At 46.1% G+C, this 288358-nt stretch overlaps 1 protein-coding gene across 2 annotated transcripts; it reads left to right on the top strand.

The window, feature by feature from the left end:
• The first annotated feature begins 87357 nt into the window (after positions 1–87357).
• Positions 87358–241758, top strand: SORL1 (sortilin related receptor 1). 2 transcript variants are annotated; one of them, XM_041770729.1, is made up of 48 exons: positions 87358–87731; positions 103100–103216; positions 110593–110718; positions 116402–116563; positions 117945–118012; positions 123365–123545; positions 134773–134874; positions 136044–136213; positions 141452–141644; positions 143956–144073; positions 144288–144361; positions 153764–153852; positions 163253–163431; positions 164855–165041; positions 168809–168937; positions 169433–169518; positions 173721–173893; positions 174962–175093; positions 177103–177194; positions 178392–178638; positions 179267–179405; positions 184901–185074; positions 186598–186711; positions 190651–190773; positions 193305–193424; positions 199331–199456; positions 202830–202937; positions 204177–204308; positions 205195–205326; positions 205933–206067; positions 206903–207058; positions 211355–211504; positions 213818–213949; positions 214916–215042; positions 215208–215377; positions 217704–217816; positions 218052–218156; positions 218921–218993; positions 221838–221920; positions 223079–223175; positions 225554–225738; positions 227753–227872; positions 228714–228878; positions 230147–230321; positions 231569–231675; positions 234181–234373; positions 235911–236123; positions 237470–241758. In XM_041770729.1, the coding sequence occupies exons 1-48, from the start codon at positions 87477–87479 to the stop codon at positions 237535–237537; spliced, it is 6615 nt and encodes a 2204-aa protein (XP_041626663.1). In that variant the 5' UTR covers positions 87358–87476; the 3' UTR covers positions 237538–241758. The 2 variants fall into 2 exon arrangements, with proteins under 2 accessions (XP_041626663.1, XP_041626664.1); XM_041770730.1 differs by lacking the exons at positions 87358–87731; positions 103100–103216; positions 110593–110718; ... (3 more) ...; positions 134773–134874; positions 136044–136213 and adding an exon at positions 137702–137857.
• The last annotated feature ends 46600 nt before the right edge of the window (positions 241759–288358 follow it).

Below are 288358 nucleotides of genomic sequence, written 5' to 3'. Positions count from 1 at the left end.
AACCTCCAATCTTTTCTCAAGTCCCAACGCCTCCTCCCTACCGCCACGTCAGCTGCTCATTCATGATCTCCCTTCCTCTTTGGGACCTTGATCTATCCATAATCCCCCCTTCTAAAAATTTACTTTCTTGCCCTCAGCCCTACATCAAGATTCACTTTAGAGGAGAAAGTCTCTCTTGCCATCCCCTTGGCTTTACAGCTAAGCATCTTGAAAATAGCCCCTCTGAATGGGGTCTTCGCTTCCCACTCCTCAACCCACTGCACCTGGCTTCTGACCACATCACTCAACTCAAACTGCCTTCAAGGGCATTACCTCCAAATTGTCACTGGACACCCCCAGTCTTAGTCAAACTGGGCTTTTCTGCTGCGTTTGACTTCAGTTCTTCCTGAAATTCTCTACTTCTCTGACATCTCTCGTGATTCTCCTCCTGTATGTCTGATCATTCCTTTCTGTCCTATTTCCTGGGGTCTTGCTCCTCTGCCAGCTTCTTAAAATGTTTGCCTTCCCCAAAGGGTTTCCTTCTGGTTCACTGTTTTATTTTCCTACACTACCCCACACAGTCATGATTTTAAGGCTCCCTCCCCTCCCTGGAAGGGAGGCTGATGGCTTCTACATCTAAATCTTCCAGACTGATGAACCTCACCACTGAACTTGAGATGCCTCCCCAACCACAGGCTGCTGGACATCTCACCTGGAGATCCCAAACATAAAAATCAGCATGGCCCAAACTACATGCAATGTGGCTCACTTTCCCCAAACCAGAATGTTTTCCTGTTTCCTCTGTTGGTAACTGACATAATCTACTCAGTTACTGAAGTCAGAAAAGCAGGACTTATCCCAGACTATGGTAATTGATTCGAACAAGTGGCCAATCATTAAATCTCACCAATGTGGTCGCCCAGCCATCTATGGATCAGGTTCTCTTCCATGCCTTGTCCCCTGACATAGTTCCTGGATACACACAGCTGTAGTCACTTACAGATTGGTCTCTCTGCTTTTGCTTTTGTTTCTGACATCCCACCAACATCCATGTTCAGCACTGTTGCCAGAGAGACTAAACTACAGAATGCCGTTCTCAGTGGGTTACTCCCCACCCTAAAACCAAAGTCAGGGGGATCCCACCTATGGCCTTTATGACAAAGGCAGTCCATGAGCTGGCTCTTCCAAATCTGTTGAAACTCATCTTGTTTCCACTTTACACCTTACATTACCATTACGTGTGTTCTAGAAAGCCCACTACATAGCACCTCTCTTGTAGGAGTTCTGAATCAGTTAAGTAATATGACAAGGAGACCAACATGTGAAAGACCAGTATGCCCCCTTTATTACAGATAAAGTTTACCCTGGAGAAAGTGGCTTTTCTTTGCAGACAAGGAGGGGGGAGCTTTCTCTTTGTGGACCTCAGAAGGAGACAAACATGAGCTCCCCGTAAAGAGCTCATTCATCACCATTAGGAAGACAAGAAAGCCGAATCCGGCACATTCAAATCACTCTTCTCAGATTTACTAATCAGAAGCCATTCTGACTAATAAAGGGAGAGAGCGGGCAGGAATTGATGGAGGAGCTTCCTCCACATGGACACAAGCCACGGGGAATGGAGAAGGAGCATCCCCTCCATGTCACCTCACATCTGTGTGCCCTTTGTCACGCTACCTTGAATCCCTAGATTATCCTGCCCACATTTTCTACCCATCGAACTTCTACTCTTCCTCAAAGACCCAGGTTAGATTGGACCTCCTTCAGAAAGCTTCCATGAGGGAGGCCTGGGTGGCTCAGTGGTTGAGTATCTGCCTTCAGCTCAGGGCATGATCCTGGGGTCCTGGGATCGAGTCCTGCCTCATGCTCCCCACAAGGAGCCTGCGTCTCCCTCTGCCTGTGTCTCTGCTCTCTTTCTGTGTCTCTCATGAATAAATAAATTCAATCTTGAAAAGAAAAGAAACCCAACCCTCTATAAATTGCCAGGATGTGCCACTCCTCTGTGCTCCCATGTCGCTCCCAGAGCATTCACCTTAGTAATGCTAATGTCTATTAAATTGGCCTCTTTCCCTTAAAGGAAACATGCCATTCAACCTTATGTTCCCAGCACCCGGCACACCAACTGGTACATAGTAGGAACATAACAAATGCTTAATGGACTGGCTGAGATCATCTAGACAAGCTTCTTCATTTGATAAATGACTTTTAAGAGTTTCATTTTGTATATTGAGGGCTTTAGTAGCAAAAAAAAAAAAGAGTAAGACTTAGAGTCAAGCTGATTTTTCTTTCTGATTCTAGACCTACCATTATTAGCTGTGTGTCTTTACTCAAATTTCTTGTCTTTTCCCAATTTGCAAAATGAGGATAATACTACCTTTCTCATCCGTTTGCTATGATAATTAAATAATGTAAAACAAGTAAATTACCTAGCTTACTGGTGCTTGGCATAGCATACACAGTAAATAAACAAGAACTATAATTTTATTGCTATTCTTATTGATAAGCTATATGTTATTTGAAAAAAAAATGTGTAATTGAATGAATTCAGCAATAAATAAAGGTGCAATTCCTACCCTCAAAGAACTTAGAGTCCAGAAAAGGAGCTCAAAATGGGGACACTATATTTCTAGTATTCTACAAAGGATTTTATATTTTGGGATATTCTAGTCAGGGTTCTTCAGAGAAACAGAACAAATAGAATATATACATATATTAATATATAATTATTAATATATAATTAATATTAATATATGAATATATATTCTATCTGTATATTCTTCATATATTAATATATATGAATATATGTATTCATATTAATATATATGAACATATATATAAAGAGATTTGTTATGAGGAATTAGCTCACACAATTATATATATATATATTTTTTAAAGATTTTATTTATTTATTCATAGAGACACAGAGAGAGAGAGGGGGGCAGAGGCACAGGCAGAGGGAGAAGCAGGCTCCACACAGGGAGCCCGATGTGGGACTCGATCCAGGGTCCCCAGGATCAAACCCTGGGCTGCAGGCGGCGCTAAACCACTGCACCACTGGGCTGCCCAGCTCACACAATTATAGAGGCTGAGAAGTCTCACGATGTACCATCTGCAAGGTGGAAACCAATGGAGACATGAAGAAACTAACATGCATATTCCTACGTGAACGAAGCCAATCTGAAAAGGCTCTGTACTATAGGATTCCCAGTTTATGGCATTCTGGAAAAGGCAGAACTATGGAGACAGTAAAAAGATCAGTGGTCGTCAGGGATTAGAGGGAAGGGAGGGATGAATAGGCAAAGCACAGAGGACTCTTAGGACAGTGAGACTATTTTGATACTACAATGGGGGATGCATGTCATTATACATTTGCCCAAACCCATAGAATGTGCAACAGCAAGAGTGAACTGTGATGTAAATTATGGACTTTGGATCATAACGATGTGTCAATGTAGGTTCAGGGATTGTAATAAATGTGTCACTCTGGTGGGGGGGATGCTGGTAGTGGGTAAGTCTATGTGTACATATGGGGACCTTCTGTACTCTCAGCTCAATTTTGCTATGAGCTTAAAAAAATTGCTCTAAAAAATAAAGTAATTACTTAAAAAGAAGATGAAAAGATAACCAGTTTGCTTTGGAGTTCTGCTCTTTCATTTTGCCGCAAGCTGAACTGCACGTATACTTCTGGCCCTCTTTTGATCACCCAGTGACATCACTGCATTTGATGGCAGGTCTACACCACTCGGGAAACTGGCTTCTCAAAGGAGCTCCTGGGACAGAGCCCCCTGCTACCTGCCAGGCCGTGGCACTCATGTCGGGGGTGTGTATTAGAAAGAAAGGGGCTAGGCTTTTGTCACAGCAGCTTACCCTTTACTCAACCCGGAGGGGAAAAAAATGAATGCACAGATGAATGTATACCACACTTTAGCCCCAAAGGACATCTAAGGTGGATTATAATCATTTGTGAGGTGAATTATGATACAAAACCAAGTATAAGTCATTATATACCAGGAGCAACAGTAGTATGCAAAAAATCCAGGATCACCTACTCATAGCATTGAAGCAGTGTTGGAGGATTTAATGCACAAATGCCTGGAAACTGAAGCAAAAAGAGAAATACGTGTTCTACACCGTGTCTGATGAAAAGAATTATATATTTTCTTCTGTATGATCTCAGAAAATGCCAGGATTCTGTATTTCCAGGACCTACGTATTTATCACCATAGGATCCTACTGTCATTGGGGGGTAGGCCATGCGGAGGAAGGTAGGAGGAGAGAAATTTTCAAGCAATAAAAGAAATACTGGACAGCCCTTCAGACATGGAGGCTAAAGTTTTCCCTTTTATCCCCTGCCATCTCACCTGCCCCCACCCTCTCCATCTATGCTTCCCCTCAATACCTGAGTACCAGTCTCGCCATATAAACTGCAAAGCTGCTGCTCTTCCCTGGGGACTAGGCTCTCTGACTGCTGTTCCCTGGAGAGGAGAGATGGTAATGAGGCCAGTGCTTGGGGGAATAGGAACCGAAGCCTCTAAAGCTGTGAGGAATTTCTGTTAATCATCGAATTGTAACTTCTCGCTAGAGGAAGTCACTTGATCTTTTCAGCCAACTCTGGGGAAAGCAACACATCTACTTAATGCTGACCTGAGATCACCTCTTCATTCAGTGGGATCTTTCCCTTGCCTTCCCCAAGAAGGCCAGCTTGGGGAAAGCCAGCCTGGAAGACGGCTAGGAACTTGGTGAGCTTTCCTGTACCCTCTCCACTCTGGATCTTTGGCTAAAAGTAAAAATTAGAGGCCTCAGAAGGAAAGAAGGCACATAAATAAGTGGCCCCAGCTGATGAAGGGGGCTCCGTAAATAAGGTAATTAACATTTACTTAATCACCGTAATACCACACAGGTTTCAAAGAATTTGAGACCCCATAATAATTTTAACAAAAAACACTTCCAGGGCGCCTGGGTGGCTCAGGTCATGATCCCAGGGTCCTGGGATAGAGTCCCGAATTGGGCTCCCTGCTTAGCGGGGAGTCTGCTTCTCCCTCTGCCGGCCGCTCCCCCTGCTTATGCTCTCTCCTAATAAATAAATAACATCTTTAAAAAAAATGTTTCCTACTCCTGCATATTATAAAGTCTTTAGAAAATACAAACTCAAAATAAGGAAAACGTATCATCCTCCCTGTGATGACCACTGTTACTATTTCAGGGTTTAAGTCTCTCCCTGGGTCCCCCCACCTCTGATGGTCTCTGGCTCTCTGGCCACCCCTCCCTATCTCTCTCTCTGTCTTGCTCCCTCTCTCTTGCACAGAATGTTCTGTAACTTGCTTATTTTGTTTGATCATATAGAAGAAATATTTTTCCATTTTTAAACCCACACAGCCACAAGAGGATGATTCAGCTCAAAGATCTTAACTGGGGGCAAGTTTATGTATAGCTGTGGTTCTCCCCCTGCACATGCTCACTGGGTGCCCGGCACCACCAGGCTCTGTGCTGGGGGCTCAATGTGCTGGAAGAGACCTGGTCCAGTCCAACAGGAGGATGGATGATAAGTAAGTGATTCCCAGTGGGGCAAACATTGCATTAAAAAGTAGCACAGAGGGGCACCCGGATGGCTCAGTGGTTGAGCATCTGCCTTTGGCTTGGGTTAATATCTCAGGGTCCTGGGATCGAGTTCTACATCGGGCTCCCCACAGGGAGCCTGCTTCTCCCTCTGCCTATGTCTCTGCCTCTCTCTGTGTGTCTCTCGTGAATAAATAAATAAATAAAATATATAATAATTTTTTTAAAAAAGCACAGGGATTTTCAGGATACATAACAAAGGTCAGGTTAGGTTAAGGCAGAAAAACATTAGTCCAACTTGTTTACCTGAAGAGGAAATCCCCAGATCTCACTGGCATTGTGTCAAGGCCAATTCACCTTTTTGCTGAGTCTCTCCATGGGTAAGAAGCACACGGGGCCAGTCAGGCTGTTTCTAAATAGAGCCCTGCTCACCAAAGTCACATTCTCACCCAAGTTCAGTGTGAAAGGAAGTGGAGAAGTGGACCCTCTCCCAGAATGCTGTTAGAACTTAACAGGTAGGGGCACCTGGGTGGCTCAGTCAGTTGAGCTGCTAACTCTTGATCTCAGCTCAGGTCTTGATCTCAGGGCCCAGTGTGGAGCCTACTTAAAGAAAAAAAAAAGAAGAAGAATTTAAACAAATCCACTCTTTCTAGGAAAGCAGTTTGGCAGTGTGTGTCCCAAATACATGGTTAAAAAGTGACTAAGCTTTGATGCAGTAATTCTTTACCAGGGGTCTAGCCTAAGAAATTGATGAGAAGCTTAGGCACACTCTTATTTATTTATTTTTATTTTTATGTGAGTATAGTTGGCACACAAAGTTATATTCGTTTCAAGCATACAAGATAGTGATAAACACAATCTTAATATTTTCTTTTAAAAAAATTTTGTTTAGAGGTCCCTGGGTGGCCCAGCAGTTTAGCGCCACCTTCAGCCCAGGGTCTGATCCTGGGGTCCTGGGATTGAGTTCCACATCGGGCTCCCTGCATGGAGCCTTGCTTCTCCTTCCACCTGTGTCTCTGACTCTCTCTCTTTCTGTGTCTTTCATGAATAACGAAATAAAATCTTAAAAAAATTTTTTTTTATTTATTTGAGAGATGGAGAGAGAGAGCAGAGGGAGGGGCAGAGGGAGAGGGAAAGAGAATCCCGAGTAGACTCCCAGCGGAGTGCCGCAGAGCTGGACGGGGCTCGATCTCACAGGCCCAAGATCATGACCTGAGCCGAAACCACAAGTCAGACACCCAACCAATGGAGCCACCCAGGTGCCCCCAAACACAATTTTATGTACAAAAAGTCCTTGATACAACTGTTTATAATACTGGGGGAAAGGTAGCAACCTAAATTTTCATCAAAATCAGAAAGTCAAATAAATTATAGTCCACTCATCTACTAGAATATTGTCATAAATAATAATAGCTACACATTTACTATGTCCCAGAACCTGTGGAAGGCCTTTGAAATACTACTTTCAAAAAATACTTAACGGGGATCCCTGGGTGGCGCAGCGGTTTGGCGCCTGCCTTTGGCCCAGGGCGCGATCCTGGAGACCTGGGATCAAATCCCACGTGGGGCTCCCGGTGCATGGAGCCTGCTTCTCCCTCTGCCTCTCTCTCTCTCTCTCTCTCTGTGTGTGGTGTGTGACTATCATAAATAAATAAAAATTAAAAAAAATACTTAATGATATGGAAAATGCTTATTACATAAAGTTGAGAGGAGAAACAGGAATCAAGAATTTTTTATAGTCTAATTTGTATTTTGTCATGTGTTTATATGTACGTACAATGAAAAAAAAGGCCAGAATGCTAAGTTTTGGTAAGATAAGTGACTGGTAATTTCTTCCTCTTATTTTTTTGTATTTCTAAATTTTCTGTGAAAAGATACGTCAAACGCATTGATACACTTTAAGACATATTATCTTGGGGCACCTGGGTGGCTCAGTTAAGCACCTGCCTCTGGCCCAGGGGGTGATCAGCCTTGCTCCCAGCTACCTGCTCAGCAGAGTCCCCTTCTCCCTCTCCCTCTGCCCCTCCCCACTGCTCGTGCGCTCTTTCTCAAATAAATAAACAAATCTTTTTTTTTTTAAGGATTTTATTTATTTAATCATGAGAGACACAGAGGGAGAGGCCGAGACATGCAGAGGGAGAAGCAGGCTCCCTGGGGGGAGCTCGATGCGGGACTCGATCCCAGGACCCCGGGATCACACCCTGGGCCAAAGGCAGACGCTCAACCACTGAGCCAGGTGCCTAGATAAATAAGTCTTTTTTTAAAAAAAGACATTATCCTATAAATACACAATCAGGCGCCTGGGTGGCACGGTCAGTTAAGTGGGCACCTCTTGGTTGGGAAAAAACATGAATGTTAAACCTCCATGAAAAAGAGGTTCATAAAACAGTCATGGTGCACTTGGCTGGCTCAGTTGGTAGAGCACACGACTCTTGATCTGAAGGTTGTGAGTTCAAGCCCCACCTTGGATCTAAGGCTTACTTTAAAAAAAAAAAAAAAGTAAAAATAGCTCAGGTCCTGATCTCAGGGCCCTGGGATAGAGCCCCGCATTGGGCTCTGTGCTCAGCAGAGTTGGCTTCTCCTTCTGCCTCTGCCCCTCCCCACCACCCCCTGCTCCTGGGGCTCGCTCTCTGTAAAGTAAATAAATAAATCTTTAAACACATGCACACAATTGGATGCTATGAATGACTCCTTTTGATCAAATGCTTACATGTTAGGAAAAAAATCAAAAGCCAGAGTATATCAGACAGTTGTTAGCAAAACTGCAAGTGGCCCTATTGAATTGCAGGTGGCACAGATCCGCTTCTCTGCTGGTCAGACTCTACCTGGGTCACCTTGGAAAATTTGAAATTGCTTCAGAGAGAATCTGGCCTTGAATCCTGATCCTGTCACCTAAGGAGCAGATCCAGGACAACAGCTAGCTTCACCTCTCAAATTGTTTCTCCATCTGTAAAATGGGGAAAATAACACTGACTTCACAGAGTTGCTGCGAGGATCAAACACTACCCAGAATGGGGAACTGCCTGTGCAGGTGACTGCACCTGCTGCTTATACTGCTGGCTCCGAATCGGCAGCTCGGGAGCTGCTCACGGAGGGCCCCCGTGTCATCGGCTGTACTCCTGAGGCACACACACGGGGTTTGCACTGCCATCCGCCTGCGGGACTGATTACAGTTAGCCGTGGGTCCCTTGGCAAGGGCACTATGCCAGGGATGACAGCTGTATGGAGTTGCTGAATGACGTTGGTTCTCCTCTATTTCTGACCCCGCGCCCGAAAGGAGCTGGTCACTGTTCCAGGCACTGGTCCAAAGGAGAGGGAGATGGACAGTTTTCAGGCCGCTCTGCCGCTGGTGAAGAAACGTAAAGGCCTGGGCTGGGTGTGCCCCTGCATGGCTGGATCCTCGAGAGCAGGGACTGGGGGAGCCACAGAGAGAGTGCAAAGCACCAGCCTGCTGCTGCCTACCGCTGACCGCAGATGGGCCCGTACCCCAGAACTACAGGATGTTCCTGTGTGCTTTGCACTGACCCCCGCCAACCTTTGTTTCTGAAACAGACTGAGCACAGCACCATGCGCAGCTAGGTATTTCAACAATCAAGCCTTTAAAAAAAATTTTTTTTAAAGATTTTCTTTATTTATTCATGAGAGACACAGAGAGAGAGGGGCAGAGACACAGGCAGAGGGAGAAGCAGGCTCCATGCAGGGAGCCCGATGTAGGACTCGATCCCAGGACCCCGGGATCCTAACCTGAGCCGAAGGCAGATGCTCAATCACTGAGCCACCCAGGCGTCCCCAATCAAGGCTTCATAAAACGATTTTTAACTTTTATTTTAAAAGAAATCCCTGAGAAGTAATGGCTCTAAAATAATGTAGCATTCTGGCGCTCAGAGCTAAGAGGGTTGTTGGAAAGATAGTCCCCTGGGCTGGTCTTAAATAAAATCTCCTTTGAAAGTCTGGAGAGGTACTGAGTCCCTACTTTGTGTAATGTGGCTTCTTTCGGGGTTTAACTGGGCTGAGCATAAGGGACAGACACCCACACACTTATCATAGTCAGCATTAATCACAATCGAGAGGCACTGCCAATTGCTCTCTCTAGCTTGTGGTCCACTATAGCACCGGATTCTTTTCACCTCCAAACCCTCCTCACTTCCTGCATTTCTGCAATTGATTTGCTCTACCTGCATGTATCCCAACCAAACATCAAAGCAGTGGTTTCTGACTTACCACCTCTCCAATATGATGGACCAGTTGAACCACAGAGGAAAACCCAAATGGCAGCCTGCCCTAGATTTATGGGTGTGTAGGGGGTATTATCCCTAAAAATAATGAGAGCTCATGTCCGCGGGGGCTCTGCAGTCAGAGCAATAATTTCAAAGCTGGAAATCAGCAGAAAAACTAATGAGACCATTTAAAATGTGTGTTAATATGGTATGCATATAAAATTAACAACCCTTTGATCGCTGAGCCACAAACACCCTCCTGAGGTGGATCTGGAAGTCACAGAGAGGACTGTCTCTGCTGAGCGGTGTGCCAGACATGAGCCGGAAGGCACTGGAGCCTGGGGATGACCCAGCTGCATCTTAAAATTAATACTGTGTTAAATTAGCTCCCATGTTAATGCTATTTTGTAACAGCTGCCTGGACTGGGGAGCAACAGCAGGCTGGTGCATGCAGGGACCTGCCTCAGGACCTTTCCCCACCCCCTCTTGGGTTAATCAACGCCAAACAATAAAGGCAAAACTACTGCCTCAATATCAATGTGCTTATCACTTACTGAGTGCTTACTAAGCACCAAGCACTGTGCTAAACCCCTTACGTGCATTAGCCTATTTATTCCTTCCATTATCATTGTGGGGTGGGCAGGGCTAGTAAGTATCCAATCCAACAAATAGGGGGCTGGATGCTCTGAAGGTGGTTTGCCAGTCTCACAGGCAAGTGGGTGACCTGGGGACTTCCACCTGGGTCCGTCGGACCCTCAGATGCTCTCTCCACCTGCAGCGTGTGCTTCCTTCACACAGGGCAGGGCGCTTTCTCGAGTTTACAACAACCAAAGTCCAGATGTATTTCCAGCCAAGAGATCAGTACCTGTTCTTCTGATGGGCCAGGGTAGAGGCATCTGCATTTGGTTTCTTAGTTCTACTCTTTTTTTTTTTTTAAGATTTTATTTATTTATTCATGAGAGACATACAGAGAAAGAGAGAGAGAGAGGCAGAGACACAGGCAGAGGGAGAAGCAGGCTCCATGCAGGGAGCCCGATGGGGACTCGATCCCAGGACCCCAGGATCACTCCCTGGGCCAAAGGCAGACGCTCAACTGCTGAGCCAGCCAGGTGTCCCACCTTAGTTCTACTCCTAATCCTACCCCCTCCAAGGTACAAAAGGAGGAAGAGCAGGAGCAGGCTATTGAAACGCAGCCCGGGACTTGGAAAGTCTTGCGGAAATGAATCCTCCCCACAGGACATCTGGGCATCTGTTGACTGCCCAGCACTTTCGGAACTGGTCTGGATCAGAGAAGAGACATCTGTGACCTCATCCAAATGGCCTGGGATCATGGAGAAGGAGAAGCCGCCCACACTGGTCACGCAGTTCACCCCACGCAGATGTGACTTGAGTCTGCTGTGCCTTGCTCCCCCACTTGAGCAATCCCTGGGGGCATAGCGAGGACTGCCTTGTTGAGGTGTGTTTCCCAGGACACCTTGGAGCAGCGTCCTGACACACATAACATGTCATGTTGAGCGAGTCATACTGAAACCAGCCTCTGCCAGCAGAGAATTGAAAGCCTTTCAGAAGCTACCAGAAATACAGCCAAGAGACCCATCCTTCCTTTTGAGAAGGGAAGAAAGAGAGGCAAGTCAGTAGACAAGGAAGGAAGGCTCCTGGCAAGAAGCATAACCCAACTCCCAGTCCCAGGGTAGAAGGGAGAGAGAAAAAACTAAGAAAAAAAAAAAAAAGTCAGCAACTTATGCTCTTTTCTATTTGCACAACCAAGATCCCCTGGCTGACCTTTCAGGCCAGCTGGGAAATTATACCACACACTGAGCATGCAAATAGGGTCCATGCTGTCTCCACCGCCTGCCCCAGGACCTTGCTTTGCTCCTGGGGCCACCTCAGTTTCACCAGAAAACCCCAAATAAACACAGCCTGGCTGGGGGGCTAATATGGGGCCAAGAATAAGGATGCGATATCAGTATGGCTCTAAAATCTGTTCTGATGGCATGAGTCCTGGCTGCCAAGGTACAGGCGGGCTGGGCTCCCTCACGTAGATGACAGGAGAACACCAGCTGCAGAGCAGTCAGGAAATGGGCTCCCATGCCAGATCTCAAGAGCTCTCCTTCTCTCTCCCTCAAAAGCATAGAAAGGGCAAATGGCCCCACAGACCACCAGACAATGTCTACTTGTCCTTTGCGTCGTACTTCTCTTTTAGCACATGCCACATTTCCATAATCTAATCCCCCAAATCCAGGGCATTTGACACCTTCCACAATCTAGCCCAAACTTGGTCTCAAAGTCTGCCCCTAGCCCCCCAGGACACCACTAATCTGGGCAATTCACCATTTTCTGACCTCCTATCACCTTGTCACGTCTTTGCTTGAGCTGTTCACTCTGCCAGTCAGTCTCCCATCTCAACTCCTCTTAGCCCATAAAACCCTACCCGTCTTGCAAGGGCCAGCTCAACTGTCATCTCTATCATGGTGCCCTCCTTCATAATTCCAGACTCAAGTCATCTATGAAATATGAACAGGAGCCCTCATGCGGCCCTTCCTACATTCCAGCATGTATCTTAGAAACTTATAAGCTTCTCTCCCTTTACCATATTGTGAGTTCTTTCTGATTAGCCAATGTTTCTTGCATTGCTTTGTGTTCTCTACATCAGTTAGTCCAATACGATACGGCTCTTCTTCCTCATTGTTCTATCAGATTCCAGTCCTCACCTGTTAAATGTGGCATCTCTCTGACCCTTCTAAATGCTGAGCTTTCTTTCTTCCTCATCTGGTGGGCTCTGAAGATCCTGACGCATTGAGAACTACAATTTCAAACATTCTGGGGGCAGGGGGAGTTGGGAAGAGTCAGGGCCATGGTGTTGCAGTGTGTTCATGCGGATTTTCCTGCGAAGTGTGTCCCATGAAAAATTGTGCGATTCAGCTGGGCTGAAGCAGCAGAAGCCGGAAGGCTAGGGAAGAGCCTTTTTTCAAAAATCTAGACAAAAATCTAATGTAACTCAAGTAAACAGATGCAGAAAGCATGGAGAGAAGAGAAGTACCAGCAATGCTGTGATGGGAGGAGCAGTGATATGAGACCATAGGGACCCTTTGTTATTTTGCACTTACATAATACCATGCTCTTTTCTCGGAACACAACTCTGATTGATCTTTCCCGAGGAACCACCTTTACCATTTACAGGCCATCTGGTTTGAGTGGGACTTGTACGCTAAACCTGGCCGATGAGAACTGTGGACTGATTTTTGCTGGTGCTATCAGAAATGAGACTTTTTTCCCCTGCTGATGTGGCAAAGCCAAAGAGCCTCCTGAGGATGAAGACAAATAGAAAAGCCAAAGCCAAAAAAAACAAAAACAAAAACAAACAAACAAAACAAAAACAACAAACCAAAACAAAAACCACCCGAAACAGAAAGCCAAAAAGACTCCTCTTAACATCTTAGAGAATTTAAATCCTAATGTGCTTGAAACCAGTCAATTTCCCAATCATACAAACTAGTCTGTTTTCTTGTGGCTTAAATCGATTGAGCTGTACTTCTATCAACTCTCAACTGACAGTCCTGATATAAGGATTGGCCATAAGGAAAATTGAAGAGTCAAAATGCCCTGGTGTGTGGGGGTATGAGAGGAAGGTGTACCACCATCAACTGTCGGAAATACCAAGACAAAGAAGTAATGAAAGCAACACACCATATGAGCTGAAACTCATGTAATAATAAAAAAAAAATCCAAACAAGGTGGTATATTCAGAGCAAGAAGAGGAGGCAGGAAAAAAATGGTACAATTTTAACAACCAGTAGAAGGCAGAATGAGTTCAGTTGCTATTGTATTTCTCCCTTCTCCATCAAGTGATATCTTTGAACTGAAGAGTATAAATACTAGAAAAAGATAAATAGAAGCAAAGATGTGTGACAATCTGGTAAAGAAAAGAATATACTCAGTGAAAACATGTTTACATCTATTTGGATTACATCCCTGAGTGTTGGAGGAACTTACAGGTGTGGACTCAAGAGATCTATGGAAAATCATGGAAATTAAGGGACACACCAAAGGACAACATCCCAACGTTCAACAAGGGAAAAGGGATGGCTTTTGAAAACTTCACATGGAAAATCTAGACATCAATCCCCAGCAAAATTCCAGAGTTGATTATTAAACAAATGGATGTGAATAAAGAATGAATGTAGTAGTCACCAGAAACAAGTGTGATTTCACATAGAAATGAGGCATTTATATCAAGATCATTTCCAAAGTCCTTACCATGCGCACAAGATGCCCGCTTAGCTCTCTTTCCTGGTCCTTACCATCCCCGCTCCTCCTACCTTCTCCACCCTCACCCTCCCATCCCCTACCCCCCCCCCAACTGCACACACATGTACTTACACTGCTCCAGCCACATTGACCTTCATTCTGTCCCTGCACTGTTCCAAATTCTTTCCTGCTACAGAGGCTTTGTTCTCATTATCTCTGCCCTCTTCCACCTCAACGCAGGGTCCTTCTCATCTACTTGATCACAGATTTTATTAAAAGAACCCCATCCAGGGATACCTGGGTGGCTGACTGGCTTAGCATTGCACTATTAGTTTCAGCTTAGATCATGATCTGGGTAGGAGGTGGTGGTCATGAGATGGAGCCCTGGGTCGGGCTTTGTGCTCAGCCAGGATTCTCTGCTTGAGATTGTCTCTATCCCTCTCCCAGTGCTTGTATGTTCTCAATCTCTCTCTCTCTCTCTCTCTCTCTTTTTCTCTCTCTCTCTCTCAAATAAATAAATAAATAAATAACCCCACCCAGTCACTCTAACCCCATCAGTCCCATGATCTGATTTTATTTTCTCCATAGATCATTTCCCTATCTAAAAGGATCCTATTTATTTCTTTATTATCTCTCTCCACTCCCTGCATCTGTGCTGACCAGCACAGTAGCCACTAGCCACAGTGGCTGTTGAGCACTTGAATGTGAGCTAGTCCTAATTGGTATGTGCTGTAGGCAGAAATATGCACCAGATTTTGAAGACTTGGTATAAAAAGGGATATAAAGTGCCTCATTAATAAAATATTTTGCATATATTGAGTTAAATACAACACATTATTAAGATTAATTTCATCTATTTCCTTCTACTTTTTGTAATGGGACTACTCAAAAGCTAAAATTACATATGTGGCTTTTTATATTTCCATTGGATGGCAACACCCTAGGGAAAAGAAACTTAAGAACAAAGACCTTTAATTGTGTTTTTTACTATAAATATACACTCCCATTTAGAACCATAGTTAGTATATAATAGGTGCTTAATAAAAAGTTGCTGATTGAGCTAGTGCCTTTCTAAAAACTAAAAAAAAAAAAAAAAAAGTCCAGTCACTAGACTGGTAGGTATTGGAAATGCTGTATCTTTTCTTTTATCAAGGCATTTGACAAAAGCTATCATTTATTTATAATAAATTCAAAGTCAGTTGAAAAGTCATTTCCTAAGGAAGTTGATTAGAGGTCACTGGGATAATCTACTTTGTGAAAGAGAAGGAAAGCAAGTTTATATGATTGGATTTCACTGAATCTAAGTCATTGTCTATTATAAATGTTGTATTATTTTATAGACAGCAAAGAAAAAATTATACCACTAAATAAGTCACAATCCCCAGTGATTTCTACTGTTAGGATAAATTCTCATCCTTGGGGCCTCATGAAAGTTGTCTTCTGACAAGCTACCCAGTCATTTCACCAAACGTGTTGAGGTTCATCAGCCAGCTTAACAGACCAACTATGTCAGGCCCCTCAGCCTCAATTCAAGCTCAAGTTTGCCAAATCCCCATGGATGATGTCATGAAGTGTATTGTTCCCCCTACCTGAAGATGAAAGCTTAAAATCCTAATCGGCAGCACCTCAAAATGTGACCTTATCTGGAAATGGGGTTGTCACAGATATAATTAGTTCAGATGAAGTCATATTGGAGTACAGTGGGCCCCTAATGCAATACAACTGATGCTGTTATAGGAAGAAGGAAAGTGAATTCAGACGTGCAGGTGAAGACACACAGGAAGAATGGCATGTGCTGACAGAGGCAGAGATGGCATGGTGCGGCCACAAGCCAAGGAACACCTGGAGCGACCAGAAGCTGGAAGAGGCAAAGAAGGATCCTCCCCTAGAGGTTTCAGAGGAAGCCTGGCCCTGCCAACACTTTGATTTTGGACTCGTAGCCTCCAGAAATGTGAAACTATGTATTTCTGTGGTTTGGGGTACTTTGCTATGGCAGCTCTAGGAAACTAATTTAAATGCCATAGTACCCTCTAGGCTATCCCTCCAGGGGACTTGAAGGAAGGAGGGAGATCGTAATGCTGCCCTGTCATGAAACTTTGCATCAGACTTGAGTCCTTTTGACCCAACCGCTGGGTTATTTATCCCCAGAATGACCTGGGCCTCACTCCTGCTCCCTCCCTTTGCCATGGCTGGTTGTGAGACCTCTGTAGGCCTCTCAGCTTATCTATCTGATTTGTGATGAAAGCAAAGACCTTCAGTTTTCTTGGCTCACATTTTAGGGACATAAAGAAAAGCAAGTTCTTCCGTGGACAAGATTTGTTCTCCTAGCATCTTCGGGGTTGTAGGCTAGATAAAGGGGGAAAAGTAGTGAGATAATGTGTTGTCAATCATATTCCAAGATAATACAGGCTCACTATCAAATGTGCATTTGCTGTTAAGCTGTTTCTCCACCAGTGGTGCTGACCCCATACCTCCTTGTCAAAATAGATAAGATAAACTTGCCTCAGGACTGAGCAAAATTAATGTACCTATGGGGAAACGAAGCTATCACCTTGGCTTCAATTAATATATTATAGCATGCCCTAGCTTATTACACTCAGAAAAGTTAGAATTCTCTGTTGCAAGTTTAGAAACCATCTCAAGATGGTTTACGATAAAAATTCATTTATTTTTGGGGTACCTGGGTGAGGCTCAGTCAGTTAAGTGATGACCTGTGGTTTCAGTGCATGTCATGATCTTGGGGTCCTGGGATAGAGCCCCTCGTCAGACTTCCCGCTCAGTGGAAAATCTGCTTGCACATTCTCTCTCCCTCTGCCTCTGCCCATCCCCCTGCTCCTGTGCTCTCTCTCTAAAACCAATCAATCAATCTTTTTAAAAAGTTCATTTATTATTAAAAAACAAAATGAAACAAAACTAAGTGTGTCCGGAGCCAAGGGCTAGAGGAAGGGGACTAGAAACAGAGATAGGAAAGTCATCTCTCTACATTTGTCTCTGCTCTTCTCTGTAACTTTTTTTTTTAATTTAATTAATTTATTTATTTATTCATAGACACAGAGAGAGAGAGAGAGAGGCAGAGGGAGAAACAGGCTCCATGCAGGGAGCCCAATGCGGTACTCGATCCCGGGTCTCCAGGATCACACCCCAGGCTTCAAGTGGCGCCAAACCGTTGTGCCACCAGGGCTGCCCTCCGTAACTAATTTATTTCCTTTTTTTTTTTTCTTCCAATCTGCAAACCAGCTTGCTTGGTGCATCAATCCACTTGGTAGAAATCTCTCCTAGGTTTACATACTGCAGGTCCAGCCATGAACCTTCTCTCAGTGCCAGTTCCTGGTTCCTGGAAGGGACTCTGGTTCAGCTTCAGCCAACTGCCCACTTCTGCGCTTGCAGAGATGGTAAGTGTGGGGTGAGGCAAGGAGTAGGCCCCATCATAAAGCTAGAATGTGGCTGCCAAGAGTCATCTCCATGGCTATAAATGGCAGTGTCAGGGAAAATGGGCTAGTTGGGCAAACTACCCTAACAGTGTCTTCTGTGATGCTCTAAGGACAAGCCACATGTATACACTAGTAATGCCAACAGAAGAAATAGAAATAGACCAGAAAATCAGCTTCTTCCTTGTTCTCCGTAGGACTCAGATGGGACTGGGGACAAGTCCCAAAGTGACACCACGCTAAGAGTTTCCCCACCTCTGGCCACTATTTCTCTCAGGATAAATTCTCTGGCAGGAGATTCCTCAGCCCTTTAGGCAAATAAGCTCTGTTAACACCAATAAGCTACAGTGCAAAGAGAGTGAATGTCATCTAGACCACTGAGTGTGGGCTCTACATCCAGAGCTGAGGTAGGCGTTGAATTAAAGACAGGAAATGGATATTTTAACTCAGAGGACAATTTAAGAGGGTAGGTTAATTGCCAAATGCCTTCTCCCTACTTCCTTCTAGGCAATATAGTGTTGGATGTAGGGACATCAGTTAGTGTATAGAACAATCTGGGTTCAAATCCTGTTCCCACATTACCATTAGTAGCCTTGGGCAAAGACAAATACCATACGGTATCACTTACATATGAAATCTTAAAAATAAAAAGTAGGACCCATAGAAAGAAAGCGTAGAATGGCAATTGCCAGAGGCTGGGGGACGGGGAAGTAGGGAGATATTAGTTAAAAGGTACAAATGTTTAGTTATAAGGTGACTAAGTTCTGTAGATCTAACATACACATGGCAACTATAGGTAGTAATACTGTACTATACACTTGAAATTTTCTAAGAGTGTAGATCTTAAGCATTGCCTCCCTGCCCCTGATAAAAAAAAAAAAAAAAAGATAGCTATATGAGGTGATGGATGTGTTAATTAACTTGATTGTGGGTGATCACTTCACAGTGTTATATATATTGAATCATCTTGTTGTATACTTTAAATATGTACGATTTTATATGTCAATAATACCTCAATTTAAAAAACTAAAATAGGGGCCCCTGGGTGGCTCAGTAGGGTGAGGGTCCTGACTCTTGATTTTGGCTCAGGTCATAATCTCGGGGTCCTGGGATTGAGCCCCACATTGGGCTCCCCGCTTAACAGTCTGCTTGAGGGGGATCCCTGGGTGGCTCAGCGATGGGGATCCCTGGGTGGCTCAGTGGTTTAGCGCCTGCCTTCAGCTCAGGGCGTCATCCTGGAGACCCGGGATCAAGTCCCACATCAGGCTCCCTGCATGGAGCCTGCTTCTCCCTCTGCCTGTGTCTCTGCCTCTCTCTTTCTCTCTGTATCTCTCATGAATAAATAAATAAAATCTTAGAAAAAAGAAAAAAAAAACAGTCTGCTTGAGGTCTCTCTCTCTCTCCTCCTCCTCCTCTAAAATAAATGTCTTAAATAAAATAAGCAAAAAATTAAAATAAAAAAAGACTTGTGCAGATTACTTAATCTTTCTAGACCATAGACATGGTTGCAATAGAACCTTCCTCAAGAGCTATATGGATTAAAGGAGATCATCCAGGACAAGTGCTTAGCACAATATCTGACTACTCCTTGGCAGCTGTTATGTTACGGCCAGACTTGACATACTACCTTCTATTAATTTCTCTGCAGGCCTAACCTAGCACTCTTTTCTCGTGTGATTTTATTTTCCACAGTGGAGAAGATACCCCTAATACAAATCAGGTGCAAATCTGATTTTGTTTTAAACAGAAGATCCCGATCCCCTCCCCTAAACACTAGGGTTAGGGGAAAACCATCAGCCTGTAAGTTAGCCTTCCCATAAAACCATGAATACCACATAGCCTGTGATTGGGCCTCTCTATAGCTGAGCTGGGAGTACGGGATTAGGGAAGAAGTTTAGGATGCTTTGGGGAAAAAACAGAGGCAAGCAAAATATTATTAGCACTCTAGTAAATCAATCACAGATGGCCTTCAAAAATTAACCCAAAAGCAGAATGCTCATTTTCAGAAAGCACCTGCCTTCTTGAAATGATCTGGAAAAGCCCCAAGAACATCTCCCATGTAAGCAATCCAATATTCACTGCTTCAGCTGGAAATGGAAAGAAAGAAGGAAAGAAGGAAAGAAAGAAAAAGAAAGAAAAAAGAGAAAGCAACAAAAGGAAAAGAAAAAAAGTATTTGTTCTTTCAGCCTTTATTATTCCCATTTTTCTCAAAAACAGTAGATGGAGGAATAGCACATACTGATTCTACCAGAATGGGTGAAGGGACCCAACTCGCACCCTGGGAAAGGGGCTGGTCCACTCAGAGCTGAGCACCTCTGTAAGCCGGTGCAAAAGAAAGGCTTTCACTCTGGGTCCAGGATGTGACTATCAGCCAGGGGTACTGAACTGCCTGCCTTCCCTCGCCTGCCTCCCATAACTAGTGGCCCCTTGGCACTGAAGAGTCGTTTATTGTGTAATTAATGAAAGGTAATGGCCCTTGCAGGTGCTTTACCAGCGAGCCCCAAATTCGTGCTACTGATTAAGATGGACTTTCCCCCCCTCCTCTTGATCACCCAGCTCTCTAAAACATTTTTAAAGCTCATGGGGCCTCCAAGGGTATCCTGGGTTATTAGTCTCATCTTTCTTTCAACCAAGATTCCTACCAAAAAATACAAAAAGGCCTACAAAGCAGAAGGGGAGCCATTATTTTCCCATTAAGCCTATGACCTGCTTTCTCTTAGGGGAAAAATAGCTCAACCAAGGGGTTCCTGGCTGACTGATCAGAGCCCCAAGCTTTGTGTCTGCTCAAAACTCCCAATACATGGTTAAAAATCATAGCTAATGCTTCATGGAAATAAATATTTCAAAACCACTTGCTTTCTGGCCTGCCAGATGGCTGCATTTCACACTTCCAACTGTGTCAGACTCCAAAAAACTTAGCAACTCAAATTCTTGTGGTGGGGTTTATGATCCTGAAATAGGGGTTGGGTGGTGGATGGATAATGTAGTATAGGAAGGGTTTTTCTAACTTAAAAAAAAAATTTTTTTAATGGAACAAGTTCCACTAACTCTACTCCAGGGGCATAGTCCCATCACATGGATATCGTTCTTGGGCCATTCCAGTTAGCCAACAGAGCCAGCAATATTCTTCTCATATTTGCATTTACCTCCTTACACCAACCTCCACCTTCACCTTAAGTCCCGTGTCAGTTTAGTTATCCCCTATCTCTCTCTCGTTCCCTGCAAGGATAGACTCAGGAAACACTGATCCTCAAGATGGGAGCCACACTCTTGGAATTCCTTGCTCATGGGTCAGACGTATACAACCACCCAAATAGGACAAGAGCCAGAGTCTTCTGAATCTTTCCATATTCAAGCTTGTCTCAGTCTCTTTGGGCTGCTATAACAGAATACCACAGGCTACATGGTTTATAAACAACAGAAATTCATTTCTCCCTGTTCTGGAGGCTGAAAGTCCAACATGGAGGCAGATTCAATGTCTGGTGAGAGCCCACTTCTTGGTTCGAAAATGGCCATCTTCTCACCGTGTCCTCACTCAGCAGATGGAATGAGAGAGCTCTCTGGGGCCTCTTTTTATATAGGCACTAACTCCACTCATGACCTGCCCTCATGTCAGAAACACCTCCAGAGGGTCTGCTTCCTACCACCTTCACATTGGGGGTTAGCATTTCAACGTATAAATTTTGTGGGGATGTCAACATTCAGTCCAATGCCATGGTCTTGATTTCTCTTAGTTCTATCCTGACTGTTCTTCAAGCCTCATGCTGAGAAAGGTATCAGGATAGTATCTGATAGCAGATTGTGTTTGTCGCTAGTAGTAGTAGTGGTAGTATCATTTAATAACATTTTTGGTAAAGAAAAATTCAAACATAAGAATAAATAAAAGAAGCCAAAATTCAAAATATGCATCTACAAACAGTCCTGGAATCTTATGGCACAGAGAAAACCACTACTGACATTTTAGTGTGCTTTCTTCCAGACTCTGTCTGTATGTAACTATATACTCACATGTAAGTATTCATATTTTGTGACATCAGGTACATAGTATACTGTTTTGAAACTTTCTTTTTCATTTAACAATATGTTGTGAACATCTTTCCAAGGCCACATAAACCCTTCTGCACTCGTGTATGCATACACACACACGCACACATGCACACATGCACGCACGCAGCATCGGGATGGCTTGCAAACAGAAGGTGCTTCTTCTACAGAAGACGCCCACAGATTTCAAGAAGTTCTGGGTCAGGGGTGAGTTTAACTAACTAATAAGAGCAGGAGGATGACCTTCTTCTCTGACTTCCATGGATGCTCCCAGTCTCAGCTCTGTCCTGGGTGCTCTAGCTGGAAGGACAGGCTCGGAGACCCCATTGGGGCAGCACAAGAAGGGGCTGCAGTCAGGCAGTCTGTAGCCACAGGAAGACAGAAGATCAACACTAAAGCTCCAGGAACGTAAACTATGGGAGTCGTTCCAAAAGTAGAGGTCCTTGCTCTCACCTATCCCCAGATGAAGCCTGATGTTCAGCATAAAAACACAAATCAGTGGCACCGTGGCTGGTCACCTCCCTCCCTAATTAGCATGAGAAATGTCATGTCCTTGGCAGCCCCCACGGCCTCTCATGGTCCATGAAGCCAGTTGAAAGAGTTTTAGCAGCTGGGAGGCTCCTGTAGCCTTGTCAACCAGCTTTCCCCAGCCCCGAGAGGACTGCCACCACCTCCGTGTCCTCTGCCAACAAGCCTGGCAAGAAAGCTCCTCTCCAGAGGAGCACCTCCAAACAACCTATTGCAGGGCAACTCCTCACCTGACAAGGAATCTGAACCTGCAAGGGGGCCTGATGGTCTCAGTGAACACGTCCCCGAGAGCTCTGGTGGCCAGCAGCAGCAGCGTTTGCACAGAAACAACAATGTACATGAAAAATTGTTCTTTAAACATCGTCTCTTAAGAAGCTATTAGGGCACCTGGGTGGCTCAGTCAGTGAGGCAACTGCCTCTTGGTTTTGGCTCAGGTCATGATCTCAGGGTCCTAAGATGGAGTCCCACCTCCAGCTCCATGCTTTGCACGGAGTCTGCTTGAGATTCTCTCCCTCTCTCTCCTCCTCCCCCTCTAATTCCCCCTCTTTATTCTAATATCTACACCAGCTTTTCTTTTAGGAAGTGTCCTCTCAATCTATGGGGTGGGCATGTCACTAGGGCTTGGACAATCATAGTGCCCAGAGGGAGAATATGTTCCATGCAGAGCCAATCCCAGAGTGCTTCCGTGAATTTTGATGTAAGGATTCTGGGGGAAAGAGAGCCTCTTTCACTTCTGAATCCAAATACAGTCTTGAGATTTCCAGCACCCATCATTCCTGCCATGTGGACACAATCTGTCTATGGTGTGACGGAATATAACACACAAAGAGAAGAGAAAACTAGCAGAGTCGAAAGATGAAGAGAGATCTAATGGCCTTGTGTGCACTCCTGGACCCAGCTGTGCCCGAAGCCTTGACAACCTACTATATGGCTTCCTCTCTATCTATATAATTAGCTTAAGCTAGTTTAATCTGGGTTTTTGTGAATATTAATAAATAAATCTCTAGTTAGTATCCTTGCTTCTAGTCCTGCTCCTGTTTCCTTCAATCTGTTCCCAGTGCTATCAGAGGGAACTTTATACAATATATTATGATTCATAAGATATTATTAAAATACAAACATGATGATGTCATTTCTTTATCTAGGAAATATCAGTGACTCAACGTGATCTATGGGGTAATTCCGAACTCCTTATAGTGGCATCTTAGTCTCTTAAGTTCTGATTGCTGACTATTCCTCCATTATCACCATTAATCATTACCTCTCATGCCCTCTTTATGCCCCTAAACACTATCTATCTGAACAGCTATCACTTCATACTCCATACTTCATATTCTATCTTCGCTCTTCATACTCCAGCTCTATAAGCATTCTTGTCATCTCTTTTCTGTCTTGCTGTTTGCTGTTTTCCCCCATCCCTACTTCTTGGCTGCTTGGTGAATTCATACCTACCTGTCAAAACTCAGCTCAAGAAATGATTACTTCTTTGGGTAGAACTGGCCAATCTCTCCTTTGTGTCCTATTATCTCCTGTACACACTCTTCATTACAGTATACATCCCTCTGCCCATGCGCTTGCTTATTTAACATGGAGGTCTCAATCACTGGATTCAAGCTTATTGAGGTCAAGGCTGTCAAGGCTTATGTCTTATTTGACTTTGAGTTCCTGGCACTTAGCTCTGTGCCTAGCATATAGCAGGCATACCGAGAGTGTTTAATAAATGATTGAATGAATAATGAGTGTACCCTGAGGAAGGCCTGGCTCCTGGAGGTTATGTCAACAATTCCATTTAAACACACCAGGGACAAATCAGTCCTACTATTTACATATTTATCTTTTCCTTTTGCATCTACATTTGCATCTCAACATTGAGCAGTCCCAACCTGGGGGGACATTAGAGGGGGTAGCTGATCAAGCAAAATCAAGGCTTTTTTCCCAGATACTCAAAACATTTTAGAAAAAGCCACTCCCTTGGCTTTTCATCATTCAGCACTCAACATTTTCACTCAACATTAGAGGGCAAAGAGTGGCCCAGAGACAGTCAGTGTCCCCTGACTCTTGGCTCCATGAGGCCCAGGGCTCTGTGTGTCTCCTTCATGGTAATGTGCCCAGGCTTAGAAGAGACATTCCCAAAGTACTGCATGACTGAATGACTGACAGGTCACATGTCCAAGGCAGAGCAGGGACAGAATGTCAGCACCTCGAGTGCACCCAATACCTCATCTTTCTCTGGCCAGACCCATAAATCTGTTTTCTAAAGCCTGTTGACAATTATTGACTCCTCCTGGCATAGCATTGCCATTTCTCAAGCCCAATGAGAGCTGAATTCTTAGGCTCTGACTTCAGCCTGTCTGCTCCAGCACAATCCAGAGGGCCAGGCCACACCAGCATTTGGGAGAGCTGGCTCTATCTTTCTAGGTGACCACGCCTTAGTGGCCTTCAGATTGGACTGACACTCTCTCAAAGAAGGGAAATGAGATATAGTGAGTCCTTAAGAGACTAAAGGAGGCTCACCCTGACAGGAGCATATCACAGTGTGCTGGCCTGGTCAGGGATTCTAATCAAGCCCAGGGGAGATGGTCAGTGTTGAGATGGACAAGATATCTTTATTATCCACTGACCCTGCAGATCCTGAGACAACTTGTGCAAATTTGGGGGAAATGGGGGAGAAAAAGAGAGTATTATATTACAGTAAATACAAGTAAACAAAACACTTGGACAGGACGGCATCATATGAAACTAACTTTACAAGGTCACTAAATTGAAAAGTAATAACAAAGTTAAACTCCATGAGAAGACTGCCCTTTCTCTTGTCTGTCACCAATGGATGGTCCTTGTCACATGGGAGCGAAATGAGGCCCACGGGGGTGCAGGAAAAGAATAAAGCAGTGAGGTTGTCATGCCATCAAATTTATTGGGCCACCATCTCCTCCAGACCATTTGGCCACCAGGGAGGAAGGAGAAGAGCCAGAAGGTCAAGGAACTCAGGTGGATAGGGGCACAGGGCTGAGAGTCCAGGAGTTTGTGCTGGGGAGGGTGCCAAGCCAGACCTATAGGAGTTTTGAAGGGGCCTGGAAAATAACAGCTTCCAGAAAAGAGCTCAGTATAGCTAGCAGTAAGCCGCCAGCTCTCAGGGAGCTGAGGTCAGCAGGACACCTGTCAGGCGGAAGTATAAGCAGGCGAGAGCATGTGGGGAGTGAGCTGTGTATCTGCCATATGCATTTTTGTGTCAGATTCTTCCAAGTATCTGTTTGGATTTTACATTCCATTGACATCATGGCCAAGACAGTTCTCCTTTACTAAGGGAGGGTAACAAGCTTTCCGAATGCTTGGACCTTTAGTAAAAGTTCCTCTGAAGACATGCAAGAGAGACATCTCGACTGCTTTCCTCTGGGGGTGCCAAGGGTCAGATCTGTGTGGAAGGAACCATCTAGCTCTGTAATCGTGTGCCTGGCAATGACACATGCAAATGAGCCTGAGCCATGAAAGACACATGGTCAGACATAAGGAAGGTGGCTGTTAAGAGGTAGAGCAGTTCCCAAGCAAGGTACAAAACATGGTTTGGAATTCAAGTGCAACTGGCAAATCTCTTTCATCTTCCAGGGAGCCTTCAAAAATGCGGACTTCTGTGCAGCAACAACCCCCCGCCGCCCCCCGCAGACACTGATTAAATACGTCTGTGGCATGCGTATTATTAAGAAGCTCCTTGGGTAATTCTAGCTAATTCATAGCTAGGCTGAATCACTGGTAGGTAATGATGTAGCCTGAACATGATCAGGAAGGAAGTTGAGGCTCACAGTCAAGGGCAGAACCAAGGCCACTTATTTAGGGCTTCAGTGGCCCCGACTCTTCATTCCCAGAAAGATTGAAACCGAATGACTGACTCTTGACACTTGGACTCTCTTTCATCAAGATACTGCAGAGGAAATTCTAAAATCTGACGCCAGCTCTGACATTCTAGAATTCGCTGAGATTGGGAGTATTAGTATTATAATATTAAAGATGGGACTACTCAACAATAAAACCAAACAATTCCCAATCTTTTATTTTACAAAAACTTTCCAGCTGCTAGAAAAGTAATAGAATAATACTCTACCTTTAAGACAAGGAAACATATCTTTTTCCTTTATATCACTGCCTCGCTTTGGTTTAGGAGGGACACTGAGCATCACTGACCAGGGCCCTGGCTACCATATTCTGAAATCCAGTGGGGCAAAGAGGACATGCCTCCCAGGGACTGTTCCCAGGTAGTGGAGGAATGGACTGGGGATAATAAGACAGATCCTTCCTGGGAGACACTGATCATCTTTGACAGCAGTGTTGGCTCAAGGACTCCCTGACAGCCTCGCCAAACCTTTCTTAGATTGCACAGAAGTCTAGGATGCCTTTCCAACCTTCCTACCTCTGGTCAGGTATGATTTGTGATCTGAGAACTCTCCTTCTTAGTCCTTCTTAGCCTCCCCTTTCTCTCATATAAACATTTCCCTTCACAAAGTCCTTGCTCGTTTAATCCTGCCTTGGACTAACCCCACCCCCTTCTCGGAGGCCCTGGACTAAAGTTCCAAGGCTTTTGTGGTCCTCCAGAAACCTTCAGGGGCTTTCAGACCTGTGGCCTTTGCAGATGGAGGCCTTGGGCCTCCAAGGACCTTAAGGCTAATGGCACCAAGCAAGGGTTCAGAAGAAAGACACAGAGTAGATATTCAGGAAAAAAAATCTCCATGGTGACTCAAGAGACAGAGATGCGAGAGCCTCTGATTTTATTTCTTCATTACTACAAGGTAGAAACTCTATTTCTTTTACAGATAATAAAGCAGAGGCTCAGAGGAGTCAAGTAACCTGCTCAAGATCACTCAACTAATAAATGTCAAAGCCAAGGAAATTTCCAACCTCAAAGGTCATGTTCTCTGCACTCTGCCGCAGTGCTTGTTTGCAGAAAGCAGCATAAGAGGATGCTTAAGAGCACAGTTTGGGACCGGACTACCTCAGCTTCCTCGTCTTCAAAGTAAGGATGACGTACCTGCCTCAGAAGATGGTTATGAAGATGGAGTGAGTTAGTATGGGTAAGTGCTAATTAAACATCTGCTGGTAGTGGTGGTGGCAGTCATGGCAGCTGTAGTGGGCTGGGTTTCCTTTGTGTGTGTCCATCAGAAGGTTGGGAATGGTGGACGAGGGGGTCTGGGAGGGTTGTGATTCTATCTGCGAATATGTGAAATAAGAAGTCATTTATGTGACTGAAGTGGGGAACGCCTGGCCAGAAAAGCACTAAGGAGAAGGATGGAGCAGGACTGTCTACCCCAAAGGGCAGGGTAGGGGGACAGAAAGACATGCTGAGTGTGTCCATTGATGACTAAAGCCAGAGAATGTCCAAAAATAATGGGATCCCCCAGCATGGGGAGTGCGGGAAAGCTAAAGGAGCAAAAATTGATGTCACCATCACTTATAAGGTAGCAGGGGCAGCCTGATGAACTGAACACAGCCTTGATTGGCCAGATTTTCTCAGACCCACTGAAAGTCGAGGAGAACCTTACACGAAAACAGATTTTTAGAAGCTAGCTCTTAAGCACATGATTTTCTTAATAGCTTAATGAATGTGACTTGTCTTAAAATTCTAGGCTTTTTTTTTTTTTTAGAAGAGAACAATTAGAAAATGAATTACATCTAGATCCTATGGGAAACAGGACCCAAAAAACTGATGACCTACAGAGTTTTTTCTGGCAAGTAAGGAAAGAGAGCAGGTTTCGATGTCAAGGCAGCCTCACCTTGTCCTAAGCATTTTTGCCTAGGTCACAAAAATCTCAATGATTAGTGTATCAAAATACTCAGAGGTACTTACGGATATTGCTGCCTTGTTCTTACATTGAAGAGTATCTCCATAACTCAAGGAAGTTCCAACACAAGCTGAGAACGTGAGTGTAGGGGAAGAGAAAGGCACCAGACAGGGCCACAGCCGAGGCCTTGGCCCCACTGGGCTCAGTGCAGCATTTATTGAGCACTTGCTGTGTGCTATCTCCTGAGCTGGCCCCTGAGCATGTAAAGACAGGGACTTCATAAAATTCATAGGCTGGTGGCAAGAGAGAAGCAGCCAGATGCACCGAAATGTGACACCTGCATTAAAAAAAAAGTAACACATTGGGTTGGGGCACCTGGGTGGCTCTGCTTGTTAAGCATCTGACTCTTGATTTTGGCTTAGGTCATGATCTCAGGGTCATGAGATCAAGCCACGCATTGGGCTCCCTGCTGGGTGTGGGCCTGCCTGAGATTCTCTCCCTCTTCCAGATTCTCAGGGGCCCTGCCCCCATATCTGGTCATCATTCATTCTCTTCCTAGGCCTGCAATCCTCTTTCTCCCCATCTCTGTCTAGCTAACCCATCCCAGCTTGAGTACACTCTCTCAGAGACCTTCCCTCATCCATGAGGCTAGGCTCCCCCGCCTTCTTCTCTAGGAGCTTATACATTTGACCTTTGAACACACAGGTTTGAATTGTGCAGGTCCACTTATATGCAGATTTGTTTTCAATAAATACAATGCTGTAAATGTATTTTCTCTTCCTTGTGATTTTCTTAATAGTATTTTCTTTCATCTAGCTGACTTGATTGTAAAAATACAGTATAGAATATATAAGATATAAAATATGTGTTAGTCTCTTATTTATGTTATCAGTAAGGCTGCTGGTCAACAGTAGACTATTAGTAGTTATATTCTTGGGGGGCCAAAAGTTATACACAGATTTTCAGGGTGCCTGAGTGGCTCATTTTGTGAAGTGCCAGACTCTTGATTTTGGCTCAGGCTATGATCTCAGGGTGGGGAGATTGAGCCCTGCACGGGGCTCTGAAATCAGTGAGGAGTCTGCTTGAGATTCTCTCTCTCTCCCTCCCCCTCTGCCCCTCCCCACCCCACTCATGTTCAGCTCTCAAATAAATAAATTTTAAAAAATAAAAAAAGTTATATGCAGATGTCCTACTGCATGAGGCTCAGTGCCCTAACCCCCACGTTGTTCAAGGGTCAACTGTACTCTAAGTTTCAGGGAGGTGGGACTGTTTCATTCACCACTGTATTCCCAAATCCTAGGCAATCGCTGGTTCAGCACCTTAGGCATAGAAAGAGCTCAGTGAATATGGATGAGTGAATAAATGAATGAATGAATGCACTGAATGTAGGATTGTCTCCCAAGAGTCTACAGCCTTGACTACACTATTTAGAGAAGCTTGGCAAACCTGGGTGATGAAATTCAGGGGACAGGGGACAGCAGCATAAAGTTCCAGGAAACACAGATTAAAAGCTAAAAGAGCAGTGACAGCCAGTCTACAAGTGATTATTCTATCAGTACAACAGCAGTGCAGACGACGGAGCCCAACTTACAGGGAGGAGGGCTGACAAAGACACGGTATGATGGCATCGGGGCTCTACCTGTGTCTGCGAAGCCTCAAGACGGTGCACAAATATCACAGACAACTAGTCCAGTGATATAGACCAGGCGGGGATAGTCGGTAGATTTCACACTGGTGACAACAGCATGTAATTGCTGGAAGCAGAGGACAATATTTAGTTAGCTCCTTGCTCTAGAATATCCCTAGACACAGGGCTTAGGACATGGTAGGGCCTCAGTGGGTTCACTCCCTCCTTCTGCCCTTAGGAATGGGCTGGGCTGAAACTGCGAGGGACAGGTCTAGGGAAAAAAAGGACCGAAGACCACAGGAGCCCATGTCACCAGCTAGAGGTCTTTTTGCAAAGATGCCTGCTCTTGCCCCTCACACCCAACCTCACTCTCACTGTAATGTGTGCTCTGCCCACCCTCCTGCTCCCCCATCCACCTCATTGGACAAGGTAAGTGAACTTCAACTTCTGCACTTGCCAGATGGGACTGGCAATGCCTTTGTTGTAGGACTGCTGTGGAAAATCAAATAGATGCTAAAATATTTGGCGCAATGCTTGTCAGCCAGCAGGTGCCCTGTCAACAGCAGTTCCTAGGTTGTATTTAGCTGGTTAAGGAAGCAGGCTTGTCTTTGGGATCCTCGCTCCTTTCATCCTGGGCCCTTTTTCCACCTCCTGGTGTACATACTCCCTTTGTCTACCTCCCAGATGGCCTCTTTTTTATGTTGCCAAAAGCCCCCTTCCTGTCCTCACATCACCCCTGTCCCCAAAACACCTCTTGCCTCTCTTTCCCTTAAGAATTCTGTGTATTTGTTGAATTTGATCTTAAGTGCTCGGACTCTGTGATCTCACATCAAGACCCAAGTGCTCTTTAAAAGAAGATACTTGATCACACGGCTGTCTGTGTCATGGGGCTCCTGAGCTGCTGATCTCAGGCAGAGGAATACAGAGAGAGCCGGCGGGCTCAGGCAGAGGTGCTTTCATGACCCTCCCCCCCCCTTTTTTTTTAAAGATTTTCTTTATTTATTCATGAGAGACACAGAAAGAGGCATAGACACAGGCAGAGGGAGAAGCAGGCTTCTTGTAGGGAGCCTGATGTGGGTGGGACTCCACCCAGGACCCTGGGATCACACCCTGAGCCAAAGACAGATGCTTGACTACTGAGCTGCCCAGGTGCCCCTTATGACCCCTATTAATTGGACTGGGGAGATTGCACGAGAGTTCTCAAACCTGCCTGTGCTGTGAAATCACCCGGAGGACTCTTAAGAAAATACAGATTCCTTGGCTCCCCTCCCCCAAATCTTCTTACTCAGACTGTCCGGGAGTGACAAGGACAAAGACCAGGTGACCACTTCACTCACTCCTAAAGTTGAGCAGATACGGGGTTTCCCAGGATGGGCGCTGTAAAGGTGCAGCGAGTGCCCCGTGACCTGGAGCAGTGGCTGTCAGCACCAGCCTGGTGTCCTCTCTGATGCATCCCCCTCCCATCTGCTCCTGCACCCTCGATGCCACTGCTCTGTCATTGAGAAAACCTCCATCTCCCCACTAGCGCCACAGCCTCTGCTGCAATGCCCACACCAACACAATAAATGTAGGCAACTGGAACTGAGTGCAACACCAGCTATTGCATTTATCATTTCTCTGGATCATCCCAACCATATGAGACAGCTGCTGTTATTATCCCCATTTTACAGATAAGGAAACCCAAATCGAAATTAAGTAAATGCCGATGGGCGAAGCTAGCGCATGGTAGGCCTTGAACCCAGGGCGGTCCAAATCCAGAACTGGGATTCCTAACCCCTGCACTTTGCTGCCTTTCTCTTGCCGGTTACTAGGCTTCACGATGGGCCTGCTTCGTACTGCAGACAATCGTTTCCCTGCATTTGGGACATTGTACACACTCTGCCCTGTGACAGCTGGAGACGGACCAGCAGCTTGTAATCAGCAGCGTGGAGACCCCGACTCCAGCAATAGAGTCACAGCCTCCCTTTCTGCAGAGGGAGCCTTCAAAACATTGAGTCATACGTGCTGTCTTCCTGGACTCTCGAAACCAGGCTGTGAAGTGGCTCCCCTTCAGGTTACCAGTGGGACTCCTGCTCCCACAGAATAATTCCTGGGGCGCTAATCCTCCAGCACAGCAATCAAACGACAGGAAACTGTGACAACACAGGGAAGTAGACACTCTGTACTTCCTTGGTCCAGCCAGCGCGTGTTTGAACCACTAGAAAGACCTCAAAGAGGGGATTAAATATCATCTATGCTTCTCACATGGGGCTTCTCAACCCTGGATGCACTTTCCAGTCGCCTGGAAAGCTTTAAGAAACAGCTCAATGGGGCAGCCCGGGTGGCTCAATGGTTTAGCGCCGCCTTCAGCCCAGGGCCTGATCCTGGAGACCCGGGATCTAGTCCCATGTCGGGCTCCCTGCATGGAGCCTGCTTCTCCCTCTGCCTGTGTTTCTGCCTCTTTCTCTCAATGTGTGTCTCTCATGAATAAATAAAATCTTAAAAAAAAAATCTCAATGCCTGTTGCCCTACCACCCAAACGTTCTGATCTAATGGGACTGGGATGGCACCCACAAGTCCCCAGAGATTCTAATGGGCGACCAGGTTTGGGAAGGCCAGCTACAGGATGTTGCTGTTGCTCCGGTGCTAAGAATGTCTTTTAAACTTCAGGAGGTGGTTTTCTGTGCCCCTTGAGAAACTGAAGTAGCTCTTCCCCAGTGAGGGGGAGGCCATTGCTCATTTTGAATGAAGGTTGTTTCTCTTTTCCTTCTCCGGGTAATTGGTCCTCCTGGAAGAACTGTGTTCCATCACCCCACGAAGAGAGCTGCCTCTAAAACCTTTAGCAGGACTCTCTCTCGTAACTCATTCCCTCTGCCTCCTAATACTTGGAGTCTAACAATCATTCGTCACATCTAATCCAAATCCCGCCTACTGCAATCAAACTACAGCTCTCTTGTTTGTCCTTGTCAGAAACAAAGGACAGCTGTTCTCACTTGCACAAAGCTCTGAGGACTGATTGGTGAGGGGGCTGGCTGTAGAGGGTAAATACAGAATCGTCTGACCTTGATTTTACAGCCACCCTCAGGTAAAATGCTTCTCTCTCCCTCCAGACCTGGATGTGCTAATCAGAAGGGCATTCCAGTTGAGGGTCCAAGATTTAATTCCCGGGCTGAATAGCGGTGACCTGGGGTGCTTTGTTCTTGTTTCTTTTTCCCATCTCTTCCCACGTGAAGCAGCTAAAATTGTGTTGAGGAAGGGCCACATCCAATGAACAAAATCATTCTTCTTTGTACTCTTCCTACGGCGCCTGCCCCCTGCTGAGTCTCCTGGAACCAAGAGCTTCACCTGAATTTTGTGAGGCAAAGGGAAGGAGAGAGAAAGCCAGTGCCTGAACTGGCTCTCCTCTGTAACCTTACAGAAACTAGGACAAGAGCAGCACGAGGCTGCTGCATTCAATGTCTATGGATTTGTTCCAAGGGACAAGTTTATGGGGTTGATACACGGAACATAGGTGGTCATCTGAGAATCTCAGAGGACTCACCTCGAGTGGCGTGTTCCTGTTTGCTTGTGGCTGCCTAGTCCTCTGTCGCTGCTTGGTAGTCACCCCCAGCACTTGGAGGAAAATCCTACCTGCATGGTGACTAATTGGTTGAAAACAAGCCTGCAATCTGTTGAGCAGAATGCCTCCCTTCTTCCCCCCTCCCCCTCCCCACCCTACTGCCGTGCTGTTAGAGTTATGAATGTCTCTTTCCAGTTTCCCCCACTGGGATAGCTACGTTCTCAATGTTGTCTTCGGCAAATTACCAAAATAGAATTTATGATTCATTGACCCAAATTATATTCCCACTGACAATATCTGCAGAAACCCCGTTCAACAATGGCCTGCTGAGTTTACAGAAAACATACATCACTCCCTGGAATTCACCCGCCCTAACAAGGCCAACAGAAGTGCAAATTAAATCTTATCTCCTCGGAAGTCCTTGATGAAGAACATCCTGGTCTTGGCAGCTCGCTGAATACTTTGAAAAAGCTTTGAGAGAGCAAGATTGTTAGGGAGTTAAGTCCTGAGGCCCTAGGAAAGACCTCTCTGTAAGGGACCAGAGCCTGGTGTCTCAAACCACAACTCTGACCTTAATGCCTTCACGCTTACTTTGGGCCCTGAGCGCCTTAGGGCATGACAGCTGTTTTTCTTAGCAGGTGCACACAGTACCTGGTAATCAGCTTTGACTTTTCTTGCCCATGATCTTAAAGAGGACATAAAGTAACTGAGAGTTGAGAAACCAAACTTATGTGACTTTCCTTAATAGATAAACTTCTCCCTTAGTGATTTTTTTGCTTTTGTGAACTCGTCTCAGAATGAAATAAAGTGAGTAATTTAAGGCCCGGTTTATCAGTTTATAGTCCGTGAAGTAGAGCTACGTAGGATCCTTGCAAAGCAAAATAGGAGGATCGAACATGAAATGGGCACCCCTACCCGTCTCTCCCAGTGAATGCAGCTCCAAAAACTGGAAAGAATGAGCAGGGCAGATATTTGAGGACTGAAAAATAAGTGATAGCAGATGGATTGGGAAAGACCAGAATTTCAAGTGCTGCAGAGCCAGCATTGGGGTGCCCTAGCCCGCCCTTTTTTCTCTTGACGTTTTCTGGCTTGGACTCAAGGCAGCCCCAAAACTGGAAGCGAGAACTGGTTATGGACAGAGAGGGTTCTAGAAGGCCTCTAATTCTGGCTCTACAAAGCAGGAAGGAGACTCTGAATGCTGAGGGGGAGTGGAGAAAATGGCCCAATTCTCTTTTTTCTTCTCTGTTCTGTTGTGACCCAGTCCCTGACAACCCTGAGGTGCTGGTGGCAATGGCAGCAGTGGGGCTCAAACTCTCTTCCCTCTGGGTTCCTTTGTCTCTTCTCTCTTTTCCCCATCTCCCTCATCTCCCCAAATCCCTTTCCTATCCAACTCATTAAGACAAAATCTGGTCAGTAATTGAAATCTTTACACCAGTAACTGCTCAGGCCTGTGCTTGGGAGCCCCAGTTGAGGAAGCTGTACGGTCGCTATGAGGAACTGCAGAGCAGAGGTGCTTCCGGTTGTCTTGGGTTTAAGCATGGATTGATACTTTAGAGAAAGGGGCTTTAGAAAGGGGGTTTTGTTCACTCTGCAGTATTTACCTAAAATTCCTTAATCCATGGAGGCATTTGCATGTGAATCCTTTATCCATTTATTCCTTCACGGAAGTGGCATACTTTCAAAGCATAAAGGATGATTGCAAGTCATGGTGGGCAAATTCTAGTGCAGATTCAGGGCGTTGGAAAATATGAGAACATTACCATGTCCTTCCATCATAGAATAGGGTATCTTTTTATGGCTAAATATCACTTAACTTCAGGATGATAATTGATCTATACACTTCCTGAGAACCAACTATGTAGAAAGCACTGTTAAGATTTTGAGAAACAGATTTTGACTTTTCAAAGAGGATTTATTTGCACAGCTACGTCCTGAAATAGCAAAGTGTTATTGCCTGCTTCTCTAGAATCCTGGTTGGAGCTTGGAAATTAAACACTTAATGCATTTACATAGAAGTAGGAAAATCGGTCTTCCCCACCTAAAGGAACAAGTGAGGTCTAGCCGAGAGAGCCAGCCCTGACGATCCATCCCCGGAATCAACAGCTCCCTTTGTAGTCAGACACAGGTCCCACCTGAGACCCCTTGCATGACCACATATGTGGGTGTGACAACAGCCACCAACATTGGTGAACCATGAGTAGGTGAGACGGCCTAGTTTCCCCCAAGGAAAACAGAGCTTCCCAGATGGATTCTGGACTTTAAGACCAGACAGTTTTCCCTAAAGTGCAGGTGCACCTGAATTACCTGCCTGCCCTCCCACCAGCACTACCCAATCGTCTATATGTGTACAATTCCTTGAAAAAGCAATTGCTCTTCCTTGGGTGGGGCCACCACATGGCAGCAATTGCCATCTGCCTGGGACTGTGGCCCAGCCTTATATCTAGTATCCCTCTTTAGACTAGCTTCCTTGCCAGCCCGATGGATCCCAGACCTAATCTAACCTCCTACCTTGTACCCAGAGCACTATTGCTCATCCTGATGGCTTGTGTCCATCAACATAGACAGAAAGGGAGAGAGGCACCTGGGTGGCTCAGTCGGTTAAGTGTCTGACTCTTGGTTTCAGTTCAGGTCCTGATCTCAGGGTCCTGGGCTCGTGCCCCATGTCAGACTCCATGCTCAGTGGGGAGTCTCACTCCCTCTTCCTCTACACCTCCCCCTGCTTGCACTGTTTCTCTCTAATAAATAAATACATCTTAAAAAAAAAAAAAAGACAGAGGGGAGAATTGGATTGTCCCCTGGGCAGCATTGCCCTTCCACACATTTCCCTGTAGATTGTGGTGTTGCAGAGTCACGTTCAGGGTCCCTGTCAGAAACCTGACCAACCAGGAGCTGGGAGGTGGTTGAGCTTCACATTTGCAGCCTTTAAAGCCAGAGAGAATGTTAAGTCTTTTCCATGCCTGAGCATCAGGCTGATAGGGTGCAGAACATTTGGTGTGTCCCACATATCGAGTCTGTAAGGCCTGAGCTTCCTGGTTTCTAAATGCAGTAGTGTTTATCTGCACTGTTGCCTTGGTAAAATTCCCAGTCCTGACGATGCTTCCGAGTTACCCAGAGAGCTCGTTATAGATTCCAGCCAAGCTGGTTCCTTGGGTCCATGAGGTGGGGACCCAGCACTGTGTTCTTTAACGGGCGCTGGGGTGAGTCTGAGGCAGCATGAGCTGGCATTTGGAACCGATTGGTGTATACCAGGGCTCTGGGCAAATTGAGATTCAAACTGATTTGGCCTCCCTGAATCTCAGATTGTAGCATTTAGACGACTCCCAGGTGTTCTGGGATGGCTAAGTGTCCAGTTACCTCAGCCATATAGTTTTTTCAGGACATTGGTTCCGCACACCTGCAACTCACCCTCCAGATGAGAAAGTGCTGATGGGAGCAAAGCAGAGCTCGCTAATGTGGAAAAGCTCTTAAGCACGGAGATAACAAACTGGCATTCCCCTTAAACAGTTCTCAACAGCTCTTTAAAAATGCAACAGAGCCGATTGTATTTTTAATCACATTCTGCTCACTCCCTGGCTCCCCACTATCCCATATGGCTTCCTCTGGAGGTCACTGAGAACATAAAGTTCCCCAAATGCTGGGCACAGGCCAAGTGGAATGTCTTCATGGAATTTTCTGTTTGTTTTTAATGTGGCAAGGTTACAAACTAAGACAAAGACTCCAATCAGAAGATAATAGAGCAGCCATTGTCACCCATCCATTCACAGGGCCAAGTTCTGGAATCTATCGCTGTGCTCGCTCAAGCCCTCTCAGGCTGAGGTCACATGATAGCAACAGAATGGAAACATGAAGTGCCTGTCAGTGGGGGACGGAGTCCGCAACCTCAGATACGGCCACACAATGGAAAATTATGCAGCCCTAATGAAGAGTGAGAAAGTGTTTGTGACCTGAATTGGAGAACTCTTTGTAGATATAATGTTAATTGGAAAAAATAAACCACAACTAGAGAGGCGATGACGTATGCATGCATTTTTTGTTTACATCTGATTATTCTTGCATTTCCGGGAAGACATATTTAATAAATAACATTGTTTGCCTTTGGGGAGAAGGAAGTGTGGCCGGCAGGGAGGGAAATGTGTGAGGGAGGATTTACATATACTCTTTTCTTTAAGAAAAATTCAAATATAGTTAACATACAATTGTTTCAGGTGTACAATAGAATGATTCAACAATTGTATGCATTTCATGGTGCTTATCATAAGTGTGCTCTTAATCCCCTTTATCTATTCTCTCCATCCTCCTGCCCACCTCCCCTCTGGCAGCCACCAGTTTGTTCTCTGTATTTAAGTCTATTTGGGGTGGGGCGGGACACCTGGGTGGCTCAGTCAGTTGAGCATCTGACTCTTGACTTCAGCTCAGGTCATGATCTCAGGGTTGTGGGATGAAGCCCCACATCAGGCTCCACACTCAGCGAGAAGTCTACTTGAGAGTCTCTCTCTCCCTCTCCCTTTGCCCCTCCCCTACGTGTTCTCTAAATAAATAAATAAAATCTTTTTAAAAAGAGAGAATCTGGTTTTTTTTGTCTTTTTTTTTTTTCTATGTTCATTTGTTTTGTTACTTCTACATATGAGTGAAAACAACTCTAAGTATCTACACGGATTGTGGGAACAGGTAATCTGAATGAAGCTAACTATAAAGGTATTTATATTTAGTTTTAGTTCAATTTTACTTTTTTTTTTTTTTTTTGCCACCAATTCGCCTCTCTAATCATGTTTTGCTCACCCTAATTTTAGACCAAGTCTGAGTTATATGAACACACACCAGCTGGACAGTGGGAGGAACCAGCTAAGAAACCAGTCTGGGAAAGAACATTTGCCTTGGGTGACTGATGTGCAAATAATGAAAAGCGGCTATGGTTTGCAACCCACTTGTCTCCTAAAGGTGACAGCATTAAGGTCATGACCGACTACTAGTGTGCCCTGGAATTTGCATGCTCTTACTTACTCTTCTAAGAGTCAAGGAGTCTGAGTTGATCTAAAATTAAAGCAGTTGATTGCAAAAATGACTCCACTTCTTCTGCTCCATGTACTGTGCACATGGACTTGACTTGTAGCTCTTTCAATCAAGCAGTAGAGTCCAAGTCCCCACTTCTTGACTTTGGACTGGACTTTCAACTTGTTTGGGTCAATAAAATGAAGCAAGAGTAGTATTCTGCTGGGGCACCTGGCTGCTGCAGTCTTTTCAGCTCTGCCTTTGGCTCAGGTCATGATCTTGGGGTCCTGGGACTGAGCCCCACCATGGGCTTCTGGCTCAGTAGGGAATCTGCTTCTCTCTCTCCCTCTGCTCCTCCCTGCCATTCATGCTCTCTCATGCTCTCTCTCTTTCTCAAATAAATAAATAAAATCTTAAAAAAAAAAAAAAGTAGGGACACCTGGGTCGCTCAGCGGTTGAGCACCTGCCTCTGACTCAGGGTGTGATCCACGGTCTCAGGATCAAGTCCCACATTGGGCTCCCTGCATGGAGCCTGCTTCTTCCTCTGCCTATGTCTCTGCCTTTCTCTCTCTGTGTCTTTCATGAATAAATAAATCTTAAAAAAAATGTAGCACTGTGCCATATCCAAGGCGAGGCACAAGGAGACCTTGCACACTTCACTTCCTCTCTTGGAGCACTGCCTTGGATATGAGTCCAAACCTGCTTGAGTGATAGCCCTGAGCTGAGGTCTCAGCTATGCAAGAAGGCCCAGCCACGATCAGCAAAGCCAATCTGCTAACTGAGGGCAGGTGCATGAGAATCTACTCATGGAGCAAAACTGTCCAGCTGATCCATACACTTATGACTAATATATAAGCTTATTGTTTTAAGACACTGGGTTTTCTGGTTGTTTCTTACATAGCCTTATTGTAGCAAGAGATGACTGTTACGGAATTCCTTTGTTGCCCTAACTTTATTTCCTTTCCATCTCTAATACTCTACCCTTGCCTTCTCATTACCAGCTCCTCAGTTTCCCGGTAGGCTCATCTCATTAAGGAGCATCTTTCAAGGCTCCACCTGGGGGGCTCAGTTGGTTAAGCATCTCTTGATTTCGGCTCAGGTTGTGATCTCAGGGTGGTGAGATGGAGCCCTGTGTTGGGCTTCATACTCAGCATGGAGTCTGCCTGAGACTCTCTCTCTCCCTTTGCCTCTGCCCCTCCCTCTGCTCACTCTCTCTCTCTAAAAATAAATAAATAAAATCTTAAAAAAAAAAAAAAGCATCTATAATGTGTCAGATTGTTAATGCACAGTCTCTGACCTCAAGGGACGGACAGTCAGATGGGGAAGCAGCTAGATAAGACTGAATGTGTGTTGATTGTCACGAAAGTACAGGAGAGGAAAAGTAGCCCAGCCTGGAGGTTCAGTGAAGTTTCCTGGCAATGACCTCTGAGCTTGCGTGCTTGCTTTTCTTTCTTTCTTTCTAAGATTGTATTTCTTTATTCATGACAGACACAGAGAGAGGCAAAGACACAGGCAGAGGGAGAGCCAGGCTCCATGCAGGGAGCCCCATGTAGGATTCGATCCCAGGACCCCGGGATCACAACCTGAGCCAAAGACAGATCCTCAACCACTACGCCACCCAGGGGCCCACCCCTGAGTTGTCTTAAAGGATAAATAAAGGTTTTTCAGTGAAAGAGTATACAAGGGATTTCCAGACAAAGGTTACAACATAGAGAAAGGCATGACACATGTACTTCTTACCCGTTTCTAATCCCTTCTGATTTCTAACCTCCATATCTTCCTTCACTCTTGCTTCTTTTCCTTTCAGTTCCCCCAGTTATAGTTTATGGTTCAGTCTCTTAGAGCCTCGGTATTCAAAGTGAGGCCAGCAAGACCAGCTTTTTAGAAATGCAGAGCCTTGAGTCCCACCTGGGAGCTTTTTAGAAATGCAGAGCCTTGAGTCCCACCCCCCTATATATACACAAACATGCATCAGAATCTTTATTCTAGAGGATCCCTGGGTGGCTCAGTGGTTTGGTGCCTGCCTTCAGCCCAGGGTGTGATCCTGGAGTCCCAGGATTGAATCCCACATTGGGCTCCCTGCATGGAGCCTGCTTCTCCCTCTGCCTGTGTCTCTGTCTCTCTTTCTGTGTCTCTACGAATGAATAAATAAAATCTTAAAAAAAAAATCTTTATTCTAACAAAATCTCTAAGTGGTTCATATGCAGGTCAAAGTTTGAGAAGCGCTCTGCTCCAACACCAGCATTAGGGGGAGGGCTAACAACTTGCCCTATACCTTCACCAGCTGTATGAACCTTTTCAGGGTAAGTTTTGCAGATTATATTCAGCAGCAGAAGGTATACTGCTTGTACCAACTACACTTTATTTATTTTAAAGATTTTTATTTTTAAGTCATCTCTACTCCACATAGGGCTCGAACTCACAACCCTGAGATAAAGAGTCACAAGCTCTACCGACCCAGCCAGCCAGGTGCCCTGCCCCCCATCAGCTACACTTTAGACTGCTTTCTAATATAGCTATTTTTCTTGAAGACGTGTTTTATCTCCCTAATTAAATTGTAATCAAGAATTGCATTTCTTTGATTTACCACTCTTGAGTGCCTCAGGTTGGAAATGCCAAGAAGACAGACAGGATCTTCCCTATAGGAGTCTGCAATTTAGTACGTGAAGTCCACTATGAACGACAACTCAGATCCTCGAGCCTTGTTCAGCTCCTTGCCCCTATCCCCAGGGGGATATCCCTGGGCACATTTCTTGATGTCACCGAGCCTCAGTTTTCTCATCTATAAAATGGGGATAACACATAAGTTGCAAATTCATTGTAAGGAATAGAGCTATGTGTGTTCAGCACAGACCTGGCACAGGGTTGGCATTTCACAAATAGGTTCCATAAAGGAGAGATAAACAGATACACTGACACTGCAGAGAAGGGAAAGGTTACATTTAATTGAGGGAATCAGAACAGACCTTGCCAAAGAACTAGTACTAGCAACGACAGGTAAGCATTAGACAGAGATAATAGAGAGTTTTTTGTAGGTAAAAGAAATGAAATAAGTGAACATCTTCTCATAGAGATTACATAAGGCAGATGTAGGAGACTAAGAACTCATCCGATTTTTCCCCCTGATTTGGAATTTATTATTGACAAGCATAGCCTTCTAAAAGGTAAAACAATTAGAGCACTTAAAAAATATGTATGCATTTTATGCAGAAACAAGTTGACTTTGCTGTAAAGATTAAAATGATTGAGAAATAAGATCTCCCAGGAAACCTGGGCCATATGGTTACTTCACATTGTGGTTGTGCACTCAGATTCAGCCGTTGTGTTGGCTGCCTGCTGCCCAGACAGAGAGGGGTGAAGTCAGGACAGAGCCCCTGCTTCAGCATGAATGCCTCTGCCTTCTCCTGCTAACACATTCCCTCCGCCACTTAAGAATGCGCAGAGCATTTGCCAGGTCGGGAATGCCGGGCTATGACAGCACCATTTGCAAAGTAAAGAGTCTATTTATGAAGATAATGGCAATACCCAGGCCAAGCCCACCGTGGGAGAACCTTGGCTCCTAATTAGCAAGAGCGGTGCATTTTAATGAGGACGCCTCGGTAGGCAGTTGGCTCCTGCCTTGACTGCCAATGAATCTGGGGCAGAGAGAGTGTTGGCAGAGAGAACACAGAGCAGGTGAGGAGAACAAAAGAGAAATGCGCTCATCTCTTGGAAACTTTAAGCCTTAGAATTATTTGATTTCCCCATTAGCCTGGCTGTCATCCCATAGGCTGCTTCTCTGAGAGCAAATGGCTCTTAGAAGAAGCTGTGGATCTTGGGTGAACTGAGGTAAGCAGATACGTCAGTCTGAGCAAGCCTGGAACTATTGTGGGGAGCATGGAGGCCCAGAAACATGGGCAGTTAGTTGGTTTCTCCTGTAAGGCGATGAATCCACACCAAGAGGCCCACGGAGAAAACTGAATCCTTTGCATTCTTCTAATTGGGCAAGAGAGCAGCGATGGCTTTGGCCTCTGTAGGCACCATGGGGGTGATCTAATACTAAGGTCATTTAAGCCTGAACTTCCAAGTCCGTTGTCGAATGCTGATGGCACGCTGCTGATGGGCAACATTAAGACAGCAGAAGTCCTCAGCCTCTGAGTTGTTTCAGAATTCTGTCTCAAAGAGAGTGATCTCCCCCCTTAAAGGGCAAATGACCATTCATAGGTGGGGACAGGGGTTCCAAGATGCAAGAAGAAGCTGGGGAACACCCTGAGGCTTCAGACAATGTCAGATGTTGAGCCCCTGCAACCCTTACCAGGATGATGAGCAACTTGGTTGGACCTTTAGCTGTTATCTCTGGGCATCGGGGACAATGAGAGATGGGCTGGAGACTGAATTGTTTTCAGGAAAAGACTCCTAACACTACAGGCCTGAGAGTTTGACAAGGATCCCCGGCAAGATGAATGATGGGATTTTCAAAAGAATGTTTGTGGGCAACTTGAAGAGAAAGAGGTGATCTTTAGGAACAGCTGTAAGACAGTTATTAAAAAGTCATGGTAAAGACTACTACCTGTCCCCCAATATCTTTTCTTTCCTTTTTCCATAGGAATGGATATTTTAGCCCAGCCAATGGATACTATATTAGTTTCCTATTGCTGCTGTAAAAATTGGGATCCCTGGGTGGCTCAGCGGTTTGAGCGCCTGCCTTTGGCCCAGGGCGCGATCCTGGAGTCCTGGGATCGAGTCCCACGTCGGGCTCCTGGCGTGGAACCTGCTTCTCCTTCCTCCTGTGTCTCTGCCTCTCTCTCTCTCTCTCTCTCTCTCTCTCTTGTCTATCATAAATAAATAAATAAATCTTAAAAAAAAATGAAGGAGAGTACAAGTGGCATGAGACTGTGCCCGTTGCCCTACTCACCACACAGATGCCCCCAGAGCAGGCTGAGATGGGAAACTGGAAGAATGTTCCCAAGAAGAATGGCAGGGGTCTCAAGTCCCACGCACTCTCAGAGTATAAACCTCTTGCTTCACCAAGAGTGGCTCTATTTACAGAACTGTACACACATGTACCCTCCACACAAATCAAACCTTAAAAAAAAAATTACCCCAAGTTTAGTGGCCTAAATCATCACAAATTTGCCATTTTATAGTTCTGGAGGCCAGAAATCTAAAATGGAAGAGGAGGACTGCATTTTGTTTGGGGGCTCTAAGAGGCAACCTGTTTCCAAGCCTTTTCTAGCTTCTAGAGGCTGCCTGCCTTCTTTGGCTTATGGCCTCTTCCTTCATCTTCAAAGCCACCAGCACATCTTCACGTTTTTCTCTTTCTCTCTCTGACCTCTGCTTTGCAGCCTCTGCCTTCTGAGTCTCCTGTCTTCCATGGGCGAGGACCTTCTTATTACATTGGACTTACTTGGTAATTAAGAATAACCTCACAGGGCAGCCCCGGTGGCTCAGCGGTTTAGCGCCGCCTGCAGCCCAGGGCGTGATCCTGGAGACCCGGGATCGAGTCCCACATCGGGCTCCCTGCATGGAGCCTGCTTCTCCCTCTGCCTGTGTCTCTGCCTCTCTCTGTCTCTGCGAATAAATAAGAAAAATAAAAAAAATTTAAAAAAAAAGAATAACCTCACATCTCAAGAGCCTTTGCTTAATCACATCTGCAAAGTCCCCTTGTTATAGAAGGTAACACACAAGTTGTAGAGATTAGGACATGAGTATCTAGGTTGGTGGCTGGGGCTGGGGGCGTGGGCTATTCAGCCTACCTGAGCTACTTAAAACAAAAGTGAAATTTCTTAGCCACGTGACCAAGTTCTGGGAATGCGTATGAGCAAAAGGTATGACTCCTTTTTGAGTCATGCCCTAAAACAAAAATACACATGATTTACTAAAATGTAGATGAGGAAGTCCTTTAAAACTGTGTGGATGAGGGCAGTACCTGGGAGCAGTTCAGAAACAACCTATGTCCCTGATAATTTCTTGGAGCAAAGCCAGCATCCCAGCCTGGACTTTTACTTGAGAGAAAAATAAGTTGCTATCTTGTTTACCTATGCAAATAGAATTATATGCTATTCAATAGATTATTCCAGTAGACCTTGGAACTGTAACAGACAAAGTATTTCGGGACTTGAGCAGCATTTAACAAGATCTCCTATGATATCCAGATGTTCCAGATGGAGGAATATGGGTTAAGGCCACCAACTAGGTGTGTTTATAACTGCTTGAGTAACCCTAAGGGTACAGATTAGTGGGTTGGTATTAATCCCTACAGAGAGATTTTAATAGTGTGACCTTGTCACAAAGTCCCTGCTCTGGACAAGTCAGTCTACAGCTGAGAGGTTTAATTTTCTTGCAAGAGCCTCTCTTGAAGAGAGGAATAACTATTGGAGACTATGTCTGGGATAAAACACAGTGGTGAAAGGACTTGAAACCAGGTATCATAAGGAAGTGTTGAAGTAGCAGCAATAAAGGTATGAGGGTGTGGTGAGGCGCCTGGGTGGCTCAGCCCGCTGAGCATCTGACTCTTGATTTCAGCTCAGCTTGTCATCTCAGGGTCCTGGGATCAAGCCTGACGTAGACTCTGTGCTTAGCAGAGAGTCTGCTTAGGGTTCTCTCTCTCTCTCTCTCTCCCTCTGTCCCCACCCATATATGCTCTCTCAAATAAAAAACTTAATTAATTAATTAATTAATTAATTTAAAAAACTTTTACAGAAGATATGAGCAGGGCCCTCAGATGTTTACTGAGCATTTGTTAGATATAAGGTACAATGCTAAGTGACAAGGGACAGAAAAGATGACGCGAAGGACACATTTCTGAGCCCTCTTCTTGTAGGGGAGAGGAAGCATTTACTATAAATGTATACGAGGTAACCCAGGGAAAACTTAGCTCATGGAGGGGGGCGGGGGGGCTCATGAAGAATCTATTGTCTGGGAGTTCTTTTGACTGTTTCTATTCTGCTTATGTTTTGTCAACTGAGGCAAGAAGTCCTTTTGTCCATCCCTGGTAGATGATGACTCAGCAGAAAGGTCTGGAAACATTATTTTCCTTGGGCCAAAAAAAATCAATTTGTGTTTCTAGGAACTGAGTCCTCCCCAACCCTGTGTGAAGATGAACAAGTTTTCAGATGTTGCCAAGGACTGTATAGACTTTCTAGTCCATCTACCAGCCCTTTGGGGGAATCAATGAACACTTTAATGGTTGAAAAAAAAAAAAGTGAATGAGAAGAATAAGGGCTTTTGAGAATGAGGTCGAAAAAGGGAATGAGGAGAAGATATGGAAATGGGCCCTGAGTCTGAAGGTATCTATTCCCAAGAGTTGGACCCAGTTGGATATGGTCCCAAAAGTGCCAGGGGTCATAGACCCCAAGAAGAAGTGTGGTGAGGGGTGATGCACGAGTGCCCTAAGCAGGTCCAGGACCTCAGCCTAGAAGGCCTTCATCAGGGCAGGATGGGACACTGCCCCAGCTTGTGCTTCAAGTTGTTTCTCCAAATCCTCTGCCCATGGTCCCCCAGGACCCTCATGAATGCTAGAGAGCCACCATAATTGTTCTTTGGGGCTGCCCTAAGGAGGGTTAGTGCGCTCTGAGCTGAGGATGCAAGGAACCAGGATCCCACCGCACAAGTGATTAGAAACATAGAAATAACTCAGATTGCCAGAAGTGGGGACACTTACTCTGGCTTGGAAAGACCACCACACCTAGATAACCTGAAATGCCCCTCATGCCCCTTTATGGACAGGCTCCAGAGAAATGTCTGTTTTCTTTCTCTTTCCATTTCTGATTCTTTTTTTTCTTTAAGATTTATTTATTTAAGAAAGAGAGAATGAGAGAGATCACAAGCAGAGGGGAGGGGTAGAGGGAGAAGCAGACTCCCTACTGAGTGGTGAGCCTGATGCAGGACTCAATCCCAGGGTCCTGGGATCATGACCTGAACGGAAGGCAGACACTTAGTCAACTGAGTCACCCAGGCATCCCCACGCCCAGTTCTTAAGACTGTTCAGAAGAGTCTCAATGTTATAAGTCAGTTGAACATCAACTTCCCTTGTCCTCTGGCTCTTCCTGCCCTTGAGACTCAGTCTGCATTTCTCTCCCTGCCTAGGAACCCCTTGCCTCCTTCCTGTCTCTTGACCACTGTTTCTCCATCCCATGGTAAGGGTGGAATGCAGCCTGTATGAACTAACTAACTCATGCTGTACCCTGATCTGATTTAGGGTTAATACCAGTTAGAGACCATCAGAAAGTACTTCACAGGCAGAAAGAGTGTTGACCCCCTCTTATTCCCCAACTCATGGGTGTGTTCACTTGTCTAGCTGATAGAACTCTGGGGATGGGTGATAAACTGGGGCATGATCTCTTACTGGCAATGACAACTCAGAGACCCATGTCATTAACCTGGGCTGAGTCTGCAAGTTGCTTAGGAACAAGAGCTTACCAGCAGAGTTAGGAAAATGAGCATTTCCTCAGAAAAACATTTTTTTTCAAGAAATCCTGATGACACTTTTCCCAGCCTGCAGGTTTTATATTGAATCCTGCTAGAGTTCCACAGACATAACTTTAAGAGCTCCCATTAATTGGCTGCCTGTTGTGCGTCAGAAGCTTTTCATACACACCTTAGGTGGGCAGTATCACTGTCTTATAGAAGAGAAGCTCAGAGCCAGCCCTTAAGGGATCTGTGCAGTGTCCTCTGGGTTAAGGTGTGAAGGTGGGATTTGAGCCCAGGTTGGTCTGGTCCCAAAGCATGTGTTCTTTCCATGATGCTTCCCCAGTATCACAGTAGTTACAGCAAAGAGAAAGTAATCTGAACAGGAGTTACTTTATCTTTTCCACATCATTCAATACATCACAGTCCACATGATCATTTTGACCCCCTACTGCCACTCCATACTGTAATAACTCAGAGACGTTTCACATCAGGCAGTTGGCCCTGCTTATTTGCATGCACACAAAGAGAGCTACAAAGATCCCAAGGGCATACATTTTTACCTTTGGTGTCTGGTACTTCTTGTGAAAACCTACTCTTCCCATATTAGCTGCAGCAACCCTGCTTTGAACAAATGGGAGTTCATCTGTGGGGCAATTGTCTATTGTTCTGGGGAATTGTCTTCTTCCTCAGGGGCTGGAGGCCTGATATAGACTCCTGTAAACACCTCAATCCATCTGGGTGCATGAAGTGTTTGAACACTCTGTAAAGGTCAACAAGAATGCAGAGTCCCGAATCTTATATAAATCCCCACATTCCTTCTCAAAAGATTGAATTAGGTTCACTAGTTAATCTACTGTCTTTCACACACTATAGAAGCCAAGTAAATATCTGCTAAATAATGAATACTAATTAGCATATAACATTTGGGGCAAACCAAAGACAGGATCCAGGCTCTCTTACAACCTAGGCCAAAATCCAAAGCACGGAAATAAAATAGGTAGTCAGAAAATTGGGTCATTGAAAAAATGGGCTCCTTTTAGCATCACTATGATACTGATATAATTCTGACTTTTCTCATTGCCTCAGTTTACATAGGTGACACATGAAGGGTGTGACTAGGTGATCACTAAGTTTTCCAGCACGTGGGTTTATAATCTAAAATATTATTTTTAGAAAAAAAATATTATTTTTAGGAGAAATAAATGAAAGTAAATTTCCTCACCAAGAAAAGTTTGTTTTGTTTTTTATTTTTCCTTTGAGCTAAAACCATTTAGGGAATTGGATCTGAACTACTTCTCATTCAAATTTCTGATTTTTTTGGAAGTAAACTGGCAGAAATGATGATTTCAAAAACTAGAACAAAAATTAAGTCATTGCACAAAATTAGAGTCTTATTCTGAGTGACACATTAATAATGGAACAAGAGTACTGAGCAAATTACATTAACTTTGTCACTTCATAACAATAGGACACCAAAGAGGTGATTAAATTTATCTCCCTGACACAAGTGATAACTCCATACCAAATGCAGTGTTATAGTGTGTAGAAAATGGCATCTTTCCCCTTCCTGTTCTAAAATGTTAGATAATGACACATAAAACGTAATTAATAGATTCCTAGATGGTAGCTTACTGAGCAGCTTAAACTATTTCTTTTTTTAATTAATGTTTATTTTTAACAAAGTAATAAATGAACACAGAAAAAAAAGAGAGAGAGAGAGAGAGAGAAAGAAAGGAAGAAAGAAAGAAAGAAAAAGCAAGCAAGCAAACCAAATGGTCCTGAATGGAAAGAAGAAAAGGCTGCTGCCCCCTGTCTGCATGCCTCCTGTCCACAGCCCCACACTTTAGATGCATTTACTTTCAAATTATAAGCTATTTCTTCTGGGATTTATTTCTGTGTTTATAAATAATTTTATACTTAGACTATTATATCTTGGTTTACAAATTTAAGTAATATCTATTCTTCTTCTACTTTAGAAGTTGAGGATTTCATGCTCCTATACTCCTCTCTTTTCATCTCTTGCATTATTTTTTATTTCAACTTCTGCTAATTTGTGTTCAGTATTTATATTATTATAGCTGCATAAATAACATTCATTACTATTCATTATAATAGTATACTGAGAGTAAGTATACTGGCAGATGATACTGAGATACTGAGAGTATACTACTAGGAATTAAGAGTAGTGTACCATTATTGTGTCATTTGTTGTACAACCTTTTGTATTTTTCCTAGAGTTAATAATTGTTTTCATTTTTTAACTTGCTTAATTTTTTAAAAAAATTTATGCTAAAAGTTATAGGTAATAATAGACTAGGAGATGAAATCCTATTGACCTTGTAGAAACTTAGGCTAAAAGTAATAAGATGAAAAGTAATAAGGATAAATATACAGTTCGTACATAAAGTTCATAAAGTCAATTGCATGACTATAAGATAGGGACCTAACTTGACCTATATCTGAGGGAAAGAGAGTTGTGTTCTTTCACTGATCCCAAACTCCACATGTGTCAGTAGAAGAATTCAGTCGTTAAAACACAATCTAGGGCTATATTAATTGAAATGTACTCTCCAGAAAAGGAAAGATGATAGCTCTATTTTCACACTCCATAATGAATTCCATGAGAGAGTGTACAGAATATATTGGACAAGATCAGGAGAATCTGAAAAACATGCCATATGAAAAATAAAGAAGGAAATTGAGAACATTAGCCTAGAAATGTTTTAGGGGGAAATTACAGTTGTCTGCAAATATGTGCAAAGCTATCACATAGAAAATGAGATCATAAATAAATGCTGCTTGACTCCAGGGGCAGATGTAAGACCAATGGGTGAGTGTCAAGGAGGCAGGTTCAGTTCAATGATCGCAGAACTTTCTAACAACTAGGTCCACTAACAGTAGTGTAGACACTGTGGTTGTCCTTCCAGCATCAATTCTCCCATTGTTGCCTTGGTAATAGCCATTTAAACTGGGCCCTTGGTTGTCCAACTGAAGATTGCATTTTCTACTTTTCCTTGATATGGCCCTGAAATTAGGTTCAGACATAGGGATATAAACAAAAATGACACATGCCACTGCTTTCTTAAGCCTTTAAAAAGAAAGGAGTGTGCCCTCTTCCTCTCTGTCTCCCTTCCTAAGTTTTGGAATGTGGTCAGGATGAGTATTCTTTGATCTTGTGGACAAATCTAAAAATCACAGAGCAAGAAGATGGAAGGAACTTGAGTTCCCTCCTTTCTCAGCCTTGGACTATTTGAACTGTTAACGAAGAGAGAAACCTTCTATCCATAAAATTTGTACTTGGTTAAGCCACACATTAGATTCTTGTTATACTAGCTGTACCCTATATATTAAATAGTAAAGATAGCTTTTATTTATTTTATTTTATTTTATTTTATTTTATTTTATTTTATTTTATTTTATTTATTTATTTTACTTTATTTTATTTTTTAAAAGATTTATTTACTTATTAGGGAAAGAGAAAGAGAGCATCAAGTTAGTACAGGGAGGGGCAGAGGGAAAGGGAGAGAGAAACTTTACCAGACTCTTTACTGACCTTGAAGCCTAACATGGGGCTCAATCTCACGACCCTAAGATCATGACCCAAGCTGACGCCAAGAGTTGGACACTCAATAGACTATGCCATGCAGGGGCCCTGATTGAGACACCTTTTAAACAGGTCTTCAGGAAGTCATCATTGGGTCCTCCTTTTCTCTTATTCCACTGCTTTTTTCCAACACTGAGCAATTAACTCAGTTCTGACACTGTCTACCTGGAATTAGCATCAGATACTATAGGTCCAGCGTTCAGTGCTGCAAGACTGTCCCACCTTCAGATGGCAATCACAAATCCCAGTTGTTATCTGTGCTTCTGGCTACAGGTCACAGATTCTCACACCCCTCCTTGGGATTTGCTAGAGCCCCTCACAGAACTCAAAAAGAAACATTTACTGACATTTACCAGTTTATTATAAAAGGGACACAGATGAACTGCCAGATGAAAGAGTTTGTATAAGGCAAGGTATGGGGGAAAAGGCATGGAGTTTCTGTGCTCTCTCTGACCATGCCACCCTTCCAGCACCTTTACATGGTCACCAACCCAAAAGCTCTCTGAACTCTGTCCTTTTGGCATTTTTATGGGTGCTTCATTACATGGGCATGATTGAAGAGAACATTGACCATTGGTGATTGAACTCATGAGCTAGAGGCATGACTGAAAGGGATTTGTTATGAATAGTAATAAGACACTCTTGTAATCATTATGACTCTAGAGCTATTTCAGGACCCAAGGACAAAAGACCAAACACTATAAAAAAAAGATTCTCCCATCATTCTTATTGCTTAGGACATTCCAAGGGTTTGGGGCGTTACGTGTCAGCAATAGGGATGAACACCAAATATATATTTCTTTTTTGTTTTGTTTTTGTTTTTTTAAGTAGGCTCCATACCCAGCATGGGGCCCAATAGTGGGAGGAACTCATAACCCTGATATCAAGACCTGAGCTGAGATCAAGAGCTGGAAGCTTAACCAATTGAGCCACCCAGGGGCACCTCCTTGTTTAAGTTCTAACAGCATTCTGGGAGAGGGTCCACTTCTCCATTTCCTTTCACACTGAACTTGGGTGAGAATGTGACTTTGGTGAGCAGGGCTCTATTTAGAAACAGTCTGAAGGGCCCAGTGTGCTTCTCACCTGTGGAGGGACTCAGCAAAAAGGTGAACTGGCCTTGACATAATGCCAGTGAGATCTGGGAATTTACTCTTCAGGTAAACACTTTGGAGCTAGCACTTTTCTGCCCTACCCTAGCCCTTGTTATGTATCCCAAGAACCACTGTGTTCACCCAATGGTTAATTACTTGCTTATCATATTCATTTGCATATGAATCATAGGTTGAGCCTCTCAATTTCTGCAAAGAAGCTAGTTAGAAGTATGATAGGGTTTGTGTTGAATCTGTACAGGTATTTGCCACCATAAATTTTCTTCTAAGCACTGCTTTAGCTGCATTCCCTAAATTTTGCAACGTTGTGTTTTTGTTTTCATTCATCTCAAGGCATTTTCTAATTTCTCTTTTGATCTCTTCTTTGAGCCATTAATTACTTGGAGCGCAGAGTTTAATTTCTTTATATTTGTGAATTTCCCAAATTTCTTTGTTATTGGTTTCTAACTCCATTCTACTGTGGTCAGAGAAAGTACACTATATGATGATTATTTCAATGCTTTCAAATTTGTTGAGTCTCATTTTATGTCTTCATATATAGGCTTTTCTGGAGTATGTTTCATCTATTTTGAGAAGAATGTGCCTTCTGCTATTTTGTGTAGACTGTTTTATGTCCATTAGGATGTTTGGTTGATAGGATTGCTCAAGTCTTCTATTTTCTCATTGGTCTAACTAGCTGTTTTATCTGCAATGGACAGTGGGTGGTGAAGTATCCAACTATTCTTATTGAAACATTTATTTTTCCTTTTAGTTCTTCAGGTTTTGGTTCATGTATTTTGAGGGTCTGTTCTCAGGTGCACATTTGATTATAATTATCATATTTTTCATGATTGATTGAGCTTTCACCATTATAAAATGTTCCTCTTTATCTCTAGTAACACTTTTTTTCTTTTAAATTTTATTTTGCCTGATATTAGTATAGCCACTCTAGCTTTCTTATGGTTCCAGTTTGAATGATATATATTTTTCCATCCTTATACTTTCAACCTATTTTTATCTTTGAGTCTCAAGTATCTGTCCTGTAGATGCATATAGTTGCATGTTGTTTTATTTATCCAGTCATTGGCTTATTTAATTCTATTCAAGTTTAGTGTTATTATTGATATAGTTGGATTTGCATCTGCTATTTTACTTTTTGTCCTCTATATGGCTCATATCTTTTTGTTCCACTGTTCTTCTTTTACTGTATTCTTTTACACTCAGTGAATATATTTTAGTTTAACATTTTGGTTCTTTTTTTTTTTTTAACATTTTGGTTCTTTTAATTTTTTTATTATATTGCTTTGAGTTATTTTTTTGATAACTGCTCTAGGGCTTACCATATATATCATAACTTATTGGAACTAACTTTATTAACTTACTTCTAGTAAAAAAAACTTACTCTTAAAAAAAAAAAAACTTACTCCTGTATGACTATTCCTTCTTCTTCCTTTTTGTCTATTATTGTTATACATATTACATTTATAAATATTACAAACTAAACAATACATTGATATAATTTTTACTTTATATAATTTTATGTCTATTTTAAAAGCTGGCAAAAGAGATCAGTGATACATTCATACAGTTTGATGTAGTAACCTTATCTCCTATTTCTGATCTTCATTTGTTTCTGTGGATCAGGATACCAATTGGTGTCATTTTCTTATTATAATACAGCTTTGCTCCCACCCACCTCCTTTGTGCTGTTACTGTCAATTATATTGTATTTCCATATGCAATAAGCCCAACCATACAATTTTATACATACCCAGTTTATACAATTGCTTGTGAAATCAGGTAAGGGAAGAAAGAACACAGAAGCATTTATGTTGTCTTTTAAAATTACATAATTATCTTGTGCTCTTTGTTTTTATCGAACGGATTTTAATTACTGCTTGGGGTCAATTGCTTCCATTCTGAAGAAGTTTCTTTACTATTCCTTGAATCCAGAGGGGAAGGAAACCTGGCAAGAAAGAGGTGGTTTCTTGTGAGAGTGAGCAGCAAAGAGAAAAATGGAAAATTGAGTGAAATCAAACAGGCAAATGACTGGCCAGCTACTCCACAGTACTAGGAATATGCTTTACTAGAAATTTGAATAGGTCTGCTTTACTGATTCAATGAATCATAGGTCTTAGTGTTTTTCAAATGTAAATCAATTTAATCTTTATAGGATGACCCAATTAAGTAATAGTTAAGAGCTTAGATTTTTTAATCTGGTAGAGATAGATTCAAATTTTAAATATGCCACCTAAAAACTCCGTGACCTTAGAAAATTTACTTAATCTCTTTGAGTCTCATTTACTCATCTTTAACACTATAGTATATGCCACAGAGAGCTGTGTGACAGCTACATGAGGAATGGCATGCAAAATGTTTATTCTCCCACACAAATGCTCAGTAAACGGCAAACTTTAAAAACATAGTAATATTGAACTTGTGGTTTTGATTATGATGACGTATAGATATCAAATTCATTTATATATTGTGAACATTGGTAAGACTGAACAAAATACATGAAGCAGCACTTTTAAAGCTTTAGACAAGAGGAATAGGAGGGATATGCCCTTTAAAGATTAAAAACACATTAGGTGGGCTCTATAGTCACTACAGCTTTCTATGTGGGAGTTATTTCCAAACTATAGCATAAGAAGGAAAAAGAAAAGATGCAGGAAACAGAGACAGAAGGTTGAGGTGGGGGTCACAAAGAAAAAAAAAAGAGTGAAAAAAATGAACAGAGCCTTGGTGTTTCATTATAAGACAACATCAAGGGGCCTAAACATTTAAACAAGAGATAATATCCATTTTGCACACTTTCCAACTTATTTTATGAGGCCAGAATTGCTCTGATGGCAAAATGACATTATGATGAAAGGAAATGACAAATAAGTAAGCTTCGCAGTTATAAGAGGAAAAAAACATTGAATAAAATGTTAGCACACTGAATCCAGCAATACATAAGGATAATACATCATGACTAAGTAGGTTGTCTTTAGGAATGCAAAGTTGGTTCAATAATACACATTGATCAATATAGTTTACCACATTAGAAAAATAAAGGAGAGAATCATAAGATTAGCTCAATAGATGCAGCAAAAGAATTTGACAAAATCCAACTAAAACTCTCAGCAATCTAGAAAGAGAAGGGAACATCCTAAGTCTGATGAGGGGCATCTATAAAAACCTACAGCTAGCATCATACTTAACGGCAAAGGACTGAAAGCTTCTTCCAGACTGGAAACTAGCAAGGATGGCTGCTCTTACAATACTATTAGTATTAGCCAGTAAAAAAGATGTGGAAAAGAAATTTTAAAAAGAAAGGGAAGACTTGGAGATTATAAAGGAAGACATAAAAGTACTTTATTCATAGACAACATGATAGTATACATGGCAAATGATTCTAAAAATCTACCCAAAAAACCCAAAATTTATAGAAATAAGTGAATTTAGCAAAGTCACAGGATACATTTCAACATAAAAGAAATCTATTGAATGTCTATATATAGCAACCAACAACTGGAAATAATTTGTTCAAGTATTATTTATAACAGTATTAAGAAAGATCCTTGGGGATGAATTTAATGAATGATGTGCAAGGCCTCCACATGGAGAACCACTGAGAATTGAAAGACTTAAATAATGGAGAGAGACACCATGATAGCTGGTAATCCACTACATTGGGAAGACTCTGGGGAAATTACATTGGTGTACATTATTTGTGGTTACTCTTTCTTTCTTTTCTTTCTTTCTTTCTTTCTTTCTTTCTTTCCTTCCTTCCTTCCTTCCTTCTAAATATTTTATTTATTTATTCATGAGAGACACACAGAGAGAGGCAGAGATATAGAGGGAGAAGTAGGCTCCCTAAGGGAAGCCCAATGTGGGACTCGATCCCAGGACCCTGTGATCATGACCTGAGCCAAAGGCAGATGCTCAACCACTGAGTCACCCAGGTGCCCTGTTGTTACTTCTTCTAAATACTTGTTAAACTATTACATAATAATAGCTACCACTTATTAGTGCCAGGTGTGACTAACAAATTCCTAAAGGGGCAGCTCTTACCACTTCTCTAGCGGAAGACTCCTGGCTCATAGGATCAATGACAAATTCCTTTGGTATCACAGGCCTTCTACTATTGGAGCTACAGGAAGCTTCAAGCTTCCTTTCTATATTCCTCCCTCCTATACTCCAGCCACACTGGATTCTCCAGCCAACTTAAGATTGTTTTTCATCTTCAGGTGATTTTATTCATGCCATGAAGGCAACAGTACCTATACAAGTGTACAGCAATGGTCTACGTTTCCACCTGACATAGCTTGCTTAAATTTATAGCCAGGCTGATGGTCCACCTGACGTGCAAAGTAAAACTGGTTATTACTCACCATCAGCTTCTCAGGATTCTAAGCTTTCAATGCTTTAATTTTTTTACCAGCACTCTTGATTTTATAAACAATGAAGCCCATCGACTCCAGTTTTCTCCAAATCTCCCCGTAACTTGGGTTTAATAGGGCTTCATGGGGATCCAGACTTTTTTTTTTAATTTTTTTTTAATTTTTATTTATTTATGATAGTCACAGAGAAATAGAGAGAGAGGCAGAGGCACAGGCAGAGGGAGAAGCAGGCTCCATGCACCGGGAGCCCGACGTGGGATTCGATCCCGGGTCTCCAGGATCGCGCCCTGGGCCAAAGGCAGGCGCCAAACCGCTGCGCCACCCAGGGATCCCCGGGATCCAGACTTTTTAAAATAAAGCTTTGAGGCATCTCAGCACAGGATCAACAGCTCTGGCCACTCCAAAGCCCCACCACCAACAGCTTGCAAAGGTCACTGAGTGGCCAGTTTAAGATTTTGACCTTCAGCCATCTGGGTGGCTCAGTGCTTGAACATCTGCCGTTGGCTCAGGTGGTGATCCTGGGGTCCTGGGATGGCGTCCGGCATACGGCTCCCACGGCTCCCGTAAGGAGCCTGCTTCTCCCTCTGCCTCTGCCTATGTCTCTGCCTCTCTCTCTCTGTGTGTCTCATGAATAAATAAAATCTTTAAAAAATAATTTAAAAAAGGATTTTGACCTTCATGTCTCGGCTCATGATATTCCCTTCCTTTATGTGACTGTTCACCCCACCTCACCAGCCATCCCTAGCTGTGGACTGGGTCCCAGTACTTAAAATATTTAGTACAATGTAGGGCCGTTTAAGTACTTAAGGTGTGATAAGTAGTTGCTGACTGAAGAATAAAAGACAAATAATTCATTGACACCAATCCCAGAAGAGAGGATAAATGGATGCATTTGATTCTGAATAAAGACAAATGGAGATAAAATATGTGTTTAAACAATGCAGGCAAATCGCCTTAGTTGGCAGGCCTCTTTGGAAGCAGATTTTCATTATAAACCAAACCCACAATCATTCCAATTTTAGGGAATTCAGAGAAATTTGTTGGGCATTTATTTGTTTCTTCTATTGTTTACTTAGAGAATTATAAAGTTTTTTTAGTCTATAGATGATCAGTAGAGCTTCAAATTGATTTTTTGATTGAAGTATCCTCTATTATAGCCAAATGAGAGTTTTGAAATTACACAAAAACCCTCAAATCTATTGTTTTGTATGTGTCCACATGATACAGGGCGTTATATATTCAGGGCTGGTTTCAGGGCATAGGATCTATACAGTTACATAGGGTCCTACGCTTAAAAGGACTTGCACTTGGGGCCCCTGGGTGGCTCAGCGGTTAAGCGTCTGCCTTCGGCTCAGGTCATGATACCAAGCTCCTGGGATCGAGTACCACCTCGGGCTCCCTGCGTGGAGCCTGCTTCTCCCTCTGCCTGTGTCTCTGCCTCTCTGTGTGTGCCTCTCATGAATAAAAAATTTAAAAAAAGAAAAAAAGAAAAGAAAAGAAAAAGAAAAAGGACCTGCACTTGATTTCATGCTCTACCTCTGCTGTCTTGAAATTCTTGTGATTTTGAACAAGGAGCCCTGCATTTTCATTTTGCACAGGTCCACGCAAATCATGTTACCAGTCCTGCACATATCCCCCCATTCTCCACCATTCTTTTCCCTCTGTGCGTTTCTCCAGCTCTAAGGCAATCCCAATGGTTAGAGAAAACTAGAAAGCATGTGGAATACTGAGACGGTGAGGGTCTATGGGAACAAAAACCCAAGAGAAAAAAACAGTGCACCTGGGGCACTTTCTGTTGGCTACTATTTTTAAACTGCTTCCCTTAACAGCAGAACCAAGACAGGTCTGCTCTACAAACCAGATTTAAAACAGAAAACCCGGCTCCAAAGAGCACGAATGAGTTGCTTGAGTTGCCAATATCAACCAATCAGGGCAAGGCCCTACCAACCAACAACCAACCAGGATGAAACATTTTTTTTTCTTTCCCTCATTAGCAAATTGGACCCGAGCTGGGACCAGAACAGGAACTTTATACAAGCAGGGCCCTCCCCATTGTTGGAGGAGGCCAGCCTAAGTACTATATGTTGTTGCTGTGTCTTCTTTCAGCTTCACCTGTAACCTCTGTGCCTTTGATTTTGAGGTCTGGCCTCATTTCGGGTTCAAGAACCTGACTCCCATAACAATACTGGAGGTTGTACTTCCTCAGCTCTCCATCTTTTGGGATTTCCTCTCGGTCATTCCCCTATGATCTCTAGTAGGAAGGTCTGGAGACTTCTAAGCTAGTCCAAGTTCCCCATTTTGTCCATTAGAAAACTAAGAGGGACAGGATTCCCCAGCCACCACTTAGATAATTTTAACTAACGAAGTTAGGGAAGTTGACAACCGGTCACTCGGGTTGGCAGGATATGCATAAGGATCGGTTCCTATCTCAGATGGAGACTGATTCTCATCACAGGCAGATGTGATGTCAACATCCCCAAGCTCCTGACCTCTCCCTCCTACTATTCCATCTCCACTTCAACACCACAGACTCTGAAAAATTAAAGAGAATCTGAGGTAATCCCCATCACCCAGGAGTCCTTAAATGTTAACCTCTAAGCGTCTGGGAATCTTACTTTTTAAGGGAGGCTTGCTTGTTTGAGGTACACATTGGTTATTAGAATGTATTTTCTCTTTACAAAGAACAGAAATGGGACTCTGCTAATACCACCCCTGGAAATAATTCCTCTGCAAAATGACAGACAGTTTGACTTCTTTCTTCATATATCAGCTTTTCAAATAATTGCAAATAGCTTTACTTCCACCACGCCTTCCCCAGAGGCTGTTTGGATTTCTTTTCTAGTTGAACACTCAATTGTCTGTGATGTTCCATAGTGATGTAGTTTCTAAGCACCTTCCTATCTTTTTCTCTTTCCTCTTGTTAACCTTAGAGCCATTTAAAAATCCTTAGTTTGGGACGCCTGGGTGGCTCAATGGTTGAGCGCCTGCCTTTGGCCCAGGGTGTGATCCTGGGGTCCTGGGATCCAGTCCCATATCGGGCTCCCTGCATGGAGCCTGCTTCTCCCTCTGCCTGTGTCTCTGCCTCTCTCTGTGTGTCTCTCATGAATAAATACATAAAATTAAAAAAAAAATCCTTAGGTTATAAAAGGGAAATAGTCCAAAACAAAAGTATCATGGCACGTGTTTTGTTTTGTTTTAATTTGCTAATTAAGCCTCAGTAATAAAGTTCTAGGGCCGTGAGACCAGCCAAGATTGTAGGAAGAGTATGTATGTAAGTCAAGGGTTTTGGTTGCAAGTGACAATATACAACTGGGAGTTGCTTAAGCAAATATAAGACTGTGTTGATCAAAGAGCAACTAGTCCTCTTCCCCTTTAGTTTCAGTTGGGAAAGTTTCAGGAAAGGGCTCTGATTGGCCAAAGTGGGTCATTGTCCATCCCTGGGTGAGAGTCAGACCAGGAAAGCTCCACTTGGATGACACGGCTGCAGGAGTGGGACAGAGCATAATTGGGAGGAAGGTGAAATATCCCTCCCAGAAGGAAAAGGCTCTGGGCCTGGTTGTGATCTGCAGTGGGTGAGCCAAAAATTCAAATAAAGGAAAAGGAGAGACAATTACATTATAAGAATAGAGTTGATAAGATCCATTTTTTTCCTTTTTATTTTTTAAAGGGAGATAAACAAGTAATGAGACAAAATGTTGAGTATATTGAATTTTTAATTGCTATCTACTAAAATGAAACTTAATATTTCGTTGTGGGAAAGAATTACAACCATTTATATACATTTTCTGTTAAGTTCTAAAACCTGTGCTGAGTGCCTAGGCGTATGAAGGTGCTTTGGAAATTAAAACAGAAACAATTGATGATCACATGAAACGGGGAAAGAGCTGCCTGCTTAGGCGGGAGAACCTGTCCAAAAGACCCTGTCATTGTCTGGCCCTTGGCGGTGCTCCCAGGGAAGAGGCACACAGAACCCAAGCTGTGGGCAGACACTCAGACTGCATTTCTAATGCACTGTTTCCTTCAGCACTGGGAAAGCCCAGAGGGGGACCCTTCATTTGTCCAATTAAAGATGGGCTTTCACTAAGTGCCACCCCAGAGCCCGCAGACCGAAGACATATATGTATTAGTGGCTGCCCAGAGCCAGTAAGACAGCTAAAATGTCATCAAGCAGGACCACGAAGTGGTTCTAGTTTCCTTGTGGTTGGAATCTGTTGAGTTTACAGCCCAAATCTGACCACACAGGCCTGGAACAGTGTGCAAGAGAGCCAGTGAGAGGAAGTTAGCCAACGTTGGATCCAGGCCAGTCAACCTTCTAAGAAAATGTGCCAGCAAGGGGCAGGGGAGACCCTTGCCAAGAGAAAGCTTGCCTCCTGTGACTGTTTCTCATGGATACATAATGCATTGGCTGACCAAATGCTCCCACTGGCCCCACAAAAATGCTTCCTGCTTCTCCAAGCCTACAGAGCAATTGCTCTTGCCCCTTGAGCTGAAGGAAGATCAATATGGCTGCCCAATAGATAATTGTGACCTGATGCTCTCCAGATAGCTTGTCTTGTTCTCTCAGAGGACCCTGGTTGTTTACACAAAATGGAAAACATTTTGTGTAAAATGGAAAAACACTGTTAAAAATAAAAGCTTTCGATATTTTACTTTCCAAGGGGAACTACGGAGGGCATTTTTAAATCAATCAGCAAATATTTATTAGGCAGCTACTATCTGCAAACTGCTGTGCTAAACTGTTGTCAATTCACGGGAGTGGTATAATTAAGCCATTCACATAGATTATGAAATAGGTGAACTATTTAATAACCAATACACCTGAGTTTATATATCAAATGAATATGATCTCCTTCAGAACAATTACTCTTAATCCAATTGTATTATCTATAGAAAGAATTTTTTAAAAACTATTTTCTTTGGACATCACCTTTGGATCTTGTGGTACAGTTTTTTGAATATTTTCAATGTTGCAAAGCAATGGAGAATAGAGGCAAGATAAAATTGAGAAACCTATTTTCTGATAAAAAGGAAATGAAGTCCTCACAAAGACTTACATGCGGATGTTCAGACGGCTTTATTCATAGCGGCTAAAAACTGGAAACAATCCAAATATCCATCACTGATGAATGGATACACAGATGTGGTATATCCATACAGTGAAAAATTATTCCACCTTAAGTGTGAACTACTGATACATGCCACAAGGAGTTTGGACCTCAAAAATATTCTAGGGGTGCCTGGTGGCTCAGTTGGTTAAGCATCCAACTCTTGGTTTCTCCTCGGGTCATGATCTCAGGGTCATGAGATTGAGCCTTGCATCCAGCTCTGTGTGCTGGGTGCCTGCCTGGGTTTTCTTCCCTCTCCTTCCACCCCTTACAAAATTCCAAAATCAGTTGAGCAATTGCAGTACCTTGAGAATGAAGGAGTGCTCATCTCCTCACGGAGGAAGGGCGGTGATGCCAATTCTTATTTGCATACAGTCTCATGGGCACTGCTCCCCTAGCTCTATAGAGCTGCTGCCTTTCCCTGAGCTTACACTTTACTATGGAGATAAGACACATATAAACGTTCTGTAATCTATCAATAAATAAAGTACAATAAGTGTGCTAATGTCAAACTAGTAAAAGCCCTTTTGCTCTTTTCAAAGTGTGAGTTGATGGCTGAGTAATGCCTACATACAGAAATAAGAAAAATCAGATACAAGGGGGAGAAAAAGTCTCTAAATGTGGGAACATATTGTTCTTCCTTCCAGCCTCCCTCCCTGAAATGTTACTGCAGTAACTGGCAATCTTCCACTCAAGTTCTTTTGCCCCAAGTCCAAGGTAAATAGCACCATGATTGATACTGCATTTTCAAAGTCACAAATACATAGAAATAAATTCAAGCTATAGCTCAAATGAATGACTACATGTTAGATTTCAGCTGACATGGGGTTGAAATCTGTCGTTGGCATTAGTCTCCATTTCCCTATAGAGCTGAAGTTGGCAGCTTGAAGTTTTTTCTTTAGTGGTTGCACCAATGACCTCTCTCTGCCTACCTCTGTTTCTTGTCTTAAGATTTCCTTCTTGAAGTCCAGAATGATTTTCCTATTGTGCTCTGAAGGATAAGCCCACACAAAGTGGCTATGACACCAAGCTCTGTGCCAGAGTGTAGAAGTGGGATTAAGGATTTACAGGTCCAGTTTTGTATGATTTTGAGAGGTTTAGCACAGTGGGGAACTGGGCTTGTTAATTACTCAGATAAATGCTAATTGACCTATAAAAATGCAGGATTAAGTTGTTAAGATCTGCTCCAACTGGCATTATGGAAAGACGGAGGGGCTCAGACTATGGTTACAGCTCTCTAGAGGCAGGGAGAGATGCATGCAGCTATGTGCCACAAAACCAGATGGCCTTTCCATGTCATTGAGGGGGCTCTTACGGGATATCTGAAGAATAAGAAGCGGTTCAATTAAAGTACATTGTGGAGAAGGAAGTTACTTAACACATGCTAGCCAGTTGACACCTCATATTGAAACAAAACACCAAACTACCAGTCACTAAGGAGGGAAGTCCAGGGTAAAAACATTTGGAAGACCAAGCATAAGACTTGGGAAACTGGTGCTGAACTTGGGAAAGTCTCACCGTTATTGGCTGAGAATCAGACAATTCTAGTGTATTTCAGCAGGTCTAGTAGGAGGTGGGGAGCTCAGAGCTTAGTTGCTAAGACTTTAGCGAGAAAGCAACTATGAATAAATTATAACACGTGAGCATATTCTCTGGTGTTATGATAAACTGTTTCATGTTTGTGTCAGCTTTGCAATCTAAATAGTCAAAGGACACCAACTGTATCTACTTGAACTCAATTGCTAGTATTTAGCATGGATTTTACAAGGATGCTTGAACGATATTATTGGATTTTGCTGACTTTATACAGGTCAGCAAGCTCAACTGAAGAGTTAGAAAAACACAACCTCTCATCCCAGTAAAATAAATTATGCTAGCCAAGAGTGCCTCCCAGATTTGTCATATAAATTAGCAGTAAAAAAAAAATATATCTCCCAGACAAACTAAGCCACGTCTCTAATCCCCATGTCGGTCACCTCTTTCCTAATTATCACTAAAGCATGACTTAGCTGGATGAACCATAGCTCAGGAGGGAGCATTAAAGTGCAGACATTAACCATGATGACTTCTCCGAGGCACTAAATAGACTGGAAATGTATCTCTAAGACTGAGCAGCGGCCTGAGGATATTCTAGATTTTTGTTGAGGACTATCAAGAGGAAGGAGAATGGAAGCAGTGCTTAACAGCAAATAAAAGGAAGTCTGCAGTCTACAAGGGGTGGTGTCAAGGCACGGCCAAGAAAGGCAAATAGTTCTACCAAGAACCAATCCACATCCATTTCTGGGGGGCTCAGAAGGCCTGAAAAACATGGATCAGTCTGCATAAGCAAATCTGAATTATGACAAAGAGAAGATTAGGTAAGGAACAAAGAGAAGGAGATTTTTGAGTCAGAGAAAGGAGAGGGATTGGGGAGGAAGTTGTTTTGGGTAGATGATTTGCAAATGGGTCTTAATTTATCAAGGTGACTGAGTGGCAGGCAATATGGAGAGGTTTAATGCCACCAAAAGGTGTTTTATTACCTACAACTCCTGTGGGAAGGAGGTCATGCCAACCCACACAGGGCCATGTGGAGAAGCACCAGTTTTGGTCAGGAGACAGAAGCAGAAGTGAGGGGGGGGGGAAGTATAGGCCATGGTGTTTATCGGGGCTTCTGGGGTAAAGATATAATAGGACGGGGTAAAGAGCTGACTGATTAGTTTGAATAATTCCAGTCAGCTTGGGGGGCATAGAGACTGTCCTTGGTTGTCTGGCACCTGGCCTTGTGTTGATTAAAGGCAAAGGAAATATTGGCTTGATGTGTGAGTTAGATAAGGAGGTGGTTGGGAGTATGGCCTCAGGATTGGTTGGAGGGCTTGTAACACGGTTTTTATGTGTCTACTTAAGCCAGATCACAGGGGAGATGTGAACAATTTGGGCCATTGGTTTAACTCTATAATTAATGGAGGCCAAACAGACAAATACAGAATTAAGAAAACACAGAACAGGAGAATCTTATCCATCTATGTATATTTGTATGGCCTGGTCCTGTGCTGTACATGTGGAAGGTCAATAAATACTGATTGGTTGGTTGGTTGGTTGGTTGGATAAGATTTTTGCAGTTGTGAAACCTTGAGAGAGAAAAATGGCTCTTTCCTTTTTCCCCTAAATCACGCCTTCCTGTAGCAGAATTTGCCAGCTACAGGATTATATCCCAAGTTGCTCAGTGATGAAATGGCTTGAGTAAGACATATGTTGTATCTTTTTGGTTTAGGCAATTTTTGCTAGTAGGCACATACACACTAATGTCTATATTCTTGATCTATTTTTTATCTTTCACCATAAACTCGCCAGGGATAAAAATTTTTCCTCATTTATTATAAAAATAGGGTAATGGTAACATTTTAGAAACTACATCAGGCCAGAGAACTTGCACCTTTATCTCCCCTGGTACCCTTTCTTACCTCTACGCCGAGCAATGAGTGTTCCTTTATTCTCTTCCTCAAATCAAATTCTGCTGTCCTGAAAGTAACCAGTGTCAATGACATATGTGTTAGCATGAGTGGACACATGCCAATCAATTGCTAGTGTCTGTCTAGAGTCCTGTGTTGGGGACTCCGAGGTGTACCTCGGAGGTGTGGGACATTCTGCTTTGACCAGCTCACAGTGTCAATCCCAGGTAAGGGAAGGAGCAGAGATAGGACGTGTAGCCATGTGTTTATCACATATTTAAGTTTATTGTTACTTGCTCCAAGATCATTTGCAATTTTATTTTTATGTCTAATTTGGCACAAGGAATTTTGTCTTCTGGAAAAGAATTTCAAAAATCAACAACAAACGAGAAAGTCATTTCACAGACTCGGTAGCTTTTTCAATCACATCACTAAGGAAACAAATACTTTTTAAAGGATCCACGAGCATCCTTAAATGTTTTTGAATACATAACTTATTTAATTATCACACAAACACTCAACACTTTATTATCACTTTTTCATGTAAAAAAAATTAAGCTTTTATATATATTGATCTTTTTCCCTGTACAGCTGGTAAATAAGAGAGGTAAAAAAAAAGAGAGAGAGAGAGAGAAAGAGCTGGAACTTCACCTTGGCTCTGGCATTTTGCAGGGCCCAGGATTTTTCGCTATACCAGTAAATAAGTTCCTCCATTGTCTTTGCTTCAAGCAATCTTGTGGATGTAGGGATGGTTAGAGGAACACAGAAGAGAAGAGCCCCGCCCATAAGTTGTCTATCTATACTCACAACCTAAGACTCTTGAAACTTCGAATTCATATATGAATAAGAGAAGGTGAACCTAATAGGAACTGTATCTCCAATTAATGTTTATACAATGAAAAAATATGTAATTAGATCTGGAAGTGATTGGTTAATCAAGGAATACTTCCTAGAGGGAATAACTTTATGTGAGGTATTGAAAGAATATTGATACAAGGAGGGCAGAGATTCTGGGGAGAGGAAAATGAGAATCTCACGTATAAAATCATTAGTTGTAGCTTTTCAGGTGGACCATGTACACAAATGTGTTTGAATGTAAGACGTTGTATAAAGAAATCACCATTTATTTCTTTGGAAAATTCTTTTTTTTTTTCCTTTGGAAAATTCTATTACGTTCTGTTTAAAGGGCTGAAATGTCAGGGGGCCTAGAAAAGTTATTTTTAAAAATTGATCATTAAATTGAAACTGCCTAGTGAATGAATTATAAAAGCCAGATGTCAGGAAAACCCCCTCACTGAAAAATAAGGAGACATCATGGAGTTGTCACAGAGAAATGAAAAATGTATGTTGGGGGTATCTTTTCATTCTGTCTTTTTGGCTATACCTCAATGGAAAGAAAAAGCAGATTGGGGAACTGAGAGTATGAAAGAATAAACGTGGCTGTTGTTCATGACCTAATCTGTGCTAAGACACTTTCTTTTTTTGTCTCACAGGTGTGTCTCTAGCGACTATGTGGGGAGATAGGAGGGTAAATTGGGGATGTGGTGCAACGGAGTGACCCTTCCACTTTTTTTCACATTGAGATCATAATGGCCAGGTAGATTATCATCATCAACCAGTGGTCTACAAAGAGTTCTGAGAATGACCGGGGAGAGAGGGTGACTTCTGACCCATCCTCGATGTCATCAAACCCACAGCGCTCCTTTTCAAAAACTGAATGTACATCTAACTCTATAGGTATTAAAACAGTTTTGCATCGGAGAGTTTAGAGAAATGTTCCGGCCAAATGGAGTCAGAGCTTATGCTGCTCCTCCAGCCTTCCTTCTGAGAAAGGCCCTTTCCCCACGCCATGTGACGATTGTGGGCACATGCCTCCAGCTGACAATCAGAACACCCACTGTCCTGGATATAGACAGATAGATGTGTAACCTCACCAGGGTCCTCTTCAGGAACTGATATGGACTGAATGATATGCTAGGGAGAGAAGGTTCTCTCTTTTCTCTTTACCCCGAAGGATGATATATAATCCAGGAATAACCAGTGATCATCTTCCCCGTCACCTGGAGAAAATCTGTCTAAAGCCAACAGAACCAGCCACCTGCAGAGCTAAGAGGTGGTGAAAACCATAGTCCTTGTGTTATCATTTGAAACCCCTGGATCCAGCTAGGTTTGAACTGAGGTTACCTCTTGGCCTTCTTGGTTATAGAAATGTACTACTGTGATATATAATAAAAACCATATATTTGGTCTTCGTCCTCATTTCAGGCATATAGAGCTCCCAAGAGAGGCCAAGGCATATTTTGTTATTCCTAACAAGCTCTTTTAAATCATACCTGAGTTTATGTTAATGAGGTGATTTTGGAAAGGCCCTAAGGATTTGGGCTGGTTGCCAGGAGAAGCAACCATGGTGATTAGAAGGTTGGTACTTTCAGCCTCAACCCCTGACCTCTGGGGAGGGGAGAAGAGTGGGAGACTGAATCCCCAATGGCTGATGATTTAATCCATCTTGCCTACGTAAGGAAGTTTCTATAAAAACCCAGAAGGATGGGTTTTGGAGAGCTTCTGGGTCGGTGCCCAAGAACTCATCAATGTTCTGGATAGCCGTGCATCCCAAACTCCACGGGGACAAGAAGCTCCTGTGCTCAGAACCCTTCCAGACCTTGCTCTATGTATCTCTTCATGTGGCCGTTCACTTGTATCCTTTAATATCCTTTGTAAGAAACCAATAATCTATAAGTAAACTGTTTTTCTGAGTTCTGTGAGCCACTGCAGCAAATTAAACAAACTCCAGTAAGGAGTCGTAGAAAACCTAACCGCCCCCCCCACCCCCGCCACGCCTCCAAGGTGAAAAGATAGCTAAGATTTCATGCAGGAGTGTGAGGAATTCAATATTCAAAAAAGCTTGCTTGAAATTATTTTTCACCCTAAGCTGACCCCAGGTTTAAAACTCAGAACTTGGGATCCCTGGGTGGCGCAGCGGTTTGGCGCCTGCCTTTGGCCCAGGGCGCGATCCTGGAGACCCGGGATCGAATCCCACGTCAGGCTCCCGGTGCATGGAGCCTGCTTCTCCCTCTGCCTGTGTCTCTGCCTCTCTCTCTCACTGTGTGCCTATCATAAATAAAAAAAATAAAAAATAAAATAAAACTCAGAACTTCAAACAAGTATGTATGGGCTGGGGAAGGTTTTTGACTCCAAGAGACATTTCAGGATAAAGTAGAAGTTTCTTTTCAATTTAAGCCTGGAGGGAAATCCAAAAGTGGTTTGAGAGGAGACGGAGAATAATTAAAAGGCAGAGAGAAAGGAATCAAATTATACCTAGGTGTTTACACTTAAATATTATTTAAGTATTAATTAACATTCATATAGCTTTTAGATATGTGCCAGGAACTGTTCTAAGCACTTTAAAGATACTCACTCATTTAACCTTCATAGAAACCCGATGAGATAACTTACTTTCAAGTACAACATTTAAAAAAATATATATTTTTTATTTATTTGTTCTTGAGAGACAGAGAGAGGCAGAGACACAGCCAGAGGGAGAAGCAGGATCCCTGTGGGGAGCGTGATGTGGAACTCCATCCCAGGACCCTGGGATCATGACCTGAGCTGAAGGCAGATGCTCAACCATGGAGCAACCCAGGTGCCCCTCTAGTACATCATCGTTTTAACACATTTTACTAATGGTAATAATATCTGCCATTTTAAGTGCTTACTATAGCTGTACTTTGTGTATATTATTTCACAACAACCATAAGGAGTAGATACAGTTGTTTTGACTATTTCATGAATGAAAGCAAACAAACAAGACTAAGAGAAATTAGGTAGCTTTTCAAAGGACACACAGCCAATAGGTGGTAGATTTGAATCTCTGTCTGCCTGCCTTTAAAATCTGTACTCTGAATCACTGCACTGCCTATTAATAGTCACTCCTAATATCTTACAATTTTTAAAAAAGATTTTATTTATTTATCTGAGAAAGAGAGAGAAAGAGGAGAGCTGGAGCATGAGTGGTGGGAGGGTCAAAGAGAGAGGGAGAGGCAGGGTCCCCACTGAGTAAGAGTGGTGCTCCATCCCAGGACCCCAGGATCATGATGTTAGTGGAAGGCAGATGCTTAAATATCTTACTGTTTTAACACAGTTAGTTTTATATTTTCATATAGTTGAGTAAAAAAAGCCACCATAACTAACACCTATACATATTTAACAAGATTATTACCTAGTATACCATCCATCTGAAGGCAGCTTGTTCAAATTTGAAGCACCACACACAGGACAAAATTAAGAGCTTTTCAAAGTTGTCTTTGCAACAATCCAAACTAATAAAGTCAGAGGATAAAATCATAGGGAGCATACACTCTTACCTTAGGGACAGTTATTCTCATCTTAATTTCCATACTATGAGCTGATGGATGTTGATTGAATGTCAGATTGATTGAATATCACAAGTGTTCTGAGTCGGCACATGAGATGAGATGTTTTAAGGAGAGTTTGATAAAGCTGCAATTTACGAAGTGTGGAAAATCTGCCAGGAATAGGGCAGTGTTCTGCATTAATAATAGGGGGAAACTCTTAGGCCTCCTCTTGTCCTCCTAAAGGCACAAGAGGAAGCAGTTCCTAGAACACAGGTAGGGAGGCTGTATGGACTAGCACACCCCATGCAAGCTGGGCCCTCAACAGAGCAATGTGGCTGACCCACAGCCACCCGGAAGATGGAAAGCAGGGAGAGGCACCTCCCTGACTGCCTTTCTTTGCTACAATGTGATCTCCTGCGAATGCCTTCAAATGGTCAACACCAACCGAAAGCCAGAGGGTCAAGGATTCTGTTGATGTGGTTCACACCGCCAGCCTGTGGGAGCGCAGCAACAGGGTGAGATGGAGTGGAGGCTGCCTGAAAGGCAAATAGCCAACATCCAGAAGATTGATAATGGCCCAACCCAGCACGTGTTCTTTGAAAACACTGAATTTCCAAGCCTGCCCAAGTCTACATCCCTGACCCAGCCTAAGTAATTGGTCAGTCTCACTATTACAATCCTCTCTATCCCTCTTCCAGTCCTTTAAATCCAAAAAGGTCTCTGACCAAGGTTGGACCAGCCTACAGCTTTGGCCTCCTTTGTGCTCTTCCTTAACCAGCTGGCACAGAGAGAAATGCAGAGTGCTAGGTCCTCCAGCCTACCCCCTAGCAGCTCCATGCTAGCATGGCATTTATACCTTGAACCAACCTCTGGGGTGTTTGTTGTTCTAGCCAAAGGCTTCCTTGGGAAATTTCGCCATCCCATCTGCTCAGTAGATATCTGCCCTGGGGTAAGCTTGGAAAGGTGACAAGTTTAAGCAACGGCCAGAAACTCTGGCTTCTGTTTCTAGACTTGTGCGAAGTGCATGTGGTTGTTGCATGGACGACAAGAAGAGAGGCTGGAATGGGCGTATTTATTTAAGCTGTCAGGTGAGATAAAATGTCAACATGTGGGCCTGGTTCAGTTTCCTTTCTTTATCCTTCCTTAGAAACCACTTGGGGTGGGTGTTGCACACAAATGGCTCATCCTTTTCTCATTCACTTCTATGTGTTCTTATCCAGCTCACCTTGACTGCAGGACGTACCACTATATTTTGCTTAGCCTTGCACTCTTGGGTAACACTCTGTGCATTGGTTGTTTCTCTCTGCTCTCATCTCTATAAAAATGTACTTGTTCTGAGTCTCATATCTTACCCCTAGTTGAAGAAAATGGGGGAGATTAAAAGAAAAAAACTGACAAACTGTGCTAAGTTAGCGGCGTAGTTTTCAACATGCGCTCTGCCTGTGACTAGCTCTTGGAGTGTAGCTTGAAAACCTCCCACTCACCCGCTCAGTAGTCTGACTCATTTGGGGTTGCAACCCTCAGGACTGAGGTCATGCTCTTGAGCAAGGAGGACCTGCATTCTGGGCTCTCACAGCACTGTTTTTGAAAGCAAGGATTTCCCTGTAATACAGTCACAAGTACTACAGAAAAGGAAGAGAAGATGGAGAAACGAGTTCCCAGCAGGTGCTGAATGTATTTGGCATGGTCTTAAGTTTATTTAGACACAGTGACCAAGGGAAGAAGACTATTGCAAAACTTTAGCATAACATTGCTACAGTTCCCACGTCCAGTAGCTTAGTTCCTTGCATTTTCCTTGGAGAGACCAGAGTTTCACGTAACAATCTACCCTGTGGTCTACTGCATTTATACCTTAATGGAAATGAACCCATTTCCCATATCTTCTTAATGCACGTTTTCTTTTTTGACCCATCCTGTCCCTTCATCAGCCTCTTTTGTATGGTTCTAGACCACACTGCTATGGAAACTTGACAAAATTCAGATGCTCCAGTATATTTGAAGATTTTATTTATTTATTTGAGAGAGAGAGCACGTGTGTGTGAGCGCAGGAGAGGGGTGGAGGGGCAGAGCAGGAAAGAGAAGGAGAAGGAGCAGGGGAAGAATCTCAAGTGGACTCTGCACAATCCCAGGACCCTGAGATCATGACCTGAGCTGAAACCAAGAGTCAGATGCTTAACTGACCAAGCCACCCAGGCACCCTTAGATGCCCCAGAATATTTAAACTGTAACAGTTTCTGCATTCTCCTCCTTCCATTGAAATTATAAGTATAAATGGAACCTTAAACTCATCCACTAATGATAAAATAAGAGAAGGGAGGACTCAAGATTAAATACAGAAAAGAAGAAAAAAAATACAGAGAAGAGTGCTCTGGCTAAAGACATTAGAGACACTGGACCAGGTTGCTGGGCAATGCTATCAACGCTTCTTCTCAGATGATCTAAAAAATAATAGAAATGGTGGTTATCAGATTGGGCTGGTTGAGGTTCCTGGAACCAAGAGACAGGGTAAAATGATTTGGGCAATTCCTTTCTGGGCACAGAACAGTGGTCAAGAGTATGGATTCCAGGGTAAAATAGATCCGGGAAGGAGACCTGGTTCTATCACATAGTAGCAGCAAAATCTTGGGCACACCATTTAACATCTCCTCAGAGAGTTCAAATGAGGATTAAGTAAGATTACTGGATACAAGGTGTTTAGTACAGAATCTGGCACCAGAGAAAGTACTCCATAAATATTAGCTTCTGTATTTAGCTTAGAGGTTTTGTTTTTTTTTTAATTAATTATTTCCTTCCAAACCCCCATGCCCAGTGCACGAACACAGATCCATTCTCACGCAGCCACGGAGCTTAGGCCCTTCCCATGCAGCCCCAAAGCTGCCAGTCTCCAGCTCAACCCAAGTCTCACTGTCCCAGCTCCCTCTTATTAATCAGCTGACTTTGTAGCTTCTGACCTAATTTGAAACAATGTACAGTTGACTCTTGAACAACATGGGTTTGAATAGCCCATGTCCTCTTACAGGTGGGTTTCTCTTCCCGTAACACAATACAGTACTGTACATGCATTTTCCTTATGACTATTTTAATAACATTTTCTTTCCTCTATCTTGCTTTCCTGTGAGGATATCGTATAGAATGCAAATAAGCTACGTGCTAATCGACTATTCATGTTGTTATTGGTAACGCTTCCAGTCAACAATAGGGTTTTAGTAGGTAAGTTTTGGGGGAGTTAAAAGTAATACATGGGTTTTTGAGTGCATGGGGTGTCGGCACTCCAACCCTCCATGTTGTTTGAGGATCAACTGTAGTTCCCCTAGGTCTCATTCCTTCATTCAGTCCCCCTCATGTAGAATCTGATGAAGACCCTATGCTGATGGCTTGACTATTTCTCTTCATCCTTCAAGTCTGGAATCACATGTTCCAGGAGCTAGAATCTCTGAGCTGGAAGGAACCTTGGCATCATCTAGCCTAGGGTAAATGCTACGCTGAAAGCAAGCCTAAGACACCCATCGAACTCAAACGGCAGGTAGTAGTGTTTGTAGAGAAGTCTTACTGGTGCAGTTGACTTCTGTGTAGACTCTTCAAAGACGGAGCAGAAGTTGATGAGGTGGAGGAGGGGAGGTTGTTTAACAAAGGAAATGTGCAAGCACTGCATGTTCTAAGATACAGGAACATAGAATGGCTAAGGGCTTGGGTGTCAGAAGGGAAGTAGAGATAAGGGTAGATATGGGAAGAATTTCAGTAAAGAAAAAGTCACACAAACATTTAAAGATGTTTTCAAGTTTTTAGGAGCACGACTTTCCTTACCCTTAACCTAAAGTGGAAGATGAAGACAGATACTGCTGTCTTTTCTGAAATATCCGATTAGTTCAATGACATGTACATCAAGGTCTTAAAAATCTGAGTGTATGTTTTTATAATGACTTAATCTTAACTCTCAAATCCAAACCCTCCAAAATATTTCCAACAAGCTCTTAATGTAGCTTGAATACTTCCAATGCCAAGGAGCACCGTACTGGGAGAGGCCATTAATTTGATCTTCTTATTTAAATTTATCTTTTAACAGAGGTATAACTATGTATAATAAAATACACAGACCTTAAGTGTACAGTTTGATGCGTTTTGAAAAATACACCCGTGTATCCAATGGCTTAATCAAAATGCAGAAAATTGCCATCACACAGAAAATATTCCCATAATCCTTTCCAGTTAACCATCCTGATTCCCTCTTCCACAGGAAGACACAATTCTTTTTTTTTATTTTTTTTTTTATTTATGATAGTCACAGAGAGGGAGAGAGAGGCAGAGACACAGGCAGAGGAAGAAGCAGGCTCCATGCACCGGGAGCCCGACGTGGGATTCGATCCCGGGTCTCCAGGATCGCGCCCTGGGCCAAAGGCAGGCGCCAAACCGCTGCGCCACCCAGGGATCCCGGAAGACACAATTCTTATTTCTAGTCCCATAGATTCATTTTGCCTGTCCCTGGACTTCACATAAGTAGAATTTTTCAGTGGGTGTACTCTGGGGTGGCTTTTTCACATAACATAGTATTTTTTAGATTCATCTATGTTGTTGTATGCATTAATAGTCTGTTTCTTTTCATTGCTGGGCAATATCCCACTGTATGAATTCACCTGTTTGTGTATCCATTCTCCTATGGAGGAACATTGGCATCATTTCCAAATACTGGCTGTTAGAAATAAAGTTACAGTGAACATTCCTCTACTATTTTTTGTTGACATAAGATTTCATTTCTTTTGGAATTTCTGGATCACAGAATAGGTGAATCTTTATAAGGAAATGCCAGTTTTTCATTTTACACTTTCTGTAAAAGCTGTACCATTTTACACTTTCCCTCACAATGTAGAAGAAATCCAGTTGCTCCATAAGCTCTCCAGCATTTGGTATTGTTAGAACTGAAAAATCTTAACCTTACTAATGGGTATGTAATGATATCCCATTGTGGTTTTAATTTGCATTTCCCTGTTGACCAGCAAGGCTGAGCATCCTTTTTATGTGCTTATTGGCCATGCATGCATTCTCTCTTATGAAGTGTTTTTCCAAGTCCTTTGCCCATTTAAAAATATTGTTTGTACAAGACAAAACCAGAGAGGGAGACAAACCATAAGACTCTTAATCTTAGGAAACAAACCAAGGGTTGCTGGGGGATGGGGGAGAGTACCTGGGGAATGGGCATGAAAGAGGGCATGTGATGTTATGAGCACTGGGTGTTGTATGCAACTGATGAGTCACTGACCTCTACCTCTGAAACTAATAGTATGCTCTATGTTAATTAAGTGAATTTATTATTTATTTATTTATTCATTTATTTATTTATTTATGAGAGACAGAGAGAGAGAAAGAGAGAGAGAGAGAGAGAGAGGCAGACACAGGGAGAGGGAGAAGCAGGCTCCATGCAGGGAGCCTGACTTGGGACTCGATCCTGGGTCTCCAGGATCAAGGCGCTGGGCTGAAGGCGGCCCTAACTGAAGCCAAATAATTGGGCTGCCCAATTAATTGAATCTAAATAAAAAATATATTATTCATAAAAAACTTTAAAAATTAAAAATACTGTCTTTTTGTTATGGATTTGTAGTTCTTCATTCTTTCCTTAGTCCTTTGTCAGAGATGTGTATTTCTCCCAGTTGATGGCTTGCCTTCTCATTTTTACTAACAATGTATTTTGACAATCAGAAAATTTAATTTTCACAAAGTACATTAAATCATTTTTTCTTTTATTGTTACATATTTTTTGTATCTTACCTAAGAAACCTTTGTCCACACCAATTTTGCAGGTATATTCTCCTATGTTTTCTTCTAGAAAGTTTATAGTTCGGCGTTTACATTTAGGTTTATGATCCATTTCAAAATAATTGATTTATTTATTTTTCAATTTTTAAAAAGATTTTATTTATTTATTCATGAGAGACACACAGAGAGAGGCAGAGACATAGGCAGAGGGAGAAACAGGCTCCATGTAGAGAGCCTGACGTGGGACTTGATCCCGGGTCCCCAGGATCACACCCTGGGCTGAAGACGGCACTAAACCGCCGAGCCACCCGAGCTGCCCTCAAATTTATTTTTGAATATATTGCGAAGTAGGGGGCTGAGGTTCATTAATGCCATACAAATATCAACTATACAAGTACTTAAAAGATGACTTAATTTTCTTCACTGAACTTCAGTGGTGCCTTTGTCAAAAATCATTTGACTTCTTATGTGTGATTCTATTTTGCGATTCTCTGTTTTTTTTCTCATCTATTTACTTTTGCCAATACCATACTGGCTTAGTGACCATAGCTGTACCGTGAGTGTTGAAACCATGTCGTATAAGTCCTTCAAATTTGTTCTTTTTCAAGTTTGCTTTGACTATTCTAAGTCATTTACATTTCTTTATAAAATTTACTATCAGCTCAACAGTACATTTTTTTTATAGCTCAATGGTTAGAAGTCCTTTTAAAATTTGAACTAACTTTCCCGGCTCTCCAGTAATTTCTTAGTTTTGCTCTATAAAGGCATGTGAATATGTCTACTTCCTGTTTCACAGAGTAGGCATTATGGCACTGGAGACAAAGCTTCCCACTTTGGAGCCAGACATCCAGGGGTTTGAATGTTGATTTTGGTTTTATGTCTACAAGTAACTCAGTGTCTCTGATCTTCAGTGCCTTTGTCAGTGAATTGAAAATAATTTCCACCAAACAGGATTACTTTGAAAATCTGAGAATTTATGCATAAAGCAATGGAGCCCAGTTCAGGTCTTGGCACATAATTGACAATTTAAAGACAATTTAAAGGTAGTGATTACTATTATAATAAATGTTTAAAGATGATAGTTGTTACTCCTGCCAAATCTCCATTTTAGGTTAAATATCCCTAATTCTTTAACTTTTTCATAAAAATATGATTTCTAGACATTGTTCCCACTAGTTATTTCCAAAATATTTAAAAATCAGTAAGACAAGGGCAGTGACCTATGAGAAGGGATGCAGGCCACTGGGCAGGATCAGGGTATGGAGAGCCCCTGGTAGACCAGGCATTAATTAATTTTTTATTTACTGGATCCTAGAGGAAGTCCATGGTGTCTTGGGGAAGAGGCAGGGTGACTGGGACAGTAGAGGTTGAGAATGGTGCTCGGGGGCTAGAGTAGTGACTCTTTACCAATGCATATGCAAGTGTATCTGTGTTTTTAGAACCAGAGCACCAGTACTGGAGATCAGCTGTGGATTCTCAGCCCTGTTCTCTCCATTACTACTCTCCCTAATTTTGTAAGGGACTCTTGGTTGTTTCCCAGTATGGTTTTCCCAATAAGAAGAGAACCTCTGATTTATAGCTGGGCACAAGAATGCTCAGAATTAATGCCTACCTCCTGGCACCCCTTGCAGGTAGGTGTGGCCATATGACTAAGTTCTGGCCAAGGGGATATGAGCAGAAGTGATATGTGCGTGTTTTGGCTTTGCGTCCTTTCTCCTTCCCACTGTCTGGAACGAGCATGGGCCCATGAACCATCACGAACTGTGCAAAGGAGGCACCCTAGGACAGCAGAGCAACCAGATAGAATGAACTTGATCTTCTGATAGCTTTGCAGAGCAAACCTGACACACCATCTAATGTGAGAAATCACCTGTCTGTATAAGGCCATCATGTTGGGTCTCTGTGGCATGCAGCTGAAATTTTATCAGGACTCATGCACGGATCCTGAGAACCTTGTGTAACCTGCTGCTCCCAACCTCAGCCTAGTTTTTTTCTTTCTTTCTTTCTTTCTTTCTTTCTTTCTTTCTTTCTTTCTTTCTTTCTTCTTTCTTTCTTTCTTTCTTTCTTTCTCTTTTTTTCTTTCCTTTCTTTCTTTCTCTTTCTTTCTTTCCTTTCTTTCTTGATTTTATTTATTTATGAGAGACACAGAAAGAGAGACTGAGACACAAGCAGAGGGAGGAGAAGCAGGCTCCATACAAGGAGCCTGATGTGGGACTCAATCTCGGGAATCTGGGATCAGGCCCTGAGCCAAAGACACGCTCAATCACTGAGCCACCCAGGCGTCCCTCACCGTGGTTTTCTGACCACTCTACAACCGCATGTGAAAATTGACCTCAATCAATCTGGTTATGCCTCATCATCAGTTTCTTTGAATAGATAAGGGTGGCCGCCCAGTTAGAGCAAGTATACAGGTTAGTTATTCCTGGTTATGGGCTGAATTGTGCCCATCTGCATATTTATATATTAAAGTCCCAACCTCCAGTACCTTGGGAATGTAACCATGTTTGGAGATAAGGTCTTTAAAGAGATAATTAAATGAAAATGAGGCCGTTAGGGTGAGCCCTAATCCAATATGAGTGGGATCCTTATAAGAAGAGGAAGAAACTCACAGGATGGCCACACACAGAAGGATGACCCTACGGGGACTGGGACACAGTATGAAGACAGCCACCTGCAAGGCCAGGAAAGAGGCCTCAGAAGAACCCGACCCTGCTGACGATCTTGGACCTCAGTCTTCGGGTCTGTGAGAAAACAAATTTCTGTTGTTTCAGCCTCAAAGTCTGTGGTATTTGGTTAAGGCGGCCCAAGCAACCTTAAAACACTGCCAGTCACGTGCATTGCTAGATTTTAGTTTAATGACAGCCCATCTCACGGCAGATTCTGTTACAACTGCAAGCTTTCGTTAGCCATTTATTAGGAACAGGGCAGGTTAAGTCTTACCTCTTTTTTAGGGGATCTCATCAAACCTTTCTTGAATGTGCTTTACCAGGGTGCAGAGACAACCACCCAGGGGCGGCATGAAGCTCAAGGCATGGTTGGTAACAGGCAACAAGAATCCTCAGACCCAAGCACACAGAATAATGTGGAGAACAAGATTCCGTGGCCATCTCTGCAGCTGGAGGGCTTGGTACATTCCTACACCTAGCCACCTGTTCGTGTGTGTGTGTGGGGGGAGGGGGATGGGTGTGTCTATAAAATATTTGTGACAAGCCATATGTCTTGAATACTTCTGAATTCACTAATGAGAGCCTATTTTTAATACTCATTAAGCTAATTAACAAGGCACTAATGAAAATCCATTTTTAAAAAACATTTGTTATGCTAATTAGTAGAAAAATCATTTGTATTGATTGAGCTTAGAATAGCCAAAACACTTGTAACAGCTACCTCCTGAGGGTGGGCTGATTAGCACGCTAGCTGACCCTCCCCCTTAGGCATGAATTCCTGATTAGGGCAAATGACCACCCTAGGGTGCTAGGTAGTATTTCCCTGTCTAGGCTGAAGCATCTTTTAATAAGTTATGGGCACGAGCAAATCCAACTGAAGAAGGATCTATAGTTCTAAAGGAGAAACACGCGGTGTTTTACTTCACGCCACGTGCTCCACTAGGACACTACTTCTGACACCAGGTATGTGGGTTTTCCACACATGGAGCAATTCTGTAATGCCAGCTGATTAAATAGTTAGGTTCTGACACTCTCTACCTAGAGATAGCATCTGATCCCACAGGTTAAGAGTTCAGACTGCCCCCCCCCACCAGCCCCCACAACCTCAGATGCAAACTGCAGGTCTAGTGTCACCACTTATGCTTCTGACCAACTGGCTATAGGTGGGAGGCTCCTACAACCCCCTCCTCAGGTTTGATTAATTGGCTGCGCAAATTAATCAAACTGATTAATGGGCTCACAGAATCCAGGGTTTTACTTACTAGGTTACTGGTTTATTACAAAAGGATATGATTCAGGAAGAGCCAGATGGAAGAGATGCAGAGGGTAAAGTATGGGAAGTGGAGCTTCCAAGTCTTTTCCAGGGGCTTCCACATCCCTACATGTTCACCAGCTTGGAAGCTGCTTCAACCTCATCCTCTTGGGTTTTTATGGAGGCTTCATTACATAGACACGATTGATGAAATCATTAGCCATTGGTGATTGATTTAACCTCCAGCCTCACACACTGGTGGGACTGAAGTTCCAACCCTCTGACTTTGGTTGGTTCCCCTGGCAACCAGCCCCGTCCTTAGGTTACTTAGGGGCTTTCCAAAAGTAATTCATTAACATAAACTCTGGGTGTTTGAATAGGGTTTGTTATGAATAATAAAAGACTCCTTTACCGCTCCTATCACTTAGGAAATTCCAAGGGTTTTAGGAGCTCTCTGCCAGACAGGGGATGAAGACCAAATAGGTATTTCTTATTATAAAATCACAACTGTTGGGACGCCTGGGTGGGTCAGTGGTTGAGCGTCTGTCTGCTTTTGGCTCAGGCTGTGATCCTGGAGTCCCAGGGAGCCTGCTTCTCCCTCTGCCTATGTCTCTGTCTCTCTGTTGTGTCTCCCCTGAATAAATAAATAAAATCTTTAAAAAAAATCATAATTGTTTACATCAGGTCTCCTGTTCCCTTGATGCTGGAAGCTTTTCCTTATTCATAGCTGCTATATTGTCTATAATTGACTTTTAAAGACTTTCGTATAAACAGTGCAATGTACACGTGTGTACATTCACTTTAATCCATGGTGAGAGCATATAGTTTACATTGGAAGGGTCTCCATCAGGAATCCATGCTCTACGTGTGATCAGCAATTTGAAGCACCTGGTCAGGAATCCACGGCTGCAGAGGTGGCTCTGGCCCCTACCAACCGGCAACATCTTCATTTAAATCTGAATCACACGATGCGCGAATTAGCATAAGGGCTATTAGAAATAGTTTTCCACTGCTGAAATCAGTGGTTTTGGAAAGGTGGTTGGTGGAATGGGCTTGCATGGACAAGCTGTAAGAACCCAGCATAAAACGGCATGCTAACTCCACCCCCAGAGTTCTGCTCAAGGGGTTGTGTTCATCTGGTCTTTTGTCCGTCTCGTGAATGGGAAACTCTGTTGCCTGATGTGCCCAAGAGTTGAGTAGACTCCACCAGCCTCAACACTTGCTGCATGTTCCTGGGGTCCTGGTTTTTCTGCAAGGGCCTTGGGAGCTGAGAGAGAGGCCAGAGAGCAGAGCCTGTCCTGACTGCCTCTGTGTATGTTTGCTAAGAAACATGTGTGCATGTGACAGAGCCGGATCTGAGACTTGCTTTTATAGCAACATGTCACCTGGGAGTGAGGTCGAAGGGACACATAAACCTGAATAATAAAAAAACTGACAATTGCCAAGTGGCCCAAATTCATCTGGCAACAACATCTGCCCTGAACTCCTCACCATAACAATAGGTCTCATTTAGTGATCAAGTCTGGAGGGTATTATGCTGAGCGAAGGGAGTCAATCAGAGGACAATCATTTTATGGTTTCACTCATACAGGGAATATAAAAGGGATTATAGGGGAAAAGAGAGAAAATGAGTGGGAAAAATTAGAGAGGGTGACAAAACATGAGAGACTCCTAACTCTGGGAAACAAACAAGGGGTTGTGGACGGGGAGGTGGGTGGGGGGATGGGGTGACTGGGTGGCAGGCACTGAGGGGGGCACTTGATGGGATGAGCACTGTTATACTATATGTTGGCAAATCGAACTTCAATAAAAAATATATATATAATAAAAAAAGTCTTAGGTTTAGGGTTGATTGATGCCCAACGCTCGACGTGTATAGTCTCCTTCAATCCTTAGAACTAAACAAACAAACAAACAAAAAACCTAAAACAATCCTTTGAACTTGCAGAGGTCGGCAATTCATTTACAAGCCAAGAAAAGTAGGTGCTGGTGATGATCCAGCTGGGGTACAAGCCCAGGTGAGCTGGCTCCTGAATGTCGAAACTAATGCCTGAGGTCCTCCCCCAGGGTTCCCCTAACGCAGGTTAAGCACACATCAACCTCTTATCCCTTTTATGTGATGAAATGATCCCGGCAAGATTAAATCACGAGGTGGAATGGACGTGGAGAGTCAGCTCTGACTTTAGTGGGCAGGACAAAGGGGACACAGTGGGTGCCCCCCTGCAGGCAGGCAACTAAAGCAGGTGGGGTGGGGGGGTGCAGAAACCACACACCGTGCTTGGCAGACTGCGAAGTATTCCATGGCGTCATGATCACAGAATAGCAGGCCTTTTAGAATTAAGAATAGTCTTAATTTGCACTTCGTTGGGTTTTTCATTTACATAATGTTAGAATGCAAAGAAAATTCATACGAAAAATCCACTGCTAATTTAGCACTGAAGTTCTTGTTTAAATAACCACGGAAAGAGAAAGGATTTTTCACTTAGTTCTCAGCTTAGGTGGTTGGGCCATTTTCTAGCGCTGGCGTTGTGTCAAACCCCAAATGAGAACGCGTTTGCCCCTGAGTAGATCTGTTGGTACGATCCAAACGCTAATCACCATTTCAATAATTTATTTGGTGTGGAGGATTTAATATAACTTGTTTAAGGGTTCTGAGAAAATGTATTCCTTTAGACAGGGCCTCATTGGAAGCACTTGCAGTTCTGAGTCTGGTGGGAATGATCGTTGTAATAGATGTTAATTCAGCTGATGACACCACGTAGAATTTCCAGTGGGATGGATGTAGGGACAGCTGGCAGTGAGGAGGAGGATCCGTAGTCCCCTGGGAAAGATCCCATGGGTGGTAAACAGGTGTCTCATGAGGTAGGTGGATGAAGTGACAGTTTGGAGCTTGTGCTGCGGTCCTGGTGAGATGGGTGATCGAAGGGCCCTCTCCAGGCCTCCCGGGCTGCAGGGCATCCGCAAATCACCCTGCACGGTGGTCGTGACAGGAGTCAGATGAGGCGCTCCATTCAAGTCCTGCTCTCCCTACACCTTGGCCTCCTGCCTTCCAGCCTCCTCTTCTGGTACCACCCTCCTTGCTGCCACCTTCTTTCCTTGAAGACTTTCCTCATCTTCCTGAGATGTGTAAAACAACTTCCTGCCCCTCCTGGACACAGCAATTTCAGCCTCCTCCCTCCTCCACGTCCTCACTCTGCACCACACTTGATATCACTGCTTAAAAGGGCTTGTTCTCCAGAAAGTCTTCTCCACTTCACCTCCCCTAAACCCACTGATCAGCTTTTGTCCGCCCCGCCCCCCCAGCACAGCTTTTTCTGTTAAGATAAACTGGAACATACGGCAAATTTTAAGGTTATCTGAGCAAAAATTAATTCAAATTGGGCAGTACCAACCCATAAGTCATTAGGAGTGCTCCTCTGACAGGAGCTGGGGTAAATACTTATGCAGAGAAGGTGCAGAAGCAAAAAAAAAAAAAAAAAAAGTAATTATTTGATTGGCTACAGCCTAAAGCCTAGTTGGCTATTGGTGATGGACAGTGTTTGGGTTTTGAGTTCTCAAACTTGAAGCATCTACGGGCTTAGGTTTTAGTTTGCTCACATAGGCCACTAAAGCGTTAGAGCCACTTTAGTCTAATGGCTTTCTTGCTTGATTTAATACCGTATTCACGTATTTCTGCTATTTTTGTTTATCTGTCTTCACTTTCTTCAATTTCCTTCCAGGTTGTGGCTGGATCCTTTCCAGACACTTGCATCCTATTATCCCTATCATCGGGTGGTTGGCAATGGCTGGGTCATACATAAAAGTATGTTACAACGGAAGGACTCACTTTTCTTGGCTAGGCTCACTCACCTGGTGCTGACAGGACCCTCAGTTATCTTTCCAGCATCCTTTGTTGTGGCCACTAGGATGGGAAATTCAGTCTCCCTAGATCAGGAATTCAAAATCATTTCATCCCCTACCCCCAGCCATTCATTTCAACTCAACTCAGTAGCCTATAATTTATTATAGATTATAATTATATTATAGACAGGGGCAGAGGACCAAAGGCCTAGTTATAATTTAGAAAAGGAGGTAAGTACTGTTAAAAACAGACAACAGGCCCTAAATGGAGTCATTTGTGCTAAGCCCCATGCTACCAAACTTAGACTTAATATTAATTATAATTTCAGTCTCTCCCCGGAATGGACTCTTAAACCGGTCAATTTGGAATTACCTGGTCAGCACTAGTAAGGTAACCTGCCTGAGCAAGCCCTGCTGTCCCCTAAAGAAAGATGACCTTGCCGCAAGTGCTCCATTCTTTGTTTTTATAAATAACTTCCTCCTCCTGCCCCTTTCTGCCTGTATGTTCTTTATTTTGTACAGCTCTTTAGAGCTTCTTTCTGCTAGATGGGATGCTGCTTAATTCGTGAGTCATTGAATAAAGCCCAAAAGATCTTTAAAATTTATTCAGTTGAACTTTGTTTTTTAACTGTGCCAAGACTGTTGTTCTAATGGAAGGAAGAAAAGGATCAGCATCTTGAGAGAGGTGTATAGCAAGGTTACAGGGCTTTGGGGTGGTTGGGGGTTATCTGGGCAAAATCAAGAAGTGGCCTTTCTTTGAAAAGGAAGCAATGGCAGGTGTGTGTGTGTGTGTGTGTGTGTGTGTGTGTGTGTGCGCGTGCGTGTTGGGGGGGAGAGGGGCATTTTTATCTGTTTCTGACTGGTGCAGGAAAATGGAAGGAGGGTTTTTGGGGATCGTAGGTCTATAGAATGTATTAGAGAGACGGGGGCTAAAGAGCCAGCATGGGCATCTACTTTTCTTGTCTTGACAGCCCCTAGAACACTTCAGGTCATCTACTGAACTAAAGCATCCACACATTTAAACTGAGTTGTGTCCAAGGGGCTTTTGGTGCCTCCCCACACTTTAGTGCCTAGAGCTCTGCCCTCATGGTTTTTGGATTGTAAAGGCTCTGAGGGAAGGATATAGAAGCCATTGATGTGTCATTTTCCAGGGTTTTTCAAAGAATCTCTAGCCTTAGCTCCTCCTGTTCAGTCCAGACCCTGCAAGGGGAGTCTGGTTCTATATTCATAGGGAAGGAGATCACCTCCCAGGGACCCTCAGCAAACTGTCTCATCAGGAGATTTTTTTTAAAGGTTTTATTTATTTATTCATTCATGAGAGACACACAGAGAGAGGCAGAGACACAGGCAGAGGGAGAATCAGGCTGCCTGCAAGGAGCCCGATGCGGGACTCCATCCCAGGACCCCAGGATTATGACCTGAGCCAAAGGCAGATGCTTAACCACTGAGCCACCCAGGCACCCAGGGGCAAACCTGTGCTGTTTCAGAGGTTTTGAAGCAAAATCCCCCATTTGAAAATCTGAAACCAAATCCCTCATTAGGTTTTTCTACAAAAGGATAGGAAACAGGATTTGATTTGTGAACTCTGTCTTTTGTCTGCACTGGTTCTCACTGCCTCACCCAGGCCTTGAAACTGGACTAGAAATACGTGGACTTGAAACACCAGCTCTTCTCTCGGCCTTAGGGAAATCAGATGTGGCCCAAACAGTCGAGAGCCTGGGTCTAACTCTTACAAACTGTCTGACTTTGGGCTGGTGACATAATCTTCCTTTCTGAGACTTTATCGTCAAAATCTGTGAAATGGGGGTGTCCATAATGCATGCTTTGGCCCACTTCAACTGGTTGCTGAGAGATGACATTTGATAATGTTGTTATAATACTATGCAAATAAATGTAAAGTGCTGCTATGTAAAAGTAACTTATTCCTATTTCCAGAACCTCCTCTTTGAATTTAATTTATTCTAGAATGAGAATCTAAGTTCCTTGGTCTATGTTCTCGATGCATCGGATTTTCAACCCTATCAATTATACCAGACTTTGCCTTAACTAAGGGAATTTTTGGCAACAATAGGAGAAAGTGTTATTTCTTTGGGGCAAGAAGGCATTTCTATCTTACCCTGGTTGGGGAGGGGAATGATAGTTATCTGGCTAGAGTGACACGTAGGGGAATAAAGTTCACCACTCCTAAGTGTTGGGGGGGTCCCTTTTCTGTTTCAGTGACTCTGAGGTCTGGTTGTGACTCAGAGAAGCCAACTCTGGGAGAAAAAAGTGGTGGGGGGAGAGTTGGTGGTAGGCAAAGGTCTAAAGGTTCACCGACAGTGGCCCCTTAAGTGCCCCAAACCCTCACCACAAGGCAAAGGGGAGTCATCCCTCCCCTTCATTCATATACATGCATTCTGTAAGTGTCCCTAGGCACTCACCACGTGCCAGGATTATGCTGGGCACTGGGAAAACAGACAAGACCAAGACAAGACCAAGACAAGACCAAGACAAGACCATTGTTGGCCTCCTGCTGTTTACAGTTTGAGAGGAAAATGAGGTTAAATTAGTAATATGACCAGAGAGGAAGTATCAAAGACTGCAGGGAACTTAGAACCTTAATGTGAGTGGCTGTGACTTAGGTTGGGTGCAGAGAGAGGCCTTGGTAGCTGGAGGAGGAATAGGATTTGGGTAGGCCAAGTGGGGAGGCTAAGCAGATAGATCCTGATATTTGGGGAGGAAATGAGGGCGGAAAGAGAACAGAAAGAAGTTGAGTTAGGCTTTGGGGATTTTTTTTCCCCTTTCTCTTCATGGTTGTTGTCCTTGTTACTACTTTAAAGGTGACTCCATCTGGTTAAAAATGTGGGATGCCGAGACCCCTGGGTGGTTTTTGCCTAGCTTTATCTCCAGTCCAAGCTCAGGATGGCCTAGGATGAACAGAAGGACAGAGGAGGGCAGTTTAAGGTCCAATCCAGAGGCTCGAGTCTTTTTTATACAGCTGTGAGTCTAGTGTTAAATTCCTGTGCATGTTGATTTTCCTCGTGATATTGCACAGCATGGAGAGCAAGGCCATACGTGTTGGGGCAGAAGAGGATGAGGGTACTACCTCTGTCTACATTCCCACCCCAATGTTGATACTATTCTGGAGGCACGGAGGAAGTGGTGGCTTGTTTACAGCCCAGATCTGGTTTTGAAGCTAGAAGGAAATCCTGCTGAATTGCGCAATTCAGCTCCGACCCCTATCCTGGGTGGCCTCACCTGTGGCTGCTTCTATCTCATGCTCAGGTGGGTGTCCTGAAGAGGGCAGGGAATGATCAAGGCTGCAAGATCTACTTTCACATATGGAGACACCCAATGCCCAGAGAGGCGAGGTGACCAGGGCAAAAATCACACGACCACTTGGCTGCAAAGCCAGGACTAGAATGCACATCTTCAATGCACCTGCCCGTGATACTTCTATCTGGGGCCTTGACAACTGTACTTATGTTTTTCTATCTATAGAATTCTGACACTCTGAACAGTCCTGTGTGATAGACAGGGATGAAGATCCCTTCTTTGTAGATAAGAAAATCGAAGCTTGGAGTCCTCAAAGTTAGAAAGTCAGTTCTCCTAACTCAACATTCAGTGCGCTTTCCATTGTGCCCTGTAGTTAGGAGGCACACATGGTCTCAGGCTTTGCCGATCATCCACCTGAGAATGGCCTGGAATGTAGATAATGACTACAGAAGAGGGCTTTCAGGGAGTAAATTAACCATGTTTGAGCATTCCTGCCAGGCGTCCAGCTTCTAAGCTGCATATCAAAAATCAAAATCAGGAAGGAGCCGGCCCTGCAAATTGCCATCTGAACCTCAAACCAGCAGTTTGTGCGGAGAAAATGGGCTGCTTCTCTTCAAATCCACACGTAGGGGACATGTTGTCTCTGTTTTCTGCTGGGGTTCTGACACTTGCTCTTGTAGAGAAAGTTCTCATTAAATATACGTTGACAGAAACAATAATTGAATCATCTGCAGGCGGTTGTGACTCTAGCCACCTTCCTCTCATTTTCCCTTGGGGGTTAAAAGGGGGTGTGTGTTGCAGTGTCTATGCTCTTGGTCCCGGGAGGCCGCAGGGTGGTCCACTCCTGGTAAGGTGGTCCCGGAGGGGGCAATGCTGGTCTAGATGGAGAGTGGGAGCTGGCAGTGGTTCTGTGGCTTTCCCAGGGGATGAGTGATTCGCTTGGTGGGGAGAGCTGGGTGGTTCTATGATTACATTGAGGTGGACAGAAAGTGGTGGGCAGGGAAACCTGACTGGGGAGAAAACTGGAGCTGGGAAGAGATGGGGAACTGCAGAATCTGAGGCCAGACCTCAGCAATTCTGGGGTGGGGGAGGGTGGCAAAGCTTTGGGTTGGAGGAGGTGAGGAGGGGCGGTCTCTCCTTTGGCAGGATGGTGCTGGGCAGGGGAAGGGGCTCTGCTAAGCTAACTAGAGAGGACTCCAGAGCAGGGGGCGGTATCAAACGACTGGTTTGTTGAGAACGAGGAGCATTTTGGGGGAGCTGAACGGATCACCCCTTCCTCCCTTGAAACCGAGCTCCTGTACAACCACAGAAGCAGTCTCGCCTTAATCCCCGCTCCTTCTTCCGTCTTTAGTCTTAACAAAACCCAGGATCTGAGTGCAAAGCACAGTGAAATATAAAATGGAATAGACGCCGGGCCACAGTGGATAGGCCTTGGCTGTTCCTACAAACCTGCAGAAACATACTTAAGCTCGGGTGTGCCTCAGCAGTTCCATCTGTAGGAAGAGAGGGTCTGGATCTTCCAGCTGAGGTTAGGGATAAACGTGGGTCCTGCTCACTCTTTTGAGCATCTCCCCCCCCCCCCCCCCCCTTAGAGGCAAGGCTTACAGGCTTGTAGAGGACTTGCAGAAGGTATGGACTGTTGGCTGACCCCACTGGAATATATCTGTTTTGCAGCCGAGGTAGCGTGGCTCAGGGCTTGGTCACCCTGGAGGGTCACAGACCCGCCGCCGCGCTGGGTCACTACGCACAGGGATTCAGGCGTGCAAGGATGTCGAAGCGTGCACTTGTCCAGGCACGCGGGGCCCCTGGTCAGGGGAGCCCTCGCGGCCGCCTGCTGCCTCCGTGCGGGGCGCACGTCGACTGCGCTCGCGGCCCGGGCAGCTCGGCCCCATGGAGGACGGTTTTCGGCTGCGGCCGCTGCAAATAGGTTTTGATGCCCGGGGAGAGCGGTGGGGACCCTGCGAGCCTCACAATGGGGGCGGGCTCATCGGGACCGTAGTTTGCCCGCTGCGTGCTCCGCGTGCTCGGAGCTAATTTTCTCTGGCTCCGGGGCTCTGGGTCGGAGGTGGGGGTGCGGCCGGGCCCCGGGGCCGCTGCAGTCGCGGAAGGCGCCCCGCCGCGGTGGAGGACGCCCCCGCCGCAGCACCCCGCACCCCCGCACCCTGCACCCGCGCGGGCGCGCGCTGCCTTGACTTCCCCAGCCCCCGCGGGGGAGGGGCCCGGGCGCGCCGAGGCCGCCGAGCGCGGAAAGTGCGCGCAGGGGCCGCGGCTGCGGGCCGCACACGTGACGGCGCCGAGCGGAGCGGGGCGGGGCGGGGGCTCGGGGAGCCCCGGGAGCCCCGGGAGCGGCGCGCGCGGCCCCGGCCCAGCCGCCCGCCCGGCCTCGCGCTGCACATTCTCTCCTGGCGGCGGCGCCACCCGCGGCCGCGTTCGCCCGAACATGGCGACACGGAGCAGCAGGAGGGAGTCGCGACTCCCCTTCCTCCTCGCCCTGGTCGCGCTGCTGCCGCCCGGGGCCGTGTGCGCGGCGGGGGCGCAGACGCTGCTCGGCGGCCGCGCGCCCCTGCCCCAGGAGCGGGGCGTCCGCGTGCTGCGGGGCGAGGCGCGCGGGGGCCCGCGGGGGGCGGCCGAGGCGCCGGCGCGGAGGAGACGGAGCGCAGCCCTGCAGCCCGAGCCCCTCCAGGTGTACGGACAGGTGAGCGCCGCCCCCGCTCTTGCCCCCGCGCCGCCGCGGCCCGCGCCCGTCCTCCGCGGCCGCCTCCGGGCGCAGCCTCCGCTGGGGACTTGGGCGCGCATTGGTGTTGCTGTTGCCGGTTTGTTTTGCTCCCCCCCCCCCCCAGGGGCACGACCGTCCGCACTTGCATCCATGGCATCGGGCTCGCCTCCTTCCTGTCGCCTTTAGCCCGCGTCTTGCAGGGACCTCGCGGGGTGCGAGTGCCCGCTCCCCGGGGTGTGTGCACGCCCGGGTCGCGTCCAGCAGGTAGAGGAGGAGTGCGGCGTCCTCTTCACGTGTGGATGAGGAACCGGGTTGCTTGGGTGTAGCGTCCGTTGGCGGTGGAGGCGAGCACCCTGCAGTCGCAGGACTTGCACAGAGCAGTGAGGGGCGGGGGTGCCCCTGCTTATTACCATTTTGAAGCTCAGTTAAGGTGGGCAGACCTGAGCAGGGCTGCCGTGGTCTGGCCAGAGCAAGGGGTGTGTGTGTGTGTGTGTGTGTGTGTGTGTGTGTGTGTTGGGGGGGGAGAGGATGTCTGTCCGGTTCACCATCCCCCTTTGAGCTTCTGACTTTATTCTCGGACAAGAATATTAACTCCTGGCACTTCGGGATTTGAAAGGCTGCAAGAATTTGGTGGGCACTGCTATTCAGAAAGTGATTTATTTCCGGCCAGGCAACGGGTCTAATAGATCATCAGGAACATGAATTTCACTTTTGCGGCCAGGCTTAACTGCTGCGGAGAGCACAGCGGCTCTGTGGGCTGGTATCAGCGTTGGCAAAATTAATTTGACTGTGTTCCTGCCTCGTGAGACTCCTAGCCCTGTGGTTAAGATGGACCTCAGCAAAACTAGGAGGTCAGGTGAGGTAGGAAAAGTGGGGACCAGACGAGATGGTGAATCGAACGATTTCTACAGTCAGAACGTTCCGATTTGAAGCAGAAGTTAAAAAGCTTAGTCTGAATTCTGCTCTCTTCACTGATTTTCTTTAGCCGTTTCTTCAGGAAACACACAGTTAAATATTCAACCCTTGGAGCCAGGAAGGACCTCATAAAGCATCTCACCGGTTGTGCCATTTTGCTGATGAAAAAAAAAAAAAAATGCAGGCTGGGAAAGGTGAAGTGACTAGCCCAAGGTCACGTGGGGCAAGCTTGCGCGCTGTTTAGTTTTGTTGGCATTGTCTCAGTGACCTTTGGGTGATCACATAGTTGCCCTCCCTTTATACAATGTTCCCTAAATAACTCCTTTCTAGAATAAAACGTATATGGCTGTAAAAGGGGGTAGGGATGATGGCAAGTGGGTGGGAGCATTTGACTTGCATCTACTGTCAGGCCCCGGGATAAGAGCGTGTGCCAAAGGGGCATGTAACTGCTGTGGGCAAGGGCTGCTGGAGCCTCTCTGCTCCGTGTGTTTGTGGGTCCCGACCTTCTTCCCCCTCCACCCTCGTCTGAGACTTCTTTTTTTTATGTGGAAAAGAAGACAGTAAGGTCCTTGCTCTCAACCGGCACAGCACCATCCCGACGTTGGCTAGGGGAGGGAAGAAGAGAGACTGCCTTCTTCGTGGAGTCTTTCCTGCCACCCAGCTCTGCTGTGGGCTTGAATCAGCTCTTGAGGGGCAGTGGGGGGGACTGGGAGTAGGGAGGGCTGGGAGTCTCTTCTCCCTGGAGCTCAGGTCCCCGGCAGCTATAGTTTTGGCTGAGGGAAGAGCATCCTAGTCTGAAAAAGATGAATTCAGGTACCATTTCTTCCGTGGGCTTGGTTTGAGAGGGCTCCTGGGGCCTTGGGGCAAGAAAAAGACGAACTGTGTTCTCATTGAGAAGGACTCCCAAACCCTTGGCTTTTCTATTTCTGAGGCAGCCGGTTTGAGTTTGGTTCAGTTGAAGGATGGAGAGCTATAAGCAGTCGAACTCATAAAGAGGAATTGCTACCAAGGGTGAAGGCCCAGGGCAGTGTTTTCTCTGAGGCCCTGAGGTTAATAAAAGTGGGATTAACTTGGATCTCTAAGGATCTCAGCTAGATAGAAGGAAGAACTTCCTGGTACTGGGCTCCCTGCCACAAGCATCTCTGACACAGCCCCTTTAGGCTGCGAGCGCAGGGATTGGAGGCTGAAGGTGTTTGGCGCGCCCTTCTTGGAGCTCTGGAGTAACTCATCTATCTGGAATGACCTTTCTAGCCAGGGTGACCATTTGCCTCTGTTTTCCCCCCAGGACAGACCTAGTTTGTAAGTTGTCCCTGCTGGTTATAAAAGTGCTTGCCTTGCTCTCAAGGGTCAGGATGCGGACTATGAATTATATGGCCATTCTGCTTCTAGCTCTAAGCCAAGTTCCATTTCATCCCCCACACGCCCCCACCCCTATAACTTTTCAACCTAAGGAATTGCATGTTATCCCATAGTATCACTGGAATCGAGTGTGGTTCTAAGTAAAGACGGGCATGCAAATGAGGGAGAGTGGGGAATACTTCATCCCTGCTTTCGGAAAGTTTAACAAGTTAAGGAGTAGATAAAGTTGATGCAGATACAGATATGTGACCTGGACAAGAGCAAATACACACGGACACACTAAAGCAGCTGCAGTGCTACAGTCGGGGGTTAGTGGGTTGTGGGATACGGGAAGGGACGGGAGATGGAGGCAGAAGGTCAGTGGGCTCAGACGCTCTGCAGCTTCTTGCCCTCTGACCTTTGAGTGAGGTTAAGAGGATGCCTGGCAACACAGATTAGGGCTGGAAGCCAAAGCTGTCTGCCTGACCTGAGAAGCTGCAGGGGCGACATTAAGGCCACTAGCTTCGGGAAAAGGAGCCAGGAGGGCTTTTGCACGGAGATACCTACCTGCAGCTGAGAAGGAGCCCCGTGGTGGCATATCGGTTCTTTTTCTTTGGCTCCACTAACCTACAGAGTAAACTAGGCCTGGTTCTTGTGATCCTATTCATCCTCATGTTCTCTCTCTTTTTTTTTTTTTAAAGATTTTATTTATTTATTCATGAAAGACACAGAGAGAGAGGCAGAGACACAGACAGAGGGAGAAGCAGGCTCCATGCAGGGAGCCTGACACGGGACTCGATCCCAAGATCCTTGGATCACGACCTGAGCCAAAGGCAGATGCTCACCCACTGAGCCACCCAGGGGTCCCCAGCCTCATGTTCTCTAACGTGGGAGACTGGTTTCTGCCACGATTCCTTCCGGGCATGTTTATAATGATAAAGTCCGGTGATAGCCCGGAAAACAAGCTGCTCTCAGATACTAGGACTTTTCCATCCAAGGTCAGAGTTTAGAAGTTGAGCCCCTTCTCAAAGACACCAGGCCACAAAGGGGGATTCCCTAATTCTTGCCAGACTTGAGTTTCTTCCTGACTTGCTGTCTGCTCCGTGCGTCTGTATCATCACGCTTGCTTTTCCTCTGCCTGAGATGGTCTTCCCCCACTCCCGTCTTTGCTTGCAGAACCCCAGTTCCCATCTTCAGCATCCAGAGAACACCTCGTGGTATTCCCAGGCTCCAGGGGGAAGAGTTCTATTGAGCTTGGTTACAGCACTAACAGCCTTGTGTTATAATTGCTTGTTTGTCTCATCTCCCTGTTTGCTCCTTGAGGGCATGGATCAAGCTTTCTCTTCTCTGTGACTGGCACTTGGGAGGCCCTTAATGAATATTTGTGGACCGACTGCCCACTTGGAAGAAGAGAAGCCTGGAGGGTGGGAAGCACATCCAAGTTACAGAAAAGGTATTTATAAGGAGGACCATGGCGAGCCCACAGACCGAGAGTGAAAATGAGTTGGCTCTCTCGGTGGTGAAGGGGAGTGGAATCCTGATGTTGCTGTGCTGTCTTGGGGGTTATTTTGAATAAAGAACCGGGATTCTCTGGTACAGAATCCTCCCTTTTAGGGCTATCATGGTATTGCTAATGGTATTGTTTTGGGGAGAAATCCTTTGGAATGAAGCGCAAAGCCTAACAGGATTTACAGGTTTATTTTCCTTCCAATGAGCTCTCTCTTCATAATTCCTGCTTTTTAGAGGCCAGGGCATATTCAGTGTCCTGATTTGAGACAGAAAATAAAGTGTCTGTTACAGCACAAGGGCCTGGGACAAAGAGCCTCCTTTGGGGGTGGAATACTGTGTAGCTTTAGATCTCTTTCGAGTAGATTCTTGCATGATACACTTGCTTGGGAAAGAATTGGCTGGTTGATTCTGAAGTTGGGATGCTTGACCTGTCTGCTTCCAGAAGATGAGAAGGCAAAAGCATTTGCTGTTTCACATCGGCTCCTGTGTTGGTGAAGAGTTGCCTGGTGTGTTGGGTTGGCCGGTGAAGGACGTGACCTTGAAAAACTTCCTGGTTCCACTTGGCGTTTCTTCTTACCGTGTGCTGCTCCTTGCTCGGTCTCTGGTCTCTGGCTACCGTTTAGTTCGTTGAGAGCTTGTTGAGAGCTTGTACGTCTTGGGACAGGGTGGCCAGAGACTGCCAGAGGTGGAAGGAATGGGAGGGGAAGGGGACGGAGGAGGGGTGAGGAGATGGGAGACGTAAACAGACGAAATGAAGAGCCATCCCATGTGTTTATTTAGCCTTCAGCGGGCAATACATGTTTATAAGATAAAATTTGTACAAGAGTATCAGGAGAAGCAAATTTCCCTCCCTCTCTAGTCCCCTGTGTATGCTCTCTTTTCAGTTGGCAACCACTCTCCTCCGTGTTTCTGTATGTTTTTCCAGAACGTTCTCTGCATATACGGTGTAGATGTACAGAAAATTTGGGATTTGTGATATCAGGGGCTTTCTGTTATCCATAGCCCATATACCATGAATAATGGCCTTAACAAAATGTATTTATGGCATATGACTGTCAAAAGGTAGGGAGTTACCTGAAGCGTGTCTGAACGTAAGATAGACTGTTCCGTTTCCTCTAGGCCACATGAAAAGAAGACTCACTCCCCTTGCTCTCTGAGGTCACCTGCAGGCCAGGAGAGTGACACTGAAGCCCTGGTTTCTAGGCAGGCTGCTGGAGAGAGCGCAGCTCCCTAGAGATGGAGAGCCCAGGTTTGTGAGAATGGTAGAACATAGAGACCACGGATCTCAGTTTTAATTCATGTTCTTTTCGAGAATGTTTTCTTTATGTTCTGTAAGATGAAGTTAATGGTATGTTTAATAAATTGCTTTGAGACCTGGGATCCAGGAGACAGATCCCGATGGCAGCTAACATCCCAAAGCAAAAGACGGATGTCATCGGGGCATTGCATTGTCATATTTTGGTCTGTTCCTCCTTAGAGAGGACAGCTGTCTTTGTGTTGTCATTGTTTAATCCCAGAGCCGGAGATAGATGGAGCCTGCCGTGTCCTGTCCACTGTAATGGACAGACTGGAACATTCCACTAATCTGGAGAAGAGGTTAATCCCAAAAGTAATAACCTACTTACCTTTGCTGTGTATTTATTTAGGCTTTTTATTAATGTGCCCATTTACCTGTTTACCTTCCCAATTAAATCTTGCTTAGGTGAATATTAAAAATAAGTTTCCATTCTTTGAGGAGCTGATCTGTGAAATGGCTGGCATAAATGTGTTCGGGGAAAGCCAGTTTGGCGTTTAGAATTTTCGACAATGATTCAAATGCGGATAACCGAGAGTTCACTGCACAGAGATAGATTCAAGTTGAGGTACTATGCCAACTTTTCCCTCCACTTTTAAAGATTTTGTTGTGATGGAAGGTGTAAGGGGAGCTCGCTTCATTTTGGTTTAAATATTTGAGGATTAGTATTTCTTCAGAAGTGGTCTGGGCTGCTAAGGGTAAGGCATTCTCCTTGTTGAGCACAGAACCTTCCATGTATTCTCTAGCTACACCCAAATCCATTGGCACAGGGCATATTCAGTCTAGCCACGTAGATGCAAAAATCAATTTCCCTCAGTTTAAAATGAGCCACAGTTAATTTCGACCTAATTTATTGGTTTATCGACCTGTGGACCTAGGGCCTTCGAAGAAGTGGCATGGGCAGCCTTCTAGCATTGAAGTGGCTGATAATGCTATAAATCAGAGAAGGCAGGGTCGGTGGTTGCTCAGCATCAAGATTTGGGTCGTCTCCTACCTTATTGTGAGACCTTCACCTTTTTATTATCACATGAGGAATGCTTTGTGCATTTTGGGATGGGTCTCATAAAAATAGGGCTTCATAATCATCAGGACCGCAGTGGGGAGTTAAAAATAAGCACAATGTTCTGTTAACCACTGAGTCATTGTTAATAAGAACAGTGACATCCATGACCATATCACATTTGCCAGCCTAGAGCCAGAAGACCCTGTCTTCCTGGGCTCGTGGTGAATCTTCTGACACAGTTCCTTGATAGCTCTTTCTACGATGCCAGAGATGTTCTGTATCTGTGTGGTCCCATGTGCGTGTCGACCAACATGTACAGTGATGGAAGACTTGAAATGTGGCTGGTATGATCAAAGAATTGAATTTATTTTCTTTCACTTAATTTTAATCAACTTAAATTTAAGTTGAGATGGCCACATGTGGCCCTTGGCTACGGTGTGGAAGGCCTAACTTCAACAGGTGGCGGGAAGCCTGCTTTTCCCCATGCTGGGCAACCTCCCCGTCACCCAGGAGAGATGCTGTATTTACAGCAAAGGCCTGCGTTTGATCCCACTACAGACGGCCAGGGGCAAAGCAGGAGTTGAGGACTGTAGTCTAAAGCCAGGTGTCGGTGGCTGTGGACTGCCAGGTTGGGTGTTGGGAGACAGCGGCCCCTCCTTCCTAGGTTGGAAGGCATCAGTGACCCTGGAGGGTACAGTAGGTGCAGTGGTTGGGGGGGCGGTGGGCTTCACGGTTGCCTCCTTCCATCAATCACTTGGGTGATGAAGGCTGACCTCTGTGCCTTCACTTTTTTTTTTTTTTTTTTAAGATTTTATTTATTTATTTGGCAGAGGGGATCCCTGGGTGGCGCAGCGGTTTGGCGCCTGCCTTTGGCCCAGGGCGCGATCCTGGAGACCCGGGATCGAGTCCCACGTCGGGCTCCTGGTGCATGGAGCCTGCTTCTCCCTCTGCCTGTGTCTCTGCCTCTCTCTCTCTCTCTCTCTCCCTGTGACTATCATTAAAAAAAAAAAAAAAAAAAAAAAAAAAACTCTCTATTTATTTGGGAGAGAGAGAGAAAGAGTGAGAGAGCCCAAGCAGGGGGGATGGTAGGGAGTCCAATGCAGGGCTCGATCCCAGGACCCTGAGATCATGACCTGAGTGTTAGGCAGATGCCTAACCGGCTGAGCCACCCAGGTGCCCGGGTGCCTTCTCTTTGCAGATGGCCTTGCATGCACAGCTCCCTTGCCCCAACCAGGCTTTGCTGGGGTGCTGAGCAGATCCGTCCACATCTGTTGAGCAGTGAAAGATGCAAACGATGTCTCAGCAGCGGAGCCATCTCCTCCCTGGCCCTGCCCTCCGCTTCCTGTGCGCTTACTGACTTACCTCGACGGAGCTGGGTCTGTCTTTCATCCCTGCGACCCTGCAGGCTGGCATGAAGACAGACAGCACGGGGCGTGTGGTCTTCATCACTGCACGGAGCCCCCTTTCCCGGCCGGCCCCCTAACTTAGCATGCCGCTGCTGTTGCTGCTGCTGCAAGCTCTTGGCTCGGAAAATCGGGACCCTTCACGATGATTTATCTCCAGTCCCCTGAATTAGATTAAAAACACAGCTACGAATTCTCAGAAAGGCAGGCTGATGTGATTATGTCCCAAATCGGAGTGGCAGACAAGGGCAGTAAGAAGATGTACTTATATCGTAGGCGTTTTGTGTTTTGTGCCGCGTGGGGGCCAACATGCTGTGTGTTATTCAACCCACCCGCTTTGTTGGGGCTCGAAATGAAGAAAGTGAGTAATGTGGCTTCTGTTACTTCGAAAAGAGACCAGCCTGCTCAGTAGGAACATTCGTTCCCAAATGACTATGGATCTAAGAGGGGAAGAGGGCTAGGGTCATTCTTAAGTAAAATAGATGTGGGTTTGAGCCAGTGAGTGGGTCCCGAGTTGGGAGTTTAGTTGGTACTGGGCTGGGATCCCTTTTACTCCAGTGGGCTGGGGAGCTGAGTGGTGTCATGATGCACTTGAACTCCTAGGAGACCTCTGTCCAGAAGAAATTGGGAAAAGCCAGGATGGTCTCACCTGGACAATGACCTTGGAGGGCTGGGGTTCAAAGTGACCTTGGGTAAAAGGCTCTTTAGAGGCCATCATTGTGGATGCTTGAGTGCTTGCCTATGAGATGGGCTGCGGATGGGGTCCAGGTCCAGATAGTAGAGGATCCTGTTGCTTGTTAGCCCGGGGGATGCAGGCATAGATGACAGTTCCCTGTGGGTCTGCCTGTGGGACCTGGGAAGGAAGGCCAATGCTGACCTGCCCAGGGATCCCTGCAGAGGAACCCAGTGAAGACAGGGAGTGGGGACAGAGTGGAGGTGGGCGAGAGGCCTGGGGACTGCGGGAGTGTTTGGGGAGCCTCAGAGTGTTTGAAACCTGTGCTCTGTTGTTTGTGTCACAGGAGACCAGGCCCCTATGCCTTACCTCTTCTGTCATACTTAGGCCTCTAAAGTTCTCTCACTGAGAGAAGTTTTAGAAAAAAATCTTGCAGTTAACTGTGCACATGGCTGGCTGGTTGGGCATAGTGTAGGGCTGCTGCTAGTGATGGGAGGGCTGTCGCAGAAACAAGGCCTTGAATCTTCAGAGACAGATGGAGGCCTGTGGACTCCGACAGGGTGAGAGGCCTGTCCGCTCTGAGCTGGGGGCGTTGAGCTAGCAGGGAGGTACCTGGTGGTGGTGGTGGGGACGTGCTTCCAGTGGGCACCTTCCCTCCTGCAGCTCAGAAGGCATCTCACATCACTGGGGAGTCAACGTGCTGTTGGGTGGGGTGTGTTCTGCTCTCCATAGCTTCCCTCAGTGTGGTACAGAAGCCACCGGTAAGGTGAGGGCTTGATGCAGGATTTAAATGTGTTTCTTTGGTACAAGGAAAGTGCTAGAAATCAGTGCCACCTGTGCACGGGAGCCTCGGGGACCCCAGGTTTCTGAGCTCGGCTCTGCAGTGGGGAAGACTGCCTGGATGCCACTCTTGGCCATGGGTTCTGAGCTAGACTCAGGCGGGCCGTGTTTTTGTCATTTTAAGTATTCGGGGTCCAGATAGTAGAGACCAAGACTCTAACCCAGGCCTCTGACTTATCTGTGTTCTCCTTTGGTATATTTGCCTCTTGTAAGTATTGCCGTGAAAGTTTCGCTGTCAGCCAGGGATCCATAGCCTGTTTGCTGTGAACTCTCTTTTCTCCCTTTAAAACCTAGAGATGTCCTATAGTTCTACCCTCTGCTTGGCTCTCCTGGCTACACTGATTTTCTTATAGCTTTTCAGATATGACAGTCCCCTTTCCCCAGTGTCTCCCCTTTCCCTGGCTTTTGCTCTGCTCTGCCCTGGGTCCAGACCTTTCCCCCTAACTCCACCCCCTTTATCCTGTGTGGTACCTGCTGTAGGTCATGTCTTCAGTCTTTGGGGCAGTCACACCCTCTCCCCCACATGAGGTTATGCCCCTGCCCCCAGAAATCCTGTTTCCTAACAGCTAGCATGATGTCTGCTATAGAGTAAGTGCTCAATAAAGATTTATGAATGAACGAAGTGGGGGTGGGGGTGCGGGTGCTATTTATGGTGATGCTGCAGACCCAAAGAAGAAGAGCAAGGAAAGTGCATATTGTGGAGTTATCCTAAAAAGTTCTTGGAAATGGCTTGGGTTTATAGGTGAGTCCTCATTTGAGGCGAAGCCTCGCTCAGGTACAGAGCAGCCAGGTAACAAAGCCCAGTTTGAGGCTTGCCATAGCCTCCGCCTGTATGCCCAGCTCTGGGGTCCTGTGGAATAGCACCCCTGACTCGTTCTGTGCCCTTACCCTAGTTTGTAAAATGTAGAAGTTGGCTTAGATGTTCTCCTTCTGGCCTGGTATTTTCTTTTTTTAGTTACTTACCAGGTAGTAAATTAGGGGGTGATTATTTTCATGACATATTGTTCACAGGTTCTTTTTCATAGGGAGCCCTCCCAGAATAACAAAGCGGCTGTTTGCTAAATGACAAAGTGGGGTTCACCAGGAGGCGGTGCCACACCTAGAGGTCAGGGGTGGCTAGACGCTGCTTGCCGAGGATTGATCAGAAATAAAGGTAAATCTCTAAACTGGTACTGTAAGTCAGTGAAAATATGATGATCCCCTTTTGGTGGAGAGAAAGCAAAAGACATCTACCTATCTACCTACCTATCTACCTACCTACCTGCCTTCTAAAGAGAGCTCATGACTATAGTTAAGGCGATGATGGGGAAATGCTGTTTTTTCATCCATGATCATTCTCTCTTTGTTTGCTCATCTGTGAAATGGGCAGCCTGAATTTCTCAGCAGGGTAGTTCCTGAGTTCTGTGGGTGAAGCATCTTGAGCAAACTTGCGTCAGATGCGTGAGCGGACACATTCCCTGAGCAGGGGCTGTCTGCAGGGAGTCCGTAAACTAGATTCCAGCTCTCCTTCAGAGGTGGAGCGCCCAGGGAGGATAATGAGTTTGCTATATATAGTGAGGACACTGTCCTGAACAGGGACACGGAGGGGGCCGTCTGCATACCTAGCATTTAGGTCATGCAAATGGATGGTCTGAGAAAACCTTGTTATTCTTGGACCTCGGGAGTCTGTCTTTGGTTTCCTGAGGCCAGTCCTGAAGTTCAGGGGATTCAGCAGCCACCTCCGTCCTCGAAATTGAAGGACAGGGTATTTGTTTTATACTTCACTGCAGAATTTTAAAAATGCTGCTTCGCATTTCACTGCTAGCGAGTCGGAGGAAAGAACCAGACTACCTTGTTTGTCCTCCTCGTCCTGCGTTCTGGGGAGAAGCTGTGCAGGAGTGGTGAGGACCACAGGCTGTGGGTGTCTAGGACATCCTGGTCCTCGGGGTTTGACCGATTTGCAAGAGGTAACAGCAGAGGAAATGAATGGGGATGAGGTGAGCCTGTTCCATTAAGGCCCCCATCCTCCTGCATAAGCCTCAATGAGTATATAGATTTTGACGGTTCTGTTGTATTTATCTTATCACTGGTCAGACTTGCAACACTGATTTCCCCCCAGAAGTGCTCTGTGTACCCTTGACGGCGGGGGTGGGTGGAGAGAAATTATTTAAGAGCCTCAGAGTGCCTGGCACCTAGTAGTCCTCAGTGCCTTCAGCAGTAAGTGAATGCATGAGCAATCAGTACCTCCATACAACAAGCAATTTATTTGTCCTCCCTTCTATTTATAACGACCCAGAGCTTGGGGCTTGGGTGGCAGCAGATTCTTTTTCTCACTCTGAATAATAAGGCAAATCATTTAACCTCTTTGGAACGCCGGGGCATGCCGGGGGTGGGGGGGTGGGCTGAGCGACAGCGTGGGGGTGGCGTGGACTGTGTGGGGGTGGTGACGACTGTCGTGAGCTGGAAGTGGATGCCCGCCCGGAGCCTGTAGCCGTTCCTCCAGCCAGAGGGACCAGGGACCAGCGAGCAGGGACCGGGAGGCCTGTGGGGATGCCGTGGCTCTGCAGATGCCGTTGACAGTGCTTTGAAGGATTGCTTTGGCCGGAGACCTACTCCTCAGCCTGCCTCCTCTATGACTCATTCTGGCTGCATATTTTGGTAGCAGGAAAGATCGAGATGAGATGAACGAAGCATTTCTTAAGAGTGGGAGCTCTTAGGTATTAGATCAGCACTGCAGATGTATGATGTTCTTTACAGGTCACAGATACAGGCTTTTTTTTTTTTTTTAATTATTGAGATGAAATTCACGTGGCATTAACCCTGTTCGAGTGAACGATGGCGTGGCATGTGGTGCTTTCACAGTGTTCTGCAATCACGACCCCTGCCTAGATCCATCACTCTAAAATAAAACCCCAGACCTGTGAGATGATTACTCCCGATGTCCCTTGCCCCCCAGCCCCTGGCACCCACCAATCTGCTTTCTGTCTGGATTTACTTATTCTGGGTCTTCCATGTAAATGGGATCATGCAACACGGTGACCTTTTGTGTCTGGCTTCTCTCAGTAGCAGAGTGGTTTTGAGGTTTGTTCACGTGGTGGCATAGATCAGATCGTAGGGTTTTAACAACTCTCCCAAATACCTGAAGACAGCCTCTCCCCAAACTACTACCAGTCTGATCCCAGGGACTGCCAGTAGGAAAGGGAATGGACTAGATCCATCGCTCCCAGATAAGCTGCATTATGGACACCTGGAGCGTCTCTCTTAAAAATATGAGTTCCTGGGCCCCAGGCAGAGAAGGATCTGCGTCAGTAGGTCTGGGGTGATTCTGTTACCTGGGTTGGGGAGCCCCAGACTGGGTGACCCCCCCCAGGGCATTAATGACCTGCCTGCAAGCCTAGCCGAGGCTTCAGGTACCTCCCAGACACTATTGGTTGTTTATGGCGCAGTTTCTGTGCACGGGGATTTCTGTGGCATGCGATTTTTCTCTGCCTTTTGAGGGGAGGCATCGGGCCCCTGCCTGCTTGCTTTTATGGCTCCGATTAACTGGGTTTCATTTATCAAGCCCTTTTTTTTTTTTTTTTTAAGGTGTTTCACCAAGCCTGCCTTCGGCTTCCTTTGTAAGAAAGCCCTTGGACGTTCTGATGCTTGTCCTTTGCGCTGCCCTCACCCCTTCACCTCTGTTAGGATTGGTTGAGGGGCTTCATAAATCTCACGTCCTTTGAGGAGAAAGACTTCAGCAAGTAGCATTGAGACCTCTCTCCCACTCTCATCACCGGAGGCTTTGTAACCTGTTCAGAGCGTGATTTGATTGTCACCTGTCAGGGGGACTGTCCTGAGGTTGCCCGAGTGGAATACTCGGGGGGCTCTTTTATCCTAGACCCTAAGAACTCGGGCAGTTCTTCAGGTGATGAATCCTTTATCGTATCGATGTTTGCATATGTTCGCTATTTATCCCCCTCTGGTCCTAAGGGTGAGAATGTTTTTGGAGAGGAAAGACTTTTAGCCTGACTTCCTGAGGCACTTGTGCTATGGGGCTTCTGATTTGTAGATGCCTCTAGATTCTTCCCAGAGACGTGAGCTGGAGGGGGAGAGGTGGGAGGACAGGAAGGCTGGAGTAAGGCATCGTCAGCGGCTGGTGGAGATTCCCTTCGCTGCTTCTCCCCGGTAGCATCCTGGGTTACATGATTTCCTTATTTCTATTTTTCGTTTGTACTTCTCTCTTGATGGATGCGCACCTGGACTCCTCTCTGGGAACAAGAAGGAAATTTTTCTGAAAAACACCGGAGGCCTTTTTCTTTACAGAGGTCTCCTTTCAGATAGTTTTCCAAAAGCATTTGGATCCTGATCAAAATAAATGCAGGCACGTAAGAGCCGAAGCAGAGTAGTTAAGGATTAGCTCCTTTGTCGTCTTGTCTGCCAAGTTGGTGGCACAGGTGTTTCCCTTCTCCCTTATGACATCTGAGAGCACCCCAGGGAGGGGGTGGGGAACGTTAGGGCAGTGGGTGGCAGGGTGAGGAACAGAAAGGAGGTGTGGGGAGGGTTTTCTACTGCAGAGCCTCCATAGGCAGGCGGCTCAGAGGGCACGTCAGCTCAGGAGGTGAGGCCGGTAGGAGGATATGCAGGTGGGATTGTGCAGAGGCTACCCGGAGCCCAGAAGCTTGACGTCCTTCTGCATGTGCCCTGGACAGCTGAGGTTGGAGAGACTTCTCCCAGACACCACTCAGCAAGAGGGAGAGTGCACACTCCTGGTTTCTGGGGGGACTTTGTCCTGCTGCTGATGGCTAATAGCAGCGCTCGGAATTGTTAGTCTGGTCATCAGTTTGCTCTTCACACAGAGAGGGTGAAATGTTAGCTCAGGGCCTCTGAGATGCCAGCCCTCGAACTGTCCATCGATGTCGGGTGAAAGAGGAAAAAATAAAAGGAATGGAGTTGGCTTTTCATAAAGCAAAACTGTCTAAAAGAACCATTGTCTTTTATTCCGACATAGATCCTCATTCAGCTTTTGGTGTTAAATGATCCTTTCTCACAATAATAATGGTGGTTGTGGTGGTCCTATTGCTTAGGAGGACTAGCTGCGTAATGGACAGGTCCCAGAACTGGGCTCAGTGGTGTAAAGGTCTTCCTCTCAATTGGGAGGAGCTCAAAGCAAGTGTTACTGGTTAGGGGATGGCTTTCTTTTTCTTTCTTTCTTTCTTTCTTTTTAAGATTATATTTATTTATTCATTAGAGACACACACACACACACACACACACACAGATAGAGGCAGAGAGACACAGGCAGAGGGAAAAGCAGGCTCCATGCAGGGAACCTGATGTGGGACTCGATCCTGGGTCTCCAGGATCAGGCCCTGGGCCGAAGGCAGCACTAAATTGCTGAGCCACCTGGGCTGCCCAGGGATGGCTTTCTCACTGGGGATGGGGGGACCTTCCTTCTTGTGCGTTCTGCTCTCTCCTGGGACCCTGGAGACCTGAGTAGAGCCTGAGTTGGAGAAGAACTGGCAGGGGCTGGAGCTGGTTCCCACCTTCCCTCACGTTCGTGGACAGAACTCAGTCCCAGGCCACACCCACCGCAAGGCAGCCTGGGCATGAGTCTACTGGGTCCTCAGGGAGCCGAGGAAACCGGTCCAGAGAACAGCAGGTCAGGCTGTGACACAGTGGCTCTTTTGGTTATTGTCTTTACCTGGTGAAATAGACTTGGCCAACCAATCCTCTGTTGGCCTTTCTAATTTATTTTCATCTTGCCAGTTTACAAAATCCAGAAGTCTGGGAACGACTGTGAGCAATAATCCAAAGGTCATTTTCTGTGGCATCCTGGAAAGTATTTCCTTACTTGGGGCACTTCAAAACTAATGAAATAAAACTCTGCCCGTGATGTTTGTTTGTTTGTTTTTTTCCTTTTGTTCCTCCTTGTTAGGGGCTCGGGATGAGCCATGTCACCTGTCGGCCAGACAGAGCACCAGTTTGAACGGGGGTTTGAAAGCGTGTGGTCTTTCTGGCCTGTGCGCTTTTTCTGAATGAGGAAGATGTGTCACTGTTTTGGTTTTAAGCCTTGGGAGGTGCGCGTCCCATATACACATTATAGGGATGAAAATAACCAGCGATTGGTGATGCAAAAGACAAGAATAAAGTCATTGGTTATGCAGAGAGAGCCTGAGAAGATTTTTTGCAATCCATTTATATCCAAAATAGCGGGGAATTCGTGTTTCTTCTTGGGGAAGTTGTGTCTTGTGGAATCTGTGCTGGAGGAAAAATAGAGCACCCTGGCCCAATGCTCCAGATCTCAGAATCTTGGCTATTTCTGAGTGATGAGAGAGAGAGAGAGTCTTGCTTTGGAATATCATGGTCCTCACCCATCATGGGTCCTAACTCCTGTGTCGGTTTCATCTGTTTCAGGTGAGTCTGAATGACTCCCACAATCAGATGGTGGTACACTGGGCCGGAGAGAAAAGCAACGTGATCGTGGCCTTGGCGCGGGACAGCCTGGCACTGGCAAGACCCAGGAGCAGCGATGTAAGTACCGGGGTTGGTCTAGGCCTCCTGTGTGACGCCAGGATGCCCTCCTGGAATCTGGCAGGGTTATCATGCTAGCAAAAAAATAGCGGCTAATTGGAGAATGAATGGATACATCCAATGGGGTACATTCTACAAGGAAGAGGATCTGGAACATAATAAATACTCCTTGTTTGCTGAACAGAGGGTGGTGCAGTTTTGTGAGGAGATCCACGTGATGCATGATGACTTTTGTGAAGTGATAGGGTTTGATCTGGATCGTTGTGTTTGCAAGATGCCTGAAGCGCGTTCTGGGTAGATCTGCCCGGCTGCCTCAGAGACCCATGGGACCCCTTACAGTTGGGTGGTTTCTTGAATCTGATGCGGTCTTATTCTCACTTTTTTTCTTTTAAGATCTTATTTATTCACGAGAGACACAAGGAGAGGGAGAAGCAGGCTCCCTCCGGGGAGCCCGATGTGGGACTCAATCCCAGGACCCCGGGATCACAATCTGAGCCAAAGGCAGATGCTCAGCCACTGAGCCAACCAGGGGCCCCTATCCTCAATTTTCATGGTTGACCTTCTGTAGTGTTTAATAGTTTAGGTGCTTTGAAGATGTGAGACCAAGGGTCACAGACTCCAAGACCTGTGGGAAACCAGGTGGGTAGCGGCAGGGGAAGCTGCCTCCACATTCAAAGCAGTCTTTCTTCCACATAGGAAAGTGGTCTCTCCCATTCTTCTTGAGCTCTATGGCCTTCTGGGACAATGTGTCATTTTCCTGCTTTGGTGGAGATACAGGTTCAAGAAGCATTCACCTGTATGTAATTTGAGTGTGGTGATTCAGCCTGGTCTCTGTGTCCAGCAGACACTGGGAAGGAGAAGGGACTTTGATACTTGCGAGGGGCTGCTGTCCATCCTGACTCTGGTTGCCACATAGGGCCCAGTGGTGTCAGATCTGATTTCCAAGAGAAGCTCAGAGGTCTGGGTTTTTAGGTGAAAACTGCTGAGTCTTACCAGTTGGCAGCTAATATATAGTCTTTACAAATATCTGGTGAGCCAAGTACAATACGTACGAGGGCCAGAGCCGGTCCTTGGGTCCCAAGTGCGCAGCCCCTGCTCCAGACTTCCCCTTATGGGAAGAGGAACAGCCCCGGCCTTGGGTCAGGGACTGCTGTGGTGGCAGGGTGAAGCTGCGAGCAAGGACACACACTATAGAGCTTTGTTCATTCACTCTGCGCTCCGGCCAGAGGAAACCCCCTGGTGGATTTGCTAGCGTGGTCACATTGGCCTGAAGGACACACTTGGCGGTTCTTGGGTATGGATTTGGTCTCTGCGAGGTCCCTCTCCGTGTATCCGCTGTCTGGGTTGCCTGTGCTCTGAGGTGTGGGTGTTAGGAGGGAGCATGGGGGGCTGTTGACTAGTGGGTTCAGTGGGGCAGCCACAGGCAGAAGACAGTAGAAGAGCTACTATAATGCACAGCTTTGTCCAGTGTGGCCGCGGAGCAGGGGCTGGTGGGAAACCACTGTCACTGACAGCCAGTTTGGATGTAGTGCTCGGGAGCAGGGCTGGACTTATTTGAGGCAGTGGCTTTGGCCAATTTATTTATTTTTAAAGATTTTGTTTATTCATGAGAGACACAGAGAGAGAGAGAGAGGCAGAGACACAGGAAGAGGGAGAAGCAAGCTCCCTGCAAGAAGCCTGATGTGGAACTCGATCCCAGGACCCTGGGGTTACAAACTGAGCCAAAGCAGACACTCAACCACTGAGCCACCTAGGTGTCCGTTGGCTCATTTATAAATGCGATTAGTGCAAGCACAGGTGGCAGCATATGGATGCTGTTGGTCCCATGAGGTCCATAGGCACCTGTGTCTATACTCCTCAGCAGTCACAGCCTGTACACCCGTACATAGCTACCCTTTTTGAGCACAGGAAATTGCTGTGTGCCCTACTGTGTTGAGAAATCCACCTTAGATTTTCTTATACACTTAAAAAATTCTTTGTCTAGATAGTATATTTTTTTTTTTTATGAGACAGGTAAAAGGCCTTAACCACTATTTCATGGCTTTGCTGGACAAACAGGAGCCTCAAGACATTCAGTGTCCTGCCTGAGGTCACACAGTGTGGCTCATGAGAGCCGATCACGTGCCCACTGTGTGAGGGTGTCATGTTGCTGGCGTGACCCATGTGTCTGAGCCCTACATCCTGGGAGCCTCCTCAGGCCGGGGTGAACCAAGATGGTTGGTCTCCCCAGGTATTGCCAGTCTGCCCAAACCCCTTTCTCTGTCTAAATATTTGGATGTACCTAACTGAGGAGTCATTGAACATTTGTTGTGATACACCATTCTGTAATGAAATACACGATAAGATTACACAGAAAGGAAACGCCATGCTTGGAGATAATAGATGGGAGTGGCAGAGATTTCCCCCATCCGTACATAAGACGGGGATGGCAGCTAAAACAGAGATGGTCTGATGTGAAAAAGTTAACACAAAAATAAATTATGACTCAGAGGCCGGAGTTGGTGGTGCCGGCGTAGTAGCAATCCCGCTTTTCTTGAAGGAGGACTCAGAGCATGGTTCCTAAGGCCCCATCAGCAGTCCAGAAGGGAAGAGACCTGTGTAAGTGAGGAACTCTCTGCGAGTTGGAGAATGGCCAAGTCATGCATATTCAGTGTATAAGAAAGGGGATGGATCTGGAAACTGGAATCCCGGAAGGTTTGCTTTTCAAAAGAAAAAAAATGAATAATGTCCTGATGAACTCGTTGCAAGTCTGATTCCATGAGGAATGGCAACTGCATTCCGAAAAGAATGCCATCTTTTCCTTCTGCTAAGTCTGGCAGATGAAAGGAGACATCTACTGAAAGGAGACAGTAGGTGTTGTTTATCTCGATCCTACCCATGTCTTTGTTTCTGCCCTCTCCTGACATAGTTTGCAAGGTACTCAGGTGCAACATAATTGGCCAAGGAGCTCTCCAGAGATGGTGTCCACGGGAAGACCAGACCCAAACCAGGGAAGGCTTCAGGAATGGTAGGACTCGCTGCCTTTGCACCCAGAGTGGCGTGACGTTATGATTGATGCCTCCCTGCCTGCCCCCCAGGATCGACCGGGGAGCAGGGCCAGTACTTGCTAGCTTGCTAACAGGGCGGAACTGGGTAGCCCGTGGAGCTGGTGTCTGGCTGAGCTCTGGCTCTGAAATCACAATGCCTGGGGTTGAATCCTGGCTCTGCTGTTCATTAGCAGTCTGACCTTGAGCCAAGTCATTAACCTTCTGTTGGTCTTCTCATCTGTCAGTGAGATGGTGCTTATAAAACCTTGCTCCCCAAAGTATGGTCTGTGGATCAGCAGCCAGGGGTGTTTCTGGGAGCTGGTTAGAAAGGCTGAATCTCAGGCTCTTCTCCAGATGCCCTGAGTCTGCATTTTGACCTACGTTGCGCTGGATGACTTGTAGGCATATTACTGATTTTTTTTTTTAAGATTTTATTTATTCATGAGACACACACACACACACACAGAGAGGCAGAGACACAGGCAGAGGGAGAAGCAGGCTCCCTGTGAGGAACCTGATGTGGGACTTGATCCCAGGACCCTGGGATCACAACCTGAGCAGAAGGCAGATGCTCAACCACTGAGCCACCCAGGTGCCCTGGGTATTGCAGTTTGAGAAGCACTGGTGTGAAGGACTCAGAACGGGGCCAGATAAGGACAGGTTTCCATACATTTCAACCCTTCTTTCCTTCCTCCCCGTATCTGCTGTCCCTTCTGCCATTTCCCCTCCTTGCTTCTCTTCCTTCTTGTTATTATTACACTGTATTAAAATACAGGATAAAGAATTTAAAACCACTCATCTGGGGGTACCTGGGTAGCTCAGTGGTTGAGCACCTGCCTTCAGTTCAGGACGTGATCCCAGGGTCCTGGGATTGAGTCCCACTTCGGGCCCCCGCAGGAAGCCTGCTTCTCCCTCTGCCTGTGTCTCTGCCCCTCAATCTCTGTGTCTCTCATGAATAAATAAAATCTTTAAAGAAAAACTCACTCACATGGAAGGGCCAACTTTATAGGTGAGTCCGTGATGTAAGTAGCTACTCCAAACTAGCTAGTGACTAGTTAGTGACTCCTCCTATTCTTTAGGGAGTAAGTAGTGTCTTAGAGAAGTCGGAGAGGACTGCTCAGTGCAAAAACCTGTGCCCAGACGAGGAAAAACACTAATGGAATCAGAAAATGAGCAAGTATAGGATGTTTGCCTAGATTCCCCTGGAGATCATAGTGGGCAATGAGCCAGCAACCTAGTGCTCCCTGGGGACTGAAGCACCACACCTGGGGTGCAGTGTGGAGGCCATGAGGCCGTCAGCCCACCTGGCATTGTCTGAGCAGGGTGGATAGCTGTGCACAGCCCTGAACTTGGTGTTTGCCGTATGGAGCTTAGGATCTAGGTTAATCCAATAAAAATAAGAATTATGAGGACAGGATAAAAATATGCGTTAGGATTGTTTGGCCTGGGAAGAGAAGGGAGGTTGATGAGTCGTTTACAAGAGTCTTGAGGCATAGGATGGACCCCTGCATGCCTGCTCTGAACTTCTATTACGTGTAAGTCCTAAAGGGATGGGGATCATTTACGGGTGCGTATTAAGGGACAGCTTTTTGAGAGTGAGGACTGTTGCATCTCTGAGTGTGAGTGTGGCTGAGAATCTCAGGAAGGATCTGTGTTGTGTTAAAGTTCATGTCGTGCCCCTTCTTTCCTGCACTCCTTCCACTGCCTGGCCTGGAGACCCAGTATATATGATCTTCCCTTTTACCAGAGCAGCATACGTCTGTACAAGAGAGCATTCTCCCAGAAGGGTGACTTGGCAAGAGTGGGAAGACAAAGGGGCCAGGGACTTGAACCCATTATCTTTTGTCACTTCCTAGCCGTATGACCTTGGGATGCTCATTAACTTCTCTGAGTCTTGGTTTTACCATCTCTTACCTGGAAATAATTCATTCACTCACTCACTCACTGATTTCATTCACGTCACTCTCTTTTTGTTCATCTATGGGATACATTCATTTACGTTGCTCTGTGGTTTATAAATGATGTTTAATTCTGGAAATCTTCACTGAGTAGGTGCGATGTTCTGGGTACCTCGAGGGAGGCAAAGACAAGTCTAGCTCAAAGAATTTTTAAAGATGAAGAGCAATGATATATATATTGAAAAATCCTATGGTAATACGATTTATTACCACATTTGTGCTTCTGAGGAGGTAACTCATAGTGGATTATCCATTTGGGGATGTTGGAGCGGGAGGGGGCCCAGTTTCCCTTTTGAGAAGCCATTAGTTCACTACATGCGATCTCTGAACCTAGCAGGGACTCTCAGTGTCCATTCTGGGCCAGGAGAATGGATGCCAGAAGGTACCACTTTGTCTTTTTACCCACTCAAATCATCTGTAACTTCTTAACCGGCTGCATTTCTGAAGCTGGATGGCAGCCCCTTCCTGCGTGCTTGGCCGTTGGGAACACACGCAGTGTGTAAGCACGAGCGTTTGTAATGGGGTCCCTTCCACTCTGGCCCCGACATTGGCAGAGGCACTATCTGTGCTCTTCTAACCTTGACATCTAATAAAGACTAATGCCCTGCATATGTTCTCCATTCCCTCTGGACCTGCCCTGTGTGGTTCATTGTTTGCAAGGATTCTTGTTTACAAACATTTGTACATTTACAGCATGTGTGAAGGCCACGTCTTTGTATATCTGGTGTTTAGCCCGGCCCCCGGCTTGTGACAAACCCTTAAAATGTGCTTGCTATTGGGCAGCCCGGGTGGCTCAGCGGTTTAGTGCCGCCTTCAGCCCAGGGCCTGATCCTGGAGACTTGGGATCGAGTCCCACGTCGGGCTCCCTGCATGGAGCCTGCTTCTCCCTCTGCCTATGTCTCTGCCTCTCTCTCTCTCTCTCTGTGTCTCTCATGAATAAATAAGTAAAATCTTTTAAAAAAAAATGTGCTTGCTGTTGCATCAATGGGCATTGGCGGTGCTGCCTTTTCTGGGTTTCGTCCAGCTGTTCCTATTCTTGTTGGAATTCACCTGTCCTTTCTTTAGAACTTACCTCCATCCTAAGTATCATTAATATTCTCTTCATCCATCAGGCTTGTTTTTAATCCGCTGATTATGTTAATTGCACGTTGACTTAGGTGGTAAGTCCAGGTGCAAAATACCTGATGGCTTCTATCCCGCCATCTATTACCTGAGGTCTAAGTGATGGCTTTGGGATTTCTGGCTTTGGAGGCAGGCAGCCTGGATCACAGCTCCATGCCGTTCCTCCCCTTCTCTGTTACTCTGGCAAGAAATGAATCCCACAAGCCCCCTGCTGCCTTACCTGTAAAGTGATTTTAATAACTTCATTTGCTGCCACGCAGGGCTGTGGGGAGAGCTACCTGAGATGGCTCCCACGGAGGGAGCGGCACGGTATCTGGCACCTGGGAAGCACTCAGGGAGCGACAGTTACTCCTATGCACCGTGGTTACCAGGTAGCCAGAGGCCCAGAAGCAGGAGAGCAGCAGTGCTTGCCGGCAGGTGCCCGGCTGTGGCTGTCCTCCCGTGTTGTAGTGTCCGTGCTGGAGCAGGGGGTCTCGTACCTACACATTTAACCTCCGTGCTTTTTTTTTTTTTTAAAGATTTTATTGATTTATTCATGAGAGACAGAGAGAGAGAGAGAGGCAGGCAGAGAGGCGGAGAGGCAGAGACACAGGCAGAGGGAGAAGCAGGCTCCATGCAGGGAGCCTGACACGGGACTCGATCCGGGGTCTTCAGGATCAGGCCTTGGGCCGAAGGCGGTGCTGAACTGCTGAGCCACCCGGGCTGCCCAACCTCCGTGCTTATTTGATCTCTCCACGCTTTCTTTCTCATCCCTCGGGCTTCTCCGGGGAGGCTGGGGAGGGTTTTCTTGCTCATCTTCTGCTGTGCTGTAGGAACAGAATGTCCCAGCAGAGGGGTGAAGAATTAGATTACCTTTTGGGGATATTTCAACAGGTGGCAAAACAAGTTCCTGGTCCCTGCCCCGTCCTGTCTGCCCCTGGATGTAGTGTGTTAGGCACTGAACTCAGCCGCGGGGAGGAGGTCATGGTCGCTGCCATCCGTGGGTGCTCCCCCTCTGCCCCCGCCAGCCAGGGGGCATCTTGGCCTCAGAAGGGAGCCTGTGGATTGCAGGCTCCTTGCCCCCACAAGCTTGGGGCGGGCGCGGCTGGAGAGGTGCCCTGCCTCCCCTTGGCGCATCCTCTCTCCTCACCGGTCGCGTCCTGACACCAGGGACCTAGCGGGAGCCACGTGCGGGACCCAGGGCTGGACATGCACAGGTGGGGGCAGAGCCGCAGCTCTTCAGCCTCATTCCTCACCAGCCCTTCTTCGCCCTCTCCTCCTCCCAATCCAGGTGTATGTGTCTTACGACTACGGAAAATCATTCAAGAGAATTTCCGAGAAGTTGAACTTCGGCGAGGGAAACAGCAGCGAAGCGGTGATCGCCCAGTTCTACCACAGCCCCGCGGACAACAAGCGCGTAAGGAGGCGGGCCCGCCCGCCGTGACGTCATGGGGCTGCACCCCAGGGTGATCGCCCTGCTCAGGGGGCACCGGGAGAGGCAGCGTGCCCCGTAGCCAGGGGCTGTTTTTCTGCTGTCCTGGGAGTTTGGCAGGACACGGTTCTCAGGGCGGAGCTGGGTACCGGCCGGGCAGGATTTCTGGGCAGTGTCAGGCTGAAGCACAGGAAACCCTCAAGTGGTGGACTGCCCGACTCACAGGTGGGAGAAATGGGACCCAGGTCTACTGGGCCCCTCACCGCCACCATCCAGTGCAGATCTTCCAGGGTGCCTGCCCAATGCCCGGTTTTGTTGGCATCACCAGTGCCTGTGTGTATGCACGCGTGTGTGCACTCCCTCCCTCCAGCCCCTAACGGTATAGGAAAGAAGACCAAGGCCAGGGGGCACATACTGCTGTGCCTCTTGACTTGTTTTCCCAGCTGGCTGGCCTGGCTTTGTCTCTGCAGTAGAACCCGGCCAGTTTGATTTGGAGGAAGCATTGATTCGAGATTGCCCTGGGCCTCCGGAGAGGTGGAGGGAGAGGTGGAGGGGGAGGCGGACGTGGATGCCGGGAGGGCAGGAACCAGGCAGCCTGCAAGGCTGGGTAGCTTTAGCTTGCAGAGTTGTATTTGATTGCTTTCTTTGCCACTCTGGTGGGCCGTAGCACGCTCAGGAAGCCCTGAGATGAGGGTAGCTGCTGCTCGTGGCTCATCTGTGGCTCATCCGGCAAGGAACAAGATCCACAGGGTCCTCTGGCCAGGTGCCCCCCCCCCCCCCCCCCACCACCCCAAGCACTGGCTTCTCAGGTTGCCTGTATTCAAAATATTTAGCCACTGGAATGGCACTGACCAATCAGAGCAGACCCCGTCTGGAGGGAGCTGGGTCCTGAAGGCCACCCTGCCTGGCCAGGCATTAACCTTTTAGTTGCTGGATTGTGAACAGGCCTTGGGGAAGGGGCTGGGCCACGTGGTCCTTTGGAGAGGCCCCTTCTAGGTTTCAAGGAAGCAGCTATTTACTAATGGGTATAGAAGCAATTGTTTTCTGGTATTTGTTTGTTTGTTTTTAACTAGAGCAGCAGTTAGGTACAGCTCCCCTCTTACCTAACTCACTCCACGATGAAAAGCAAGAAAGAGGTGTGGGAGGGAATTGACTCTGTAGACAAGACTGCCAGCCCTCTGTACCGCCCCTCCCACTGTACTTGGTCAGGCAGGCCGGCACTTGGGGCTCCCAGAGTTGGGTGAGGTCCTGCTGCCCGCTTTGCTCTTGGCTTCTGAGAGGTGAGGATCCCTGCCTCAGGGTCCAGCCTGCTGTCTGGCTTTGCCACCTCTCCCAGGGCTCAGATCTGTACACTCCCTGCCTCCAGGAAGCAAATCACACTCTGATTACTCACCTTGTCAGGATGGTACCTGTTGATTATTATTACCATTGTCTTTACACATTGTCTCAGAGCTAATTCTTACTGCATCTGTGGCTTTGGAACCATCCCATGGTCCGTCTGGAATCTTCCTTTTCAGCTCCATCTGCCCTGTCCTCACCTCCTACCACAAGGGCACAGATGTCTGCAAGCAGGTCCCGACTTCCTTCCTGCTTGTCATGGGTTGTGGTGAGCAGCTGCTAGGCCCACACACATGTCTGAATAGTCAGAAGACAGGAAAGATGATGTTTTGGGCTTGCAGAGCAGGTGGGGTGCAGGGGGAGCAGGGCTTTTGGAGTATGAGGTCTGGAGAAGGAGCAGGCCAGGGGCCAGGGTGCTGGGACAAGCAAGACGAGCACGCCAGGGGTGGTTGTCAAGGAGTTGGGGGTACTAGAAGGGCCAGGTATGCCTGCAGCCTGGGTCCCTCTATGTGGGAGGTGGTGCATTTTGGGCTTCACATGGGAGAGACGGACATGCTTTGGCGTCGGTGAGGAGATGGAAGCGGAGCTGCCTTCTTGGAGAACCTAGTGACAGGTGGAGCGCAGGCCTGGAGCAGGCTGAGTGGGGTTGGAGACGCAGCGTTCTCTGCTGAGTTTCTAGTTCCCCAAAGAAGGGCGTTACCCCTCCCTAACTTCTCAGGAAGGAAACCGTGACTCTTACTGTGCCAGTTACTTCTGTTACGTTTGCCTTTGTCCTTTGGAAGGCGCATTGCCTCACCAGACCTACCACTTCCTGAGAAACTTCACACAGGCCGGGTGCCTTGCCGTCAACACCGCCAGGGTGCTGGGCTCAGGCACATCCCCCATGTGAAGATGTTGGGGGTGCTGTCAAGGAGAGTGGTTTGAGATGGTCGAAATGACCGTTAGCAGCTGCTTAGAAAGGTGAGGATGTCATGCAAGGGCCACGTGGAAATCTGAGGGGATGTGTGCCTGTGGAAGGAGAAGGGAAGTGCTGGTTAGGCAAGCAGCTCTGGTCCAGTGGTTTTCTTTGCAATGGAGATGGAGTGGCTCTGGGGTCATGTGAGTGTTTGGGTCTATTTTCGCACCTGCTGGCAGCCCCACTTCCTTCTTCTCAGCCTTGTGTGCTGCCTCCCTGAAGCAGTGCGCGGCCCTGGCCACCTGGCAGTGCTGCCAGCCCCACAGTGCACCCGAGGTCAGCCATGCAGTACGTCTGGGCTCCTTACAAAAGGTCCCAGAGTGTGTGCAGCCAGGCTTCCCAGCCTTGAGAAGTGGTTCCCCCCACCCCCCCAGCCTTCGTTTTCACCTTCTGGAGGTATATTCCTTCATTGCCTCCTCTGTCCTTCCTCTTGTCTTCATGCCCACTCAGACCTGGAGAGAATCGCTTAGGCTAACGTGGAGGTGCGTTCTGTAGCTTATTTTAGGTTTCTGGAGGTATCAGTATTTTAAGAGGAAACATCGTGTGAAGCCAAAAGCTGGAATATTCAGTGATTGCAAACAGGGTGGGAGAGATGGGGGTGTTTGAGGACACTTCTGAAATCACAGTCTAGGAAGTCACCTGAGGGGTCAGCTCTGCTGGCAAATCTGTGGGGCTGGCCTGGAGTAGCCTGGACAGGCAGGCAGTCTAGGGACCTAAGGGCAGAGTGGGACCTGCTGGATCTCCTGTTACGTGCACTTCCTATTATGTAACAGCCGGGCCTGACCGAGGACTGGGGATTAAGAGGTTGATCAGAGGAGTAAAGACTTCACGGGGTACTTGGGGTTGGAAATGGAGCTTCGAGGATGGGCGTGATTCCTGTAGCTGAGCAGAGCTGGTGGTGTCCTCGACGGGGAGAAGGCCGTGGGCGAGAGACTTCAGGGTGCCAGCATGGGGTTTCTGTGCAGGCAGCGCGGAGTCTCCTTTCTTGGGTGGAGGGTTTGCGCTGAGGTGTTCCGAGTTACCAGGCAGGCCCCCAGCTGAAGATGGAGGAGTTTGCTTTCTCAAAACCTCCAGGACTGTTGGGAGCTGTGGAAGGGTCTTTGAGTAGGGGACTTGCTATAAATAGAGTCTCCTAGGGGGGATCCCTGGGTGGCTCAGCAGTTGAGCTCTGCCTTTGGCCCAGGGCATGATCCTGGAGTCCCAGGATCGAGTCCCGCATCGGGCTCCCTGCATGGAGCCTGCTTCTCCCTCTGCCTGTGTCTCTGCCTCTCTCTGGGTCTCTCCTGAATAAGTAAAATCTTTAAAAAAAAAAAAAAATAGAGTCTCTTAGGGAAGCATGTGCCCTGGTAAGATTCAGGGTGGATTAGAGAGGGCTCAGCAAGTAATGAGGGGGGTGGGTCATGGAATATAGATAATAAAGTTGCCCAGTGACTCAGCCAGACCTTGTGTCACCCTCTGAATGTTCTACACCCTGCCAAGCCCTGGAAGGCACAAGATGGACTGGAAGCCCAGCGCCTGGCTCCAGTTTGTTCGTGGGCCCCAGCAGGGAGTGGGCCGTACTGGTGGCACTGGGGATAAACAGGAGAGCAGAGATCATGAAAAGGAAAACATAACTGGGTGTGTGGCTGGGGGGAGTGGGGCCGAGGCAAGACAGTGGCCTGAAAACCCAGCTCGCATTGTGAGAACTCAGGCCGGGAGCAGGTGGGTGGCATGTGGAGAACTAGGGACCTGGCCGGAGGGCCTTGGAGGACTCAGTTCTGGCCATGCTGAAGCTTCTTGGCGCATCAGAGGGGGCATGCCGAGGAGGGCAGAAGTCAGGGTTCGACTGGGCGGTGGGGAGCTGATGAAGGCAGGGAAGGAGCCAGAGGAGAGGTCCAGGGCAGGGTGGTCAGGTGTGGGGCAGGGAGGCCTGGCAGGAGACGGTGTGGCAGGAGGGCCAGGGGAGGGAGCTGCCACCCAGGCTTGGGGGGGGGGGGGTGGGGAGAAGAGGCACCTGACTGAGCCCAGGGGCGTGGTGTGATCCCTAGTGGTGTGATCCCTAAGCGTTACATTCAGGAAATCCTGCCTCTTTCTTTGTTGGAGGAAGAGAAGAAAGGATTGGTGAAGCATTAAGGGGTGGGCTCTGACCCAGCCGACATCGCCCTAGATGCTGCCTCCTGGGTCACCGTGGCCACTTGACCTCTAGATGCTTCAGTGTCCTCATTAGTAAAGGAGGATAACACTCTACCTAACGCGCTGACTGGCTGCATGTACCAGAGGGCGAAATGAGCTAAGCCATGCGCAGGTCATCCACTCACATGCTATGTGTCCTAAGAAGTGTTCCTGACGCATCTGTTCTCTTTAAATAAACTCTACACCCAACATGGGGCTCGAACTCATGACTCCGAGATCAGGAGTCCCAGGCTCCACCTTTTGAGTCAGCCGGGCGCCCCTGTTCTGGACGCATTTGGCCGTGATCACGAACGATGTGATGATAATTTCTATACCTGTCTTACGTGATTTTTAGATACTCAAATGTGAGACCCTTAGAAGCCATGAAATAGATTTCTGGAGAAATCTTTTCACACTGAGAGCACTCCCTTCCCTAGGCACATTTGTTAAGTTGAATGGCCTTGGCCCTGGTTCCCCTGGAGAACTCCTGAGGTTGGCAGTCACTCTGCAGTCACACTGGTCCAGAGCCTAAGTAAGGTGAAGCCCCTGCTCGCCAGGGCTCTCCCTGCTGGGCCCACAGCGAGTCGGCCGGCCCTGCTGGCAGCTTGGTCCTCAGAGCTGCCCTGTCACCTGGCTGGCTCATCTTCCTAGATGGGAGTGGTTGTAGGGATTTCCCTGGAAAGACATGCCCCGTAGGTGCCCAGGGGATGGAGAGAGAGAAGCAGTCTGGTCTGTGTGCAATTTGTTTTTAATATTTATTTATTCATGAAAGACACACAGAGAGAGGCAGAGACATAGGCAGAGGGAGAAGCGGGCTCCCTGTGGGGACCCTGATGCGGGACTCGATCCAGGGACCCCGGGATCATGACTTGAGCCAAAGGCAGATGCTCAACTACTAAGTCACCCAGGTGTGGGCAGCCAGTCTGAAGAGGGGGACTTCTCTGTCCTAGCTACCAATAGCCAGCCACCCTCAGGTTGTACCTGAATGACTTGCTGGAGCGTGAGAATGGCCAGGTCAGTTGAAAGGAAAAAAATAGAGAGGCTTGTCTCGCTTTGTTACCCGATTAAAGGGGAGCCTGTCCTGCACCCCCTCTTTCCCTGAGCCTTGCTTGGTGTGCACAAGGAGATGGAGAGGAAACTGTGTTGAGTCCCCGCGGCGGGGGCCAGAGTGTTGGGCGGCCTTGGCCAGGTCCCGCTCTGAGCTCACCTGTTTTTCTCTTGCAGTACATCTTTGCAGACGCTTATGCCCAGTACCTCTGGATCACCTTTGACTTCTGCAACACCCTCCAAGGCTTTTCCATCCCGTTCCGGGCAGCCGATCTCCTTCTGCATAGCAAGGCCTCCGACCTCCTCCTGGGCTTTGACAGGTCTCACCCCAACAAGCAGGTAAGAGAGCTCCTGGAACACAGTCAGGTGCGGCTTCTCGAGTTTTCTGTTCTGGCCCTGTGGATTAGGTGTCCTTTGGGTGACCTCCCCAGCCCCTCCCTCCTCCTCTCCCCAGCTTTGCCTTTGTACTATTTCACTTCCCAGGGCTGGGGAAAACTATCTCCCCGGCGTGCTCAGTCTGCGTCCCGGCCAGGGGTGCCATGCCAAACGCTCGCTAGGCCCTGTTAGTTAAACATCATACTCTTCTCAGCGTAGATGTGCCTTTGTGGGTTTTTGGGTGAGTTGGCGGGGGTGGGGTACATCGAAGCTCTGGAAATTAATCCGAGAGAGCCAGCTAAAGAAATCTGGAGTCTGAGCTCTGCTGGGACCTCTTACTGAGTTTCTGTTCTACGTTTCCCGTCTTCCACCTTCAACACGCTGCTTTTGTACCATTTATTTGAACTTGCCATTAACTTTAATTTTTTTCCTCTGTGTGTGTGTGCATATAATATAAATGTGTGTATTTTTCTCCTTAAATTTGGATTTAGAGGAATGCGAGATGGGGAGAGAGCCCAAGTAGGATTTATATCTCAAGGTTGAAACTTGGCAAATGGATACTGTTGGTCTGATATAATCCCATGAAACCCGTAGACCCTGTAGGATCGGGTTAACTGAGTTTTGAGCGGTTGGCTCAGAGGAACCCTGGAACATTTCTTTTTCTTTGCAGGTTGTTTAACCAAAACATGATCTGTTTCCCTTTACATGCCTGAGGGAGGAACCCAAGTATGGAGTGGGTCGGTTTACCAGTGTAGGTGGATTCATGTTGTTTTTGGTCTTCTGGCGCTTAGTACATGGTCACCAGGGCTAGAGGAACTCTCAGGTGATGTGTCTGGAAACTCAGGGGCTGTGGCGGAGATCGGCAAGTCAGTCACTCGTGGCCTTATGCTTCGTATTCAGGCAATGCCCCCTGGTGCTCTTTGCCTCTGCGCTTAGCCAGCGTCCTGTCTGTTCACCTTTGATCACCGTGGCCCATTAACAGGTTTTTCAGGACGCCGTTTCCCACGAAAGAAAGTAGAGTGTCATCCTTTTGTTTTTACTATCCATGAGGGCTAATCTTGAGAGGACTGTAATTTCTGATGATCCGTAAATGGAAGACAAGACCCATTTTTCCTTGCCATCATTCCTGAGGCCTTTGTAACCATGGAGAGGGACATGAGGGTGGGAATCTGGCCTTCCCTCCCTGCCGTTGTTGGCGTTTGGAGGGACTGAGCTGGCCTTGGCAACCTCCGGGCCTGTCTTCACGGATAGTGTGTTATCTACGGCGGGGGTTTGATGGCCAGGCCGTCTGGGCTGTGCCTGCCTCTTGCATCCTCATCCCGTCATGTCCTTTTGGTCTTTGCAGCTGTGGAAGTCTGACGACTTTGGCCAGACCTGGATCCTGATTCAGGAACACGTGAAGTCCTTTTCTTGGTAAGTCATCTACTTCCTGAAGAGGTTTGAATTACATAATCGCCTTTCTTTGGTTGTGGCTCCTTCGTGGAGGACAGACCTGCCCCCACCTGAAATGTGGAGTGTGTGGTTCAGGAAAGGCATGTTCCAGACCTGGGCAGTAGGGCTTCAGGTACGACACACTCACCGTGCAGGGTGGTGGGGGATGAGACAGGAAGGTTATTTGTGAGAGAAGTGACAGAGCTTTTGCATTTTTCAATCCATCAGGGAACCCAGGGGAATCTCGAAGCACTTGCATGGATTTGAATTTCTAAAGACCTTCACTCTTCGAGCATGATAACAAAAGTGGGGATTTTTCTCTGTATAAAATTTATTCACTTGTTCATTCATAACGTTATTTTTTGGGAGGATGTCTGCTGAATATAAAACATGCTAGATGCTTTAGGGTAGAAGTTGAATAATTTATGGATCTAGTTATTAAGGAGACTGCAGCTTAGGTGGTAAGAAATGACATTTTGTGCATGTAACACTCATCATGAAAGCAGCACAGATTGCACGGACATAGCGGGAGAAGCCAGAGGAGGGACATAGTCTTTCCAGATGGGAGGACTGCACACAGCTCCACAGAGGTGGCTGCCGTTGAGCCAGGACGTATCCGAGGGGCGTGGAGGTGTGCAGGGCAGGGATTGCAGACAGGAACAGAATGGCCAAAGGCAGAGACCAGGCACCATGGCACTTGGGTGGAGAACACACAGTCTTACTTCTGGACAGTGTGTTGGGTGAAGTTTGGGAAGGGACGTCAGGATCTGAATCTGCAGTGCTCAGTAAAGGAATCTGGACCGAATTGTGAAAGCAGTGAGGAGCCACTGAAGGGTTTTGAGAAGGAGAGCTAAATCCACAGGGCTGTACTTGAGGACGCACAGTGGTCTCTAGGCTACTTGCTTCTCATCTTTCGTGGTTACGGGTTGCAGTATGGGATCTGAGAAGGTGCATTCGTACCTGTGTGGACGGATGTGCAGAACAGATGCCTGGGAGCGGACGTGCTGGGCCGGCAGGTCATTTAGCCCGGTCACACTCAGCCCGGTCACACTTCCAAATTGATTCTTGACCTTCCCTGCCCCCAGTCAGCTGCCCCTGGAATCTTCCCCATTTCCTTTCTAGTTGCTCAGGCCAAGAGCTGGGAGTCATCGCTGATTTCACGTTTGTTTCATGCTTCAGTTTCCACCTGTCAGGAAATCCTGTTGTCTCTATATTCGATTTATATCCAGGATCTGCGACTCAGCTACAGCTTTACTCCAAGCCATCATTGTCACTCATTAGTTCGTGGCGGTCTTTCTGCTACTACTTCTGTCTTTCTACAATAAATTCTCATACGTGGCCAGGTTGATCTTCCTAAAAACAGGTCAGATCATGCTGTTCCTCTCTTTGCCTTGAACACTCTAATATGTGCCATCACTACTCTCAGATTAATGCCAAGCACATTCCTACCACAGGGCCTTTGCGCTTGCTTTTTCCCCTACCGAGACTGCTCTTCTTCAAGATATACTTATTGTGTACTCCCTTACCTTATTCAAATAACACTTTCTAAATGAGGCCTATCTTTAGGATCGTATTAAAATTGTAACTACTCCCTGTGCCCTGATCTGTTCTTTTTTTGTATAACACTTACCACATTCTAATATGGGATTATTATGCTTACTGTTTGTCTTTCTCTCCCTCTCTCTTTTGAAAAGATTTTCTTTATTTATTTGACAGAGAGAGAGAGAGCACAAGCAGAGGGAGTGACAGAAGGACAGGGAGAAGCAGGCTCCCCGCTGAGCAGGGAGCCTGATGTGGGGCTCGATTCCAGGACCCTGGGGTCATGACCTGAGCTGAAGGCAGATACTTAACCGAAGGAGCCACCCAGGTGCCTCTGTCTGCCTCTTTTATAGAATGAAAGCTCCACAAGGGCAGGGGCTTAGGCCAGTTTTGTTTACTGATATAATATAACCCCAGTGAATAAAGCATTAAGATTTTGACTTTGGTAGAGATCGTCAAATTTGTACAGAGTGTCAAATTTTGCTCTCACCTCAGTAACATAGGATGGTGCCTCTCCCAGCCAGTGTGTTAGGCAATACATAGTATCTTAGTGTGGTCTTACTTTGAATTTTTCTTATTACAAGTGAGTTTGAACATCTTTTTAACTGCTTAAGGGTCATTATTATTATTTTTTTTAATGACATGTCTGTTCATGCCCTTTGCCCTTTTTCTATTGAATGGTTAGTCTTTTCATTGACTTCTAGGAGCTCCTTGTATATTTGAGGATGGTCCTTTGTGACATGAGGTATCACATGATGTTCACTTCTAATTCTCAGCATATCTTTTGTGTTTTCAGTTTTCCATGTGGTTTTTAAACCTCATGAAATGCATTGGTACATGTTGTCTGTGCTGCTTCTAGCTCTGTTGGAAGGGGAATGTCTTTGAGTTGGTATTGCTTCCTTGGTGAATGAGGACAGTGAAGATGGAGGGAGCGCGGGAGGGGCCTTGCAGCCGAGTGTCTTCAAGCTCCATTGGGGTTCCTTTTCAAAGAGGGCGCCTGTTTCTGATCCTTTTGTTTTTTTCCTTGGGCAGAAGAAATTCACTAGTGTCCTAGTGAAATTGTAACCACACTCTTAGCCAAGTATAACCTCCACCCAAGGAGTACCATTAGAACTTCCTTTTGTTTTATTTGAATTTTAAGGGGACAGATTGTCCTTTTATCTGTTTAGGTAACCATATATTAGGGGGGCGCACTGGAAGGATGGCTGAGTAAAGGAACACCACGTTTGGGGATTTGTAGGTTGTACTTGTGCCTCTGTGCATGGATGCAGATATCTTAGGGGAAAGGACTGGCCTATCTTATTTTAGATAATGACATGTCTGGTGTCAGGGAATTTCAGGCCGTTTGGAGGATTTTTCCCCTAGGATTTCCCATAGTGAGTGAGAGTGTAATCTAACTTCTCTGAGAAGAATGGCATACATTTATTCAATAACGCGTGGCAGCCTGGGAGCAGCAGGAGGCCGGAAAACCAGTGATCTGTGTAATCCAGAGCTGGAGATTGGCAAGACAGGACAGTGGAAGGGCGGTCGGGGAGGGACTCCGGGATGCCCCGTGGAGCATCGCTCATGGGCTGTGGGTGAGGCCAGGTGAGGACTGGTGCCTGTGTCCAGAGATGGAGCAAGGCTTGGGATTTTCAAACGAGGGCAAAGGCAACAGTAGTGGAAGGCTAGCGATTGCAAAGTAGCAGCATTTGTAGGTGGAGTGGCTCTCAGAAACGGGAGGTCCATGTCCCTACATGGAAGAGAATTGGGAGGGAAGCCACAGCGCTTTTTATCTCTAGATACCGCTTTTGTTTAGGAAAAGAATAACAGAGGTGAGCTCAGTTTCAAAAATTATCTGAGTGAAGGTCCCTTCCTCTCTGCCTTTTTAAAAATATCCAGCAGCTTTGTTTTAATTTGCATATCCTCTAGGGTAGAGGAAGTACTTTAATCAGTACTTCTAATTGTGGAAGAGAGAGAACATGCCACCACCCCCACACAGACGCACACAGAGAATCTGATGATGAGCAGTTGTCTCCTGCACTGGGACGGAGGCCGCTAGCTTCTCCAGTGCCCTGCTGAGACTCCAGATTGTGGGGAGAAAGTCGCATCTTTTGGTTTTCTATTTCCTATCTCCCCTCCTTCCTTCCTTCTCATGCTTTTGACAGTGTATGTTTGAAGGAGTGTTATTTCAGAGCCTTCGTCACCCTGAGAGCCATCATGCATATGGTGCTGTGCCAAGACAAGTACAGAAGCGAGTCCTGCCTTTCCTTGGGTCATCCCTGCGTGTCCCCCCCCCCCCCCCCCCCCCCCCACGCCGAGGCTCTCTTATTTTGCCCCATGCACTGAATGGTCTGCCTGGCCTGGTATCTTGTTGAGTGCTAGGAAACCTAAGGCAGATTAGTCCTCCTCCCAGCTACCATTGGGGGCCTCATTTGGAGGGGACCTCAATTCTGAGATTCTTCTCGAGAGAGTTCGACTTAGTCAACCTTACAGCATTCAGTTTGGAAATGCACTGAATTCGTGGACCACCTTTGTACTGTGGTGCAGGAATTCAGTGCAGCAAGATTCAGCTCAGCTGGGAGCCCTGTAGGACAAAAAGAAATAGAAGACGTGGCCTTTAAAGCCATCTGTACTCTCTCTAGGAAGCTCAGACACGCACGTTATGATGAACAATAGGACGCGATGAATAAGATGCACCACTGTGAATTAAGAAGCACCGCTGTATAAAGTCACAGGAGTGATTCCCACATCCACCCACCTAAGGCAGTTTTCTACCTTTGTTTGAAACTCACGTAAAATTAATATGTAAGCTTTGAAATTGAGCACTGCACGGCTACACTGCGGGTATTGGGAGAAGGAAGGAGAGCTTTGGGGGAGGGCTTCCTGGAAGGGGGCCTTGAACAGGACCTCAGAGGATGAGTAGGGTTTGGACATGCAAATCAGAGTGCCTGCAGGGGTGGGGGCATCCCTGCAGAGGGTGCTCTGTTGGCAGAGCACAGGGAGCAGGAGAGCGATGAGCTCTGAGCTTCTGAAGGACACTGGGGAGATAAGTACACGTGAGAAAGAGTTTGTGTAGGGCAGCCCCAATGGCTCAGCGGTTTAGTGCCGCCTTCGGCCCAGGGTGTGATCCTGGGGACCCAGGATCGAGTCCCATGTCGGGCTCCCTGCATGCAGCCTGCTTCTCCTTCTGCCTGTGTCTGCCTCTCTGTCTCTCTGTATCTCTCATGAATAAATAAATTTAAAAAAAAGTTTGTGAAGGAGTCTCGCAGAGCGTGACTTTTTACTGGCAGGATGAGTCCTGATTGCATGATGGGTGACAGCGCCACAGGATGGACCAACAGCGGGGGCAGGGTCCCTTAGCAAGGCTGGGCTTGCTGGTTCCTCCTGTGGTTTCTTCTAGAGCTGTTGTGAGAGCCTCCCGCCCCAGGAAAACACACTCCTTGGTTCTCTGAGGTTTGTAACTTGAGGCCAGAAACTCAGCTGACAGCCCCAAGCAGTCCCTTGCCTATTGATTCCAAAATACCCCGCCTTGTACTTTTTCCTCTCTTTGCTCTTCTTGAGCTTGGCCAAGGCCGGCCTTAAGGGAGACCCAGGGCGCTTTGAAGCACAGTAGCAACCTAAACCCTGGGCAATGGCAGTCCCTTCCCGTCTTCGAGCCGAGGAGCACCCAAAGGGCTGCGTTTGTGGCAGAGTGGATCATTTGTCCCCCCCACCATCGTGTCCTTAAATTCCAGTTGGCTGTCTGCATGGCCGAGCCTCCGTGCCTCTCGTGGTGACACACGGAGATGAAAGCGACCGCTCTCTCTCCCCCAGGGGTATCGATCCCTATGACAAGCCCAACACCATCTACGTGGAGCGGCACGAACCCTCCGGCTACTCCACGGTTTTCAGAAGTACGGACTTCTTCCAGTCCCTGGAGAACCAGGAGGTGATCCTTGAGGAAGTGAGAGACTTCCAGCTCCGGGACAAATACATGTTTGCTACAAAGGCGGTGGTAAGTGGACGGCGCTCAGGAACGCGTACACTCCTTCCAAGTTTCCCTTCTCAGGGTCTGCATCCTGGGACCGAGCAGGTGAGTTTACGTCTTGCGGGGAGAGGGTCAGTGCGCCAGGAGCTTGACTGAGGGACACTGGACGTAGACAGACATTCCCATGGGGCTTGAGTGGTCTCGGAAGGTCGGAGGAGTGGAGAAGCCTGGACAGCCCTTTGGGATGTCTCTGGGCTCTTGGGATTTGGTGGTTCCTGGTAGCCAGGCATCCTTGTCAAACACAAGTGTCTTTGAAATCCCAATTGAAAGAACCCCGAGAGGAGAGGTGGGGCTCAGTGGCAATTTTCTTTAATCTCGCTGCCTGATCTCCTTTCAGATTAGGCAGATTTCGTTGGGAATTTTGGACACATGTTAATTTCCATGGCTAATAGAATGTGTAGTCATTGGCTAGTGGGAGTTAATGCTCTAAGAAAAGCAGTGATTAAGCTTCCAGCTGTCAGTAAGTAGCTTAATTCTCAGCCTTTGGGAAAATCTTCCCCTTGATTTGACGTGTTGGATGGAGCCAGATGCTGGAACGGGTGGGGGCTTGCTCATTTAAAACTAGAGTTGATTATTTAACAGGGCTTGCCTTGCGACAAGTTGCAAGTGGCAACTGTCCTGCCCTGTGTGAAGGGAAAAGCCCCCCTGAGGAGAGCAGATTGGGCTCCTCTTCCTGGAGTGCTTATTTTCTCAATGATGGCCATTCCTTCCTTGACTTCGGGCTCTGAAGACGGTCTCTGGTCACTGGCAGGTGCTTTGCCTTCCATCACAGTTAACCTTGTGGAACTAAAATCAGGTGTAATGTTTTCCCCTAGGTTCTTGCTTAAAATACATGAATTGGTAGCAGGCCAGGCAGAGGCAGGCCGCTCCCTTTGGAAGGATTCCAGGGTAGAGACAGGACCTCCCCAGCAAGGAAAGCAGAGAATCAGGTTGAGATGAGAGGAAGAGAAGATGTGGGTGGCTAAAGGCAAGAGTGGTTCCCCATTATATACTTTGCAAAAAGTTTTTAGAGTCACTATTAATTATAGTGGTTTGTCTTCTGTTAGGCTGTTTGCATTGGGTCACTTGCCAGATAGTTCCTTTCCTGCCCTGCTTATCACTTTATCTCTTTCTCTTATGTACACACACACACACACACACACACACACACACAGGCTGTGGCCCAGAAGACAGGCATCCTTGGATTGCCTTGGGCCAGGGTACAGAGACGAGAGGGGTGGGGGAATGTGGGGTGAGAAGCCAGGCCTGAGCACTGGTACCTTGTGACATCCTCTTGGCAGTGCTGAGGTCCTGGAGTGTTCCTGGGTCTTCTCTGTTTTAGTTCTTTGGGCCTGAATTTATTTATATGATTTTAATTTCTTGAATTTAAGATGCAGTAACTGATGCCTAGATTTGCCTACTGACTGACTGGGGCTGAGGCGGAGAGGCCTCATTGCATTGCCCCTCTTTTTTCTGGATCTTACACCTAAGAGCTGAGGTGGGAGCTTTCTAAGCCCTCCATTCCTACCTAATAGCTATGTCTGTTCTCATGCCGTAGCTTATTTGTAGGGTGCTGGCAGCAAGTTGATTGTTATTCCTGGCCAGTGGTGAGCTCAGAGGCGGTGTCTGATGTAGTACCCAGATCTTGCACAGTGCTTGATGTGTAGCAGATGTACAGTAGTTGAATGAATGCCATCTTTGCCTGCCTGATTTAGAAAGCAGAGCCAGTAGATTTTGGGAGGGAAAGTTGGTGGTCTTAAATGATTGGTACTTTCAGAGTCAGCTTTCACCTCTCTGTGGTTTATTTATTTACATGATATTGGTGGCAAAACTATTTTTGTGTTTGGCTTCATCCTTTAGCACGTGGACGGGCCACGAGATTCCAAGGTCAATGGTGTTAATTAGAGGCTCTAGGTCAGATGAGGTAGGCCACCACATGGAAAGATTTCTCAAATTGTGGTCTTAGGAGCACTCACGGTACCATCATGCAAGAGCACTTGTTCCAAAAGCAGATTTCAAGGCCCAAATGCATTTTGTTCTCAGCATTCCCTAGGCTGCCTAAGAAACTCTAAAATTTGAGAAGTTCTTCCCTGAGGCCTTCTGTAGGCAGAAGAAGCTTGTGATAATAGTCAATTCTGTTATCAAAGGATCATTGTAGATTGGATGGGTTGATGAGGGAAGAGACCCAACTGGCAGTGGATGATAAAATGAGTGTTTTCTCCCTTTAATTTCTTCCTTTTTATTACATTAGACTGCTGAGCCATAAGGATAAACAACATTGGCCTTGGTTGGGTAACCATATCAGTGGGAGTGTTGAGGTCTGCAAGTGTAACTTCTTATCTGGGGTGTGCTTAGCACTCAGGCTGCCTGGGTTTGGGGAATTCTGAGTGACCTTAATATTAAATGGATTCAAATCAAATTAGGAAAGTCAAGGAACTAATTGCAAAACCACAGAAAATTGGTTTTGGGTGATTAACTCTTTTGCTTTTTTCCAGTACCATGAATGATTACAATTCTTTGCAAGTTAGCTTTTTAGAACATGTGGGGACAGCCATCTGGATTCTGGACTGGAAGTGGTATCTGAGTCTTCAGAATCCACTGGTGCCCTGTTAGCCTGGCTCTTATTTCATATGTGGTTTGTGTCTGATGCCCTTTGGTTTTTTTTTTTTTTTTAATAAAGATTTTATTTTTTTTTAGAGAGAGAGGAGGCTTGTGCGAGAGTGTGTGGAAGGAGAGGGGCAGTAGTGGGAGAGGGAGAGAAAGTATCTCAAGCATAATCGACAAGGAGTGGGGAACCCAGTGTGGGGCACTCGACCCCACGACCCTGAGATTATGACCCAAGCTGAAATCAGGGGTCAGTCACTCAACTGGCTGAGCCACTCGAGTGCTCCCCTTTGATTTTTTTTAACCCAAGCCTAATTTTTATACCTTGTTTTTTGACATGAAGTTCACTTACTTGTCTCAATAGTCTACACTAAAATGATAGGCCAGTAAAGCAGCAATGAGGCGTTTCTGCAAACTGGACCAACATCGAGTCGCTAACTTGGAAATATACAGCTGTTAGGTTCTTTCTGGTAGATAGCAATAGTTGCCAAAATGTTGGAAATAAGTGAGGACTAGCTGCTTCTCAGTAGCTTCACCACCCGTAAATCATGAAAGCCAGGTATACACCTTTCTTGCACAATTGATACATCAGTAAGCAAAGACCTAATGTATGGGCTTAATGACATTTCCTCTCTTCTTCTGAGTGGTATAAACACAATGTTCTAGAGCAGGAATGGGCAAGCTATGGCCCTTCACTTGTTTTTGTCAATAAAGTTTTATTGAAACAGCTATGCTTATTTGCTTACAAGTTGTCTGTCACTGCTTTTATGCTATAGTGACAGAATTGAATAGTTGTGTGGAGGCAGGATGGCCCACAACCCTAAAATATCTCTATATGGATCTTCACAGAAAACCAGTCCTGTTGTAGAGGCAAGATTCTGTTACCCTTTGCACTGGCATCAGGCAACCAGAATCCTCTTGTGTAAAAGCTTTTAAAGGACACCTGGGTGACTCAGCGGTTGAGTGTCTGCCTTCAGCCCAGGGTGTGATCCTGGTTCAGGGATCAAGTCCCATGCCGGGCTCCTTGCAGGGAGCCTGCTTCTCCCTCTGCCTATGTCTCTGCCTCTCTCTGTGTCTCTCATGAATAAATACATAAAATCTTAAAAAAAAAATAAAAGCTTGATAAGTCATAGCCATTACCCCTAAAAATTCAGGTTACAGGCCTCCTTAAATTGTTATGCTCTGTTCATGCCAGAGTACTATCTTTAGGATATTCAAGCCAGTTCAAATATCCTGCATGCCACCGATCTCCCTTGAGAACTCATTTCTACTTTTGCCATTAGGACTGACCAACCACTATTGAAAACCAATTTCTAATCTTCATTATGCTAATTTAAAGCCTCTAATGTTGATGGAGATAAAAAGACAACTTAGTTATTGTTTCAAGATGGTGGACTTTTTTTTTTTTTTAAAGATTTTATTTATTCACAAGAGACACAGAGAGAGGCAGAGACATAGACAGAAGGAGGAGAAGCAGGCTCCATGTGGAGAGCCCAATGTGGGACTCGATCCGGGGACTCCAGGATCATACCCTGAGCCAAAGGCAGATGTTCAACCACTGGGTCACCCAGGTGTCCCAGGATGGTGGGCTTCTCTATGAACAGTTAGCTGACCTCACTTGGGGTGTGAATTTTAGGGTAACTGACCCAAAGCAAGCTATTGATGAATTATTTTAATTATAACATTACTTAAATGTACGCAAACATAAAGCTAGGTATAAGCACGTAATGCATGTAATTTATACGCAACAATAAAACCCAAAAACCTTTACAGATTATAAATAAAAGTGTAATACCAGTAAATTTAAAATTAACTTTTATAACACCTGTATTGAGATATAATTCATATGCCATAAAATTCACCCTTTTAAGGTGTGCAGCTCAGTGGTTGTTAAGTATATTCACAAAGTTGTGTAATACTTATCACTCTCTAATTCCAGCACATTTTCATTGCCCCACACTCCCATTCCCTCCCATTCCCTCCCCTCCTAGCCTCTGGCAACCACGAATCTATTTTCTGCCTCATAGAATCGCCTGTTCTGGACATTTTATGTAAAGAGAATCCTATACTATGTGACCTTACTTGTAACTGTTTTCTTTCCTAGTGTAATGTTTTCAGATTTCATCTGTGTTTATTATGGATCATCAGAATTAATGTCTTTAGGTCCACTGCCTCTCTTGCCAGTTAAAATTTTTTGTTGAACCCCTTTGTGATTTTTTTCTTGTGAGTTCTTGTACTTTCCCACTCAAGAATTTGTATCTTGGGCGCCTGGGTGGCTGTCAGTTAAACAGCTGCCTTCATCTTGGGTTGTGATCCTGAGGTCCTGGGATCGAGGCCTGCATCGGGCTCCCTGTTCGACGGGGAGTCTGTTTCTCCCTCTGCCTCTTTCTCTTTTCCTCATGAATGAATAAATTTTAAAAACAATTAAAAAAATAATTTGCATCTCTATAATTTCTGTTTCTTTATAGATAGTCTGTCTTTGGTGAGACAGTTGTTCTCATACTTTAATTCTTGTGACATGGTTTCCCATGGTTACCTATTTATGATAGGGGATTTAAATTTTTTGTCTGTAATTCCAGTATTTGGCCTTCCTCAGCAGCGGTTTCTCTTGACTCTGTGTGTGTGTGTTGTGTCTGAGTATGGGCCATACTTTGCTGTTTGCTTGTCCTGTCATCCTTTTATTAAAATCAGACATTTCAGATGGTATCACGAGGCACCTGCTCATTTCCAAGTGGCCCCTTCCCAGAATGTTTTTTGTTGCCTTTTCCTCCTGTTGCCTATTTTGATTTTGTTTGTGAGTTTCCTTCATTAATTTGGTAGAGTTTGTAGTCTTCATTGTGTTTGACTGTTGAGTATTTAATAATTAGGCTTGAAGGTTGGCCATGATTGAATAGTGATTTTTCTCAAATGCTTTGCACAGATAAATCTGGTGGCCTTCGCTGAGGGCTTCTGAGCGTGGGCTAGGGGCTTGTGGTCTGGCCATCCACAACTCTACCTTAGCCTTCGGTTCCTGCTTCTGTAGAGCCTCCAGGTGATTACCTGGCCATGAGAGATGAGGCCCTTATTGCTTCTCTCCTGAGCAGACTCACACCTCTTGCGTGGAGACCTAGTAGGTTCCCTGGGATATTTCAGAGCTTATCGAAGCCTCTTCTGGGCATTTACTGCCCCAGCTTTTCCTTTCAGGCTTCTTTTTTTTTATTTTTAAAGATTTTATTTATTTATTCATGATAGACATAGAGAGAGAGAGAGGCAGAGACACAGGCAGAGGGAGAAGCAGGCTCCATGCCAAGAGCCAGATGTGGGACTCGATCCTGAGACTCCAGGATCACGCCCTGGGCCAAAGGCAGGCGCTGAACCGCTGAGCCACCCAGGAATCCCTCCTTTCAGGCTTCTTAGCCTTCCATGAGCTCCAGGTGGTCATGTCTTGCCAGCAGCTGTGATGTTAAACGTCTGCCATTTGTCACTGTTTCCCACAAACGGCTTGGCTGTCGGTCTGTTGGTACAGTGAGCTGAGTCAGGTTATATGGAGAGAAGACCCGAGAATGCAGTTTTCAAGCTAGCTGTGGCAGTCATCTGTCCCCTTCAGTGGCTCCGGGGCTGCTGGTCTTCCCAGTTCTTGGAGCTGCCAGGCTGTGGGTTTCTAAGGCTGCTGCAGAGCTAGGGAGAAGGGGATGGGATTGAGGCCACAAAGTTGCCTCTTCTTGCTGAGCTTTGCCACTGATTTCCAATAAGTGCTCCTTGGGTTTTGGCAAGCCTTTATTTAACTTTTAGAATTGTGAAAAAGTTGACTTTGAGAACTTTGGTTGGGGTTCTTGTTGCTTTTCAGAGGAGTGGATTTTGAGTTCCTTCCTCTGCCATTCTGGATGCGCTCCCAATTAATACTAACTTTGTAGAACTTTTTCTTTTTTTAAAGATTTTATTTATTTGAGAGAGAGGGAGAGAGAGAGAGCACGAACAGGAGGAGGGGCAGAGGGAGAGGGAGAAGCAGACTCCCTGCTGAGTGCAGAGCTCAATTCCAGGGCTCTACCCCAGGATGCCAAGATCATGACCTGAGCTGAAGGCAGATGCTCAACCTGCTGAGCCACCTAGGCGCCCCTAAAACTTTTTATTATGGATGTTTTCAAATCTATGTAAAAGAACAGTTTATACTTATAGGACCTCCGTAGGTGCCCTCATTCAGCCTCAATACTATTTACATTTGTTAATCTCTTTTCAGCTGTGTAACCTACTTATTTTTTTCTTGGAATGGTTTATTTTATTATTAGTATTATTTTTTTAAGTAGGCTCCCCACTCAGCATGGACCCCAATGTAGGGCTCGATCTCACAACCCCAAGAGCAAGACCTGAGCTTAGATCAGGAGTCAGACATTTACCCGGCTGAGCCACCCAGGCACCCCTTTTCTTGGGATATATTAAAGCAAGTCATAAATACATATATATAAAATATCTGTAAAACATTATCTATAAATATTTTAGCATAAACGACGTTAACGTGGATGATGATGTTTTGCTGATCCTTCACTGCTTCAGAGGGGAAGGTGGCAATGGATGCTAGAGCCCCAGTGCTTCTGAACTGGGGTCCTTGTCCCCCACGTGCTTTGGAGTCCCTCATTCTCCGGCCACTTTTCTCCGTGAAATGTTTGATTGAAGAGCTCACTGTGACATCCTGTGGCCTTCACTTGGCAAGAATGTGTCATTTATTTAGTTCTCTCTGCTCTTTTCTCCTTGACCTCTCATTTCCTTTGATATAATCTCAAACGTAAGCATAAATGCACATTCTGAAATTCAGATTATTCAGATTCTTATATTAATTTATGTTTCCTTATCAGGATGAAAACACCAAATAAAAAAAATCTTATCACAGATTCTCAGACCCTGTAATATTGGCATAACTTGAAACGTTTAAATAACTCTTTGGATGCTGGCGAAAGTATTGTGCTGGGAGCTGTATTAACTGGTATCACCTTTCAGGAAGGCTGTTTATTCTGTCAAAACTGAAAATTTTGATCTAGTGGTTTTGAGAATGGCATCCTACAGATATTCTTGTGTACTTCCAAAAAAGGTAACATATACAAGCATGTCCACTGAAGAATGTTTCTGGAAAATATGTCAGTGCCCATGAGCTGTTAAACAGAAGATGTCCAAGAGACTCTATGAGTGAAGAAAGTTGAATGGCATAACAACATTTCTATCACGATCTGCGTTGTATGTGGAAAATAAAATTGCAAATGTTATCAAATTAGCATTGTGTTTGATTACTGGTAATGGACTAGAAATAGAAGTGCCTTAGTGAATACAGAAACATACTTTTCTCTCCTCAGGGCTGCCTATTGGTAGCCAAACTACGGCTGGTATGTGGGTGCCCTGGTGTTATTGGGGACCTAGGCCTCTGTCTGTTCCACAAACCTAATGATTTCCATTCTCAGGGTTCCTTCTTGGTCCAGAATATCTATACTAGCCTTTGAGTCTTTATGGGAGTTAGAGTAAGGAGAGAGAGGCCAAATAGGACCCCTTCCCACTGATGAAGTCTCTCAGCAGCCTTCTTAGAAACCAACACACCACTTAGGTTTACAATTACTGCTTAGAACTCAGTCATGTGGCTGCACTTAGAGAACCCCAGTGGCTTATTTGGGGTGGCGGTCAAGGTCTTGTTGCTAAGGAGGAAGGATAATGGATGTTGGGTACGTGTAGCATTATCTGTCACCATATAAATATGCTCAGGTGTGATGGCACAGAACACTTCTGAAAGACCCCATGAGAGCCTGTTACCAGCAGAGCGTTGGTAAGCTGTTACTTTCTGGAGGGTCGGGCAGGAGGAGAGAGTGGAGGGTTGGGAGCTGAGGTTCTGCATTCTACCTCACCCCTGTCTGTACTGTTGGATGTTTCTTTCTTATGAGCACGTTTTACTTTTATAATTGTGATTAAGAGAAACTCAGCAGCCACAAAACCCCATGGTTTGTTAAGGAAAAATATTAGGGGCTAATGATACATCTATTTGACAGTCCATAGTGTGCCACAGTTTAATTGTTAATTTTTTTTAGGATTTTATTTATTAGAAAGAGATAGCGAGAGAGAGCAGGAATGGGGAGGAGGAGAGGGAGAAGCAGGCTCTCCATGAGCAGGGAGCCTGACATGGGGCTTGATCCCGGGACCCTGGGATCATGACCTGAGCTGAAGGCAAATGCTAAACTGACTGAGCCACCCAGGTGCTCGTAATTTTTAATGTTTCTTGGTGGCGAGAAAGTATCACTTCTTAGGAGTGAGCCCGAATTGTCCAGGCTTAGGAATGATTGTCCTGGAAGGAAGTGGGATGGATGTGTTTTAAGGTTTCTTTTTCTTTTCTCCCTTCCCTTCCCTCCCCTCCCCTCTCCTCCCCTTCCCCCTCCCCTCCCCTTCCCTTCTTATAGTTGTTGCTTTTTGGTTTGTTTTGAGACTTCTTATGACTTTTGTACTCTGTGACTTTTGCATTTGTGGAGGAAGACTGGCCTTGGTATGAATTCTCCATTCTCATGCCACCCAAGAGCACTCACTAAGAATGCTTAACTAGGGGCACCTGGGTGGCTCAGTGGTTGAGCATCTGCCTTCGGCTCAGGGCATGATCCCAGGGTCCTGAGATTGAGTCCCACATCGGGCTCCCCGCAGAGAGGAGGAGTGTGTCTCTCTCATGAATAAATAAATAAAATATTAAAAAACCCCACAAAACTTAACTAATCATGGCCCCAGTGTCACTGAGAAAAGTGACTCCTTTCTAAGGTATAACCACAGTGGGATAGTAGTGAAAAAATATAAAGCATGAAAGTGTATGTTTCAACTGACATCTGTGTATTCACATATATTTATAGGGATTTATATAGGGTAACTTAAACGGATCCTCTGACCTTTATAAATAGCTATAAAATTTTATTGACTTGAGGGCTTTTGGAATCTATGCCTAACAGTCTTGCTGGGCAATGTTTTCTCATTTAGGTAATATGTTTTATGTTTTTAATAGATCCATCGTTTCCTATGGCCCCATACTTAGTACAAGCTATTAACATGGTTTTCAGTGTGCCATTTTGGAAAGGCAGTCTTTTGTACCTCTCTACCTGGCCTCTTTCAAACAAACTAATTTTAACCATTTAACATATATATATATGTGTATATATATATATATATGTGTGTGTGTGTGTGTGTATATATGGATATACACACACACAGTACTCAGATGAGTCAAGAGTAACTTCATGTTCCTCCCCTTGCTCTTCACATAGTATTTATTGGGCATATTTTAGCACATGGGTTTCATTTGTGTTATAGTTAAGAGAAATTGAGATGTTTCTTACTTTAAGAATTTAAAGTGTGTAGTAAACAGTAGCAACACGGTCAAGGGTATATGAAGCAAAATGAACCCATTCTGGCTGGGAATCTCAACATTCTGATAAGCTTAGTAGTCGCGTGTGTGATTATGTACATGTGAAGGCTTGTATCCCTTTCTGTCCAGCTAGTTGTGCAAAATTTACCTTCAGTTCTCAATCCCATACTTTATTTATTTAAAAGATTTTATTATTTATTTGTGAGAGACTCAGAGAGAGAGAGGCAGAGACACATGCAGAGGGGAGAAGCAGGCTCCCTGTGGAAAGCCTGATGTGGCTCTTGATCCCAGGACCCCAGGATCACAACCTGAGCTGAAGATAGATGCTCAACGACCGAGCCACCCAGGCATCCCAGTCCCATACTTTTAGAGCTGGAAAAACCCACACTGAGCCTTTATGGTGGCTCTTACCCTTTTTTGAATCATCAACCCTTTTGAGAATCTGGTAAAGATTGTGTGCCCTTCCCGGCAGGATGAATGAGTGCATCTATACACATGGTTTGCATATGTATTTATAGGGTTCCTGGACCATTGAAACCCATACAGAGAGAAGCCCTGATCCTAATCAGCTTCTCATTTTTGTAGATGAGTAAATTGAGACCTAGAGACGTTTAGTGATTTCCTGAGGTGGTACAGCCAGCTCTTTAATCTAATGCTTTTATACACATTTTCGAGACTCCAGCTGTGCTTTAGTATTTCTAAAACGCAGTGTGATGTAGCCAACATTGTGTGGCATGCCCTATGCCCTAGCAAAGAAAACACACTCTAGGAAAAACGTTCATCAATGAGAAGTATTAGAAGGTTGCAAAAGAGAACCGGTAAAAATTCCCTCAGCTCTTTGTGCAGGTTAAAGCCCTTTAATTCGAGTATCCTCGTCCCCTGAAAACGGGAGGGGAAAGAACATGGGAATGGGTTTTACATGCTCGGTGTGTGGCTGACCTCAGCCTGTGTGGGTGCGGGGGCTGCTAGGTTCAGCCCCCTACCTCCTCCCACGCCCAGTTGGGCCGCGGTACTGTCTGTCCTTCCTCGGGAGTATCTAATACCTGTTGCAGATTGGATGTTGGGGATCAAACGAGTGCAGCCCAAGCTGTGGAGGGAACACGGACTTTGCAAAAAATGTGCATTTGCAGTTACCCTGTGTTTTGTGTTTCTGGTAGAATCAGAGGGGTCTGACTTTCCTGTTTCCATCTTCTCTTACTTTGAGTGGCTGTAGTGTGGCACCATTAACTTTTTTTTTTTTTCCCTCCTCTTCCTTGGCAGCATCTTCTGGGCGGTCTACAGCCAGCTTCTGTCCAGCTCTGGGTGTCCTTTGACAGGAAGCCCATGCGAGCAGCCCAGTTTGTTACAAGACATCCTATTAATGTGAGTGGGGTCTGCTTGGGGGTGGACAAAAGAGTTAGTTTCCATATGCAGGGGTCAGGGGAAGGGTGTTGCTGGGATATCCTTCTGGGTAGAGCCTTTTAAAAAATTTTTTTTTTATTTGAATCTTCTTTTATTTCTTATTTATTTTAATTAAAAAAATTTTTTTAAAGTTCAATTTGCCAACATGCAGTGTAACACTCAGTGCTCATCATGCTGGGTAGGTCATTGATGGAGGCTCCCTGCGATCACTTTCTAGACAGTTCCATAGAGGGAACCATTAGGCTTTGGGCACCTTGGTCTGTTTTTTCCCTCTTCACTATTTGAAGTGCAGCTGAATGGGAGTCTTAATTTGCTTTATGTGGAGACAGACTGGCAGACAGGTTTGGGACCAGAGTCAGTGGGCCCTCAGTGTGCTGTCCCGAAGGAATGGAGAGCTGGTGACCATGAGTTATTCGTGCAATACCTGCTCTGTTGCTTACAGGTGGCTAGATTCCAAAAGGGGATAAAAGCTGGGTCCCATCCTTTTAGAAACACATACATTGGAGACACAGAGAAACAAGCAGAGGAGAAACCATATATATACATTCATGTCAAATGCTTAGCTACGGTATGTGTGTATTAGAGCGTAGAGATCAGTGGGAAAGACAGTGTGGGCTGGCGTCATCAGAGACGCCACCACAGGCAGGAGGTGGCATTTGAAGGCCTTGCCACTGACAGTCGGTGTGCTGGAAGGTTGGTAGCTCATGGGGAGAACATTCTTGTCAGTGCTTTGCTTTTTATGGCTTCCACCTTTCTTTAGTACCTTAGAGAGAATGAAAGGAAAGGAAATGCACATTAATGGATATTATAATACATACTATTGATGCACCTCATGAGAAAAAGATGTCATGAACCAAAATGAAGTTTTTAGGTCATTTGTGGGGTTTGGTGGTCCCCTCTTTGGGGCCCCATTTGCCAGTAAGCAGCTTGTTCCAGTTACAGGGCAGCCTTACCTCCTCCAAAAAGAAAATTGGCTAGGCTTTACCAAGATTTGGGAAGGTGTCTGCGGGCTCTGGGCCTGTCCCTGTCACTGGGACATTTGGAAGTCATTACTTCAGTGTGCATAGGGAAAAGTCCACTGTGCATGTGTGGTTTTTGACTTGTATATGTTTTGACTTTCGATTCCAAAGGAATATTACATCGCAGATGCCTCCGAGGACCAGGTGTTTGTATGTGTCAGTCATAGTAACAACCGCACCAACTTATACATCTCAGAGGCAGAGGGGCTGAAATTCTCCTTGTCCCTGGAGAACGTGCTCTATTACAGCCCAGGAGGGGCAGGCGGTGACACGTTGGTGAGGTAAGGAAACCGTAAGTCCCTCCCTCGCTTTTACATCAGAGCAACCAGCACCCTCAGGTTGGGTGTTTTGCAACATTAGCTGCACTTTTGGGTTCAACTGGCGAGTTTCCAGAATGCCCGCGGCTGGCTTGTGGCATGGCTTCAGCAATTGGGGGTGTGGTTGGGCTGTGAAGATTTTAAAAAGCCCTCCAGGTGATTTGGATGGGATGCCAAGGCTGAGCATGGCTGCTCTGGGTGACATTTGGAGTCACAGGCCCTGTGTCAGCCACTCCCTGGGTTCCTTTCCTTCAGTTATCTGGCTTGGGGTCTCTGAGCTGGTGGGAAAAGGCACTTGGACAGGGGTCAGCTCGGGGCAAGCTGGCATGGGGAGAGCGATGGCAGACTTGCCTCTAAGTAAGGCAGGTTAATTGACATTTTTTTTTTCTTACTGTAATTGCAAATATTGCTCCGTGGGTGACCCCGTGACCCTTGGGAGCTAGAGTCCATTCATTCTTGCTTGTCATGCGATAAGCCAGTCTTCTGTGAGACGTCTGACTGTGATGAGGATCACTCTGCTCTTGGCAAGAGCCGTCTGGTGGAGCTGGCTGGTGCGCAGCAAGGCCTGGCTCTGAAGCCGTGACCACCAGGTCACAGGGCGTGACACTGCCGTCCAAGGTCTCTCGTCATGCTGGTGATTTATTCAGTCCCCATTTCTTTTGACAAGGACGCTGCTGCTCTGTGCCAGCCCTTGTTCCAGGCACAGCAATGAGATAATATGTCCAGCAATGAAAAGTCAAAACAGGGTCCTTATTCCATGGGGCTTTTGTTCTCATTGGGGGAAGACAGGACGGAAACAAATACGTAGTTTGCCTGTTGGTGGCGAGGGCTGGGAGGCAGAGTGAACCAAGTTAAGAGGACAGGGGATTAAGAGCATGTTATTTATACAGGCTGGCCATGGAAGGCTGTTCTACGACAGTGACATTTCAGTAGGTCCTGAGTCACATGAGCAGAAAGAGGGAACAGCATGCTTGGAGGGCCTGGGGAAGGGCACTGTGGCAGAGGGAACAGCATGCTCGGAGGCCCTGGGGAAGGGTGCTGTGGCAGAGGGAACAGCATGCTCAGAGATTCTGAGGTTGGATATATTTTAGGAGCGGTGTAGAGCCAGGGTGGCTCCAACAGCTGGAAGAGGAGAGAGAGAGAGATTGAGAACATCTTCTAGGAGATAGGATCCAGGAGAGCAGGGCTCAGATTGTATAAGGCCTTCAAGGGCATGGAAGAAATTTCCTTTTTTCCTTCTAAGCAGAATATGGAGGGTTTTGACCAGAAGATGGACATCATCTGATTTAACCTGTTACATTTTTTTAACCATTTAAAAAAATTGTGACCCCACGTTACGTAAAGGAAAGAACTTGAAACATGGACAATATTACGAGTAGTTTCAGACGAATACTCAGGTGACCTGTCTTCTAAAGAAGCCGGGCTCAGTGCTGTGTGCAGAGTAGACTGCCGGCGGCGTGCGAGAATGGAAGAAGCAGGGCGCCTGGCCGTGACAGTGCTAGAGACCCAGGCTGGCCTTGCTGTCGGCAGGGCCCAGGGCAGTAGCAGCAGAGATGATGGAGATGGGCAAATTCTGATCGTTTGCTGGTAGATTTGCTGCTTGGCTTGGTGAGTCCGGGGCCCACGGCTGCTTGGGCTGAGCAGTGGGCAGAATGACGGCCGTGGGCTGAGTCCGGGCGTCAGGAGGTCAGGGGGAGCTGCGCGAGGAGCAGGTGTCTGGGGAAAGGGCAGGGCCTCGGGTTCGGATTCACCAGCTTGGAGATGCCTGTTGGATCCCCAAGGGGAGAACTTTCTGGTCCCTGACAGTGCCTTTGCATGCCCTGTTTCGGCTCTTTCAGAGGTATGTCCTATTTTATGCCTCCCCACACCCCTGCCAGTATAGACGCATGAGTTATTTATTATTCAGTGTGAGTTAATGTGTTGTAAACCATTCCTACCATGATTCAGCCTCAGGTTTTTCTGGTTTGGTCAGTGGCAGCGTCTTTGGGCTGGCTCCTGTGTCTTTGCTTTTTGTTTGTTTGTTATTTTAAGTAATTTATTGGGGTGAAATTCACATGACATTAGCCGAGCCATTTTAAAGTGAACAGCCCGGTGGCATTTAGGGCATTCGCGGCGTTGTGCAAGCAACCACCAGCTTTAATCTATTTCCAAAACATTTTCACTTCCCCAAAAGAGAACCCCTTACCCACTAAGCAGTTTCTGGTCCCAGTCTGTCCTCCCTGCAGCCCCTGGCAGCCACTAATGTCCTTTCTGTCTCTGGGGATTTACCTTCTCCAGGTATACTGTGTAAACAGAATCGTAGCATAATAAGTGACCTTTGGGTTGGTCTTGGAGCTTGCATAATGTGTTCAGGGTTCGTCCGTGTGTGTGTGTGTGTGTGTGTGTGTGTGTGTGTGTGTGTGTGCTTCATTCCTTTGTACTGGTGAATAATATTCTGCTTACTTTTTTTATAATTAGAATTATGAGCCATGATTCCTTAAGCCTTTCCCAGCCTCTGATTTTTTCCCCCCACCTTTGAGAGCCGTGGAGTGGATAAATCACAGCTTGCCAAAGGTTTCTGTATCCTCTGCGTTTGTCGGGTGTTCAGGATGACTGTCTTGTGACAGGGCAGCCAGAAGTCTTGGAGAGAAGCTCCCCAGGAAGCAGGAAGCTCACTTATGTGACCATATGGCCCTCTCATGTATGCACACGGCCCTTTACGTGGTGATGAAGGTCGCTCGTGCCCGGCCCGAGTGCCCAATCCAGTTAGGAAACTGGAAAGAGATTTATGTCTACATTCACAGACCAGCATGGGCTCAGCCTTCTTCTTGTTTACTTCAGGCTTAATCTCAGGACTGGAGATGCTCAGTTGTGCTCATTTGAGTGAACTTTTGTCACCTGCTTCTGCATCTCAGCAAGATGAGATAGGCTAAGGGTGAATTAGATTGCGTGGGCAGGCTGATTAAAAAAAAAAACCAAAACCCAAAAAAACCCACATAACACTTCTGTGTTATTTGAAATGAGTTGTTCTTTGAACTCAATAGGAAAGTGTGGTGCCAAGGAAGCAGTCCTAATTTACTTAGAGACCTGGAGTAGAATCCTTAACTGGGGGTGCCCCTGGCATCGGTGAGATGTGTCGAGCAGAAATCTCCTGGAAAGCAGTGTCTGGATGGAGGACCAGATGTGGGGATGAGATGTTGGGCCCGGCGGGGCCTCTGCGAGGGGCGAGGCGGGCGTGGGCTCTGCAGGAGAGTGGCTCAGGGGCCTGGGTGCGCTGGCGAGTGGAAATGTAGGAAAACGGACAAAGAGAGGGCACCTACGGTGAGATGAATCATTGCAGGGCCACTGGGGCACTGACAGGCATAGACAGGTTTCTGCTTGGAACCAAAAGGCAGAAATCCAGGAGAGTGACAGTCAACCTGATGGTGGTGGCTTCATGATGATGGCATCTAACTCAGGGTTGCTGAGGTCGATAAGAGCGGGTGGCTGACAGAGCTGCAACTGATTTCTAAAGAAGCAAAGAAAAATACCTCCAGGAGACCCGAGGAAACCGCGTGTCAGAATGTTTGGTTTCATTGCCACCATCTTATTTAGGATTTTTTTATTTTTTATTTTTTTAGATTTTATCTATTCATGAGAGACCCAGAGAGAGAGAGAGAGAGAGAGAGAGAGAGAGAGAGGTGGAGAGACACAGGCAGAGGGAGAAGCAGGCTCCCTTGGGGACCCTGATATGGGACTCGATCCCCAGACCCTGGGATCATGCCCTGAGCTGAAGGCAGGTGCTCAACCACGGAGCCACCCAGGCGTCCCTCACTCAGTGCCAGCATTTGATATAGGATTTTGCTCAGTCTCTCCATCTGAAGTAGCTTTGTCAGTGCTTTTTAAAAATTTTCTTTTTCTTCCTCAGAGCTTGTAGTGAGTGTGCTTCTGTCTGAACTCATCCAGCTCGAGATTTGTAGAGTGGATAATGGAAAAAAGCAGTTCTATGCTTTAATAAATTTTTTTAACCAAGCCTGGTGGCTCAGAACCCTTCTAAATAAAGGACACACTTCCAGTTTTGAAAACCACGTGGGAACTCTGGTTAGCACTTCTCAGAGATCTGTTCCATCTGTGACGTGTGTACCATTTCGGGGCAAAGCTGCTTCCCAGTGAAATAGGTACCCTGGCATAGTAGTTAAGGCCCTGGGAAGGCCTCATTCTCTGCTTCATTGGTAAAAAGTATAACCTCAAGCTTCTAGAACCTTCCTTGCTCTATGTATGGCTTCCTGGGGTTGGGGTTCTGCTGTGCATTCTGACAGGAACCCTATGGGCTTCTCCCTGAACAGGGTGTTGGATAATTAATTGTCAGTGTGTGGCCAGTGGCTGTGTATCCCTTAGCGCTGGATTCCTGCAGTTTATAAGCTCTGGCGCTTCGATTGGTGTCTGGCAAGTCTGGCTTACTGTTTCCTGTTTGTCGAGGCTCGCTGGAAGATTTGGGGTGAATCTGTCAGGGAAGAGATAGATGTGCCTCTCATCACGTCTGTGTGTTGTAGTCAGCATGTAGTCACTCCCCATGAAGAGTTATTGATCTGATAAGCATCTTGACCTTCAAAGTTAAAACACAATCACGTTTAAAAAAAAAAAGAGGGACGGGACGCCTGGGTGGCTCAGTGGTTGAGCATCTGCCTTCGGCTCAGGGCGTGATCCTGGAGTCTCGGGATCAAGTCCCACGTCAGGCTCCCTGCATGGAGCCTGCTTCTCCCTCTGCCTGTATCTCTGCCTCTCTCTCTCTCTCTCTGGGTCTCTCATGAATAAATAAATACAATCTTAAAAAAAAAGGTTACTTATCTGTAAATAAGAATGAACTACTGATTTGTGCTACAGTATGGGTGAACCTTGGACACATTACGCTGTACAAAAGTGACCATAAAAAGGCACACTTCCATGTATGTCAAATACACAGATTAGGCCAATTCAGCCACAGAAAACTGAGTAGTGGTGGCCAGGGCCTGGGGTGGGCAGGGAAGAGGGGGGATGACTGCCAGTGGGTACTGGGTTTTTTCTTGAGATGATGAAAATGTTCTGGAACTAGATCATGACACCGGTACAACACAGCATTGTGAATGTATGTAATGCCACTGAATTCTGTACTTTAACACAGTTAAATTTTACGTTATTTATAATAAAAACATACCAAGGAAATATCAGTTCAGGTTCACAGCTGCTTATTTTCTCTTACTGTAGGTATTTTGCAAATGAGCCATTTGCTGACTTCCACCGTGTGGAGGGGTTACAAGGAGTCTATATCGCTACTCTGATTAACGGTTCGATGAATGAGGAGAACATGCGATCAGTCATCACCTTTGACAAAGGGGGTACCTGGGAGTTCCTCCAGGCTCCAGCCTTCACGGGATATGGAGAAAAAATCAACTGTGAGGTACAGATGCGTTCATCTTGTTTGGGCTTTTTATATGAATTTTTAATCTGTGGTGCTACCCTTAACGGTTCCCAAACTCCACACCAGGGCAACTAGGGGTGCCGTAGTTCACTCCCAGTGAACTCTGGGATGTTTTAAACTTTTGAGAGAAACACAAGATACTTGGTATTTGTCAGTGATCATGTGAAGTACCATCTTGAGTTTCGTTCCTAGTTTCCACATTAGTTCGTGCTTTGGAAGGCATCAAACTGTTGTGAAGCCGAATTTTCTAGCAGTTGACGTGATAAAAAGCAAGTGAGAAAATCCCAGTGCGATGGGAAGTGACAGTGGTGGGATCTGAGATGATTCTAAACTTTGAGAAAGTGTGTAGTACTCAGCAGGTGCAGACATCCGGTATTAAGTAACTGTGGTTATTTAAGAGTGAAATAAAAATTTTGTTTTCTCTGTGTGTGTATATGTGTGTATGCGTGTGTATATGCACACATACTGTTATTTTGAACTGCCATTAAGTTATTAGGACATGCACACTTATTAAATTGTTTGGTCTTAACTATGTAAAAAAAAAAAACAAATGTGGGTACGTCTTCTGGTCTGAGGCTGCTATAAAAAATTTACAGGGACGCTAATTGTGTTGCAAACCAAGACAGCTTGGGAAACTCTGTTGTAGATTTTTAATTTCTGCAGAACTTTTAAAAAAGTGCCTTCCTGAATATAATTTAGGAGTCTACAATTTTCCCAATCTGTGGCTCCATCTGAAAAGCTGAGAGTACTGAAATGTATTATTTGGCCTCAGTAAGTGTTCCCACTCTCCTGAGCAGCCCTGTTCTTGTCCCTCGGAAGAACATCCTGTGGATTGAGTTCCTTGGCTTTATGTGACACCCCGCACCTCTGTTTTTGTCTCACCTGAGGGGTCTGGGGTATATAAAGTAGGTAGGCAGAAGGAACTCAGAAAAAAAAAATCAAGTAGTAGTAATTTGGGGAAAAATAATATTTAGTTAGTTACCTGGTTTGGGATTTTTGAATTTTGTTTGTCCGTGATTAAGTATGTTGACTCTACTCTATGCTGTATCTGTGATCACTAAGAAAATTTTTTTGGAAACTCTTGTTCTCCACTGACTTCTTGATTCCTCCTCTCTATTTGGCAGCAGGTCTTGCCTTCGTACATGAAGTCTAACTTTGGAGAGGCAAGATATAAGTAGATAGAGACAGATATATAGGTGTTTCTTTATTCAGGGCTGACTTCTAGATTTTGGGAGCTCTACACCAGCCTGTGTAGATGGGGGTGGCCTGATTTTGAGTGTGCCGTAGGGTCTGAGCCTACCACATTAATGGTGTTGTTAAAACTCTGCTTATTCCCCTGACTGACCCATTTATCTACGAACCATACAAGTTGGTGGGCTTTTAGTTTCTACCTGTGATTTTAGGTGGTGAAAGAACAGGTTAGTTGGCAAATATGTGAGACCCAACCTAATCTGATCCAGTTTTCATTTGCTAAACAGTGTTGCTAGCAAGATGGATATTTCCTAGAGAGATCCTTTTGTTATAAAAGTAAGTAGACGTAGCCGACCAGGTTCCCAGGTAAAAACCTGTTAACATAAGCACACAGACCTACCCTGCTTAGAACACCAGACGAGGCTGAGTAACATTTGACAATCACATTCTGGCCAAGAGATGTTGGTGTGACCATACAGCAAATAACTCTGCAGAACTGTTAAAATCGGAACGCCAGTGGCGGAGGCCGGTTCGAATAACTTGTTTTGCAGCGGACACTGTAGAGTTGGTTCTTTGTACAAATGCTGACTACTTAAAAACTGTTGTAATGTGGATCCCTTGGTGTTTATAGCTCATATGTTGTACATCTGGGAGCTTATCAGTGAGACTTCATGATCTCTAATTCTTGATTTTTCCCTCTGATGGAATTGCTTAAATCACATTTGAAATATATCTCTACGGACTTAAAAAAAAAAGAAGTCCCATCAAATCATTTCATTTCTCTTTAAACAGAGGGGGGGTAGCTTTCAATCTATTCGAGTTGACACTGATGCCTAAGTGCTATCCTCTGCGAGCCTTAGGAGGAATTTTTTTATTCACATTTTTCTCTTCTCTTCAGTGATAGGCATTTATGTGGTTCAGGTAATCCCATCCACCTGGGGGTGCGTGGGGGGCCCCTGGGCTGTGAGTCTCGTTTCCTTTGGGCCAGATTTCCTTTCTCGGTGTGTGGCTGCACTGTCTGCACACAGGCCCCAGTGTTTTGAGGGAGCTGGAGGCATCGTGTCACGTGCTGACGGGGTCTGGAACTTGTGTCCTGTAGCTCTCCCAGGGCTGTTCCCTCCACCTGGCCCAGCGGCTCAGTCAGCTGCTCAATCTCCAGCTTCGGAGGATGCCCATCCTGTCCAAGGAGTCCGCTCCCGGTCTCATTATTGCCACTGGTAAGTCTGCTTTGCTCGTCCCCGTTCAGGGGTTAAGCATTTCTGTTATGTGCAAGCCAACTAGGCGGTGACCACTGACATCTGCTGTAGCAGCTGCTCTTTGTGGTTTTGAGACATTTTTGGTGGCTAAATACTACTCAGAATTTCTGGTTGGGCAAGGTGAGCGTCTGACATATTCTTGAAATTAAAAGTAATTATGCCTCTTGCATTTTAGGTTCAGTGGGAAAGAACTTGGCAAGCAAGACGAACGTGTACATCTCTAGCAGTGCCGGAGCCCGGTGGCGAGAGGTCAGCTCCCCACCCCCACCCCTAGCTCCCGGGCCTCAGCCCCCAACCCAGGTTCTGCTTTATTGGAGAACACAGTTGTGCCTGCGCATTTCAGGAACACGTGTGGCTGGTGGTGGAGGCCAATGGTGCCAAGTATGACTATAAAATAGAAAGAGGTACCCAGAGCCACACATGAGCATCAGCTGCACTGATTTGTGTTCGCACCTTGTAATGTGGGCTCGTGAGTTTGCCAAAAATATTACTTTGAATCAAAAACAGACCTTTCCTTCCCCCTACGTCTGTAACTTTAACTAAATGTTCCAAGAGGACAAAGCAATATCTCTTTTGCTTACCTCTTTACCCCTAGGACCTAGCAGTGCCTGGTTATGGAGTGGGTGCCCCTTAAATCAGCAAATGACAGTGTGGCCGTAGTGGTGTCTGGTGTGAAGTTGGCTGTGTATTGTCGTATCGTTTTGAAATAGAAGTCAAGCCCTTTCCTCAGTGGGGCTGTGGTGGGCAGGCACTTTGTTTCCCTCTCTGCTGTGGAAAGAAGATGTTTTGCCTTGAGTCTGTAGAACTACTTTGGATCCTTGGCACTGCTGATACCAGTCCTGAAAGTTGAGCTAGTTTCATAGTCCCCAAATGCTAAATCAGCCTCAGACATTAGAGGATTGCCAAACTTGTAAAAAAGAAAAAAAAAATGCTTTCACCAGCCTCCCGTGAATTACGAAGGCCAAGGAAAGAAGTACATCTGGTCTCCTTCTGTAGGGGCTGCTTACAGGGGTGCTCTGCTGTGTGTGCAGGGAGCCCCCAGGAGCACTCAGTAGATCATGGGACAGGAATTTAATTGAGCACCTTCTGTAGGCGGAGCATGACGTCAGGAGGGATTTGGAGTTCTCAGAAGAGCCAGCCAACCTCACATCCTCATGATGCTGCTTATTGGGGACGCGATATGTACACGTTTGTATTTAAATACATACTATGCAAAGCATTAATGATACCCAGTGTTTGTTTGGCTCTGTGCAGTTTACAGAAACCTATCACATATCTCACCTCCTAGGAGGAGGGCTTACCATCATCCCTCAGGTGAGGGATCTGGGCCCCAGACATTGTGTGTGTGCATTCATTAAGAACAGTGCAGCATGGTAGAGGACACAGGTATTTGGATGAAAGATGTCAAGGCCCAATTGTCAAAAAGGGTGAACAGTTTGGAGTTTGGGGGAGCATCCTTGCTGTGCTCCCCTGGGAAGGATTAAGCAGCTGCTTTCTTCTTCATAGGAGCCAGACATTCCTTTTGAAATTGGGTGTTCTCTCCTAGGCAGATAGGCTTGTGGTTTGTTGGGGCCTTCTGATGTTGTTGTAATCTGGGATTTGAGCATTTGCAAGTGATTTCCTTCTGGATAGAAAGCAGTGTCTTGTTCCTCCTCTGGTGAAGTGGTGTGGTCTGGCTAATGCTGGGGCAGCTGTCATTGCCTCCTGCCAGGCACGCTTCACACCTGCCAAGACACAGCCGTCATACAAGGGACCCTATTTTTGGAAAGAGCAGAGAGCTAAGTAGGGGAGGGGAAGGTTGAGACCATGTCTGCGGGAGTGGGCACCTGAGTCCCTGTGGGTGGCAGTCACATGGGAGGGGCAGCCTATGGGTGTGAGGAGCATCAGGGATGGCAGGAGATAGGATAGGATACAGTGGACAAGGCTGTCTAGAAAATTGGTGAGTAGAACTCTTGTTCCCCTTCCACGACTTACCAGTGGTGCAAATTCTCTGATCCTGAGTTCCTTTTCTGCACTTTTCTTCCTTAACTTTACTGAGGCATGTGGAAGCAGAGTGAACTCTGCATATCTAAAAGGTACAGTTGGATCAGAAGTGGTCACCATTGCTACACTGTTGCCAACACCACAATGAAGATGGCAACCATTTCCATCACTCCCCAAAGTATCTTCCTTCCCCCTTGTAATCCATCCTTCTCTTTACCTGGTCCCTGCCAGATATTAGTTGGCATTTTCTAGCATTTTATATAAATGGACTCCATACACAGTCTTTTTGCCTGGCCTCTGTCCCTCATCATGGTGATTTTGAGGTTCATCCATGCTGGTTTTGTGTATCAGTGGTTCTTTTCCAATTTATTATTAATTGGTATCCCATTGTAGGGATATCTCACAACTTGTTTATCCACTCATCTGTCGGTGGACATTACAGTTTTTGCTGATTGTAAGTTTAGCTGTTAAAAACACTTTATCACATGCTTTTTTTTAGATGGACATATATTTTTACTTCTTTTCGGTGGATGCCTTAGAACAGAATGACTGGACAGCTTGGTGGGTCTGTGTTTAACTTTTGAAGGAATTACCGAATTGTTTTCCAAAATGAATGTACCGTTTTACATTTCTACCAGCAGTGTGTGAAAGTTCTAATCACTTCCGGTCCACACCAACACTTGGTATGGTCAGTCTTTTTTTTAAATTTTAGACATTTTAATGAGTACACAGTGATATCTTATTATGGCTTTAATTGGCACTTTCTTGGTGTCTAATGAAATAGAACTTCTTTTCATGTGCTCATTGGCCGTTTAAAAATCATTTTTTGAAGTGTTTAAGTCTTGTGCTTATTTTTTGTAAAAAAAAGTTGAGTTTGCCTTCTCATTGAGCTGTAAGAGATTTTTTTGAAAAATGTATTCTGAATTAAGTCTTTCGTTTGATATATGTGTCATGAGTATTTTCCGTGGCCTGGCTTGTTTTCTTAATGGTGTCTTTTAAGAGTAAATATTCTAAATTTTGCTGAAATCTGATTTATCAATTTTTTTTCTATGTTTTATGCCCTTTATTGTTCTAAAAAATATTTGTCCCTCCCAACGCTGCAAAGATTTACCCCTGAGCTTCACAGTGTCAGGCTGTAGTTTAGGTTTAAGATCCATTTTTTTTTTTTTTTTTGGTTTATGATCCATTTTGAGTTGATTTTTATATCTGATGTGATCGAAAGGCTGATACTCATTTTTCCATATGGAGATTCAATGATCCAGCCCCACTTACTGAAAAAGACTGCCCCCATTGAATGCCTGTTTGAAAATCAATTGGCCAGATATGTGTGGGTCTAGTTTAGGACTTTCTATTCTGCTCTATTCATCTATTTGTCTTTTCACCTGTACCAAACTGTCTTGATTATGGGAGACTTAGAGTAAGTGCTGGAATCAAGTAGGTAAGTCCTCCAACATTTTTCGTCTTAAAAATTTCTTTGACTATCCTAGATTCTTTGTATTTCCACAACATTTTTAGAATCAGCTTGTCAGTTTCTACAAAACCTGCTAGGATTTTTTGACTGGGATTACATTGAATTTATAGATCGATTTTGGGAAAATTGACATCTTAGCACTATGGAGTCTTCTGGTCCATGAATGTAGTGTGTTTCTCCATTTCTTTTTAAGTCTCACTGAGTGATATTTTGTAGATTTTGATGTGGAGGTCTGTATATCTTTCGTTAGTTTCATTTCTAAATATTTAAAAATTTTTTGGTATTCCTGTAAATGAAATTTTCTTTCAAGTTTCCTTTCCAATTTTTGCTGTTGTATGTAAGAATATAATTGATTTTTACATATTAGCCTTGGATTCTGCAACCTTGCTAAAATAATAAATAAATAATAAAATAATGTTAGTAGTTTTGTAGACTCAAAGAGATTCATATCATCTGCAAATACGGACCGTTGTATTTCTTCCTTTCTGATCTTTATGTCTCCTATTTCCCTTCTCTTCTCTAATAGGTAATAATATGGCAATATGTAATATGGTGTATTACTGTTTTTAAAAAAACAGCCCTCTTTTCCTTTATTCTCAGAACATTTTTGATTCCAAATGTTGAGGGAGGTTCCCCTCACAGTAAGCAATTCTCCAATTCTCTGGATACTAATTGGATGTCCTTTATTTTGGTTGTGACTGACTAGCTGACATTAGCACAGATCTCACAGTTTAGGGGCTGGGTCTCATAAGACTGCCCCACCCCTTAGGATACTTTGGTGGCTCAGTGACTGAGCATCTGCCTTCAGTTCAAGATGTGATGCCTGGGTCCTGGGATCGAGTCCCACATCAGGCTCCCCTCTGCCTTTGTTTCTGCCTCTCTCTCTCTGTGTTTCTCATGAATAAATAAATCTTAAAAAAAAAAAAAAGACTGCCCACCCCACCCCACTTCACATGGTCATTGTAAGTCCCAGGTTGTCACCTATACTTCTCACTGACCAGCTTATAAATAGGGGGTTCCCATGACCCCCTTCTTGGGTTCAGCAGTTTGCTAGAATGGCTGATAGAACTCAGCGAAATATTTACTTACCTCCACCAGTTTATTATAGAGAATATTATAAAGGCTGCAGCTGGATGTGGTACATAGGGCAAGGTCTGGAAGGATCCTAAGTACAGGAACTTTTGTCCTCATGGAGTTGAGATGTGCCAACCTCCCAGCATGTGGGTGTGTTCACTAACCTGGGAGCTCTTCTAATCTCAGCTTAGGGATTTTTTTTTTTTTTTTCCAGTGGAGGCTCCATCACTTAAACACTCCCTCTCCAGCCCCTGTCCTTTCCCCAGACGATGAGGCAAGGCTGGGAGTTTCTAATCATGCTTAGTCTTTTTTGGTTACCAGCCTCTCTACTGTCCAGGAGTTCACCAACATTTGCCTCATTACAACAAAAGACTCTCCTGTCATCCTGGAAGTTCTGAGGGATATAGGAGCTCTATGTAAGACACACATCACCCCCACCAGTCAGGAAATTACAAGGGATTTAGGAGTTCTGACCAGGAGCTGGGAACAAAAACCAAAATACCATTTATTCTCTTATCACACTGTCACATATGTAGTATGATACGTTACATTGATTGATTTTTGACCGTTTTACTAACCTTGAATTACTGGGATAAACCCTATTTAACATGGATTTATTATCCTTTTTATACCAGATTAGGTTTGAGTTGCTAATAGTTTGTTAAAGATTTTTACCTCTTTTTTTTTGTTTTTTTGTTTTTTTTGTTTTTGGTAATGTCTTTTTCAGGTTTTGGTGCTAGGGTTGGGCTGGTGTCATAGAAGAAGTTGAGCAGTGATTCCTCTTTTGTGTAAAAGTGGTATTACTCTTTTTTTTGAATAATTCACCAGTGAAGTTATCTGGACCTGGGGTTTTCTTTTTGGCTGTGTTTGGGTTAGAAATTCAGTTTCTTTGGCAGATAGGGAACTGTTGAGATTTTTTCTACTGCTTATGTCAGTTTTGGTGAGTTTCATCTGGATTATTGAATTTGTTGGCTTAAAATGACTCAAGGTATTTTCTTTTCTTTTTTTTAAATGTCTGTAGGGTCTGTGGTGATCACATGTTTTCATTCCTGATATTGAGGATTTGTAGTTTATTTTTTCATAGATTTTATTTATTTATTTGACAGAGAGAGAGCTTGAGCAAGTAAGTGCACGAGCAGGGGGAATGGCAAGCAGAGGGAGAGAGAGAAGCAGGCTCCCCCCTGAGCAGGGAGCCCAGCATGGGGCTGGATCCCAGGACCCTGGGATCATGACCTGGGCCGAAGGCAGACACTTACCCTGACTGAGCCACCCAGGAACCCCTGTGGTGTTTTTTTTTTTTCTGTTTTGCTTAATAGTTTAGTTAGTGGTTTGTCAATATTATTGATCTTTTCAAAGAATGTGCTTTTGGCTTTGTCTCTTTGGCTTGTATTTTATTTTGTTGATCTCTGCTCTTTAGTATTATCTTTTCCCTTATTTACTTTGTATTTAATTTGCTTTTCTTTTTGTAGCCTTTTTTGGGTATAACACTAGGTCATTGATTTTAGATGTTTTTTCCTAATAGAAACATTTAAAGCTCTAAGTTTTTGTCTAAATATTGCTCTAACTAATGTCACAAATGTAAAGATGCATTTTTGTTGTCATTCAGTTTAGAATATTTCTTAATGTCTCTCTTTAAAGTTGAGATGTAATTCACATATCATAAAGTCCATCATTTCAAAGTATATAGTTCAATGGGTTTTTGCTGTATTCACAAGTGATCTGATATTTAATCTTTACCGCTCTCTAATTCTAGAACATTTCTATTACTTCGGCATGTCCCTTTTGCTTTTTGTCTTTGGTAAGTTATTTAGAAAAGGGTTGTTTAGTTTTCAGATATTTGACATTTCCCTAGTATCTTATCATGATTGATGTCTAATTTAATTTCCTTGTTTTTTTTTTTTTTTTATTTATGATAGTCATACAGAGAGAGAGAGAGAGGCAGAGACATAGGCAGAGGGAGAAGCAGGCTCCATGCACCGGGAGCCTGACGTGGGATTCGATCCCGGGTCTCCAGGATCGCGCCCTGGGCCAAAGGCAGGCGCCAAACCGCTGCGCCACCCAGGGATCCCTTAATTTCCTTGTAGTCAGAGAAATAACACTTTATATGATTTTGATCCCTTTAAATTTACTGGGACTTGCTTTGGGATCCAAGATGTGCCCTACTTTGTTGAATACATCGTATGCACTAGGAAGGAGTATGTATTCTGCTGTTGGATGTAGTATTCCAGAGATGTTATTTATAGGAAGGTGGTTGATACTTTGCTGTTAAGATCTTCTGTGTTCTTACTATTTTTTTTTTTTTGACTAGTTCTAGTAATTGCTAAGAGAGCAGTGGTAAAATCTCCAACTATGATTGTGGGAGATTTTTTCCTTTAAATCCTGTTAATTTTAGCTTTATGTATTTTGAGGCTCTGTTATTAAGTACATGCACATTTATAATTATCTTTTCTGTTTGTGCCCCTTCTACTGTTAGGAAATATCCCTCTTGTCTGTGGTGATAACCTTCACCTTGAAGTCTATTTTACCTTCCAGCCTTTTTTATGTTTACTGTTTCAGTAGTATATCTTCCACCATCCATTTACTTTCTACCTACCAGTGTCTTTGTATTTAAAGGGTCTCTTATAGGCAGCATCTAGTAGGGTCTTGCTTTTTTATTCATTCTGCTAGGCACTGCTTTAACTGAAATGCTTAAACCATTAACAGTTAACATAATTGTTGATATGGTTGGATTTAGGTTCAAGATTGTATATATATATGTATATATATATATATATTTTTTTTATTACTCTGTTTTTCCTTTATTGACTTTTCTATATTATTTAGATGGTTTTGGTTTTCTGCTTTTATTTAGGTATTTTTTTATTATATTTTTTTTCAGTGGTTGCTCTAAGGATTACATCATGCATATTTACTCTGTCATAGTCTTTTTTGAATTAATATGACTTTTAATATAATGTTACACTTCACATAAAATTTAGAAACCTTGCAACCATGTAAGTCCCTGACTTTTTTTGATTATTGTTGTCCTATGTATCCCATTGAAATATATTAAAAAATCTACAAGACAATGATTTTACTTTTGCTTTACATCATTATACCAGTTTTAAAGAATTTAAGGGGAAAGAAGCAGTCTTATATTTACGCAGATACTTCTTTTGCTCATTCTTCATTCCTGAGAATCCCTGTATCCCCCTGGTTAAGTTACCTTACAGCCTGAAGAAATTCTAGTAGCATTTTTTGTCAAGCAGATCTATCTGTTACGTATTTTCTTGGTTTTCCCTCATTTGAGAATCAATTTATTTCACCTTCATTCCTGGAAGACGTGTTTGTTGATATAGAATTCTGGTTTGGTAGTACTTTAAAGATATGCCACAGTTATCTTGCCTCTCTGATTTCTGATGAGAAATCTACAGTCATTTCATGTCCTGCATGCAGTCCGTCATTTTGTCTAAAGATTTCAAGATCTTTTTTCTTATCTTTGGTTTTTAGCGGTTTTGTTGTGATGTATATAAGGGTATGGTTTTGTGTTTATCCTGTTTGGGTATGCTGATCTGGAGTCTATAAATGTATGTCTTTCACCAAATTTGGGAAATATTCAGGCGTTATTTCTTCAAATACTTTATTTTTCTTGCTCTGGTCCCTTTTTCCTGTTCTTAGACTCAAATCACACATGCTTTTATTATTATCTTCCTGGTCTTTGGGGCTTTTTTCTTTTCAATCTTTTTTTTGGTGTTCTTTATAATGGATAATTTCTACTGTTCTGTACTTATAACCAGATTCACCAATTCGTGTGTCATTTCTATTCTGTTGTTGAGCCCATTAGTGAATTTCTTACTTCACATGTTATATTTTTCTGTTCTAAAATTCTTTTCTTAAGAAATAGACATCAAATATCATGTCTAATTTTTAAAAAAATTTCTTATTCCACTTCTCTGGGAAGAATCTTTGTCTTTTGTTCATTTCAAGTGTGTGTTCCTTTACCCTGTGAGACACAATTATGTGATCATAATTACATTATGATAAATAATGTATGAAATATGATAAAATAATTACATTATTTTAAAGTGCTTGGTAATTCCAGCATTTGAACCATCTTGGGGTTGGCACTTGGTGATTGTCTTTTCTCTTGAGAACTGGGCAGGTTTTATTGGTATGTGTGTACATTGAATAATTTTGGGTTGTATCCTGGACATGTGAATGACATACATGAAATAGAATCTACTGGAGGATGTGGATATTTTTGTTTTAGTGGAAAGTGTATCTGTTTAGATTTAGACTGTGGGTTCCTTCTCACATATAAATCTCCATTTCATTCACTAAACCTTTGCCATGTTGGTTTAAGTCTGCTCCACATACGTGTAGTTTAGGGATTAGGGTGAGGCTTGTGTGAGTTCATACACAGAATTAGAGGACTTACTTGATTGATACTCTCTCCTCTGGGATTTCATCCACATTCTCCCTGGCCTGCCAGGGCTTCGTTTCCAGATTCCATAGGGAGAAGTCATTTCTGTTGATGGTGTAGCCATCCATCTGAGATGTTCCAGGACTGGGATTTTCTCTTGGGGCAAAGCCATTTCCTTCTAAACAGGAAATCCCAGCTTGTGATTGCTGCTCAGGTTTTAAGTCCCCTGCACAAGCCATCTGATTTTGTTTACTCTTCAGTATCCTTGGGTAGCTCTTTTTTTTTTTTAAATATTTTGTTCAAAGTTTTTGTTTATAATCACCAGGAAGGATGATGGGCTGTTGTGGATTATACGATCATGGTAGAACTCAAACTCCAATTGATTGAGTTGTCCTCTCTGGTTGGTGAGAGTCGGAGATTTGGGTTTGACGCCTATTCCTGCTGTTTACTATCAGCCACTTTAATACCAACCCTTGGTTTCTTCATTTGGGGAAAAAAAATGGGGATCAGAGAACTCACTGCCCCATCCCCAGGGTTGTGTGGAACAAATAAGGTAATGGATGTGAATGTGCTCTGGAAACTGAAAAAGTGTCTTCAAGTGCTTGTCATCACTGCCACGTGCTTATGTGTGTACCTGTGCGTGTGTGTGCATGTATGGTGTGCATGGTTACTGCTCAGTTACTCCAGAGCAGTGGCATCAGCGCTGGCTTTTCCTCTTCAGGCACTTCCTGGACCTCACTACTATACCTGGGGAGACCATGGCGGCATCATCATGGCCATCGCGCAGGGCATGGAAACCAATGAGCTGAAGTAAGTGTCTCTGAGGAAGCTTTTTCTCTTAACATCATGCTGCTCTTCCAGAAAGTAAGTCTGTGAGTATAAGTGGATTGTCTCTCTTCAGTACTAGGTTGTTGACATCAAATCACTGTTGACCTTAGCAAATGATTTACACATTCTTTATCACAAAGAACAAATGACATATTTTTACTGATCCAGCCAAGTACGACTCTATATAAATTTAAATTCATAATGACTAAAAAATTAACCAGAGACTTCACCTTGTCCATCTTTGCTTTGTGTGGGACATGGAATGAGCGATAATAACAACAGTAAATAATAATACATAATAACAATACCTGAGTAATAATTTCAGAATGTGTACTACTTGGTAGCCAATCGACTTTTGCTGTTGACACATCTGGTTTGGGGATTCATAATTAACAGACCTGGAAGGGACATTTGGGGTTAACAGCTTCGTCTTACAAATGAGAAAACTGATACTCAGCAAGGTAAACTAATTTGCCGAGGATCCCCCCATTTGTTAGTGACGTTAAATTACGTTCTGTACTCTTTGCAAATGTATTGCTCTGAGAAGCAAAAATGTCTAGAGTCTATAACCTCTGCTCGCTCAAGTCTGATTTTATCAGAACCAGTTTGTTGATTATTTTTATCTGAAGTAGTACAAAAGTTAATTTGGCTAATGGTGGGTCAGGACCAACTGGCCCTCCTTTCTCCCTGTATTTGCACTGAACCCACCGAGATGTGTTCCTAAAGGAAGTGGGGAGGCCTCAGTAATCGTCTTGTTTAATGCAAAGAAGAAAGTCTTCTTTTCCTTTGCTCCTTTTAGAAACAGGACCAGCAGCAAGATAGAGGTGGGTGGTTTGAAAAACGATCTTTAGCATCTGGTTTCCCCCACGCTGAATTTGACCTATGTCGCGTAGGCTGGCCCCAAAGAAGCAGAGAGAAGCAACAAAGGGCTGGCATCTGGCTGTTCTTGGGTCTGTGTGACACTGGTCAGCTGCTGCTTTAGAGCCAAGAGCCAGAAGAAGTCCTGTTTGTACCCAACACTGGATCCACATTCCGACTGGTGTTTGCTCAGATGAGGACGGTCACGAAGCACCGTGCTTCCCATATTTGTACCACCACTTATTTCTTTACCCATTAATTTATCAATTCCCATCTCCCATATTTAGCAAGCACTAATTGTGCTGGGTCCTGCACATCTAAAGATGAATAGGATGTTTCCCCTCCCTCATAAGGCGTCGATCCTCCTGGGGTGAGATACATAAGCAAACTGTGATGTTTAGGACTTGGCCGTGTGAGGAATACCGCAGGGGACGTGGGTTGGCTTCCTGGGCAGCATGCATGTCATGCTTCGTGTGGCAGTCTGATCGCGGAGTCACTTTCTGATTTTCCTTGTTTAACTTCTCTGCGGTTGACATTTGCATTCCGAGCTGGCTTCTCTGGAGTAGTTAGCATGATTCTAGTCCTCTTACACCATCTGTTGGTGCATATGTGCTCAGGGAACGCAGCGTCATTGCTGCATGAGCTGGAGCAAAACATGACCAGGAAAATAAACCTGCTGCCAGAAAATCACCATGCCTTCCCCGGACGCTTAAAAATGACAGGGGGCTGAAGTGTGTGTGGGGGTGTGGACTTGAGGGGATTATGGACACTGTAGTACCTTTCTATTTCTCCAGGTTATTTGGAGGTATCTGTGTGCATGGTTCGAATAAAGCATTTGCAAATATGAGAATAATTCCTGCCTCCTGTTGACAAGTGCATGTGTCCTACATAGCAGTCAGAGCTTGGCCTAAATCTGTGTAGCCACCTGGCATTTACTCAGTAGGTTGCCCTAAGAGGTTCTTTTTTTTAATTTTTTTCCTGCTTCTCTTCATACTCTGCTTTTGACCTGTCCCTGTACTCTACTATCAGCTTCACCAGAAGACAAGCAGGAAATAATACTCTACTTAGTTCATATCCTCAGACCACAGTGGTGACTTACGGTGATAGCCGAGCACGAGTGGGGGATTTCTGGTGCTGGGCCAGGACTTTGGGCCCCTTAAAGTCAGGCCTCCCTGACCACAGTGATGTCTCTCCTTGAGTCTCACAGCCTTTATTGGCGGTCTCATTAATTGGGCATCGATCATATATGGACTTCGTTCATTAGTTAGCTTTTAATTATATGCCTGAATTCTTCAACTCATTAGCAAGGTCTTTTGACCAGTATTTCTATTCCATACAGGCCAGCAGGCACTTAGTAAATGTCTGATCATTCAATAAATAGGTCATGCACACTTAGTCTTCTAAGATTGCTTATGTCTTTACTGTCTGATGAAGCCAGAGGGGCATGGTAGTATGGCAGGTGCATGGTTCTGAGGGGGCCATTCCCGCCGCGCTCTACGTAAATGACGTGCTCTGGAGCTCAAGTAGGAGTGGATGTGTGCCACCGAGAAGCACCAGGGCTGGCCCAGTCCACCTTCCTCCGTTTTCACATGGAGGAACTAATGTGACTTGTCAGTAGTTGGGGCCCAAACTGGACCTTGAGCATATTTCCTGACCCTCTCAGGTCAATTACACGGATGTTTGTTGAACATGTAGTGAGCCAGACGTTGTTCTAGGTACCCAGCGTGCAAAGGCGAGTGAGGCGTCAATCAGGAGCTGCCCATGTGCCCTGTGGCTCTGTTGTGTTTCTGAGTCAGCTGGAGAGAGAGGCCACGGGAAGGGCTTGTTCTGAAAGTGAGCTTTCTGACCCAAAGCCTTAGGGGAAGAAAGCCACGCAGCATAACACCAGGAACTCTCAAAAGAGTTTTAGTGGGAACAGAGGTTGGAATGATGTTTCACGAAAGAGTTAGGTTTTTGTTTTGTTTCGGTGGTTGTTCTTTTAAATTATTCATGTCTTTCTTTCCCTGATTAGCCCAGATAACTAAGAGTTGACTGTTATTTGTCTCAGCTCCTGCCTTGACTCTCTGCTGAGGCTGTTACCTTTGTTATTGCTAATTGAAATTGAGAGCAAGAAGTGGAACACTTTGTTTTGCTCTTGTGTCTACATGTCTGAAATGAGTAAATAAGAACCCGTTCTTGAGATTCATGTATTCATTCGATCACACTGTCACTGTGAACCATGCTCTGGGGATTCGGGTTTTTCTTGCGTATAATCCCTGAGTCTTTCAGGGAAGGGGCTACTGGGTTCTTGAAGTCTGACCAAAAAAAAAAAAAAAAGACGACCCCAACATAAGTTTGTTGGCTTGACCATGAAAAATAAGATTGACTGATCAACTGCCATTTCTTCTTGCTGGTTTACCTGCCAGCAAAATGCTGTCCTTAGTAGTTTCTGATAACATTTTGGGTTTGCCCAATAGCATCATTCTGTAGGGGAGATTTCTGATTTCAAGAGGCTTTCCTCCAGGAGTCCCTAAAGGATCACACAAAGTACACCCAGCAGAGCAGCTAGTTTTTTATTTTTTATTTTTAATTTTTGTTGTTGTTGTTGTTGTTGTTGTTTTTGCAGGGGGAGACCTGAGTTCTGGAAGCATCCAGAATGGGGGAGGTGGCAGTTAACCTACATGCTTGGTGGCTGCCCCTTATGTCAGTGGTAACACTGGGACAGTTGCAGAGAGAACCACCCCCACCTGCTGCATTTTAACCCTCACATGGTGTCTTTGGCCTTCGAGTTAGAGTGGAACAGGTGTTCTTATCACCTTTTAACTGTTAAGAAGCTGAGGGATGGGGTTAAAAGAATACAGTGCACCTTATTTCATTTCCTTGAGCGAATGTTAATGAGTGCCCCTTCTGTGTGCCGAGAGAGGTGCCACCACGTGCCAGGGGCAGAAAAGTGTAAGATAGAGGGAGCACAGAATGGCAGCCAGCTAGTGCTTGCTACTGAGAAGCCAGGGGAAGGAAGGAGGGGGAAGAGGGAGCTCGAGCAAGGCTGGTGTGTTGTTTCAGGGTTAGTGGGACCTTGGGCAAAGCGGGCCCTGCGTGGATCAACACATCTATGGGAGGCCTCAGGCTTTAGTACTGATGGAATGCAGACTGCAGGGAGGGGTGGGGAGAAAGGGGAATTGAGGCACATGTAGGTGGGGTCTGGGAGCTGGAGGGGGCCTTGCATGCTGCTTAGGAGAGATCAGGCTTGGCTTTTGCAGGGTTAGTATATCCTTAGGGTTTTCAGTGGGCGAATGACACAGCTAGATTTGAATTATGGAAGGATGGCCCTGGCAAGTTGAGGAGGATAAATTTAAAAGAAGCAAAACTGGAGGTAAGAGAGGAAGCTGGGAGCTGGTGGGGGTGGACTAAGCATTTTGTGGGGCAAAGTCTGCAGGACTGACTGCTCTTGACTAGCCTTGGGTGATGGGGTGTGCTGATCAGACTCCTCCTGGAGGAGCAGGGGAAAAGGGCAGGGAAATCTGGACAGATTGGACTGGATTGCCCTGGGCTGTGCACGGGGAGACATCCAGCAGGAGTCCACACCCGGTTCGGCCTTCCACCAGCCCTTGTGTGAATTCTCTCTTGACGCTAGTGATGGAAGATCCTCCGATCTTTGCTTGAACAGGTTGAGTGATGGGGATTTGCCAGAGCAGAAGGGGCTTTCATTTCACTTTGGGACAGTTTGTTGTTCGTTTCTTCATTCCCTCACTTTTTTTTAATCCATTTATTTCTTTATGAAATGAGAGTCCTCAAGTCAGAGAGAGCCCAGATTCACTCTCCAGTTTCTGGTTAGTGGGCGTGTTCTGCTCCCAGGAGACACACACAGAGGCTGTTTCCTCCTTCACCTGAACACCATGCAGGTGTCTGAGGTGCCCTCCCTGTCCATCCCTCATGTCTCCCACTCCATGACAAATGGTTCCACTTCCTTTCCTCCGAGGCCATGGGATCCCAACGCCATGGATCTCCACCCTCTGGGTATCCTTTAGATCTGCCTCACCGTGTCAGTGCTTTAAAACCTGGGGCCCAGATCTGACCCTGGCAGCTGACCCCGATGTACAGGGATTAACACCAACAGGGCTCGAGATGCTCAGTTCCTGTTAGAGGACATCCAACACTGTGCTCACACTTTTGACAGCCTCCCCAACTTTTTAGCTTCTGCCAAATTGTTTTTTTTCATCTTTTTTTATTTTCAAATTATTTTTTAAAAATGGAGATCCCCATTTACACACCATGAGATGCTTAGATTGTAAATACGCCGCTGAATCAGTTCTGGAGGGCACTTGTCAGGATGCCGAGAATGTCCATCCCCCAGAAAATACCTACCTGCCCCTTCCCTGCCAATACCACTGCCCCTGTTCCACCCCAGTTAGAGGCAGCTGATGGTCTGGTTATATTTTTACCACTGTGGGTTAGTTCGGCTTATTCTAGAACTTCCTGTGTTTGTATCTGGCTTCTTTTACTCACCATTTTTTTTTTTTTTTGAGATTCTATCTCTGCTGTGACTTCTATCAGTAGATAAAGTTCAGTTAAGCTACAAAACATAAGAGAGCCTTTTCTTATGAGTGTTTTCCTATGAATTTCTCAAGATTTTCTTCATCCTGTAACTGAGCAGGTAGGTTTTTGAAACAACGGGTAGGACTTTATTCTCATTTTGACTTCTCCTTTTGATATCATAAAAGTGTTTTGAATCCTGTTTTGGCATTAATTGCATTATCAGTACAATTAGCCTTGTATGCTTTGCAAATCTGATAGACTGACCTTCCATATTGTCATGCATATCCTTGACTAATGTGTTGAGCTGTGTGGGAACCAGAGGTCTCATTTTGGATTGAGGTCATATCATATGTCAGTAATCAGCACGCTTGGGATTTGATTCACCAGCAGTAAATTTTTATCTAGCTGTGTGGCCTGCAGAGATGCTTAGGAAGAAAGAATGTTGTGTATCATTACCTCCTCCTTCCAATCAAGGATTACCGTGAGAAAAGGAAAATAGGATTAGTTTGTTGTGACTTGCGTGTGAAACCACGTGAGTCCCAGCCCTCACAGACTTCCTTCTGTTCTAAGATCCATCAGATCAGCTGTTTCCATTCTCGAAACCAGTGTTTTCTTCTTCATCTTCCTAAAGGGCTTCAAGATCTCTCTCTGTTCTCCATGATTCTTTGAGATATTCATGTCTTTCCATTTCCTAGAATGTGCTCTCTTTCATACTCACTTTCTTTTAACGTCCCTGGGTTTTTTTTTTCTCTGCCTTGTCTAATTTGAACATCATTCTACTTGATGAAGATACAACCAAAATAGAAATTGATTCTGCCTTTTTTTTTTAACGCCCTGTTGTTACTATTTATACATTGACCATCCGAAGGATGATCCTTTCTAGTTGTTGATAGAATTTTTTTGCTAATTCCTTGTAGAATTTACCAGGCAACCAACGCACCATCCCACTGACCTACTTATCTACCACTTACTTTTATAATTTGAGTCATTTTTTATTTTTATAATTTGGCTGTTTGAGTTTAAGTTGTTTGGCCACTGTTCCTACGGATCACCTGCTGTAGGAATTTCAGCTAGAATTAACCAGCAGATTATTGCTGCTCCTCACTTCTTTGCATTTGCACTTTTCTCATCCTGGACATGCTGCTTAACAATCTGAGTTCCTCAAGGAGCTCTCTGGACAGCCACACAGCACTGTGTTCAGTTGAGTATCTTATCAGCACTTCCTTTACTTACTGCATCTGTGATTATATTTATGTTATGTTATATTTAGTATATTCTATTCAGTGGCCTTCCCATCCTCTTGAGAGTTTTTGACCATGGGGTTTATGTCTGTATTTTTATCTGAACATTTTGTACCCTCCAATCCTAAAGACTGGGGCTCTGTATGGTCTTTCACGCCTGGAGGAGCACAGAGATGACTTAGGTTTGTTTCCTTGCAAGGTTCGAGTCATTTTCATGTCATCAAAACCAGTCCTCCTCTAGGGATCAGGGCTTGGTCCAGAGCAGGTGTTTCCCAAACTGTTTGTTGCAGTGGTGATGTGACTTGCCCCTTCCCCGAAATTCCGAAAAAGCATTGTTTTCTAAATGCACAGTTTATTTTCAAATACATGGCTGTGCTTGGCCATGCACCTGCTGCTTAGTCTCATTCAGGCGTCATCCCAGAGTCCTCTGGGAACCTCTCAAGAAATGGGATGCTTCATTTCCTAAGGTTATCTGGGGTTCGATGAGCTCTTAAATAGAATTAACGAAAAGCAGTATGCGAATAGATGGACTTCCAGCATCATCACAGAGCAGATAGCTCCCGTCCTGTCTGGATAATGGACCAATGTTGCTGGTTCATTTTGCTTTAAAAGTGGTACTTGGCCCTTAGCGCGTCACACTGGTACGATGCAGGTGAACGGGTTAACTTCTCTCCAGATCTGCTTCAAAATTAGCTTCATCCAAAAATGTTTCAACCAGAGTATTTCTTCTCTTTGGGAGATTTGTGGAGGAGTCATTTAGTCTTCACCGCCATTCATTATTGATGTTGCCTTGTAGCTCCCCCAACTACCCAGCCCCACCCCTCCACCGCTGGTTGAACCTGCAGCCTCTTGCAGAAGTATCTATTTTAGTAACTTCAATTTGGGATGAAGTGTTTAGATTGCATGATGTTGTGAAAAGATTTATGTCAAGTATGAGAATGCTGAGGGAGTAAAACTAAAATCTCAAAAAGGGGGAAAGGTGAAAGAAGTTTTTAAAGATTTTTTTTAACTTTATTTTTTCATGAGAGATGCAGAGAGAGAGAGAGGCAGAGACATAGGCAGACATAGGCAGGGAGCCTGCTGCAGGACTTGATCCAAGGACCCCGGGATCACGACCTGAGGAAAGGCAGACGCTCAACCACTGAACTGCCCAGGCGTCTTGAAAAAAAGAAGTTCTGTGTGTCATTGGGGGTTGAGACAGAACCTAGAGTTCTCTGGTACTAAAGGAAGCACTTAGTGGTTTCTCACGCATGTTGCCAGCATACTGGGTGATGAAGCAAATGTTAGGCAGATTTTCCCCTTCTACTCTTCCTCCCTTTTAATACAAAAAGATCATTTAAAATTAGCACAGTTACTTCAGTGCTGCTGATTTTTTTTTTTTTCAAGAGCTTGTTCTCTGGTTCTGAGGTAGTCCTCTGTAGAGACTTTTCTCTGCACAGGTTTTTTTTCCCTCCAACTTAAAAATCTGTCAGACCACAGGAAAAAGTGGAGGAATTGAGTAAAGAACACTCTAATAAGTTCACTCAGAATCATCAGTTGCTAACATTTTGCCAGTTTGCTTTACATCCGTCAGTTGTGTGTTCATCCTGTCTGCCTCTCTGTCCATCTGTCTGTCCTTTGCTGAGTCATTTGAAAGAAAGTTGTAGCCATCATACCCTTTCCCAGCTAAATATTGAAAACCTGTATCTCCAATAAATAAGGGTATTTTCCTATGCAATCAGAATGCCATTATCACACCTAAGAGAATTAGCAGGAGTTCAGTGTGCCTTATACACTGTATTTATTTTTATATTTGTATTTATATACTTAACACCTGCCTCCCCACCCCACTCCCTCTCAACCCAGGATTCAGTCAAGGTTTCCACATTGCCTGTGGTCGTTAATACCTCTTAATCTCTATGTAACAAGCCTTCTGCCTTCTTTTGTTGGTTTGTTAAGTTTTTCATGCCCCCCCCCCCCGTTTTGCTTTGGAAGAATCTGGAACCAGTTGCCAGGTAGAATGTCGCCCCTGCTGGATTTGTCTGGTTGTACAGAGTATAACACAAGTGATGTGATATTTGCAAATTTGCAACAGTGCTTCATCCAGGAAGGAGGCGTGTAGTGTCAGATTGTCCCATTGTTCCTGGTGCTGAGTCTGGCGACGGCTGTGATTCTGGTCTGCTGTAGAACTGCATTTCCCCATTCAGAGTGAATGTGAATGATTCATCTGTGAGTTAATAGTTTTAGACCATGTGGACACCCTGGTCCGCAGCCCTGTTTCACCTGGTGGTTTTAGCGTCCAGTGATCGTGTTGCCTGGCTCGGTTATTACGGTATGGGTGATGGGAGGGTCATTTTTCTCTTGCTGTCATTGTTTTCAGCATGTATTAGGTAGCATTGTGATAGAAGAAAAGTTTCCCCTCCTTCCTTTCTCTCTTCATCATCTGGCCTGACCCTACCTCCCTGGGAGATCCTTTTAGGATCATTCAGAGACCTTTACCCTATTTTTATTTAGCGTATAACCTGTTACCATCATTTTTCTTCTTATGTTCAAATTTTCCCAAACTGACCAGCTAGAGTTCCATCGTCGAGCTGGCCGCTGTGTCCTTTTGCCCTGATTGCATTGGTCTCTGAGCGCTTCCTTGCTTTCTGGCATGACCTCGAATGTTCCCTGCTTCAGCCATTTCTCCAAGGAGTCCTGGCTTCTCTCACTAGTGAATGTTATCTGTAAACCACGCTTTTGCCCTAGAGACTTTAACCATAAGGATCCTCTTCCTCGTCTTTGCACAGATACAGTACCAATGAAGGGGAGACCTGGAAAACGTTCATCTTCTCCGAGAGGCCAGTCTTTGTCTATGGGCTCCTCACAGAACCTGGCGAGAAGAGCACTGTCTTCACCATCTTTGGCTCCAACAAAGAGAATGTCCACAACTGGCTGATCCTCCAGGTCAATGCCACGGACGCCTTGGGTAAGCCGCTGCCTCCTTGGCCCTTTTCATGGAAACATTTACTGCCCAAAGCCTCAGCTTAGAGCCAACATGCCCACGGAGTCTGTAGCTGTCGAAGAAGATGCACACATAAGCAGTGACCGGGACATTCAGAGACTGTTACTCAGGCAGTTCCCAGTAGGACCGTGTGTCATTTTGTGTCCTCATTTTTCCTAGTCAGCAGTTCTGGTTTGGCAGACTGAGCGAGTGATTCCTGTGTCAGGGGCTGTGTTCCAGATGATACAGGATCCTCTCAGCTGTCTAGGGTCCCGTCAGCATCCGCTAGCAGGGAGAGGGGTGACTCAGCATCTTCCTTCCTCCCTCATCCCCCTACAGCCCCACTCTCTCCCCCTCCTTCTACCTTGGCTAATGACATTCCAACTGAACCAAAAGGTCCTCTCTGTTACCCATTCAGCTTCTACTGCTTAAAATCGTTTTCCTGTTTCAGGATCCATGTACTTGGCTGCTAAATCTCTACCAGAAGACCTCTCTCTCTTCTCTTCTCTGTGTCCAGAGCATAAGCATCCTACTCTTCACGCCCCGAATCACACATTTGTGTCTGTCACCCTGCTTATATCATTCCCCATCAACTAGATTATCAGGTCCTTGGAAATAAGAACCTGTCCTGTCATGTGTATTTTCCACCCACTGAATAGCCTGAGAGCCTTACAGTCAGAGTTTAATGAGTACTTGCTGATTGGAATGGCAAGGAGTTGACGGCCGTTCATCAGTTTTAGGCAGCATGGAATCTGATTGAAGACACACATATAAGAAAGACTTAGGGTCCCAGGGTAGACATAGGTATACTTTGGAATGTCTGGAGAAACCACTCTACTTAAATTCCAAGGGAATGTGGGTGGATGGAGCGATCATCCAGGCTGTTTTGCCATTTCTCAGCCTCCTTCCACGAAGCTTCTGTGCCTTCCAAGTAATGACAGTGAATTCTCTATTGCTCTGGGGCCATTACTTCCAGGCGTGCCCACACGCGCTCCCCTCGTCCCCCTGGGAAGCAGGCAGGAGACCATATTCCTGAACGACACCATCTACCAAGGATCCGGCCTGATCCTGCCTCCCTGGGAGATAAGCACCTCTGATACCCATTTCTGGAGGGAACTGCAGAATCTACTAGAATATTTCAAGAGTTTAGTTGGTGCCAGAGGTGGCTTGCTTCTTCCCAGCTTTCTCAGAAGCACAGCTGTGTTTCAGGAGGTGCCATTTCCATTGGCATGGGTGCTTCCTGGCATCAGAGCAGGCCAATGGGAGGCTTGGCGTAGCTCCAGAGAGTCTGTGTGCCTGCCAAGCAACAGCGGGACGAGCCAGACGTGGGTGCTCAGGCCGAAGGGGACAGGAAACCCCCATGTGGGGCTCCTTCACATGCTTCCTGCTGCATTTCCCTTTTCCCCAGGGGTTCCCTGCACAGAGAATGACTACAAGCTGTGGTCGCCGTCTGATGAACGAGGCAATGAGTGTTTGCTAGGACACAAGACCGTTTTCAAACGGAGGACACCGCATGCAACATGCTTTAATGGAGAAGACTTTGACAGGCCTGTGGTGGTGTCCAACTGCTCCTGCACCCGGCAGGACTATGAATGGTTGGTTCTTCTTCGATGCCTGGGGACTGGGTCGGGTCTTGCTCAGCCAGCAGTGTGGCGCACAGACTAGAGCCTTCCCCCTGAGGAAAAGAAAGGCAATCATAGGAGGTCGGTATTTATTAATAAGTGTCCTTTTTTAATGTGCTAAGCACTTTTTATATAGATCACTCTATTTAGTCCTCACAGCTCCAAAATGAGGGAGAGGCATCACACCCTAGGGAAGCTGCAGCAGTTGATTTAGGAATAGATCATTCTGGCGCTTATTTCAATGAGAACAACTTCAAAAGGGAACACACTGAAGGTTCCACTGTAGGTAACTCCTTTTTCTTAGGAGCTCTGTTCTACAGAAATGAGGGGATGTCAGTACATACATATTTGAGTGTATGTATACAGGCTTGAAGCAGAGTACTGAGAAAGGTGGAGGCATAAGAAACCATGGGTGCGCGAATCACGCAGCCAGAGAGGGAAAGCTGCGTGGGCTTTCTGTGCTTTTATTGTGATTGTTGGCAAGAAGGAGGAGACTGATTTGCTGCTGGCAAACCCGGAAGTTTCTGGAGGTCATGCTGTTTGAGATGGGCCTCAGGGAAGCTCCTGGGTCTGTGGACTGGAGCACTCTGAGATGTGGCAGCAATGGGGAGGGGCAGAGTCAGGGAAGTCCCTGGCGGTTTGGCTTGGATGCCTTGTAGGTATAAAGTAAGGTCAGGGAATGGAGCTGAGCTGATACTTAAGGGTAGAGGCAGAAGGGGTACAGACCTTATTCTGTGAGCAGAATAAGAGCAGGATGAGGGGCTTTGAAGGCTTTTTTTTTTTTTTTTGAATTAAAGATTTAATTTATTTATTAGTGCGAGAGAGCATGAGGGAGGTGGAGGGTCAGGGGGAGAGGGAGACGCAGACTCCCCACCAAGCAGGGAGCCCGACACGGGGCTTGATCCCAGGACCCCAGGATCATGACTTGAGGTGAAGGCAGACGCTTAACCGACTGAGTCACCCAGATGCCCCCTTTGAAGGCTTTTGATGAGAGCCTGGCTTTAGATAATTCTAGAAGTAAAGCATGTAGGGTCTCGGAGCCCCTAGGCAGTCCTTTGAGCTTTGAGCATGGAATCACTCCAGGCCAGGCAGGACGATCCGCAGAGCATGAGTATCAAACTAGATAGAGCATGTAACTCCTTTCTCAATAGTTGCTGAGGCACATAAAACCTAAAGTTTGCTTTGGGAAGCCACACTTATCTTGACAAAAGCCAGAGGCCTCTGATATGTCCTAGTCTAGAGGTTGGAACAGGGCCACGGAGTAAATGTTTTAGGCTCTGCAGGCCATATGGTCTCTGCTGGCAGCTCCACAACTGCTCGTGGTGGTACGGAAGCAGCCACAGGTGAATGGGTGCGGCTCTGGTCCCATAAAGCTTGATTTACAAGAACAGCTCTCTAGGTCGGGCCAAGTCCTGCCCTAGACCAGTGGCTTCTGAAATGTGAGTGCACGTGAATCACCTTGGATCTTGTTAACATGCCGGTTCTGACTCTAGCTAGCTCTGCTAGGCTCCCTGTGATCCCGGTGCTGCTTATCTGTAAACCTATCCTTTGAACAGCAGGGTTTTAGACAGTACAAGACGCGTACTCCCTTTGAAAGCTCGGTGGTTCTAAAATAACAGCGTTGACCCTTCTGTTGCAAAACCACAGAGGTTCAATGCCCCTTTGCTGCCTTCTGTTCTCCCTTAGATACCCCCAAATTGTAATTCTATTCTGAGAGCTTTTGCTGGCCCGAGGTCCCCCTGACTGTAGGGGTCCTCTGTGGAAAAGGTTATAGTGCTCTTCTCTCTTCCTTGATCCCCATTATTACTTCAAAACAAAATGAAATAAGAAACATGCAAGGAAAATCTAACAACTCTTTGGGATTTTTCCTTAATGACTACTACTATGCTTTTTCTCTAAAATCTGCCTCTCTTCTACCAAACCAACAACCCCCACCACCAGAAACCGGAGGCTGGTGTGCCTTCTTTGAACAAAGGCCTGGCTCCCACTGGTCTACCAATGCTCGCCTCAACTTACTCATGGAGATCACTAGGTGCTGAGTCTTAAAGATTGAGAAATCCACCTGCCCTGTCCCTCACAGAGTTGGGCTTTAGGCCATATGAGATCATGAGGGTGATGACTCAAGCCATCTGTGTGTGTAGCTGCTAGAAAGGGGGTGGCTGGACTGTGTGGCTCTTGGAAATGTTCGGTGGCCTTGGACTGGGGCCTTGCGGAGGGAGATGGTCTAAAGGTGGACAGCAGGAGGGGAAATGAGAATGCATGAGCTTATAGTATCTGTGCGTTAGTTCGGTTCCTGAGTGACAACTACATCGGAAAGTCTGGTTGCTTTTGACAGTCCTTTCTGATCTCTCTGGGACGCCCAGCCACTGGCCCGTATGTTCCCTGATTTCAGAGCTAGTCTCTTTCAGAAGCTGGGTTTAGCACTCCAGTGTGTATTCACAGCCTATTAGGCCATGACCTAGAGATTGAAGAAATCTTACTAAGAACAGGTGCTTTGCCATCGGAGGTAAATAAGTAATTAGCTAATGCTCCACCTACCCCTCCAAAAAGATTTTAGGCAGCCATTTGGTAAAAAAAAAAAAAAAAAAATTCATTAAAAAAAAAAGAGATCTATTTGGTAGAGTAATAAAACCCTGCCTTCTGAAAAATTTCTGCAAATTGCTAAATGTGGATTATGACATAATAAATACACAAACTGCTTAGCCCTGTACCTGTTAATACTTCTTGTGGAGAAGGTGTTAAGTAAGTATTGGCTGGACTGAATAGAGTAAATGAAGCCTTTTGAGTAGAGCACATCAATGTGGAAAATCCCTTTGAGTTACAATTTAAGTTTGGGGCAGGGCTTTGGGAATTACTTAGTGCAGTTGCCTCTTCTTGGGATTGTTGAGAAGTCATGCTGTGAAGGGTGGAGTCGGGATAGACCCAGATCTCTGCTTCTTACTCCAGGACTCTGCCCCTGGAGCTGGGTGTTTTGGCAGAGATGTGGCCCCCAAATGGCGGAAGGTCTTGTGGCCCAAAGCACTATGTCCCTAAGTTCAGGATGAGACACCCCAGGTGACTTTAGGTAGTATGTGGACATGGTCTTAAATAACATTGAATCTTTAATGAAAAAGATTATTCTTTGAAATTTCCTCTTTTAGTTCTTCTAATCACATCAAGGAGAAAGTATCACTGGGTGCTAGTAACTATTGAACATTTGCTAATGCCTCTTAACAAAGACCCGGCAGACCCAGAGCCTTGGGGAGGGAACTGGATCCAGCTAAAAAAATTAATATTGTTTTGTTTTGGGGGTAATGATGTGTATTGTTTTGGCATATGATGGTGGTTTTCCAATCATGGTTCAGGTATGGTTCAGGTATAAAGTTTCTTTTGAAAATGTGTTAATGTAAAAAGGTGAGTATTTTTTTTAAAGATTTACTTATTTATTTACTCATGAGAGACAGAGAGAGAAAGAGAGAGAGAGAGAAGAGAGAGAGGCAGAGACACAGGCAGAGGGAGAAGCAGGCCCCATGCAGGAAGCCTGACGTGGGACTCGATCCCGGGTCTCTAGGATCAGGCCCTGGGCTGAAAGTGGTGCTAAATCGCTGAGCCACCCGGGCTGCCCAGGTGGGTATTCTTTAAAGGGACAAAGGAAGTAGCTTACAATAAAGTGATAGGCAGTCTGGGAGATGTCACAAGGGTTGGTATTGACATGCCTGAAGTATTTAACGGCCCTCACGGACCCCAATTGCCTTTTTTAGTGACTTTGGCTTCAAGATGAGTGAAGATTTCTTCTTAGAGGTTTGTGTTCCGGATCCTGAGTTTTCTGGGAAGTCCTACGCTCCTCCTATGCCTTGTCCTGTGGGTTCTACTTACAGGAGAACAAGAGGGTATGTCTCACAATGGTCGCCATGCGCGGGACACGAGGGGTCTACCCTGGGTTTGAGAACAGAGAGGGCCTCTTGGGTTCCTTTCATACTCCAGGTGCTTGGATCCAAGCTGGCATCTCTTAGGGAGCTTGGGCAGTATTTAGCATTAGTATGCAAACTCTACTACTCCAGAAAAAAACCCCATGCAAATCTGTGAAATTCGCTGCAGCTCTCACTATGGGCTAAGTCATAGAATTTGGCAAGGATACATCTTTATAGGAGTTCGTTGAAGAGATATTTATGTAAACTCTTGGCCAGGGCAGCCTTCCCAATGGTGTGGGCTGCCCAACGTAACCATAAGCAGGACCAATTCAGAATGAATACACATCCTTCTTGTTCTGTAAGGAAATGAATGGATGGATGCCACTGTCTGTGGATAGGAAGAGGTTTCCAGTTATGGAGACTTATATTCTTGGTTGTGTCTGACCTCTTGCTCTTGGGGTTGGGGGATGACAGCTATCGGAAGATTTCTGGGGACACTTGCAGTGGAGGAGACGTTGAAACACGACTGGAAGGAGAACTGGTCCCGTGTCCCTTGGCAGGTAAGAGGTGGTTTCTTGCCTTTGAGATCTTGAGATACTCACTCTAGCATCCTCATGATTTCACCCAGGTCTAGTCTTGCAGCCCTTCTAACAATGGAGGAGAAACATGGAAATTACAAGCAGCACTGAACTTCCCTTTTTCCCTAAACTTGGGGAAATCAAAGCCAAATTTATTTATAGCCTTGGGCTTTTATAGGAATGGGAAGTATTTTTTGAGGAAAATCCCTTTTATTTGTTGAAGTGTTTATTCTGCGTGCCTTGTATCTTAGGCATGGTGGGGGTGGGGGGCTTTTGCATGTTCCTTGATCTGTTTGTCTGAGTTGAATATAAAGAGACTCGTGGCTTTTGGGGAATTCACTAAGTGGTCTACCTTAATTTTTATAGTAATAATAATAGCAAGTACTTCAGTGAAACTTCACACATTTTAATGTATTTTTCCACGTGTTCTCATTGTAATCCTTATCACGACCCAGTGGAGCAGATCCTGTAATAAGCTCCTTTTTCTTTTTTTTTTTTTAAATAAAGAGGCATGTTCAAAGGAAAGGGTTAGTCAGCCTATTGCAGGTCATACATCTGTTAAGAGACAGCTCAAATTCAGACTCTTCAGACCCATGCTCTTCCCTGGACATCACCCAAGTGGCAGAGGAGTGTCATTCCCATCATTTTAGGTGATCATTAGTTATGCTCATTAGGAAAAACTTTGGAGTACACAGGCTGTAAAGGAATAGTGTGGTCCACACATGCTTTAAATTGATGGGTGATGGCGCAGGTGGTGTGTTATTTGCAGTCTAGCCTCAAAATGAGGAGACCCTCGCAAATAGTTAATCTCTTAGCCACCTTTCCTTTCCTGCTGTTTCTACTGCTTATTCGTGCAAAGCTCCCTTGTTTCCTGGGAGCCCTTCCTGAGGTAGATGGCTGGAGCTGACCTGGCGGGGGTGTCTGATGGAACAGCAATCAGTGCCTGCTGGATCATGAGAAGTGCGTGTTCCTCTGCAGAGCACCCCCCTTGTTCTCTCCTGCTTGCCAGCTCGCCCCTGTGTTTTTCATGCTAAGCTCATTAGTTCCTTAATTTAATCTTCCATCATTACCAGAGTAATTAACATCCCTCACTGTGGAGACTTCAAAAGAACGCGGCTTCAGCAGATTCTCGCAAATGAGCAGATAATATTCAAATACGCTCCTCACAAGAGCTGTTATTGATGAGGGTTTGGGTGAGTAGGGTTTGAGTGATTGCTCTTAAGGGCTGGAGTACATACTTTTGCAATAAACATTTCTGAAGATAATCCAGTGAGGGACAAAACAGTTTGTTTAAAGCCATCTAAACTGGGAGGAGAGCTATTTTCTGAGGAGAAAAAGAGAACAGGGAACAAAGTGGAAAAATCACATTTGTAGTGTAGGCCCACCTCCTAAATGTAAAAAAGAAAAAGAAAATGCCTGGCACAAAAGGCAGGGGCATACCATGAAAGGAAAGGATGGTTTCCCAGGGCTGATGGGAACCGTAGCATCTTTGCAAAGAGGAGGTCATCTAGAAGAATTTTTTAAAAGATTTTATTTAAGAGAGAGAGAAAGACAGCACGAGCAGGGGAGGGGCAGAGGCAGAGGGAGAAGCAGACTCCCCACTAAGCAGGGAGCCCCGTATGGGGACTCAATCCCAGGACCTCGGGATTATGATTTTAGCCAAAGGCAGAGACACTTAACCTGACTGAGCTACCCAAGCACCCCACCTGGAAGGATTTTTTTTTTTTTTTATGATAGTCACAGAGAGAGAGAGAGAGAGAGAGGGAGAGAGGGAGAGAGGCAGAGACACAGGCAGAGGGAGAAGCAGGCTCCATGCACCGGGAGCCCGACATGGGATTCGATCCCGGGTCTCCAGGATCACGCCCTGGGCCAAAGGCAGGCGCCAAACCGCTGCGCCACCCAGGGATCCCCCTGGAAGGATTTTTAAAGATGAAGTCATTCTTTCTTTATGATTACTATAAAATAACACAGATGTTCAGGCTGTTCTCAGGTATGACTGGAATTGGCTAAGAATTCTGTTCCTTTCCTTTTAAAAAAAAAAATTATTCCTGAGAGACACACAGAGACAGAGACACGGGCAGAGGGAGAAGTAAGCTCCCTGCAGGGAGCCCAATGATGCAGGACCTGATCCCAGGACCCCAAAGCCACGCCCTGAGCCAAAGGCAGATGCTCAACCACTGAGCACCCAGGTGCCTCTCTGTTTCTTATCTAAGTTAATCATTGAGCACAGAAAAGCAGAAGTTTCCTCTGGACCTAATCCTAAGGCAAGTATTTCTGGACTCAGGCTCTGCTATAAGGGCATCGGGTGGTGAGAAGAAAAACTGAAGCTGCAGATTGGGGTTTGCAGATGTTAGAAACGAGGGGTGGGAGGCTTGCTGCGTGAGTGTATCCTCCGTGGCTCTCCACGGCAGCTTCGACGAGAGTCCTTGGTTTCTGTGTCACTTACAGGCTTGGCAGCTTTCATCGTAAGGATCCTCTTCACTGGGAAGCACAGTGGGAAACTTCTTTTGAAAACCAGAAGAGATCAGTTACCATGTGGTGGTGGCTTAGATACTTTTGAAATGAAGTGAAACCAAAGAAAAAGAACACAAATTTACTTTTTTAAAAAAATTTTTAAAAATTTTTTTATTTATTTATGATAGTCACAGAGAGAGAGAGAGAGGCAGAGACACAGGCAGAGGGAGAAGCAGGCTCCATGCACCGGGAGCCCGGTGTGGGACTTGATCCCGGGTCCCCAGGATGGCGCCCTGGGCCAAAGGCAGGCGCCAAACCGCTGCGCCACCCAGGGATCCCCACAAATTTACTTTTATTAAACATTGTAGGTAGGGGCGCCTGGGTGGCTCAGTCGGTTAAGTGTCTGCCTTTGGCTTAGGTCGTGATCCTAAAGTTCTGGAACCAAGCCCTCCATTGGGCTCTCTGCTCAGCAGGGAGCCTGTTTCTCCCTCTTCCCCTTTCCCCAGCTTGTTCTCTCTTTCTTTCTCAAATAAGTAAAATCTTTTTTTAAAAAAATTGCATATAGATTTATTTTTTGGTGCATTGTCTCTGTTGAAGCCTATGCAGAGTGGGTAGCTAGTCCCTGGGATCTCACCGAATGAGGGAATGAGGAAGAAAGAGAGAAACAGTCACTGTGCAGGTGTGCAGCAGAGGGATTCAGATCCCATCTGCAACACATTGGCAAGTGGACCCTTGGACATGGATTCAGGTGTGTCGCCTGTCTCCACCACTATGGAAGAATCTGGATGCTTTCCATCCTGCTCCCTAAGTGGAAGAGAGGCGCACCAGCTCTCCCAGTTACTCGTTGACATTAAGTCTCCTTAAGCCCCCGGGGCCTCTATTTCTGCATCTTGAAAAACGACAATGTTTAACAAATGCATCGTGGCAGGCAGCATCATGTAGTGGGTGAAACGCAGATTCTGGATTCAGACTGCCGAGTTCAAGCCTTGATTCCACCTCTTACCAGTTGTGTGACCTTGAGTGCATTAACCTCTGTGCTCTCATTTGTAAAATTGACTTAATAGTGGTTCTTCCATTATGCAGTCATTATACCAGTGAAACGATGCCTGGCACGTAGTATGCACGTTTATAGTATTTAAGATGAAATAGAGTCTTTGTGATGATGATGTTGGGAAACGCTTTGTAAGTATCCGAGAACAAAGGTTATTGTTGCTGTTTTGAAAATATAATAGGTTGATAGAATTGCTGTGTGTCATTGCGAATAATATCGGATGGGTGAACATCCAGATTAGCTGCAAGTCTTCAGGGACCAGGGGTCTCTGGTCAACATGATTACGGTGCCATGTGATACAGTCATGGGACGAGTGAGAACATGCTGAGTGGGGTAATTATTTCGTCACGTGTGACTCTAAAGACTCCTGGGACGAGCTCAGGAGCATGGATGTTGGACATGACTGGGGCATCTAAGTGAACAAAACAAATGTAACAGGACAGCTTGCAGATGAGCAAACAGATTTACGGGAGTTGGAGTGACCTTGCTCCTTAAGGCGGAAATGGGATTTCATTTTACGCACCTTCGAAATCTTGATGCCTGCGCTGTGCCACCCGATCTACGACGTGTGCCAATGGCCCTGAGGTGTATGCGTGAGGGGAAAATAGGTGAGACGTGCTAGCAACCTCCTCGGCGTCCCCCAGGCCCACCTTCTCTGTCATTGTCTGTGTCTCTGCAGAGGAGAATGAATTCATCCTGTACGCCATGCGGAGGTCCATCCACCGCTATGACCTGGCCTCAGGAGCCACCGAGCAGTTGCCTCTCACCGGCTTGCGGGCAGCGGTGGCTCTGGATTTTGACTATGAGCACAACTGCTTATATTGGTCGGACCTGGCCTTGGACATCATCCAGGTGCGTCCACCCTTGGTCTGCTTGTGGGGGGCCCATGCCTTGTGACCTCCCGATCCCAATAAGCTTCCTTCAGGACAGTCTCGGGAAATGGGTTATTAGAGGTTTGAAGTCATGACTGTTTTCAGGGCTGACAGGTGACACTTTTCATTCTTCTGTTTTAGTATTTTCTTGCCCTGCCTCCCTCTGTCCCTGTGGGAAGGACAGAAGGAGCCCTAGATCTTCAGTCTGGCTTATAAAGGAGGCCTCACTTTTCCTGCTGGGAAGATTTGAGGTCTCAGAGTGTAGGATTCTGAGTCACTATCACAGCAGCTGCCTCTGAAGTGTCCTTCTTCCCAAGCCATGATACAGTAACACTTGACTTACCCGCAGTTCACGTAATTATCCATTTCAGCTATTTTGAACACAGTCAAGAACCAGGAAGTGAGCTGTAAAGATCCCCACACAGGCCAGATAGATAGCCATAGACTCCAGCCCATGCATTTTAAAGGAGAGCTATTTGATCTTTATTCATTGCCTATTTAATCCTTTTTAGAAAAGCAATTCTAACAAGTTTTATCTGGACTTCCTACCCAAGAGAAATTATACAGTGCCTGGGTTTTCCAGGCCCTGGCAGCGACTGCGCCGTGCAGCTGTCCCAGACAGCACCTGATGGCCAGGAGCCTCCCGAGGGAGAGGAGCCTATAAAAGCTGCCACAAGAACTTAAAAATAACAGCAGTCTGGTTCCATTTATTTTCAAAGCAAACAGACTCGTGCTTGTCAGTAATCTCCGACCTCATTACTGGGACACAGCATCATTCGGTAACCAGTGTTTGTAATGAAAATGCAGAGTAATATCAATGATTAGGTTCTGTTTAGGTATTCTGCTTGAAACAGGAAGCCATAATATGTTTTAGAAAAGCTTTTATTAGAAGCCGGCTTCGCTCATGTGGAAAGTTTACTGATAAAAGACATCTCATTCCTTGGCTGTCAAAGCCAGTGGAGTAAAGGGTGGCCATCCATGGGACCGAGTTGGCACGAGGTCATTTGAGCACTCACAACCTTTTCTCTCCCCTCCCCTGTCTCCATAGCGCCTCTGTTTGAATGGGAGTACAGGGCAAGAAGTGATCATCAATTCTGGCCTGGAGACCGTAGAAGCCTTGGCTTTTGAACCCCTCAGCCAGTTACTCTATTGGGTAGATTCTGGCTTTAAAAAGATTGAGGTACGTGTATTCCATCCTGTCCTTAATTGTTCAGGGGGCAGCATCTGGGCCTTGAGCCAGGTTTGACACAGTGGGAGGAGCCAGCGTGCCAGGCTTCTCTAGAAATCCTTTGAGAATTCCAGAGAATGGACCAGGTGAGCCTCTGGGAAAGGAAGAAAAGGCGGATAGTTTCAGAATTATTGGGCATTGCCCCAAAAGTCCCACGTGAAAACAGGATGCCTGCACCCATCAAACTGAGATTCCATTAAGATGCCCTGAATGGTGCTATTTTGGCTAGCCAGAGCGTGTGCTAGTAACAATAATGATAATTATATAACACCATAGCATTATTAGAGTCCTGTATTATCCACGCTGTAGTATTATTGTAGTCGATTAGAGTAATTAAGACCATATCATGGTCATAATCATGATGATTGATGACAGCGAGCGCTTCTTTCGTGCCAAGCCCAGTTGGAACCACTTTGGTTGAATTTACTTGATTTGGTTCTCACAACAACCCTGTTAATTTATTTGCACCTTAGCTATCCAAGGCGATGTGAGGGTAAGAAAGGGCCTCTCCAACACCAAAGTCGTCTTATAGGCACACTCAACTCCTGGAAGTCACTACTGAGGCCCTGGGGCATTGTCTTCGCCCCTGTCTGTACTGACTATGTGGAGGCCTGGGGTGTGGGTCATGTGGAAATTTCAGTAGAAGCAAGGAGGCACAGAGAGTCTGGAGGAGTTGTAAGCCAAAAGCCACAAAGTTAAGAGCCAGACCTGGGTTCCGTCTTCATTCTGGTAGCTAAGGAAGCCAGGCAAGTTTCTGCATCTGTGAGACAGAGGTTCATTTATCCACCCTGTCGTCCGACGGGTGCTTTTTCTGGCATGGTACGTGCCAGGTATGGTTGGAGGCTGTGAGGATACAGCAGTAGGTGAGATACCCAGGCTCCTGTTCTGCTAAAGATGAGATGTTAGTGGAGAAAGGAAACTAATGAAGACATAAATCCATCAGTTCTAACAGTGATGAGTCCTGCAGAGAACGTCCAGCAGGATGGTGTGATCATGTGGCTTTGGGGTGGGGCAGCATTACACAGCTGGGTGGGAAGGCCCTGAGGATGTGGCATCTGAGCTGAGCCCGAGGGGAGGATCACTAGTGTCCATCTCACAGTGCGGTTGGGAGAAATGAGTGAAAAGACAGTGCCAGGCACATACTGAGTAGTACGTCGGTGGTCTTGTTATTTTGGTTCTCTCCTTTCTTTAATTGTGTGTGGTCAGCACTTTGCCAAGTGCTAGAAGGATGCAGTCAAGCATAAGTTGTCCATACTCTCCCAGCACACAGCTCGGGTACTGTTAGTACAGAATGGTAAGATAAGTCTCTGATGCTCGTTGATGAAGGCGGGTCAGAGGAGTGAGCTGAGGAGCTGGGCCCGGAGGGGAGTTTCAAGGGAGAGACACGATTTGATTGCAGAGCAGTGGGCAGGCCCCGCAGGGGATATGGTGACAGTAGACGGACGAGGAGGACTATGTCAGGCTTCGAGAACCACGAGATGGCCAGCCTCACTGAAGTTGTTGGGGCTAAAGTGGAGGAGAGAGAATATGGAGGAGAGAGAATTAAAAGCCTGTGGAGACTCTTAATTGTAAAGCTGAGACACTGTGTATTTGTTTTGTGGACAGTGTAGAACCATTGGTGGCTTTGGAGCATGGAGCAACGTAGGTGGGTTAAATAAATAATACATACTGAGTACTTTGTGCAGATCTATTGTCTTGCCTCCAGAACTGGGTGCAGGTGGCAGTGCTGGCTCCTCTGTCAGACCCTGTGAGCATTGTCCAATGAGCCAGAGGAGAGAATAGCTCATTCTGACTGCACATCAGGGCAGGTTTCCCAGATGAGTCTGCAGGGGAATGGGGCAGCCACAGAGGCCCAGGTCTGTAGGGGGAGCCCAGTAGGAAGCTGTGATGGGGGCCTTCCCAGGGAGCTCAGATCCATCTCGGCTTCCCCTCCTGCCCCTCCCCACTCCTCTTTTTGTCAGGTAGCTAATCCAGATGGTGACTTCCGACTCACGATTGTCAACTCCTCTGTGCTTGATCGGCCCAGGGCTCTGGTCCTCCTGCCCCAGGATGGGTGAGTATGGCCCCAGAGGTAATCAGCGTGTGGCGGATGCTGCAGCAGACAGGTTCTCGTGGAAGTGCAACCTGCTGGACACAAACTTGTTTCTGGTGATGGCTGTTGAAATAAACTGTTGATTTCGAGTCTTGAAACCAGAGCTCAGTCATCTTGTCGGGTAACTCCATTCCCTTTCGTTAGCAAGCATCAGACTCTCCACATCCAGATGTCTTACATCTGTGGGGTGTTTCTCCAATGAAAGGTATTATTAAAAGTCTTTTCATAGAGCGGAGTCAGGCCTGGTTGGAGATGGCAAGGATTTTTATCCTGAGTTTGATGCATGATGCAAACTTATAATCCCTTCCATTCCTTCCTTACCCTCCCGCCCCAGCTTAGGGCAGAGTTTCTTGCAAGCAATTCATATGCCCCTGGGAAATGCAAAGGTGCTTTTTATTAATTTCTTAACTTAAGGAAACATAGCTGAAAGAAAATTCTGGATTAGGCGTTCTATCCTTCTAGTATTTATGATTGAGAATTAGATCTGTTTTTTAAGAGAAAAAATATATGTACTTGATTTAAAATATTAAGAGAAAAGAAGTTTATGGTATGAAAAATATTTGTTCCCTCCTTTCCTTTCTCACTCTTAACCCTTCTCCCCCACACTTCCTAGGGGTAGTCAGGGTTAGTTTGCCGTGTATCATTCAGAGTTCTTTTTTACCCATGTGCAAGCACATAGCCTTAAAACACACAGGCACACTCCTGCATCAGATAGAATTGTAGGATATTTACTGTTTTGCACATTTTCAAAACGTTTTGCGTGGCTTGAAGATGCTGTTTTCACGTGAGCACTTAGAGATTTTCAGGCATCATAATATTCTTTTGTATGTACCAGAATCTATCACTTTCTCCGTCCACCTAAAAGTGTGTGTTGTGTCTCTACACGTAATACATACATATTTTTTTGCTGGTATGAACAATGCTGTGATGAACGTCTCTGTACATTGTCTTCACATAACTTGATTATATATGTAGAAAAATTCCAGGAAAGGAATTTTGGGGCAAGAAATTTGGTGGCTTTAAGTATTATAATTACAGCTTATAATAATAATCCTGCTGAACTAACTGCTAGAGAGGCTTCTTACCTCATTGGGGTAGTATCTGGCTCCCGTTACCCGAGGTCTGATGTGATGTGCGTTCTTTCCCGGCTTTGACCAGGGTGATGTTCTGGACCGACTGGGGGGACCTGAAGCCTGGAATTTATCGGAGCAACATGGATGGTTCTGCCGTCCATCGTCTTGTGTCAGAGGATGTGAAGTGGCCCAATGGCATCTCTGTGGATGACCAGTGGATCTACTGGACGGACGCCTACCTGGACTGCATTGAGCGGATCACTTTTGATGGCCAGCGGCGCTCGATCGTCCTGGACAACCTCCCCCACCCCTACGCCATTGCTGTCTTTAAGGTGGGGCTTTCTTTGCTCCCTGGTTTGGACAGTCCATTAGAGCAGGTGCAGAGCTGCTGTCTTGGGTTGTTGCAGGGATGCTTGTCCGACTTCTAGAAAATCAGCTCATTTACAGATGGATGTCAGACAGAGTTGCCAGGAGTCTGGGCTGCTCACTGCTCACAGTTCAGAAGGCTAAGGGTTGAGGTGGTTTCACAGGAAAATCCCTGTTTGCCCCTGAGTGCTGGTCGTTGTGGCTTGGGGTCTCCATCTCATGCTCACCTCGTGCCCTGATGACCTCAGATGAACTCCGTACCATCTGTGTTACTTGGCACTACCGCTTTGACTCTAGAGAACAGAACAGTTGGTTTTTCTTGACGTTGGGAAGCAGATTTCAAACCAAAGGGTCGGGCTGTGGTCAAACTCGAACACTTATCACATAGTTTCCATTGGGCAGTTCCTTCAGTGTGACTCTTTGGTGAGGTCTGGATAAAACCACTGCTTTGCATTTCAGTGAAATCTTGATGATGGGGTGATCATTCCCCCATGAATGTTAGGTGTCCTTCATATGGGTGGCCCCTCGTTCTTACTGAGGGTCTAGAATCGGAGACCCTGGAGCTGGACCGATGAGCAAAGGTTTTCTTTCTAGAATGAAATCTACTGGGATGACTGGTCACAGCTCAGCATCTTCCGAGCTTCCAAATTCAGCGGGTCCCAGATGGCGGTTCTCAAGAGCGAGCTCACGGGGCTGATGGACATGAAGATTTTCTACAAGGGCAAGACAACTGGTAAGCATCCCCTGCTTCCTCCCTCTCGAGCTGGTCTCTAAGAAGGGGCTGGGTGTGGGCAATCGCTGCTCAGGCGGGGCTGGCAGCTTGCATCTTTATTCTCACGACAACATGCACATTATTTAATTTCTGTCTAATGACATCTTAATTTCTTTTCTAATGGTACACAAACAGCTGGAAGACAGCATGTTTTCGCCTGCCTAGAGTGTGATACTTGGTGGGTAATTATACCCTCCTCCTGCCTTTGGCCCCTGACTGATTGGTGGTGTGGCTTCTGCTGCAGCTGGAGAGTTCCAGCATGTGCTTCATCCCCATTTGGCAACCTTACAGGGAGCAGCGCTGTGCTGGGTGCTATGCTGGGTGCGCTGGCAATTGCTGCCTCCCGGCGGGAGTCCCATCTTGTCCTCTGGTTGCCCGGGTGACCTGTTGCTCATCGAGCACCTAACTCCCTTGTAATGCGAGGTGTAGTTATGTGATGCATTACTTAATGTGTCTCCACCTGAGTCTCCTAAACCCCATGAAGAAGGATATTGGGTCTTTTTCCCCCCCTCTCAACAGTTTTGCTGCTGCCTAGCACTTAGTAGGGCTCGGTGTTTGTTGAAAGAGGTCATGAAAAGGGACCAGGTGCCAGTTGGTATAGACAGTAGCTGTCTTGAAGATTGTTGAGTGAGGCTTCAAGAGGTGCTCCAAGCCTTGTGACCCACCGGTCCTGGAGGCCTAGACTATTTATTCAGCTGAAAGCCTCCTTGCTCACGTCCTGCCCTTTTCCCTCTGTGTGTCACCCACACTGTTGGTTCTACAGGAGAGACAGCAGGATGCTCCCAGAAGAATAGCCCCTTTAAGAAGCACCCTGTTTATCTCAGCAGGATTAAACAGCATCCTGGGTCTGCTGACTCGCCTTTATTGACAAACTGCTAGGTTTCCTGTTTTGAACTAGAATGTTGATGCTGTTTTGTGGGTTTTGGCTGACGCTGGGCTGAGAGATTGAGGGAAATAATACGTTATAGATACCATCATTATTTTGGGGGGAACCAATGAAGATAGCATTGGCAGCATCCTTACAAAATGGTAAAGAATGTTAGAAATGTAAGTCTGTATTATTGTTAGGTCTTTGCAATGGACCTGTGATATGGGCAGGGCTGGCATTATGATCTGTGGTTCATAGATTAAGGAACGGCATCTCAGAGGTGAATTAGCTCTCTCAAAGGTCCCTCGCTAGTTTAGGAGCTGGGCTTTTCTTCCAGCTCTGCCACTAAACCAAGGAGTCACATTCTTCTTAGAGGAGATGCCTGTTTTAAAATAGGGAGGGCGCCCCTGGGTGGCTCAAAGGGTTGAGCATTTACCTTCAGCTCAGGGTGTGATCCCAGGGTCCTGGGATCGAGTCCTGCATCAGGCTCCCCATAGAGTGTCTGCTTCTCTCTCTGCCTATGTCTCTGCCTCTCTCTCTGTGTCTCTCATGAATAAATAAATAAAATCTTAAAAAAAAAATAAAATAGGGAGATGAAGGACTCCTGCTTCACATGTCCAGGGGCTGAGAGTCAGGGCCTTTGTTTGATGGAGGACCCCCAGCCCTGCTGATGGGTGTCCCTAGCAAGCCGAGTTGAATCATCAGCATTTCTTTGAGTTAGCACTCAGTCCAGAAAGTAGGTCTTCCTTTTGACAAGTGCTTATAAGCATGTGTGTGGTGAGCACCTGACAATTCCTGAAACACCAAGTTCAGGTGGCCCAGTGATCCTTGGTCTCCCCCTCTCCAGTCTTGTCTGGTCACCTGCTCCATTCTAGCTGATGTCCAGTCACAGCTGGGTCCTGGGGAGCAGTAGGAGGGATAGTCTGTGGTCTAAGCAGCACGTGCACATGTAGTCTCCTTCATGCATCAAAAGAGTCACCTTCACTTAAACCATCCGAAGTAATTCTGGGAGTCTGGTTGGGGTCTGGATGGAGGAGACGTGTGCCGGTGGGTAGAACAGAGATCCAGGACTGTGTAGCATCACCTCCAGCCACAGCTCTCTCTTTGCTCCTTCCTCCGTTCCTCCATTGGCCTTTGGGATTCTCTTTTTCTCCTTTGTGTGAGCAGGATCCTTGCAGCTGAGCTCCCACCCACAGATGCAGGGCCAGAGAAGCAAGTCTGTGACCTCTCAGATGAGCAAGGTTGGGTTAACTGAACACTTTTGAAATGGCATCTGGTTGCTAGCACCACCTGTATGCTGCAGGTACTTCTTGGCCTTGAACTTGTTTGCTGTAACCTGCTTGCTCTTTTGGGACTCTGTTTTACAAATTCATGATGCCTATCGGCCAAGCCTGATGCCAGTCAATTATTATTTTTGGCATCTGCTCCTAACACATATAGGACTGCCCGTTCACCAAGTGTAAGGTAATAATACAAATAAAACCTGTATTTATTAAGGGATTACTGTGTCGCAAGCACCACACCGATGTGCTTTGTGGGCTTGGATAACCTCAGTTAACCTTTGCAAAATCCATGTGTACTGTTCATATTTCCATTTTCTAGATGAGGACGTGAAAGTCAGGTTTGTGTTTCTACAGCGGATGTTTAGAAAGTGGTAAGAATTTGAACCATGGCCATATTGACTTCCACGAAACAGGCTCTGCTCCCTTTGTCATCTGTTGTTGGCATAGCACTGCCCTGGTGTGTGACAGTGATACAGAAGTACTAGATGTTGATCGATTCTTTTGTTTGTGATAACAGTTTTGTTCATTTGGAACATATGTCCGTTGCAGTTATTTGGTTATAAGAACAGACGCCTGTCTTAATCTATATGTCTGGTTGATTTTTATGTAGTGTTACTGGGATTTATTCTTCATCAAGAGTGCTTTTTCTTTGAAGAGCTTATTTTGCATGGCTGATGATTTATCCACTTGGGGTTGCAATGGATTAAAATATTTTGGAGCTCTGGGGATTGTCCTTCAGAGTCTGCAGTAAGCTAAAGCTTTTAAATATCTACAACGAAGGCAAATACTTATCCTGTGGGGTGGATTTGATTTTGAAAATTGTCAAGCATGTAGATAATTAAGCAAGATAATAGCATTTCTGGCTCTTCAGCTGGTTCTGGAGGAATCTTCCAAAGAGGAAATCTGAATGTGTTTCTGAATCTGCCCAATGAAGACACCGTGCAGCTGTTTGATCTTTAAATGGGACATCTTTGGAGGTGATGACTGTCATTTGTCCACTCTTCACATCTGCCTGCCTTACCTACACGAGACTGCAGCATCCTTTATAAAGAGTCTGGTGAAATTCTGCTAAATGCTCCTTCCAAGCTCTCCCAGGTTCTCTGTGACGTACTGTGGCTTTGTAGCACCCCACATGCACCTGCCTACCTCTTGGGGTCAGTGACTCAATCTGCCTAGTTTGGGGTTTGCCCTTGGATACTGCCTCTCAGACTATATACATCTCTGTCTAGACCAGCTTCCTGAAATACTGCACCTCATTTTGGGTTCCAGATCCCTGGCTCTCGCTTCTTTGGGTAGGAACATTTGCTCCATATGTGAAAATGTTAGTCATGTTATTTTACCAGGCCTAGCCCACATGGAATTATCATCCCGTCATTGAGTATTATTCAAATATTCTGTTCTTGTTCAATTTCTTGGAACATTAAGTGATATGTTATCCTTTGAATACAAAGAACATGTTCCAGATCCTCTTGGCGTTGTTTTTCATTAGCGGCAGCTCTGTGTTCCTCCCTGTAGCCTAGGGCATATGTCTTTCAAAAAAGGACCAATCTCTACCCATGGAACAGATAGGGGTGAATTGATTTCTGGCATTTCTGCTTCCGTCAGCTGGTTATTCTACTATGGTAATGCTACCTTCAGAGTTGGATTGAATTATTTGTAGAATCCTTTGGAATGTTTCATCGTATGGATTCTCCTCTGTGGGTGTGTGTACTTCCTCTGTTCGTAATGCTTCATGCTCTCAGGTCCTTAGCATCAAAGGAACACTTGCTGCTATGTCATTGCAATTTTTATTTTTATTTTTTTTAATATTTTATTTATTTTAAAGAGAGAGAGTGCACGAGCATCCACACAAGCGAGCTGGAAGAGGGGCAGAGGGAGAGAGAATCCCAAGCAGACTTTGCGCTGAGAATGGAGCCCGACGCGGGGCTCCATCTTATGATCCTTATATCACAACCTGGGCTTGAAATCAAGAGTTAGATGCTTCACCAACTGAGCCACCCAGATGCCCCTGCCAAGGGGCATATATGTATGCCAGTTAAATACTGATGAAGTACCAATGCATCTAAAGCTACTGAGGGTAGTAGCTGATGGTTGCATCAATACTGATGGTTGCTAATGAACCCTGTTTTCCCACCAGCAGGCCGGTATAGGCATGACATAGCAAAAATCTTGGCTGGATGGAAACAGATTGCTTGGATGGGATTCTGGGCAGTGGAGATGCCGTGAGATGGCACCACTGAAGAACCACCATCGGCTGAGTTTTTATCAAAGCATTTGTATTTATTTTCCTCAATTTTGATGATGAGTAGTCACAGCCAAAAGAACGAGCACACATTTCGTAATTTATGTGGCTTTTATGTTGCTTGATAGTTGTATTTCTAGCTGTTACGAAGTGCTTTATGCATCCTCTCCCCTCCTCCTTGGAAAGATGTGGGGCATAAGAAAATACCTTTTCCATCACCCTTCACCCACAAAGGTTCTCCCTCCAGAGTACAGTGAAGGATTTTATGGACTTTTATCTGGCCCTCTCTTTGGAAAGCCGAACCCAAGACAAGATTGGAGAAAGGGACAGGCCCATATTTACTAGTCCTTATGTGGGTTTATCGCAGGACAGGACAGGTAGTGCCGAGGCCAGGGAGGGCCCTGTGGTTGGGTCCTTGTTCAGCTCGGCATCTGCACGTGGCCCACAGAGCCCGGGATGTTTATCCGGCCCCGGCATTATTCAGGTGTGTGGTTTTAATGAAGGGCTTTTGGGTCATAGGAGCAGAAACCCACTCACGCTAACTCAAGTAAAAAGAGCTAATAAAAGCATAAAGGGAGACTGTGAGGAACTCAGAGATGGAAAACATAGGCGAGCCTGATGGAGACTGGTGCCGGGAATGGCCAGGCCGCCCCTTCTCTGGCTCTCTGTCCCTTTCCCCCCGGGACCCTGGTCTTGTCCTTTCCTCCGCTCCAGATGTCTGCTGTATCCTCCCGACTCACCCTCTGGAGTTTGTTTCTGCCCAGCTCTGACCTGCACAGGTTTTGGAGCCCAGTTCCAAGTCCCCAAGGAGGAAGGGCCAATACCTGGCCTGGTTCCAGGGCCATCTGATGAAGCCCCCCCCCCCCCCCCGTATCGTGGTCTCACTCAGGGCTCTGAGCAGAGAGAGGTGGCACAGTGCAGCGCCCGCCACCCCGTGTTTCTCTCTCCGAGCTTCACGCCGTCGTTTCTGAAGATTAGGAGGTGGTCTTGAATCTCAGGCCCCGGTTCGGGGTCTCCTTGGTGTGGACTCACCCGGACGTGGCCGTATTTGTCTCCTCCCCAGGAAGCAATGCCTGCGTGCCCAGGCCCTGCAGCCTGCTGTGTCTGCCCAAGGCCAACAACAGTAAGAGCTGCCGGTGTCCAGATGGCGTGGCCAGCAGCATTCTGCCATCTGGTGACCTGATGTGTGAGTGCCCCCGGGGCTACCAGCAGGAGAACCATACCTGCATCAAAGAAGGTGCGTCCCATCCCCATCGTCTTTTTCACCACAGGCCCCCTTCCCTTCTTCTTCCATCCCCTCTCCCCATGCTCTCTGTTCCCCATGTGTTTGGGTGACATGGAATGCTCTAGATCAACCTAAAATCCACCAGTACTTGGTGACATCCTGGCCCAGGCTCTGAGGCCTGTGCTCCTGTAGTCCTCATCAGGAACAGGCCTGTGCAGTTTATTTAAACAGGAGAGCTGGGCTTTTGGTTTAATGTCAGACAACACAGGCCTTCCTCGATCTCCCCTTTTCGTCTCTTTCTGTGTCTGCCTCTCCTTACCCATCCCCCACATCTGGGTTCTCAGCTTCACCTGCTTCCTATAAGTTTGGACCAAACCTGACTTGGAGAAGGGACTGGATTCCTTCACTGCTCACCACCCAGGCTCACCAGCAGTTCTCCCCTGATGCTCCCACCCCCCGCCAGTCCAGAAATGTCCAGAACGTTCAAAACGATGTTGCAGGCTCCGAGGCTCTCCTCTTCACTGTGACCAAGTGGCTAAAGCAGTGTCATCCACTCTTTCTTTGAATTTAAAGACATAGATTCTGAAATTTTTCCTCTTAAAACCTGTCTTGATCTTTCTTTCCTCTCTGATTTGTGCCCCAACCACGTCCCCAGTCCCAGCCTCACCTGACTGTCAGTGAGGTGAAGGGGGGAGCCCCTCCAGGAAGCACCCACATCCCTGCTTTTTTTTTTTATTCTTTAGATTGTATTGGCTTCATAATCACAGCCTCTCTCCTTGCAGAAACCTCTCCGTCCTGAGCAGGAGAGCACACAGAGGACCCCCGTGGTTTCTTTTCCATAAGAAATACAAATGGAGAAAGGATAACCCTTCCCTTAGACACTGGAGATTCTCTCAGGCTCCAGACATCTTACAGCTGCTTAGAGACAAAGAGAGTGAACACTTAAGTTAGACAAAGACTTTTTAATATTTTCCTTTGGAATGCTTTTGGTGATCAAAACAAAGAGGCCAGCCATCATGTGTTCTTGACTCGGTTTACTGAACAAAGCATTTTTTTTTCCTTTGCATTGTGGGTAGAAAAAGTCCTAGGAGTATTATGTATCCTTTGGAACTTACTTAGCTGAAAAAGTGGATATATATGGCTATATGTATAAAACACACACAGGTACAAATATATTGAACACGTATGTTTTCGTATTGTGTAGACACGGCCCCTCAAACAGTTCCTTGTATAATTAGTATCTTATAACGTCGGTGTTTGGTGTCTACCCATTAGACCCAACTGACACCATCTCCATCCTTTTTCATCGTTATAACCACCTCCAACCCCTCATTAATTGTAATTAAAAGAGGAAAGAGGGAGGCCTGTGTTGTATGCTCCTGCACGCAGGTGAGCTTGGCATCGCTCTTCCTCTTTACCATTTAAGGCATGTTATTTGAGGAAGAGAAATGGAAACTCAAAAGTGAGAGTCTTGTGGTCCAGCAGTAATAATAATATTCGTCTCGTTTCCCCCTCTGCCCACCCACGCTGGCCAGAGAACACCTGTCTCCGCAACCAGTATCGCTGCAGCAACGGGAACTGTATCAACAGCATCTGGTGGTGTGACTTTGACAATGACTGTGGTGACATGAGCGACGAGAGAAACTGCCGTGAGTCTTCCCTGCTCGGCCGGGCTTTCGGGATGTTGCACACTTACCGTTATTCGGAGGTCTGGCCAGCTGTGCCCGGGGGGCCGGGAGGAAGGGGGCTCCTGCTGCCAAGGTGTTGGCTGGTGGCCCGCCATGGTGGGTGACCCCAGTGTGAGCTGATGGGGCTTGGAGAACAGAGGCACTTAGATATAGGTGGTTATTTAATTTAAAACCAAGCCCCACAAGTCAGGGAACTGCTCGTTAACAAAGGGTTTACCAGTTGGGGCCTGCCTGGCTGAAACTGAGCTGACTGGGGAGTCGGGCCGTCTGGGCTCTCGTTGTGGCCCTACCACTGTGATAAAGCTGGTGACCAGGTGACATCCCTTGATCTGCTAATTCAGTGTTCAGCCTTTTCAGAGATGGGAAACAGGTTTTGCTTTGTATGCCATCCAGTCAGTGGATATTGGCTGCCGGCCAGGCTCCAGAGAGATCGTTCTAACTGATTGATGATGCCTGGTTGGCTTGAAATGTGGGGATGTTGATATGTGTGCATGGAAACATCATCTTTGGACTGTAAACTTTCTAAGGGTAACTCCTAAAGCACGATTCTGTTCAGCAGGGTTTAAGGACAAGTAAGTACTTATAATGAGTAATTTATTTATGGCAAGATTTTAATTTTTAATAGTCTCGACATTAACTTCTTTTTTCTTTTCAAGATTTGTTTTTTATTTATTTATGAGACACACACACACACACACAGAGAGAGAGAGAGAGAGAGGCAGAGACACAGGCAGAGGGAGAAGCAGGGTCCATTCAGGGAGCCTGACGTGGGACTCGATCCCGCGTCTCCAGGATCACACCCTGGGCTGAAGGTGGCACTAAACCGCTGCGCCACCCGGGCTGCCCTAGACGTTAACTTCTAATGAGATGCTTTGCCCTCTGACACTGAGTAATACATTCATACATTCATTCAGCAAGTATTTGTTGAGAACTCCTTTGTTCTAGGCTTTGTGTTTGGCTTGGGAATGACATGGAGTCTGCAGTCCAGAGAGGAGTTGGAAGAGTAGAGAGGCGGTTACAGTAGAGCCAGTGAGCGTGAGAATGGGGGAGCGCCATATCCATATAGGAAGAGCACACAAATCAAACTTGGGTAGGCATTTATGGAGAGCGCTGAAGGGTGAGTGGTAGGCATTTATGGAGAGCCCTGAAGGGTGAGTAGAGGTGAAGCAAGCAGAGGTGGAGGGAGCATGATTGTCAGCAAGAGAACAGCAGGTATGAAAGCCCAGAGGTGAGGGTGTATGTGGCACAGTTAAGAAACTGGTGTGAGTCATCAATAATATGAACGGGAGCAGTGGGGCAAGGGGACGTTGGGCTAGTTATGGTGCCCCCAGCAGCAGGGGCCTGGGGACTTTCTTCAGAAGAGCAGTTGAGAACCACTGAAATAACATGATAAGAATTTTGCCTTTGGAAAGAGAAGCAGTGGGCAGAAGGCACTGGCTGGGAGGAAGACCAGAAGCAGGGAAGCCAGAAGCCAGTGTGAAGACTTCTCTTGCAAATATTTTCCCACTGGAAATCCAGAAGCTCACTTGCCATTTTGTGCTATAAGAACAGGTTAGTGGGTGATTCCTGGCTCCATGGTGGACATGTTTTGCCAGCCATCTGTGGAGCCTGTCGCAGGTTCCCACGCCACCCCAGCCAGAAAGCAACCTTAGAGGCACTCAACTCACTGAAGTCATCTGGGCCCAGCAAAACTATGCGCTGTCCTTGCTGGCTCTTAGGAAGTTATTTAACAAACCTTTTCTTAGTCATTTTTCCTTGGTTTCAATGGATGCCATTCACACCCAGGGAGAAGAGCTCACTGAATGGCCGATCTGGGGAAAGCATTAGGCTGTCTGTGCGTTTTTTTTTTTTTTTTTCTTTTCTGTGAAAAGGACAGTGATAACACCTTCTCTGCCTACCAGAGTCTCAGGAAGAGGTGGTATTTGTGGGGGAAGAGCCAAAGCTCCTTAAAAAAAAATATTAACAACATTGGAACCGAGCCTGGGAAGGACTTTATTACATATGGGGGGGGTGCAGGGAGGAGATGCTTCTTAGAATTAACACATTGCACGAAGATTGCCCAGACATGATTAGGCTCAGTGGAAGCAAAGATCTAAACTAGATGACCTTGGGTATGATAGATGGGGATTCCACCCGGGGCTTTGGTTTCCACTAGATGACAAGCTGGGATCTTGTATTGGTTGAGTGTCCTGAGAGAGGGACCTCCCTCCATCCCTCCCACCCCCATTGCTTCAGCCCCCGAGCTCCGCGCCGGCCTCACAGGGTCAAGTATGCTGTTGGCTCTGACCGCCTCGTGGTTTGGTGTCAGCTTCGGCTGGGATTGACCTTCCCGGGACCGTGAGACTTGCTCGCTGCCCTGCTCTGCTCTGTCTCCATTCATTCCAATTGGCCCAGGAGAGGCGATGAGGAGGGGTGCGGGGGTGTTAAAATGTGGAGCCTGGGAACCTGGAGGGTGGTGCTTGTCTGTGCCTGTGCCAGCGGTTCCCTTATCGAGGAGGAGAAGGAGGAGGAGAGCCATGCTTATCTGATGGCTCCTCGTCCATGGGCAGGGCTGCAGGAAAGGCCCAGGCTGTGGCTGGCCACTGCTGTCTGGGAAGTTCAGCACAGCATCCCATCAGCTGCTGGGGAAGATGGGGGGTGGGGTGGGCAGTGGTGACCAGGGAGCCGGGGAGGGCTGTTGTCAGCACATCTCTGTCCCTTGCACAGACTCCTGTGCTGGGTAGTTGTCAGGCTCTCCGGGTTTTGACGTGAATGCCCTGCAGCCTTGTCATTTTTGCCTTCATCCTCTGCCTCCCACCATGAGCTCGATTACAGTGAAGAAACGGAGCCTCAAATAAATGCCACTGGGATGTCTAACTGTAGTGTTGTCCTTGGCTTTTCAATTCCCGGCACGGCCCCCCCCCCCCCCCACCCCAGGATCCTCTTGTGTCACATCATACCTGCTGTGTCAGCGGCTCCTGAGCGCAGCCTTCCTTCCCAAAGCCTTGCCTGGAGGGTCTCTTGCTGGGCTCTAGGGACTGTGCTCACTCCCAGATAATTTTAGTTAGAAGAGGGAGAAGAATCTACTTCTGTACCCATCCTGGTGCAGGAGGGCAGAGGAAGGACAAGGAAGAGATGTGACATTTGTTTGAAGCCTGTTCTGCTTTGCAGCCTACCCACCGGGCTCTGGTCCCAAACCAGTTTGCTTATTTCCTTTCATAATACTGCCTCAGGGTAGGTGCTATATTATCTCTGTTTTATGATAGAGCAAACGGAGGCACGGATCAGTTAGGTTATGTAACTTAGAGACTTGAGATCTGTATCTAGTCTATGTCATCACAGCACTTGGCCACGTTACCTTATCCTCCTCCTGCCATGTAGGAAATGGGCTCAAGGAGGTTAAAGTTAATTGCTTGAGGCAGAGGCAGAGCCAGGATCTGGAACCCAGTCCTACCTGATGACAAGACCCACGTGCCTGCTATAAAATTCTTCCCTGACACTCCTTGTGTCATTGATATGGGGAGGTGCCTGCTTCTCCTGTAAGATTGGGCTTTTTAGTCATCATTGTCTAAATGAAGGTGTCTCTGCCGAGTACTTAGAAATACACCTTCAGGCCTGGGGGGTTGGGGGGATGTCGTAGGAGGTGATCCAGCCCATCTCTCCCAGCTGGACGGCAGTATGTCACCCTCCCAGCCCGGTGCCCATCTGGAAGCCGTCCACGGAAAGATAGGCTCTTCTTGCCCTTGGTTGTAAATGTCAGGTTCTCATGTGATTTATATATATATATATATTTGTCTCTGTTGCTGCAATTAAAATCTGCTGCTACTCTGTTTTAGTTCCTTCTCCATGGGGATGTTTGTATTTAGGGTAAGGCGGGGGGATTAATTGTTCCTCATGAGTATATGGTCTCTCCCGTTTTAGCTACTACCATTTGTGATCTGGACACGCAGTTCCGCTGCCAGGAGTCTGGGACCTGCATCCCTCTCTCCTACAAATGTGACCTGGAGGATGACTGTGGAGACAACAGCGATGAAAGTCACTGTGGTAAGGGGACGTGATGTCCAGGGACCCCATTCCTGAGCGGGGCAATGCCTTTACTCACTGAGCTGCCGTGGGTTGCAGATGGAGGATTCCTGAAAGCATCTCAGGGTTTTCTTTCTTTCTTTTTTCTTTTTCTTTTTCTTTTTTTTTTTTGAGAGAGAGACCACACATGTGGGGTGCAGGGGAGGGAGGATGGAGTAGAGAGGGAAGGTCAGAGGGAGAGAGCATTCAAGAATCCCAGGAAGGCTCCTCACTGAGTACAGAGCCCAAAGCTGGGCTCCATCCCAGGACCGAGATCATGCATGACCTGAGCTGAAACCAAGAATCAGACGCTTAACTGACTGAGCCCCCCAGGCGCCCCCATCGGGGTTTCTGATATCCAGCCATATGACCGTCTCTGCCCCCTTGGTAGGAATGATTCATTCGAAAGATCACGGACCCTGCTTTCCCTTGCAGAGATGCCGTAAGCATGAGTGTGATAGTAAGGAAGATTTGTAACTGAATTTAGGTGGTTATTAAAAGCTATATGTGGAACAGAATTGGCCCACACATCTGGGCGACTATGAGACTATGAGACTAGATCTCTACCTTTGTGAACAGCTTTTTTTTTTTTTTTTTAAACCAACTAATTCAGTAAACTCTGTTGGAAGCCAGCAGATGGTACAAATGTTGTTCGAACATCTGTTTTCTGAATGGAAATTTTTACATTTAGGAAAATAGTGCATTGGAATTGCCAAGAGTGATAGGGGCTCTCTGTTTCAGTCTTTTTTAATTTCTGACTAAATGACTGAGAGGACTTCTTCAAGGTGACACTGTTAGTTTGTGTCAGGATAGGGACCCGGAGCCGTGTTTCCCAGCCTCGCTGCACAGCCCAGCCCTGCCTGGTTCGGGCGGCCTGTCTCCGTGAATGGCTCTGGTACCAAACTCAGCGTTGCTGACCTTCCAAGGAGGAAATGTTATGTGGTACATGGAGTGCACCAGACTGGAGGGATCCTGACTAAAGGGGAAGTGAGAACAGAGGCCAGACGCTGGCCCAGACAGCGTGAAGAGTTGGTGGCTCTCCCTAGCCACCCACGGGGCAGGTCCAGTCTAGCCTCGCATGTGCTTACAGACAGGGCCTGCTTTTTCACCAGCAGCTGACCCCAGGGGCTTACATAAGGGGAGCCAGGGAAATGCTCCTAGGCTGGCTCTTGGAGGAATCTGGTGTGTGTGGGAGGAGGGGGTCACATCATTTTCCCTCATCTTGGTAAAAATAGGAAATTCCAAAAAGCAGTCTTTTGGGTTCAGTGCTGTCCATTCTTTCTTTAGCGTCTGCACGGGGTCAAAGGGCACAGCTTAGTAGGAAGTAGACTCCAGTGATGTCATCTTGCTCACCTGTTGGGCACATGTTGGGTTCCCCACTTATGGCCTGTTAGTGTCGCCTGAATCCTTGCCACGGTCCCAGTCCCTGATAGCTGCAGGGCCGGGTCCTCTTCATAAGTCTCCAGACTGTTTCCTCATAAATATCTGAATCTCCAGCTTCACCACCAACTTGTCTCCTGAATGACACAACTCAGGCAGCCACCCTGGGCCCCAGGCTTGGCTCCCCTTGTTTCCCTAGATTCTTTAAAATTCCCATTGAAAGCTCTGTTTTAAATGACATTCCCAGGGTCTGTAAAAGAGGTCACTGGGGTAGCCTGCTTGCAAGTCTTGGTCAGGCTGCATGGGTTCCCTTGCCTCAGGACCCCACCCTTCTAGAGACAGCCCATCAGCCGACGTCCCTGGAGCTCTGCCCATGGAAGGTCCCCGGTTTTCTCTATGTTGGGAGCTCAGCACTAATCTCATCATCTCCGATCTGAGCATCTCGTACTAGTTAGCTTGCTCAGAGTTCTCATTATCCCCTTTTCTGAACCACGGACTCCATCTCTAGAAGGCTTCTGTTTCTTGAGAATTCTTAGGATTCTACTTTCTGGGTAATTAGAGCATTGCCTCCTAAACTTCTCATTGTAACAAGCATAGATAATATTTGTTAAGTGCCCCAAGGTAAATGGATAAAGCTCTTCTGGGCCTAGGGGTTACGAGGGGCAAGGATGTCAGGGTGTCAGGGGTGTCTGGATGGCTCAGTTGGTTAAGTGTCTGACTGTTGATTTCAGCTCAGGTCATGATCTCGGGGTCCTGGGATCAAGCCTTGCATCAGGCTCAACATTCAGTGTAGAGTTGGCTTGAGATTTTTCTTCTCCCTGCTTATGCATGTGTGCACTGTTTCTCTCTCTTTCTCTCTCTCTCTCTAAAATAAATAAATAAACAAACAAACAAATAAATAAAATCTTTAAAAATAGAATGTGAAAGTGTCAGTATCCCAGCACACCTGGAGTCCATCCTTGGTTAGCTGGCATTCCCCAGCTAAGTCCATACTGTACCTGGATAATCAGTGATAATTTGGGTAATGGGTGCTACTCTAGCCCTCAGGAGTGCTGACGCCTGAGCTCCATCCGAGATGGATCTCTGAGTCAGCGTTTGTCCCTACTGCTCTGTGTTTGTGATCTCCCCTGCAGAAATGCACCAGTGTCGGAGTGACGAATACAGCTGCAGCTCTGGCATGTGCATCCGCTCCTCCTGGGTGTGTGATGGAGACAATGACTGCAGGGACTGGTCCGATGAAGCCAACTGTACTGGTCAGTGTTCCGTGCTCTCCGTTGACAGCACCTGTCTGTGTGTGTGCTGGTTAGCTCTGCAACCCTCCACGATGGTAGGCTCTAGATTCTAAGAAATGGACCTTAGGCATCAGCTAGTTGCATGCTTCTCAGAGAGCTGGACTCTGCTGAGCTTGCGCTAAAAGGGAAATGGACACCCTGCTTTCTTCATTGAGAAGGTCTTGCTGTGCAAAAAAGCATTACCTAAACAAGTGTCCCTGAGCGATATGGTCGATTTTGCAATCTGGCTCAAGCTTATTTCTTCAGGACCAGTCACACCAGTTTATAGACTGGCCCCTGGTCTGGGGACCACACATTGAGCAGCGCTGAACTAACTCATGCTTTTGAAGGGAGCATCAGAGAGTTCCCCAAACAGTGAAAACCTGAACGGTGCTTATACCCGTTTGGGGTCAGATTGCATGAAAAAGAATGTTGGAAACAGCGTGAGAATAGGAGAGGAAGACGTGGTGGTATGAGGTGGAGGTAATGTCATTATTCTCATGGGTGATGAGAATAATGTTCACTCGTGTTCATCACGTTACTTCTATGAAGGAATAAATGAAAGAGTGAATAAATGAGACCCATTTTACAGTATGCTGGAATTGGGAGAGCAAGGATTTAGGGAAACCGTGGAGGAATAAAAACTGATCCCACTACCTGAAAAGTACATTTTCTCTGCACCCTCTCCAAATGATCATTCAGTTCTATCTTAAATCCAGTGATGGGGTGAGGGTTATTTCATGTAAACATTTTGTGGTAGGGGCAGATCTGCTTCTGGGCTTTGTGTTGCAATTCATTGGTACTGCATGAACTTGTCATTCACGTGGTGTGGATCACTAATCTTGGGGCGGGCCTTCCAAGTCCCCTGTCTTAATCCTCCTCACCCCATCCATGTACCCACCTGTTCCTACAGTGCCCAGCACTGGGAGCTCAGAGCAATGCCTACTGATTTGCGGAAGCAAATAAAAAGAAGGCTACACTCTCCTATCCCGAACCTAAATCGAAGTAACTGTTAGGTTTTTAGTTTAGATCTAGTTCCTGAAGGGCAGAAATGACCTTTGTATTTTCCCATTGCCCAGCGACTGGAGAGGATGTGTTCAGGGAGCTTCTGTCGATTGGGCAATTTACACAACGGCTTCTCTGCGTTCATTTTAGTTTCGAAGTGACCTCAGGTGACCCTGAGGAGTAGATGGCTCTCCTCAAATGCCATATCATCACACAGGATAATCCACGATGTTACCAGATTCTCTGCCCTTATAAACTTACCCGAAACTTGCCCCTTGTCCTTTCTGGTGGAACCTCAGTGCCTTGGAAGGACACAGGAGAAGGCTTCTCTCCAAAGACAAGCATGGCCTGTAGAGGGAGGGAAAAAAAACTGTCCACGGAGGAACTGCCATCAGCCCAGGAGCCACGATGCTGTTTGGAAACAGTGGGCTTGGGTGGATAATTGGTTAATAAATTAAAGGGGTGCACTTGGGCATTTCAGTTTGTAAATTGCAAAATGATTGAACATCTTGTTAGCACAACCACATGAGTCAATTTTGTGTTTCAGCAGCATGTGCTGCTCCTCTGGGATGAATTAACAACTCATTTCTATGGGTGGGTTCATCTGAGACTCCTGGGTTTTTTTTGTTGCTGTTGTTGTTGTTGTTGTTTTGTTTTGTTTTTTGGCAAGGCTGTCTGGGGAACATGTAAAGTGCTTACACCTCACCTGCTCCCTTGTTCCAGGGACTGTTCTTCCAAACCTATTAAAGATGATTCTCTTTCCTTGTCATCTCAAGATAGTTGGCAGTCAGCCGTGAGCTCATTAGGATGCGTGGCGTGTCCCTCCGTTTCCTGACCTAATACACGAAGTTGTCTGCGAAGCCGCAATCAGTCGGGGTCGGTGGACTTCCTCTTGGCCTCAGCTTGCGGGCACAGTCTTTGGGCTTCTCCTCCCTGCTTTTTGTCTTTCATGGGACTTAATTTTCTTTATTCCCTTCTCCCTACCTCCCTGCATCAATTTGACCGTAAACATTTGATTTCTGCTCTTTCTGGGGTTATGCTTAGACACCCCATGTGTCTTCGCACAGTGGCTCTCCGCCCTCCTAGACTCTCAGGGATTTCAGAACAGACTCCACACGTGCTTAGTATTTTCATGGTACATTTAAAAAATTCCTAATATTAATCATTGTTATATTTCAGGAACCAGTCACCTTTGCTTCTTGTGCCCGATGTCTCCTTTCCACGTATATCTTTCTCTGTTTCTTGCAGCAGGAGTCCATGAGTGGTCAACTCTTTGAAGGTTTTATTTACACAAACATGTTTTTATGTCACTCTCAATCCTGAATTCAGATGGATCTGGATTTCTCGGATTGTAATAATATTCCGTTAAGTATTTCAATGGGATTATTCTATTTCCTTCTGGCCTCTTCTGTGTTGATTTGAATTCTCCTGTCAGGTGAGCGGTTCAAAGTATCATCAGACATCCTTTCTCTCTGGGTATCTGTAGGTTTTTGTTTGTTGTTATATAGTTACACCTCCCTAGGTGAAATTATTTTTATTCATCCTACTCTTGAGTCTTGTTTTCCTTCCAGAGGCTGAGGATTTATTTTTCATCAATTCTGGGGAATTACAGCCATGATGTTTCAGTTCTCTTTGCTAGTATTTCTGGTCTTGTCTTCAATGGTTACTGTCAGCGTTCTATTGGGCTGTGTCCTTCTGTTGTTCATGCTTCTGTTTTAGGATTTGCGGTCTCTTTATGACTCCGTACTAGAATCTGAGTTACTTCCTCAGTCTTCTCTTCTGGTTCAACAATTCTCTTTTCAGCTGAATCTAACTGGCTGTTTCTCACATCCACTGAGCTATGTTTATTTCCACGGCTGTATTTTTTTATATCTAGAATTTCTATCTTGTTCTTATTCCAAGTGTGGCTTTTGCTTTTCAGTGCCTTTTCTTTCTTAAAAAAACTTTTATTTAATTTTAGTTAATTAACATATACTGTATTATTGGTTTCAGAGGTAGAGTTCAGTGATTCATCAGTGCTATATAACACCCAGTGCTCATTACATCATGTGCCCTCCTTATTGCCCATCACCCAGTTACCCCATCCCCCAATCCCCTTCCCTCCAGCGACCCTCAATGTGTTTCCTATGATTAAGAGTCTTATGGTTTGCCTCCCTCTCTGATTTCATCTTGTTTTATTTTTTCCTCTCTTCCCTTATGATCCTCTGTTTTGTTTCTTAAATTCCACAGATGAGTGAGATCATATGATAATTGTCTTTCTCTAATTGACTGTTTCACTTAGCATAACGTCCTCTAGTTCCATCCATGTTATTGCAAATGGCAAGAGTTAATTATTTTGATGTCTGAGTATATATGTGTATAAGACATCTTTATCCATTCACCGATAGAAAGAGCCCAGGTGTCCATCAATGCTCTTTCTTTACACTTTATGTTATTATTTCTGTGTCATTAATCATTCAAGTTGTATTGATAGTCGCATTTTTCCCTCTCATTCGCTTCCTAATAGTCCAGTGCTCTGTAATTCCTACCATATGAATTCATCCATCCCTTCTGCCCCAGTTGTATTTGGTTAATGCTTTTGATCAGGTATTCCAGAGGGTCTTGCTGAGTCAAGGAAGATCTGTCCAAATCAGAGAGTGGGGTGTAGGATAAGTAGGATAGGTTTCCATTAGAAACTCCGATCCTCTAATTTCATGGTCATTTACCCCATTTGCCCATCCTGCTGTGCAAAGGATTCTTATCCCCCCCCCCCATTCTTTAGTCTATATTAAAATCAGTCTCTTCCATCTTTATAATTAAGTGAAAAAGGTAAAATAATTGAACATGTATTACTTAACCAGAACTCAGTGTCAGAGAGCTAATAAGTTACTCAGAAGATTGGAAAATTCAGAAAAAGAAAATGTGTTAAGAATTCCATTCATACCTGGCCACTTAAATGAAATTGTGCAAACTGATTAGTCTTTCTGAGCTCAGCTTCTGTGATAGATTTTGGAGATCTCAGACATGCCTCCCAGAATGGTCATTTGGAAACTCCATTAACACTCTGAAATTGTTTTCAATTAAAAGTGAACTGCATAAGCTGAATAATAAGTAGATCAGCATGGCAGTGAGCTTAGGGAACAGTGTATCTCATGAAAGGGAGCAAAGCTTTGCGGAGGAGTATTTGCAAGGGCTGTCAGACTTGTAAAACCATCAGATCAAAAGTATTCCAGGCGATGGCTGTTACTGCTGCAAAAGCTCATGTAACGTGCAGCCTATATGTATTCCTCTTCTCGGAGATAAGTGTATTTTAATCTCTTTTTAAGATTTTATTTATTCATGGAAGACACAGAGAGAGAGGCAGAGACACAGGCAGAGGGAGAAGCAGGCTCCCTGCGGGGAGCCCGATGCGGGACTCAATCCTAGGACCCTGGGATCACGCCCTGAGCTGAGGGCAGATGCTCAATCGCTGAGCCACCCAGGCATCTTATATTTTAAAAAGATGTTCAATGGATTCTGAGAGCCAGAGGTTATATAATATTAAAACTTCGTGTAGACCTGTTTCTATGCTATGCACATAGCCTTGGTAGTCAGTGAGATAAGACAACAGATAATGGACCACCACTTGTTTCAAAGTGGTTTGAAAAATCAGGTTCTTTGTACTTCAGACTGCTGCACACAATAGCCCCAAATTCAGTAGAAATTCTAGAGGGCATTGGAAGCCAATTTTCCCAATCCTTGAGTAGCAGTTGCCAACCATCTTGATTGAATAAGTAACTGTAGTATGCCCTCAATAACCCACTTTTGTTTGTTCTGCTTCATGTGTTGCAAAGACATCCTTGTCGACACAGTTTAACAGAGAGCCCATCTAGCTCTCTTGTTTTATGTCAGTGGTAAACAAGGCCAGCCCTGGCTTTCACTCAGCAGTGCACAGACACAAACAGCTTTCTGTTTTAGCAGAGGAAAGGGAAAGCTAATGGAGAGGTGGTTAGTAGTGCTGGTTGGGTTTGAGGCAGATACTCTGCATTCAAACTAGTCTTTGACCAGTGTTTTGAGACGTTTCTAAAGGACTTCCAACTGGCCTCAGCCCACGTATGCAAACAAGGCTGCTGGTTTATAACAACAGCTCTGTTTCACTTGTGTCTTTTTCTTTTAATGGTTGTAGTGGACACCACACATCGTTGGCTGATAGATGTCACTCCTGACTATTGGGAAAGTTAGACAAGTCTAGGAGGTGCTGGCACCTTTCTGTTTTGAGTTTGAGTAAATCTTCTGTGCTCTCTGGATCTGAGGGTTTGCACATTTGAAATGGGGTAGTTTGTTGAGAATTATAAAATCACAGCCTTTCAGAGCTTACAAGGGTCCTTACATATCAATATAGATGATGAAGTGGAGCCTCCAAAGAGTGGCTACATCGGGTCGAGAGCTGTCTGCAGAGCACACACCACCTCTCCTTGTCCCACAGAATCTGGATGAGTGAGTGGGTTCATGTGAGAAGATAAAGTAGCAAGATAGAGCAGAAGCCATACAGGCTTTGGACTTGGAGAACGCTGGTGCTATTACTTATCTTTGTGAATGTGAGCGAGTATCTTAATCCCCCTAAGGCTGTTACTTAGGGGATGTGGGGAATAACCCTCACATCATAGGTGGTTGTGAAAAGTAAATGATTTCTTTTTAACATGTACATCTATACTTGTGTAGCTTTACAGACTCACAGAGTTAAGTGATTGCTCCATTAGGAGCGCAAGCTCAGGTGCCTGGCTCCTGGCCAGGGAGGAGCTCAGGCTCTCTGGTCCACACCTTATTACCCAGCACAGTCTCCCTTCGGTCAGCTCCTTGGTGGTTGGTGGGGGAGCGGAGGTGAAGGTGGCACTGACATTGTCTCTCTTCTCTCTTGCTGGCAGCCATCTATCACACCTGCGAGGTCTCCAACTTCCAGTGTCACAACGGGCACTGTATTCCCCAGCGGTGGGCGTGTGATGGTGACATGGATTGCCAGGATGGTTCTGACGAGGACCCAGTGAACTGCGGTAAATGCTCTGCTTTGGTCTCCACGTGGAGCGGCCCCAGTGTCTGCTGGTCAGGAGAAGAGGGGACAGATTGGGCCGGGCGTTGGAATACTGCTCTGCTGTGCCTGGACGCCCAGGCCGACCACCAGACAGGCCTTCCCGGTTTTTAGATGGCATGGCCATAGGATGTATAGGGGTGTGTTGTGTCATCCTCATTGGCAGGCAAGCTGTTTTGCCTCATTGGTTTTCCATAACAACTTTGCAGCAAAGTAATGGAAACCAGTTCACCCACCCAGAGTGCTAAATACAGTCACCAAATACAGAAATGAGCAGTGTTCCACCAGAAATTAGCCAGCAGTTTCGGTATAAATAGCGTACTTTATGACTAAGAGTTCTGTGTTATGGTCCTTTGGGAAAGTGGTTACCACCCCTAAGGTAGAACTTTGTCAGCATAATTGATTTCAGAAAGAACTCTGAGGTCATTAGCTACCTTCACAAAATAGCTGTCCCATGAACACAATGTATAAAATTCGTTTTTATACCAAATATCTTTTTGTTTAAGATTTTATTTATTCCTGAGAGACACAGAGCGTGAGGCAGAAACATAGGCAGAGGGAGAAGCAGGCTCCCTGTGGGGAGCCTGGTGCAGGACTCGGTCCCTGGACCTGGGATCTCCACCTGAGCCAAAGGCCCAACCACTGAGCCACCCAGGTGCCCCTATACCAAATATCTTTAAGGTTCTCTATCCATATCCTTTTTCTATAGCATGGGTAGGAAAAAAAACCCTGTGTTTCTCCTCTGCTCTCAGTATTCTGTGCACAGTGTACTTCCACACTTCTTGGCCACCCCATGTGTGTTTTCCACGCCAAGCAGTCTTCAGTACCAGCTGGGTGTCCTGCAGTTAACTCATTCCTTGCACTATCTTCCTTGCAACAGCATCAGATTTCACGGGTTAAGGGCACGGTCCCAAACAATGTCCCCCCACTTCAGATGCCAGTCACAAGCCTCAAGTTGTCACCTGTACTTCTCACTGACAACCTATAAATCCGTCTCCCCTCCCTTGGCTTCAGTGATTTACTAGACTGTCTCACAGAACTCAGGGAATCACATTTCCTAGCTTGTTAGAAAAAGATGTATGATAAAGGAGAGAGAGAATGAACATCCAGATGGAAGAGAAAGCATAGGGCAAGGTAGAGGGAAGGGTTGTGGGGCTTCCAAGCCCTGTCCAGACCTCCCGCTCTCCCAGCATCTCTGTGTTCAGCCACCTGGAAGCTCTCTGAGCCCCATACTTTTTGGGATTTCTAGAGAGGCTTTATCACATAGTATGAATCGTTAAGCTAGCTCCCCCCCTCACCCCTCCCTAGAGGATCAGGGGTGGAGTTCAAACCAAGCCTCTAATCATGGCATGGTTTTTCTGGTGACCAGCCCCCATCCTAAAGCTATGCAGGAGCCCACACAGAGTTGCCCATTAGAACACAAGACATTCCTGTTACCTAGGGAATTACAAGGGCTTAAGAGCTCTGTGCCTATAACCAGGGCCAGAGACCAATATATATTTCCTGTTACTTTGCACCATACCTTCCAGATCTTCATGGGACCGTAGTCATAGTCTGCATGTTGTAAACTCCATTCCTTTCATGTCACAGTATTAAGCAGAGGTCTTTGCCTATATCTGTATTTTTCTGTAGCCCACATTTTCATGGCAGATGCATATTCACTTGATATTTCTCATAGTATACTTAGTTGCTTCCCGGTCAGGCATTTGAGTGTTTTCAGTTTTACACTATTATGTGCAGTAAAATTATCCTTTTTTTTTTTGGAAATGAAGGCTTATTTTTTTCTTGAAGATACTTCCTAGGATATGTCCCTCAGTATGGAATTGCTGGGTCAGAGGTTCTGATGGATTTTAATGATTCTCCTTAAGTGTTTGCATGTTGCGTTTCTGAGTGATGATACCCGAAGCATTTCTTTTTTTTTTTTTTTTTTAATTTTTACTTTATTTTTTTATTTATTTTTATTTTTTTTATGATAGTCACAGAGAGAGAGAGAGAGAGAGGCAGAGACACAGACAGAGGGAGAATCAGGCTCCATGCACCGGGAGCCCGATGTGGGATTCGATCCCGGGTCTCCAGGATCACGCCCTGGGCCAAAGGCAGGCGCCAAACCGCTGCGCCACCCAGGGATCCCAAAGCATTTCTATCAGTAACATAGTGTCTGTTTCCCCACGTCTCCCTTGAACTTACATTTTATCTTTTTAGTTGTTTTCACTAATTTATTGGATAGGAGTCTGTCTTGTATAATTTTAATTTTATACTTTTTAAAAATACCTCTTACACTTAGCGACATTAAGTATTTCCCGACTCATGGTACTCACTTAGTGGTTCTGTTTGATTCCTTAGAATAATTTCCTAGGCATGATGATTTATTAGAGGATTAAAACATACTTTCTTGCCTTGCTCCTGAACCCCCTGGAACCGGTCTCCTAAGCGTTGGGTTTGCAGTGGCCCTGACTTACCTGCTAGAACTTACTTTTAAGCCCTAACGTCGGGCAGTAGCTCTGTGTTCAGGAGAAAGGGTTACCTTGTGCTAAGAATTCTCTACTAAGCACAAAATCTAAGATTCTTAACATTGCTAGAATGGACTTTCTCTGAAAGGGCTTTAGTTTAGAATTCCTGAAGAATTAAGATGGTGATTTAGGAGAGCTTTAAAAGACCAGGATTATAATCAGGATTCATGTCCTCCTTTTTTCCACTCACTGAAGCTTTTCTTAAAAATAGGTACTCAGTTTTTTGAGTAGGTAACACGTTTTCATGGTTCAAGATGGAAGAAAGCATCAAGAGATGTACGGTAAACATTTTTCTCCCCATCTGCCAAATCCCTACCATGTCCACATGGGAAATTATGATTGTATGCCCTTTTAGGATATTTTTGTGCATATCTGCAAATTTAAATGTACCGTGTATTCTTGTTCTCTTTTACACAAGTAGAATGCCATGTGTGTTGTTTTGTACCTTGTTTTTTCCACACAACTGTGTATCTGGGATACATTTTTGCAGAGTGCCTCTTCAGTGCCTTTGTAGCAGTCTTGTGTTTTAGGGTATAACGAGGTATTACAGAGTCCCCTACTGACGGACAGGTAGGTGGTTGTCCGTGCATTACAAAGAGCATTGCAATGAACAACCTGGTACTAACGTCATTTCTCACTTGTGTGGCTAGATCACGTGTTTGCCATGGCATCGCTGGGTCAAGGTGTGCATGCATTGGTTACTGTGACCGCGGTTACCAATCACCCAGTCTCCTTAGGGGTTTGCCCATTTAAACCCACACAACAACGCGTGTGAGCACCTGCCTCTTTCCTCTTATCACTCTCTTCCGTTATCAAATTGCATTTCAGAGAAGAAGTGCAATGGATTCCGCTGCCCGAATGGTACCTGCATCCCATCCAGCAAGCACTGTGACGGTCTGCGGGATTGCTCCGATGGTGCGGATGAACAGCACTGCGGTGAGTCCTCTCCCTGCCCCGGGGAAGTGCAAATATTGGACTGAACCCTTGCACCTCCTCAGGATCTGCTGGGGGTTAGTTTTTAACCGAGTTCATGCCGGACTCTGGGAGGCTGGTGGCTTCAGGGTGCCCTGGTTTGGGAGGAGAGGAGCAGGACGGAGAGCAGTGTTGGGGTGATCCTGGAATAAATAGGTCGTTGCTTGGTGAACGCTGCTGTTGCTTGCTCTCGCTCTAGGAGTAGACCCAGTGTTTTGAACTGAATACTTATTTCTCCTACTTGATGGGTTTTATTCATGTTGCTGGTGATTACTCAAGTCACATTTTCGTTTGGCCAGGTGACTCTCTTATCCCCGTTTCCTTTAGACTCCTAGAGGTTGTCTTGGGCCAGTGGTGCTCATCTGTGAATGTACCTTGCTTGGCTCCCCGACTCCCTCCCACCCCCAGATTCTGATGTAATTTGTATGGAGTGTGGCCTGGGCATTGGGATTTTTAAAATCAGCCACTGTCCTCCAGAGAAGCAGAACTGATAGGATGTGTGTATCCACAGAAGGAGCTTTATATTCAGGAATCAGCTCATGCACTTATGAAGGCTGCCAGTCCAAAATCTGCAGGGTAGGCCGGCAGGCTGGAAACCCAGGGGCAGGCTGATGTTACAGCTTGAGTCCACAGGCCGTCTTCTTGCTTTTGTCTGTGTCCTGCATCCCCGGTGTCCCTTCTTATAAGGACTCCGCACCTGTGGGATCAGGGACCCACCTCCATGACCTCGTTTTACCTTCATCACCTCTTTAAAGGACCTGTCTCCAAATGCAGTCACACTGGGGGTTAGGGCTTTAACATACGAATTTTTAGGGGTACAATTAGTCCCTAACACTGGTCCTTTTGTGGAAGAAGTAGCAGAGAGTCAGTGTTCTGTGACTCGTGATGAAGATCATGAGCATGGATGTCAGACAGGTCTGGCTCTACCCTCAGTAGCTGTGTACTCTTGGCAAAATACTTAATGTTACCACCCCCTCTGTTCTCATTTTGAGAACAGGACAATAAAATCTCTCCTGGCGTCGTCTAGAGAGTTCAGTGATGCGCCTCTGTGTCAAGTGCTTTAGCTCAGGGCTCGGCACACAGCAAGTGCTCAAGAAATGGGGGCTCTTACTACGGTTTCCTGAGCGCACAGGGAGCCTCTGCTCAGGGCTGGTGCCGGTCCCGAGCGTTCATGGCCTTCTCCCTGCCCCGGACCCCTCTCAGAGCCCCTCTGCACGCGCTTCATGGACTTCGTGTGCAAGAACCGCCAGCAATGCCTGTTCCACTCCATGGTGTGTGACGGGATCGTCCAGTGCCGTGACGGCTCCGATGAGGATGCGACGTTCGCAGGCTGCTGTGAGTGGGGCGGACGGGGAGGGGACCGAATCCCTGGAGATGCCGTGGAGGGTTGGGCCACTGTGGTTCACAGGTCTCACTCGAGTGTCCAATCTGGCCCTTTCTGAGAAAGGCTTACCCTCTGTTGCTTCATAAGGTCTGCTTTTTGGTGGTTGGTGTGTGTATGAGGGGAAGGCTTGGAGGGACCCTTCTCCCGCGGGCCTTCCCTGTGCACCTGTCACCCTGTAGCACCCTTGCCTGGCCCCGGTGGTCTTCGTTGCACTAGTCACCACTTGGCACACCGTATATTTATTTGATTATTTGACTGCCTGTCTCTCCTTGCTGGAATGTGGGCCTCATGAGAGCAGGACTTCTGTTTTGTTCACTGCGTAGACCTACTCCTAAAACAGGCCCTACCAGCGGTGGCTACTCATTCTAGTCTGCTCGGGCCACCATCACCAAAGACCACAGCCTGGGTGGCCGAAACAGCAGACGTGTATTTCTCATAGTTCCGGGGGCTCCAGTTTGAGGTTGAGATGTTGGTCGGATTGGTTCTTCTGCAGCCCCCCTCCTGAGCTTGCTGAAGGCTGCAGTCTGCCTCAGCCCTCACGTGGTCTCCCCTCTATGCCTGTCTGTGTCCTGCTTTCCTTTTCTCAGAAGGACCCTACTCCTATTAGGTTAGGGTCCCTTGTGACCTCACGGTAGCTTAATCACCTCCTTAAAGACCCTGTTTCCAAATACAGTCACCTTCTGAGCTACTGGGGGTTAGGCCTTCAAGTGGCTTTTGCCATCCCGGAGCCCTGTAGCTGGCCTGTCTCTTGGTGGAGGTTCTTTCCCCTTGCGTCCTACCTTGAGCCCTGCAGGATGGCAGCAGCCTGGAACTTAGGGATGTTTGTTCCTTATCTAGCGGAAGACCCCGAGTTCCACAAGGTTTGTGATGAGTTCAGTTTCCAGTGCCAGAACGGAGTGTGCATCAGCCTGATTTGGAAGTGCGACGGCATGGATGACTGTGGTGACTACTCCGATGAAGCCAACTGTGGTAAGATGCTGGACCTTCAGCCTCTCGTCCCTAATCTCCGGGTCCCAGTGACGCCTGTGGTTAAGGAGGCCGTTCTCAGCTCACTGCCATGCAGGCTGTGCCTTCTCCTGCCTCACCACTGGTTCCCCTGTAAGGAATTGAGTCTTCAAGTGGCAGCCTGCCCGCAGGAGGTGTTGGGGCATGTTTATTCCCGTTCCTTTTCTTTCCCCAGTTGGGAAGTTCACATTATGTCTAAGGAATACGGTAGATGAATGATGGTGAATATTTTGGAAGGTGTTCCCCAAATGTGCTTATTATAGATGCCACAACTTTATAAAGAGTCCTGTCATCATTGGGCTGTCACCAATAGTTATGTCATTCCTTTGGTAAAGTGTCAAAAAGTTGGATATTATTTGTAAGGTCTAGAAGTGTGGCTCAGAGAAGCATGAGTTGGGATCCAGGAAGAAGGGCTCAGGTCCAAGAAGCTGCCCCACCTGTACTGGGTAGGGTTGTGCAAGCTGCCCCCGGGGACATGGGCGTTGAGAAGGTCGTGTCTATCTTTTTAGCATTTGTGTTCACACAGGTACTGGGCAACTAATTGATGGTGTGTGTGCTTAACCTCCCCAGAAAACCCGACAGAAGCCCCGAACTGCTCCCGCTACTTCCAGTTCCGCTGTGAGAATGGCCACTGCATCCCCAACAGATGGAAATGTGATGGGGAGAACGACTGCGGGGACTGGTCTGATGAGAAGGACTGCGGAGGTGAGGGTCCTGGGTCAGCCGTCAGCCCGTAGGCAGGACACAGCAGACACACTGCCGCCTTTTCTGCACAGAATAGAATCTTATCTCCTCAGTGCTGGGCTCGTTCGGCGATTTTGGGGGGTGTAACTGTCTGAGTGCCTCTCTATCTCCTCCCACTCCGAAGACCAGTGTGGTTGGTTTCTCCTGTTTCTAGGGTCACGCTTGCCATAATTTGCAGGCCACAGCAAGCGCTGTGCAGCCTGGCAAGTATAGGCATGGCCTGCGGACCAGCAGCGTCCACGTCTGCTTGGAGCTGGTTAGAAACACAGAGTCTCTAACCCCCACCCTAGGCCTCTCTTCTGAGTCAGAATCCACACTTTAACAAGATCTCTAGGCGATAGGGGTACCACGCTGCATCTGGGGAGCACTGGTGTGGAATGCATGCTCCTGACTTTCCTTTTTGGCATCCTCCTCTCTGAACTAGGTCTTGGGGGAGCTGCAATGGAGCTGTAACTGGAACGGTGTGTGGCCTCCGTGGGAGCTCCCCCATCCACCCTGTGCATTCTGAGTCCTGTGCCTTGCATCAGCCTGCAAAGGCATCAAGCCCCTGTTGAGCTCCTGCAAGAGCAAACTCCCTCAGCCCCAGTCCCATCAAATAGGTTGCAGCCTATTCTGATGCCCTAATTATGAATGATTTTTAGATGAGCGGCTGTTCAGAACTGTGCCTGACCCTGGCCGTCCCAGGGCTGGGGCAGCTAAAACGGGGACGTCTGCACTGAGTTTGGGGCACATTTTGCTCTGAGATGAAGCATCTTGTAACACTTTGGGTGTTCTTGCTTGCTTGTGTCTTGCACAGATTTACATATCCTTCCCTCCCCTACTCCCGGGCCCTCCACGTGTCTGCCCAATTACTACCGCTGCAGCAGTGGGGCGTGCGTGATGGACAGCTGGGTGTGCGACGGGTACCGGGATTGTGCCGACGGCTCGGATGAAGAAGCCTGCCCCTCGCCCGGTGAGTGCGGCACCTGCCTGCGGGAAGCGGACCTTTGGGGGGTACGCCCTGGATACTGGGTGCCCCCTGCCTTCTGGGCCCCCGTGCTCTGTTGGCCGGGCTGCTGTTCACCTCTAGTTTGGGGACACCCGTGGCTCTGGGAGCTGGAGTGTTTCACCTCCTCGAACCGCCTTGTGATCCTCCTGCACGGAAAGGCCAGCCGCCCTGCTTCCCGCCCTGGCTGCGGTGGGCCACCCTGCTTCCTCCTCGGGAGAATCAGTGGGGGCCACCTGGGGCGTGCTTGCGTGCCTATCAGACTCTCAACCTCCGCGCTGGCCTTTGGTGGCCGTCCTTCGAAAGGAGGGTGAGCACTGCCATCTAGTGGCCGAACGCAGAGGCACCCGGAGCGCGGCCCGTCGCCCTGTTGGCGGGAGGCGAGGTGGGCCCTGCGCCCGGGCTCCTGCGTGGCCCTCGCTGCGGCCCAGCACAGGTGAGGGTGCTGCGTCCTTTCCTGGGCCGGATTCTATTTCAAACTCGTTTAGCGTAAGAGAGTGGACAGTTGTCCTCTACGCTTTGCAGATCCTGTTCCTGGCAAACTTCTAGGTCAGCAGTCAGTTTCCTCCTTTAAAACGAATTGGTCCCCTTGCTTCGCTGCTTAGAAATCGTCAGTGGTGTCCCCTTGTCTGGAAGACAGATCCCCCCCCTGGAGTCCTGTTTCAAGGCCCTTCCATACCTGCCGTTCAGTGGTGCTTCGGCCAGGCTGGCTCCTCAGCCTCTCTAGGCAGGCCTGCTGCTTCCACGTTTTCCCTGTTAATACTCCTTCGGCTGCGTTTCTGCCTCATGAGACCTGTGTCCTCCCTGACCTTGCCTTCCCACTGGCCCCCTCTCCTTGAGACCCGCTGTCCGTCCCAGCAGACAGGAGCACAGATTTTGTAGCTAAGAGAGACCTTGATATATCACTGGTGATCATCAAAGGACGTTCCCATACTAGACCACCTGTAATGGGATCACATGGGGTGTTTGTAAAAAAATGCGGAATTAGGATTTCTGTGTGGAGCTCAGGAGCTCCCCACGTGATGGGCAGGGTCACCAAAGTTTGAGATTCCCGCTTGGAGCAAGTGCACCATTACTTTCTCCCGCAAGCCCACCCCTGTGGAGCTATCACTGGGTCCTGTCAGGGTCCTGATCTCTGTTCCAGTCTCATACCCACCTGTTGTCCTTTTGATTCTTCCCTATGATCCGCCATATGCTGCTTTCTGGTTGTTGCCTGCACGGGAATCTTTCTTTTCCAAACAATTATACAGACCTCATGTCTTGAGATCATGCTGCCTACTATGTTGAATCCCCCACTGTGTTTATCACAGTAATAGGCAAATAGTCACCATCCTGTAAATGCTTCTCAATTGAAAACAAATTGTGTAAAAAAATAAATTTTTCTTATCTCTGTTCTTGGCCCCCCAAGACCCCCCTATCTGTTGAGTGACTTGATTCTTCTTTCAAAATTTTTTTTTGCTTTATTGAAACTCTGTAAAAGGTATTAACAGGCTGTAGCAAACCCCGCCTCATCCAGGGAGCAGATCCTATTTTGATCTTTCATTCAACTCCTGTGATTTCTTTTGTAAGTACGTCATCAGTACAAATTTAATTTGAGTTGTCTCTCGCTCGTAGGTCTGGTTTCTGCACTGCAAGTCTCCTAACTGGTCTCTGGGCCTTGTGCTCTCCCCTGTACAGTTAGCCTTCCGACAGGCTGCATCCGGATGCATGATCATGTCTTCCCCAGTCTGGAACCTTCTGCAGCCCCCTGACCGTCCAAGCATTAGTGCCATGATGGGCCTCGGCCTGGCTTTCTGGCCTCATTTTTTTACCACTTTTCCCCAGGCACCCTGTTTTAGCAGAGTGGTTCTAGGGGGCGGAGGGGCCCCTTTGAAAATCCAGTTAAAACCATGGGATATACACAGGATCCCAAAGTTAGTAATTGGTTTTTGTAGTTTTATTTGTTGGCACAGGTTACCATATGCCATTTGGTAATGCTTTCCCCGTCCCGGTAGCCTCCGAGGGCTGCCTTCCACAGGGTCACCATATCACTCATTTCTCAGCCCCACAGTTTCTCTTGGGGGCGTCCCTTCTAATAGCCCGGGCCCTCATCTCTGTGCTGAGTTCTCTCTGCCTGCTGTGTGCCCCTCCCCTGGGTCTTCACTGCCTTCCTTGGGAGTCCCTTTGCCTTTCTCCTGGTGTAGATTCGTGGTTTCCTGGGTCTCGAGTCTTTTCTTGCTTTACTCCTTGTGTTGTTGGAGCACACCCTTTAGCAGTTCTATCAGGTGTTGAATATGGTGGCAGGGTGGCCAGGGACCCAGAGAGGACAGCCTTCAGTTTGTCTCCTGAGCTGCTGCTTGGGCTTGTGCTGTTTGCTCTCTATGCCTGGGCCCCAAGTGGCTCGCCGGATGCGGCTTCTCCATCCCAAGGACTTGTTTTATTTCTGTTCTGTTGGAGCTACTGCTTTCTATATCCCAGATTTCCTTCCCTCTCTCTCTTTCCCTTCCCTCCCTCCTTCTGTCTCTGTGTCTCTCTTATCTCTCTCTCTTTTTTTCAAGTTTAATCCCATTTTTTGGTAGAGCATATTTTCCAGAAGGTTCCCTGGGAAAGGGAACGTGGGAGGCACCAATGAGGTCTTGCTTATCTGAAAGTGTTTTTCTTCTGTCTCAGATGTGAGTGATCGTTGTTGGTGTGGGTTTGGAAATCTAGGTTGCCAGTAATGCTCCTTCATAATTTTGAAGGTATTGCTCCACTGTGATCAAGCAGGTCTTGGGAAATCCAAAGCATTTGATTCAGAACTTTTGCATGTCACATGTTTTTACTCGCTGGAAGCTTATAGAGCTATTCCCTTTGGCTCTGGTGTTTTGAAATTCCACAATGAAGTGCTTTGATGTGGGTCCCTCTCCATCATTGTGGTGGATGGACACACTGATAGGCTCTTTCATTCCAGAAACTTCCGTGTTTGAGTTTGAGGAATTTTTCTTGAAATATTCTTTTTTTAATATGTATTTTATACATTTGATTTGCCAACATATAGTGTAACACCATTGAAATATACTATGAATGATCTTTTCTGTTTTTTCTTTCTTCCTGGAACTCTTGTCATTCATACTTTAAATCTACTGATGTGGTCCTGTCCCTTTTCTATTTTTTAATTTATCTCTTTCTTCCTCCACCCCTCCGCTCCCCCGGCTCTGTTTTCTGGGAGATTCAGCTCCATCTTCTAGCTCTGCTTCTGAGTTTTCCATTACAATTACCATGGTTTTATTTTTAGGAGCTTTGGCATTTCTAGTACTATTCCTTTTTCATGACATCTTGTCCTTTTTTCATGCAGAAATCTATATTCTTTCATTCTGAGTGTAGTAAGGATATTTACATTTGAGAATTTCTTCTTACTAACTCACTATTTCCTCCAAATTTTATTTTTTGCAGGGAAGGGGTGTGTGCCCATTTCTGTCTTTCATGTCAAAGGTTTTCCCCAAATAATCCTGGCTTGCTTGTGTCTGAGGGTGGTGATAAAAACACAAGAGATTCTGCACACGGGTTGGCCTGCTGGCTCTGAGTTTCATGGTTGGGCTATTTGTTGGGGAACTCTTGATCTGGGTTGCTTGAGGATTTGCTCCAAGGCTGCTCAGTTTCCCCAGAGAAGATTTGTACGTCCTCCTGTCTAGAGAATAAAGATGTCCTTGCTTATGAGGATGGGGGCCAGGACCCCACATTCAGCAATCTGCGGGTTTACCCCCTCTCTTCTGTATGACAGTCTTGTTCTTCATTAGGCCTGTCTAACCAGCCTTTTTACCCTCCACATAATAATCCTCCAGGCTTTTGTGGGTGTGACATCCGGGGTGATTGCCTCATAGGGCCGGTAGGGCCAGGGGATGCAAGGGATCTTGCTGCTACTCAGACACTCTTCAGTTTGTTCCCTTCCTGTCTTTCTCCCTCTTCTCTGCCAGTTCAGAGATGCCACTTTCCAGCTTTTTGAAGATTCTGCGATGTCTATCTTGTGGGTTCTTTGCTTTGTGCTGTGACTACTTAGGATGGGGTACAGCCTCCTCTGGTCTCTTGAGTCACTTACCACTGTCTGCGTCCTGGCTTCCAAATTCAATGGCTGTGTCTGGTCGATCTGCCTTCCTTATCCAGAGCTCACACGTTGTGTCTCCATGTCCCTATTGAAATTCCGAAAGCACTGGAGGTCCCTGAACTTCCTAATGTGTTGAGTTGGTTGCTCTTGTTGGCCAGCTCCCTGGCTACCAAAAAGTGAATTTTCAAAATCTTTTCTTCCAGCAAATGTCACTACTGCCTCTGTTCCCACTCACCGTGGGCTCTGTGACCGATTTGAATTTGAATGCCGCCAACCAAAGAAATGTATCCCCAACTGGAAGCGCTGTGATGGCCACCAGGATTGCCAGGATGGCCAGGACGAGGCCAACTGCCGTGAGTAGTCTCAGAGGAATTCACCACTCGGGGAGGATTTCTAGAGAGCAGGAGACCCCATTACTTAGGCTTTGTTTCTCATAATAACCTTGTGATTTTGCTATTATCTCCATTTTAGAGATGGGAAAATCAGCTTCAGAGAAGAACACCTCATCAGTACCAGACTGGGATATCTATTTAGTAATTTTTTTCTCCCCCCAAAGCTTGTGACCTTTACATCATGCCACGTTCAAAGTTCTTATAGTGAAATACTCTGAAATAACAGGGGGAGTCCAGGGAGTAGGGTAAAATTCAGATGGACCTTTGGGACGTCAAAATCACAGGGCAGATTGACCCCACGTTTCCCAAAATCAGAATAGGAACATTTCAGCCAAACAAGTAACCGCACAGTAAGATGAGCTTTGAAAATAATTAACAGGGGCACCTGGGTGGCTCAGTGGTTGAGCGTCTGCCTTCAGCTCAGGGCGTGATCCGGAGGTCCTGGGATCCAGACCTACACTGGGCTCCCTGCCAGGAGCCTGCTTCTCCCTCTGCCTGTGTCTCTGCCTCTCTCTGTGTGTCTCTCATGAATAAATAAATAAAATCTTAAAAAAAAAAAAGAAAAAAGAATTAACAGAGGCAATAAAATAGGATCTTCCTCCTGAGTGAGATTAAATCATTAGTTGGTATTCTTTAAATAAGTTTCTTTAACCTGCTCCAAATTGGCCTCATTCATAAGGATGTTGCTAGGTTAGGGGTCTTAAAATCAAGATGTGCTCTATTTCCAGTCTTCTTCCATCCGTTAGTCTGAGAGCCCTGTCAGAAAAAGAAATGAGATTAGCATGACGGGATCGTTCTTAGAGAAGCTGGCCCCTAAAGGCCACCATGTTCTCTTCCAGCGCCTGTGAATCATCTGTTTAATTATCAGCTTAAGAATTTTCAGAGATTAATAGCAGCCGTATTCTCTATTTCTAAAACCTATGTTTTCCCACTTTAAAACAAACATCGAGACGTGTTTTGTAAAGAAACCTCAAACGTCCACCTGCTTTACTACTCACCTGTTGTTTGGATATATTTTATCATGTGGAATAATTCTGGCATGGGGATCTTAGTATTTTTCTAAAACAATGCCCTTCATGGAGTTTCTTCCTGACTATTCTATATGAAATGACCTCTGCCCATCATTGTGTTACTATTTCTTTCTTTAGGTTTTTTTGTAGTCTTTAATCACTATCTAAAATAACAGAGTTGTTTATTTATTTGCTGTTTCTCTCAATAGAAAGTAAGCCCTGTGAGGGTAGGTCCTTTGTTTTACACATCACCATATTCTTAGCATCTTGAACAGCACCTGATTCATGGTAGGCCCTCCATGTGAATATTCACTGGATGGGTGGATGGTTGGGTAGATGAGTGGATAGGTAGATGGATGGATGGGTGGATGGATAAATGGAGGGGTAGGTGGATGGGTGGATAAGGGATGACTAGTTGAATGGATGGATAAATGGGTGAGCGAATGGGTAGGTGGATAGATGGAAGGATGAATTCCATCTTAGGTTTCTTATATTAGTGGGTCTCAAACGTTTTCTAAATGCTCTAATGCAGTTTTATTTGTAACCAAGCCTCCTTTCCAACCTCCCCAAGACACACCAATTTCAGCTCCGCATTTAACAGGGCTCTATAATAAAATGATTTTCCAGAAGGTGGAGGATTATAGTTTGTAAAAAGCCTCGCATTTCCTTTCTTTCACTGACAATAGCAGAGAGCCCTTTTAAAAGTATATTTAATTGAAGTCTGTACCTCCACACGAGAGACATGCAAAGTTTAATTCTTCCTTCACATGAGCACTTGCCAGTTGAGAATAGCTGTAACATTCCGTCCCACCTGACCCCCTGAATCTTTTTGTCTCTAGGAACATATCTCTGGATCCATTATCCATTTCTTTTGACCATGCTGGTTCTCTCATGAGAACATTATCCAATTTTCTACCTGCATCTCAAAGTGTGGTTTTTAGAAGTGGGTGCCATGCTTCAGACAGAAAACAGGATTCTTTGTTCTGAGACTTCTAGGAGTTTGGAACCCTGGCCAATTCTAGTGCATCACTGTGAAGCTTATAAATTATTGCATCCACTCTAGGTCATTTGACCCCAAAGCTCTTCCTCTTCCTGAAGGTAGATTCCAGTTGTTAATGTCAAATAAGGAGGCATCACAGAGGCACTGTGGGGGTTATTACTCCTCATCCCAGAGGCATATTTTGAGTCAGAAGCTGACGAGTGGACACCACTTTTCCTAAACATGATCAACCATCACCACAACGTGCCCTCCCCTGTGTTGCAGCCACACACAGCACCTTGACCTGCATGAGCAGGGAGTTCAAATGTGAGGACGGCGAGGCCTGCATCGTGCTCTCCGAGCGTTGCGATGGCTTCCTGGACTGCTCTGACGAGAGTGACGAGAGGGACTGCAGCGGTGAGTGCCACCCCTCCTTGGGCCCTGGGCTCAGCCTGGACCCCACGTGCACTCTGCCGGGAACCTTGTGAGCCTCTCCTCGGTCTGAAGAGGAGATCCCTTTTTTGCCCAGTATTGGAGCACTTGGTGAATGAGGCTTGTCCTGCTCTGGTGTAGCTTGACCTCATTCATCCCTGTGAGGGAAGCACTGGTCTTGCATTTGTTTTCTGTGGACGCGTCCCACGTCGTGTGGGTGCACCATGCTCCCAGGGCCTCAGGCTTTGTGGTGGGATGAACGCAGTCCTTCTGTCTGGAAGGTATTTGGTCATTGTCCTGGTCCTTTTGGGCTGCCATGATAGAACCCCACAGACTGAATGGCTTATAAACAACAGAAACTTTGAGAAGTATTCTCAGTTCTGGAGGCTGGAAGCCCAAGATCAGAGCACCAGCAGATTCCACGTCTGGTGAGGGCCCGTTTCCTGGTTCATAGACGGCCGTCTTCCCTCTGTCCTCACGTGGTGGCAGGGGTGAGGGAGCTCTCTGAGGCCGCGTTTATGAGGACACTGATCTCATTCGTGAAGACTCCCAAAGGCCCCACCTCCTAATCCCATCACGTTGGGGATTGGGTTTCAGCATATGAATTTTGTGGGACACACACATTCGATCTGTAGCAGTGACATCCTGCTCTCACGTCATCTCTGGACCCGTAGAACTCCCTGTTGAGAAACAGGCTTATCTCAGTACAGACGAGGAGGTGAAATGCAAGGAAAATATTGTGATTGGAAATTTAGGAGACCCTGGGAGAAGTTATATAGGGAGGTTTTCAAATCTTTACTCTTTTTTTCTGATCTCTTAAGATGCTGACCATAGCCTGACAATCTAGATCATGGTAGGTCTCCCTAAAAATCAAGGGACCTCTGAGATCTTTTGAAACCCAAGGATTTGTGAGATACAACTTTCTTTCCCTTTCCCCCTTCATCTCTCTAGATGAACTAACTGTATACAAGGTACAGAATCTTCAGTGGACGGCCGACTTCTCTGGGGATGTCACTTTGACCTGGATACGGCCCAAGAAGATGCCCTCTGCTTCTTGTGTCTATAACGTCTACTACAGGTGGGTTCTGTCTTTGCCATGAGAGAAGAAAACAATGTTCTTATCACCACGGGGTGTTCTATAACTCTTGTGGTGTGTGCAGAGTGGCTCTTCATTAACTGAGGCTGGTGTCCCTGTGACCCCCCTGCCACTTTGATGCCATGGTATCTTTCTTCTTTTGACCAGGGTGGTTGGAGAGGGCATTTGGAAGACCGTGGAGACCCACAGCAATAAAACAAACATGATATTAAAAGTCTTGAAGCCAGACACCACGTATCAGGTTAAAGTCCAGGTCCAGTGTCTGAGCAAAGTGCACAACACCAACGACTTCGTGACTCTGAGAACCCCAGAAGGATGTAAGTATTCTAGTTTATTTTTATGGCATGTCCAGGACCTTCTTTGGGATTTGCAGAGTTTCCCAAGGATGGTCACGAGTGTGGGAACATAATGATATGTGCCTCACATACACAGAAGAGGTGTAGTGGAGTTTAATGGTCCTGCCTGAGTTGTTGAGCATGCATTTCCCTTATTACGTCATGGGGTGTTTTGCCTCTGTCCGAAGTTAATTTCAGATCGTGCCCAACGTTGCCACCTTCTGCTTCTCCAGTTCCCGTCTCTACCTTCCCTTCCACGTATTTCCCAGCACTTGGTATTTGTGTAGATCATCACTGTTAAAATATGAGGTGTGTCAGGAGTATTAAGGCTCGGTTTTCAAGAATTTCACCAAAAGTCATATTGCCCTAGAGAGTTCCTTGCTTCCTTGCCTTTCACGGTAGCTGACATCATTCCCAAGGTCTTGGGAACTTTCCATCTGCGAATGCCTGTGCTTACATTTGGGTTACGGTTGGAGGCACCCACATGAACTCGTGCAGATTTTAACATTCCTGCAGATGCTCACCCGTAAAATAGTTACAGATGCATGTATGGAGGCAGGTTGGTATCAGGTATATACTTCCTTGCTTTGTCAGCTAAGAAGGCCCAGACAGGTGACGCTTTAGTAGCGGTAAGCACATCTATCACTAAGATCTAGGCTTCCGTGCCATTCTTTAAAAAAAAAAAAAGGAGGGGGAACCCCAGGGCTCCTTGAAGAAGGGGGTGATTCCAGCATGAGGGCAGGATAGCTACTAGGGGCACCTAGAGAAAGCAGGGAGGTTCTAGGCAGGACAAAACTCACCAATACCTGTGCATTCTGATTTTGCTAAATTAACATTGGCTTAGTAGAGCCCTGGGGTGTCAGATGGTCCACAAAATACCGCAAGGGAAAATTGAAATAGAGAAGTGTGTCATTCATAGGTCCCAGAGGAAGTCACAGCATACCCCGTGTGACCCCTCGGGCACAGGTAAAGGCAGGATGCAGGCAGAGTGCAGGATCTGGGCACATGCTTTTTTTTAGGATTGATGGGCATAGTACATTGGGGTTCCTGTGCTAAGGCTGCATTGGTCAATTCAAGCCAAAAAAGAGGGGGGTTTGGATAAAGCTTTGTGGGGCTCACAGGGGAAGGTCCTGGGAGGCCGGGGAGACTTTATCGATAAACATGGGCAGATGGGAAGTCATATCAGGAGCTCACATTTGCTTGTGAGTCCGCAGGCTGCCGTCTGGAGCACACGCTTGCATAAGGGACCAGTGTCCGTTTAGGATCCCTGCGGGCTGCTTGGCTGGACAAAATGGAAGCTGAGGCAGCAACACCGTGGAGAAGCTTAGCTAAATCCTTGACACTATGGAGCTGTCTTTGAAATAGGCCACTCGTTGGTTTTCTCTCCACAGCTCTTAGCTGAGCACCTCACGTTGCTCAGGTGTTATGTTAGATACTGGAGGTGCAGAGATGAATGAGACGCCGTCCTGCCAGGGCTCAAGTCTCCGATTGTTGATGAATATTCATTATGTTAGTTTGCTGGGGCTTCCGTAACCAAGTACTGTAGACCGGGGGACTGATACAACAGAAATTTATTTTCTCACAGTTCTAGAAGCTAGGAGTCTGAGATCAAGGTGCCAGCAGGGACGTTTCTTCTGAGGCCTCCCTCCTGTTGATCCTGTGTGCAGGAGGGTGGTGGGCAGTGTTCAACCCATAACGTTCATCCTCTGTGCATTATCGATGTGGATACGTCCTCTGCCGTCAGAATCAAGTTTGACTAGAAAGTATTGTGAGTGGTTTTCGTGTGTGGCTTCCAACCCGGCCCTGAGCAATCACAAAAGAGAAGATCAGAAATATCTTGACAATGCCAGCACTAAAGTCACAGAGGAGCCCGCTTGGAAGGTGACCCCATTTGTTTGGGTATAGGTGTTCTGTGCTGTTAGAAAGTAAGTCTCATTCCTTTGTGGCCATGCCCACGATACTCGGGTTGGATGAGACATCGAGGCAGCGGGCATTGACCTTGGCAGTTAAGATCTGGGCACTGAAGGCCTAGTGCCGGCAGGTGATTACAGCCCGCAGCCACATCATGGTGAGCCATCCACTCACATCACACTTGACTACACCACGACCTGATGGGCACTCGGCACACCTCACATTCTGGAAGAGAGGACAGATTTGTCGATGGGAAGACCAAGCGTACAGCCTTTACTAGTGGACAGGTTCCAGTGCTAGCTCTAGCTTCTTCTTAGTCTTTGTTCCCATCTCAGGAAAGTTCCTCCCATTTACCAGTACACAGATGGGTTTTAACCCCAAGTTGACTCTTTCCTAGTGCCAGACGCCCCTCAGAATCTCCAGCTGTCACTCCACAGGGAAGAGGAAGGCGTGATTGTGGCCCACTGGATCCCTCCCACCCACACCCATGGCCTCATTCGAGAGTACATTGTAAGTAACTTCTAGGAGCGGGCCGCATGTGTCTGTGTGAACAGACTTCTGGGTCCTGCCGGAGCAGGAATGTGCTGTGTGTGACTAGGACTTGATTTGGAGAAGCCTGGTGAACAGCGATCCCACCCTCTAGAACATTTTGCATCTCGCCCCTGCCCTCCTGCCTCCTTATAAAGGTATCGGGATGTCTCGGACCATCGGTTGCCTTACTAATGATTTCTTCCTTTCACTGTAGGTGGAATACAGCAGGAGTGGTTCCAAGATGTGGGCCTCCCAGAGGGCTGTTAGCAACTTTACCGAAATAAAGAATTTGTTGGTCAACGCTCCGTATACGGTCAGAGTGAGTATTAGCACCCACTTCAGCCTGTTGGGCAGTCTTAGGGCACGAGAACTCCGTGCTCACCTTTATGAGATTCTTACCACTCATCTGCTAGATCCCCAGCCCCTTGCTCTGGGACGTCATCATCTTGTCAGTGCCTTAAACCAGTGCCATGGAGAACTTGAAATCAGACTTCCCTTGGGTAGCCGAGAATTGATGGTAATGCAGCTTTGCCTGCTTCTAACCCAGATTTTCTGCTATAGCGTGCCAGCTCCTACGCTTTTGCACCTACGACATTTCTGCTTCTCCTTAGCTGCAGGGTGATGCAGAGCTATGGTAAGTGGCGCTTACAAGCCACTGTCGTAGGGATCTGATGCCATATATCAATACCTTTAGCAGAAAAGAGGGAAATTTTGTGCAGAAAATGTTTGTTGGGACAGACTCTATGGCAGTGTGTCTCATATGTGTGTATGTTTACACGTATCTGTATGGACCCACTGGGGCACACGCACTACCTCCCCTCCCCGCATAGAAGAACCTCAAGGTCTGTCAGTCAACAGAAATGCCATCACGTCCGCACCATCGCGGCTCCCTCTGCCCAGATTCCTCTTGTCTCCTTGCCCGTGTTGTTGCAGTTGCTGGGACCTCTGAGGGTCCGGGATCTCCCTGCCTAGAATGCTTGCCCACCCTCATTGCCAGAGTCTCAGCCCCATAGCTCATTTGGAACCCTTGCCGTAAGGTGTATTGCCTTTACCTTATACCAATCCACGTTCTGATTTGCAAAGGTGGCTGCGGTGACGAGCCGTGGAGTGGGAAACTGGAGCGACTCTAAATCCATTACCACTGTTAAAGGAAAAGGTACGTGATTTCAGCATTTGCAGATTTAGAGAAGATAGAAGCTTTTGGGAAAGGACATTCTGTGGGACTGGCAAATGGAGCACAGAGAACTTCAGGCCACCTCCTTCCCCCCAACATGCACATGTTTCCAGGGGTTAGTGCTCTAGATAGAGTTTCTTTGGGGGCTGTTGAATGTACTCCTGCTCCTAGAGCCGAGCATTTCTTATGGTGCAAACGTACAGAGGGATTTCCAGAGACCAGCAAGCCCAGCTCTTGTGCTCACGCGCAAAATCCACATCCAAAGTTCTCCTTCCCTCTTGTGATGGATACAGGTGATTTTGTACGTGTCTGTTCATGGTGTTTGTGAGAGCTCCATGCTGGCCCTTGTTAATTCCCCAGTGACACTGACAAACGATGTGTAGGCAGTAGTTGCTAGCACTGGAGCCGATCTCAGTGTTAGCCGACGGCTTGCCAAGGGCCCGGCACTAGTGAGTGCTCACTGCTTTGTGTACATCAGCCCATCTCGTTGAACCCTTAGCACCCTCAGAACAACCATTAGAACACATAAAGAGCCAGAGACAAGTTAAGGTACTTACCACACAGTAAATGGCAGAGAGCGGGGATGGGAGCCCGATCCCCCCTGACTCCAAAGCCTGAGCATTTAACCACCGAACTGCCCTCCTTCCCCTGGGCCGAGACACATGCCCCCCTCTGCACTGTCCTGCTTGTGCGTGTGCCTGGCAAGGGGGGCGGGGGGACTGGTCTGGTTTCCTCCACTCTCACTGGTGTCGAGGAGAATGAAATAGTTGAGGGGTGAGTTAAAGCCATGAAAAGGAAGGAGTCTGGCACGCTTGGGGGGACAGCACTACTGCTTGCATTCCTGAACGGTTTCCTGGACTTGGCCTCGGCACTCGTCGCTTTTGTTTCTAGGTACATGTGTTACCTGGAATGGCATGTGGTTGGAGGTTTTTATTTTAACCTGAGCCTATGAGAAATAGGCGGTGGGTTATGGAGAGTCACGATCTGGTTGCCTTTAAAATTTGGGCTCCTTGAGATCAGGGCAGGAGGCAGTCAGCTTAGTGAGGCCAGCGAGTCTTCGTGACAGGGTGCCTGGGGCTCGTTAGAAAAAGTGTACTGAGTGCACACTCGCTTCGAGTTTTATTGTCTTGTCATTCCCCCTCTACAAAATCGATCAAAACATCCTGGTCGTACGTACTGAGAAGAAGTGATACTAGAAGGGCAGCAGTAAGACACGTACCTTGAATTCCCTGAACACAAATCACAGGTGCCGTGGAAAGTCTCTTGAACTTCTTTTGTATGATTTTGATGGCGAACCTCGCTCTTCCTGCGGGTTTTGGCTAGAGTGTGTACAGGAGGCCACGGGTGCTGGGTCAGACAGTGTGTGTCGTGTTCCGTCTGTGACCCTGTGATCCTGTGTCGTCATGACGTAACCCAGAGGACAAACACAGCAGTGGCATCAGCCACGTTCGTTAGTGCATGTGGTGAATTAATAACAGCAACGAGAGAAGGAACCATTAGTTGAGCACTTAAACGTACTCAGCTCCGTGCTCGTTGTTTTACATGACATGATCTCCTTTAATCCTGATCGATCCTGTAAGTATTCTTCTGCTCATTTTGTAGCTAAGGAAGCTGGGCTTTGGGAAGGATTGTGACCTCTCCCCAGTCACCACGGTTATGATTCAGGTTGGCATGACAGCAGCACCTGCACTGTTTTGCTCTGAGTTGGCGCCTGAAACTCCTAATGTCGTCTCTTCTTCCTCACACCCACTCTTATTATGTGGTTGATCATCCAGAGGGACTCCTCTAGATTTTGGTACATCTCTTTTGCCACCAAATCTCATCCACTCCTTTGAGTGTCTCTTGCCTGTATAAGATGCTTATGTGCCGTTCAATCAAGTGTACAAGTTGTCGTTTAAATACTGTCTTCCGGGGCGCCTGGGTGTCTCAGTCTGTTAAGCGTCTGCCTTCGACTCATGTTATGATCTCCAGGTCCTGGGATCGAACCCCATGTCTGGCTCCCTAGCAGGGATCCTGCTTCTCCCTCTCCCTCTCCTTCTATTGAGTGAGCACTTGCGCTCTCTCTCTCAAATAAGTAAGTAAAATCTTTAAAAATAAATAAATACTGTCTTCTGATAGCGGTTGTCCCATGGAGCCCTGACACAGCACGGTCCGCCACCTTGTGGGCAGACCTTCCAAGTGATGAGCACCCCGCTCTCGTTACTTGACCCAAGAGAGGTCTTTTTCTCTCTGCCGCTTTCATCTCGGCCCTGCCGCTGACTTACCAGTTCCTTAATCTGTCATAGGTGGGACTTTATTGGAAACGGAAAGAAAGGGAGCGCTGAGGTAACAGTATAAAGATAAGTAGCGTGTGCAGTTGCTTAGTGTCTAAATGGGAATTTGAACTCAAGTTTACTGGACTTCAGAACCCCATGCTTTCCATCTTACCACATGGGTGTTGACGATTTATGCCTTCTGATGTATTGTGCCCTCAACCTTCGAGGAGGGCCAGGGGCCATAGGACTTGGTGAGTGCCAGGAGAGGTGGCACGTTTCAGAACCAGGCCGCAGCCTGGCTGCCTGGGGGCATCGACATAATGGAACTTTTATGCTTGACCTAATTGCCAGGATAGCTGACGGAGCCAAGGTAGTCGTGTGTTCGCCAGGCAACTGCGGACCCCCCCCTCAGTGTCAGGACAACAGTGGTAAAAGCGACGAGTGGAAGCAGCCAGAGAAATGCCCTTTCTTCCCCCGCTCCAGGACCGCTGTGTCTGTTGACTTGAAAACTGTTAGGTCCTGCCTTCCTCACTTTTCATCATGTGGTTTCTCTTCACCTTTTCGCTTCTAGTGATCCCACCCCCAGACATCCACATCGACAGCTTTGGCGAGAATTCCCTAAGCTTTACCCTGACCATGGAGAGCGACGTCAAGGTAACGTTGGACTTCCAAACTGGCGGGTGGGTGGGCTCTCCTAGCTGGGGAATTGCTCGCTGCAGCCTGGAATGGTACGATTAAGAAAAACGGATGGCTTGGTCCAGTAAGACCAAAATCCCACGACGAGGTTGGTTCCTTCCCCCGTAAAGAACAACGTGAGTCTTCTCGTGTAATTACTCTGCCTCAGCCTGGTGCCTTTTTTTTTTCTTCTTTTCTTAAACCGTATAATTAAATGGTTCACAGCTACAGTGCAAATAAAGAGTTGGTGTTAACAGAATATGTATGCCCTGTAATTTTCAGCTTTATTGGATTTCCTGGTGCTAAGCACTAATGCAGAGGTTCCCACAGTGAAAGAGTCAGATACCTGAGAAACATGCCCACTTACAGCCACTCCGCGTCTTCCCCTTCACGCGCCACCGTCCCCTCCGCGCGGCCTGTCTGCGAGCCAGCACCGCTGTGACCCCCTTTGCGCCTGTGGTTTTCCAAGTGGAGATGCACCTCCCATAATGTTCTGTCTTAACCATTTTTCCTCCCATCCCTCCCTGTCTGTGAAGCTGTGGTGGGACAGAGCTTCCAAGCGATGAGCACTCATGCCGTTTACTGAACCACAGTTCGGTGGCCTGCCCTTGGCTTCGGAGACCGTTGCTGCAAGCCATGGCTTTCGTATACACGTCTCTATATCGTCTTTGCTCTTAAAAGCGTTTTTATTTTTTTGTCACTGCCCCATATTTAAAGATCTTTAGATCACATCATTTTATGAGCCGAGGACAGTGGGAGCTAAGGAAGCTCCTTTTGCACTGACCTCTTGGCCTTGACTGCAAGGATCACCCGAGGTATCCGTAATTGCCATAATGGAATTATCTTTAAGGTTTTTCCTTTTTCTGCCATTATGAATTGGCTGTTGTCCCTTTTATGCTGCATCAGTTTTATTGGTTTCATCACATCTATATTGTGTATTATAAATAGTCTCATGTTTGTTTTTAGAGGTAGGCGTAGTATAACAATCCAGCGATAGCACACATGGAACCAAGAAACAACCTGTCCATCCTAAGAAAGGCGAGGCCTAGAGCAGCAATAGCAAAGGGGTGCCTTTTGTCTTTGCTGGGCTCCCTGGCTGTGTACTGTTCCCATAACATGTTTCATGGTTGCTGGCAGGTGAATGGCTACGTGGTGAACCTCTGCTGGGCATTTGACACCCACAAACAAGAGAAGAAAACTTTGAACTTCCGGGGGAGCATCTTGTCACACAAAGGTAACACCTTGAGGCCAGTTGGTGTGCAAGTGGTTGCAGGGAGTAGGGACTCCAGTACTTCCCGCAGCAGCAGAGCTTGTGTGGGGGCTGCCGTTCTGGGTGGGCAGAGTGGAGGCACTGCCTCTGGGGGAGGGTCCCCTCAGTGGCTCCTCAGCCTGCTTCCCTAGCTCCTGGAAAGAGGCCTGTACTGATGATTTTGGAGTTCCTAAAGAAAGTTCTGAGAGTGGGCTGCCTGCCCCTCCTTTCTGGTGGGGTTCGCTCCTCCTTTATGTATGTGAAGCGTGCAGGGCGTGGTGCATAGTCGGTACTTGGTGCACGTTTTTGTTGAATGAATGCACAAACTGAACTGAGGGAGGAGGGAAGGTGGTGTCCCACTCCCTCTTGTATCTGTGCACCTGCTGCAGTAGGCCTTTCCGCAGGTGTTCTGTGTGTACAGTTTTATATAACCCCAATAATAATTTCGTGGGATATGCTCATGTCACCGATGAGAACCCACGGTTGAGAAAGTTAATTCCCACAGAAGGTGACGGCACTGGAACCCACGTCTTTTTAATTCCCAAGGCTCTGATCTCACTGTCTCAACGTTGCACTGATAGAAATTGGGAGAATCAGCAACAATAGTCTTCTTAGCTAGTGCCTGAATTATATTAAAGGCTAGCTTGATGCCAGGCATCATGCCAAACACTTTACAGGTGTTTTCTTTTTTTAATCTGTGCAGTAGCAGCTGCTCAGTGCTGTTGTTGTTGTTGTTGTTGTTTTTCCAGTTTACAAACAAGGAAATGGACTTAGTTTGAGTATAGATGACCCTGAACAGTCGGGGGTCAGACGGCTCTGACCCTTTAGCTTTTAACTCCCCCCCGAAAACTTAACTACTCACAGGCTGCTGTTGACCAGAAGTCTTACCGATCGCATGAACAGTTGATTAACACATATTTTGTATGCTCTGTGTATTCTGTACTGTTCTTACAATAAAGTAAGCTACAGAAAAGAAAGTATTTATTTGTCTCTGAAGGGAGGGGGTGAGGGAGAGATAGTCTTAAGCAAACTCTGTGCCTGACGTGGGGCTTGATCCCACGACCCTGAGATTGTGCTCAGAGCCGAAACCCAAGAGTTGGAGGTTAAATCAACTCCACCAACGAGGCACCCTGAAAAGAAAATACTCCTTTTATGTTTTAAAGATTTTATTTATTTATTCATGAGAGACAGAGACAGAGAGAGAGAGAGGCAGAGACACAGGCAGAGGAAGAAGCAGATTCCCTGCGGGGAGCCTGATGTGGGACTTGATCCCAGGACCCCGGGAACATGACATGAGCTGAAGGCAGATGCTTAACCACTGAGCTACCCAGGTGCCCCAAGAAAAGGTTGTTAAGAAAATTATAAGGAAGAGAAAATACATTTACAGCACTGGGCCATTAAAAAACAAACAAACAAAAAAACCTCGAATATGAATAAACCTGCATAGGTTCAAACCCATGTTATTCAGGAGTCAACTTAGTTTTGTATCCTGCCATTCTCACTTTATGTGAAGTTGTAAGAATTTTCTACTCTCGTTAAATATTCCTGGAGACAACTTTGAGTGGCTGCACAGTAGTTCGTGGAATACACGCTATTTAACCATTGCTTTGTCTCTGGGCAATCGGATTGTGTATACGTGATGTGTGACATCATGTCCCAAAGATGTTTGCTTGCCCTGATTCCACGGGAAATCTGGATGAAGACCTTGCAGAATTGTAAGACATTTACCCAAGGCCAAATGGCTCTCTAGGAGTGTTGTCCCGGTTTATACCCCCAGATGGTCAGCTTTAAATCTACGAGCGCCCATGCGAGTGTATTATGTGTAGTAGTCGTCAGTAAGTAATGCTGGGATGAATGTGTAAAATGATGAAAATTCCTACGTGAGCATTTGAGACTCACTTAAATTGAGAGATTACATTAAGAAATAGGGTATCAGGGCACCTGGCTGGTTCGGTCAGAAGAGCCTACAACTTGAGATCTCAGGGGTCATGAGTTCAAGCCCCCACGTTGGGTGCAGAGATTTTTTTTTTTTAATTTAAAAAAAAAAGGCTTAAAAAGTAGGACTTTATATATCAAAACAATTATTTTTTCACTAAATTTTTAATTCCAGCGTAGTTAACATACAGCATTATATTAGTTTCAGATGTGCCATATAGTGATTCAGCAATTCCCTATATTACTCAGAGCCCGTCAAGGTGAGCGTGCTCTTAATCCCTGTCACCCATCCCCCCCCCCCACCTCCCCTCTGGTTATGTCAGTTTGTTCTCTGTAGTTAAGAGACTGTTTCTTGGTTTGTCAAGATACACACTCTTGACTGACGCCTCCAGCTCCCTCCCGGCATCTCCTTGTCCCTGTTTTCACAGTTGCCAATCTGACTGCTCATACGTCCTATGAGATTTCTGCTTGGGCCAAGACTGATCTGGGGGACAGCCCTCTGGCATTTGAGCATGTCACGACCAAGGGAGTCCGCCCTCCCGCTCCTAGCCTCAAAGCCAAGGCTATCAATCAGACTGCAGTGGAATGCACCTGGACGGGCCCCAGGAACGTGGTGAGTCAGCCAGGACGGCCACCTCCCCTGATGCCGGGCCAGGGGGTAGCCCCAGAGCTTTCTCCTCTCTCTCTGTTCCTGTTTCCTCCTTTCTCACCCCAGCACCAACTCTCCTCTCCGTCAGCTCTGTATTACATTCTAGAGGCACCTGCTACCTATTTCCACACCTGGCCTGGCGTCTGAGAGAATGTACTCGAGCTCTTTGCTATTGAATAGATCGTGAGTGTGAAGGGGGGTGGGGGAGGGCGTGTTCTGTGCCTGGGGACTCACCTTGGCTCGTGGGTGTGGTGACACATTAGCAGCAGTGACAGTTGCTCCAGTCTCTCCCTACCTACGTGATCCCCCCCCACCCCCAGGTTGCCTTCTTGGGCTGCTTCTCCAGCTCTGTCCACCCCTGCTCCCTCCCAGTGTCCCCGCTCCACTGGTTCTTTCTTTCTTTCTTTTCTTTCTTTTCTTTCTTTCTTTCCCTTTCTTTTCTTTCTCTTTTTCTTCTTTCTTTCTTTCTTTTTCTTTTTTTGTCATTATGTTTTTTTTTTTTTTTTTAAGATTCCACTTATTTTTTTGAGAGGGACAGAAATAGTAAGAACATGAACAGGGAAGAGAGGGCTGAACAGGGAGCACGACGTGGGACTCGATCCCAGGACCCCAGGATCATGACCTGAGCTGAAGGCAGATGCTCAACCACTCAGCTACCCAGGTGCCCCATTATGGATGCATTTTGAGGCACTGTGATCAGATGTGTGCTTTTCTGAGTCTGGTCTTTATTTCCCATACACAGCTGTCTGGGGCTCAGAAATCCTGGTGCCTGTCCCTGATCCGTGGCCCCCGTTCCCATGACCTCTCCAGCCTTGCTCAGCTTTCTTCCGGTCCCCAGCTTACCTGCCTGTATGCGCTTCCATGCCACCCGACCAAGTGCTTACCCGGGCGCTCCAAGCCCATCAAACCCCCAGGCCCTGCTTTAAACTCCCACATGTACCATTGGGGTTGGGAGTGGCTGCATAGAACAGGGCCGAAAGTGACAATGGCTTCAGCACTTTATTTCCTTCTTCTTTAGCAGAAGGTGGAGCCCTTCAGCATCCCTGGGTTTCTACAACAGCAGGTTTGATTGAGGATGATCCCAAGCTGCCTGTGGCATCTGTCCTCAAAGTCACCTTGTGGTCCAGGAGGTCTGGAGCCACACCAGCCTCTGTGTGCCGGGCAGCAGGAGGGCGGGAGGAAGGGCTCCCCGCTCCATGTCCATGAGCTCACTGAGGTCCCACGGGACACCTCTGCTTGTGTCATGTGGCCTCTCCTGGCTTCCAAGGAGGTGGGAAATGGAGATTTTCTTGCAGGTGGCAATTCGCGCTAGCGACCAGGATTCTACTAAGGAGGAGAGGATCAGTGGGTGTCTTCTGGGCAGCTCCTCACATCCCCACCCGGCTGCCCTCCCTCCTCAGCCGCCCTCCATGAACACACTGGCTCCCCCACCCCCATCAGCACTTCCATCCGTGCTTTGCAAGTAGCAGGCCACCTGCTCTGAGAACCCCACTCTTCTCCTACAGGATGTCTTGTTCCGTATTTACAACTCATCCTTTATAATTGTGTCCGTTTTTCTTCTCTGCCCCTCATTCCCCAGAAACGAGCATTTTGAGGGGCACCTGGGTGGTTCAGTCGGCTGAACGTCTGCCTTCGGCTCAGGTCATGATCCTGGGGTCCTGGGATGGAGCCCCAAGTCAGGCTCCCTGCTCAGCTGCAAGTCTGCCTCCCCCTCTCTCGTTGCCTCTCCTTGCTCTCTTTCTGAAATAAATAATATCTTTATTAAAAAACGAAACAAGCACTCTGAGGACAGAGAGCACACCATGTTTATCTTGGTGGTGGTGGGATTCGCACCTGCCCAGTGCACCTTCTCTGTAAATAAACACAGAAGGAAGACTTCTCTCTTTTGTGCTCTCCTGAAGCCATTCCCAGGGCCACCAGTTAGGAATGTTAAGAGAATGGCCTTTGAGCTGATGTCCTTTTTCATCCCGTTTGCCAGGTTTATGGTATTTTCTATGCTACATCCTTCCTTGACCTGTACCGCAATCCGAAGAGCTTGACTACTTCCCTCCACAACAAAACGGTCATTGTCAGTAGGGATGAGCAGTATTTGTTTCTGGTAAGTTTCCCGTACCGGGGAGTCCCAGGGAGTTTCTGTGTTTTAGGGATGGTTTAAATCCTGGGCTCCAAGCTCAGGCCCAGGACCTGGGGAGCTGGAAGTAGAACTCCAGGATCCGTGTGTGTGCAGGAGGGTGGCTCCTCTCCTGTAGAAGCGTCAGGTTCCTGCTTGAAGAACAGAATGACCCTGTCACCGACTGCAGCTCCGTTGTGGGGGATTGAGAACTCGGCAGGTGGATAAACATTTGCAGGAATGGAGAAACCGCTGTCATCAGCTTCCACTTCCAGGACTAGGAATTTAGCTCACGTACTTTTACATGTGTGCCAAGATATATTATGGAAAAAGGCGTTCGGTAAACTATTGTGATAGCGGAGGATTTGAAACCAGTGAGTCTCAAGAGAAGCCCGGTTAAGAATACAGGGAAAAAAAAAAAAAAAAAAAAAGAATACAGGGCAACCCTTCAAAAGAAATAGAACCTAGGTGGAAAAGGAATCTCTGCTTTTTTTGAAGTAAAACAAGTGAAGAGCCTAAAGATATGTGTGATATTTTCATATTTGTGTAAAAAAAATTAAGAAAAACAGGCCATATATACACGCATATGCACATCCTTATGCAGACACATGTATCCGTGTTTACCTAAGCGTAGGGCCTTTCTGGAAAGAAGCATATAAAACTTGCCATATCTGGGAAAATGGATTAGACATCTGGGGTAGGTAGAGAATTCTATTTTCTATCTAGTTATATATTGATTGAATTTTAATCATGTACGTGTGTCCTTGTTTCGCTGGGGGAAAAAAAGGCTTAGTGCCGACTACATGCAGCCCTATGGTATTGGTTTCAGGTCCGGGTGGTGGTGCCCTACCAGGGCCCGTCCTCTGACTACGTTGTGGTGAGGATGATCCCAGACAGCAGGCTCCCACCTCGGCACCTCCATGTGGTTCGTACCGGCAAAACCTCTGCTGTCATCAAGTGGGAGTCCCCGTATGATGCTCCTGACCAGGACCTGGTGAGCGAGCGGGCCAGGCATCCAGCCAGCCCTTCCTGTTCTTGACGTGGTTGGCGGGGGAAAGGGATACGTCATGGGGCAGGAAAGCTGGGCGGTAGGAGCTCAGCAGGATGACGTCGCTTCCCCGTATCTGTGTGCCCAAAGATGGGGCCCTTACAGGCGCCTCTTCTGAGTTGTCCCAGCTCCGTAATTTCCAGCTGTTACATTTGTTTGTCCCTTGGATCTTGTCCGCCATCTCACTTGCCCTTCCCTGACCCTCTAAAGTGGGTTGGCACACAAAGGCCTGGCAGCCAAGCGCAGCTCATTGCCTGTTTTTGTCAGTACAGTTTATGAGAACCAAGCTATGAGCAGTCAAGTCACGTGACTGCTTTCACGCCACAAACGGCAGAATTGGATAGTTGTGGGACAGACCATTTGGCCTTCACACAGAAAATAGGTATTTTCTACCTGAACCTTTACAAAAAAGTTTACTGGCTGGTCCCTGCTCTGAAAGAAGAGGCAAAGGGTGCCTGGGTGGCTCAGTTGGTTAAGTGTCCCGAGTCTTGATTTCAGCTCAGGGTCGTGAGATCGAGCCCTGGGCTGGGCGTGGAGCCTGCTTGAGAGTCTCCCTCTGCCCCTCTCCCCCTCCAGAAAAACTAAAGTTAAAAAATAAATAAAAGAAGAGGCACTAATTCTGGAAAACAGCTCCCATCTTCCTTTGGCCCAGGCTGCTTTTCCCTGCCTCTCCCTTGTCCTGGGGGTGGGTGGTTTTCTGTGCTCGGTTGCTGGCGGTTGGGCTTCTGGTAGCTGCCCCATGGCCTTGCACTTGCCCTTGCCTCTGTGTAGGTAAACGGCAACCAGGGAGACAGTGCCTAGAATTTGTTGTCCTCTTGTGTGTCTTCTGACCACACTTGGAACAGTGACTGCTGGGGAGTCACCCTAAACACTGAATGAGAACTCTTCTTGTGCCCGTTCTCACCTATGTGCGGACGCCACGAGAAAAGTGACTTCCCAAGGTCATTTTTTTGGGTCGAATTAACAATTCTGTGCACGTTTCTGGGAGCGGGTGCTTGTTCCAGGTGCGGACCCGGCTTCCCCAAAGGCTTTTCAGAGAACAGAGCCAGGCTGCAGGCCTCAGAAGGTTGTTGCTATGGGTCACAGCCCTGACATGCTTTGGTTACATCGTCCACCCCTGAATGGCAAAGAGTAAAAAAAATAATAATAATAAAAAATAAAAAGAAAATCCAAGTTTCTGGTTACCATGAAGGTCTCTTTTTTTCTTGTCCCAGTTATATGCAATTGCTGTTAAAGATCTAATAAGAAAGAGCGATAGGAGCTACAAAATAAAATCCCGCAACAGTACCGTGGAGTACACCCTGAACAAGTTGGAGCCCGGAGGGAAATACCACATCATCATCCAGCTGGGGAACATGAGCAAAGATTCCAGCATAAAAATCACCACAGGTAAATGGGAGAGCAGTTAGGGTCCCTCCACACGACAAGGGACCTGCAGGGCTGCTAGGACACCCGCCGACACAGAACCTCTGTCCAGGACCACTCGGGAGGTGCAGACTCCCCTACAGTGGGCAGCAGGGTGGGGGGCCCAGTGCCTGGGCTGCAGGGTGGTGGACGGGAGTGGCTGTTCTCCATCCACTGTGCCTCTTTGCCCTCTCCTTTGCCCAGCTGGTTTGGACCCTTCTAGGGGAAAAGAGCAGGAGGCCCAAAAAGGGTTAGGAATGAAAACTGGGTATTCGCCGCAAAAGCCACGAATGGGAACCTGGGGTCGAAGTCACATGGTTCCTCATGGCAATGATGTGTGGCCGAGGAAGGAGACCAGTACCTGTGCAGTAGCATGAAGGGGACTTGCTGGCCCCCGGGGGGCTCGGCAGTCAGGCTCTGGTTCCGGAGGAAGGTAATAAGCTCAGGTCCTGGGGCCGGAGCAGAGACAGCGACGGAGTGTCCGGGATGGAGGCTCAGCCCCACCGGGCCGGCGGGGTGAGCAGCGGGACTTACTGCGCCACCCCAGGGCTCCGTGTTCACGCATAGTCCCCGGCCCCTCACCGAGCTGAGCTCTGAGGCTCCTCAGGCCCTGGGACGGGACTCGGGAGAGCAGGAACACAGGCTGGAACCAGAGCAGCGCTCCAGCAGGGGTTTAAAACCGTGGCCCATCCCATCCCGTCCCTTCCCTTTCTTGCCCACCCAGTTTGGTTTTGGCCATCTGTGCTTCTGAGGGCCATGAAATTAGGAACCGTCCAAATCTTTGAATAAAGGTATTAATAAATCAACAACAAATGAGGTGCCGGTTGGGATGTGTCTACCAGGTGCTACGCTCTCTGCTAAGCAACACGTGTGTTTTATTTCTTCCTTAGTCTAGCCTTCCAAGTTAGTATTAGTTTTTTTCTTTTTTAAATGTTTTATTATTTTAGGGAGAGCAAGCATGAGCAGGCCGGGGAGGGGGAAGAGCAGAGGGAGATGAGGAGGGAGAGAGAATCCTGAGCAGGGTCCACGCTCAGCACAGAGCTCAACGTGGGGCTCGATCTCACGACCCACAGGATCCCGACCTGAGCCGAAACCAAGAGTCGGACGCATAACCGACTGAGCCCCCCAGGTGCCCCTCAAGTTAGCGTTATTTAACCTCTCTCGGACAGACAGGAAAACGGCGATTCCAGTATACAGCCACCGACTGCATGCTGTTTATCTTTAATTTTCAGTTTCATTATCCGCACCTGATGCCTTAAAAATCATCACAGAAAATGACCACGTTCTTCTGTTTTGGAAAAGTCTGGCTCTGAAGGAGAAGCATTTTAATGAAAGCAGGGTGAGTTCCTCCCTCCTTCTCAATGACTTTGGGAATCTAATTGAAATGCAGTTTTAGAGATGAGCTCGTTAACAGCATGCTGGCAGAGATGGGGGAAAAGAACAGGGCAAGGGAGTAAACTTGAGGATTAAAGGACCATTTTCTGTGGGCTTGCTCATTAGCAAAATGTTTATACTGCCCATTAAAGACGAGAATCTCTGCACTAAGCACTTTGCATTCCTGAACTTGTCTTCCCCTAAAGACCGGGAAACGGGCTGGAACCCCCCCACCTTCCCCCGGGCCTTATGATGCTGGGTGCATGCTGGGTGCAGCTCAGCGTCGGAACCAGGGCCCCATCCTTCGCAGCCAGTCTGAGAGCTGGGCTGTGGCTTCAGTGCTAGGAATGACCTACAGCCTCAACCTGGCCTCGTCTTTTCTTTCCGGTGATGTTTGAGGGAGTGGGATGTGCTTGTAGAGAGTCTGTTGACATATGGAGGACCCCACCCTGTTTTGTCTTGTCATGGGCAGACCCATTACTGGATTCACAGTAGGAATTGGGAGAAAGAGAGTGACACGGGGAATAGATCTGCCACCCAGAGGTGGACAGGTTCTTGAGTGGGCCTGGCTCATCCCCATGGTGGGCAAAGCATGAGCTAAATAGAGCCGATAAATCAGCTGTGGCTCTTTCCGGGGTAACGGTGAGGGCACAGAGCGCGCGGGGGTTATAAACAGTCACTGTGCATAAAGCCAGAAGTACAGCTACTTTAAACTTTGAAGATTCTCCCAACTCTCCCAACTGAGACATCTAAGTGGGTAATCTACTCAAATTTAAAGCAAGCGTTCGAGCAGTTCAAATCAGAAATACTCTGATTTAGAAAAAAGTATAGGTAACAAGAACCCCAGTAGTGGTGAGCAAAAGAAAGAAAAGACCCAACCTCACCGAAAATGTGAACAACAAGGATAGGACGCCATCCCATTAAACAGGCTACATTTTGGGGGACAAAGTATCACCAGCATGAGTCGTGGTCGGGGAGGTTAGCACCTTTGGAAAAATGAAGTGGTTCCGCCTTCCGTAAGGCACTTTCATATAACATATTAGGAACATAAAAAGCGTTCACACCCTGTGACCCAGCAATTCTTTCAGGATCTTTTTTTTTTTTTTTTTTTTTAAGATTTTACTTATTTATTCATGAGAGAGACACAGAAAGAGGCAGAGGGAGAAGCAGGCTCCATGCAGGGAGCCTGATGTGGAACTCGATCTAGGACCCCGGGAACACGTCCTGGGCCGAAGGCAGATGCTCAACCGCTGAGCCACCCAGACATCCCTCAGGATCTTATTCTAAAGAAACAACGTACATCGAGAATTTGTGTACAAGGCTGTTCAGGGCAGTTCTATTTCTGATAGCAAGAAAGAGGGAATGACCTTAATGTCCAACAGAAGAGGACTAGTTAAATAAATGTCAGTGGATGTTTGCATCATTTAAATATTTTTCCTTATACTTTTATGTATTTTGCAAGAGTTCTACAACAAATATACATTAGATAGAAAATAATTCATGCTGGCTTATAAAGGAGATTGCAGGAGTGGGGTTCTAGGTGGATGGGGTTGGGAGGCCCGGTTTGGAAGCTGGTGGTCATCAGGGGATCCCTCCTGGGTGGCAGCAGCCCGGCTTTCAGGTTGAGGTGGCGGGTCAGTACTTCAGTCCCAATGGAGGGAGGGTTCTGGCATGAGCATGTAGCACGGCCTCCTTTCCCCCAGGCTTTTACAGTTCAGGGAATAGACAGGCCAGTGGAATGGGGACCAAGAGACCGTGAGTGCGCAGTGGGGCCTAACATGGGAGCAGAGATCAGAGAGGAGGTCTTTGGGAGGGGGGTTGGCGGGGTGGGAGTTGGTAGCTTTAACACCAGAATGCTCGGAGATTAGCAGGGCAGCCCAGTAGTCCGTTCTGATCCCAGCCTGATCTCGAAGCACCTTCTATTCAAGGCCAGGTTGGTCCGGGGCCACCATCAGCCTCAAGGAGCTGGGGGAGCGAGCCTGTGCTGCCAGTGGAGTTCCCACACGCTGTTCTACTGAGAAATGCCCTGACTCTTCTTCCCTCACTGCTGGCGTCCCCTGCCACCTGGATTTATTATGAGTCAAATCCCATTACGGCGAGCTACTGCTGAATTGTCCGGATTCTTTGTAGCATTTGATATTGTGTGAGATGAGTGGACTGTTGACCAGCACTTTGAATGTGTGCTGGAATATTTGTTAAAATGGCTTTTATGAAGGCTACACTTTTCACTTCCACTTTGCAGCTCGTAAGTGGGCGTGGTAGTTATTTGAGACGTTTGCGATGGGAAAATTGCCATTTTCTGAATCCACTATCTCAGCGGTAATGTGAAAAGATCTAGTAAGAAACCCGGAGTGCTTTAGCATCTAGAAAAGCCTGCAATAAGGAGCTCACATAAAGTTGGAACCAGTAATAGAAGCTGTCAGATTCCTTATTTAACTTCTTGAACAATCTTTCGTGTCTTTGTTTTCAGGGCTACGAGATACACATGTTTGATAGTGCCATGAATATCTCAGCATACCTTGGGAATACTACTGACAACTTCTTTAAAATTTCCAACCTGAAATTGGGTCATAATTACACTTTCACTGTGCAAGCAAGATGCCTTTTTGGCAGCCAGATTTGTGGGGAGCCTGCTGTCCTGCTGTATGATGAGCTGGGGTCTGGTAAGTCACTCATGTGGTCACTTTCCGTCTTCAGTTCTGGGGAACTAGATGAAGGATGTAGCAGGGTTTGGTGAATATGTATCTTCTTTTAAGATTTTATTTGTTTGAGAGAGAGAGAGCGCGTACATACTTGTGTGTGCACAAGAGCAGGGGGAGGGGCAGAGGGAGAGGCAGAGAATCCCGAGCAGACTCTGTGCTCAGCACAGAGCCCGACACAGGACTCTAGATCATGACCCGGGCTGAAATGAAGAATCGGGTGCTACCCAGGCACCCCAATATGTGTCTTTCTAAAGTGCATTTAAAATATTCTTTCTGGGGCAGTTGGGTGCCTCAGAGGTTGAGCATCTGCCTTCAGCTCAGGTCATGGTCCTGGGGTCCTGGGATCGAGTCTCATATCGGGAGATTACATTAGCCTCCTAATCACGGCCTTGCTTCTCCCTCTGCCAGTGTCTCTTGCCTCTGTGTGTCTCTCGTGAATGAAGAAATAAAATCTTTAAAAATAATAATAAGAGAAATTAAAGGCATGCATATTGAGATATTAGACCGGACTTGCAAGAAATGGCTGCGTTCTGGCCTGTTGATGAACATCTGGTTGGGATGAGTCCCTGGGTAGCCAACGAGCCTTCCCTGTGAGGCACAGGCCTCGCCTGTACCCCTTTGCCAGATACCAGGGAATAACCTCAAGCCTGAGGAGACTCCTTATGGGACCTGAAAAGTCCACTGTGCTTCCTTAGATACAACTGACTCCCAAGTTCTGTTTCCTGCCCTCTGCCTCAGACCTTCCCCAGGATGTTCTAAGACTGGCCCAGACCCAACAGGGGGATGGATGGCTTTGCCCTAGCCCTCTTGGGGCGGATCTACCAGTACATCAGCATCGAGCTGGCATTTGTTTAAGATACGAGGAAGTGAGCATCATTGTTAGGTCACAGACACCGCACTGGCTCTACAAAGAGCATGTTAGAAATGTGAAACGTGTACAGAAAGGTTCTCTCTTTCATCTAAGTAAAAAACAAAACAAAACAAAACCCTCATAAAACTTCATGAGCTGTTAAGTCAGTGTTGCAGTAAAGGAATCTCGTTTGTATCACTTAATGGAGCTTCAGGTAATTGCAGTTCAGAGTGACTTTGGTGCCAAGTAGGGGGAAGTAATTGCAATCTCGTTAATTAGTGGTCTGATTTCACATCCTCTTATGTAAGGCAAGCAAGTGGTCTTAAGTAATAATGCTAATGAAATCAATGTTGATACCCCAACAAAGGTCTCCCTTCCAAGAGATTATCTAAATAAACAACAAGGCCGTGATTAGGAGGCTAATGTAATTACCGTATTTGCATGCACAAGGCCCGTGGTCTCGCAGCTCGTGGCACGGCGTCGGGAAAACAGGCAGGCATCGCAGGCAGGCACATGTCACGCCAGGCAGGCGGCTCGGGTAACTGTTGGCAAACCCGTAGCTGTTTTTGGTGGGTGGGTGTTGAGCGGCCCGGTGGGTCCTTCCGCCCTCACGTCGGAGGCTTACGTGTTGGCCTCTGGCCTTGGCAGGTGGGGGCGCCTCTGCTTTTCAGGCCGCCAGGTCTACTGACGTCGCTGCCGTGGTGGTACCCATCCTGTTCCTGATTCTGCTGAGCCTGGGGGTCGGGTTCGCCATCCTGTACACAAAGCATCGGAGGCTGCAGAGCAGCTTCACCGCCTTCGCCAACAGCCACTACAGCTCCCGGCTGGGCTCGGCCATCTTCTCCTCCGGGGATGACCTGGGTGAGTGGGGCAGGGCACGTGGGGCAGGGCGCGTGGGGCATCCTCCCAGCTCAGACCCCGCAAAGCCAGCTCCTTGGTTAGGAAATACCTCTTCTGACGCTAGAGGGGTGACTCGTGAGCCAGGGATCTCACTGCTTTAGGTCAAATCAGGTGGAGCCCTTCGCTTTGCACTTGCTTCTAAATTAAAATACCTGTAGTCCCTTCCGTGGTGTGGTCCAGGCCCGAGATCGGGAGCAGGTTTTGTGGAAGAACTGGTACAGGAAGGAGAGATAGGCCCTGGGCTGTGGATGCTCCCGAAGCATCAGCAGATCATCAAGAATTTCTGAGCCCTCTCACCCTTCATGGATCTGGAGGTCTTGATATCTTTGAAGAGCCTTGTCAGGAGAGGAAGTCATGCTTTCCCAGATGACTTCTGTCCGAAGAAAGCCTTTCCGTCGGGCTGTCTTTCTGATAGCTAGTGAAACCCTCTCGGCCATTCTTTTTTTTACCCATAACGTGGTATGGAAAAAAGAAAGAAATATCCCATTTAAAGTGTCTACGTGCTCCAATTACTAAATGCCAATAGAGCCAATAGACCACTTGATCTAATAAATCAGGTGTGTTTGGGGATCTTCCCCAAACTCATGATAAATGTGATTTTTACATAGCCATTTTTTTTTGTTTGTGAAATACTTGTGTATTCCCTGTTCATTGAGCATTTGTATCAGCTCTGCACCCTCCTCTTCTCAGTTTCCTGTCTCGCTTCGTACAAGTATTTGGTCTGCCTTCATGAATGGGGTGGGTTCTTTGCATCTGTTAGTGGGGACAAAAGGAGTTGGACCCATTGGGATACCACACAATGATCACTGAATGTGGATCACAGGATGGTACCGGGGGCCGCAAGGAGACATCCATTAGTCTGGGAAGCTGTCCTTAAAGAGTTTAAACCCCTCTAAGATCTCTTCCCTTAGAGCAGTGTGGGTTCAGGAGGAGAAAAACAGATTATGAAATTTCACTGTGTGAACATAGGGTGTGGATCATTCAAATTAGGGGAGCCAGATCATCCACTGGGCTTTTGGGTAGGTAATAAGATTCTCCTTCCTAAGGGATTTACTTTCTTTATCTGGCTAAGTTCAAGCTACCATCAAAATAAGCCTGGCCACCCACTGATGAGGAGAAGATGACCCAAGAGTGTCAGTGGGGAGCTGAGCTGGGTTTTAGCTTTGGCTACCGTGCCTGGCGGGCTGCATACTGATTTTCCGGGCTGGGGCTCTTGATGGTGTTGGGGGGTGGCTGGGGAGCAGTGGGAGCTGGGCTTGGGTGCCAGTCCACTGGAACTCACCAAAGACCGACTCTTTTGCCTTTAGGAGAGGATGATGAAGATGCTCCTATGATAACTGGATTTTCAGATGACGTCCCCATGGTGATAGCCTGAAAGCTTTCCTCACTAGAAACCAAATGGTGTAAATATTTTATTTGATAAAGATAGTTGATGGTTTATTTTAAAAGATGCACTTTGAGTTGCAATATGTTATTTTTATATGGGCCAAAAACAAAACAAAACAAAAAAAAAAAAAAGGAAAGAAAGGAATGAATACACTTTGTAGTAATCAACTGTGAACTTCAAACCAGGTTGATTTTAGTAACCAAATTGCTTTGATTTCGTATTAATGTAGTCTTACAGGGCTGTGCTTGCTGGGCATGCTTTTAAGTCTGTGAGATAATTTTGGTTCAATAAATTGGCCGTTCTTTTTATTTTTCTAAGACACAGAAATGTATTTAAATAAAAAACTTCAAGAGAGGGTGATGGGTGAAATCCCTCCCACCCCCGCTCATTGAAAGTGTGCTCAAATTTTAAATTTTGTTCGGATTTAGTTTCTATGAAAGTGTTTGCGTGTATTCGGGGAGGGGGGGTGGGGAAGGGAAGGTTCTTTTCTGTAATTTTGTTAATTTATTGGGACTCCGTAAGAGGCAAGGCTTTAGTGGTCATCTGACTCTGCACGTCACGAGGGGTCGCAGGGCTTAGAGGTGGGGACCAGAAGCAGTTTCGTTGCCGTTCGCGGAACAGGCCGTTTTTGTTCGCTTGTGTGTCACTTAATGGTGTTTGGCAGGAGAGCACATTGACTCATTGCTCAGTTTCAGTTAAACAGAGCTGCAGCTCGGGAGGCCCTGCAAGCCACAGCATCTTCTCTTACGTTACTGGACAGAATCTCACTGTATACGCCTCTGCACAAGATGTAGCCTTCGGCGCTACACGATGACAGCACTGCTTCGTTATACACTGGTGTCATGGTCATTGCCACGAACGACTCTGCTTGTGGGAGAGTTCCAGATCTGTGCCATGATAGATACACTGGCAGATCGAGTACCTACTTTGTCCTTTGCGGATATTTGGTTTTTACTTAACCACCGAAGAATCTCGAAACCTCGAATGTAAAGTTTTATATTTATGTTGAGGGTAGCCACTTACTGTCTTGAAAGCTCTACACCTGATATATGCAGTCATTTTGAATTGGGTCAGTGCCTTCTCTCTCTCTCTCTCTCTCTCTCTCTCTCTCTCTCATTCTCTCTCTCTCTCTCTCTTTCTTTCCTTCCACCTCCTTCCCCCCGCCCCCGTACCCCCACCCAGTGCAAAGAGTGCCATTCACACATGGATACAGGAGATGGGTGGATTGGAGACCATTCTATCCAATTGACAGTCGCAGCAACACTACAGTTTATTCAGTCTGTAGAACAAACTGAGCTTTTTAAAAATTTTTCCTTCTGCCTTTCAATGTCACCCTGGTATTCAGATCATGGCCACTTGATAGGTTTGTGGAATCCACCGTGGATTGATGCTCGTAGGCACCAATGTCCAGTGCTGCCGTGACTCCTACTGTATGAGCCTCACTGCAGAACTTCTCAGCGGAGAAGCCTTGAGCTCTGGGGATATTCCAAAGTCATATTTCTGAATATACATCCTTTATATGCAAGCTTTGTAAAGGCCCCATCTCCTCTGAGGTGCACTGTATCACCTTCTCACAAGTATTTGCTTTCTTTAAACCAAAAGTATCATTCTTGTGTGAGAATATAGTTTTGTTCTATCTAGTGATTGCCTGGAAAACAAAGAGCCAACTAAATTCTTTTAGTTTTAAAAATTTTAATTTATATATATATATATATAGAACAAAGAGTAGTTTAAACTGTAGACACGTAGTATGTCACGTGCTAAGGCCCCATGTTATTTTAACAAGTGGTGATCACGATGAGCCTCCTTCCAGCATTTTTTCCCCTTCCTCTATGACTTTTTTAAAGAATGGCATTTCTTTGACTTTATCCCGTCTTATCTTGGAGTTTTGTTCAAAACTCCTAAGCGCTGCCCCCCCTCCCCTTTAAGTGAAGCTCTTTAAGTAGCTGAAAGATGAATAGTCAGGTGGGAGGCAAAGTCATTTAATTGAAGCACTAGAAAGTATATTTTCTTCTTTTCTTTTTCCGCCGACTTTTTGTTGGCATTCGTAAAAGCTGATATAAAAGGCTCTGAGACTTCATTTTCCATTATTCTGTAGGCAAGCCTTTTTCCAGAGCCTGTGACTCCGGTGGACAACGTGAGATATTTCTGAGCATCCGGTCGTTGTTAGCAGTGCCTCCCAGGGCCAGCCCACAGTACTGTATAGACCGGCCATTCCTCTCCCCCCAACCCTCCCCCCAGAATATGCCACTGTGCTGTTTGAGAAAAAGCAGCCTTTTAGGGCTAGAGTATTTTCTATAAACAGAAGAGCTACGTTTCTGAAGACTAAGCTAGGTAGATGCAGCTATGTGTAAATTGTATATTTTTATGAACTTTTCACGCACGCACTCTTCCTTCTGCATAGTTTGGTGGGCTTTGGGTGTACACCTGCCATCTGCAAGAGTCCAGAGGTTGGAGTGGCCGTAGGAAATGAGAACACAGAGTATGTGCAGCCTTTGAAGGGACCCGATAATTGTCTTCACTGTGACCGATTGGAGCCCCTGGTGGTTTGTGAAGAAGGGGCTTTTTATTTTTATTTTTATTTTAATTTTTTGTACCTTTGTTGGAGATGCCACCTCAGAAGTTCACACTGTACCAGGAAAAGATTTCGTTCTCTCCCAGCCCACGTTAGAGTGTCCGAAGCCCACATCCACGTGGACTACATGGGCCACCAACGGACCACTCCAGTTTGGCAGGCAAGGGGATTGTGTACAGATTTTCTCTGGAAGCTGATTTTTGCCCCTTTATATCTTGAATGCCCCTTGAGCCTTATGAGATACGGGTCCAGGCGGATGAAATGACAGAGAGTAGAATTCTGCAGAAGAGTCCGGGGAGGAGCCCTGTCTCTGCAGATGTTTCCAGACAGGTGAGAAGCTCCACTAAGTACAGGCTGCCCTGACATACTGGGTACAAGGTTATATGATGCTGGGTAACTGGATGAAACTTTGGACTTTGGGAAGAGAGGTGGCTGGGATTCCATCTCTGCCCATATCACTAGGGACATTTAGGTGGGAGAGGTGTGGGACATAGCTCTGTGTTCTCTCCTGCCCATCATCCTGGCCTACTAGGTTTAGGCTGTGCTTCAGCCATCTAAGGAATGTAACCCGTCTCAAACAGTGGCCATTTGGGGGAGACCTGGGGAGAGTGATGGTGTGGTTAGGCTCTTACAGATAATCACCCACTCCCCCTTGGAGAATCCTGCCGTCAAAAATATTCACCCAGCAGTCACTCCATCCTGTAAGATTACAGTCCCAGTACATCCTTAAGGGCAGATACCTCATCTTGTTAGCTTTGGTTGGTCACTCTCCTACTCATGGTGTGGTGGTGAATCCCCAAGAAGATTTTTCTCTTCCTCCGGCAGACCTGGGAAACCCCTCAGAGAAGGGGTCTGGAAGAGAAGTCAACTGAATACCATCTCCATATTGATTTTCAGAACTGACTCTAAAACTCTGTGCAGAATCTTCACTTTGTTGGGATTGTATCTTGACATTCCTAGTATGTTATTTTTATTAAACTGGAGTGTGTGCTGCCTTTCAGGTACAACTTTTGTGTAATAAGAGCCAGTGCATTAAGTTTATATAGACTACTTTCTATGCAAGACTGAGATAAGGAATAGATAGCAAGAGGTACGGATAGTTGGGTACGTAGACAATGAGCATGTTCTCAGAATGGAAGCCACCATCGGATGTGGGTTGAGAGAGGATAGGTTGTGTATATGTTTCCGCCCACTAATTTCAAGCAGCCATATTATGAATTAAATCCTCAGAGCCAAGTAACCCAAGAATGGTATTCGTTTCATGTTATAATGACACAAATGGGATAAGTGTGACTGCTGAAGTGGAACATCATTCTCAGATATTCCATGTCATTTCTCATTTAAAGACTCTTGTTAGGAATTATTAGAAACTTTAGGCAAAATTGAAGTATTGGCAGCAAAATAAAGGCCTACTCTGTTCTTATTTAAAGTGAAACACTGTATTCTTGTTTCCCTCCAAAGTGAAATTAGGCATTTATGATTTCAATCGCCTTGATACGTTTCCAAATCACCGATTTATGCTGAAGATTTTACTATATTGTTGCACAATTTTACGATAATTTTTGTCTCAATGTCAACTTTTTTCACTGAATAAAAATTTAACTGGGTCAAGGAAACACCTCTACGAAAATCTACTCTCTACGTGTGTCTCGAGTTGTTCTTTTGAGTGCAATAAAGATGGTTAATACAGTCTCCGAACGCCATTCGATTTGCCTGTTTTAGAAGGATGTTTATTTCATAGACGAGAGAACACAGAGACCTGGAACATTTTTGTTATTAACAAGGTGGTCTCAGGTGGTGGCTCCTTGAAGAACACGATGCCTTTGTGTTGGCTGAGGAGTGGGGAGATGTCAAGGCGGCTGTTTTGAAGTAAATAGAATTATTCCACGGGAGCAGCGGCTCCCTTAAAGCTGTCACTACATTTGCTAAGACACCATTTGCTAAGAAGGCAATTTTCAAGCCTAAGAGAAGAAAGCACAGCAGTGTGATGCGCTCTGTGCCAAAGAGCACTCCGAGGAGGTTTCCCTGGGAGGTGGAGTCAGAAGAATTCTGCGTGCTCCTCTGATGGGTAGATGAATGGCAGGTGGACCCATCAGTCAGGACTGGAGAATATGGAAGGAGGGGGGGCCCAGGTGTTTTTAATTCAACAGATCTGCTAGTTTGCTGCTTTTGTTTAAACACTGAGCCAAAATAGAACTGAAGGACTACCAACCCTTTTTGTAGGAGATGAAAAAGAGGCTCAGAGAGGTTAAGTAACTGGCATAGGGGAAACCAGAGTATGAAGGGCAAAACCAGCTCCCAGAGCCAGGGACTTGTAACCCCAGATGCTGCCCCCCTGCCACGGTTCAGTCAGAACACAGTCCGGCACCTCACACCCTGAGGAATCCCAAGCATGAGTTTACCTGGTCATGGCCTTGCCCGTAGGTTTCTGGGCTTGGATAATTTGTCAACACGTTAGTGAGTTCATCTCTTGTGGGCAAATGCAGTTTAACCAAGCTCATGAGACTGATCAGCAATGAAATAATGCCCGTCTATTAGCTCATCACGGCCAACAGTCCTGTCACTTAGGATGTTAGCACGGCCAGTGCATTCTCCCCCTGTAGGGCCATCTACCCAGGAAGCCACACACAACTAGAAGGTTGCTTAGTGACATAGACTCAGAAAAAAAGGAAATGGGAGGGATCCAGGCGAGAATAGTGGTTGCCCAATAAATATTGAATGAACGAACAAATGACACTCCACTATGAGAATAATCTACTCCATATGAAGTTAGTATTGGAAACCTTCCGGTTGCGACTCTCCGTATCCGTTTCTATTTAAGAAAGTCTTGCCAGTGGGGACTTGATCCTTAAGTCCCTTCAGTAAGGTTCCCCTTGACAGGGCCTGGGCACTGCCCGTATCTGCCACTCTTTTTTTTTTTGGTGGGGGGGTGAGGAGGTTGTGGTTGAGCACACTCCTCCCCTTCCACTAAAACATTATATAGCTAATGTAAATCAAGTCAGACTGGGTTACCATAAAATCTGGCTTGAGAGCCACTGTATCTGTAAGATTACCTATTATGTGTTGGGTTTAAAGTTCAACTCTGGGAGGACATGGTGTCCGAGTCCTAGGGGGACACAGTGTCCCCCCCAATTCTGACTTCCATTCCCCAGTTCACATCATATTAAAAATGGAAAGATTGCTAAAAGCAGATCGCCTGATGTTAAAAGAAAAACTAAGGATAGTTAAGCTGTCATAAATAGGACTATCTATATATATGATATGAGATATATATGATCTTATATTATAAGTCCGTCTATATAGGACTTCTCAACAACTTGAGGCCCTTTACCCTAAACCCTGTAGAGCCCGTATGGATGGTCCTACACATTTAGTAGCTCACTTGGTTAGAATAATAACAGTTCCCTTCCCCGCAGCCCCTGGGCTTTGCCAGTCATTGTGCTAAACTCTAGAAACATCTTTCAATTTTAAAAGCGATCCTATGATTTAGGTTATTAATCTTTGTTTTAAAAGATGAGTTACATTAGTCTCCAGAGGAGGGGAGAGGGAGAGTAACCATGATATCTCACATGTAAGTGGCAGCAGAGTCCAGATTTGAACCTAGATTTATTCCGTTCTTAAGTTTGTGTTATTCACCATGCTGCTTTGCCCTTTTGGTTTCAGTATTAGAGGTCTGTAATAGTAATACTATCTGGTTAGGGAACTTAAGGGCACAGGTAATACAGTTTTAAAGAATTTCCCCCAGAAAGATTACAGATGACATTTGGAGACATAAAGAGATATACTTAAATTTCTTTGCAAAACCATTTAAGTGGAACACAATATTCCCCAAGATGACAGATCAATGAAACCTTTTTTTAAAAAAAGGAAAATGTTTTTGTAAAGAATTGAGTACTTAGAACACAGAGAATTCTTTTCCTTTGTGACAATCCAGTTAGATTTTATCAAAACCCCTTGCATCTTGAGAAAAGAATGTTGAACGCACTTCTTATTCACCGTTATTTATGCACACGATGGGGCCCACCATTGCAGCATGTTCCAGTAGGGCGATAATTGGGCTAGCATGAGGCCATCCTGGTCCCAGCAAAAGGAGCCCTACCTGGCTTTGATGCCAGTGCCCTGTTAATTTTTTTTTTTTTTTTTTTTTACTCTAAAGATTCTGTGTAGGGTAATTTGAGCCTGCAATGATTTACAGAAGAACAATGATGTTAAGGCTTTTAAAAATGCTAATGTTATCATTGTTAATGCTGCAACCTTATTTAATGCCAAAATGACAACTGGTAATGTTTGGGAATATTTGTATGAAAACAATGACATTTCATACTTAAAGCTTGGCATCAGCAAACTTTGAGGAAGAAAAAAAAAAGGCTTGGATTTAAATGTAAATCAGCCTTTTATGAAATTTGCCCTTTGGTTGTGGGCCAGTCACTAAAGCCCTCAGGATCGATTGAAAGAAGAGGTCTCATAATTAAAATTTATTTTTCAGTCTCTTGCTAAGCAGGAGCTGAACCCATTAGTCACCCAGGGATTGATCAAGCCCTAAATGGTGCTGAACTGTCTGGATGTGGGTCCGTGGGTGTTTTATGGAATATTTCATAGGCAGTAGATGAACGATGCAGGAGTTACTAAGTTCTTGACTTCATAGGCATGGGTTATTTTGAACCCCAAATAGCTTGATTGCTCCCAAGAATTAGCACTTCCTCAAAGGAGGAAATGGCATCCCCATTGCATCCGCATGAAGTGATTCAGGGGGAATGTGCTTAAGACCCTGAATACAATGTGGTTCCAAGACCATTTTGAGCAATAGTGTGACTGACTGTGGGCAGTAGCAAATAGGCAATAGCTCCAGGCTAGGCGTTATTCTGAGGGTTTATTTACTAACTCCTGTACACCTCACACCGATCCTTTAAGGAGGGTATTATTGTTCTTACAGATAAGGAAACTGAAGCACAGAAGGGTAAAGAAATTTGCCCAAGTTCACAACAGCTGGGAAAGGGCAGAACTGGGATTGGAACCCACGTGGCCTGGCCCCAGGGTCTGCGCTTTTAATTATTTCACCCAGCCTGTGTGACCCTTCTGAGAGCCTGATTTAGATGTATACATTTGGCATTTATTTTAACCAGCTAGTTTGTTTTCTTAAAGATCTCTTTTTGGGGGGTGGAGGGGATTATAAAAGGAATCTGTATTCACTACAGAAATTTTGGGAAAATAAAATCCCCGAGAAGAAAATGAGATTTTTCTGATTATCCCAGTGAAAACCGCTGTTCACATTTGGTGTGTGTCCTTTTACCACTTTATTCTATATGAGCAATTCCATCTGGTTATAATTCTGTTGTCGTGAATATGACTGAATGCATGTAGGGGAGTTTGCCAAACCTCTGCTACTTTTTTTTTTTTTAAGATTTTATTTATTTGTTTACAGAGAGGGTGCATATGGGGCAGGAGGCGAGGGAGAGAGAAATTTCAAGCTGACTCCGGGCTGAGCTCTGAGCCCAATGCGGAGCTTGATCCCATGACCTCAAGATCAAGACCTGAATTGAAATCTAGCTGGACACTTAACCGACTGAGCCACCCAGGCGCCCCCAAACCTCTGCTACTTCTGTTAGGTCCTGGTTTCAACCACAAAGGTTAACTGTGAGTTCAGATCTCAGAAGTGGAGTGATATTCTTTTTCCCTTAGTCCCTAGTCCTGTTTTTGTTTTTGTTTTTGTTTTTTAAGATCTTATTTACTCACGAGAGACACAAAGAGGCAGAGACATAGGCAGAGGGAGAAGCAGGCTCCCTACGGGGAGCCTGATGTGGGACTCGATTCCAGGACCCCAGGATCATGCCCTGAGCCGAAGGCAGATGCTCAACCACTGAGCCACCCAGGTGCCCCCCCACCCCAGACTCACTCTGAAGAACTGTGGAACAAGAGCATTGTCACTTCATTTTCTCTGGCTCACAAGGTTTTCCAATTCAGTGTTGAGCTATTCAGAACATGGGAGAAACAGCTATCAATACCTCCCACTGAAGAAAATAGCACGAACAGATTAAGAGAGCATAAGACAGGTGCACAAACAGAAGATGGGTGCAAACATGCCACACTAAGCATGTTTGGTAGAGAATAATCTGCCTAGCTGGAAGGGATGTGTCTGGATTCTAAGAGAAGGGAATGGTCTAAAGAGACCTAGAGGCTAGGTGGTTTGCCCCTGTCTGTGTCCCCGGTGTAGGGAATAGAAAGAAGAAATTGGGAAGAGCTCTGGAGGTAGTATTCAGTGTTGGATAGTGAACTTTTTCTCCACTTCAACTGGGAAGAGAATGTGTTAAATGGCAAAACAGTTTCCCTAAGTGTTAAACTGCAGCGTACAGATATGCCAGAGCCAGAGAGTAAACAGTGTGGATTGTACGTGAATAGATGTGGAGCCCCCTCTTGGAATCTCTTCTAAATAGCTGCAGTCTCTTAAGATAGAGAGGTCTCAAGTAGGAGGAAGAGAGAGTTCCCAGGATAGGGCTAGCTCCTGAAGAAAATAAAGATTAACGATAGGTCTCAAGCTCCAGGCTGGCAAGAGTCGAACCTTCCTGGCCAGGAATGCCCTTACTTGATCCATGGATCCGAGAGCAATGCTCATTCAAGAAGTACTTACTGAGCACTTCCTCTGTTCAACGTCCTGTATTAGGGATGGGAAGAGCAGGGTAGAGAAGGACAGGTAGGATTCTTGCCCTCCAGCACAACAGGACAGAGCCTCCACGTGGTGAGGCCATTGTGAGTCTTGTGTCGATGGTATCGATGATTCTATGAAACAGGAAGCTGAGGTTGAGAACGTTATGTGACTTGCCTAGGAGTTGGGTTCACAGCTAATCATTCGTGCGTCTAAGAGCCTGAAGTCAAGTCTGCTGGTGCATCTCATGATTCCACTCGGGGAGGCAGGAGGCTCCAGGTTGATACCGAGCCTAAACCAGAAGCTCCGATCCAGCTTCTAAGAGGAACTCTACTGGAGATAGAAGACTATGTCATCGGATGCTACCTAGATCTTATTAATAAATGTGATACATTGTTTCCTTTTGGTGATCGCTTTTTTTACAAGGAGACTTTCTCAACTGGAAGAGGGGACGAGTGAAGGATGCTGGTACCCAAATACTGTTCTGTAACCCAACACTGTTCTTTTATACTCAAGAAAAATGAAGGCCGACTGTGATAACTTCAGCAAAACGCACGAAATGTGGGCAATCTTTTATTTTTACAAAACACACAGAGAATAAAATTTTGAAGAGCCCACCTTTTAAAATTTTCCCAGGGCTCCTCAGCTCCCCTCCTTTAGCTCAGATGACAGAGCGCAGGGGATACATCGCTCTTAACCACTTCATCCAGGACTCTACAATTCATGCTAATTGATACTGAAAATTAGCCTCTACAACGTAAATGAGCAAGCCGCCCCTTCCTCCTGGCTCTGAATCCCATGGTGGGATTTCTTCCCCGTGCCTCATCTTTCAGACAGCCCTGGAAACATTGGTGCAAACAGCTGCATCCTCACCCCCAGATGGCCAGTTGTGAATGTCACGTCCTTCATTCCCTACAGGACCACAGGAGGGTCACGGTGGAGTCCTTCCCTGAATGTTTGTGTTTGTCTACTTCGGTAACAGGGGCCCCAGCAGGACAGAGAGTGTGAAATAGATCCTTGGGTCCAGTCTGGCCCCTTGCCATGTGCTATTCTTTATTTACAGGGCAGATCTTTTCTGTTAGTCTCCAGGTAGAGCTCTGTGCAGAGCTGACACAAGCACATGTGCTCTAAGGCATGATATGGCTTATTGCTAAGATAAATCACATGGGAGGATTCGTTAGAGAATTAATTTTCTGTTTGCAGAGATCCATGGCTATGGGAACACTTTGACAGGAAATCCATCTTACCTTCTAACTTGGTAAAAATTCCCGTAACTTCTATTTTGGATGGCAAAATTAAGTTTCTCTTAAATTAAAGGCCATATTGTCATCTTCTTTTCTGTTACCCACACTTACTCCACTGCTCTGAGCTTCAGATTATTTTGGAAAAGTTTGTTCCGTGGACAGATGGATGAGTGGATATCTCCCACTTACTGAGGACCACTGATGTGCTGGGCACTACCATTTCATTTAATATTAAAACTCCTTGAAGTAAATATAATCTAGTCTCATTTTATATAGAAGAAAATAAAGCCCATTTTTGAACAGAGGTCTGTTTGACCCCGAGATTATTAAACCCCTACTACAATGGTTGATGGATGGTCTGATGATGTGGAATCAACACTTGCTTTTTGAGTGCTTCCTGTGTTCAGAGCCCTGGAGGTTCCAGGGGGAGGTAGACAGGAAGGAAAAACAGAACCATTGTGTCTTAGAGGAGACCACAAGACGCGGATGGAAGAGTGGGTCCAGAGATTTATGTGCTTCCCCGTATCCTCACTGAGAATGAGAGAGAGATTGATTTGTTGTATGTTGCTGTATGACCTTTCATATTCCTTACAGCTACACAAGTTGATGAAACGTTGAACAGATTAGAGTGGAGGAGGGACACACTTCCAAGATGTAGCAAACTTTCTGAATAAGGGCCAGAGTGAGGCAGTCCTTTGGGGGGCTCACTCTTCCTTAAAAGACATTCCACATTCAAGAGGGCTTGCTTTTTACACAGAGGTATCTAGGCCGGAATTGGCCGTGAGAGTCCCCTGGTGGGAAAGGCTGCACACACGGATCAGGAGCTCTCTGTTCCAGAAGCATAAGTCAACCTTCTCCTGGAGGCAGAAGGCCTGGCGGGGGAGAGAAGGGGAGACGAGCCCAAAAGTGAAGCCCAGTGATCTCTCCAAAAACCAGGTGGACTGTTGTGTAGTAAAACCCCATCATTCATCATCCTGGATCTTGGAGGACCCTTGGGGCAGGGTGGGAGTGAAGAAGCAGAAAATACAGAATCTTTGAGATTGTAGCTCCTCTATTCTATTTCCGCAGAGCCTTGGACATTCCTTGACACTTAGTAAATTTGTTGGTTTGAGTGAAGGAATGCGTTAACCCGTTCTTGAAGAGTGAATCAGCGAGTCTGAGGTTCAGCGGTGAATAGCCTAAAACTCACGTGGCCGTGGTTTGGAAAGTTTGTTTGGTTTCACATAAAAGGAATATAAGGGAAGGGAGAAGAAATGTGTGGGAAATATCAGAGAGGGAGACAGAACATACAGACTCCTAACTCTGGGAAACGAACTAGGGGTGGTGGAAGGGGAGGAGGGCGGAGGGTGGGGGTGACTGGGTGATGGGCACTGGGGGGGAGTACTTGACAGGATGAGCACTGGGTGTTATTCTGTATGTTGGTAAATTGAACACCAATAAAAAATAAATTTATTAAAAATATAAATAAATAAATACATAAATAAATAAATAAATAAATAAAATAAAAGGAGTGGCTGCTGTAGAAGCTTCTGCTTCAGGCTTTAGAGCTTCAGGATTGTCCCATCTTTCCACTCTGCCATCTTTTGCGTGGTTTCATCCCTTGGGTCCCCCAGGGTCCACAGTCTGCACTGGGCTCCCATTCTAGTCATTGCACCCAAGGTCCAGGCATTAAGAAGGAGGAAGAGGGAAGGGCAGAAAGAACCTTACAGCTGCACTGGCTCCTTCAAAAGAATTTTCTCAGAATCTCCACCTAACAAGTCATGTTCCCTTTCTGCAAGGAGTCTGGGAAAGGTAGCTCATTTAGCCTGGCTCATCGCCACTTCCAATGACAGAGGAAGGAAGAAGATGAGAATAGATACCAGCCAAGCGACTAGTGATCTTTGACGCCCAGAGTCTTTGGTAGGTAAAAGTAAAACAAACAAATGGTTAGAAAACAAAACAAGTCAGCTCAGGTAGAGGGCCAGGTGACATAGGTCCACCTCTGAGGGAGGCACAGGGGAGAGTCCATGGCCTCAGGCAGCAGCCTGCTTCTGTAGTTCTGGCTCTGAGACCACAGAGACAAAAATCTCTCCAAGGCCTTAGTTTTCTTGTCCATAAAATGGACTAATGCTAAAGGTGACATCACGTGGTGTTGGGAGGCCTGAAAGAAAGACAGGTACCAGTGCTTGTCGTCTTTCTTTCTTTCTTCTTTTCTTTCTTTCTTCTTTTCTTTCTTTTCTTCCTTTCTCTTTTCTTCTTTCTTTCTTTCTTTCTTTCTTTCTTTCTTTCTTTCTTTTTCTCTCTTTTCTTTCTTTCTTTCTTTCTTTCTTTTTCTTTCTTTCTTTCTTTCTTTCTTTCTTTTTCTTCTTTCTTTCCTTTCTTTCTTTTTTTCTTTCTTTCGTCTTTTTTTTTTTTTTAAGATTTTATTTATTTATTGAGAGAGAGCACAAGTCATGGGAGAAGCAGAGGGAGAGTGACAAGCAGACTCTGTACTCGGTGCAGAGCCTGAGGTGGGACTCAATCTCAATACCCTGAGATCATGACCTGAGCTGAGAATCGACACCGAGCCCACTGAGCCACCCAGGCACTGCCCCTGCCAGTACTTTTCAGTTGGAAGGTCTGTATGAATGCAGCCTCCACAGGTGTTCAGAGAATGGTGATTGTGCCCAGACATGATTACCTGTGACCGATTTCACCACCTTCGACGCTATTTGTGCCACACATTTCATTATTCAGTCTTCCTTATTTCTTCCAAAGTCTCATCAAGGGAAGTTGTTCTCAATGAGGTTGTCAGGGATCTCCTTGAGCACAGAGATCACCGGGACGCACCATTCCCAGAGACGTCTGTGTGGCCAAGAGTGCTCCTGTAAGAGAAAGGGCCCGAGGACAGGGAGGCCCTGGATGGTGTTGCCAGCCCTCACCTGGGAGACCTTGTGGCTGCCTGGTGCTGTCGACCAGGATAGGAAAGGCAGGGTGCAAAATAGGAGCTAGGAGGGCCGGTGAGTTCTCCCTGGGACATGTTGAGTTTGAAGGGTTAGTGGTACATGTAAGCAGAGGAGGAAAAAATAAATAACGAATACAAGAGCTGACTCAATGACACAGTATGTCTGGAGGTGACAGTGCTATGGGGGAGGGGGAGCTTGGAAAGAAGCACTGGACCTTTGGGAGGGTGGTCTGGGCATTTTCTGGAACTCAGGGACAGCTGGGCTGGGGATGTTTGCTGGAGGTTTACGTCTAGGCTGGTGGTGGGTAGAGGGATGCATGGAGGTAAAGGCTGCAGAGAGTTATGTCAGGCGAGAAGAGGTCTCAAAGTGACACCCGTGTTTCAGGAATCTCCCAAAGTTGAAGACCCTGGGGACAATCCAGAGGGCTGGGTGGAGACCGGGAGCACTCAGGTTCCAAGGAGCTATGAGATCTGAGGAGGAAGCATTCAGTCCAGTCAAATAGAACCAGGGAGAACCCATGACCAGCGTCAGCCGAGCACTACGTGGGCACAAGGAGGCCTTCATGCAGAATCTCGGTGCTTTCTCTGTGGGGAATTGCACACAGTCAAGGGTCTGGGCTCTGGGATCACAGCCTGAGGTCAGATCCCAGCTGGGGGGCTGGTGATGTGGGGTGTCCTAACCTTTTTTTGCACTGAAGCTTCCTCTCCTGTAAGGATCCTCTTGCACCTACCCCACAGGGCTGCTGTGAGGACGAAATCAGGTAATTGGGCGCATGAGGTAACGCATGTCAAACACCATGACTAAGAACATTACCTAGGAGAGCATCCCCTCCTGCCCTTCCCACACCTGCCACGGAAGAGCCCCCCATTCTCCTCCTCCCAGTAAGCACGGGCTGTTGCATGCTGTGGTCCTGGGTCAGGCAGGCCTGGGGAGGAGGTTGCTGGTCCCATCACCAGGGAATGGAGGGGACGAGCTCTGCTCCCAGGAGCAGCCCCTCTCAGTCCACCTTTACTCAGCAGGCTCCACACTAGGCCCTGGGGGCTTGAGCCAAGGGAGGCACCAGGCCACCTACAATTTGTAGGCCAGAGGGCACCAGCATTGCCAGGACCTGGGACACTGGGGGATGCACACAGAACCTCAAGGGGAGGTTATGCCTTATATTTGGGGAAGTCGGATAAGGCACCAGGGTGCCATTGGCATCAGACCTGGGCCATTGAAGGAGTAGGAATTCACCTCGTGGGGAAAGGAGTGAGGGTGGCCATGCAGACCGTGGTCTGTGTCAGGACGTAAGTCTGACGTGGCTGCTGTAGGTCATAGGCTGGGGTGCTGGGAGAGGGTCAGAGGGATGGAAGGGACTTTGTGGGAGAAAATCGCCCTTCCCTCTTCCTTCTGCTCCCTCCCTAGTGCTTCTGGGGAACAAAGGTCATCACAATGGCTGGGAACCCAAGGTCTTAGAGCTGTGCATCTGGTTGATGGAATCACCCCTTCACCTCACACCAGAAGAAACTGAGGCATGTGGCTGGGCCCTGACATGCTAACACGTGGCAGAGCATCTCTGGAAAACCTTCTTGTAGAATCTTCTAGAATGCCAGCAGGGTCCTCCAAGTCCAGAGGAAGCATACTGGAGCACCCTCTGTTATTCTCACAGTGCTCCAGAGAGGCCGCAGGCCTCAGAGGATCTTGACCTTGCACGGAGCCTTCCCATCTCACCACCAAGTGTTCTGACCCCCATCCACCTTCTCTGTGTCTCAGGGTCAAAGTGCTCATGAGCTTTTCAGAGACGGAAATGTGGGAGGGGTGGGTCGAGGAGGAGTGCAGATCGGAGTACAAATATACCATGTTTTGTGCACAGATGCATTCTGGAAATTTGTGTGTCAATCTGGTTTTTTTTTTCTTTCTTTTTTTTTTTTTCGAATTCAATAGAATCTTAAAGAGATGAGAGGGAGTTGTCATTTAATGGAGTTCAAACCTGCCTCTTTTTATCAAGTGAAGGGTCCTTTTGTAATGCAAATAACGTCTCCCTTCGGTGAGCAGCGTTTCTGTCTTGGCTTTCTTTAAACGAGACACACCCCAGTGGGGCAAAATGTGGGGCTTACACGCAGCATTTTCGATGTAGGCGAGCGTCCACCCCTGCCTTTGTTGTCACCACTTGCTTTGGTGGTCTTTGTTTATATCAGGAATTATTCTGGCCACTGGAGGGCCCTCCAGATATAGAATGACTGGAGAATCCCAAATGTGCTCCGGAGCCCAGACTTCAGCTCACACCCAGATTTTTGAGCATGCAGCATTTCTTGCAAATCGGATTTAACTGGGGGGAGTAGCAATAGCATTGATGTTTCTTTTATTTAGGAATTTAAGCATAAAAGAAACCTCTATTTAAAAGAGCAGCTTTTGGATTATAGTCTATTTGGAGCTGGAAAGGAGGTGCTAATCTTGTATGTGGAGAGTGATCTTGCAGAATTCAGCACAGCTTAGGAGAGCAGAGCTTTGAACAAAGGTTACTTCTCTGTGTGAAGAGAATCACACCGCGATAGACAGAGTGAAGTGGGGCGATAGAATTTATTTTTATAATGACGAAAAGGGAGTTTACATAGGACTCGAAGAATAGTTTGGAAGGCTGGGATCTTACACCCAGTACAGCACAAAGTCACTACTGTTTATTTTCCTGCCACCTCTTTTGTCCTGCAGTTCTCCTGCCCTCCTGTGTGAGTCTAGTTCTGTGATTTTTATTTTGCTGAATGTGGACAACACACCCTAACTTCTGAGTTCAAAGACGTCAGTGCAGCACGAAAAGCCCCACGTCCGGCCCCCACTGGCTCAAAACACCGACCTGTTGCAAGGCCAGGTCGAAATGAGAGAAGCGGTGTTGGAGAAAGAGCCCTGGGGAGACATATGGGCCAGGGACCAGATTTCCTCAGTTGGTAAAACAAAGAAAATTCATCAGAACTCTCTAGGGCAGATCCATGTCAAGGCAGAGGAAGATGAAGTCTCCTGTTCTAATCTTTCAAGGCCCGAAACAAAAACTGAAGTTGACTGTATTGATTTGCATGGTTCCCCTGAACTAGGGATTCTCCAGCACCAGAGCAGGGCAGCTGCAGGTGACCGGCCAACTTGCAGGCAGCTTTGAGGATTACATGCTAACAATGGAAGAACAGATGTGGGCAAGGGGGGGGGGGGCACATAGCTAGTGCGTGGCCAAATCCCTAAGGACTGAGCTGGTTCTCGTACTATTTGTCCAGTTGTAGGATGGGAATAGATCTTTGCTTTCTGACGCATCCTTTCGATGGTAGTCTGCTCCTCGTACCCACCCAGAGGGCAGTTCTTGCTCTCCTTTGCAGGTCAAACAGAAGAACAGGAAGGATTGGGCTCCAACAGAGAATCTCAGTTTCCCTTTGAACTTGGGAGTTTATAGGTAAGGGGCGGGGGGCAAAAATAAGCAGACGGACTGACTTCAGTTCAAATTAGTAGACTTCTCTGAGAACCTCCCAAGTGGGCAGCAGAGAGTTGAGGTTGTGTTCAGCGGAGGAGGATCCCCAAGGAGAGGTATAGGGGCTTCATGAGGTCAGCCAGCCTGGACCTCTCCCTCCCTATGACCAAAGTTCTTTCTCCTTTAGATTAACCCTTAATGACCCATGAGTTTTTGGGAAACACTGTTCCTGAGGGTCTATCTCAAAATCGTGCTTCTGACCCAGAGATGACCACATCTGGGAGTGGAGAGGTAGGACCCACCCAATTCTGGTCTTGGGTAATGGGATGCAGTTGGGACCCGGTGATGGGATGCAGTTGGGACCGTCCCCTAGTGGTGATTTCCTCCTGGCAGAGAAGGACCTGAACTTTCAGGTGTGTGTGTGTGGGGGGGGGGGGGACAGAGGGGAAGTCTGAAGCAGGTTGAGTAAAAGCACTTATTTAGGGGATTCGATTATACAGGGGGCGACAGGGAAAAGAGGCTTCTCAGCACGGCCCACCCCCGGCCCCCAAAACACCGAGAAAGGGCTGGGATCAGGGTCTGGAACCCCCTCTCTCTGTGCCTCTGAACTCCCAGCCGTCATTGTCTCCAACACTCACTTGACATTCAACATACATTTTCCTCTGACATATTTGTATTGTTTTTTAAACTGTATGACAAATAGTTGTGCTGAGTGAGTGCCGGGCACCTAGCAGGCAGGCAGTAAATATTTGCTGAACATTGAAAGAATGCGGTGGCTTGGCTGTCAGTATGGCTCCTATTCAGAATCCATCCCCAGCGCCCCATTCATACGGGGCTGGGTGGATCTCCTGTGAAAGGGTTGGCCAAGCCCCTGCCTGACCAGAATGGTCTCTTTGAATACTGGAACATTCTCAGCCATGCTGAGTAAAAGCCACCAGTGCAGGAAAGAGGGATGGCTGCAGGGGGGTGGGGGGTGGGTGGGGGGAGGAAGCGCAGCTGGGAGTTTTCGTTAGGGACGCGGTGCGGCTTCTTTGTTCTGCTAGATTTCAGCCAGAAGGAACAGCAAATTTTACTGTCTGCAAACCACCGACGAGCTGCTCCCTCCGCCTTTACCTCCGTGCTTCCCAACCTGGGAATTCATTTGCTGCTTCTCCCTCCTCCTCCTCCTCCTCCTCCTCCTCGGCCCCAGAGCAGTCCCCAGGGACAAAGCTCTTTGTTGCAAACACCCGAGCCAATGCGGAACTGCACAGTCCCCAGGGCAAAACCGGGGCGGTCGTGCAGGGAGAGCGCGCCGGCCCGGGCAGGGCCCCCCCACCTGTTGCGCGCTCCGTCCCCGGGGTGAGCGGCAGCCCGCATTGTGCTGGGGACGCTCGCCGCTCCCCCGCGGGCTCGGCAGGTGGCGCTGCTGAGCAGAGGCCCCCCCATCCCTCCCTCCCTCCATCCCTCCCTCCATCCCTCCCTCCATCTCCATCCCCCCGCCCGCCCCTCCCGCGGCCAGAGCCTCGCTGGGTCTAAAGCGAAAACAGATGTTTTCATCATTTCTGGAGCTGGCATGTGACTCGCAGTGCGGCGGTGCGCCGCCGCGGCCCAGAGTCGCGAGCTCTCTTCGTCGCCCGCAAAATAGAGATTCTCACTCCAACGAGCCTTCCTCCTCCTCCTCCTCCTCCTCCTCCTCCTCCTCCTCCGCCACCTGACCAGTTCAATCCGAGGGGGCACGTGTTTTAGAGGAGCTGCGGCTGCAGCCGCCTTTGTAGGTAGCCAGGCCTGCCTCTGCAATGGGGAGGTTGTCCTTTTTTTTTTTTTAAATCCCAGAGAAAAGCCAGGGCAGCCAGACTAAGCTATCTTTACACCGAGGGCTGGGGAGAGGCGCTAGTTTTCTAAAATAGCCCAGGTCTGGCTGGCTGGCTGGCGAACGCGTCTGCGTGGGAGCCCGAGCGTCCCTAACAAAACAGGAAGGCCGGGCGGGCGGCGCGCCCTGTTCCCCGCGCCCTCGGCAGGTGGCAGCATCGGCCCGCCCTGGCCTCTGCCGCCGGCCAGCCCCGGAGCGGGGGCCCTTTTACTTTCGGTGGCCTCAAAATTATTAGTTCCAGATGAGTTCTTGCAATTGTAATATTTGGTTTAACCCAATCTGCCGATTGCGTCAGCACACGTTCAAATACAGCCGTCTGAAGCAGACATCAGAGGCATGTTTCAGGGGGGTGTCAACATTCCTTACCCTTTGAAAGAATTAAGGGGGGAAAAAGGGGTGGGGGGAGTTTGATTCAGCCTTAAAAAAAAAAAAAAAAAAAAAGAAGGGTGAGCCTGCATGGGGCTGCGGTGCCCAAGAGGGAGCGGAGCAGAGGGGAAATTCAGGGAAGGCGTAACAATAGAACTTTGTGGGCCGAAGCCTGCTAGAGTGGAACTGGATTTATTTGTTGAACTAGGAAGGGACCTCTGGGCTCTTTGAACGTTAGAGCAAATAAGCAAGACTGGTGGGCATTTGGTTTTCTAAGCAAAGAGCCCCTCAAGTCACGCAGCTGCTATTGTCACACGCAGGACACACACACACACACACACACACACACACACACACGGTCTGTCCCGGCTGGGCCTCTGCGTGCACTTGGCCTGGCGGCTCTTGGAGGGTGCCGGTCGGGGAGAGGCTGCTCTATTTTAACCCACGGCTTGAGGGGCACCCCGAGGTTCCATGCTGAGGATGCAGGCCAGGTTTCCTAAGGACACCAGCTCAAGGCCCTCCTGGGGGACCCATTTGGAAGACGGAGGCCCTCCTTAGGGCTCCCGGCCAGTGGGCCTGCTGGAACCCGCAAGTGTCCTATCAGTCACCCTGCTACTTGCCACTGGGGGAGCTGGGGACCCGCTGGGAGGGTCTCAGGGTTTTACAGCTGTGTCCACTGAGGCTAAAAGACCCTCTGACCCTGGGACGCAGCAGCAAGACACGCAGAGACAGTCCAGGAATCTGCTCTAATGGCCAGATGAGAGAAGGCATCTGGCTCCCTCCCTGAGGTGCAGGGATGGGGTTTTGAGGGGGCGCTCTCCGTCAGGCAGCCCCTGCCTGCACCCCACTCATAAGCCTGAGCTCAGTGCTCCCAGCACCTCTCTCGAGGTTGCAGACGGCCGCCTGCCAGCCCAGCCCGGGAACGACGGGGAGCCCGGCCGTCTCCCTGCAGGCCTCTGACTTGACATGGTGCTGATCAAAAGCCGGCACCCGGCTGGCAGATGCTTCCAGTCCTGCGAGTGGGGAGCCGGTGGCTGGCGCTGGCGGCAGGAGGCAGGCTGAGTGGCCATCTTGTGGGCCGGGTTGGGCCCTGGCCACCCCCCCCAGGCCACCCCACTGCCTGCTGGCTGTGCTCAGGGATCCAAGCCTCCTGCTGTTCTCCTCTCAGCTGGGAAGCTGCACGTGTCCTCACAGGTTGCTGGGCAGGCGCTGGCTGGCGGCGGTGGGACACAGGGGTGCTCAGTGTGGGGAGATCAGCAGAGCGACAAGCGAGCACAGTACTCCCCTTACACGGGGAATCGTTAGCAACTTCAATATTCCTTCTCCAGGCCACACTGACTTTTAGTCCCTTTTGAGAAACAGCTTTGCAGATCCTGTAATCCAGAGGATCTTAACCCTGCCTACTCAGGAATCACCTGGGTCCCACCCCAGAGCTGTCGAAATCAGAAGGGAAATGAAGGGAGGCATAGGCATCATAGTTTCAGATCACCGTTCCCCCAACCAGATGACTATAATGTACATTCAGAAGAAAAAGAAAAGAAAAAAAAATCACTACAATTCTATTTCAACTTTTCTCGTTTAACGGATGAGAGTCCTAAGAGTCAAGGGGTTAAGGGTTCAGCCAACGCCACACAAGTTCAAGTCTGAGCCTAGAATTTCTGTTTGAGGTCTCTGGCTCCTCTGTGACGATTGAGCTTTTCCTCTGTCTGCATTAGTGCCTGAGCCAGCTGCCTCTTCCACGAACTCGCTTCTCCCCACACTGTGTGAACTCTCCAACAACCACACACCTGTGTTTCTGTTGCTACAAGAAATCTGGAAAAAAACAAATGCTTCCCGAAGAATTTTCAGGTTTTCTGGCTTAAATGAATGCTTATACCCAGGCGATTAGAAATGAGGACCACCCCTCACCGATTTGCCTCATTTATCACTTTGGTTTCCAAAAGGGATTCATACCTGCAAATGCCCCTCCTGGTGAGAACTGGCCCGAAATGATCTGTTTTTATGGGTGAAGCAAGTGGGTCCTATTAGGGCTCACTGATGTGTTTAGGGTAAAATAGGTGGCAGAGGCAAAGTGAGCGTGGGGCGTCTTTCCTCTAAGCCCCTAAGCCCTGAGCTCAATGGCTTACTCTTGCCGAGTTCAAGTACTGCTCAAGGGACTGTTTGCTTCGTGGTCTCTTCTCACTGGGGGCAACCGGCACCCTCCGAAATAACTCCATCCGGTGCAGGCCAGGGACCGTCACTGGCTCATCCATATGACATAAGTTTTCTGAGAAGTGGTTTGTCTTACTTTGAGATGTTTGATGCTTGAAAATTGAGTGAACTACCATACATCATTGGAAACCAGGGAGACCAAGAGCCCAGGTATTGTCATGGTGACCAGGTAACCTTGAAAGGAAGCAGAAGTTCCCCATGGGACCATGAAGGAGCTACTGCACTTTTCTAGGAGCTCCCTCCCCCTGAAAAGCCAGGCGGGGAGTGGGTGGGGGATAGATGTGATCTCTGAGGTCTCTTCCAGCTTTGACTTTCCATTAGGCAATGAGTCTGTGCTGTCTGGAACCTTCCCATCTTCAGCTGGATATGAGGGACCAGATTATTTTCTCTCCCTAAGTTAATTACCCCTGAACCATTTCCCTGGTGGCCTAAGGACTGGCTCATGGATTAAAGTGGAAATCTGGAGATGGACAGTTACAGAAAGATAGCGACTCAGTCCCCTACTCATGGCCTGGTAATTTCACCAAGGATACTTGCTCTATGTCTCTCTGGTAGAATTCTGTTCCTTCTTGAAGGAGCTTCCTAGGGCTCTTGCATCACTGGGGTTTGTTTGTCCACTTACCCATTTCTTGCATCATTCAACATTTATTAAGTACCTACTATGTTTAAAAAAAAAAAAAAAGATGCGAAAGAAAGGCTCATACTCAGGAGCAAGTCTTCCAGATGAAGAGAGACCAAAGAAGCATTGTAATTAAATACAATGTGTGAACATTGACTGGATTCTAGTTCCAAGGACAAAAAAGCCATAAAAGACACACTTGAGACAACTAGAGAAATCTGCATGTGGACTTTATAATGGGATTACTGGTAATTTGTAGATGTGATCATGATATTGTGGTTTAATGGGAGAAAGTCCTTCATTAGAGGCATGCCGAAGTATTTAAGGATGAATGTCATGTTTACGACTTACCTTCAAATGATTCAGGAACAAACAAACAAACAAACAGACACAAATGTGCCAGGATGTTAGTGATGAATGAATCTAGGATGGAGTATTTTGGTGTTCATTGGCTAGTTATTCGACTATTCTGTAGATAAAACATTTTCAAAAGAGAAAGCAAGACAATGGGACACCTGGGTGGCTCAAATGGTTGAGCGACTGCCTTTGGCTCAAGTCGTGATCCCGGGGTCCTGGGATCGAGTCTCACATGGAGTTCCCTGCAGGGAGCCTACTTCTCCCTTGTCTATGTCTCTGCCTCTCTCTCTCTCTGTGTCTCTCATGAATAAAAATCTAAAATAAATAAAAATCTAAAAAAATAAAATAGAAAGCAAGACAAAAAAAGAAGTATCTCTATCCCCAAGGAGCTTACCACTTATTCTTTACCAAAAAGGGCAAAAAGACACGTGAATCACTGTGTTTAATCAGAGGCGGAGCAGAAAGGATGGCCAGTGGAGGTATAAGTAACAAATCTTGGGAGCTCAGAATACGGAATGGCTCATCTTCCCTGGGTGTTGGTGATGGTGAGGGATGTCTTCCTAGGGCATTTGAGTTAGACATAGAAATATGTGCACTATTTAAATAGGAAAAAGGCAAGGCAAAAAGGCTGACTGAGGGGGAAAATAGAAGCAAAGCATAAGCCTGAGGTTGTTTGGGGGAATAAGGACTAGGCCAGAGGAACTGGAAGAGAGTAGGTGGGTGAAGGGATGCACTAGGATTTAAAGACTGGTTGATGTCTGGTGACTGGTGGCCTTGAATGCCATAGGAAACAAATTCAAACTCTGGCCTTCTCAAAATGAAGTCAACCAGATGTATACTTTATTCTGTATTCACAGCTGTCTGCTGTATAACCACCATCACTCAGTTATCTAATTCGTGAATTTTCTATGGCCAACTCCTGCAAATTCTTCAAAACCAGTATATGTGACCCTTCTCTCAAGTTTTCCTCAACCTCTGCAGAGAGATCTAGGTGCCCTGGCCATTTCCATCCTGTTCCTGAAAAACTCACACTCATTGCCCCCGCTGTGGGGAGAACGTATGGCCAGTCTCAACAACCACCAGTTCTGACTATTTTCTTTAGAATTAACACACTGCTCCTTATTCTTATCCTCATCCTCATCCTTATTCTTATCCTCATGCTCAGTTCCCTGTACTTGTCTCAGTTCCCTGTACTTGTCTGCTTGCCAGGGTACCAACCAGTGTTCTTGGGGTTCTTTGTTTTGTTCATGTTGGCTTGGTTTGCTGGCTCCGGGGGTCAGGACTACAGGAAAGTGGCCTGGCTTCTGGCTCGGTCATGCCAGGGACCTACCTCAGCTCGCCAGTGCAGAAGACAAGAGCATTCCTCCCTCCACATTGTCAGAGCAAATCTGCATGCCTCTGCCGTGTACTTAGCATACGGTGGTGAGAGTATTGTCTTTGTCCATTTCCCCTACTGGATGACGAGTTCCTAGAGGGCAAGCACCTTGTCTGAGTCAGCTTTGAGTCTCCAGGACTTAGCACACTCCTTGCTGCTTAGTAGGTGCTCAGTAAATGCTTGTTGAACTGAGTGGATAAATGAATGGGCAGAAGGAGAGGTGTCTTTCGTTAGCATCCATTTAGCTTTCTGCACCATTAGTTCCTTATTTGAGTGCATAATTGAGAATTGACTACTTGTGTAGAAACCAAGAGCCATAAATAGGTCACAGAGAGTCTATCTTATTGAAGTTTCATCTCTGTGTTTATTTGTATTAGTGTGAATTTTAAATATGGCTCCCTAAGATAGCGAGAGTCTCTAGTGGGAAGCTGTTTATCCGATGCATGTAAAAGAGATCAACTCTGCCTTTGAAATCGCAGTGGGATTTCAAAATGTATCAACACAGAGCTTGGGAAAGGAGTTGAGTCATAAACCATAATAATCAGACTTCGCTCCTACATGTGGCCCTTTTCACTAGCAGATCGGCAAATACGCAGCAAATACTGATTTGATCAAAAGATTGCTAGAATAGCCTTCCTGTCCGGTCTGTACGGCGAACACATTCTCATCACATCTGCAGGGGCATGGCCGTATGACCTCAGTTTCACACACCAGTAAACTGTGTGCAGAGAGTCAAAGGCACCAACTTCAGAACACAAAGCAGTTTCCACGAAGAGCCCAGGCCAGGAACCATAGGGTCTGTTCTGATCACTAAATAACTCTCCTTAGTCCATATAACAGATGGCGGGTAATTGTGTTGGCTTGTGTGTTTTGTCCTGGCAGTGTTTCCTTGATTACTGTTTTCAAAATATTCTCTCTGTCCCTGTCCCCCCCCACCCCCAGGCCCCACCCCCTCTCGCTGAAGGATGGGAGATGAGTCTCTTGTTACCTTCATAATTCAGGACCCAGCTGACCAGAGAGGTTCTTGTAGAAAATAAAAATTTCATGCTAAACCAAATAGCAGCTTAAATCCCACGTAGGGAAGCTTGAAGTGGCTTTGGCGATGGGATTCCACTGACAAAGAATGGGTACCTAGTGACCTGACTGGCCACAGGGACTCAGCCCTATGATAGAGAGGGCTTCTTATCTTTTTATTCCACCTCCTTAAACCAGAAGCACAAGAATCCTCCCCCTACCAATGACTAAGTCTGTGACCAAAGAATCACATGTCACACCCTCCTCTGAGCACTATTCATAGAACGTTTTTGGCTCATTTCAATTCAGTGAGACTCAGTGATTATTTATTGAGCAACTCTCATGAATAAGACACTGCACCAGGTGCTATAAAGGCATGATCTTATATGTTACACATGGATCCTTCTCCTCAAAGCTTTGTGGATCTATATCCCATCTCTATCCTAATTCTTGTAGGACCACAGAACTGATATCATCCACAGATTCTATTAGATACATCGGCATGGAGGGAGATCCCAGGAGACAGCAGCATGGGTAGGGTGAGGGAGATTATATTCAGTTGAGTGTCTTCAATGAAAATCACTATGCAAAAGAATAGTCCTGGGGTGCCTGAGTGGCTCAGTCAGTTAAGCACCCAACTCTTGATTTCAGCTCAAATCATGATCCCAAGGTCATGAGATTGAGCCCTGTGTTGGGCTCCACACTGGGTGTGCAGCCTGCTTAAGATCCTCTCTCACCCCTGCTTATGTGCACACTCTCTCTCTTAAGAAGAAAAAGAATAGTAGTCTGGTTGTAAATTCAATTTCCCAAGATCCATTCCCTTAGAAATAGCATCTCTAAATTATCTGGCTTCAAAAACAGCCATCCTTCTGCCTACCATTCAGAGGGCTGATAATAGGAAGGCTATAAATGGTCCATTTTCATTATTTTGGGACATTCCTCTTCCCACGACTCTGGTGCCAACAGTCCACAGCCATCCGAATGGAGAGTTGGAACCATGGGCACTGGGTGAAGACCCACTACAAGAGAGACAGACAAGCAGGATTTTCAAAGTGGCTGAAAGAAAATGCTAGTAAGCTTTTCTCTATGAGAACTCAGGCACCCTTGACAAAAGGGAGTGATAAAAGTTGATTTTTCTCAAGTTTTCCAGAGTTCTTTCCTGCAGGGGCTCTTTCTTGAGTTATGGTGACACTAGAAATTTCTGTGTTTTGTGTTGTAATGAAGAGGCTTCCCCAAAGCCACTTCTTTCCACTATGAATTAGTACTGGTTGCATCACTTGCTTGTTGTTCGAAGAAGGAATAACAGCTCTTTCAGTGGGAGGATTAAGGATTTAAGGATTAAGTAAAACAATGACTGTTAAAGCGTTCTCTAAACTCTTTTTTTATATATATATATATTTTTAATTTTTATTTATGATAGTCACACAGAGAGAGAGAGAGAGAGGCAGAGACATAGGCAGAGGGAGAAGCAGGCTCCATGCACTGGGAGCCCGATGTGGGATTCGATCCCGGGTCTCCAGGATCGCGCCCTGGGCCAAAGGCAGGCGCCAAACCGCTGCACCACCCAGGGATCCCGCGTTCTCTAAGCTCTTAACCACTGCAGCAATGATACCCGTCATGGTTATAGTCACCCTCACCCTCAAAGAGCTTACAGTCATGTGAGAAGGCCATGACACGCACCTGTGAAACACACATAGTACGTGACTAAAAACTCAATGTCCCAGTGCCATCTGTCGGGACCCCAAGGTGCCAGTGTCCTCTGTGAGTACCCCAGTGCTCCGATGACTCACATAAGTTCCCCAATGCCCGGTACACTCTATAAATACCCTAATGCCTAGTGTCCCTACAAGTGCCCTAATATCCAGTGCCCTCTGTGAGTACCCCAATGCCCTGGTGTCTTCTGCACTACTCCATTGCCCAGTGCTCTCTTAGTGGTTTGACCTAACCCATATTCCTTCTTCCAACATAAAAATGGGGCAATAAACGAAGCTGCCTAGCACCTTTCAATGATTTAATGATTTTTGAAGAGTGCCAAAATATCCTTCCTGCCAACTCAGCCACATAAAGGTATTCCCTGAGCATTGTTCCCACCACTTTTCACCTCCTGCTGCTCCACTAAGCCCCTGGACAATCCCTTTGCTCTGGCCAGGTTGGGTTGCCTTAGTTTTCAGCAAACCTAGCTTGCCCTGTTTCACCTCTACATCTTTGCTGATGCTGGGGCCCTTCCTTTCTGTCCTTACCCTTCACTTTGTTATTGACTCACTTTTCTCTGTATGTTTAATCTAAATCTTTGTATTCCCATGACAACCAGCACAGGGACACTGCACATGGTATGTGTTCGATAAATATTTATTGGATGAAGGGTTAATTTTGTTCTCTATATTATATTCGAGAAGATTTCATAAAGGGATTAGCTATATGAGGCACTGTGCCAGGTGTCCTACCGAGATAATCACACGAAGGATTCCTGTCCCTAAGTAGCTTAACATCTAAAACTGTTAAACAGATATAAACAGTCACTTATAGCAGCCAATGACCTGGGTTCTTACCCCGAAATCTATTGACAATCGCCTCTCCCTGTGAAACTCCTGGAATCCTGTGGGAAACGGTTGTGCATGTGCATATTCTGGGGGTAGGGGTCACGACCCCTGCGGAGAGTTAGAAGGGAAGAGGTGGTGAGGAAGCCCACAAATTCTGAATTTGATTCTGGATTTATTGATGGACTGGATGAAGAGCATTAGGGTAGGAACAGAAGAAAAAAGTTTTTGGGTTTTCTATTTGAACAATTGGGTGGATGTCCTGCCCAGTACTGAGGGAGTGATGGTTTGGTGAGGGAGGTGGAGGCAGCCTTGGGGAGAGGGAAATTAATGGGTGAATAGGGAGTGGGCTTGGGGTATCTATCAGGCATCCATGCACAGATGCCGGTGAGCAGTTGTATGTACGAAAGGGAGCTCAAGGGAGGAGTCTGGGCTGGAGATAGAAATTTGGGAACTGTCTGTGTAGATGGTGCCAAAGCTACAGGGCTCAGATATCACCCAAGGGAGCAGAGGACCACAGAAGGATCCTGGGACTTCTTGAAATGTAGAGAAATGGAGGAGGAGGATCTGGCCCTGGAAACTCAGATGGAGAAGCCACCGACTTTGGAGGAAACCCAGGTGAGCGTGGTATCCTCGAAGCTTAGGGACGACGGTGTTCAGAGAAAATCAGTGGTCAGCCACGTGAAGTTCCTCTCTCAGAACTCCATCACCTTTCACGTACCGGTTTACGTATCTGTCCCTCTGACTAGACTGAACTTCTCCAGTGCAGCGATCACGTCTTAATTATTTTAGAATCAGTGGGGTATAGCACCAAGCTGGGCACAGAACTGGTACTTGCTCATTATGTAATGAATGGGAAAAAAAATCTCAAAGGCCATGCAGGAGAGTAAAATGCCCTGAAAACAGAGACCTCTAAGACTGAGATTGGGATTGTTTCTAACACACGTAGGGGATGGGTAGGAGCGGGTGTGGCATGACATATCTCCATACAGCAGGAGGCAGGACACTTGCATTGCCATGTCAGAGAGCTGGAGCTTTGGTGGGACACTTAACCAGCAATGTCATTTGTGCACAAGGGCACTTGGCTGGGAATACGCCTGCCCTTCTACCTCCGCCATCTGCTTCGCTAATTCCCAGCCCACTGGCTCCAGTGTCACTTACCTCTTAATTATCAGCCTTGGCTCCCACCTGGCTTGAGAGACCAGCTACGCTTCCCTGTTGCATTTTAAGCAGTGACCCGATGAACCCAGCTCTCCTGGCTGCGATCTGCCTTTGACCAGTCCATCCCCTCTGAGATGTCCCGCACTTGACCTTCTAGGGGTTCAGAGCGGCCTGACATCTTGGTGACCCTGGAGGCTCTCAGCTAGTTCCGTCCACCCAGGGGCAATGCCCCATGAGACCAACTGGCAGATAGAGGCCCTGAGAGTAACTGGCACAAGGTAAAACCAATCAAGAGGGCAGCTGAGAGATGCCCGGGACCGGTAGTATAATGTACCATACGTGGACCTTCCAAGTCGGGATGAGGGTGATTGCCCGGATCCTGGATATTCTGTACAACATTTTCACATCCTGGAAAGGATCCCAGTTTAGGTAGTTTATTGCACTCCAATGATGTCTATTCTTGAGCCAGCAAGAAAATAACATTTCCCCATTGCATCCCTTAGTAAGGGAGAAGGAAAGAGCGGGGAGTCTTTTTCTTCTGCCCTCTTTGCAGATGGCAACGGAGACATAGAAATGATGAGTCTGGGACTTGAACCTGGCTCTTCAGATGCCCACCACAGGTTCTCTGAGAATGGGGGGAGTCACATGTGATTCCTGGTCCGTCCTTCTGGGATGGAGGTGGCAGTAGATGGCACTGTGATGGGGACCCAGCCAGGTCTCTACCCATCTGGTGCACATCAGAATCTTTAGAGTGGGCAAAAAAGGGGCAGAGGGGTGCTTTACAGAAACATAGTCATTATACTTTCATGTTTAGAAATTGAATGCTTATATATAAACCACTTAGCAAAAGCCCTAATGAGGCATGGGTTAAAAAACTTTGAAAACCAGTGTCCACTCATCTCTTTTGTCCTCTATCTCCACTGGAGAACGATGGTCTCTGGAGCTGGGGCAGCCACTGCACAGCTCAGCCATCCTCTTTCTGTGCCCTGGCCAGTCACAGCGTCAGAAGCACCACTGGAGGAATCAGCCATCCTTGGGGCTCTTACTGCCAACCTGTGGTCTCAGATGGAGTGCATTCTGGCAAACTGGTAAACCGAGGCTGGCCCTTCATTTAATCACCAGGCCTTACTAAGCACACGCCTAGTGCTGTGCTGGGTTCTTTGGCTGGCAGAGAAAGCCCACAAAGAGCACGCGTTCAAGGTGAGGAGTCAAAATACCAGGCTTGAAGTTGGATTGAGCAGCATTAAACATGAGACACGCTTACAAAAAAGAAGAATTCTGTACATTATTCAATCAGCATTTGAATATTAAATATCTCCTATGTGCTAAATCCCATGTATCAAGGGTTGAAAAGGTGGTGGCGGTTTACAGTCAGGATAAGCTAGGCTATACTCAAGGAAAGGCAGTCCTCAAATCCCAGAGTTTTTTTTTTTTTTTTTTTTTTTTTGTCTATTTATCCATGAGAGACACACAGAGAGAGGCAGAGACACAGGCAGAGGAAGAAGCAGGCTCCCTGTGGGGAGCCTGATGCGGGACTTGATCCTGGGACCCTGGGATCACATTCAACCACCAAGCCACCCAGGCGTCCCTCCAAATTCCAGAGCTTTCACACAACACTGGTTTATTTCTTGCTCAGCGACACATCCAACGAGGGTGGTGAGGAGTTGTCCATCCCACACATTCACACATTCAATGCACATATTGATGATGGAAACTTTCCATATTGGAGTTGTACCTTCTGGGGACATGTGACCAGTGAAGTTTCCAAAGAAGGGAAAAGAAGGATGGATGGCCACACTGGCTTTTGTCCCTCAGCCCAGAAGTGACATCCGTCACTCCTGCTGATAATATGTTGACCTGAACAAGTCATATGACCCTAAAGTCATGCAAGGGAAGCTGGAAAATAGAGGACCCGTGAAATATTTGATGAACACTAGCAGCTTCTGCCATAAGTGGGGAGCAGATGTAAAAGATAGAGCCCCTACCCCCTAATCACTGAGCAGAACCATGATGGAAAGCAGACGGTGCTACCCAGCATCGGGAAGATGCAGACCAAGTGCTGACAAAGTTTAGGGACCAGACAGCTTTTGGGGGCTGAATCCAGGATAGGACCTTGGAGAACATGGCATCTGCGTGGGGCCCGGGGACTCATGGGTTTCCTAGACTTCACAAACAATGGCTGTTCGTGGAAAAACGAAGTGGAGTAGTGAGTAGTTAGCTGGAGGGCAGGATCCAGGACAAGGCAAAATAATATTAATGACAATTGTTAACGAGAAACACTTCCTGAGCACCAAGTGAGGGCAGGCGCAGTTCTAAGTGCTTCGCATACATTAACTCTTTCAATCACCTCGACCGAGGACCCTTTGCTGCAATCCAGGCTGGAAGAAGTGAGGTCATTGGCCAACCCCTCAGCAGGGTCACAGAGCTGGGGTTCCCAGCTGGGCTGTCCGGCTCCAGACCCGGTGCCGTTGACCCCCGGTGGGAGAAATAGGCCAGGGCCAGACTCCAGAGGGCTATGAACACCAGGCTAAGGAATCCGGACGTTTATCTTGAAGGCGGGGGTTGTGGTTGAAGGGTTTCAAGCAGGGGAATGACGTCATTAGGTTTGCAATGAGATCACAAACGTCCCGGGGCCTGGGCGTGGGGATCAGAGAGAAGGAGGTGGAAGGCTTGGCAGAGAAAGGACCCAAAGCTGAGTTCCTAGAGGTGAGGGGACCGGGGCCCGTGGGAGAGGAATAAAGGCCATTCCAGGCCGGGGATGGTGACGGGAGATGCAGAAGAGGCAAATGTGTGGGTTTGCCTGAATGATTCGGAGTAGGTTTCCTGGGGTGCCGACCAAAGGGGAGCGATTTTAAAGTCAGGCCAAGGAGTTCCATTTAGTAGGAAGGAAAGAGACACTGACTGCTTTGAAGACACAGACGCAGAATGTGTTAAGAGGAGCCTCTTTGCCCTTGGATGTCCTCAATCTAACTCTAGTCACAGGCCCCAACACACCTGGCATTTCAAAGCCTGGGGGCATTTTCAAAGTCAACCTGAAAGGCCCCTTGTCATTCTTCCAAAAGATCTCTGCACTACGAGCAATAAAATAATTGAAGTCAGGTTGTTGTTGTTTTTTTTTTCTTCTTTCTTTCTTTTCTTTCTTTCTTTCTTTCTTTCTTTCTTTCTTTCTTTCTTTCTTTCTTTCTTCTTTCTTTCTTCTTTTTTCTTTTTTTTTTATTTTTACAAGAGCCATTACAAAGGTGTGAAATATTAGACACTTACGCATCTGTGAATAAGATTGGAGGCTAAAACGTGTGAGTTCCCGTCTCAGCTAATGAACCGGAATATGGTTTTAATTTTTGAACTGCAAAAATGTTCTGCCTTTTTTGATCGTCCCTGCAGAAGACTCCGTATTTTAATAATTCAGTGCAGCCTAATTACTTTAATTAATCACCTTCTTTTCAGAGATGTCAGTGGGCTTCCTTATTTTCTTGCTACTGTAGGTACTGTTGGGAGTTTTAAGAAATTCAAAAAATAATACGTGTAAGAACACAGGTTAACCCTTTCGTGAGGTCTGAGATGTGTGTCCCCGCCCTTAGAGCGCTCCGTCATTCTCAAATGGTGGGTGAGGGTACACCCCAAACTCCTGTCTCTTTTGTCTCGTCTCATTCCTCGCCTGTGACCAGTTAACAAAACTATCTCTGGTCATTCTGTGCCTTAAAAACTGCTGTCTGGAGACAAAAGTAAAATGCTATTTAGAGCGAGTCAATATTTTTGCATCTTTCTGAGTCATGATGAATATACTGGGAATGACAATAGCTTTTATTGTACAATCAATATAATTTGCTTCCCTTGCAGGAAAACATAATTAGCTATAGTTCACGCAGTGGCAATGAAAATGTGCTCATTTCTGAAGTTTGTTTGTGGGTGGAGAATCCTTTCTGGATCAGAGTGGGGGATGCCCCCTCCTGGCTCCTGACCCAGGCGGATTAGGTGTCAGTAAGCAGATCATTTAACTTTGAGGGCCTTTGTGAGATCTTTGCACCAAGGAGTGACCACGCTTTTGTACAGAGTTAATAATACATAAGTTGCATGTTTAGAGGTTTAAATTTAGAGCCTGGCCTTGAATACAATCCATATTGCTTCAATGACAGTAATATTGATGGTTCAACTGGATCCATCATTCTCTCTCTCTTTCTTTTTCTCCATGAAAAGCACAGCTTATGATTTTTATCCATTTCCACAGTTAACGTAAAGGGACCTCTAACTGGTTAATATACTAAGATAGAAGGAGAGGAGGCACCATGTAGCTCCCTTCGTCTTTCCTGGGACCGGTTTGTCCCCCTTGGTGGCTATTCGGCCCCCCACTCCTCAGTGTGGGCTAGCTGCCTGCAACATCATTACCATACATTTGACCCTCCCTGGCATTGATCTCTGGAGCCTCTGCTTAGTTCAGGCGGGGCAGCTTCGTAAGCAGTCTGAGGTTTTATGAGAACTCAGAACAAAGTGAGGTTTGAGTGGAAACCTTGTCTGAAGTACATCTCTCAGGATTCCTGGTAAAAGGCTGCAAGGAGGCCTCTCGTTTGGGGCTCAAGGTTGAATGCTTTTATTTTGAAACGCTGACTGTCTGAAATCAGATTTACTCAACCCCGACTTTGGCTTTGAACTGAAGCATACACACGCTACCTGTCACCTGAAGGGTGCAATTAGGGTCTGCACTTGGAGTTGTGTTTTCTATCAGTGCTGGGGGGTGGACGTGAGCGGAGCCTGGCATTTGTTTGGCTGAAAGAAAAAGAAAGAGCGATTAAAAAAAAAAAAATCTCCCTTTTTGTCTCCTCCCATTTTCTATGTATGCCCCACCCTCCATTCCCCCCAATCTTCAACAACCTCAGAAGTCACAGAAATCTGTAAGAAACTGATAATCAGATCAATTCTTGCCATGGACCCAATAAAGTGTTGTGGTGGAAAACCCTCTTGGTCCTTCTGAGGCTCCTAAAATCTTCTACTGCAATCAGAGATGTTAATTGGTTGAAACTGCCTGTGGTCTTAGGAAGTGCTCCGATTACAAGGAGAAATCCTTTTATGTTGCTGGATTCCAGCCACAGAATCTCTGAAGTAGGAATCTGGCAGAGGTTGAACCCCCTCCAGGGTGTAAATAAACTGGCCAGGTCTATAACCCAATAAGAAGTCAATTTATTGCATGTGTGTTTCAACTCACCCAGCCCAAACCCTGCACATTTATTAAAGAAAAGGTGTGGGTTACAGCCAGAGCCCAGACAATGGAGCATGGCAAGGGAGGTGGATGATTGTCAAGTCTACACAGCGAGTGGAGGGAAAGAGGGGGCCCTGCAGGGATCAAAGCTTCTCTTCCTGCCTAAGTTTGCAAGGAACTTTCCAGAATCAAGGAGCTGAGCATGACTGGCACACAAAAAGACCTGCTTACTTTCCTAGCCTGGAGGCTGAGGCTCAAACGGCTTAAGTGGGTGAACGTTTTATAGCCCCGCTCTGGAGACCCGGGGGTGACATTCTTTGCCGCACTGTGCGCGCACACGTGGTTGCTATCAGAACCGGAGGTTTTGCTGGGCCAGATCTCGCTGTGACCCGCTGAGATGCCAGGGCAGCGTGTTGGGAGGCGGCTCCCAAGCCTTGGGCTGGGAACACGCTGAGCCCCCGGTTTATGCACACACAGCCGTTTCACTTACACTGCAAAAGGTTGTTTGGGGTCCACCTAATTGTGATCAGGGCTGGAGGAAGCTGCAAAGCACAGCACCCCCCCAACCCCACCCCACCCCGCAGCTCTAGCATAATTATGTTCCCGGAACGGTGTGTGGCAGCAGGGTGAGGGTGTGAAATGTGCCCAGCCTCGTTTGCATACTGCTCCAGACAGCCGGTGACAGTGAGCTATTAGTGAAACCCAGGACAGTGTGAACAAAGCTGCCTCTTAATTGCTCATTCTTCAGCATTGGTCCATCGGACAACCACTACCCACCTACGACTTAAAAAAAAGGCCAAAAAAACTTCCATAAATTTACAGTACCCCACTTTACTTTAACATAGCAAACACAATATAGTCCAGCTAGTCTTTTTTTTTTTTTTTTTTTGGATGCCTTCCCCCACCCCCTCCATCCCCTGCATCCCCATTGGCTCCTGCCAAGTCCGAGAGAGCCAATGGGATTCCTCCTCTCCATTCATGTCCTAGCAACAAGCCCTGTTCCAATCTTTCTCTGCCAAACTAACACCTGAAAAATTACATCATGAATAATGGCAAAAGCAGCAAGGTCCAGAGAAGGGCCTTTCCCCCCCCTTCTTTTTCTTTTTCTTTTTCCTTTTCTTTTTATTTCTTTTTTTTTTTTTCATCTGTCTGCTACAGAGTTCATTTAAGGTGTTTGAGTCTAGTTTCTTAAAGTGACAATGTCCTAGATTTTTGCCTATGTTTTTCTTTTCCCAGCACATAGGTTCACGTATAAAGCAGAAAAGGAACAGTCATTAAACATAGTGAAAGGCCTTTAGGTGAAGCGAGGGGAAAATATTTCATTAGATGTGTTCCGTGAACATTCCTTGCAACGGTCCCCTTGCAGGGAAGCCTTCGCAGCAGAGGAATCGATTGTTCCTAGAGTATATTCTTTGGGAAATGACTAAAATATCCCAAACCGCAGAAGCTGCCCACCCACTCTCCCCTACGAAAATACAGCCCTTCCTGGTGGCTTCTCTTGCTGCAGTTAACTACACCCAAGGCTCTTTCTATTCCCACTTTGGAATAAAGGGCTCATTCTGGGATGGGGGTCTTGGAGCCCGGGAAGGAACTGCCTTAGGAATCTGGGGAAGGTGTGGGGTTGTCGCGGTAAGGGGCTCCGGGGTGGGAGTGCCGCGAGCACGTGTGTGTCTGTGCACGTGCAGGGCTGCAAATGCAGACAGGCAGCTGGGAAAATGCAAGAACAACGAGATCCAGATGACCAGGGAGGAAGGAGGTTGGTAGAGGAATCAGGAGGGGGAGGCGAGGCAATAGGCAGTGGGGCGTGGGGGGTTGGGAGGGTGCAGAGGAAGGGGGGGCGGGGAGGGGAAGGCCGCTGCGCATGCAGGCTTGCTCTCTCCAAATGTGCAAGGGTTTCTAATGAAAATGTCCACCCTTCTAGGCATTTTTCAAGCCCCAGACGTTGATTTGCAGCTTCCGGCTTCCCCCACCCCACCCAGTCTAGCGCAGACAGCGAGCAGGAGAGACGCAGACACAAAGAACTGCAGCCTTGCGGGAGCTGGAGCGAGGCGGAGGGCGGTGGTTAGCACCTGCTCGCGTCCACGTGCAAGTGCACAGACCGCCTGGGAGCCCCCCCCAACCCCCAAGTCCTAGGCACCGAGGCCCAGGCCCTCTGGCAGCCTGGGTTCCTTGTGTGCATCTGCAAGGTGCCCGCGGCACGGGCGGGAAGGCACCCAGGGCTCCGGAGGCCGTCTCGGGTGCCTTGCTCGAGAAGCAGAAAATAGATCTATTTGGTGTCTGGCTCAGACGCGGAGTTTGCAGCTCGCCTCAGCCATCGCCTTGGCAGCAGAGTGGTTAGAGGTGCTGGCAGACAGTCTGCCTTGGTACTTGTGAAACCGCATGACTATATAAGGCCCGGGAAGGAGAGAGCACGGTGCCAACCTGAGGGATGGGGTGGCAAGGGAGGGAATTGCAGGGGGGCTGAGCTAGATGTGTGCCCCTGATCCCCCCCTATCCCCCCACCCCCTTCACCACGATGCGCCCATGATAACTCCTGCAGGAGTTCTGTGACCAACTGTGGAGTAACCAGGAAATCATACTGGGTGGGGGTGGGAGGGGCAGCTGCAGGAATAGATGCTCTTTCCCTGGAGGCCGGCTTGGCAGCTGAGAGCCAGCTGGCTTCGGGGTGGGCCAGGAAGGAGACCCAGAAGTCCCAAGTCTGCAATGTGTTGGACTATACGCCACCTTCCATGGTGGAGAGAATTTGGGCCCCCTAGCCATGAGGGGCAGTTTTGGAGAGCTAGATGGCCCCGGTCGCTAGGCGAGTAAATGGCAGTAGGGGAAGGAGCACTGTAGCCGGAGTTGGGTGTCTTGAGTTAGTTCTGGCTTTGGTAGGGTGATCTAGAGCCGAGCTTCCCCTCTCCTACCCATGGTTGCTGTCGGAGCATCAGATCAGATGATTCACGGGTAAAGTGCTTAGAAGGGCGCTTCGAATGTTCAGTGAGTACTCAGTCCTGTTAGACATTATGGTCTCCACCCTCCCACTGGCCTTCTTCGTGGGCCTAGAAGCTTGAGTTAGAAGGGATGCGCTCCCTAACTCCTTGAAGTGCTCTCTATCCTTCCTTGGCTTTTGAGGTAGAACATCTTTCTGCTTTGCTTCCCACCTGTCCGGCCCTCCTTGTCATTGTTCTTTGCAGCACTTGTGTCCTCTGGCTGGGCCTTGATTGTTTTTATTTTGTTTGTTTGTTTGTTTGTTTTGGGGGGGGGGCTTGATTGTTGATACTCCTCTGGGCTCTATCTTGGGCTCCTGCGCTTGATCGCGCCCTTGTGCGATCTCATGTGATCTCCTCATGTGATCTCATCCTCTCCAAGGTTTTGACCATGTGTCCTGTCCTGACAAATGTGAGTTCCAGCCCAGATCTTTTAAGTGTCAGGACTTTTGGAGATTAGTGTCCTTCGGGGACTTTAGATTGGGGGTGCCTCTCCTCTCCTCTCACCCCCATTTGGCTTCTTTACCTGTGTTTTGTTACCTCAGTGAAGAATGTTTCTATCCATAGAGGTATGCCAAGGCAGAAGCCTGGTCGTCATCCTGGATCCCTCCTTCTCCTTCACCCCCATCTCTAATTCTTCACCAAGAACTGTCAGTTTACCCTGTTACCACTTCTCTGCCTCCCTACTGCCATCACCCAAGTATAAATATCCAGGCCTGTGTGGTGGGCTGCTGCATCAATGCTGGCCCCTCACCGCGTAGGTTTGACCTCATCACTCCTGCTCAGGATCCCTTGCGTGGCTCCCAGGACATGGCTTTGACCTGGTTCCCTGCCTTTCATGCTTCATCCCATGCTTCCTTCCGTCCCTTGTTCTTAGCACTTCTGCAACACTGATCTTCCCTTAGTTGCTTCAAAACTCCTTTCCTCTCCTACCCTGGAACTTTGTGATGCAAAATGCACCCCTCACCTACATTAAGTCCTGCCTGCTTGTCCATAAGCTCTCAACTGGGTGGGAGCCTCAAGGAGACTGACCCTGCGACCTTTAGCCTTGACCACCTTCCTCTTTCTGGGGTCTCATAGAGCTGTACGGCTTCTTTGGCTTTAAAATTGCACATTCCACTTATTTGGTTAGTGTCTGCCTCACCCGAGCACTGTAATGCTGTAAGAATAGGAACCTCCTCTCTTTCTTCACCACTATAGCCCTAACTCTAGCATATAGTGGGTGCTTAAAGAATATTTGTTGGGTGAATAAATAAAAGAAACCCTCCCAACTACGTGCCACTTGTAAACTTGATAAATATAGTTTCTTGCTATGTAGGAATGTAGAATCCAGTGAGGTTGAGAACAAAGCCCTGTACTTTTAGTTTATATCATCCTTTTTTGATGATTTAAGATCAACATTATTAAAGCATACAGGCATACCTTGTTTTATTTCGTTTTGCTTTGTTTCACTTTACAGGTACTGCATTTTTTTTTTTTTAATAAATTGAAGGTTTGTAGCAACCCTGCATGGAACAAGTCTATTGGTGCCATTTTTCCAATGGCATTTGCTCACTTCGTGATTCTGTCACATTTTGGTAATTCTTGAAATATCTCTAACCTTTTCATTATTATTATATTTGTTATGGTGATCTGTGATCCATGATTACAATTCACTGAAAGCTCAGAGAATGGTTTGTTTTTTAGCGATACACTATTTTTAAATTAAGGTGTGTACATTGTTTTAGACATAATGCTATGTCACACTTAATAGACTGCAGTACAGGGTAAACATAACTTTTATATGCACTGGGAAACCAAAATACTCATTTGACTCACTTTATTGCTATATCCACTTTATTGCAGTGGTCTGGAACCCAACGGCAGTATCTTTGAGGCATGCCTGTGATTTACATGTAAATTACATACATTAAAATGAACCCATTTTAAGTGTCCGCTTTGATGAGTTTTGACAAACGTATGCTCCCGCCCCCCCGTAAGTACCACCCCATCAAGATACAGAACATTTCCACCGCTCATCATGCTTCTTTGCAGGCAATCTTCCACCCGCCTTGGACCCAGGCAACCATAAATCTGTTTAATGTCATTAGTGATTAGTACAAGGCATTGCCTGTTCTAGGATTTCATATAAAGAAATCTTACAGAATGTAGTATTTGTGTCTGGCTATGTTTACTGAGTATGTTTTTGCAATTCACTCATGGTGGCCCACATTAGCTTGATCTTTTTATTGCTAAGAAGTATTCCGTTATAAGGATTTATCACAATTTCTTTATTCATTCATCTGTTGGTGGACATTTGGGTTATCTCCAGTTTGGTCTATTATGGTTAAACCAGACTCAAACCAGTCTACAAGTGTTTGTGTGGGCGTATCTTTCACTTCTCTTGGGTAAATGCCTAACAGTAGAATTATTAAGCCTTAAGGTCAATGTGTGCTTAACTTTATTAGAAACTGTCAGTTTTCTAAAGAGTGGTCCCGTTTTGTGCCCTACCAGCAATGTATGAGAGTTCCAGTGGTTCTACATACTTGCTAACACCTGTTACTGTGTGCAGTAGGATCTCATTGTGGAATTAATTTTAATTTCCATGATGACTAATGACGGCAAACTGCTTTTCATGCTTGGCTATTCATATATCTTTATTTGTGAAGTGTCTATTCAAATATTTTATGTTCATTTTTATTATATTTTAAGTTTATTTATTTAAGTAATCTATACACCCAATGTGGGGCTTGAACTCACCACCCCCAGATCAAGTCGCATATTTTTCAGATGAGCCAACCAGGAGCCCCCTTTTGTGTCCATTTTTTAAAAGGATTTTATTTATTTATTCATGAGAGACACACACACACAGAGGCAGACGCACAGGCAGAGTGGAAGCAGGCTCCATGCAGGGAGCCCGATGTGGAACTCGATCCTGGGACTCTAGGATCACATTTTGGGCTGAAGGCAGGCGCTTAACTGTTGAGTCACCCAGGCCTCCCCGTGTCCATTTTTAAATTGGTTGTTTGTCTTACCAAGTTCTGAAAGTTCTTATATAAATGTTTGTGTATTATAGACATATATAAATAAATACTATATATATATATAGTCTGATTCAGGAAACATGTCTATTTCTATCCCCCACCCCCCTGGTTTGTGGCTTTTCTTTTACTTCCTTAGCAGTGTCTTCCAAAGAATAGAACAGAAATATTAAATTTTTGTGGAGTTTACCTAATCATTTTTTTCTTTGAATGCTTTATTCACCCTAAGAAATTATTGCTATCTTAAAATCATAAGATTTTCTCTTATTGCCTTCTAAAAGTTTTGCAGTTGTAAATTTTTTTTTACAGTTGTAAATTTTAGATTTAGTTCAATGATCTGTTTTGAGTTACTTTTTGTGTGTGAACTAGAGTCAAGATTTATAGCTTCCCCCCAATGTTCCAGTTATTCTAACACCATTTTTGAAAAGACTGTTTTTCCCTTCATTGAATTACTTTGGTAATTCAACTGTGTGAATTACCTGACCAAAATGTCAAAACTCGCCAAAAATCAACTGACCGTAAAGATTTGGGTCTGTTTCTGGAGCCTCTATGTTCTCCACTGACTTGTATGCCTGCCCTTATGCCAATAACACAATGTGGTGTTTAGTGTAGCTTATAGTGAGCTGAAATCAGATAAGATGAATCTTCCAACTGTGTTCTTGATCTAAAATTATGTTACATATATGTATATGTATAGATATGCTATATATATACATATATATATTTTAAGATTTTATTTATTTATTCATGAAAGACAGAGAGAGAGGCAGAGACATAGGCAGAGGGAGAAGCAAGCTTCCAGGGAGCCCAATGTGGGACTTGATCCCAGGACCCCGGGATCACGCCCTGAGCCAGAGGCAGATGCTCAACCACTGAGCCACTGAGGCATTCCTATGTTATGTATATTATAGATCCTTTTCATTTCCATACAAATTTTGGAAGCAACTTGTCAAATTCTACAAAGTATGTAGATGATTATATCATTTTCTTCTTTATTTTGTCATTAGGGTGAATGTCCGTGGTTGGGTTTCTTTTTCTTTTTTTTTTTTTAAAGATTTATTTATTCATGAGAAACACACACACACACACACACACACACACACACACAGACAGGCAGAGGGAGAAGCAGGCTCCATGCAGGTAGCCTGATGCGGGACTCGATCCCGGGACCTCAGGATCACGCCCTGAGCTGAAGCCAGATGCTCAACCGCTGAGCCACCCAGGTATCCCAGTGGTTGAGTTTCAAATGTTAAATTAACACTGCATTCTTGGTATGCACCCCATTTAGTCATGATGCATTATCCTTTTTTTTTTTTTTTTTTTGCATTATCCTTTTTATACATGGATGACTTTAATTTGCTAATATTTTGTTAGGATTTTTGCTTTAGGACATTTGTTTGAAATTTCCTTATCTTGTAATTTCATCATTTGGCTTTGATATAGTATTACTGTCCTATAAAATAAGTTAGCAAATAGTCCCTCTTTTTCTGTTTTCTAAACATTTTTGTGAGATAGTTATTATTCTTCCTTGTAAGTCTGATAGAACTCACCCACGAAACCATCTGAGGTTGGCGTTTATTTGGGAGAAAGTTTTAATTTATTAATTCAATGTATTGAAATATATTTTATAGTTACTCATACATTTACTATTTCTGTGCTCTTCATTTCTTTATGTAGATCTGAGTTTCCATCTGGTGTCATTTTTCTTCAGCTTGAAGTTCATTAACTTTTTTTTTTTTTTTGGAGTGCAGATCTACTGGTGACAAGTTCTTTTAGCTTTGTTTTTAAAAATGTCTTTATTTTGCCTCTATTTTTGAGGAATATTCTCAATGAATATAGAATTCTGGGTTGACTGTTTTCCTTTCAAGACTTTAAAGGTCTCATTCTGGCTTGCATTACTTCTGAGGGAAGAATGTGAGCACATTCCCTTATTTTTTTGTATATAATGTGTCTTATTTCCTCTGGATACTTTTACAGTTATCCCTTTACCTTGGATTTATAGCAGTTTCATTATGATGTGTCTAGTTCTTTTTCCTTTTTTCTTGCTCTTTGTTGGCTGTCTTGGATCTGTGAACTTATAATTTTCATCAAATTTGATAATTTTGCAACTCTTGTTTCATATTCTTTGAAATGTCTTCTCTAGGACTCCAATTGCATATATGTTAGACTGTATTATGTTGTCTTAAAAGTTATCGATGTTACTGAGGAGCATTTTTTTCTCAATCCTTTTCTTTTTCAACTTCAGCTTGGATCATTTCTATTGCTCATCCAAAAGTTCACTGGTCTCTTTCTCTACAGTGTTTAATATGCTATTGAGGAAGTCCACTTAGTGAATTTTTCATTTCAGATACAAGTTTTCTACTCTGGAAGTTTCATTTTGCTTCTTTTCCCTATCTTTAATTTATCTCATTAGTTTTATGTTTTCCTTTAAGTCCTCAAACATTTGTAGATTAGCCATTTGAAAACGTCTGTCCACTACCTCCATTCTTTGTATATGCTCTGTCATTGTTTTTACTGTTTGTTTTTGTTTGTTTGTTTTGCTTTGTCTTACTGGTTAGGGGTTATAACCCAGCAGTTTGTGGTGTTGGGTGTCCAGGTGACACTGGAGATTATGATTGTAACATTGTAACATTGTTTAGTGTCTAGGTTTTGTTGTCTTCCTTTAAAGAGTGGTGAATTTTGTTTTGGCACCCACTAAGTCCCTTGTGCATCAGTCTGATCCTCTTGAGCCTTTAAATAATTTTAAAAGGTAAGTCTAGAATAGCCTTGGCCCTTGGAATAGATTTACCATATTTCTAAGGTATGACCCTTCTGGAGTCTCTATGAAATGCTCCAAGATTCAACAAATTCTCTCCATGCTGGCTGGTTGGAATTTGGCTATCTCTCAGCAACATGTGAGCGCTAGAAATGTTTAGTCTACAGATTCTTAGTATTTGTTATTTGCCTGGCCTCATAGAATTTCTTCCTGAGCATGCGAAGCTTAGTACTTAATGAAAGACTCAAGGGGATCATTTTGCAAATTTCTGGATCTCTTTTCCTGTGTAGATTCCTTCTCTATAGTATTCTAGTCCACAAATTCCAGCTGCCTCTACCTGCTCAAATATTGACCTCTGCCTCCCCAATTCAGAAAGACTACTATGCTTTGTTTGGGCTGCTTCTCCCTGTACTGTAGCTTTGGAAATACTTTCAGATGAAATGCCTAGTCTGTCATAAGACTCATCTAGTTTGCATCTTTTTTTCAGGGATCACACTCAAGCACTGTGTGTTTTCAAATGTCTAAAAATGATCATTTCATTGCTTGTGTCTTGTTTTCGTGTTATTTACCACAGGAAGTCAGGCCTGATATCAGTTACTCTGTAATAGCCATTGATATATTTTTAACTAGCTTACCTAACAATTCTCATTTTGCCTATATTTCTCCTAAGGAAATCACCAAAGAGAGTACAAAACATTACGAAAAAATGAAGATATACTACCTCTGGATAATCACATTAATTCAGCTGACAATCCTTTCCAAACAGGAAATGAGACTAGTGGATTTTACTTAGTCATAATGAACCCATGCTAACCTAAAGATATCCCCTCTTTCTCTTTGTAAGTCCATGATATTTTCTAAGATTCTGCTAGAGTATATTATGCTCACTATTAAGCTATTTCCAGAAATTTTTTTACATATGAAAGCATGTTTCTATTTCTGGTCTTTTGACACAATAATGTTTGTCAATAATATCTACTTACTTATAGAGTGCTTGGTCCGTACCCGACAGCAATGTTAAGTATTTTATATACATCATCTTGTTGAGTCATCACAATACTATCTGTTAGTTTCTTCTATCATCTTCATTGAGTAGATGAAGAAACTGAGAAAAAGAGATACAAGACAACATGCCCAAAGGCCCACAACTAGAAAGAGGTGGAGCTGAAATTTGAATCAGGGTGGTTTGCTTAGAAAATGCCAGTTTATCCACAGGATGATCTTTACTATCACCTCTCTCTTCATGCTTTTTCAGAATTTGTATTATGATAAAACTTCGTAATTCTTCTTTGCTTCCTAATATCATTTGTGATACCCATGGAATGGCAAATATGAACAATAATACGGAGACCCTCGGTGTGTATCGAATATGCTTTATTGATTAATTCACTTAATCTCTTTCTACTCTTAGGGGATCATGGGCAAATGGAACAATATGTAGAACAAGAGAAGCATGAAAGTGCAGAACTCATTAATTCAGATGCAGTATGGGGATGTGCCATAGAAACTTCTCATGGATGTTGTGAGGGTAAAAAAAAAAAAAGGAGGAAACACATTTTAGATACATCAGGTACTAATAATGAGAATATGCATTTGGAGTTCATGGATATATTTGCCACAACAATAACTATAGTACCTGCATGGATTTAATTAGTGCTTTTCCTGTAAAGAATGTAAAGTACTTCAATATATAATAAAATATTATTGCCAGTAGTTTTAGGAGGGGAAATCAGTCACCAAACAAAGCAGAGGGGAAAACCATTAGAGCCTGGTAAGTGCGATGGGTTGGATATAAGGGTATTCAAAGGAGGGCAAGATCAGCCTCACTCATCTTTTTAAAGAAGGGTGAGAATTTGCCTGACAGGAATCATGATAGCTGGAGAAGAGAGGGCATTCTAGGCAAATGGAACAATATGTATAATAATACAGAGGCATGAGACAGGCCACCTTCTCTTTGATCAATAATTATACAAATACCTATAAAAATTGCATAGAACCTTCAGATAAGTGTGAGATCTTGGTTTTCTCTCTCAAAGAGTTTATAACATAACTGAATAGGTCAGGTGCAAATATGGAAAGAAAATATTGATAATATATGATGGAAGATAAATATTTGCTGAATGAATGAAAGACGAATGTCAGGATGTGCTAAATACCAATGACTGATGTCAACTGTGAGAACTTCAAGGGGACAGGGCACAGGATGTTCATTTTTGGGTGAGTGCTATGATCTGCTGTACTTTACAACTGTCATTCTGCTGCTGTGTGGGAAATGAGGTACACAGAGAGACAGGGATCTTGTTGGAAATTATTACATCAATGTGCAGAGAGGATGGTGGCTTGGATTAGAGTGACAATGGCAGAAGTGGTGAAAAGTAGATTCTGGATATTTTCTGATGGTAGAACCAGTGATCTGCTTTTGAAGTATGACTTCAAGTATGATGGAGAGACTGACAAGGTTGTCTCTAAGATTTCTGGCCTGAGAAACCAGAAGAATAAGGCATTTACCAACATGGAGATAGCTCAGGGAAAAGCAGGCTCTGTGTGTGTGTGTGTGTGTGTGTGTGTGTGTGTGTGTTGGGGTTGGTGGTTGTATCTAAAATGGACATATTACATCTGAGACTTGTAAGAAAAGAAATCAAGTAGGCAGTTGTATATATGAATCTGAGGTTTAGAAAAGCATTCTGGCCTGGAGATGTAATTTTTGGAGTTGTCAGTGTATAGATATTCTTTAAAACCATGAGACTGGAGGAGGTCACCATGGGAGTGAGAAGAGAAAAAGCAAGAGGAATAGATGTTCCAAGATTTGGTGATTGGGGAGATGGTAAAGAACTGGCAAAGGAGATTGAATAGGAGTGAGCAGTGAGCTAGGAAAAGATCCAAGGGACAGTAACATTGTGGAGGCCAGGTGAGAAAAGTGTTTCAAGAAGGAGTCATTGTCTATGTCAAATGCTGATCATCAGTTGAGTAATATGATGATTGGAAGTAGCTATTGGATTTGTCAACACTGAGGTAACTGGTGACAAGAAGAGCTGGATGATAAGAGCTTGGATGATAGTGCCCAGAAAGCCTAACAGAAGTTGATTCTGGAGAAAATAGGAGAAGAGTAGAGACACCAAGTATCAATACTTATTTTGAGGACTCCCGTTGTGAAAGGAAGCAGAGGAATCTGGTGATGGGGACGGCGAGGGGGGTGGTGGGGGTGGGCTCAAGAGTTTTTTAATGGGTGGGGGAGATGTTACAGTTTGTAAGTTTATAGGTTTATGGGAATGGCCCGTGGAGAAGGGACTTCTAAGGAGAGGAAGGGCAGGGTTGGTTGAGTGAGAATGAGAAGGGGAGGGGTCAGCCTTGGAGGCAGGAGCAGGGACAGCTCATTCTGAGGATAAGAACAAAGGCATGATGTGATTCCAGACACAGCCAGCTTAGTAGGTGTGGCGGTGGGCCTTGTAGAAGTTCTCTTGATTGCTGCCACCGCAGTGAAATGAGAAGTGAGGTCACTGGTGGCCAGGGGAGGTGGGGAGGGGTTGGTGGGGATCTTGGAAGGAGGACGGTCGGTTTGGTTTTGCTTATGTTGAATTGAGTGAGCTGACTGATCTCCCAAATGCAAATTCTAGCAGGTAGTCAGAGCAGAGCAACGTGGCTACAACTTGGGTGTGAGGGGGTGTCCCCTTCGAGAGAAAGCTGGGCGCTGTCTGCAAAGACATGGGACCTGTAGCCCGATAGTGGCTGAATTCTCCAATAGACAAATGTGAAGTGATAAGCCTCGCACCTGTCCGTAGCTGGGGGCAGGATAGGAATTGAGAATTCGGGAAAGGAGGCCACATCAGGGGAATCTGTGCGATGCTCAGGCCCCCCTCCCTTTGCTGCTTCCCCCACCCCTGTCTCGGCAAGTGGGAAGATGGCTCACAATCACCGCAGGCCACCCTCATGCCCACCACTGTGCCACCTAGCCTGTCTTTAACCCTTACAAGCCTCCTGTTATTATGGTTCCTGTTGACAAAGGAGAAACTGAGGCCACAGACACAAATGAAAGGAGTGAAGGAGGACGTGAACCCGGTCTGTCCTCTCCTTTCCATTTCCTCAGGGAAGGAGAGAAAGTTCCATGAAGACAGAAAACACTTCATTAGCTCCTAAACCGCAGCACCCTGAAAGATTCCCTTCTGACCAAGTATGCTCTGCACTGTCTCTCACAGAGAGTCTTCTCGACAAGAACAAGACTCCCCACCTGGGTGGCCTTGCAGGCACTGGCTTGGAGGGCAGAGAGCACCTCTGAGTAGTTTTGAGAATGGTGACCCTCTTGGGGCTGACCCTGCCTGAACGGTATGTGGCCTGGGGCTAAGATTACAAGCTGCGTTTCAGCTACTTAACCTCCTCGGCCCTAGGGGTCAACTCTGACCATTATCATCACCCTCATTTTTAAAATGGGGCAACAGCCCTCAGAAAGGTGACGCAGCTTGCCCCAGGTCACACATGCACCAAGAGGCTGAATCAGAAACTCGACTCAAGTTTCCTCTCTAGCTTTAGAACCCACACACTTAGCATTGGGCCTCTCTTCACCTCCACTGAGCCAGGAAGCCTCCCTGGATTTATATTAGCAAGCAGGTGCTGACTTCACTCTACCCATCCATCTAAGCTGACCTTCACTCGGCATGTCCGGCATGTCCTTTGTGCAAGGGGTTATCTGTATTGTGCCATGGGAGGCCGAGAGCCGAGCAAGCGATCAGAGCTTCCAAGCAGAGTCTGGAACGTGGCGTGCATCTCAGTGGGCCTGGGGAGAAGTAGCCAATTTATGCAGAGAAGACATACATCTTGCCATTGGTTTCCTGCTGTCTGGAGGTAGTGCCTTAAGAGCTTGGGAGCCAAGCAGCTGGCTCCCAAATGCCTGCTGGAGCCTGGAAAGGGGATGGGCATGCAGCTGGATCAGCATCCACATATGCAAGCATCTAGAAGGCCTCTGTCTCAAGTGCAGAGGCTGCAGCAATATTCTTGCATACCAACGGTTGATGTATTCCCGTGTTTGGGCATCGGTAGGAAACCTGGAAATCCATCTGGACTCCTTTTTTGAGCAGTTTTGCTGCATACAGAGGCCTCTGGATTTGCCGGTGAGAGTGATGGGGACAAGTGTATGTTTGAGGCAGTCTCTGGCCAAGGAAGGATGGGCCACCGAAGCTGAGAAAGCAGCTGAAGCCTTATCTGCCCCTCACGAGCAATGGGGTTAACTAGCCTCAGCATCCTGCTCTGTAAAATGGGGTAATTATCCTCATTCTATCTCACTATGGAGACCCAGGGGCTTACGGAATATGTGGGAGAATGCTTTGCAAAGTGTAAGGAACAAACAACACCATTTCGGATGATCCTAAACAGCAGCCAAAGAAAATCATTTGGAATGTTTTAATTTTTAGTTTAAGGAAATAGTAGCTTAGGCTAATACACACACACACACACACACACACACACACACAAAGTCCATGGGGGTGCCTGGGTACCTCAGTCAATTGAGGGTCTGCCTCTTGATTTCGGCTCAGGTCCTGATCTCAGAGTCGTGGGATCGAGCCCCATATGGGGCTCCATGCTCAGCAGGGAGTCTGCTTGAGATTCTCGCCCTCTGCCCCTCCCCCACTCACTCTCACTCCCTGTCTCTCAGATAAATAAATAAATCTTAAAAAAAAAAAAAAAGTCTTGTGGCATATATTTGACTGAGGCCCAGGGTTCTGAAACTCTGTATCAGCACTGTCCACTGAAATATAATCAGAACCACATTTGTAATTTAGAATTTTGTAGAAGCCACATTAAAAATGTAGAAAGAAAGAGCTGAGTATTTTTTATTGCTATATCTTATTTTATCTGAATGGATCTAACATATCAGCATTTTAACATTTAATCAATATTAAAACTATTAATGAATTATTTTGCATTCCTTTTTCACGCTAAGTGTTTAGAATTCGATGTGTATTTCACGCTTACAACACATCTCAATTTGGGGGCTAAATTTTCATTGGTTAGGAGTAAAATGTAATCCTACCAGACAGGAAGGTTGTGTTGAGCAGAGAAATCTTCCACTCCATTTCAGTTCCTTAGTCACATGGAATGACTCTCAGAGATGAGGAGGTGAATCAGCTCGTGGCCGCCATATTGAATGGCACAGCTTTCTATCAGCTGGCCCCTCCTTAGTCTAATTTATGTTTCATTATGGCATCACTGATGGCATCGATCCTCCTGTCATAGGCAGGTTCCTGCATTAGCCTCTGAACATTGCACAGTTAACGGGGGCTCAGTTTCCTCATCTCTGCAATGGGGATACTAAGAATGGCTGCCTCACATAGTGGTTGTAAGGCATCAACAAGACAACTTAAGTGATGTACCTAGTCAAGGAGTAGGTGCCAGCAAATAGGAGTTCCTGGTCTTGTTTTTCTAACATTGTCATGAATTCCTTCAGGGCAGGACCAGAGCCCTCCAGATCTCCCAAGCATTTCCCACCATGCTGAATTCACTGTTGAAAATACACATGGATGGGGGGCCGGAGTGGCTCAGTAGGTTGAGGGTTAGATTCGTGATTTTGGCTCAGGTCATGATCCTGGGGTTGTGGGATCAAGCCCCGTGTTGGGCTCCATGCTCATCATGGAGTTTGCTTGAGATTGAGATTCTCTCTCCCTCTCCCTCTCCCTCTGCCCTGCCCCCGGCTCCCGTGCTCTCTCTCTCTCTCTCTTTCTGTCTCTCCCTCAAATAAATAAATAAATCTTCAAAATAAACATGTACATTTACATTTTTTGATTGACTGATTGAGGTTGTCTCAGAGGTGTTCATAGTGACCAGAAGGGGTTCCACTCGGATTTAAAAAACTGAGTATAGACAAAACAGTCTGTGAATTCAGTGACATGAAGATAATTAGGAGAAATTGCCCGGATTTGCCCTCATATGGAGTTCATCAATTTCAAGTTACTTTAGGTTACATTTTACAATAAGTTAAATATCCTTTCTTTAAATACTGCAATCAAATTTCCAAATTGTCAGAAAAGAAGCACAAGAAAAAATTCATCCACAATCCTATCCCAGTCCTTCTTACCAGTTTGACATGTTTACCCCCAGCTGGAATTATTCTAATGTTCTTGATTCTAAGTAGAAAATAAGATGCTTTCTTCATTTGATGGGTAGTGATACTGAGGCTCAGAAATTGGAGAAAACTGCTCAATTTTACATCAGAAATCAGGGTGAAGACTCAAGAGAAAGGTTACGTGTGCTGAGCGCCTCTCCTAGCGTGGCACCAGCAGGTTGTGGAAGAGCAACTCCATCCGGGAACCATGGCTTTGAGCTTCCACGGTGGGTATGAATTCGAGCGCAAGGCATCACTAAGAAATTGCATTGTCTCTATTTTCATTGCGTGTTTACTTGCCTTCTAGGATTATGTCAAGGTTTCTTAACATCAATAGAAAAGAGGGAATTTGCAAAAACCAAATGACTATGGCGTTCAGTTGCCTCTTTGAAAGGAACCTGGATTCAGTTAGATCATTGAGGCTTTGTTTGACCTTAAACAGCTTTGACAGTTTAAATTTGAGATTTTAACCCCTCCATAAGGCTGTTAAACCAGCCAGAAAATGTGGAGCATTTGAGAAATTTCGCAGATCGTGGGGACACCAATGGATTGAAAGGAGCCCAAATGCTGGTGCTGGGGACGCAGGTGCCCGTGGCAGCGGGAAGACTCGTGCCTGGGGCGGCACGTCTCTGGAGCTCCCTAAATGATGAGGCTCCTTGGTCTTCAGCCCTGCCCTTCCTCAGCGTGCACCTGCTGCCCTGGCACTTGCCATAGAGCGGATCTCCAGCACCTTGGCGTTTTGAACAAGAGTCAAGGAGAAAATCGTAATGGAGCCACCTCACTGTCCTGCATGGATGCACTGACTTGTCCGTGTTGTGTGTAAGAGCCTGCGGCGGGTGCAGAAAATGCAGAAGGTTCTCAAGTAGACGACATCACGGGTAGAATGTGACTCGACTTGTGATGGGGGTCGGAAAGGTGCGATGACTGCTCCTAACTAACCCCTCTGGTGAGATGTGAATAATCCCAGGGGTCTTAGGTCAACAGACTGATTTGACACCACCTTTGTCTGAGTTGAGTTTGCTGATGGTAACTGTCAAGTTGGGGGGTTGCCTTGGGGGGGCTCAGTCGGTTGAGCGTCAGCCTCGATTTTGGCTCAGGTCGTGATCTTGGGATGGTGGGATGGAACCCTGTGTTGGGCTTCGTGCCCACTGGGGAGTCTGCTTGAGAATCTCCCTCTCCCTCTGCCCCTTCCCCCACGGCCCCCTTGGGAAAAAAAAAAAGAGTAAAAAAAAATTGTCAAGTAGTAGCACAGGCTTCCTATCTATTAAGGGGACAGAGAAATGGAGTAAACCCCAACCCCACAGGCCGTTTCTTACCCCCTGGGGCTGGGCTGGTGGCTCCCAAACCTATTTTCACACAAGATCCCTTTCTTGGGCTTCGGAATTTCATGCTCCAACTCTTGTTTCCTTCCCAGTGGCTTCTGCGTCCCTCTGGCCTCCTTGCCAGGAGCCAGGTCCCAAGGATCCCAGTGTGACCACCACAGGC

The sequence above is a fragment of the Vulpes lagopus genome, chromosome 10, assembly GCF_018345385.1.
Source record: "Vulpes lagopus strain Blue_001 chromosome 10, ASM1834538v1, whole genome shotgun sequence".
In the NCBI taxonomy this organism is placed as follows: Eukaryota; Metazoa; Chordata; class Mammalia; order Carnivora; family Canidae; genus Vulpes; species Vulpes lagopus.
This window is presented reverse-complemented; position numbering and strand designations above follow the sequence as displayed.

Bases quoted from the DNA above. Each gene is read 5' to 3' on its own strand.
- SORL1 (XM_041770729.1), top strand. From the start codon at position 87,477: ATGGCGACACGGAGCAGCAGGAGGGAGTCGCGACTCCCCTTCCTCCTC. The intron at 193,425-199,330 runs GTCAGTGTTCCG...TCTTGCTGGCAG, and splicing joins CGATGAAGCCAACTGTACTG to CCATCTATCACACCTGCGAG. The intron at 206,068-206,902 runs GTGAGGGTCCTG...TGTCTTGCACAG, and splicing joins TGATGAGAAGGACTGCGGAG to ATTTACATATCCTTCCCTCC.